A 288,358-nucleotide genomic window follows, 5' to 3' on the forward strand; every position below is an offset into this window, starting at 1 on the left:
CAAGCTTCACCCCTTACTAACAGGGATGTGCTGTTCCAAGAGAGGGGGAGACTACATCACAATCCTGAGAACAATAGGTTGGAATGTTCCTACAATGGATCAGGATGTGAAAACAATAGATTGAAATGTTACAACAATGGATCAGAATTTAAGAACAATTGATTGGAATGTTACAATAATGAGCAGGAATTTATTGGTGGTGCTTTAATAACTTTATACATATAATTGGATGGCACTGGAAAGTTGGACCTATTGCGCACTCTCGGTTATTCAGGTGGGTTACTATCTCAAACTCGCTATTATTGGTGTCCCTGCCTCAGTCTCACTGTAAATGACTATTAATTCTATGAACCATATTGAACTACCTTACTCCCCTCCATCAACATTAGAAGAGTTTCGAGTCTGCAAATAGTTTCATCCAATAAAGGTAAGCAAAGACTACAGGGTGATGAGTGTCATCGAATTCCACAATTTCAGTATGATATTTCATCTATTCTCTCTTCCAACATATAAAAGGCATTTCACTTTATTAGTCCATTTACAGCACTTGCAATAGGTCACATGATGCATCAACATCGTGGAACTTTTCAGCACCTTCAGGCAAACAATTTTTTAAAAAATTAATCCTCTTGCATAATTCCACTGTTTTCTCTGTTCTTTGCAGTAAACCTATTGATGATTGTGATCTTAACTCGGAGACATTGTGGCCTCTCCAAATGTGTCAGTCGCTACCTTGTGTCCATGGCAGCAGCAGATCTACTGGTCATTATTTTGGACCTGATATTGAGACGCATTCCGATAGTTTATTGGGAATATTTTAATTTCCTGTGGGCCATGCGTGTTTGTAATATCCATGCCGTCCTCCTTTATGCAGCCATTGGCTGTTCTGTCTGGTACATCGTCTCTTTCACCTTTGATCGGTTTGTGGCCATTTGTTGCCAGAAGCTGGAAAGTAAATATTGCAGTGAGAAAACGGCGGCTGGAGTCCCGGGAACCGTGACTATGCTGAGCTTTTTAAAGAATGTTTTCTGGTATTTTATGTTATCAGACTGGTATTTGCTGATGAACAGACCCTGGTTTTGTATTGTGACATTAGAGGTTCAGCTCTCTAAGGCCTGGGTAACTATAGAATTCCTCCATCACATTCTTATACCTTGTGTTCCATTTATCCTCATTCTGATGCTCAACGTTCTCACAGTCAGACACATTTTAGTGAAGAGCAGAGCCCGCAGGAGAGTCCAGACTCACAGAAGTGTGGAGAGGCCCAGAGACCCAGAGATGGGAAGTCGGAGGAAATGCATCATTTTGCTGTTTGCTATCTCGGCCAATTTCATCCTGTTGTGGGTGATGTTAATGGTGTATTGTATGTGGAGGAGGATTTTTTATATGATACCCTGTTCCCTATGGATGGATGACTATGTGCGGGAAGTGGGCTTCATGCTGCAGCTCCTGAGTTGCTGCACAAACACTTGCATTTATGCCATGGCCCAGACAAAGTTCAGGGAGCATTTGAAGAATGTGCTGAAGAATCCCTGTACTCCAATTTTTCGATGATTTCGATGATTTGAAGAAATAAATCACTGAGAGTTTCCACTACTTTACCATTTGATTTCTTTCCTCCAGCAGGGATGTGAGCTGCCTCTGTTGTTACAGAATGGGGATTGGTCCGGTCCCCCGGCTGTCGCCTAATGCTCTGGTCACAGAGGGGGCGCTGGAGCCTTTGACTATGGTTAGAGAGTTGGGGGGGGGGGGGGTGCTCTGCTACGACAGGGAAAGTGAGGCTGGTGCTTTTGCTATGGTAACAGAGGAGGAATGGGGCCTGTCACTGTAGTGTCAGTGAGAGGTAGGGCCTGTCACTGTGGAGGTAGAACGGGACATTCCCTCTGGCTTGGTTGGCAGAGGGGCGAGCGGATTCTATGACTCTGGTAAAACAGTGGGGAGGGTGCTCTGTCACTGGGGAAAGGGTCAAGCTAATATCCGGCTTCATGGCCACTGGAGGGGCCACGGCCTAATCTCAATCCTTGAGTCTGCTGTCTCACTCCATAGCTCTCTTATATTGGGGCCTAGATGCGGAGAAGGTGGTAAAATGCCACTGTCAGCCTGTAGGGAAATTAGGAACAGTAATAGGGAAAGCCATGCCAGGTAGATTGGGTGAGGCTGATTCTACTACAGGTTCCATGGGGAAGATTGAGTAAACCAGGGACATTGTGGGATGGGATGTGATACCATGTTCAACACTGGAGTGTTCTTATAAAAGTAAAGGTAACAATAATGTTTGTCCCATTCTCTGATTGTGTTTTCAATATATTTTGTATTGACGAATACTCTGAGAGACAATGAGAAAATTATCTTGAAGACGTATTTAATGAAAATGTTTAACAAGATCCAATGTGTCGGGTCAAACATTGCCAATGTGTTGCACAGGAATTACAGAGTACAGCAACGTTTATCTACTTCCATTCTGTACTGGATTAGAGCCTGATAACTGAAGCAAATGTGCACCTTGCTGTCTGAAATAATACCCAACTACCATCTCAAGACAATATCTCCAATGGAGAATGAGGAGAAAGTTCTTGCAAAGGGTCAGGTGGTCAGCTAACAAATGCACCACCCGAGTGAACTTTCCATCCCTCTGCAAACTTCAATGCTTTTCAACATTGTTCAATATTCACACTTCATTGATATGTTTCCAGAGGCAGCCATGCAACAACTGAACTTCTCCAGGACAGGCTAAGAGCAGGGCCTGTAGAGGCAGGGGGGCGTCCAGCAGAGGTTGGGTTGTATCACTTTAATCACAAGACAGTGAAAGGATTTTAAGAAGAGGCTTTGACTCTGGGAGCTGGGAATGTGGAACCAACTCATCCCTCACACTCCCATGCCTTCCTGACACTGACACTCTCCACTCAGTGAGCAGCCCTCAAATAGAAAGGGAGAGAAGAAAGGTGTCAGGTGATCCAACCATTCCAGTAAAAGATGAAAGAGCTTCCTAAAAGGTTCAGGTTAAGCGTTCAGAAATTTATTGTGCACACAACTCAAGCAACAGCAATTACACACAAAGTTTAAAATCAAACAGATTTCACATCAGACTGCTGTTATCAGTGATGTAAGCATGTTTTAGTTGTAAACTCAGTGTTCAGCCATTCAAACCCTTGTAATTGGAACACTGTTTGCAATCTTCCACTTTATTGATGCCTTTCGAGCTGAGATATTTCCTTGTCTGATTACCCATCAATTGAAGCCCAGCTTGCTGACCTGTGCAGTTTGTTTGGATTACCATGTAGGGTCAATGAGTCATTTCGCAACATTTCTATTGATGGTCGTCAGTGAAAAATGTAAAAAAAAAAATTCTTACTTTTCACATGAATATAATTCCGTGTAAGGAATCCACCTAGCATCAGTCTCTTATCTTAATTCAGCTGCTCCCCTTACATTTTCTTTCTGTCACACCAACATCATCGCAAATTTATACAGCAGACTAACCCAACTATTGCCAAACGAAATTATCCTTACATTCAATATAATCTTGACTTGTGAGCCTATTTTTGGTTTTGCAAAGCCCAGCACCAAATTATTCCCCCATTCTACAGAAACATTGATTAAATAGAGCATATCTTCCCAGTGGCTGTCCTGTAACAAGCATCTACCTGTGGTCCATGTGCCCATTCTCAGTGTTGACAGTTCCATGAAACTTTAGGGCTTTTACACATCTGGAGATCTTTAATCGAAAGCCTTCATTAAACAGGAGATCACTTCCAGCCTGAAACGGGCCGGAACTGGTGAGCCAATCTGGCTTCAGGCTGGCCAGAGGTCACTGATCTAAAAGAGGGGCCGCATTCTATATTTAACTAAGCTTGAAGAACTCCCCCACTCTTGCAGTGTGGAGCTGAAGCAATAGGCGTATCAGAATCACACATGCCTAGTTGTGGACGATCACTTTGCTGACAGATTCATTGCATTAAAGACGCTGAAGGTAAAGCAGAGTAGTCATCGAGCGAGTTTGAAATGCACAAGGAGCTGGGATCACGGCGGCTCGGTGACACTCTCCATCTCTTTCACGGTTCTGGATGGTCCACACCTGAGCACTGAATGTCCTCGCGCTTCAACCCAATTAGACATTGATCCTTCTGGAGCTGCCGCAAACAGAAGAAATGATGGGTGAGTGACGCAATCAAGGGAGGGATTGGGCAAGATGACTGAATGTGAGAGCAGTGGATTGATCATGAGAAATAGCTCACTTTTAAAAATTCATTCGTGGGATGTAGGCTTCCAGGTGGCTGTGTTCCCGTGTGTCTACTGCCCTTGTCCTTCCAGATGGTAGCGGCCGTGGGTTTGGAAAATGCTGTCTAAGGACCCTCGGTTAATTCATGCAGTGCATCATGTAGATTGTATGTACACTGCTGCTATGTGTCAGTCGTGGAGGGAGTGAATGATTGTGGCTGGCGGGGTTGGGGGGCTATCAAAAGGGGCTGCTTTGTCCTGAATGGTGTCAAGCTTCTTGAGTGTTGTGGGAACTGCACTCACCTAGGCAAATGGGGAGAATTCCCTCACACTCCAGACAGATGCCTTGTACATGGTGGACAGGCTTAGGGGTGGTCAGGGGGCATGTTGCTCGCCGTACGATTCCCAGCCTCTGAACTACTCTGTAGCTATAGTATTTCTTGCGAAGTCCAGTTTAGTTTCTGATCACGAGACGGTAGAATAACCAGAGTGGAAATTGGAACTGTTATCTGAGGAGGATGCTCCCGATCAGTGAATGAAGAGTTTGAAAGGGAGGATCGGTTTTTTGTCATGTTTGGCCTGAATGCAGTGCAGTCTCTCACCCGATCCATAATGATGTCCCTCGCTCTCTCTTCATTGAGCCCTCGTACTGAGGTGACCTTCACGCGAATCGTCTTGAAATCAGAATCTAACAGAACAGTCACAACATCAGCAGGTTAAACCTACCCTGAATTTCAAAAAGGACAGATCGTGTGTTTAGAAAAATCACTTCCATTTAAGATCAGCTTCCTCTAATCCAACTTATCATCCCCTCTCCTTTTTCCCTCTCCATATATCTCTTCATCTCACTCCATCTTATCACAATTCTCCGCTTTCCGTATTAACATTTGTTATACTTACTCTTCAATGTCAGCCCCTTGTTACCTCTTCTTATATCATTTTCATCCCACGTTTACGTCTTGTCAGAGAGAATAAGAAAGGGACAGAGCGGGAGAGGCAGACAGAGAGATGAAGCCACAAGTGATACAGAGACTGAGACAGAAGCTCAGGAAATGTTTACAAAGCTGCAGGCCGTGTCTTGAGTGATTTCACACAAAGCGAATACACTGTTTTGTTTTGTTTTAATTTGTTATGTGTCTGCATCGCGGGCAAGACCCGCATTTACTATCTACCCATAACAAACCTTGAGAAGCTGTTGGGCAGGCGCCTTCTTGAACTGCTGCAGTTCCTGTGCTGTCTCTTCTCTGTAGCGGCCTATTACAACTGAATGGCTGCCTGGGCCATTTCAGAGGACACTTAGGAGTCCGGCACATTGCTCTGGAACTGGAGTCACATAGCATCCAGAGCTGGGAATGACGGCAGATATCCTTCCCTAAAGGGATATTCCGGAAAGACAGGGGTTTGACAGCGATTCAAAATGATTAATCGGTGGAAGGAATAGCTTTCTAAAAATATTTCTAATCCTGACATAGACAAAGTTTTGGTGTCTCAAGAAATCAATGAATATGGGGAGCGGGCTGGAAAGTTCAGGTAAATCCCAAGATAAGCCACGATCGTATTGAATGGTGGATCAGGCTCCACGGGTCGAATGGTTTAGTTCTGCTCATATTACTTCTGATCTTTTATTCTGGACATCCTCACTTCCTATTTAACCTGATACCACTGCTTCACCACAGCGAATCATTCAGGACCATTACTCACCAAGGGATTCTCAGAAATCCTCAGCTGCAGAATCATCTACATTTCAACAGAGAAATAAATTTGCCGGGCCCAAACTGTCCAAATTCTGAGAGAAACCAGCAAAACAAAACCTTCAGCATGGAGCGGCAAACAGGAGTGAAAGAACAAGCGACAGACAACTGAAGTGAGCGATGAGAGACTGAAACACGTGTGAGAGTGAAGAGATGTGACTGGAATATGGAGGAAGAGAGAAAAGGGGCTGGATTAGGCTAATTATACAAAATACCCTCAATCACTAAATCCCAATGTATTCACTCACTGCGTCCAACTCCCCTTATTTACTGCATCCCACTCCACACCCTGACTACATCCAACACCCCTCAGTCACTATATCCCACTCACCTCACTCATTGCGCCCCACTCCTCTCAGTCACTGCAACCCATTCCCTAAAGTCACTGCATCTAACGCCGCTCAGCCCATGTCCTACTCACATCAGCCACTACATACTTCACCCACAGTCAACGCATCCAATTACTCACACTGACTACATCCCACTTCCCTCAGTCAATAAGTCCCACTTCCCCGCTGATTACATGCCGTTTCACTTTGTCACAACACCCTACTCCCCTCAGTCAGCACACCCCAGACTCTTCAGTATCAGTTTGCAGCGATCACATTGTGTGAAGACTTTCTGTAGAATCTCCTCTCCAGACTGATACCTGATATTTCACATCCTTTTGGGCTGGATGATTCAGGGAGAGAGGATTTTCGAGTCGACTGTCCCTCAGATTCCGGAGTTGGTGTTTTCCCTGGATCTGAAACGAGGAAAGGAGACAAGGGAGATTGGAGAGCGTGTATCAGCTCAAGAGATCATGCAACTGGTAGCAAAGTTTAGAAAACGTTTCTATTCATAATTATATAATTTGGAACACGCAAATGTTAGTTTGCTCTGTCACTCCTGATTGTACCCCAGTCACTAACTCCCAGTCCCCTCAGTCACTGCGCCCCACTGACCCTACTCACTATATCCCTCTCCCTCCACTCATTACAGCCTTCTCTCCTCACTTGCTCTAACCAACTCCATTCAGTCATGACAACCCTCTCCCTTCAGTCACTAAATCTTAATCCACTCACTGACTACTTCCCACTCGCCTCACGGATTACTTTCCTCTCTCCTCACTCATTCCATCTCACTCCTCGCAGTCATTGCATCCCGCCTCTCAGTAATACCAACCCACAGCCCCCACTGAGTGCATCCCAACCCCGGAATCATTGCATCACGCTCCCCTCGGTCACTGCATCCCTTTCCTCTCCTTCACTACATAACTAATCCTGTCTCTCATTGCATGCCACTCCTCTAACTCACTACATCTCACTCCACTAATTCAATACATCTCAATCCGCTAAGTCACGAAATCACACTGCCCTCAGTCACTACATCTCACTCCCTTTAAACACTAATTACTACTCCCCTCAGTCACCAAACTCCACTCTGCTAAGATATTAAACATCACTCCCTCAGTCAATGCAGTCTAATTTAATGGAATATTACGTATAATTTTTCTCTGGCAATCTTTCAATCCAGTTTGCAAGAGATTGAATAATGTATTTGATTGAGAATGATTCCTGCCTTCACATTTACATGATCTGGCTCATTAATTGCCCTGATATATATATGAAAATCAAATTAAGTGAAGAAACCATTTTGAAACAACACCACTGTGCGGATACCTGAGTTTGAAGACTTTGATGATACAGAGGGAGAAATATCAATGGACTCTGTCGTCGATTGTTCCCTTGGTACTGGAATTAGGAACTTCCCTGGATCTGCTATAAAGGAGGAGGGAGAGGTGGGAGGGAGGAGTAGAGGGGGAAAAGGAAAATTTCAACTGTTGGACATGAAGCTTCAGTAAATGTCACACAGCAAATATATTGAGGTTTAGGCTTGCTTAGCATTTCTGTACTTTTGTGATAAGAGAGTTCAACATGAATTTTGGTTTCAGTTTAAAAAGGTACTGGCATTTCTAATGAGTGTTTACAAATTATTAAATAAGCAAACACAAGATTAGTATAAAATAGTGCTATTGCCCTGCAACAGGGTGCCAGGCAGGCACCTATCTCTCACAGGCACACACGAAGGAATAAAGACAGCAGCTTGTGTGGGAAGCTGCTGGAGCTCTGCTGGCTTTCAAGAATGTTGCCAAATGAATAGTGACAGATAGCTAGTCCCAAGCTAAAATTGGTTGAAAGTATCTGCCAGAGAGATTGGAACAAAGGCGACAGATAACCAGCCTCAAACTGAAGAAAATAACACAAAATCTACGGGTTTGGAACAGGAGAAAGTCTCAAGCAGGTCATCTTAATTAAGGTAAGATTGAGAGGAAGAGAGACATGCAACATGCTTTAGATTTAAAGAGTCAAAACCTGCATAAAGCACATTTAAAGAGAGAGCCGATTGCAAGTGGCAAGCATGTGATATAAAGATGGGAAAATTCCAAATTAGGATTCCACCGCTCAATCACTACATCCCAGTCACTCAGTCGCTACATCCTATACCCCTAAGTCCTTGCATCCTACTCCCCTCACTCACTACATCGCACTCCCTTCACACAATACATCCCACTCCTCTAACTCACTACATCCCACACCGCTCAGTAACAACATCCCAATCCGCTCAGTCACAAAACCCCACTCGCCTCAGTCACTACCTCATTCATTACAAAAAACTTTCCTCAGGCAGTACAACCCACTCACCTCATTCATTACATCCCACTCATGTCAGTCAAAACATCCCACCCTGCTCAGTCACTAATTTCCACTCTCCTCAGTCAACATCCCACTCCCCTCAGTCATAACATCCCACTCCCCTCATTTACAATATCCCACACCCCTCAGTTACAACATCCCACTCCCCTCAGTTACAACATCCCACTCCCCTCAGTTACAACATCCCACTCCTCTCAGTTACAACATCCCACTCCTCTCAGATACAACATCCCACTTCTCTCAGTTACAACATCCCACTCCCCTCAGTTACAACATCCCACCCTCCTCAGTTACAACATCCCACTCCTCTCAGTTACAACATCCCACTCCTCTCAGTTACAACATCCCACTCCCCTCAGTTACAACATCCCTCTCCCCTCAGTTACAACATCCCACTCCCCTCAGTTACAACATCCCACTCCCCTCAGTTACAATATCCCACACCCCTCAGTTACAAAATCCCACTCCCCTCAGTTGCAACATCCCACACCACTCAGTTACAATATCCCACTCCCCTCAGTTACAAAATCCCACTCCCCTCAGTTACAACATCCCACTCCCCACAGTCACAACATCCCACTTCTCTCAGTTACAACATCCCACTCCCCTCAGTTACAACATCCCACTCCTCTCAGTTACAACATCCCACTCCCCTCAGTTACAACATCCCACTCCCCTCAGTTACAACATCCCACTCCCCTCAGTCACAACATCCCAATCCCCTCAGTCACAATATCCCACTCCTCTCAGTTAAAACATCCCACTCCTCTCAGTTACAACACCCCACTCCCCTCAGGTACAACATCCCACACCCCTCAGTTACAACTTCCCACTCCTTTCAGTTACAACATCCCACTCCCCTCAGTCATAATATCCCACACCCCTCAGTTACAATATCCCACACCCCTCAGTTACAACATCCCACTCCCCTCAGTTACAACAACCCACTCCACTCATTTACAACATCCCACTCCCCTCAGTTACAACATCCCACTCCCCTCAGTTACAACATCCCACTCCCCTCAGTTACAACATCCCGCTCCTCTCAGTTACAACATCCCAATCCCCTCAGTCACAACATCCCACTCCTCTCAGTTACAACATCCCAATCCCCTCAGTCACAACATCCCACTCCCCTCAGTTACAACATCCCACTCCACTCAGTTACAACATCCCACTCCCCTCAGTTACAACATCCCACTCCCCTCAGTTACAACATCCCACTCCCCTCAGTTACAACATCCCGCACCCCTCAGTTACAACATCCCGCTCCTCTCAGTTACAGCATCCCACTCCCCTCAGTTACAACATCCCAATCCCCTCAGTCACAACATCCCACTCCCCTCAGTTACAACATCCCACTCCACTCAGTTACAACATCCCACTCCCCTCAGTTACAACATCCCACTCCCCTCAGTTACAACATCCCACTCCCCTCAGTTACAACATCCCACTCCCCTCAGTTACAACATCCCGCTCCTCTCAGTTACAACATCCCAATCCCCTCAGTCACAACATCCCACTCCTCTCAGTTACAACATCCCACTCCTCTCAGTTACAACATCCCGCACCCCTCAGTTACAACATCCCACACCCCTCAGTTACAACATCCCACTCCTCTCAGTTACAACATCCCACTCCACTCAGTTACAACATCCCACTCCCCTCAGTAACAACATTCCGCTCCTCTCAGTTACAACATCCCACTCCCCTCACACACTATATCCTTCGCCCCTCAGTCGCTAAATCCCATTCCCCTCACTGACTCCATCCCAATCCGAATAGTCACTATATCCCAAGTCACTCATTCCCATTACACTCAATCAGCTGATCCCACTCCCCTCAGTTACTGCATCCCTGCTCCCTCAGTAATTTGATCCCACTCCACTCAGTAATTGTGTCCCAATCCCCTCAGTCATTACGTCCCATTCCAATCAGTCACTAGATACCAATCCTCTCAGTGACTGGATCGACCTCCGTTCAGTCACTACATCTCCTTCTGCTCATTCACAAAATCCCGTTCCCCTCTGTCACCACACCCCACTCTGCTCAGAGGATACACCCAACTCCCACAGTCACCACATCCTACTTTAATGAAAAATTGAAAACCATTGCCCACTCAGACTACATCATATTCCCTCTGTTAGATATAGAATATACTCTTCGACTGCATCCTCCTCGAGTCAAGAAAGTGAAGGATCAGTTTAGAATCAACCCCACCCGTGCAGATACCTGTGCTTGAAGTCTTCCCTGAAATAGAGGCTGAAATACCAACTAATTCACTTGTCGATTCTTCCTCGGGTTCCTGAGTTGGGGAAGTCCCAGGATCTGCAGTAAAGGAGGAGGGCGATGAGAGAAGGAGGAGTGTGGAGACCTGGAAATTTTAACCATTTAACATGAAGCTTCAGTGACCGTCACCCATTTTAGCAAATAGAGATAGTTTAAGTAGATTATAGTGGTATTTCTATGTGTTAGGAGTTGATATCAGTTTTAAAGTTTAAGTTTCATGTGTTTTTCTGTATTTGATTGTCAGGAAAGCTCAAGTTGAGTTTCAGTTTCACTTTAAAATGGCGCTCGCATTCCTAGTGAAGGCTTATGACTTACGAAGCTAAGCAAACACAAGAGCCGGCAAAAACAGTGCTATTGCCTCGCAACAGTCGCCCAGAGACGAAGGTCACTCCCGCAGGCAAAAACAGAAGCAGAAATGCATCAGATTCTTTGGGAGCCATTTGCCAAGCAGAAGTCACATAAATGGGGAAGATAGTTAGTTCCAAGCTAAAATTGGATGAAAGTAGCGGCAAGAGAAACTGGTGCAGAGGGAACAGGCAAACAATCCAAATCTAATGTGAAGACCCCAACATCCAGGGCAGTGGAACCAAAGGAATTGTCAATCAGACCTTCTGGGTGAAGGAAGGGCACAAACCGAGAATTGGTCCTATTAATGAAGTTAAAGGTGAGGGGCAGAGCGAAAGTCTCCAACTTCAGATTTAAAGAGACAAAAGCAGCAGAAATCAGTTTTAAAGCCAGAAGAGCTGGCAAGAGGCAAGAATGACTGAAAAGGTGTCTCAATGTCTAACTCTTTGCTAGGACATGTGAAGTTCCTGCATTGTTATAGCTGATTCGATGAGAGAGAGCACATGGAAGACAGCTTGGATGCATGTGGCGGCTCAGGGGAGAATAGTATCAGAAAGATAACTTGGAATCCGTAGGTGAAACATTGTGGAAGGCGACTGAGAGAAAGCATCAGTTTGTGAGAAGATTCCAAGGTGAGCTCTTGGATAGTGGAGAATAGAATTCTTCATATGAAAGACAGAGTGTGGTTTGATGGGGAAGTGTGGTGTGAAAGGTGTCTGGGAGGAGTTGATGAGAGATCCATAGCATCTAGTTGAGGTGGCATCTGTCACTGGATGCCAGGATGTAGTTAAAATGATCACAGGGTGTCATAATTTTACATGGACTGTGGACATACGGTGAAAATTAGAGCTTGGGATAGCTTTGTACCTTGTGGTATCCTTACAAATTATAATATGTATAAATATATATATATACATATATGTATATATATATTTATATATATTATATTGGTGTTTGTGTGTATATTTATATTGTATATATATATATAAATAATATATATATATATATATATAAATAAACATGTTATTATTGCGCTAAATGTTCATCAGTTCACCCGTGTGACTCTGCTCAAAATCACACAGACTTCAGTTACTGCATCCCACACCGTCAGCAAGATATAGGGTAAATCTCTTGGTCTGAGTCATTGTTGACTCCCAATGAATGAAGGATCAGCTTAGATAGAACGCCACAGAGCAGATACCTGATGCTGGAGACACAGCTGAGATAGAGGATAGTCTCTCAATGGATCTCTGGTACATTGACAACTAAGGAACCTGAGAAACAATGTCCCTCGATATGGAATAAAGGGTGAGAGAAATGGGAGAACTTGGGGATCCCCTTAAACAGCTCAACCTTATTCGGCAGAACTGTCCAGAGAACATCACGCAGCTGTGTTTATAACACGTGTATCAATCTGACGAATCTTCCGTGTGTCAAGACAGAGTGTGAACTAAGTAGAGGCTACAAAGTCAAGTACATTCGACTTCCCAAACTGACTCATTGCGAATCTTCACAGACTCAGCATCCTCATACCTTCAGTCACTACGTCCCACACCCCTCAGTCAATACATCCCACTGTCCTCAGTTACTGCATTCCACTCCATTCAGTTACTACATCCCACTCTCTTCAGTCAAAGCATCCCACTCGCCTCAATCACTTCATCCCGCTACCTTCAGTCCCGACATCCCACTATCCTCAATCACTACATCCCAATCCCCTCAGTTACTGCATCCATGTTACCTCAGAATACGTCAGAATACATTTGGGCATTAATGGAGCTTCCATCAGCCACTACAACTCATTAATTCTAGTTGCGAAGGAAATGGGACATTTGCAGATTGAGCAGTAGAGTTGGCGATAATGGGAGAGAGACGCAGAGAAGTGTAGAAAGGAACGACATCGAGAAAATGAGAGATTGATAGATGCAGAGAGAGACAGAGTCAGAGATAAAAGCACTGGGTAGTCAAAGAGAGAGAAAGAGCACTTCAGATGAAAATAAAATCTAAAATAATCAATTACAATAAGTATATTTTTTTAGAAATGTCTTTACTGTGGATCTGAAATCTGGTGATAACTTAGAACTTGCTCCCAGATTGGTTGACGTCAGTGACAGTTCAAGAAGGGGTATATAAACACATGAGTGAAAATGAAACAGATGAATAGGGCTGGTAGTTGGAGGATGCAAAATGGTCGTGTGCAGAATGACCCCCAGAGTGGACCAATTGGTCAGAGTGGCCTGTTCCTGTGGTGTAAATCGCACTCCATCAGTTCCAGCACAGTGTCAGTATTCAACTCTCCTGTTATAATGTGCTGACCCTGTGCCAATCGTTAGTGGGGAACACATGGAGTGCACGTATAACTTCCACAGATACTTACAGATCGATCATAAGACCTGATGGTCCTCCCTCTCCTGAAGGGATAATTCAGAGGAAGACTGGAGATGGGGAATGACAATTTTTCGTCGGAGAATGCTTGCACTATTGAGAATGCGTGCCTCTCGGGGAGTGAAAATTTCAGGAGGATTTTTGGGTAAAGAATGTTATTGATTTAATCCCTCAAGACAGACACCCGAGGTCAAAGGCGCGGTACGTTTAGCAGGTGGTTTCCCAGTGGATTTTCCAGTTGTTGGATCTTCAGGTTTCTGAATTGTGGAAGACTCTGGATATGTAGTAAATGAATATAAACAGACGTCAGTGCAGGAATGATAGAGAACCTGAACAGTACATTTTACTGTCCAGTAAAACGCAGCTGCCAATCTAAGTCTGAAACATTCGGCTGAGTGATAGCACCTAACTGCCCCGATTCATAAATAGGTCCACCCAGAGTCACATAATTCCAGCCCATCAGTCTCTACATACCATTCCCCGTGCTCAATAATACCACTCCCCTCAGACAAAACAACAATCTGGCCTCAGTCAATGCACCCCATCCCGTCATCCACTGTAGCTCATTACATTCAATAAAAATCTCCCAACTTCCCACTCCCCTCAAACATTCCAACCCCATACAAGAAGATTTCGGAAAGCATATGTGCGAAGATATTCTGGAGCATATCCACTCCAGACTGACACCTATTATTTCAGATCCTGTTGGGCTAGATGATGCAGTGACAGTGGATTCTCTAATCGAAAATTCCTCAGATTTGCTGCTGTCCCTGGAACTGCAATGAAGTAAGGAGACACGGGAGATTGCAAAGTGCACATCACCTCAAGAGAGCATTTACTTGTTAATAATGTTTGGAACATGATTCATTTCATTACTTATACTCTATCACTCCAGGCTATACCCCGATTACTAAAAAACACTCTCAGCAGTCACTGCATCCCACTCCTCGCAAACACTGCTTCCTGATCCCCTCAGGCATTGCATCTCAATCCCCTCCATATGACATCACACTCCCCTCAGTCACTACATCCCACTGCCCTCAGTCACTACATCCCAATCACATCAGTAGCTGCATCCCAACTCCCCTCACTCACTACCACCCATGCCCGTCAGTTACTGCATCCCACTTCGCTCAGCCAATGCATCCCACTCCCCTCAGTCCCTACATCCCACACCACTCCATCACTAATCTCACTCCCATTATTCACTAAGTCACACTCTGCTCAGTCACTGCATCCTAGCCCCTTCAGTCACTACCTCCCATGCACCACCGTCACAACATCCCACTCCCCTCAGTCATGACATTCCACTTCCCTCGATCAGGAGATCCCACTCACCTCAGTCACGATATTCTACTTCCATCAATCACCACATTACTCTCCCCTCAAACACGTCTTCCCACTCCCTGCAATCACGAAATCCCACTCCCCTCAATGACGACATCCCATTCAATTAAGCGGCTATATTCTACTCCCATCAGTCACTAGGTCCGCCTCCCCTCAGTCAGGACATTCCATTCCGCTCAGTCACGACATCCTACTCCCCTCATTCACAACATACCACTCCCCTCATTCACAAAATCCTAGTCCCCTCAGGCATGACATCCCACTCTTCTCATTCACTATGTCCCATTATTCTCAGTCATTACATTATTCTCCCATCATTCACTGCATCCCCATTCCCTCAGACACTGCATCACTCTCCCGTCAGTCACTGCATCCCATATCATTTACTCACTGCACCTCTGTCCCCTCAGTCACTGTATTCAACTCCCCACGCCCATTGCATCAGACACTCTTCAGTCACTCCATCCCGCTGCTCTCAGGCCCTACATTCCAGTTCCTTCATTGTGAGATTTCAGAGATCAAATATGTGCAGATTTCCTGTAGAATATGCCCTCCACACTGATACCTGCTGGTTCAGATGCTGTTGGGCTGGATGTTGCAGTGAAAATGTGTTCACGAGTTGGCTGTTCCTCAGATTTCTGAGTTTGTGTTATCCCTTGGTCTGCAATGAGGTAAGGTGACATGGGAGATTGCAGATCACCTCAAGAGAGGCTTTACTTGGTAGGAACGTTAATAAAGTGATGCACATTATTTTTTCATCTGTCTGAATCACGCCAATGTCAGTCTGACGCCTGGCTATAACCCAGTGACTGAAACCATTCTCCTCAGACAGTTCACCCCGCTCCCCGCAGCCACTGCATCCCAGTCCCCTCCGTCACTACATAGCACACCCCTCCGTCAATACATCCCACTCCCCACTGTCACTGCGTCACTCTCCCCTACGTCACTGCATCCCACTGCTTTAAATATAAACAGAGGTCAGCGCTTGAGTGACAGAATACTTAAACAGTTCATACTAATGTTCAATAAGTCACAGATGCCAATCTAAGTGTGAACCAGTCGGCTCGGCAACAGTGCCACACTGCCCTGACTCATAAATATGGCTACCAACAGTCCCAGAATTCCAGCACGTCAGTTTCTACATCTCTTCCCGCTTTCAATAATCCTACTGTCCTCAGACAATACAGCACACTGGCCTCATTCAATGCAGCCCAATATACTAATCCACTGATATTCATTCCTCTCAGTAAAAACCTGCCAATCCACTCATCACTGCATACCACTTCCCACAGTCGCTGCATCCCACTCCCCACAGTAATGCATTCTGCCCCACCGCCCCTCAATCGTTGCATCCCACTTTCCGCAGTTCCTGCATCTTACTTCCCTCAGTCACTACATTCCAGTCCAGTCAGTCATAGCATCCAACACCCATCAGTCACTGCATCACGCACCCCTCAGTCCTTGCATCTTACTTTTCAGTCATTACATCCAACTCGTCTAAGTCATTGCAACCCACTCCCCTCAGTCAGCACCTCACGCTTCCCTCAGCCACTGCATCTTACTCTCCTCAGTCACTGCATCCCACACCCCTCAGTCCCTGCATCTTACTTCCTTCAGTCGCTGCATTCCACTCCACACAGTCCCAGCATTCAAATCCACTCAGTCTCTGCATTCTACACACACCAGTCATTGCATCCCACTCCCCTAAGTCACTGCATCCCACTCCCCTCATTCAGTGCATCCCGCTCCCCTCATTCAGTGCATCCCGCTCCATCAGTCACTGCATTCCACTCCCCTCACTCAGTGCATCCCACACCCATCAGTCATTTCTTCCCTCCCCTCTCCTCAGTCAATACATCCCACTCCCCTTAGTAACTTCATGAAACTCCCCTCAGTCAGTGCCTCCTACAATCCTCAGTCGCTGCTTCCATCTCCCCTCAGTCACTGCCACCTTCTGACTACAGCCAAAGCATCACACTCCCCTCAGTTACTGCATCACACTTCCCTCAGTCACTGCCTCCTTCTGACTACAGCCACAGCATCCCACACCCCTCAGTCCCTGCATCTTACTTCCTTCAGTCGCTGCATTCCACTCCACACAGTCCCAGCATTCAAATCCACTCAGTCACTGCATTCTACACACACCAGTCATTGCATCCCACTCCCCTAAGTCACTGCATTCCACTCCCCTCACTCAGTGCATCCCACACCCCTCAGTCATTTCTTCCCTCCCCTCTCCTCAGTCAATACCTCCCCCTCCCCTTAGTAACTTCATGAAAATCCCCTCAGTCAGTGCCTCCTACACTCCTCAGTCGCTACTTCCATCTCCCCTCAGTCACTGCCACCTTCTGACTACAGCCAAAGCATCACACTCCCCTCAGTTTTGCATCACACTCCCCTCAGTCATTGCATCACACTCCCCTCCGTCACTGCATCCCACTCCACTCTATCACTGCATCACAATACCTTCAGACACTGCATCCCACTCGCCTCAATCACTGCATCCCACTCTGCTCCATCACTTCATCACAATCCCTTCAGTCATTGCATCCCACTCCCCTCAATCACTGCATCCCAGTCACCTCAGATAATTAACAGAAGTGAGCACATGAGTGACCGTAAACCTGAAGAGTGTTTTCCGTTCAGTAAAACACCGATGCCAATCTAAGGAAGAAACAGCCGTCTCAGCGACAGCACCACATTGCACCCATGCATAAACATGACCACCAAGATTCACAGAATTCCATCACACCACTCTCTACATCCCACCCCTTGCGTTCAATAATCCCACTCCGCTCAGAAAATACAACACAATGGCCACAGCCTAAGCACCACAATCCACTCAGCTCAGTAAATACATTCCAAACCCCTCAGTCACTGCATCCTACTCCCTGCATCACACTCAAGGAAACAAATCCATCCCACACCATCAGCCATTAATCCAAATCCCCTCATTGATTGCAAACCACTTCTCTCACTACTTGCATCACACTCCCATAAACAAGTCCATCCCACTCCATCAGCCACTGCATCCAGGTCCCCTAATTCATGGCATCCCACTCGATTAGTCATTGCATTCCACTACCCTCATTCACTGCGTCCAGGTCCCCTCATTTAAGGCATCACACTCCCCTCAGTCACTACATCCAACACCCCCCAGTCACTGCATCCCACGCCTCCTATTCACTGCATCCCAATCTCCATGGTCACTGCATCAGACACACTTCAGTCACTGCATCCCGCATCCCTCAGCCACTACATTCCAGTTCGTTTAGTGTGAGATTTCAGAGATCAAACGTGTGAGGATGTTCTGTAGACTTTTCCCGCCAGACTAATACCTGATATTTCCGATTCTGTTGGGCTCGATGATGCAGTGACATCGTATTCACGAGTCGACTGTTCCTCAGGTTTCAGAGTTGGTATTGTACCTGGATCTGAAATGAAGTAAGGAGACATGGGAGATTGCAGACAGCAGCACACCTCAAGAGAGCATGTACTTGTTTATTATGTTAAGAACATGATTCTATTCATTACTTATTCCCTGTCACTCATGGCTATACCCAAATTACTACTCCTCTAAGCCAATGCATCCCACTCCCTGCAGCCAATGCATCCCACTTCCGTCAGCGAATGCAGCCAACTCCCCTGAATAATTGCATCCCACTCCCCGCAGTCACTACATCCTGCTCCGCTCAGGCACTGCATCTCAATCCCTTCAATCACGACATCCTACTCCCCTCAATGACGACATCCCACTCTCATTAGTCACTACATCTCACCCTCCCTCAGTCACTACATCCCTCTCAGCCCGACGAAAAATGTGCATGGCCGCACCACCTGGGGAACTTGCAGTGCAGGGCTGCAAGTTAGAGCTAGTGAACAGAGGGCCACTTTTTGCAGAACTTGCTGCCGTGAGGCAGTCATGTTTTTAAGCCCCATCCACTTTAAGGCGCCTGGGTGAAGGTTATTGATTAAGGTGTGATGTGGGGTGGGTTGTTTGAATGGGGTGGGTTGGGATTGAAGGTGTCTCAGCTCAGTGTGGAGGTTTGCGCGGGAAGGGGGCTTTGATGGGCAGTACGGGTGTCCTGTGAGGGGCGCAGTAGTCAGTGGTTCTCAAGACATGTTGGTGGGGTGGGTGCGTGGGTTATCCTGAAGATCGGGGTGATTGGCATGCGTCTTGGGGGACTGTAGTCAAGAGATGTGGAGGTTAGCCATGCGTGTTGGGAGGTCACGGTGAGATGATATAGCCACGGAGGTAAGGTAACCCTGGATTACTCGAGTATGTGTGAGAGTAATCAGGTGTAGGGGGCTTGCACCGTAATCAAGGGTTCTGTTGGAGGTCAGGCTTGGAGGGTAGTCAGAGCCTGGGGAGGTGGTCGGGAGAGAGCAGTTGGGGATTGGGGAGGTGATCCAGAGGTCAGTAGGTTATCATTGCACATCCAGGGTCAGGGTGGTGGAGGAGACGTCTAGTGGTAAGCGAACTGAGCATCTTTCCTGGTTCATTATTCAACTACGAGAGTCAAAACGATCGAAATTCCTCTACTTAAATCGCATAATTGGATAGTTCCTGGTGCTGCGTATTTGTCCAGCATAATTTCAAACTTCCTGTGCAATTTCCATGCAGCCTTCACGTGGTAACTTACAGGGGCTTCCCCAGTGAATCTTTCCAGGGAATCTCCCGGGAGGGAGGCCGCCCACCTGCCAGAGAAAAAAATATTCTGGGGGATTTTATCAGAGAGATTTGCTTCGAGTCCCAGCAATGGGTAACAGCCTATCATAATATTAATCCTCACGGGCAAATTCGGTGCATGTCTCTGCTTCGGAAATTCCACAGGACTCTCACACATTTCCAAATTTGCAACCAAAGTCACACGGTTCTGAGTCAAGAAAATTCAGGCTCTTATGTGGTCCCCAAACTCTTGATGGACATGTACCTCCAAGAACCTGGACCACAGTTCACCACCACAGCCGCAATAATATTCCTACGAGGCCCACAACCATCAATCTACTCTCTACTCCTCCAATTCCGGATCCACAACACTGATAAGTGTGTGTTCAGATGACTGGGATCTAAGCATTGTTATTCCCTCCATAAACCAATCTGCCTCTTCCCTCCTTCCCCACACCCCCCTCACATTCTAAAACCTATCACGTGATCAAACGATGGGCTGTTTGTTGACCGCAATGGCAATAGAGTCTGAGTCGGTTCCCTATAGTTTTGGTGAAAAGTTTAGTTTATTTTTCAGGTCATTATTCCTTGTGGTTCTTGCAGCAATGAGGAGCAGGCGGAACATTATTATTTATGTGAGTGACCTGGCACATCCAGAGTCACCCTCCTGGGTCATTTATAAACAGCAATGTACCTGTGCAATAAGCAGCATTACAGCTTGGCACCGGCTTCAGCTTATAAACGAAGTCACTGCTGCAGTTTTTAATCTTTATCTCTCGGGTCCAGAAGCAGCGATTTTCACCCGAGGTAAAACAAACTGTCCTGGTTACTTCCCCCTCTCCCACGGTGGGATGTGAACCTGAAATTACGTTTATAAATATTGAAGGATGTATCCAATGTGAACAGCGTAGGACAGTGAATGTAAATCTGATATTATAAAGTCAGAACACACCATTTAACCAGCCTGAAGAACTTGTGGAACAGTAACCGAATGGGATGAGAGTGTCTGGAATCTTCAATCCACCAGAACTGAAACATCAATTAGAGAATCATAGGTTTAAGGAATGCACAGCTCAGAATGAGGCCACTAGTTCCATCATGTCCCAAATAAGCTGTTTGAAAGATCTGTCCAATTAATCTAAGTCTCCTTCTGTTCTACCTCATTGAGCTGAAAATCTCCCATCCCAGGATTAAGACAGACAGGGAGCGAAATGCAAACCTGCTAAGTGGGAAGCGAGCTCCACATGCGCAGTGTAAGTAATCAGGGGGCTCATAAGTAGAGAGAACTGAGAGTGACAGGGAGAAGACCCCGAGGGGGAGGGGACAGAGAGAGTTCCTCAAGGGAGGGGGAACAGGGAGAGTACAACAAGGGAGCACAGGGAGAGGTCCCGGAGGGAACAGTGACAGGGATTGGTCCCAGGGGGAGAGGATAAAGCGAGAAGTCAACGAGGAAGCGGGGACAGGGGCAGGACCCCGAGAGGGAGGGGAAAGGGTGAGGTCCTCGATGCAGATGAGACAGGGAGAGATTCCCGATGAAGAGGGGACGAGGAGATGACCCCGAAGGAGCGAGGATAAGACGAGGTCCCCGTGGGAGAGGGGGCGGTGAGAGTTCCCATAGGGAGTGGGGACGTGGAGAGGTCCCCATGGGAGAGGGGAAAGGGAGAGGTCTACAATGGAGAGGGAATGGGGAGAGGTAAATGGGGGAGAGGAAAAGTGGACAGGTACCGGAGGGGGTTTGGGAATGTTTTCGGTGCCCGATGGTGAGGGAACATAGAGAGGTCTCTGAGGGAGAGTTGACACGAGTGTTGCCAGATTGAGAAGGCAGAGGGAGAGGTCCCCGTGGGAAGGAAACAGGGAGAAGTCACTGTGGGGATGGGCAGATTGAGGTCCTCGATGGAGAGAGAAAAGGCAGTGGGGCATGCAGATGTTCCCAATGAAGAGGCTATGGGGAGAGCTCCCCGAGGAGGAGGAGACAGAGATAGGTTCCAAAGCGAGAGGGAACAGGGCGAAGTCCCTGAGAGAGAGACAGGGTGGGTGAGAGGTGCCCGAGGGAGAGGGAACAGCGAGAGTTCCCAGACAGTCAGGGGAAATGGAGAGTTCCTTGGGAGATTGGGGACAGGGAGATGCATTCGCAGCAGAGGAATCTGGGAGAGGTGCCTGAGGGAGAGGGAAAGGGGAAAAGTCCCCGAGGTAGTGGGGACAGGGGGATATTCCATGGAAGAGGGGACTAGGAAACGTCCCCAGAGGAGAGGGGGTGGGGAGAGGTGCCTGACGGAGTGGAGACAGGGTGAGGTCCCAGAGGGAGTGTGTACAGGGAGAGGTCGCCATGGGAGAGCGGACGGGGAGAGTTTCACGTGGGAGTTGGGACGGGGAGAGGTCCTCGAGGGAGGGGGGACTGAAAGAGTTCACCAAGGGAGATGCGACAGGGACAGGTCATCGAGGGACAGGGGACAAGGAGGGGACCCCATGGGGTGGGGACGGGAAGAGGTCCCTGAAGGAAAGGGTGCGAGATCAGATTTCTGAATTAAAGGGGATGGGGAGATGTCTTTGAGATACAGGTGTCCCGGAGGTAGAGGGGATGGGGAGAAGTCCTGTATGTACTGGGGACAGGAAGAGGCCCCTGAAGGAGAGGGTGCGGGATCAGGTTTCCAAAGTAAAGGGGATGGGGAAATTTCCTCGATGTAGCCGGGTCCCCGAGGGAGAGGCATCCCGACAGTGAGCGGCCAAGATGGCCTCGCCGATGTCGAGAGGCAGCTTGAGGAGATGGAGTGTTCCCAATCAGAGAGGGGACAGGGTCATGGACACCTCGAGGACACTAGATTATAACGAGATTCAAATAATCATTGTACTTGTTTTTTACATCAATGACTTTTAATCTCTATCTCCTGTTCCACGATTCTTTTTGCAATGTTAACAATCCCCCCTTTTGTAGTCTATTCAATCCCTACATGTACTTGAACACATCTGCTAAACTTCTCCATTCCCATTCTCTGCCCGAGCGAGAGAAATGCGTGTTTCTCTCCCAGCCAATCCCATATCCCTTCCACGACACACCCCACCCCCAATCCCTCCCCCTCACCCATCCAAAGCCTGGAGCCATTCTGTTGAAACTTCTCTATTCCCTGACCAATGCCTTGACTCCATTATTAAAGTGTGGTGTCAGTAATCGATACATTACCTGAGATGAAGCCTAGCCCGAGGTTTTTAAAAAAATATTTTGAGATGTGGGAATCGTTGACCAGCATTTATTGCCGATCCCTAATTGCTCTTAAGAATGTGGTGGTGAGCTACCTTCTTGAATCGCTGCTTCCCATGTCAGGTAGGTACACCCATAGTGCAGTTAGGGAGTGAGTTCTAGGGCATTGCCCCAGCGACTGTGAAGTAACTGCTGCTATATTTCCAAGTCACAATGTTGAGTGACTTGGAGGGAAACGTCCAGATGGCGGTTTTCCCATGTGTCTGCTGCCTTGTCCTTCTAGGTGTCCGAGGCCGTGCGTTTGGATGGTGCCGTCTAAGGTGCCTTGGTGAAATTCCGCAGTACAGCTTCTAGTTAGTCACACTGCTGCCAGTTTGACAAGGGAAGAAGTATAGATTCTGTGTTTTTCATGATGGTAATTGCCTGGCGTTTGTTTGGTGTGAATGCTACTGTCCACTTATGGTGTGTTTGTGGCACAGTGATATTATCACTAAACGAGAGACCCATTCAGGCAGGCTCATGTACTCGGGACACATGCTCAAGTCCAACCACGGCAGCTGTCAAATTAAATGCAAGGAATCCAACTGGAATATGAAGCTAGTCATAGTAACTGTGCGATCGTGAAGCCATCAAGCATTGCCGGAACAATTCATCTGGTTCACCTTAGGGAAAGAAATCTGCCGTGCTTACCTGGACTGGCCTACACGTGACTCCAGACCTACAGCAATGTGCTTGAGTCGGAAAGGTCCGAGTAATCCGCTCAGTTGTATCAAACCGCTATCTACAAAAGGCAAATTTATTTGCTTTTTTCTCTTTCCCAGTGACATTACTGATGATCTGTGCCTGCCTTTATTTGCTGCTATTGCACTCACTTTCATATTTTTGCCCAGTTTATCAGAATGCATCACTGCACATTACCTTTTAAATTGGTACCATCCATCCTGAAGTTTGTCATCACACATCCAATGGCCAGTGCACTCAGTCCATTTACAATAGATGCTCCTCCAGGCCTGGTCCAGGATGGTGTGATTTGCACAAGGGTCAGTGAGTGCTGAATCTACGACTGAGAGACAAAATATGATTCACGTTAATATAAAACATAGTTGAAGTTATACAGCAAATTAATTGTAAACCCAAAGCAGCAATAACCTGATTTTCACTCTCCCCCGCTTGAAAATTTAGCAAATTCATCCTGGAATCATTCCTACTTCTCTGTACCAGGTGTCCACCTGTCTGCCAGCTCAACCTCCCCATCTCACTCACTGCTCACAGACAGTATTCCCTTTTCTAGATTACCCATTCATACTCAGTTAACAGAAGGTAACAACAGCCTCAGCATCAACTCAACCAAAAAGAAACGCTGCAAATATTCCCTTAAAGATATCATTGATTATTACATTCCCCAGGTGAAGACTGAGTACAGTCAGTGAGGGACACTCGATGGTCAGTGAGAGATACCCTGGGCTATCTCAGTCCCCAGGTGAAAACTGAGTACAGATAGTGAGGGACACTCGATGGTCAATGAGGTCTCTCTCAGCCCTCAGGAGAAATTAGATTCTGAAACAGATTCTGTTATGTGTGCTTCATCTCGAAGATATACAATAACCGTGGAATAAACTAATACTGAATTCATAAATAGATTGTGTATTTGCTGTAAACAGTATTTTAGTATTGCTTTAGACGAAGTAAATAATATATTTACTGATTTAAATGCTGAAAGAAGGGAATATAAAGTTAAAAACTCGGATCACGATGGAAACATAGCTTCTTGTTAAGGGGAAATGTAAACAAACACATATGTAACTGACGATTCAAATGCACAGATTGACAAATATTAGAAAATTAATAAAAGCTACACCTAAATAGAAGCAATGCAGCCATATAACAATGACTTTTACATTAAATATCAGCCTATGTTTTTTTTAAATGACAGTGTTTTGCACTGGTTAGCCAAGAGTGTTGTGACTCTTGCCCTACCTGATACATATCAATGAGCCCGTATGTACAGGGCAGATTCTCAAATACTAGTGGACATTGCAACACTTGAATGCTCTGTGATATCTAAGAAGGATAGTGCAGAAAATCCTTGTCCAGCTGGAGGCCCCTGGGCCAGATTACAGGCTTCAGCTCCTCTGGGCTCGGCGCACCAAACATCTTGGACATTCAAATGTCTCAGATGTAATCAATGCGGTGCAGCTGCTCATCCATTCACAGACTGGCTCTTCCATGCATTTGTTCAGCAGTGAGAATATCAGCAGCAAATGCATGGTGAAACAAGTCTCTCATTGGACGAGGGATAAATAGAGGAAATATGAGATTTCAAAGTATGGTCCGGCACTAGGAGTAGAAGAGAGGGTGGTGCGGCCGGAGCAGGGGAGGGGGTAGAGCGCAGGCCCATGTGGAAGAAGGGGGCAGCATGATGTCAGGGGATAGAGGGGGTTAGAGACATGGGCCGGCGGGGGAGAGAGCAGGGCCTGGGGTATAGATAGCAGGGCCCAAGGGTTGACAGAGTTGGGCAGGAGGACAGAACTAATACATTATCCCAATACCGTGAGCTCCTATCTTGTGCAATAACTTTTTATGTGCCTCCTCATCGAATGCCTTCTGACATTCAAGTACACATCAGCCAGATCCCCTTTATCAGCTCTGCTTGTTATATCCTCAAAAAAGTCTGGCAAATTTGTCAAACATGGTTTCCCTTTCACAAAACCATGTTGATTCTGTTTGCTTGAACTCAAGCGTTTCTAAACGTCCTGCTATTTCTTCTAAATAATGGACTCTAGTATCTTCCCGAGGACATTTGTCCGGCTGAGTGACCAACAGTTTCCTGCTATTTGTCTCCCTCCCTTCTTGAACAGAGGTGTGAAATTAACAGTTTTCAAATCCGCTGGTAAAATCCCAGAATCCAGTGAGTTCTGGAATATTTAGGCCAAAGCCTCCACTATCTCTGCAGCCACTTCCAATAAAACCATTGGATGCAGGCCATCAAGTAATGGCGACTTGTCTACCTTTAGTCCCAATAGCGTGTCAAGTACTTTGTCGCTTGCAATTGAGACTGCTAGAAGGGCAGGGATGGTGAAGGTTTGAATGGCACCAGGGGAATTGAGACACTCGGGGGGAGGGAGTGGGAGTGGGGGTTGGTACTGGCGGGGTCAGGCATTATAATTTGCGACAGGGAGTAGAGCATGGTGTCCCAGGGTAATGAGGGTGAGGCCCAGGTAGGGGGCAGAGTGGGGCAAGGCCAGACAGGGCGGACCTCGGGGCAGTGATCAGGGCTGGGGCTACTGAGTTATGCCCTGGGGGTGGAAAGCGTGGGCCGAGGGGGAGAGATGGGGGCCGGGGGTAGAGAATGAGGCCCGGGAGGGAAGGAGGGAGGGTGGAGGTAGAGTGGGGCAGGGCGTTGGATGGAGCGCGCAGTCCACGGAGGGAAGAGAACGCAGAGCCATGGGACTAGAGAAATCGGGGTTGCTGGGAGAGAGAACCGCGCTATCAGAGTGCGCAGTGACAGTGGAGGAGAGTGTGGAGCTGGGGTGAGGGAGAGAATGGCCAGGGAGCTAGACAGAAAGGTCTGGTCTCGAGCTGGGTACATGGGTGTAGTAAGATGGTGGCTGAGGTGTAGAGAGCGGATTAAGGAGGATATATTGTGGCCAAGGCTAGAGAGCAGAGCTGGAGGGTAGTTAGCGTGGCAAGCAGTAGATTTTGGGGCCAGGGGTTTGAGGGCATGTTTGGGTGGACAGTGCAGATCTGGGGAGATGGAGCATGAATGGGAAGAGCAAGCGGGGCTGAGGGGGAGAGTGGAGCCAGCGGGACACAGAACAGACACAGTGGCGTGTGATTGGAACTCACGGGACATGACATCGGGTCCCCAAATGCGCAAGAGTGGGATCCTGGTCCCGCGTTAGCAGGGCACCGGGGGCCCAAGAACAGGGCTGGGTAGACAGAACAGGCCAGCGAGAAGACAGCAGGTCCGGCATGATAAGGAGCATACCCAGGATCAGAGAGCATCGGACTGAGTGGTTTAGAACGAGGCCAGGGTAAGAGGTCGAAGACAGGTGGAGAGAAAAGAAAAATAGCTAGAGAGCAGTGCCGGGGCACGGACTCTGGGGCCAGCTGGGAGATGTGGTTTGGGGTTAGAGAGCATCAGCCGTAAATTGAAAACAGTTCCGGGAAGAGAGTTTGTGGTGTTAGTGGTGAGCAAGCAGGGTGGGGGTTTAGAGAGCTGGCTGCGGAGTTGAGATTGTGTCCTTCAAGAGGGCGGGGCTTGGTATAGAGAATGAGGCCAGGGATAGACAGTGCGGACAGGGATAGAGAGTGGTGCCAGGGATAGAGAGTGGGACCAGGTATAGAGGATGGGGCCGGGAATGGACATTGGATCCTGGGAAAGAGAGTGGGTCCGGGGATAGACAGTAGGGCCAGGGTAGAGTGTGGAGCCGGGTATAGAGAGTTGGGCCGGGGATAGAGAGTGGGACCGGGTAAAGAGAATGGGACCAGGTATCGAGAGTCGAGCCATAGATAGAGAATTGGGCCGGGTATAGTGAGTGGAGCCAGGTATAGAGATTGGGGATGGGGCTAATGAGTGGTACCAGGGATGGAGTGCTGGACTGGTAATAGAGGGCGGGGCTGGATATCAAGCGTGAGGCCCGTGGTAGAGTGTGAAGCCATGGAAAGACAGTGGGGCTGGTGATAGAGATTGGTGCTGCACATAGAGAGTAGAACCGGGGTAGAGTGCAGGCCAAGTGAAAGAGAACGTAGATGTCAAGTGAGTGCGGCTGGGGATAGAGAGTTGGCCGGGGATAGAGAGTGTGTCTGGGGATAGAATTTGGGGTTGGCTCTAGAGAGTAGGTCTGGGGTACAGTGTGCAGCAGGGGATAGAGATTGCGGCCAGGGATTGATAGTGGGGCCGTGGTAAGAGCGTGGGTCTAGAGTTAGAGTGTGGTACCTGGAATTGGGAGTGGTGGCGGGGATAGAGAGTGGGGCCTGGGATGAAGAGTGAGGAAGGGGGTAAAATGTGGAGCCAGGGATAGAGATTGCAGCTGGGGATAGCGAGTTAGAACGGGATAAGGAGCAGGTCCCTCAAATGAGTGTGGCCGGGGAAAGAGAGCGGAGCCAAGGATAGAGAGTGGGGCCATGGATAAAGGCAGTGGATGGCTATAAAGATTAGGGGTGTGGATAGACTGTGCAGCCAGGGATAGAGTGTAGGTATGGGAATAGCGAGTTGTGCTGGGTGGTTAGAGAGTGGGTTCATGGTTCAAGAGTGGAGCTAGGGTTAGAGAGTGGTTCGGGGATAGAGAGTGGATCGAGTATAGTGAGTGGAGCCGGGTATAGAGAGTGGTCCGAGGGATTAGAGAGTGGTGCTGGGTATGGAATCTAGGACAGGGGATAGAGAGTGGTACCCAGTGGATAGAGAGTGGGGACAGGTATTGAGTATGATGCCAGGGGTACTGTGTGGTGCCGGGGATAGGGAGTGCAGCAAGGGGTACAGAGCGGGGCTGTGGACAGTGAGTGGGGCTGGTTATAGAAAGTCGATCTTGGGATAGAGAGTGTGTTCTGGGAATGAGAGTGGGGCAAATATAATGAGTGGAGTCGAGTATAGAGAGAGGGGTTGGGGGACAAAGAGTGGAGCTGGGTATAGAGTGTGGTGTCTGTTATGGGTTGTATGACCGAAGATAGAGAGCTGAGTCGGAGGGTTAAAGAGTGGGGCCAGGTATAGAGAAGCTGTCGGGGGGTAGTGCATGGTTCCGGGGATAGAGAGAGTGGCAGGGGTTAGAGAGTGGGGCTGTGGATAGAGAGTGGGGCTGGGTATAGAGGGTGGGACGAGGTATAGACAGAGAGGCTGGGGAAGAATGTGGGGCCGGGGATAGAGTGTGGGTCCAGGGATAGAGACCGGGACTGTAGAGAGTGTGGGGCCGTGAAAAGAGATTGGGGCTGTCCATAGAGTTTCGGGCCGGGGATAGGGAGTGGAGCCACGGATTGAGAGTCGGTCCGGTGATAGAGAGTAGAGCCAGGGAAAGGAATTGGGGCCGGGAAAGTGAGTGTGTCATGGGATAGAGAGTGGGGCCAGGGACAGAATGTGATGCCGAGTTTAGAGAGTAGTGGGGCCACCGACAGTTTGGGGCCTTGAATAGAGTGGAGCCAGGTATAGATTGGAGATGGGTATGCACAGCCGGTCCAGGGAAAGAGTGTAGAGCTGTGGATACTGATTGGGCCCGGTGATAGAGAGGGGGGTGGTGTGTAGAGAATTGGGCCTGGGCTAGAGAGTGGGCCTCGTATAGAAAGTGGCCCGGGAATAGAGAATAGGTCCGTCTATAGACATTAGGGCCTGGGAAGAAGAGTTGTGCCAGGGATAATGAGTGGGGCTGTGGGTAGAGGCTGGAGCCCAGGGTAGAGTTTGTAGCACGGTATAGAAAGCGGTGCTGGTTATAGAGACTAGTGCTGGGGATGCAGAAAGAGGCCAGGGATATAGATTGAGCCGGGGTTAGAGGGTGGTGCCGGGGATAGATAGTGCGGGCTGTGATAGAGTTTGAGCCGGGTATAGAGAGTGGTGAAGGAAATGGACAGTGGGGCCAGGGATAGAGAGTGGGGCAGGGGTTAGAGAGCTGGGCAATGGATAGAGAGTCGGCCCAGCGAGAGTGTGGGGCAAAGGATAGAGTGTAGAGCCAGGAATAGAGAGTGGAGCCACAAATAGAGAAAGGGTACTGGGGTAGCAAATGGGTCTGGGGATAGAGAGTCGATCGATGATCGTGATTTGAGCCGGGTAAAGACAGTGGGCGCGAGGTGTTAGAGAATTTAGCTGGGTATAGACAGTGGTTCAGGGGATAGAGTGTAGGGCAGGGGATATAGATCCGTACCCGGTGGTTAGAGATGGGGCCAGGTATTGAGAGTGAGGCCGATGGTAGAGTGTGGTGCCGGGGATAGAGAGTGAGGCAAGGGATAGATAGTGGCGTTGTGGATAGTGATTGGGGTCACTTATAGGAATGGGGCCGGGAATAATGAGTGGGCTCCAGTATAGTTAGTTGAGCCAGTGTAGAGAGAGGGGCTGGGTGGTTAGAAATTAGAGCAGGATATAGAGAATTGTGCCGGGTATAGCCTGCATGGCTGGTGATAGAGAGCAGTGCCGGAAAGTTGGAGAATGGGGCCAGGTATATTATAGCAGTCTGTGGGCTGTGTGTGGTGCTAGGGGCTGAGAGTGTGGCAGGAGTTAAAGTGTGGGGCTGTGGATATAGAATGTGGGCAGTTATAATGAGTAGGGCCGGGAGTAGAAAGCAGGGTCGGGGATAGAGAGCGGGGCCGTCGAGAGTGTGGGGTCAGATTGAGAGAGTGGACCCATGGATAGTGAGTGGAGCCATGGATAGAGAATGGGGCCTGGGATAGAGTGTGGAGCCGGGAATACAGAGTGCAGCCAAGGATAGAGAGTGGGGCCGGGGATAGAGAGTAGGTCCTGGGACAATGACTTGTTCTGGGGATAGAGAGTTGATCGATGATCGTGATTGGAGCTGGGTAAAGACAGTGGGGCCTGGGGGTTAGACAGTGGGGTTAAGGGATACAGATTGCAGGTGGAGATAGAGAGCTGGGCCGAGTATAGAATGTGGGCCGGGTATAGAGAGAGACCGCGGGAGTAGAATGTGGTTCCGGGGATAGAGAGTGGGGCCGTGTATATAGAGGGGGGCTGGGTATAGAGAGTAGGTCCAGAGGTAGAGTGCTGGGCCAGGAATAGAGAATGGGGCCATCTATAGAGATTAGGGATGGGGATAGAGGTTTGGGACGGCCAGAAAGTAGGACAGGGGACAGACAGTGGAGCCGTGGATTGAGAGTCGGTCCGGTGATACAGAGTAGAGCCACGGAGAGGGATTGGGGCAGGGAAATCGAGTGGGTCCAGGGATTGAGAGCAGGGCTGGGGTTGAAAAGTGGGGCCTGGTATAGAGAGTAGGTCCGAAGGTAAAGAGTGTGCTCAGGGATAGAGAGTGTGCCCATCTATAGAGATTAGGGGCGCGGATTGAGGGTTGGGGTGGCCAGAGTGTAGGGCAGGTGTCAGACAGTGGAGTCGCAGATTGAAAGGTGATAGAGAGTGCAGCCACGGATAAGGATTGCGGCTGTAAAAGCAAGTGGGTCCAGGGATTGAAAGTGGGGCAGGGGATAGAAATTGAGGCCTGGTATAGAGACCAGGGCCCGGAAAGAGTGCGTGGCCACCAAGAGAGTGGGGCCGGGAATAGAGAGAGGTGATAGATTGGATCCGGGTGTACAGAGTAGGGAATGGGAACGAGAATAGGGCCGGGGCTACTAATGAAGGCTGGGGAGAGAGAGCAGCATCGGGGGTGAAGAGTTGGGCATGGGCAAGAGAGTGGGGACAGGGATAGAGATTGGACCCAGGGATAGAAAATGCGGCCATCTATAGAGATTAGGGCCGGGGGTGGAGAGTGGGGCCAGCTATACAGAGTAGGGCAGGGATATAGAGAGGAGCCGGGGATAGAGAGTGGGGCCGGGGGTAGTGAATGTGGCCAGACATAGAAAGCATGGACGTTCAGAAAGTGGAGCCGGGAATAGAGAGTGGAGCCCAGGATAGATTATGCAGCCGGAGTTAGAGAACAAGGCCAGGTATAGAGAGTGGTGCGGGGATAGAGAACGGTGCCAGGGATTGTAGTTGGGCCGGGGGTAGAGGGTGTGGCCGGGGATAGATAGTGTAGCAGGGGATAGGCAGTGGGTCCGGGTATATTGAGTGGTACTGGGTAAAGGGAATATGTCGGGGGTAAGAGACTGAAGCTGGTATAGAGAGTGGTGCCGGCTATTGAGTCTTGGGCTGGTGATTGGCAGCTGTGCCAGGGGGTTAGAGACAGGGGCTGGTTATAGGGAATGAGCAGGTGGGTAGAGAGTGGTACTGGAGATAGCGAGTGGGGCAGGGGGTAGCGAGTGCTGCTAGGCAAAAAGGGTGGGGCCAGGTACAGAGATTAGGTCCGGGGGTAGGGAGTGGTTCATGAGATAGGCAGCTGCGGCGTTGAGAGAGCAGGGCCGGAGATAGAGAGAGGAGCTGATGAAAGAGTTTGGGGACTTGGATTTAGAGTGGGGCCAGGTCTACAGAAGAGGACCAGGCTAGATATTGGGGCCAGGATAGAGATTGGGGCCATGCATAGAGAGTGGGGCGTAGGATAGAGAGTGGGGCTGCGGATAGAGTTTGGGGCTCGGTATAGAGGGTGGCCAAGAATAGAGAGTGGGGCCGGGTACAGTGAGTATGGATGGGGGTAGAGAGCAGGGCAAGGTATAGAGAGCATGGTGGTCGAAGGTGTGGGGACGGGTTGAGATTGTGGGACCAGGGATAGTGACTGCAGCCGGGGATAGAGAATGGAGCTGGGATAGAGAGTGAGCGGGGATAGACATTGGAGCAGAGTATAGAGATTTGGGCTGGGCTTAGAGAGTTGAGACAGGGATAGAGGTTTGGGCCATGCATGGAGAGTGGGGGGCGGGGATAGAGAGTGGGGCCAGGGATAATGAGTGCTGTCGGGTTTGAATAGTAAATCTGGGCACAGAGTGTTGGGCTGTGCATACAGAGTAGGGCTGGACATAGATATTGGAGCCAGGGATAGGGAATGGGGCCGGGGATTGATTGTGGCCATGGATAGAGAGAGGGGACAGGTATAGAGATTTGGGCTGGTGTTAAAGTGTGGAGCTGGGGATAGAGATTGGGGCAGGGTATAGTAAGTGGAGCTGGGTTTAGAGAGTGGGGCCGGAGGCTTAGACAGTGGAGCTGGGTATAGAGATTTGGCAGCCTATATAAAGTTGGGCCAAGGATAGAGAGCACGGCTGGGGCATTAGAGAGTGGGTCCAGGGATAGTGATTGGAGCCGGGGATAGAGAGCAGGGCCATGTATAATGAGTGGGACAGGGTATAGAGAGTGAGGCTGGGGTTAGTGTGTGGGGCTGTAGAGAGTGGGGCCGAGGATTCAGATCGAGGCCAGAGATAGAAACTTGGGCTGCGGATTGAGAGTGAGACCGGGGATCGAGAGAGGGGTCGCTGATAGAGAGTGGGGTCAGTATAGTGAGTGGGGACGGTTGTAGACAGTGGGGCCCGGTAAAGAGAGCAGTGCCGGGGATAAAAAGTGGAGCCAGGGATAGAGGTTGGGCCGGGGGTAGAGGGTGTGATTGGGGATAGAAAGTCAGAGTGGTGATAGAGTGTGGGGTCGGGTATAGAGAGTGGTGCAGGGGCTGGGCAGTGGGGCAGGAGATTGAGAGTGGGGCTGGATAATTAGAGTAGTGAAGGGGATAGAGATGGGCCGGGAATAGAGAGTGGGTCCGGGGATAGAGATTAGGGCTGGGGATAGAGAGTGGGTCCGGGGATAGATATTGTAGCAGGAGATAGGCAGTGGGGCCGAGTATGTTTAGCAGAGCCGGGTAAAAGGAGTGGAGCCATGGGTAAGATTGCGGAGCTGGATATAGGGAATGGTGCCACCTATAGAGTGTTGGGCCGGAGATAGGCAGCTGTGCCGGGTGGTTAGAGAATGTGGCCGGTTATAAGGAGTGACGAGGCAGGCAGAGAGTGGTGCTGGGGATAGAGAGTAGGACTGGTGATAGAGAGTAGTGCAGGGGGTACAGATTGCTGCTGGGGATAAAGAGTGTGGCTACGTATAGTTATTAGGACCGCGGGTAGGGGGCGGTTCAAGAAATAGGGAGCTGCGGCGTTGACAGAGCGGGGCCGGGGATAGAGAGAGGAGCCGGGACTTGGATTTAGAGTGGGGCCGGGTCTACAGAATTGGGCCAAGGTAGAGACGGGCCAGGGATAGAGATTGGGGCAATGCATAGAGAGTTGGGCCAGGGATGGAAAGTGGGGCCAGGGATCGAGTTTGGGGCCGGGTATAGATTTTGGCCGAGAATAGAGATTGGGTCCGAGAATAGTGAGTAGGGATGGGGGTAGAGAGCAGGGCAAGGTATTGAGAACAGGGTTGTCGAACCTGTGGTGACGGGGTGAGATTGTAGATCCGGGGATAGTGAATGCAGCCGTGGATAGAGAAAGGGACCAGGGATAGAGAGTGAGCGGGGATAGATATTGGAGCAGGGTATGGAGATTTGTGCCAGGCATAGAGAGTGGAGACAGGGATAGAGTGTCGGGCTGGGTACAGAGAGGGGGCCGGGGATAGAGAGTGAGCGGGGATAGATATTGGAGCAGGGTATGGAGATTTGGGCTGGGCATAGAGAGTGGAGACAGGGATAGAGTGTCGGGCTGGGTACAGAGAGTGGGGCCGGGGATAGAGAGTGAGCGGGGATAGATATTGGAGCAGGGTATAGAGATTTGGGCCAGGCAGAGAGAGTGGAGACAGGGATAGAGCGTCGGGCTGGGTACAGAGAGGGGGCCGGGGATAGAGAGTGAGCGGGGATAGATATTGGAGCAGGGTATAGAGATTTGGGCTGGGCATAGAGAGTGGAGACAGGGATAGAGTGTCGGGCTGGGTACAGAGAGGGGGCCGGGGATAGAGAGTGGAGACAGGGATAGAGTGTCGGGCTGGGTACAGAGAGGGGGCCGGGGATAGAGAGTGAGCGGGGATAGATATTGGAGCAGGGTATAGAGATTTGGGCCAGGCAGAGAGAGTGGAGACAGGGATAGAGTGTCGGGCCGGGTACAGAGAGGGGGCCGGGGATAGAGAGTGAGCGGGGATAGATATTGGAGCAGGGTATAGAGATTTGGGCTGGGCATAGAGAGTGGAGACAGGGATAGAGTGTCGGGCTGGGTACAGAGAGGGGGCCGGGGATAGAGAGTGGAGACAGGGATAGAGTGTCGGGCTGGGTACAGAGAGGGGGCCGGGGATAGAGAGTGAGCGGGGATAGATATTGGAGCAGGGTATGGAGATTTGGGCCAGGCAGAGAGAGTGGAGACAGGGATAGAGTGTCGGGCTGGGTACAGAGAGTAGGGCCGGGGATAGAGAGTGAGCGGGGATAGATATTGGAGCAGGGTATAGAGATTTGGGCTGGGCATAGAGAGTGGAGACAGGGATAGAGTGTCGGGCTGGGTACAGAGAGTAGGGCCAGGGATAGAGAGTGGAGACAGGGATAGAGTGTCGGGCTGGGTACAGAGAGGGGGCCGGGGATAGAGAGTGAGCGGGGATAGATATTGGAGCAGGGTATGGAGATTTGGGCCAGGCAGAGAGAGTGGAGACAGGGATAGAGTGTCGGGCTGGGTACAGAGAGTGGGGCCGGGGATAGAGAGTGGAGACAGGGATAGATATTGGAGCAGGGTATAGAGATTTGTGCCAGGCATAGAGAGTGGAGACAGGGATAGAGTGTCGGGCTGGGTACAGAGAGGGGGCCGGGGATAGAGAGTGGAGACAGGGATAGAGTGTCGGGCTGGGTACAGAGAGTGGGGCCGGGGATAGAGAGTGGAGACAGGGATAGAGTGTCGGGCTGGGTACAGAGAGTGGGGCCGGGGATAGAGAGTGGAGACAGGGATAGAGTGTCGGGCTGGGTACAGAGAGTAGGGCCAGGGATAAAGATTGCTGCCGGGTTTCGAGAGTGATTCTGTGCAGAGAGTCGGGCCGTGTATAAAGATTAGGGCCGGGCATAGATATTGGAGCCAGGGATAGGGAATCGGGCCGAGGATAGAGAGGGGCCATGGATAGAGAGAGTGAATGGATATAGAGATTTGGGCCGGGGGTAATGCGTGGAGCTGGGGATAGAGATTGGGGCAGGGTATAGAGTGTTGGGCCAGGGATAAAGGGCGGGTCCAGGGTGTGATAGATTAGTGCCAGGGATAGAGATTGGGGCCGGGGATAGACAGCAGGTCCGCGTATAATGAGTAGGAGAGGGTACAGAGATTGAGGCCGGGGTTAGAATATGGGGGCGGGGATAGAGAGTGGGGCCGGGATTGAGAGAGAGAGGCCGGGGATGGAGAGTGGGGCCAGGGATAGAGATTGGGGCCAGGGATAGACAGCAGGTCCGCGTATAATGAGTAGGAGAGGGTATGGACAGTGAGGCTGGGGTTAGAGTATAGGGCTGCGAATAGACAGTGGGGCCGGAGTTGAGAGAGAGAGAGGCCGGGGATGCAGAGTGGGGCCAGGGATACAGATTGGGGCCAGGGATATGGGTTGGTGCTGGGCGTAGAGTGTGAGGCTGGGTATAGAGAGTGGTGCAGGGGCTGTGCAGTGTGGCCGGGGATAGAGCGTGGGTCCAGGCATAGAGAGTGGAGCCAGCGATAGAGAATCGGGCCGAGAATAGTGACTGGAGCTGGGAATAGAGAGTAGGGACAGGGTTAAATGAGTGGAGCTGTGTGTAGAAAGTGGTGTCTGCTATAGTGTATTGGGCTGGTGATTTGACAGCGGTGCCGGTGGTATTAGAGAGTTGGGCCGGTAATAGAGAGTGAGTCCACGGGTAGAGAGTGGAGCCAGTTATACAGAGTAGGATCCAGGGTAGAGAGCAGTTCAGAGATAGGGAGCTGGGACATCGAGAGAGCAGGGCAGGGGATAGAGAGCAGATCCAGTGAATGAGTGTGTGGACTAGGATAGAGAGTGGGGCCGACTCTACAGAATAGGGCTGGGGTAGAGATTGGGGCCATGGATAGAGAGTTGGACCATGCGTAGAGAGTGGGGCAGGGGATAGATAGTGGAGCCGGGGATAGCGTTTGGGGCCAGGGATAGAGTGTGGCCGAGAAAAGAGACTGGGGCCGGGTATATTGTGAGTTTATTCTGATAATAATAAAAAGGTTATTGTGAGTTTAGTTAAAAAGAAAAGGGAACCATTTGTAAGGGCTAGAAGGCTGGGAACAGATAAAGCTTGTGGAGAATGCAAAGAAATTAGAAAGAATCTTAATCAAGTCAGGACGGCTAAAAGGGGTCATGAAAAGTCACTGGCAGCCAGGATTAAGGAAAATCCCAAGGCATTTGATACATATATAAAAAAGCAAGAAGATAGCCAGTTAGAGATCACGCCCACTCAGGGAAAGAGATGGGAATCTGTGTGTGGAGTGAGAAGAAATGAGAGAGATACGAAATTAATACTTCTCATCAGTATTCACTAAAGAGAATGACTTAGCGGTCGATTTGTCTAGGGAAGAATATTTAGATAGCCTGGATCACTTTGAGATCAAGAATGAGGAGGTGTTAGGCGTCTTGAAGAATATTAAGGTGGATAGGTCCCCAGGACCAGATGGTATCTACCCCAGAGTTCTAAGGGAGGCAAGGGAGGAGCTTGCTGGGGCCTGGACATAAATCTTTGTATCCTCTCTGGCTATGGGTGTGATCCCAGAGGACTGGAGAAGGACCAATATAGTTCAATTGTTTAAGAAGGGTAGCAGGGATAATCCAGGAAACTACAGTCTGGTGAGCCTTAGGTCAGTGGTAGGGAAATTATTCGTGACAGGACTTCCTAGCATTTGGAAGCAAAAGGGCGTTGTAGTGAGAGGCAGCATGGTTTTGTGAAGGGGAGGTCATGTCTATCTAAGTTGATCGATTTTTTCGAGGAAGTGACAAAGATGATAGATAATGGACGGGCAGTGGATGTTAAATACATGGATTTCACTAAGGCCTTTGACAAGGTCCCTCATGGCAAACTGGTAGAGAAGGTATAGTCGCAGGGGATCAGAAGTGATCTGGTAGGATGGATACCGAATTGCCTTGGTCATAGAAGACAGAGGGTCGAAATGGAAGGGTGCTTTTCTGAATTGAGAGCTGTGGCTAGTGGAGTTCGGTAGGGATCATTGCTGGGACCTTTGCTGTTTGTGGTATAAATAAATGATCTGGAGGAAAATGTAACTGGGCAGATGACAGTAAGGTTGGTGGAGTTGCAGATAGTGAACAGGATTGACAAAGGATACAACAGGATATAGATCGCTGGGAGACTTTGGCAGAGAAAAGGCAGATGGAGTTTAATCCGGACGAATGTGAGGTACTGCATTTGGGATGGTGTAATATAGGCAGGAATTATACGGTAAGTGGCAGAACCCTTAGGTCTATAGATGAGCAGAGGGATCTGGGTGTCCAGGTCCACAGGTCACTGAAAGTGGAAACGCAGGTGGATAAGGTAGTCAGAAAGGCATATGGCATATGTGCCTTCATTGGTGGGGTATTGAGTACAAAAGCTGGGAAGTTATGCTGCAGCTGTATAGAATCTTGTTAGGACACACTTGGAATATTGTGTGTAATTTTGGTCACCACAATCCCAGAAGGATGTGGAGGCATTGGAGAGGGTGCAGAGGAGGTTTACCAGGATGCTGCCTGGTCTGCAGGTTATTAGCTATGAGGAGAGGTTGGAGAAACTCCGATTGTTCTCACTAGAGCAACGGAGATTGAGGGGCGACTTGACAGAAGTTTGCACAATTATGAGTTACATGGAAAGAGTAGATAGTCAGAAGATTTTTCCCTGGGTGGAAGAATCATTTACTGGGGACATAGATTTAAGGTGAGAGGAGAAAACCATTAAGGAGATGTGCGGGGCAAGTTTTTTATACAGAGGGTAGTAAGTGTCTGGAATTAGTTGCCAGAGGAGGTGTTGGAAGCAGGTCCGATAGTGGTGTTTAAGAGGCAGCTTGACAAATACATGAACGGAATGGGAATAGAGGAATATGGAAACCGGAAGAGCAAAATGGTTTAGTTGACATAAAATATGATCGGCACAGGCTTGGAAGGCTAAAGGGCCTGTTCTTGTGCTGTAGTTTTCTTTGTTCTTTGTTCTTTATAGAGAGTAGGGCTGGAGCTAGAGGTCAGGGCCTGGGAGAGAGAGTGAGGCCAGGCATAGAGACTGGGGCCTGGGATAGTGAATGGGGCCGGGTATAGAGAGTATAGCCGATGAGAGAGTCGGGCCGGGGATAGAAAGTGGAGCCCGGCATTGAACGTACAATGGGGATAGAGAGAGTGGGGCCGGGTAAACATAGCAGAAACGGGGATAGACAGTGGGGCCAGCGATATAGGTTGGACCGGGGGTAGAGGGTGTGCCCAGGGATAGAAAGTGGGGGCTGTGATAGAGTGTGGTGCTGGGTATACAGAGTGGTGCAGGGAGTGGGCAGTGGGGCCGGGGATTGAGAGTGGGGCTGGATAATTAGAGTAGTGAAGGGGATAGAGATGGGCCGGGAATAGAGAGTAGGGCCGGGGATAGAAAGTAGTGCCGGGGATATAGTGTTGGGCTGTGTATAGAGAGTAGGGCCGGGGATAGAAATTAGCACCGGGGATCGAGATTGTGTCCAGGGATAGAGAATGGGGCTTGTTTTAGAGATTGGCGCCGAGCATAGTGAGTGGAGCCGAGTAAAGAGAGTGGGGGCGGGGGATATTAGAGCGGTGCTTTGTATAGGGAATGGTGCCGGCTATACAGTGTTAGGCCAGCGATAAACAGCGGTGCATAGGGGCTTAGAGACAGAGGCCAGTTATAGGGAGTGAGGTCACGGGTAGAGAGTGGTGTTGGGGATAGAGAGGGGGCAAGGGGTAAAGAGTGCTGCAAGGGATATAGAGTGAGGCCAGGTATAGAGAGTATGATCGGGGGTAGAGAGTGGTCCGGAGATATGGAGCTGGGGCGTCGAGAGAGCTGGGCCGATGAGAAAGAGTGGATCCGGTGAGTGTGTGGCCTTCATTAGAGAGTCGGTCCGCGTCGAAAGAATAGGGCCGGGACAGAGATCGGGGCCAGGGATAAAGAGTGGGGACTTGAATAAAGAGTGGGGCCGGGGACAGAGTTTGGAGTCGGAGTATGTTGGGGCCACGGATAGAGAGTGGGGCCGGGTATAGAGAGTAGGGTTGGGGGTAGAGGGCTAGGCTGGTTATAGAGAGCTGGGTGGTCGAGGGTGAGGGGATGGGGTAACATTGTGGAACAGGGGATAGTGAGTGCAGCCGTGGGTAGAGGAAGTGGCCGGGGATAGAGAGTGAGCAGGGATAGATACTGGAGCAGGGCATAGTGATTTGGGGCCGGGCATAGAGAGTGGAGACAGGGATAGAGCGTCGGACCGGGTAAAGAGAGTGGGGTGGGGATAATGAGGGGGGCAGGGTATAGAGAGTGTGGCCGAGTATAGTGAGTGAAGCCGTGAAAAGAGAGTGGGGGAGGGGTGTAAGAGAGTCGAGCTCGGTATAGAGACTAGTGCTGGCTGTACAGTGTTGGCCCAGCGATAGACTGCGGTGCTGGTGTTTAGAGATTGTGGTCAGTTATAGGGAGTGAGGACGCAGGTAGAGAGTGGTGCTGGGGATATAGAGTGAGGCAGGAGGTAAAGAGTGATGCCATGGATAAAGAGTGGGGCCAGATATAGAGAGTAGGATTGGGGGTAGAGACCGGTCCGGAGATAGGGAGCTGGGGCGTCAATAGAGCGGGGCTGGAGATATAGACTGGATCCAGTGAAAGAGTGTGTGGGCTTGGATAGAGAATGGGGCCAGGTCTACACAATAGATCCGGGGAAGAGATTGGGGCCAGTGATATAAAGTGGGGCCTTGAATAGAGAGTGGGGCCAGGGATAGATTTTGGGGCCAGTGATAGTTGGGGGCCGTGAACAGAGGGTGGAACCAGGTATAGAGAGTAGGGATGGGCGTAGGTTGCATGGCCGGGTATAGAGAGCGGTGCTATTGAGGGTGTGGGGAAGGGGTTATACTGTGGAACCAGGGATAGTGAGTACCGCCGTGGATAGAAAAAGCGGCCGGGGATAGAGAGTGAGCGGGGGTAGACACTGGAGCAGAGTATAGAGATTCGGGCCAGGCAGAGAGACTAGAGACAAGGATAAAGTGTCGAGCCGGGTACAGAGAGGGGGCCGGGGATAAAGAGTGCTGCCAGGCTTCGAGACAGAGGCACTGGCGCCGTGTATAGAGAGTAAGGCCACGGAAGGATATTGGAGCCTGGGATAGGGAATGGGGCCGGGGATAGAATCGGGCTGTAGGTAGAGAGAGGGGAGGGGTATAGAGATTTCAGCCGGGGTTACAGTGTGGAGCTGTGGAAAGAGTTTGTGGCAGGGTATAAGGAGTGGCACTGGGTAAAGAGTGCAGTTGCAGGTATAGTGTGTAGAGCCTGGGATAGAGAGTGGGGCCAGGCATGGGAGACAGTGGGAGAGTGATAGTCTGTGAGAAAGATATGGATGCTGAATATGAGAGAGAGTGGGCGACTGAGATGGCGGGGGGGGGGGGGCGGGCGAGGGCATTGTGAGTGAAAAATGGGGATATCAGTGAGAGAGAAGGAGAGTATGAACTTGAGAGATTGTGAGAGCGTGAATGTGAGAGAGGGGAAGACTGAATGCGAGGGAGAGGGATACTGTGAATATGAGGGAGAGGAGACTGTGAATGTGAGGGAGGGGGAGATGGTAAATGAGAGGGAGGGGGAGATGCTCATTATGAGGGAGGGGGAGACTGTGAATGTGAGAGAGGGAAGCTGGATGTGAAAGAGAGGGAGATTGGATGTGTGTGTGCGAGAGACCGAGAGAGACCGAATTTGTGAATGTGCATGTGAGAGAGTTGGAGAATGTGAATATTTGTGTGAGACAGAGGGAGAATGTGAACGTGCGAGAGATGAGATTCTGCATATGAGAGAGAAAGGGATATTGAGTGAGTGGGAGGGAGTGAGTATGAGAGAGGGGGAGAGTGAGACTAAGTGAGGGAGTGTTGGAGACTGAGTGAGAGAGAAATGGATACTGAGGGAGTGAGAGAGGAAAAACTGTGAATATGATCGAGATTGAGCCTCTGAATATGAAAGGGAGGGAGACTGAATATTAATAACAGAGGGAGACAGAGTATGTGAATGAGAGAGAGAGAGGTAGACTGTGTGTGGGAGGTGCAGGCTGTGAAAGCGTGAGAAAGGAAAATGAATGAGAGAGTGCGACTGTGAAATTGAGATAGAGAGAGATTGAGTGGTAGAGAGTGTGAGATAGAGACTGTGAGTGAGAGAGAAGGGACTGTGGTAGAGAGCGACGGACACTGTAAATGTGTGTGTGTGAGAGAGAGAGGGACACAGAGAGAGAGTCTGAGACAGGGGAAGACTGAGAGGTGGAGAATGTGCATGAGAGAAGGAGGCAGTGAGTGTGTGAGAGGAAGACTGAGTGAGAGAGGGAGGCGGAGGCTGTTAGCGAGAGAGACAAACAGTGAGTAAGTGTAAGGGAGACATTAGGTAAGAGAAAGGGAGATTGTGAGAGGGAGAAAGACTGTGAATGTGTGTGAGAGAGGGAAACAGTGAATGTATGTGAGAGAGAGAGAGAGACAGATAATGGATGAGAGAGAGAGTGGGACTGTGATCGAGAGGGACTGAATGTGGAGGGAGAGGGAGAGTGAGATTGAGTTAGAGTGCGGCAGAGACTGTGAATATGACAGAGAGGGCGGGTAAGTGAGAGAGGGAGACAATGAAGGTGAGAGAGAGAATGAAACTCTGAATGTTAGAGAGAGGGAGACTGTATGCGAAAGAAGGAGACTGTAAATGAAAGTGGGAGGCTGTTAATGTGCGGGAGTAGGAGACTGTAAGTGAATGAGTGAGATTGTAAATGTGTGAGAGAGACAGGGTAACTGAGAGAGGCGGAGAATCCGACTGAGTGATAGGGACATTGAGTGAGAAAAAGGGACGTTGAATGTGACAGAGAAGACTCTGAATGAGAGACAGAAAGGGAGACTGTGCCTGTGAGAAAGGGAAAGGCGACTGAGTGAGTGAAAGGTGAATTAGCGTAAGAGGGAGGATATGAAGTTCACATGGAGTGAACGAGAGACTGAGTGAGAGAGGGAGTGTGAGATGCCGACTTTGAGTGTAAGAGAAGAGGCTGTCGGTTAGAGAGAGATGGAGATCGTGAATGTGTGTGTGTGAAAGAGAGAGAAACTGAGAGAAAGAGTCAGAGATAGGGGGAGATTGAGAGGTGGAGACTGAGATTTAGAGAAGGAGGCAGTGAGTCTGAGTGAGAGAGAAGACTGAGTGAGAGAGAGAGAGCAGACTGTGTGAGAGAGAAAGGGAGCCAGTAGGTGAGAGAGAGGGAGATTGTGAGAAAGGGAGACAAGGATTGTGAATGTGTGAGAGAGAAGGAGACAGTGAATGTGTGTGAGAGAAAGTGGGCCTGAGTGACAGAGAGGGACTGAATTTGAGTGAGAGTTGTAGTGAGACGGAGTGAGAGGGAGATGGGAACTGAGAATATGATGGGGGGGGAGACTGAGTGAGAAAGAGAGACAATGAATGTGAGAGGGAGAAGGAGAATCTGAATGTGAGAGAGAAGAAGTCTGTAAGCGAAAGAGGGAGACTGTAAGTGAAAGATGGAGACTGTGAATTTGAGAGAGGGAGAGACCGTGAATATGAGAGAGAGGGAGACAATGAAAATGAGAAAGGTAAGGAGACTGAATTTGTCAGAGAGAGGAATAATGCAAATTTGGGATTGAGACTGAATCTGTTTGAGGGAGAGGGAAACTAGGAGAGAGACGGAGTATGCGAGTGAGAGAGATGGAAGCTTTGAGTGAGAAAGGAGAACATTGAATCTGAGAGAGAGAATAAGACTGAATGAGAGAGAGGGAGACTGTCCATGTGCGAGAGGGAGATGGAGACTGAGTGAGAGAGGGAGTGAATGAGTAAGGGTGGTAGACAGAATAGGTGAGAGAGGGAGAGCGAGACTGAGTGAGTGAGATGGAGACTGTGAGAGGGAGAGGTAGACAATGAATGTGTGTGAGAGGAACTGTTACTGAAAGAGGACTACTATGAATAAGGGAGAGAGGGAGGCTACGATTGTGGGAGAGAGGAAGACTGAACGTGAGAGAGAGGGGGTCTGTGAATTTGAGAGAGAGCGAGACTGAATGCGACAGAGAGGGAGATTGTGAATGAGAGAGAGAGAGAGAGTGAGAGAGAGACTCAGCAAGGGGGAGGCAAGGGAACAGATTGCAGGGGCTTTGATCCTAATTTTTAATCCCTCTCTGTCCACGGGAGAGTTGTCAGAGGACTAGAGAACAGCTCATGTGTTTGCCCTGTTTAAGAAGCGTTGTAGTGATAAGCCAGGGAACGACAGACCAGTGCATCTCCTGTCAGTGGTAGGGAAACTATTGGAGAAAGTCCTGAAGCAGAGCATATATCTCCAGTGGAGAGTCAAATTTTTATCAGGGATAGTCAGCATGGCTTTCTTAGAGGGAGGTAATGCTTAACACATGTGATTGATTTTTTTGAGCTGACCAGGTGTGTTGATAAGGGTCGTATACCTAATGTAGTTTATATTGATTTCAGCAAAGACTTTCACAATGTCCCACATGCGCAGTGCATAAAATGCACAGGGGATACGGGTAATTTGAAAAGGTGTATTAAAAATTGGCTTAATTGTAGCAGGCAGAGTCTGACGACAGAAAGATGCTTCAGTGACTGGAAGCCATTGTCATGGGGTATCACAAGGATATGTGCTCGTTCACCTACAAATGTTAATTTGTATAAAGCACATAGATAACTATGGGGAGATAGGATTAGTAAGTTTGTGGATGACACAAAAATTGGCCAGGTAATTACCAGTGAGATTTAGTGTCTTGGGCTGCAGGAAGGTATTGACGGGATGGCCAAATGGGCAGATAAGTGGCAGATGGAATTTTTCCCAGAAAATTGTGAGGTGATACACTTTGGAAGGATTAATTTGACAAGGAAATATTCAATGAACATCATGACACTAGGAAGTTCTGAGGAACAACGTTTCCTTGGCGTCTGTGTCCATTGATCTCTATAGGCAGAGGGACATTTTGATGGGCTGGTGAAAAAGGCATATGAGACAATTGTCTTTATCAATCAAGGCATTGGTTACAAAATGTAGGGTGGTCATCTTGGAGTTGTATAGAACATTGCTGAGGCCACAGCTGGAGTACTTTGTGGAGTTATGGTCGCCACAATATAGGAACGATGAGATTACACTGGAGGGGATGCAGAGGAGCTTAACCAGGATGTTGCCTGGGATGAAACATTTAAATGATGACAAGAGGTTGGATAGATTTATAGTGTTTTCGTTGGAGCAGAAAAGACTGAGGGGTGATCTGATCGAGGTGTAAAAGATTATGAGGGACTTGGGCAGTGTGGATAGGGAGCAGCTGTTCCCCTTAGTTGAAGGGTCATTCAGAGCACGGCCTATTCTCAAGGAGACGGGCAGGAGTTTTAGGGGTATGTGAGGAAAAATAATACCCAGAGTGCAGTGACGCCCTGGAATGCACTGCCTGGGAGGGTGGTGGAGGCCCGCTGCCTCACATGCTTTAAAAAGTAACTAGATGAGCACGTCATAACATTCAATGTTATGGGCCAAGTGCTGGTAAATAGTATTAGTTAGGTGGTTTTGTTGTTTCTTACGTGTCAGTGCAGTCTCGACCGGCCAAAGGCCCTCTTCTGAACTGTTCTTCTGTGGTTCTGTGGTGAAGAGAGATTCAGACTGCACTTGAGAAAATGAGAGGGCTGATCTGACAGAGAGAGAGAGATGAGGAAACTGTGAGTGAGAGATTGAGATTATGCGTGAGATAGAGAGGGATACTGTGAACGTGAGTGAGAGAGAGAGAGCCTGAGTGAGAGAGATAGACCAAATGTGAGAGATATGCGGGGAAAATGATTGTGAGAGAGAGGGGGGAGGCTGTGAAAGTGAGAGAGCGGGAGACAATGAGTGAGAGTGGGAGAGGGATAATGCGAATGTGTGTCAGAGAGGAAGAAGATGAGTGAGAGAGAGATGGAGAATGATTTCCAGAGAAAGGAGAATGAGTGATAGAGAGAGACTGCCAAATTGAGATAGATAGAGACTTAATGAGAGAGAGTGCGAGAAGCAGAATTTGAGTGAGAGAGAGATGGAGACTGTGATTGTGAGAAATGGAAAGAGAGGGAGACTGAGAGAGAGAGTGTCTGAGACATGGGGGAGACTGAGAGATGGAGTCTGTGAATAAGAGAGCGAGGTTGAGTGAGGGAGAGAGATGGATACTGCGAGTGAGGGAGATGGATACTGTGAGTGAGAGACAGGAAGACTGAGAATGTGAGAGAGAGGGAGAGTTTGAATGTGAGAGAGCAGAATGTTGGAGAAATTGAGATGGTGAAAGTGAGTGAGAGAGAGGGAGATTGAGTGAAAGAGAGAGTAGGAGGCTGAGTAAGAGGGAAGGATTGAATGTGAGAGCGGGAGAGATTGAGACCCAGTGAGAGAGAGAGAGATGGAGGCTTCAAATGAGAGAGTGAGAGAGGGAGACTGAGAGAGATAGAAGTGTGGGAGGGAGGGAAACAGTGAGTGAAAGATCCGGAAAATAAGTGAGAGAGAGAGCGAGACTCTGAATGTGAGTGAAAGCGGGAGATTCTGATTGATTCAGGAATACTGAATGTGCCAGAGAGAGATTGGAGACAATGAATGTGAGGGGGGGGTGGGGGGAGTCTATGAATGTTTGAATGTCTGAATGTGAATGAGATTCTGAGTGAGAAATGGGGACTGTGAATGAGGGGGAGAGGGGGACTAAGAGTGAGAGAGGGAGACAATGAGTATTTGAGAGATGGAGACATTGTATATGTGAGAGAGGGGGAGACTGAGTGAAAGAGGGACACTGCGAATATGGGAAAAGGGGGACTGAATGTTAGAGTTAGGGGGTTATGAATGTGAAAGAGAGGGAGGCTGTGAACGTGAGAGGGAGGGAGGCCGTGAATATGAAGGAGACCGAAACTGAATGTGTGGGAGCGGGAGACTATGAATGTGAGAGGGAGGGAGACTGGGATTGAGATTGGGAGACGGTAAGTGTGTTATTGAAGCAGAGTGAGAGAGAGAGGGAGACTGTGAGAGAAGGATAGTACATATATGAGAGAAAGAGGGAGAGAGACTGTGTCAGAGTGGCGGACAATGCATGTGATTTTGGGAGGGAGGCTGTGAATGTGGGAGATAGAGAAGGAGACAATGAATTTGTGTGAGTGAGGGAGAATGTGAACGTGAGGGAGAGAACTGAGTGAGAAGGGAGAGTCTGCTGGAGGGAGGGAAACTGAATGTGCTATACAGCGAGAGACTGAGCTGTGAATGAGAGAGAGAGAGTGTGAGATGGACACTGATTGAGAGAGGGAGAGTCTCACTGAGAGAGGGAAACTTAATTTGCTGGAGAGTAAGAGCGAAATTGTGAGTGAGAGAAAGAAGGCGACAATGAATTTGTGAGAGAGAGAGAGACTGGATGTGAGAGAGAAGGAGATATTGAAAATGAGAGTTGGAGACTAATTTGAAGAGAGTGACACTGAATGCGATAGAAATAGGTAATTTGTTAATGGTTGTGAGAGAGTGGTTGACTGTAAATGTGAGAGAGAGACTGAATTGAGAGCGGGGACAGTGAATGTTTTAGAGAGGGAGACTGAACGTGAGGGACAGAGAGATACTGAATGTGTGTGTGGGTGTCTGAGAGAGAAAGAGAAGGAGGGAGACTGAGGGGGACTGAGTGAGAGAGAGAGGGACTGAATATGAGAGAGGGAGAGTGAGGCTGAGCGAGAGAGATATGGAGTCAGCGAATAAGAGAGAAAGGGGAGACTGAGTGAGAGAGGGAGAGTCAGTGTGAGAGACGGTGAGTGAATGTGAAAGACAGAGAGAGAGAGATGGATGCTGTTAACGTGAGAGAGAGAAAAGGAGAGAGACTGAGTGAGAGAGCGCGATAATGTCAATGTGTGAGAGAGGAAGATAGTGAGTGAGAGAGATGGAGACTGGGAACGTGAGAGAGGAGAGGCTGAGTAAGAGAGGGAAACTGCGAATGTGATAGAGACTGTATGAGAGATAGAGAGATTGTGAATATGAGTGACAGGCAGGAGACTGTGAGTGTGTGAGAGATGGAGGTTCAGATTGAGAGAGTGGTGAATGTTAGTAAGCGAGAGATGGATGCTGTGAATGTGAAAAAGAGAAATAGAGGGAGTGTGGGAGAGACATTCAGAGACAGGGGTGACAGAAATGGAAAGGTTAATGAGAGGGAGGCTGTGAGTGTCTGAGGGAGAGGGAGGCTGTGAGTGAGAGAGAGAGAGAGAGATGTAGGCTGCGAGTGTGTGTGAGAGGGGGATACTCTGAGTGGGACAGAGGGAGACTTTGAATGTGGGAGAGAAGCAGACGGTGACAGTGAGCGAGAGAGGGAGATGAAAGTGAGATAGAGAGAGAGTGAGACTGAGTGAGAAGAAGGCACTAAATGAGAGAGAGGGGGGCAGTGATAGTCATTGAGAGAGAGATGGATGCTGAATCTGAGAGAGTGAGAGTGGTCGTCTGAAAGAAGGAGGGCATTATGAGTAAGACTGGTGGTATGAGTGAGAGAGGGGGAGAATATTAACTTGAGAAATTGAGGCGGTGAATGTGAGCGAAAGGAAGACTTTGAAAGTGAGCGAGAGTGAGACTGTGAATGTGAGGGAGATGGAGACTGTGAATGTGCGGGAGGGGGAGACTGAGAAAGTGAGGGAGGGGGAGACTGTGAATGTGAGGGAGGGGGAGACTGTGAATGTGAGGGAGAGGGAGACTGTGAATGTGAGGGCGGGGGAGACTGTGAATGTGAGGGAGGGGGATACTGTGAATGTGAGGGAGGGGGAGACTGTGAATGTGAGGGAGGGGGAGACTGTGAAAGTGAGGGAGGGGGAGACTGTGAAAGTGAGGGTGGGGGAGACTGTGAATGTGAGGGAGGGGGAGACTGAGAATGTGACGGAGAGGGAGACTGAGAATGTGACGGAGGGGGAGACTGTGAATGAGAGGTAGGGAGAGACTTTGAATGTGAGGGAGAGAGAGACTGTGAATGTGAGGGATGGGGAGACTGTGAAAGTGAGGGAGATTGTGAATGTGAGGGAGGGGTAGACTGTGAACGTGAGGGAGGGGGAGACTGTGAATGTAAGGGAGGGGGAGACTGTGAATGTGAGGGAGGGGGAGACTGTGAATGTGAGGGAGGGGGAGACTGTGAATGTGAGGGTTGGGAAGACTGTGAATGTGAGGTAGGGGGAGACTGTGAATGTGAGGGAGGGGGAGACTGTGAATGTGAGGGAGATTGTGAATGTGAGGGAGGGGGAGACTGTGAATGTGAGGGAGGGGGAGACTGTGAATGTAAGGGAGAGTGAGACTGTGAACGTGAGGGAGGGGGAGACTGTGAATGTGAGGGAGGGGGAGACTGTGAATGTGAGGGAGGGGGAGACTGTGAATGTGAGGGAGGGGGAGACTGTGAATGTGAGGGAGGGGGAGACTGTGAATGTGAGGGAGGGGGAGACTGTGAATGTGAGGGAGAGGGAGACTGTGAATGTGAGGGAGAGGGAGACTGTGAATGTGAATGAGGGGGAGACTGTGAAAGTGAGGGAGGGGGAGACTGTGAAAGTGAGGGAGGGGGAGACTGTGAATGTGAGGGAGGGGGAGACTGAGAATGTGACGGAGAGGGAGACTGAGAATGTGACGGAGGGGGAGACTGTGAATGAGAGGTAGGGAGAGACTTTGAATGTGAGGGAGAGAGAGACTGTGAATGTGAGGGAGGGGGAGACTGTGAATGTGAGGGAGATTGTGAATGTGAGGGAGGGGGAGACTGTGAATGTGAGGGAGGGGGAGACTGTGAATGTAAGGGAGAGTGAGACTGTGAATGTGAGGGAGGGGGAGACTGTGAATGTGAGGGAGGGGGAGACTGTGAATGTGAGGGAGGGGGAGACTGTGAATGTGAGGGAGGGGGAGACTGTGAATGTGAGGGAGGGGGAGACTGTGAATGTGAGGGAGGGGGAGACTATGAATGTGAGGGAGAGGGAGACTGTGAATGTGAGGGATGGGGAGACTGTGAATGTGAGCGAGAGGGATATTGTGAATGTGAGGGAGAGGGAGACTGTGAATGTGAGGGAGGGGGAGACTGTGAATGTGTGGGAGGGGGAGACTGTGAATGTGAGGGAGGGCGAGAGTGTGAATGTGAGGGAGGGGGAGACTGTGAATGTGAGGGAGGGCGAGACTGTGAATGTGAGGGAGGGCGAGACTTTGAATGTGAGGGAGGGAGAGACGGTGAATGTGAGGGAGGGAGAGACTGTGAATGTGAGGGAGACTGTGAATGTGAAGGAGGGCGAGACTGTGAATGTGTCTGAGGGAGACTGTGAATGTGAGAGAGGGATAGACTGTGAATGTGAGGGAGGGAGAGAATGTGAATGTGAGGGAGAGGGAGACTGTGCATGTGAGGGAGGGAGAGACTGTGAATGTGAGGGAGGGAGAGACGGTGAATGTGAGGGAGGGAGAGACTGTGAATGTGAGGGAGACTGTGAATATGAGGGAGGGCGAGATTGTGAATGTGAGGGAGAGGGAGACCGTGAATATGAGGGAGAGGGAGACTGTGAATGTGAGGGAGGGGGAGAGTGTGAATGTGAGGGAGGGGGAGACAGTGAATATGAGGGAGAGGGAGACTGTGAATGTGAGGGAGAGGGAGACTGTGAATATGAGGGAGAGGGAGACTGTGAATGTGAGGGAGGGGGAGAGTGTGAATGTGAGGGAGGGAGAGACTGTGAACGTGATGGAGGGAGAGACTGTGAATGTGAGGGTGGGAGAGACTGTGAATGTGAGGGAGGGAGAGACTGTGAATGTGAGGCAGAGGGAGACTGTGAATGAGAGGTAGGGAGAGACTTTGAATGTGAGGGAGAGAGAGACTGTGAATGTGAGGGAGACTGTGAATGTGAGGGAGGGGGAGACTGTGAATGTGAGAGAGATTGTGAATGTGAGGGAGGGGGAGACTGTGAATGTGAGGGAGGGGGAGACTGTGAATGTGTGGGAGGGGGAGACTGTGAATGTGAGGGAGGGGGAGACTGTGAATGTGAGGGAGGGGGAGACTGTGAATCTGAGGGAGGGGGAGACTGTGAATCTGAGGGAGGGGGAGACTGTGAATGTGAGGGAGGGGGAGACTGTGAATGTGAGGGAGGGGGAGACTGTGAATGTGAGGGAGGGGGAGACTGTGAATGTGAGGGAGAGGGAGACTGTGAATGTGAGGGCGGGGGAGACTGTGAATGTGAGGGAGGGGGATACTGTGAATGTGAGGGAGGGGGAGACTGTGAATGTGAGGGAGGGGGAGACTGTGAATGTGAGGGAGGGGGAGACTGTGAATGTGAGGGAGGGGGAGACTGTGAATGTGAGGGAGGGGGAGACTGTGAATGTGAGGCTTGGGAAGACTGTGAATGTGAGGTAGGGGGAGACTGTGAATGTGAGGGAGGGGGAGACTGTGAATGTGAGGGAGGGGGAGACTGTGAATGTGAGGGAGTGGGAGACTGTGAATGTGAGGGAGAGGGAGACTGTGAATGTGAGGGTGAGGGAGACTGTGAATGTGAGGGAGGGGGAGACTGTGAAAGTGAGGGAGGGGGAGACTGTGAAAGTGAGGGTTGGGGAAGACTGTGAATGTGAGGGAGGGGGAGACTGAGAATGTGACGGAGAGGGAGACTGAGAATGTGACGGAGGGGGAGACTGTGAATGAGAGGTAGGGAGAGACTTGGAATGTGAGGGAGGGAGAGACTTTGAATGTGAGGGAGGGAGAGACTTTGAATGTGAGGGAGAGGGAGAGACTGTGAATGTGAGGGAGAGACTGTGAATGTGAGGGAGAGGGAGACTGTGAATGTGAGGGAGGGAGAGACTGTTAACGTCAGGGAGAGGGAGACTGTGAATGTGAGGGAGACTGTGAATGTGAGGGAGAGGGAGACTGTGAAAGTGATGGAGGGAGAGACTGTGAATGTGAGGGATGGAGAGACTGTGAATGTGAGGGAGGGAGAGACTGTGAACGTGAGGGAGAGGGACACTGTGACTGTGAGGGAGAGGGAGACTGTGAATGTGAGGGAGAGGGAGACTGTGAATGTGAAGGAGGGGGAGTCTGTGAATGTGAGGGAGGGAGAGACCGTGAATGTGAGGGAGGGAGAGACTGTGAATGTGAGGGAGAGGGAGAGACTGTGAATGTGAGGGAGAGAATGTGAATGCGAGGGAGGGAGAGACTGTTAACGTGAGGGAGGGAGAGACCGTGAATGTGAGGGAGGGAGAGACTGAATGTGAGGGAGAGGGAGAGACTGTGAATGTGAGGGAGAGACTGTGAATGTGAGGGAGAAGGAGACTGTGAATGTGAGGGAGGGGGAGACTGTGAATGTGAGGGAGAGATTGTGAATGTGTGGGAGGGAGAGACTGCGAATGTGAGGGAGACTGTGAATATGAGTGAGTGGGAGAGTGTGAATGTGAGGGAGGGGGAGACAGTGAATATGAGGGAGAGGGAGACTGTGAATGTGAGGGAGAGGGAGACTGTGAATATGAGGGAGAGGGAGACTGTGAATGTGAGGGAGGGGGAGAGTGTGAATGTGAGGGAGGGGTGGACTGTGAAAGTGAGGGAGGGGGAGACTGTGAATGTGAGGGAGAGGGAGAATGTGAATGTGAGGGAGGGAGAGACTGTGAACGTGATGGAGGGAGAGACTGTGAATGTGAGGGTGGGAGAGACTGTGAATGTGAGGGAGGGAGAGACTGTGAATGTGAGGGAGAGGGAGACTGTGAATGAGAGGTAGGGAGAGACTTTGAATGTGAGGGAGAGAGAGACTGTGAATGTGAGGGAGACTGTGAATGTGAGGGAGGGGGAGACTGTGAATGTGAGGGAGATTGTGAATGTGAGGGAGGGGGAGACTGTGAATGTGAGGGAGGGGGAGACTGTGAATGTGAGGGAGAGTGAGACTGTGAATGTGAGGGAGGGGGAGACTGTGAATGTGAGGGAGGGGGAGACTGTGAATCTGAGGGAGGGGGAGACTGTGAATGTGAGGGAGGGGAGACTGTGAATGTGAGGGAGGGAGAGACTGTGAATGTGAGGGAGGGGGAGACTGTGAATATGAGGGAGAGGGAGACTGTGAATGTGAGGGCGGGGGAGACTGTGAATGTGAGGGAGGGGGAGACAGTGAATGTGAGGGAGGGGGAGACTGTGAATGTGAGGGAGGGGGAGACTGTGAATGTGAGGGAGGGGGAGACTGTGAATGTGAGGGAGGGGGAGACTGTGAATGTGAAGGAGGGGAAGACTCTGAATATGAGCGATGGAGAGGGTGTGAATGTGAGGGAGGGAGAGACTGTGAATATGAGGGAGGGAGAGACGGTGAATGTGAGGGAGGGAGAGACTTTGAATGTGAGGGAGGGAGAGACTTTGAATGTGAGGGAGAGGGAGAGACTGTGAATGTGAGGGAGAGACTTTGAATGTGAGGGAGAGGGAGACTGTGAATGTGAGGAAGGGAGAGACGGTGAATGTGAGGGAGAGGTTGACTGTGAATGTGAGGGAGGAGGAGACTGTGAATGTGAGGGTGGGAGAGACTGTGAATGTGAGGGAGGGAGAGACTGTTAACGTCAGCGAGAGGGAGACTGTGACTGTGAGGGAGAGGGAGACTGTGAATGTAAGGGAGAGGGAGACTGTGAATGTGAAGGAGGGGGAGTCTGTGAATGTGAGGGAGGGAGAGACCGTGAATGTGAGGGAGGGAGAGACTGTGAATGTGAGGGAGGGGGAGACTGTGAATGTAAGGGAGGGGGAGACTGTGAATGTGAGGGAGGGGGAGACTGTGAATGTGAGGGAGGGGGAGACTGTGAATGTGAGGGATGGGGAGACTGTGAATGTGAGGGAGGGGGAGACTGTGAATGTGAGGGAGGGGGAGACTGTGAATGTGAGGGAGGGGGAGACTGTGAATGTGAGGGAGGGGGAGACTGTGAATGTGAGGGAGGGGGAGACTGTGAATGTGAGGGAGAGGGAGACTGTGAATGTGAGGGAGGGAGAGACTGTGAATGTGAGAGTGGGTGAGACTGTGAATGTGAGCGAGAGGGATATTGTGAATGTGAGGGAGAGGGAGACTGTGAATGTGAGGGAGGGGGAGACTGTGAATGTGTGGGAGGGGGAGACTGTGAATGTGAGGGAGGGGGAGACTGTGAATGTGAGGGAGGGGGAGACTGTGAATGTGAGGGAGGGGGATATTGTGAATGTGAGGGAGACGGAGACTGAGAATGTGAAGGAGGGAGAGACTGTGAATGTGAGGGAGGGAGAGACCGTGAATGTGTGGGAGGGGGAGACTGTGAATGTGAGGGAGGGCGAGAGTGTGAATGTGAGGGAGGGGGAGACTGTGAATGTGAGGGAGGGCGAGACTGTGAATGTGAGGGAGGGCGAGACTGTGAATGTGAGGGAGGGGGATATTGTGAATGTGAGGGTGACGGAGACTGTGAATGTGAAGGAGGGGGAGACTGTGAATGTGAGGGAGGGAGAGACCGTGAATGTGAGGGAGGGAGAGACTGAATGTGAGGGAGAGGGAGAGACTGTGAATGTGAGGGAGAGACTGTGAATGTGAGGGAGAGGGAGACTGTGAATGTGAGGGAGGGGGAGACTGTGAATGTGAGGGAGAGATTGTGAATGTGTGGGATGGAGAGACTGCGAATGTGAGGGAGACTGTGAATATGAGTGAGTGGGAGAGTGTGAATGTGAGGGAGGGGGAGACAGTGAATATGAGGGAGAGGGAGACTGTGAATGTGAGGGAGAGGGAGACTGTGAATATGAGGGAGAGGGAGACTGTGAATGTGAGGGAGGGGGAGAGTGTGAATGTGAGGGAGGGGTGGACTGTGAAAGTGAGGGAGGGGGAGACTGTGAATGTGAGGGAGAGGGAGAATGTGAATGTGAGGGAGGGAGAGACTGTGAACGTGATGGAGGGAGAGACTGTGAATGTGAGGGTGGGAGAGACTGTGAATGTGAGGGAGGGAGAGACTGTGAATGTGAGGGAGAGGGAGACTGTGAATGAGAGGTAGGGAGAGACTTTGAATGTGAGGGAGAGAGAGACTGTGAATGTGAGGGAGAGAGAGACTGTGAATGTGAGGGAGACTGTGAATGTGAGGGAGGGGGAGACTGTGAATGTGAGAGAGATTGTGAATGTGAGGGAGGGGGAGACTGTGAATGTGAGGGAGGGGGAGACTGTGAATGTAAGGGAGAGTGAGACTGTGAATGTGAGGGAGGGGGAGACTGTGAATGTGAGGGAGGGGGAGACTGTGAATCTGAGGGAGGGGGAGACTGTGAATGTGAGGGCGGGGGAGACTGTGAATGTGAGGGAGGGGGAGACTGTGAATGTGAGGGAGGGGGAGACTATGAATGTGAGGGAGAGGGAGACTGTGAATGTGAGGGCGGGGGAGACTGTGAATGTGAGGGAGGGGGATACTGTGAATGTGAGGGAGGGGGAGACTGTGAATGTGAGGGAGGGGGAGACTGTGAATGTGAGGGAGGGGGAGACTGTGAATGTGAGGGAGGGGGAGACTGTGAATGTGAGGGAGGGGGAGACTGTGAATGTGAGGGAGGGGGAGACTGTGAATGTGAGGCTTGGGAAGACTGTGAATGTGATGTAGGGGGAGACTGTGAATGTGAGGGAGGGGGAGACTGTGAATGTGAGGGAGGGGGAGACTGTGAATGTGAGGGAGTGGGAGACTGTGAATGTGAGGGAGAGGGAGACTGTGAATGTGAGGGTGAGGGAGACTGTGAATGTGAGGGAGGGGGAGACTGTGAAAGTGAGGGAGGGGGAGACTGTGAAAGTGAGGGTGGGGGAGACTGTGAATGTGAGGGAGGGGGAGACTGAGAATGTGACGGAGAGGGAGACTGAGAATGTGACGGAGGGGGAGACTGTGAATGAGAGGTAGGGAGAGACTTGGAATGTGAGGGAGAGAGAGACTGTGAATGTGAGGGATGGGGAGACTGTGAAAGTGAGGGAGATTGTGAATGTGAGGGAGGGGTAGACTGTGAACGTGAGGGAGGGGGAGACTGTGAATGTAAGGGAGGGGGAGACTGTGAATGTGAGGGAGGGGGAGACTGTGAATGTGAGGGAGGGGGAGACTGTGAATGTGAGGGAGAGGGAGACTGTGAATGTGAGGGAGGGGGAGACTGTGAATGTGAGGGAGGGGGAGACTGTGAATGTGAGGGAGGGGGAGACTGTGAATGTGAGGGAGGGGGAGACTGTGAATGTGAGGGAGAGGGAGACTGTGAATGTGAGGGATGGGGACACTGTGAATGTGAGCGAGAGGGATATTGTGAATGTGAGGGAGAGGGAGACTGTGAATGTGAGGGAGGGGGAGACTGTGAATGTGTGGGAGGGGGAGACTGTGAATGTGTGGGAGGGGGAGACTGTGAATGTGAGGGAGGGGGAGACTGTGAATGTGAGGGAGGGGGAGACTGTGAATGTGAGGGAGGGGGATATTGTGAATGTGAGGGAGACGGAGACTGAGAATGTGAAGGAGGGAGAGACTGTGAATGTGAGGGAGGGAGAGACCGTGAATGTGAGGGAGGGAGAGACTGTGAATGTGAGGGACAGGTAGAGACTGTGAATGTGAGGGATAGACTGTGAATGTGAGGGAGAGGGAGAATGCGAATATGAGGGAGTGGGAGACTGTGAATGGGAGGGAGGGGGAGACTGTGAATGTGAGGGAGGGAGAGATTGTGAATGTGAGGGAGGGAGAGACTGTGAATGTGAGGGAGAGGGATACTGTGACTGTGAGGGAGAGGGAGACTCTGAATGTGAGGGAGAGGGAGAGTGTGAATGTGAAGGAGGGGGAGTCTGTGAATGTGAGGGAGGGAGAGACCGTGAATGTGAGGGAGGGGGAGACTGTGAATGTGAGGGAGGGAGAGAATGTGAATATGAGGGAGGGAGAGACTGTGAATATGAGGGAGAAGGCGACTGTGAATGTGAGGGAGAAGGAGACTGTGAATGTGAGAGAGGGAGAGACTGTGAATGTGAGGGAGGGGGAGACTGTGAATGTGAGGGAGGGAGAGACTTTGAATGTGAGGGAGGGAGAGACGGTGAATGTGAGGGAGGGAGAGACTGTGAATGTGAGGGAGACTGTGAATGTGAAGGAGGGCGAGACTGTGAATGTGTCTGAGGGAGACTGTGAATGTGAGAGAGGGATAGACTGTGAATGTGAGGGAGGGAGAGACTGTGAATGTGAGGGAGAGGGAGACTGTGAATGTGTGGGAGGGGGAGACTGTGAATGTGAGGGAGGGGGAGACTGTGAATGTGAGGGAGGGGGAGACTGTGAATGTGAGGGAGGGGGATATTGTGAATGTGAGGGAGACGGAGACTGAGAATGTGAAGGAGGGAGAGACTGTGAATGTGAGGGAGGGAGAGACCGTGAATGTGAGGGAGGGAGAGACTGTGAATGTGAGGGACAGGTAGAGACTGTGAATGTGAGGGATAGACTGTGAATGTGAGGGAGACTGTGAATATGAGGGAGGGCGAGATTGTGAATGTGAGGGAGAGGGAGACCGTGAATATGAGGGAGAGGGAGACTGTGAATGTGAGGGAGGGGGAGAGTGTGAATGTGAGGGAGGGGGAGACAGTGAATATGAGGGAGAGGGAGACTGTGAATGTGAGGGAGAGGGAGACTGTGAATATGAGGGAGAGGGAGACTGTGAATGTGAGGGAGGGGGAGAGTGTGAATGTGAGGGAGGGGTGGACTGTGAAAGTGAGGGAGGGGGAGACTGTGAATTTAAGGGAGGGAGAGACTCTGAATGTGAGGGAGAGGGAGACTGTGAATGTGAGGGAGAGGGAGACTGTGAATGTGAGGGAGGGAGAGATGGTGAATGTGAGGGAGGGAGAGACGGTGAATGTGAGGGAGAGGTTGACTGTGAATGTGAGGGAGGAGGAGACTGTGAATGTGAGGGTGGGAGAGACTATGAATGTGAGGGAGGGAGAGACTGTTAACGTGAGGGAGAGGGAGACTGTGAATGTGAGGGAGACTGTGAATGTGAGGGAGAGGGAGACTATGAAAGTGAGGGAGGGGGAGACTGTGAATGTGAGGGAGGGAGAGACTGTCAATGTGAGGGAGGGATAGACTGTGAATGTGAGGGAGAGGGAGACAGTGAATGTGAGGGAGTGGGAGACTGTGAATGTGAGGGAGGAAGAGACAGTGAATGTGAGGGAGGAAGAGACTGTGAACGTGAGGGAGGAAGAGACTGTGAACGTGAGGGAGGAAGAGAGTGTGAATGTGAGGGAGAGGGAGACAGTGAATGTGAGGGAGAGGGAGACAGTGAATGTGAGGGAGGGAGAGACTGTGAATGTGAGGGAGGGAGACTGTGAATGTGAGGGAGAGGGAGACTGTGAATGTGAAGGAGAGGGAGACTGTGAATGTGAGGGGGGGGAGACTGTGAATGTGAGGGAGGGGGAGACTGTGAATGTGAAGGAGGGGAAGACTCTGAATATGAGCAAGGGAGAGGGTGTGAATGTGAGGGACGGAGAGACTGTGAATATGAGGGAGAGGGAGACTGTGAATGTGAGGGAGGGAGAGACTGTGAATATGAGGGAGGGAGAGACGGTGAATGTGAGGGAGGGAGAGACTTTGAATGTGAGGGAGGGAGAGACTTTGAATGTGAGGGAGAGGGAGAGACTGTGAATGTGAGGGAGAGACTGTGAATGTGAGGGAGGGAGAGACTGTTAACGTCAGGGAGAGGGAGACTGTGAATGTGAGGGAGACTGTGAATGTGAGGGAGAGGGAGACTGTGAAAGTGATGGAGGGAGAGACTGTGAATGTGAGGGATGGAGAGACTGTGAATGTGAGGGAGGGAAAGACTGTGAACGTGAGGGAGAGGGAGACTGTGACTGTGAGGGAGAGGGAGACTGTGAATGTGAGGGAGAGGGAGACTGTGAATGTGAAGGAGGGGGAGTCTGTGAATGTGAGGGAGGGAGAGACCGTGAATGTGAGGGAGGGAGAGACTGTGAATGTGAGGGAGAGGGAGAGACTGTGAATGTGAGGGAGAGAATGTGAATGTGAGGGAGGGAGAGACTGATAACGTGAGGGAGAGGGAGACTGTGAATGTGAGGGAGACTGTGAATGTGAGGGAGAGGGAGACTATGGAAGTGAGGGAGGGGGAGACTGTGAATGTGAGGGAGGGAGAGAATGTCAATGTGAGGGAGGGAGAGACTGTGAACGTGAGGGAGAGGGAGACTGTGAATGTGAGGGAGAGGGAGACTGTGAATGTGAGGGAGGAAGAGACTGTGAATGTGAAGGAGGGGGAGTCTGTGAATGTGAGGGAGGGAGAGACCGTGAATGTGAGGGAGGGAGAGACTGTGAATGTGAGGGAGAGGGAGAGACTGTGAATGTGAGGGAGAGATTGTGAATGTGAGGGAGGGGGAGACTGTGAATGTGAGGGAGGGAGAGACTGTGAATGTGAGGGAGAGGGAGACTGTGAATGTGAGGGAGGGAGAGATGGTGAATGTGAGGGAGGGAGAGACGGTGAATGTGAGGGAGGGAGAGATGGTGAATGTGAGGGAGGGAGAGACGGTGAATGTGAGGGAGAGGTTGACTGTGAATGTGAGGGAGGAGGAGACTGTGAATGTGAGGGAGGGAGAGACTGTTAACGTGAGGGAGAGGGAGACTGTGAATGTGAGGGAGACTGTGAATGTGAGGGAGAGGGAGACTATGAAAGTGAGGGAGGGGGAGACTGTGAATGTGAGGGAGGTAGAGACTGTCAATGTGAGGGAGGGAGAGACTGTGAACGTCAGGGAGAGGGAGACAGTGAATGTGAGGGAGAGGGAGACTGTGAATGTGAGGGAGGAAGAGACAGTGAATGTGAGGGAGGAAGAGACTGTGAACGTGAGGGAGGAAGAGACTGTGAACGTGAGGGAGGAAGAGAGTGTGAATGTGAGGGAGAGGGAGACAGTGAATGTGAGGGAGAGCGAGACAGTGAATGTGAGGGAGGGAGAGACAGTGAATGTGAGGGAGGGAGACTGTGAATGTGAGGGAGAGGGAGACTGTGAATGTGAAGGAGAGGGAGACTGTGAATGTGAGGGAGGGGGAGACTGTGAATGTGAAGGAGGGGAAGACTCTGAATATGAGCGAGGGAGAGGGTGTGAATGTGAGGGACGGAGAGACTGTGAATATGAGGGAGAGGGAGACTGTGAATGTGAGGGAGGGAGAGACTGTGAATATGAGGGAGGGAGAGACGGTGAATGTGAGGGAGGGAGAGACTTTGAATGTGAGGGAGGGAGAGACTTTGAATGTGAGGGAGAGGGAGAGACTGTGAATGTGAGGGAGAGACTTTGAATGTGAGGGAGAGGGAGACTGTGAATGTGAGGAAGGGAGAGACGGTGAATGTGAGGGAGAGGTTGACTGTGAATGTGAGGGAGGAGGAGACTGTGAATGTGAGGGTGGGAGACACTGTGAATGTGAGGGAGGGAGAGACTGTTAACGTCAGCGAGAGGGAGACTGTGAATGTGAGGGAGACTGTGAATGTGAGGGAGAGGGAGACTGTGAAAGTGATGGAGGGAGAGACTGTGAATGTGAGGGATGGAGAGACTGTGAATGTGAGGGAGGGAGAGACTGTGAACGTGAGGGAGAGGGAGACTGTGACTGTGAGGGAGAGGGAGACTGTGAATGTAAGGGAGAGGGAGACTGTGAATGTGAAGGAGGGGGAGTCTGTGAATGTGAGGGAGGGAGAGACCGTGAATGTGAGGGAGGGAGAGACTGTGAATGTGAGGGAGAGGGAGAGACTGTGAATGTGAGGGAGAGACTGTGAATGTGAGGGAGGGAGAGACTGTTAACGTGAGGGAGAGGGAGACTGTGAATGTGAGGGAGACTGTGAATGTGAGGGAGAGGGAGACTATGGAAGTGAGGGAGGGGGAGACTGTGAATGTGAGGGAGGGAGAGAATGTCAATGTGAGGGAGGGAGAGACTGTGAATGTGAGGGAGAGACTGTGAACGTGAGGGAGAGGGAGACTGTGAATGTGAGGGAGAGGGAGACTGTGAATGTGAGGGAGGAAGAGACTGTGAATGTGAAGGAGGGGGAGTCTGTGAATGTGAGGGAGGGAGAGACCGTGAATGTGAGGGAGGGAGAGACTGTGAATGTGAGGGAGAGGGAGAGACTGTGAATGTGAGGGAGAGATTGTGAATGTGAGGGAGGGGGAGACTGTGAATGTGAGGGAGGGAGAGACTTTGAATGTGAGGGAGGGAGAGACTGTGAATGTGAGGGAGAGGGAGACTGTGAATGTGAGGGAGGGAGAGACTTTGAATGTGAGGGAGGGAGAGACGGTGAATGTGAGGGAGGGAGAGACTATAAATGTGAGGGAGACTGTGAATGTGAAGGAGGGCGAGACTGTGAATGTGTCTGAGGGAGAGTGTGAATGTGAGAGAGGGAGAGACTGTGAATGTGAGGGAGGGAGAGAATGTGAATGTGAGGGAGAGTGAGACTGTGAATGTGAGGGAGGGAGAGACTGTGAATGTGAGGGAGAGGGAGACTGTGCATGTGAGGGAGGGAGAGACTGTGAATGTGAGGGAGGGAGAGACGGTGAATGTGAGGGAGGGAGAGACTGTGAATGTGAGGGAGACTGTGAATATGAGGGAGGGCGAGACTGTGAATGTGTCTTAGGGAGACTTTGAATGTGAGAGAGGGAGACTGTGAATGTGAGAGAGGGATAGAATGTGAATGTGAGGGAGGGAGAGACTGTGAATGTAAGGGAGGGAGAGACTCTGAATGTGAGGGAGAGGGAGACTGTGAATGTGAGGGAGAGGGAGACTGTGAATGTGAGGGAGGGAGAGATGGTGAATGTGAGGGAGGGAGAGACGGTGAATGTGAGGGAGAGGTTGACTGTGAATGTGAGGGAGGAGGAGACTGTGAATGTGAGGGTGGGAGAGACTGTGAATGTGAGGGAGGGAGAGACTGTTAACGTGAGGGAGAGGGAGACTGTGAATGTGAGGGAGACTGTGAATGTGAGGGAGAGGGAGACTATGAATGTGAGGGAGGGGGAGACTGTGAATGTGAGGGAGGGAGAGACTGTCAATGTGAGGGAGGGAGAGACTGTGAATGTGAGGGAGAGGGAGACTGTGAATGTGAGGGAGAGGGAGACTGTGAACGTGAGGTAGGAAGAGACTGTGAACGTGAGGGAGGAAGAGAGTGTGAATGTGAGGGAGAGGGAGACAGTGAATGTGAGGGAGAGGGAGACAGTGAATGTGAGGGAGGGAGAGACTGTGAATGTGAGGGAGGGAGACTGTGAATGTGAGGGAGAGGGAGACTGTGAATGTGAAGGAGAGGGAGACTGTGAATGTGAGGGGGGGGAGACTGTGAATGTGAGGGGGGGGGGAGACTGTGAATGTGAGGGAGGGGGAGACTGTGAATGTGAAGGAGGGGAAGACTCTGAATATGAGCGAGGGAGAGGGTGTGAATGTGAGGGACGGAGAGACTGTGAATATGAGGGAGAGGGAGACTGTGAATGTGAGGGAGGGAGAGACTGTGAATATGAGGGAGGGAGAGACGGTGAATGTGAGGGAAGGAGAGACTTTGAATGTGAGGGAGGGAGAGAAATTGAATGTGAGGGAGAGGGAGAGACTGTGAATGTGAGGGAGAGACTGTGAATGTGAGGGAGAGGGAGACTGTGAATGTGAGGAAGGGAGAGACTGTGAATGTGAGGAAGGGAGAGACGGTGAATGTGAGGAAGGGAGAGACGGTGAATGTGAGGGACAGGTTGACTGTGAATGTGAGGGAGGAGGAGACTGTAAATGTGAGGGTGGGAGAGATTGTGAATGTGAGGGAGGGAGAGACTGTTAACGTCAGGGAGAGGGAGACTGTGAATGTGAGGGAGACTGTGAATGTGAGGGAGAGGGAGACTGTGAAAGTGATGGAGGGAGAGACTGTGAATGTGATGGAGGGAGAGATTGTGAATGTGAGGGAGGGAGAGACTATGAATGTGAGGGAGGGAGAGACTGTTAACGTGAGGGAGAGGGAGACTGTGAATGTGAGGGAGACTGTGAATGTGAGGGAGAGGGAGACTATGAAAGTGAGGGAGGGGGAGACTGTGAATGTGAGGGAGGGAGAGACTGTCAATGTGAGGGAGGGAGAGACTGTGAACGTGAGGGAGAGGGAGACAGTGAATGTGAGGGAGAGGGAGACTGTGAATGTGAGGGAGGAAGAGACAGTGAATGTGAGGGAGGAAGAGACTGTGAACGTGAGGGAGGAAGAGACTGTGAACGTGAGGGAGGAAGAGAGTGTGAATGTGAGGGAGAGGGAGACAGTGAATGTGAGGGAGAGGGAGACAGTGAATGTGAGGGAGGGAGAGACAGTGAATGTGAGGGAGGGAGACTGTGAATGTGAGGGGGGGGAGACTGTGAATGTGAGGGGGGGGAGACTGTGAATGTGAGGGGGGGGAGACTGTGAATGTGAGGGAGGGGGAGACTGTGAATGTGAAGGAGGGGAAGAATCTGAATATGAGCGAGGGAGAGGGTGTGAATGTGAGGGACGGAGAGACTGTGAATATGAGGGAGAGGGAGACTGTGAATGTGAGGGAGGGAGAGACTGTGAATATGAGGGAGGGAGAGACGGTGAATGTGAGGGAAGGAGAGACTTTGAATGTGAGGGAGGGAGAGACTTTGAATGTGAGGGAGAGGGAGAGACTGTGAATGTGAGGGAGAGACTGTGAATGTGAGGAGAGGGAGACTGTGAAAGTGATGGAGGGAGAGACTGTGAATGTGAGGGAGGGAGAGATTGTGAATGTGAGGGAGGGAGAGATTGTGAATGTGAGGGAGGGAGAGACTACGAATGTGAGGGAGGGAGAGACTGTTAACGTGAGGGAGAGGGAGACTGTGAATGTGAGGGAGACTGTGAATGTGAGGGAGAGGGAGACTATGAAAGTGAGGGAGGGGGAGACTGTGAATGTGAGGGAGGGAGAGACTGTCAATGTGAGGGAGGGAGAGACTGTGAACGTGAGGGAGAGGGAGACAGTGAATGTGAGGGAGAGGGAGACTGTGAATGTGAGGGAGGAAGAGACAGTGAATGTGAGGGAGGAAGAGACTGTGAACGTGAGGGAGGAAGAGACTGTGAACGTGAGGGAGGAAGAGAGTGTGAATGTGAGGGAGAGGGAGACAGTGAATGTGAGGGAGAGGGAGACAGTGAATGTGAGGGAGGGAGAGACAGTGAATGTGAGGGAGGGAGACTGTGAATGAGAGGGAGAGGGAGACTGTGAATGTGAAGTAGAGGGAGACTGTGAATGTGAGGGGGGGGAGACTGTGAATGTGAGGGAGGGGGAGACTGTGAATGTGAAGGAGGGGAAGACTCTGAATATGAGCGAGGGAGAGGGTGTGAATGTGAGGGACGGAGAGACTGTGAATATGAGGGAGAGGGAGACTGTGAATGTGAGGGAGGGAGAGACTGTGAATATGAGGGAGGGAGAGACGGTGAATGTGAGGGAGGGAGAGACTTTGAATGTGAGGGAGGGAGAGACTTTGAATGTGAGGGAGAGGGAGAGACTGTGAATGTGAGGGAGAGACTGTGAATGTGAGGGAGAGGGAGACTGTGAATGTGAGGGAGGGAGAGACTGTTAACGTCAGGGAGAGGGAGACTGTGAATGTGAGGGAGACTGTGAATGTGAGGGAGAGGGAGACTGTGAATGTGAGGGAGGGAGAGACTTTGAATGTGAGGGAGGGAGAGACGGTGAATGTGAGGGAGGGAGAGACTATAAATGTGAGGGAGACTGTGAATGTGAAGGAGGGCGAGACTGTGAATGTGTCTGAGGGAGAGTGTGAATGTGAGAGAGGGAGAGACTGTGAATGTGAGGGAGGGAGAGAATGTGAATGTGAGGGAGAGTGAGACTGTGAATGTGAGGGAGGGAGAGACTGTGAATGTGAGGGAGAGGGAGACTGTGCATGTGAGGGAGGGAGAGACTGTGAATGTGAGGGAGGGAGAGACGGTGAATGTGAGGGAGGGAGAGAATGTGAATGTGAGGGAGACTGTGAATATGAGGGAGGGCGAGACTGTGAATGTGTCTTAGGGAGACTTTGAATGTGAGAGAGGGATAGAATGTGAATGTGAGGGAGGGAGAGACTGTGAATGTAAGGGAGGGAGAGACTCTGAATGTGAGGGAGAGGGAGACTGTGAATGTGAGGGAGAGGGAGACTGTGAATGTGAGGGAGGGAGAGATGGTGAATGTGAGGGAGGGAGAGACGGTGAATGTGAGGGAGAGGTTGACTGTGAATGTGAGGGAGGAGGAGACTGTGAATGTGAGGGTGGGAGAGACTGTGAATGTGAGGGAGGGAGAGACTGTTAACGTGAGGGAGAGGGAGACTGTGAATGTGAGGGAGACTGTGAATGTGAGGGAGAGGGAGACTATGAATGTGAGGGAGGGGGAGACTGTGAATGTGAGGGAGGGAGAGACTGTCAATGTGAGGGAGGGAGAGACTGTGAATGTGAGGGAGAGGGAGACTGTGAATGTGAGGGAGAGGGAGACTGTGAACGTGAGGTAGGAAGAGACTGTGAACGTGAGGGAGGAAGAGAGTGTGAATGTGAGGGAGAGGGAGACAGTGAATGTGAGGGAGAGGGAGACAGTGAATGTGAGGGAGGGAGAGACTGTGAATGTGAGGGAGGGAGACTGTGAATGTGAGGGAGAGGGAGACTGTGAATGTGAAGAAGAGGGAGACTGTGAATGTGAGGGGGGGGAGACTGTGAATGTGAGGGGGGGGAGACTGTGAATGTGAGGGAGGGGGAGACTGTGAATGTGAAGGAGGGGAAGAATCTGAATATGAGCGAGGGAGAGGGTGTGAATGTGAGGGACGGAGAGACTGTGAATATGAGGGAGAGGGAGACTGTGAATGTGAGGGAGAGTGAGACTGTGAATGTGAGGGAGGGAGAGACTGTGAATGTGAGGGAGAGGGAGACTGTGCATGTGAGGGAGGGAGAGACTGTGAATGTGAGGGAGGGAGAGACGGTGAATGTGAGGGAGGGAGAGAATGTGAATGTGAGGGAGACTGTGAATATGAGGGAGGGCGAGACTGTGAATGTGTCTTAGGGAGACTTTGAATGTGAGAGAGGGATAGACTTTGAATGTGAGAGAGGGAGACTGTGAATGTGAGAGAGGGATAGAATGTGAATGTGAGGGAGGGAGAGACTGTGAATGTAAGGGAGGGAGAGACTCTGAATGTGAGGGAGAGGGAGACTGTGAATGTGAGGGAGAGGGAGACTGTGAATGTGAGGGAGGGAGAGATGGTGAATGTGAGGGAGGGAGAGACGGTGAATGTGAGGGAGAGGTTGACTGTGAATGTGAGGGAGGAGGAGACTGTGAATGTGAGGGTGGGAGAGACTGTGAATGTGAGGGAGGGAGAGACTGTTAACGTGAGGGAGAGGGAGACTGTGAATGTGAGGGAGACTGTGAATGTGAGGGAGAGGGAGACTATGAATGTGAGGGAGGGGGAGACTGTGAATGTGAGGGAGGGAGAGACTGTCAATGTGAGGGAGGGAGAGACTGTGAATGTGAGGGAGAGGGAGACTGTGAATGTGAGGGAGAGGGAGACTGTGAACGTGAGGTAGGAAGAGACTGTGAACGTGAGGGAGGAAGAGAGTGTGAATGTGAGGGAGAGGGAGACAGTGAATGTGAGGGAGAGGGAGACAGTGAATGTGAGGGAGGGAGAGACTGTGAATGTGAGGGAGGGAGACTGTGAATGTGAGGGAGAGGGAGACTGTGAATGTGAAGAAGAGGGAGACTGTGAATGTGAGGGGGGGGAGACTGTGAATGTGAGGGGGGGGAGACTGTGAATGTGAGGGAGGGGGAGACTGTGAATGTGAAGGAGGGGAAGAATCTGAATATGAGCGAGGGAGAGGGTGTGAATGTGAGGGACGGAGAGACTGTGAATATGAGGGAGAGGGAGACTGTGAATGTGAGGGAGGGAGAGACTGTGAATATGAGGGAGGGAGAGACGGTGAATGTGAGGGAAGGAGAGACTTTGAATGTGAGGGAGGGAGAGACTTTGAATGTGAGGGAGAGGGAGAGACTGTGAATGTGAGGGAGAGACTGTGAATGTGAGGGAGAGGGAGACTGTGAATGTGAGGAAGGGAGAGACGGTGAATGTGAGGGACAGGTTGACTGTGAATGTGAGGGAGGAGGAGACTGTAAATGTGAGGGTGGGAGAGATTGTGAATGTGAGGGAGGGAGAGACTGTTAACGTCAGGGAGAGGGAGACTGTGAATGTGAGGGAGACTGTGAATGTGAGGGAGAGGGAGACTGTGAAAGTGATGGAGGGAGAGACTGTGAATGTGAGGGAGGGAGAGATTGTGAATGTGAGGGAGGGAGAGACTATGAATGTGAGGGAGGGAGAGACTGTTAACGTGAGGGAGAGGGAGACTGTGAATGTGAGGGAGACTGTGAATGTGAGGGAGAGGGAGACTATGAAATTGAGGGAGGGGGAGACTGTGAATGTGAGGGAGGGAGAGACTGTCAATGTGAGGGAGGGAGAGACTGTGAACGTGAGGGAGAGGGAGACAGTGAATGTGAGGGAGAGGGAGACTGTGAATGTGAGGGAGGAAGAGACAGTGAATGTGAGGGAGGAAGAGACTGTGAACGTGAGGGAGGAAGAGACTGTGAACCTGAGGGAGGAAGAGAGTGTGAATGTGAGGGAGAGGGAGACAGTGAATGTGAGGGAGAGGGAGACAGTGAATGTGAGGTAGGGAGAGACATTGAATGTGAGGGAGGGAGACTGTGAATGTGAGGGAGAGGGAGACTGTGAATGTGAAGGAGAGGGAGACTGTGAATGTGATGGGGGGGAGACTGTGAATGTGAGGGAGGGGGAGACTGTGAATGTGAGGGAGGGGGAGACTGTGAATGTGAAGGAGGGGAAGACTCTGAATATGAGCGAGGGAGAGGGTGTGAATGTGAGGGACGGAGAGACTGTGAATATGAGGGAGAGGGAGACTGTGAATGTGAGGGAGGGAGAGACTGTGAATATGAGGGAGGGAGAGACGGTGAATGTGAGGGAGGGAGAGACTTTGAATGTGAGGGAGGGAGAGACTTTGAATGTGAGGGAGAGGGAGAGACTGTGAATGTGAGGGAGAGACTGTGAATGTGAGGGAGAGGGAGACTGTGAATGTGAGGGAGGGAGAGACTGTTAACGTCAGGGAGAGGGAGACTGTGAATGTGAGGGAGACTGTGAATGTGAGGGAGAGGGAGACTGTGAAAGTGATGGAGGGAGAGACTGTGAATGTGAGGGATGGAGAGACTGTGAATGTGAGGGAGGGAGAGACTGTGAACGTGAGGGAGAGGGAGACTGTGACTGTGAGGGAGAGGGAGAATGTGAATGTGAGGGAGAGGGAGACTGTGAATGTGAAGGAGGGGGAGTCTCTGAATGTGAGGGAGGGAGAGACCGTGAATGTGAGGGAGGGAGAGACTGTGAATGTGAGGGAGAGGGAGAGACTGTGAATGTGAGGGAGAGAATGTGAATGTGAGGGAGGGAAAGACTGTTAACGTGAGGGAGAGGGAGACTGTGAATGTGAGGGAGACTGTGAATGTGAGGGAGAGGGAGACTATGGAAGTGAGGGAGGGGGAGACTGTGAATGTGAGGGAGGGAGAGAATGTCAATGTGAGGGAGGGAGAGACTGTGAACGTGAGGGAGAGGGAGACTGTGAATATGAGGGAGAGGGAGACTGTGAATGTGAGGGAGGAAGAGACTGTGAATGTGAAGGAGGGGGAGTCTGTGAATGTGAGGGAGGGAGAGACCGTGAATGTGAGGGAGGGAGAGACTGTGAATGTGAGGGAGAGGGAGAGACTGTGAATGTGAGGGAGAGATTGTGAATGTGAGGGAGGGGGAGACTGTGAATGTGAGGGAGGGAGAGACTGTGAATGTGAGGGAGAGGGAGACTGTGAATGTGAGGGAGGGAGAGATGGTGAATGTGAGGGATGGAGAGACGGTGAATGTGAGGGAGAGGTTGACTGTGAATGTGAGGGAGGAGGAGACTGTGAATGTGAGGGTGGGAGAGACTGTGAATGTGAGGGAGGGAGAGACTGTTAACGTGAGGGAGAGGGAGACTGTGAATGTGAGGGAGACTGTGAATGTGAGGGAGAGGGAGACTATGAATGTGAGGGAGGGGGAGACTGTGAATGTGAGGGAGGGAGAGACTGTCAATGTGAGGGAGGGAGAGACTGTGAATGTGAGGGAGAGGGAGACAGTGAATGTGAGGGAGGGAGAGACTGTGAATGTGAGGGAGGGAGACTGTGAATGTGAGGGAGAGGGAGACTGTGAATGTGAAGGAGAGGAAGACTGTGAATGTGAGGGGGGGGATACTGTGAATGTGAGGGGGGGGAGACTGTGAATGTGAGGGAGGGGGAGACTGTGAATGTGAAGGAGGGGAAGACTCTGAATATGAGCGAGGGAGAGGGTGTGAATGTGAGGGACGGAGAGACTGTGAATATGAGGGAGAGGGAGACTGTGAATGTGAGGGAGGGAGAGACTGTGAATATGAGGGAGGGAGAGACGGTGAATGTGAGGGAAGGAGAGACTTTGAATGTGAGGGAGGGAGAGACTTTGAATGTGAGGGAGAGGGAGAGACTGTGAATGTGAGGGAGAGACTGTGAATGTGAGGGAGAGGGAGACTGTGAATGTGAGGAAGGGAGAGACGGTGAATGTGAGGGACAGGTTGACTGTGAATGTGAGGGAGGAGGAGACTGTAAATGTGAGGGTGGGAGAGATTGTGAATGTGAGGGAGGGAGAGACTGTTAACGTCAGGGAGAGGGAGACTGTGAATGTGAGGGAGACTGTGAATGTGAGGGAGAGGGAGACTGTGAAAGTGATGGAGGGAGAGACTGTGAATGTGAGGGAGGGAGAGATTGTGAATGTGAGGGAGGGAGAGACTGTGAACGTGAGGGAGAGGGAGCCAGTGACTGCGAGGGAGAGGGAGACTGTGAATGTGAGGGAGAGGGAGAATGTGAATGTGAAGGAGGGGGCGTCTGTGAATGTGAGGGAGGGAGAGACCATGAATGTGAGGGAGAGAGAGACTGTGAATGTGAGGGAGAGGGAGAGACTGTGAATGTGAGGGAGAGACTGTGAATGTGATGGAGGGGGAGACTGTGAATGTGAGGGAGGGAGAGACTGTGAATGTGAGGGAGGGAGAGACTGTGAATGTGAGGGAGAAGGAGACTGTGAATGTGAGGGAGGGAGAGACTGTGAATGTGAGGGAGGGAGAGACTGTGAATGTGAGGGAGAGGGAGACTGTGAATGTGAGGGAGGGAGAGACTTTGAATGTGAGGGAGGGAGAGACGGTGAATGTGAGGGATTGAGAGACTGTGAATGTGAGGGAGACTGTGAATGTGAAGGATGGCGAGACTGTGAATGTGCCTGAGGGAGACTGTGAATGTGAGAGAGGGATAGACTGTCAATGTGAGGGAGGGAGACTGTGAATGTGAGAGAGGGATAGACTGTGAATGTGAGGGAGGGAGAGAATGTGAATGTGAGGGAGGTAGAGACTGTGAATGTGAGGGAGGGAGAGACTGTGAATGTGAGGGAGAGGGAGACTGTGCATGTGAGGGAGGGAGATATTGTGAATGTGAGGGAGGGAGAGACGGTGAATGTGAGGGTGGGAGAGACTGTGAATGTGAGGGAGACTGTGAATATGAGGGAGGGCTAGACTGTGAATGTGTCTGAGGGAGACTGTGAATGTGAGAGAGGGATAGATTTTGAATGTGAGGGAGGGAGACTGTGAATGTGAGAGAGGGATAGAATGTGAATGTGAGGGAGGGAGAGACTGTGAATATGAGGGAGGGAGAGACGGTGAAAGTGAGGGAGGGAGAGACTTTGAATGTGAGGGAGGGAGAGACTTTGAATGTGAGGGAGAGGGAGAGACTGTGAATGTGAGGGAGAGACTGTGAATGTGAGGGAGAGGGAGACTGTGAATGTGAGGGAGGGAGAGACTGTTACGTCAGGGAGAGGGAGACTGTGAATGTGAGGGAGAACTGTGAATGTGAGGGGAGAGGGAGACTGTGAAAGTGATGGAGGGAGAGACTGTGAATGTGAGGGATGGAGAGACTGTGAATGTGAGGGAGGGAGAGACTGTGAACGTGAGGGAGAGGGAGACTGTGACTGTGAGGGAGAGGGGGACTGTGAATGTGAGGGAGAGGGAGACTGTGAATGTGAAGGAGGGGGAGTCTGTGAATGTGAGGGAGGGAGAGACCGTGAATGTGAGGGAGGGAGAGACTGTGAATGTGAGGGAGAGGGAGAGACTGTGAATGTGAGGGAGAGAATGTGAATGTGAGGGAGGGAGAGACTGTGAATGTGAGGGAGACTGTGAATGTGAGGGAGAGGGAGACTATGGAAGTGAGGGATGGGGAGACTGTGAATGTGAGGGAGGGAGAGAATGTCAATGTGAGGGAGGGAGAGACTGTGAACGTGAGGGAGAGGGAGACTGTGAATGTGAGGGAGAGGGAGACTGTGAATGTGAGGGAGGGGGAGACTGTGAATGTGAGGGAGGGGGAGACCGTGAATGTGAGGGAGGGAGAGACTGTGAATGTGAGGGAGGGAGAGACTGTGAATGTGAGGGAGCGGGAGAGACTGTGAATGTGAGGGAGAGATTGTGAATGTGAGGGAGGGGGAGACTGTGAATGTGAGGGAGGGAGAGACTGTGAATGTGAGGGAGAGGGAGACTGTGAATGTGAGGGAGGGAGAGATGGTGAATGTGAGGGATGGAGAGACGGTGAATGTGAGGGAGAGGTTGACTGTGAATGTGAGGGAGGAGGAGACTGTGAATGTGAGGGTGGGAGAGACTGTGAATGTGAGGGAGGGAGAGACTGTTAACGTGAGGGAGAGGGAGAATGTGAATGTGAGGGAGACTGTGAATGTGAGGGAGAGGGAGATTATGAATGTGAGGGAGGGGGAGACTGTGAATGTGAGGGAGGGAGAGACTGTCAATGTGAGGGAGGGAGAGACTGTGAATGTGAGGGAGAGGGAGACTGTGAATGTGAAGGAGAGCGAGACTGTGAATGTGAGGGGGGGGAGACTGTGAATGTGAGCGAGGGGGAGACTGTGAATGTGAAGGAGGGGAAGACTCTGAATATGAGCGAGGGAGAGGGTGTGAATGTGAGGGACGGAGAGACTGTGAATATGAGGGAGAGGGAGACTGTGAATGTGAGGGAGGGAGAGACTGTGAATATGAGGGAGGGAGAGAAGGTGAATGTGAGGGAGGGAGAGACTTTGAATGTGAGGGAGGGAGAGACTTTGAATGTGAGGGAGAGGGAGAGACTGTGAATGTGAGGGAGAGACTGTGAATGTGAGGGAGAGGGAGACTTTGAATGTGAGGGAGGGAGAGACTGTTAACGTCAGGGAGAGGGAGACTGTGAATGTGAGGGAGACTGTGAATGTGAGGGAGAGGGAGACTGTGAAAGTGATGGAGGGAGAGACTGTGAATGTGAGGGATGGAGAGACTGTGAATGTGAGGGAGGGAGAGACTGTGAACGTGAGGGAGAGGGAGACTGTGACTGTGAGGGAGAGGGAGACTGTGAATGTGAGGGAGAGGGAGACTGTGAATGTGAAGGAGGGGGAGTCTGTGAATGTGAGGGAGGGAGGACCGTGAATGTGAGGGAGGGAGAGACTGTGAATGTGAGGGAGAGGGAGAGACTGTGAATGTGAGGGAGAGAATGTGAATGTGAGGGAGGGAGAGACTGTTAACGTGAGGGAGAGGGAGACTGTGAATGTGAGGGAGACTGTGAATGTGAGGGAGAGGGAGACTATGGAAGTGAGGGAGGGGGAGACTGTGAATGTGAGGGAGGGAGAGAATGTCAATGTGAGGGAGGGAGAGACTGTGAACGTGAGGGAGAGGGAGACTGTGAATGTGAGGGAGAGGGAGACTGTGAATATGAGGGAGGAAGAGACTGTGAATGTGAAGGAGGGGGAGTCTGTGAATGTGAGGGAGGGAGAGACCGTGAATGTGAGGGAGGGAGAGACTGTGAATGTGAGGGAGAGGGAGAGACTGTGAATGTGAGGGAGAGATTGTGAATGTGAGGGAGGGGGAGACTGTGAATGTGAGGGAGGGAGAGACTGTGAATGTGAGGGAGAGGGAGACTGTGAATGTGAGGGAGGGAGAGATGGTGAATGTGAGGGATGGAGAGACGGTGAATGTGAGGGAGAGGTTGACTGTGAATGTGAGGGAGGAGGAGACTGTGAATGTGAGGGTGGGAGAGACTGTGAATGTGAGGGAGGGAGAGACTGTTAACGTGAGGGAGAGGGAGACTGTGAATGTGAGGGAGACTGTGAATGTGAGGGAGAGGGAGACTATGAATGTGAGGGAGGGGGAGACTGTGAATGTGAGGGAGGGAGAGACTGTCAATGTGAGGGAGGGAGAGACTGTGAATGTGAGGGAGAGGGAGACTGTGAATGTGAGGGAGAGGGAGACTGTGAACGTGAGGTAGGAAGAGACTGTGAACGTGAGGGAGGAAGAGAGAGTGAATGTGAGGGAGAGGGAGACAGTGAATGTGAGGGAGAGGGAGACAGTGAATGTGAGGGAGGGAGAGACTGTGAATGTGAGGGAGGGAGACTGTGAATGTGAGGGAGAGGGAGACTGTGAATGTGAGGGGGGGGGAGACTGTGAATGTGAGGGGGGGGAGACTGTGAATGTGAGGGAGGGGGAGACTGTGAATGTGAAGGAGGGGAAGACTCTGAATATGAGCGAGGGAGAGGGTGTGAATGTGAGGGACGGAGAGACTGTGAATATGAGGGAGAGGGAGACTGTGAATGTGAGGGAGGGAGAGACTGTGAATATGAGGGAGGGAGAGACGGTGAATGTGAGGGAAGGAGAGAATTTGAATGTGAGGGAGGGAGAGACTTTGAATGTGAGGGAGAGGGAGAGACTGTGAATGTGAGGGAGAGACTGTGAATGTGAGGGAGAGGGAGACTGTGAATGTGAGGAAGGGAGAGACGGTGAATGTGAGGGACAGGTTGACTGTGAATGTGAGGGAGGAGGAGACTGTAAATGTGAGGGTGGGAGAGATTGTGAATGTGAGGGAGGGAGAGACTGTTAACGTCAGGGAGAGGGAGACTGTGAATGTGAGGGAGACTGTGAATGTGAGGGAGAGGGAGACTGTGAAAGTGATGGAGGGAGAGACTGTGAATGTGAGGGAGGGAGAGATTGTGAATGTGAGGGAGGGAGAGACTGTGAACGTGAGGGAGAGGGAGACAGTGACTGTGAGGGAGAGGGAGACTGTGAATGTGAGGGAGAGGGAGACTGTGAATGTGAAGGAGGGGGAGTCTGTGAATGTGAGGGAGGGAGAGACCATGAATGTGAGGGAGAGACAGACTGTGAATGTGAGGGAGAGGGAGAGACTGTGAATGTGAGGGAGAGACTGTGAATGTGAGGGAGGGGGAGACTGTGAATGTGAGGGAGGGAGAGACTGTGAATGTGAGAGAGGGATAGACTGTCAATGTGAGGGAGGGAGACTGTGAATGTGAGAGAGGGTTAGACTGTGAATGTGAGGGAGGGAGAGAATGTGAATGTGAGGGAGGGAGAGACTGTGAATGTGAGGGAGGGAGAGACTGTGAATGTGAGGGAGAGGGAGACTGTGCATGTGAGGGAGGGAGATATTGTGAATGTGAGGGAGGGAGAGACGGTGAATGTGAGGGAGGGAGAGACTGTGAATGTGAGGGAGACTGTGAATATGAGGGACGGCTAGACTGTGAATGTGTCTGAGGGAGACTGTGAATGTGAGAGAGGGATAGATTTTGAATGTGAGGGAGGGAGACTGTGAATGTGAGAGAGGGATAGAATGTGAATGTGAGGGAGGGAGAGACTGTGAATGTAAGGGAGGGAGAGACTCTGAATGTGAGGGAGAGGGAGACTGTGAATGTGAGGGAGAGGGAGACTGTGAATGTGAGGGAGGGAGAGATGGTGAAGGTGAGGGAGGGAGAGACGGTGAATGTGAGGGAGGGAGACTGTGAATGTGAGGGAGGAGGAGACTGTGAATGTGAGGGTGGGAGAGACTGTGAATGTGAGGGAGGGAGAGACTGTTAACGTGAGGGAGAGGGAGACTGTGAATGTGAGGGAGACTGTGAACGTGAGGGAGAGGGAGACTATGAAAGTGAGGGAGGGGGAGACTGTGAATGTGAGGGAGGGAGAGACTGTCAATGTGAGGGAGGGAGAGACTGTGTATGTGAGGGAGAGGGAGACTGTGAATGTGAGGGAGAGGGAGACTGTGAATGTGAGGGAGGAAGAGACTGTGAATGTGAGGGAGGAAGAGACTGTGAACGTGAGGGAGGAAGAGACTGTGAACGTGAGGGAGGAAGAGAGTGTGAATGTGAGGGAGAGGGAGACACTGAATGTGAGGGACAGGGAGATTGTGAATGTGAAGGAGAGGGAGACTGTGAATGTGAGGGGGGGGAAACTGTGAATGTGAGGGGGGGGAGACTGTGAATGTGAGGGAGGGTGAGACTGTGAATGTGAAGGAGGGGAAGACTCTGAATATGAGCGAGGGAGAGACGGTGAATGTGAGGGAGGGAGAGACGGTGAATGTGAGGGAGGGAGAGACTTTGAATGTGAGGGAGGGAGAGACATTGAATGTGAGGGAGAGGGAGAGACTGTGAATGTGAGGGATTGACTGTGAATGTGAGGGAGAGGGAGACTGTGAATGTGAGGAAGGGAGAGACGGTGAATGTGAGGGAGAGGTTGACTGTGAATGTGAGGGACGAGGAGACTGTGAATGTGAGGGTGGGAGAGACTGTGAATGTGAGGGAGGGAGAGACTGTGAATGTGAGGGAGGGAGAGAGTGTTAACGTCAGGGAGAGGGAGACTGTGAATGTGAGGGAGACTGTGAATGTGAGGGAGAGGGAGACTGTGAAAGTGTTGGAGGGAGAGACTGTGAACGTGAGGGAGGGAGAGACTGTGAATGTGAGGGAGGGAGAGACTGTGAACGTGAGGGAGAGGGAGACTGTGACTGTGAGGGAGAGGGAGACTGTGAATGTGAGGGAGAGGGAGACTGTGAATGTGAAGGAGGGGGAGTCTGTGAATGTGTGGGAGGGAGAGACCGTGAATGTGAGGGAGGGAGAGATTGTGAATGTGAGAGAGGGAGAGACTGTGAATGTGACGGTGGGAGAGACTTTGAATGTGAGGGAGGGAGAGACGGTGAATGTGAGGGAGGGAGAGACTGTGAATGTGAGGGAGACTGTGAATGTGAAGGAGGGCGAGACTGTGAATGTGTCTGAGGGAGACTGTGAATGTGAGAGAGGGATAGACTGTCAATCTGAGGGAGGGAGACTGTGAATGTGAGAGAGGGATAGACTGTGAATGTGAGGGAGGGAGAGAATGTGAATGTGAGGGCGGGAGAGACTGTGAATGTGAGGGAGGGAGAGACTGTGAATGTGAGGGAGAGGGAGACTGTGCATGTGAGGGAGGGAGAGACTGTGAATGTGAGGGAGGGAGAGACGGTGAATGTGAGGGAGGGAGAGACTGTGAATGTGAGGGAGACTGTGAATATGAGGGAGGGCGAGACTGTGAATGTGTCTGAGGGAGACTGTGAATGTGAGAGAGGGATAGATTTTGAATGTGAGGGAGGAAGACTGTGAATGTGAGAGAGGGATAGAATGTGAATGTGAGGGAGGTAGAGACTGTGAATGTAAGGGAGGGAGAGACTGTGAATGTGAGGGAGAGGGAGACTGTGAATGTGAGGGAGAGGGAGACAGTGAATGTGAGGGAGGGAGAGACTGTGAATGTGACGGAGGGAGACTGTGAATGTGAGGGAGAGGGAGACTGTGAATGTGAAGGAGAGGGAGACTGTGAATGTGAGGGGGGGGAGACTGTGAATGTGAGGGGGGGGAGACTGTGAATGTGAGGGAGGGGGAGACTGTGAATGTGAAGGAGGGGAAGACTCTGAATATGAGCGAGGGAGAGGGTGTGATTGTGAGGGATGGAGAGACTGTGAATATGAGGGAGAGGGAGACTGTGAATGTGAGGGAGGGAGAGCCTGTGAATATGAGGGAGGGAGAGACGGTGAATGTGAGGGAGGGAGAGAATTTGAATGTGAGGGAGGGAGAGACTTTGAATGTGTGGGAGAGGGAGAGACTGTGAATGTGAGGGAGAGACTGTGAATGTGAGGGAGAGGGAGACTGTGAATGTGAGGAAGGGAGAGACGGTGAATGTGAGGGAGAGGTTGACTGTGAATGTGAGGGAGGAGGAGACTGTGAATGTGAGGGTGGGAAAGACTGTGAATGTGAGGGAGGGAGAGACTGTTAACGTCAGGGAGAGGGAGACTGTGAATGTGAGGGAGACTGTGAATGTGAGGGAGAGGGAGACTGTGAAAGTGATGGAGGGAGAGACTGTGAACGTGAGGGAGGGAGAGACTGTGAATGTGAGGGAGGGAGAGACTCTGAACGTGAGGGAGAGGGAGACTGTGACTGTGAGGGAGAGGGAGACAGTGAATGTGAGGGAGAGGGAGACTGTGAATGTGAAGGAGGGAGAGTCTGTGAATGTGAGGGAGGGAGAGACCGTGAATGTGAGGGAGGGAGAGACTGTGAATGTGAGGGAGAGGGAGAGACTGTGAATGTGAGGGAGAGACTGTGAATGTGAGGGAGGGGGAGACTGTGAATGTGAGGGAGGGAGAGACTGTGAATGTGAGGGAGGGAGAGACTGTGAATGTGAGGGAGAAGGAGACTGTGAATGTGTGGGAGGGAGAGACTGTGAATGTGAGGGAGGGAGAGACTGTGAATGTGAGGGAGGGAGAGACGGTGAATGTGAGGGAGGGAGAGACTGTGAATGTGAGGGAGACTGTGAATGTGAAGGAGGGCGTGACTGTGACTGTGTCTGAGGGAGACTGTGAATGTGAGAGAGGGATGGACTGTGAATGTGAGGGAGGGAGCCTGTGAATGTGAGAGAGGGATAGACTGTGAATGTGAGGGAGGGAGAGAATGTGAATGTGAGGAAGGGAGAGACTGTGAACGTGAGGGAGAGGGAGACTGTGACTGTGAGGGAGAGGGAGACTGTGAATGTGAGGGAGAGGGAGACTGTGAATGTGAAGGAGGGGGAGTCTGTGAATGTGAGGGAGAGAGAGACCGTGAATGTGAGGGAGGGAGAGACTGTGAATGTGAGGGAGAGGGAGAGACTGTGAATGTGAGGGAGAAGGAGACTGTGAATGTGAGGGAGGGAGAGACTGTGAATGTGAGGGAGGGAGAGACTGTGAATGTGAGGGAGAGGGAGACTGTGAATGTGAGGGAGGGAGAGAATGTGAATGTGAGGGAGGGAGAGACTGTGAATGTGAGGGAGAGGGAGACTGTGAATGTGAGGCAGGGAGAGACTTTGAATGTGAGGGAGGGAGAGACGGTGAATGTGAAGGAGGGAGAGACTGTGAATGTGAGGGAGACTGTGAATGTGAAGGAGGGCGTGACTGTGAATGTGTCTGAGGGAGACTGTGAATGTGAGAGAGGGATGGACTGTGAATGTGAGGGAGGGAGCCTGTGAATGTGAGAGAGGGATAGACTGTGAATGTGAGGGAGGGAGAGAATGTGAATGTGAGGAAGGGAGAGACTGTGAACGTGAGGGAGAGGGAGACTGTGACTGTGAGGGAGAGGGAGACTGTGAATGTGAGGGAGAGGGAGACTGTGAATGTGAAGGAGGGGGAGTCTGTGAATGTGAGGGAGGGAGAGACCGTGAATGTGAGGGAGGGAGAGACTGTGAATGTGAGGGAGAGGGAGAGACTGTGAATGTGAGGGAGAGACTGTGAATGTGAGGGAGGGGGAGACTGTGAATGTGAGGGAGGGAGAGACTGTGAATGTGAGGGAGGGAGAGACTGTGAATGTGAGGGAGAAGGAGACTGTGAATGTGAGGGAGGGAGAGACTGTGAATGTGAGGGAGGGAGAGACTGTGAATGTGAGGGAGAGGGAGACTGTGAATGTGAGGGAGGAAGAGACTGTGAATGTGAGGGAGGAAGAGACTGTGAACGTGAGGGAGGAAGAGACTGTGAACGTGAGGGAGGAAGAGAGTGTGAATGTGAGGGAGAGGGAGACACTGAATGTGAGGGACAGGGAGACTGTGAATGTGAAGGAGAGGGAGACTGTGAATGTGAGGGGGGGGAGACTGTGAATGTGAGGGGGGGGAGACTGTGAATGTGAGGGAGGGTGAGACGGTGAATGTGAAGGAGGGGAAGACTCTGAATATGAGCGAGGGAGAGGGTGTGAATGTGAGGGACGGAGAGACTGTGAATATGAGGGAGAGGGAGACTGTGAATGTGAGGGAGGGAGAGACTGTGAATATGAGGGAGGGAGAGACGGTGAATGTGAGGGAGGGAGAGACTTTGAATGTGAGGGATGGAGAGACATTGAATGTGAGGGAGAGGGAGAGACTGTGAATGTGAGGGATTGACTGTGAATGTGAGGGAGAGGGAGACTGTGAATGTGAGGAAGGGAGAGACGGTGAATGTGAGGGAGAGGTTGACTGTGAATGTGAGGGAGAGGTTGACTGTGAATGTGAGGGTGGGAGAGACTGTGAATGTGAGGGAGGGAGAGAGTGTTAACGTCAGGGAGAGGGAGACTGTGAATGTGAGGGAGACTGCGAATGTGAGGGAGAGGGAGACTGTGAAAGTGTTGGAGGGAGAGACTGTGAATGTGAGGGAGGGGGAGACTGTGAATGTGAGGGAGGGGGAGACTGTGAACGTGAGGGAGGGAGAGACTGTGAATGTGAGGGAGGGAGAGACTGTGAACGTGAGGGAGAGGGAGACTGTGACTGTGAGGGAGAGGGAGACTGTGAATGTGAGGGAGACTGTGAATGTGAAGGAGGGGGAGTCTGTGAATGTGAGGGAGGGAGAGACCGTGAATTTGAGGGAGGGAGAGATTGTGAATGTGAGAGAGGGAGAGACTGTGAATGTGAGGGTGGGAGAGACTTTGAATGTGAGGGAGGGAGAGACAGTGAATGTGAGGGAGGGAGAGACTGTGAATGTGAGGGAGACTGTGAATGTGAAGGAGGGCGAGACTGTGAATGTGTCTGAGGGAGACTGTGAATGTGAGAGAGGGATAGACTGTCAATCTGAGGGAGGGAGACTGTGAATGTGAGAGAGGGATAGACTGTGAATGTGAGGGAGGGAGAGAATGTGAATGTGAGGGAGGGAGTGACTGTGAATGTGAGGGAGGGAGAGACTGTGAATGTGAGGGAGAGGGAGACTGTGCATGTGAGGGAGGGAGAGACTGTGAATGTGAGGGAGGGAGAGACGGTGAATGTGAGGGAGGGAGAGACTGTGAATGTGAGGGAGACTGTGAATATGAGGGAGGGCGAGACTGTGAATGTGTCTGAGGGAGACTGTGAATGTGAGAGAGGGATAGATTTTGAATGTGAGCGAGGGAGACTGTGAATGTGAGGGAGAGGGAGACTGTGAATGTGAGGGAGAGGGAGACAGTGAATGTGAGGGAGGGAGAGACTGTGAATGTGACGGAGGGAGACTGTGAATGTGAGGGAGAGGGAGACTGTGAATGTGAAGGAGAGGGAGACTGTGAATGTGAGGGGGGGGAGACTGTGAATGTGATGGGGGGGAGACTGTGAATGTGAGGGAGGGGGAGACTGTGAATGTGAAGGAGGGGAAGACTCTGAATATGAGCGAGGGAGAGGGTGTGATTGTGAGGGACGGAGAGACTGTGAATATGAGGGAGAGTGAGACTGTGAATGTGAGGGAGGGAGAGCCTGTGAATATGAGGGAGGGAGAGACGGTGAATGTGAGGGAGGGAGAGAATTTGAATGTGAGGGAGGGAGAGACTTTGAATGTGTGGGAGAGGGAGAGACTGTGAATGTGAGGGAGAGACTGTGAATGTGAGGGAGAGGGAGACTGTGAATGTGAGGAAGGGAGAGACGGTGAATGTGAGGGAGAGGTTGACTGTGAATGTGAGGGAGGAGGAGACTGTGAATGTGAGGGTGGGAGAGACTGTGAATGTGAGGGAGGGAGAGACTGTTAACGTCAGGGAGAGGGAGACTGTGATTGTGAGGGAGACTGTGAATGTGAGGGAGAGGGAGACTGTGAAAGTGAGGGAGGGAGAGACTGTGAATGTGAGGGACGGAGAGACTGTGAATGTGAGGGAGAAGGAGACTGTGAATGTGAGGGAGGGAGAGACTGTGAATGTGAGGGAGGGAGAGACTGTGAATGTGAGGGAGAGGGAGACTGTGAATGTGAGGGAGGGAGAGACTTTGAATGTGAGGGAGGGAGAGACGGTGAATGTGAGGGAGGGAGAGACTGTGAATGTGAGGGAGACTGTGAATGTGAAGGAGGGCGTGACTGTGAATGTGTCTGAGGGAGACTGTGAATGTGAGAGAGGGATGGACTGTGAATGTGAGGGAGGGAGCCTGTGAATGTGAGAGAGGGATAGACTGTGAATGTGAGGGAGGGAGAGAATGTGAATGTGAGGAAGGGAGAGACTGTGAATGTGAGGGAGAGGGAGACTGTGCATGTGAGGGAGGGAGAGACTGTGAAATTGAGGGAGGGAGAGACGGTGAATGTGAGGGAGGGAGAGACTGTGAATGTGAGGGAGACTGTGAATATGAGGGAGGGCGAGACTGTGAATGTGTCTGAGGGAGAGTGTGAATGTGAGAGAGGGATAGATTTTGAATGTGAGGGAGGGAGACTGTGAATGTGAGAGAGGGATAGAATGTGAATGTGAGGGAGGGAGAGACTGTGAATGTGAAGGAGGGGAAGACTCTGAATATGAGGGAGGGAGAGGGTGTGAATGTGAGGGACGGAGAGACTGTGAATATGAGGGAGAGGGAGACTGTGAATGTGAGGGAGAGGGAGACTGTGAATGTGAGGGAGGGAGAGACGGTGAATGTGAGGGAGGGAGAGACGGTGAATGTGAGGGAGAGGTTGACTGTGAATGTGAGGAAGGAGGAGACTGTGAATGTGAGGGTGGGAGAGACTGTGAATGTGAGGGAGGGAGAGACTGTTAACGTGAGGGAGAGGGAGACTGTGAATGTGAGGGAGACTGTGAATGTGAGGGAGAGGGAGACTGTGAAAGTGAGGGAGGGGGAGACTGTGAATGTGAGGGAGGGAGAGACTTTCAACGTGAGGGAGGGAGAGACTGTGAACGTGAGGGAGAGGGAGACTGTGAATGTGAGGGAGAGGGAGACTGTGAATGTGAGGGAGGAAGAGACTGTGAATGTGAGGGAGGAAGAGACTGTGAACGTGAGGGAGGAAGAGACTGTGAACGCGAGGGAGGAAGAGAGTGTGAATGTGAGGGAGAGGGAGACAGTGAATGTGAGGGAGAGGGAGACAGTGAATGTGAGGGAGGGAGAGACTGTGAATGTGAGGGAGGGAGACTGTGAATGTGAGGGAGAGGGAGACTGTGAATGTGAAGGAGAGGGAGACTGTCAATGTGAGGGGGGGAGACTGTGAATGTGAGGGATAGGCAGAGTGTGAATGTGAGGGAGAGGGAGACAGTGAATGTGAGGGAGGGAGAGACTGTGAATGTGAGGGAGAGGGAGACTGTGAATGTGAGGGCGAGGGAGACTGTGAATGTGAGGGAGAGGGAGACTGTGAATGTGAGGGGGGGAGACTGTGAATGTGAGGGAGGGGGAGACTGAATGTGAAGGAGGGGAAGACTCTGAATATGAGGGAGGGAGAGGGTGTGAATGTGAGGGACGGAGAGACTGTGAATATGAGGGAGAGGGAGACTGTGAATGTGAGGGAGAGGGAGACTGTGAATATGAGGGAGGGAGAGACGGTGAATGTGAGGGAGAAGGAGACTGTGAATGTGAGGGAGGGAGAGACTGTGAATATGAGGGAGAGGGAGACTGTGAATGTGAGGGAGGGAGAGACTTTGAAAGTGAGGGAGAGGGAGAGACTGTGAAAGTGAGGGAGAGACTGTGAATGTGAGGGAGGGGGAGACTGTGAATATGAGGGAGGGGGAGACTGTGAATGTGAGGGAGGGGAAGACTCTGAATATGAGGGAGGGAGAGGGTGTGAATGTGAGGGAGGGAGAGACTGTGAATGTGAGGGAGGGAGAGACTGTGAATATGAGGGAGAGGGAGACTGTGAATGTGAGGGAGGGAGAGACTGTGAATATGAGGGAGGGAGAGACGGTGAATGTGAGGGAGGGAGAGACTTTGAATATGAGGGAGGGAGAGGGTGTGAATGTGAGGGAGGGAGAGACTGTGAATGTGAGGGAGGGGGAGACTCTGAATATGAGGGAGGGAGAGGGTGTGAATGTGAGGGACGGACAGACTGTGAATATGAGGGAGAGGGAGACTGTGAATGTGAAGGAGGGAGGGACTTTGAATATGAGGGAGGGAGAGGGTGTGAATGTGAGGGAGGGAGAGACTGTGAATATGAGGGAGAGGGAGACTGTGAATGTGAGGGAGGGAGAGACGGTGAATGTGAGGGTTGGAGAGACTTTGAATGTGAGGGAGAGGGAGAGACTGTGAATGTGAGGGAGAGACTGTGAATGTTAGGGAGGGGGAGACTGTGAATGTGAGGGAGGGGGAGAATGTGAATGTGAGGGAGAAGGAGACTGTGAATGTGAGGGAGGGAGAGACTGTGAATATGAGGGAGAGGGAGACTGTGAATGTGAGGGAGGGAGGGACTGTGAATATGAGGGAGGGAGAGACGGTGAATGTGAGGGAGGGAGAGACGGTGAATGTGAGGGAGAGGGAGAGACTGTGAATGTGAGGGAGAGACTTTGAATGTTAGGCAGGGGGAGACAGTGAATGTGAGGGAGGGGGAGAATGTGAATGTGAGGGAGACAGAATGTGAATGTGAGGGAGGGAGAATGTGATTGTGAGGGAGGGAGAGACTGTTAATATGAGGGAGGGAGAGACTGTGAATGTGAGGGAGGGTGAGACTGTGAACGTGAGGGAGAGGGAGACTGTGAATGTGAGGGAGGGAGAGACTGTGAATGTGAGGGAGGGGGAGACTGTTAACGTGAGGGAGAGGGAGACTGTGAATGTGAGGGAGACTGTGAATGTGAGGGAGGGGGAGACTGTGAATGTGAGGGAGGGAGAGACTGTCAATGTGAGAGAGGGAGAGACTGTGAACGTGAGGGAGAGGGAGACTGTGAATGTGAGGGAGAGGGAGACTGTGAATGTGAGGGAGGGCGAGACTGTGAATGTGAGGGAGGAAGAGACTGTGAACGTGAGTGAGAGGCAGAGTGTGAATGTGAGGGAGAGGGAGACAGTGAATGTGAGGGAGGGAGAGACTGTGAATGTGAGGGAGGGAGACTGTGAATGTGAGGGAGAGGGAGACTGTGAATGTGAGGGAGAGGGAGACTGTGAATGTGAGGGAGGGGGAGACTGTGAATGTGAGGGAGGGGCAGACTGTGAATGTGAGGGAGGGGGAGACTGTGAATGTGAGGGAGGGGGAGACTGTGAATGTGAGGGAGGGGGAGACTGTGAATGTGAGGGAGGGGGAGACTGTGAATGTGAGGGAGGGGGAGACTGTGTATGTGAGGGAGGGAGACTGTGAATGTGAGGGAGGGAGAGACTGTGAATGTGAGGGAGGGAGAGACTGTGAATGTGAGGGAGACTGTGAATGTGAGTGAGGGGTAGACTGTGAATGTGAGGGAGGGAGAGACTGTCAATGTGAGGGAGAGGGAGACTGTGAATGTGAGGGAGAGGGAGACTCTGAATGTGAGGGAGAGCGAGACTGTGAATGTGAGGGAGGATGAGAATGTGAACGTGAGGGAGAGGCAGAGTGTGAATGTGAGGGAGAGGGAAACAGTTAATGTGAGGGAGGGAGAGACTGTGAATGTGAGGGAGGGAGACTGTGAATGTGAGAGAGAGGGAGACTGTGAATGTGAGGGAGAGGGAGACTGTGAATGTGAGGGAGAGGGAGACTGTGAATGTGAGGGAGGGGGAGACTGTGAATGTGAGGGAGGCGGAGACTGTGAATGTGAGGGAGGGGGAGACTGTGAATGTGAGGGAGGGGGAGACTGTGAATGTGAGGGAGGGGGAGACTGTGAATGTGAGGGAGGGGAAGACTCTGAATATGAGGGAGGGAGAGGGTGTGAATGTGAGGGAGGGAGAGACTGTGAATATGAGGGAGAGGGAGACTGTGAATGTGAGGGAGGGAGAGACGGTGAATGTGAGGGTTGGAGAGAATTTGAATGTGAGGGAGAGGGAGAGACTGTGAATGTGAGGGAGAGACTGTGAATGTTAGGGAGGGGGAGAATGTGAATGTGAGGGAGGGAGAATGTGAATATGAGGGAGGGAGCGACTGTGAATGTGAGGGAGGGAGAGACCATGAATGTGAGGGAGGGAGAGACCATGAATGTGAGGGAGGGAGAGACTGTGAATGTGAGGGAGACTGTGAATGTGAGGGAGGGAGAGACTGTGAATGTGAGAGAGGGAGACTGTGAATGTGAGGGAGGGGGAGACTGTGAATGTGAGGGAGGAAGAGACTGTGAACATGAGGGAGAGGCAGAGTGTGAATGTGAGGGAGAGGGAGACAGTGAATGTGAGGGAGGGAGAGACTGTGAATGTGAGGGAGGGGCAGACTGTGAATGTGAGGGAGGGGGAGACTGTGAATGTGAGGGAGGGGGAGACTGTGAATGTGAGGGAGGGGTAGACTGTGAATGTGAGAGAGGGGGAGACTGTGAATGTGAAGGAGGGGAAGACTCTGAATATGAGGGAGGGAGAGGTTGTGAATGTGAGGGAGGGAGAGACGGTGAATGTGAGGGAGGGAGAGACGGTGAATGTGAGGGAGGGAGAGACGGTGAATGTGAGGGAGACTGTGAATGTGAAGGAGGGCGAGACTGTGAATGTGTCTGAGGGAGACTGTGAATGTGAGAGAGGGAGAGATTGTGAATGTGAAGGAGGGCGAGACTGTGAATGTGTCTGAGGGAGACTGTGAATGTGAGAGAGGGAGAGACTGTGAATGTGAGGGAGGGAGACTGTGAATGTGAGGGTGGGAGAGACTGTGAATGTGTCTGAGGGAGACTGTGAATGTGAGAGAGGGAGAGACTGTGAATGTGAGGGAGGGAGACTGTTAATGTGAGGGAGGGAGAGACTGTGAATGTGAGGGAGGGAGAGACTGTGAATGTGAGGGAGGGAGAAACTGTGAATGTGAGGGAGGGGAAGACTCTGAATATGAGGGAGGGAGAGGGTGTGAATGTGAGGGAGGAAGAGACTGTGAATGTGAGGGAGGGAGAGACTGTGAATGTGAGGGAGGGAGACTGTGAATGTGAGGGAGAGGGAGACTGTGAATGTGAGGGAGGGAGAGACTGTGAATGTGAGGGAGAAGGAGACTGTGAATGTGAGGGAGGGAGAGACTGTGAATATGAGGGAGAGGGAGACTGTGAATGTGAGGGAGGGAGGGACTGTGAATATGAGGGAGGGAGAGACGGTGAATGTGAGGGAGTGAGAGACGGTGAATGTGAGGGAGGGAGAGACTGTGAATGTGAGGGAAAGACTTTGAATGTTAGGGAGGGGGAAACTGTGAATGTGAGGGAGGGGGAGAATGTGAATGTGAGGGAGGCAGAATGTGAATGTGAGGGAGGGAGAATGTGAATGTGAGGGAGGGAGAATGTGATTGTGAGGGAGGGAGAGACTGTTAATATGAGGGAGGGATAGACTGTGAATGTGAGGGAGGGAGAGACTGTGAACATGAGGGAGGGGGAGACTGTTAACGTGAGGGAGAGGGAGACTGTGAATGTGAGGGAGGGAGAGACTGTGAATGTGAGGGAGGGAGAGACTGTGAATGTGAGGGAGGGAGAAACTGTGAATGTGAGGGAGGGGAAACTCTGAATATGAGGGAGGGAGAGGGTGTGAATGTGAGGGAGGAAGAGACTGTGAATGTGAGGGAGGGAGCGACTGTGAATATGAGGGAGAGGGAGACTGTGAATGTGAGGGAGGGGGAGACTGTGAATGTGAAGGAGGGGGAGACTCTGTCTATGAGGGAGGGAGAGGGTGTGAATGTGAGGGATGGAGAGACTGTGAATATGAGGGAGAGTGAGACTGTGAATGTGAAGGAGGGAGGGACTGTGAATATGAGCGAGGGAGAGGGTGTGAATGTGAGGGAGGGAGAGACTGTGAATGTGAGGGAGGGAGAGACTGTGAATATGAGGGAGAGGGAGACTGTGAATGTGAGGGAGGGAGAGACGGTGAATGTGAGGGTTGGAGGGACTTTGAATGTGAGGGAGAGGGAGAGTTTGTGAATGTGAGGGAAAGACTGTGAATGTGACGGAGGGGAAGAATGTGAATGTGAGGGAGAAGGAGACTGTGAATGTGAGGGAGGGAGAGACTGTGAATGTGAGGGAGGGAGAGAGTGTGAATGTGAGGGAGAAGGAGACTGTGAATGTGAGGGAGGGAGAGACTGTGAATATGAGGGAGAGGGAGACTGTGAATGTGAGGGAGGGAGGGACTGTGAATATGAGGGAGGGAGAGACGGTGAATGTGAGGGAGTGAGAGATGGTGAATGTGAGGGAGAGGGAGAGACTGTGAATGTGAGGGAAAGACTTTGAATGTTAGGGAGGGGGAAACTGTGAATGTGAGGGAGGGGGAGAATGTGAATGTGAGGGAGGAAGAATGTGAATGTGAGAGAGGGAGAATGTGAATGTGAGGGAGGGAGAATGTGATTGTGAGGGAGGGAGAGACTGTTAATATGAGGGAGGGATAGACTGTGAATGTGAGGGAGGGAGAGACTGTGAACATGAGGGAGGGGGAGACTGTGAACGTGAGGGAGAGGGAGACTGTGAATGTGAGGGAGAGGGAGACTGTGAATGTGAGGGAGGGAGAGACTGTGAATGTGAGGGAGGGGGAGACTGTTAACGTGAGGGAGAGGGAGACTGTGAATGTGAGGGAGACTGTGAATGTGAGGGAGGGGGAGACTGTGAATGTGAGGGAGGGAGAGACTGTCAATGTGAGAGAGGGAGAGACTGTGAACGTGAGGGAGAGGGAGACTGTGAATGTGAGGGAGAGGGAGACTGTGAATGTGAGGGAGGGCGAGACTGTGAATGTGAGGGAGGAAGAGACTGTGAACGTGAGTGAGAGGCAGAGTGTGAATGTGAGGGAGAGGGAGACAGTGAATGTGAGGGAGGGAGAGACTGTGAATGTGAGGGAGGGAGACTGTGAATGTGAGGGAGAGGGAGACTGTGAATGTGAGGGAGAGGGAGACTGTGAATGTGAGGGAGGGGGAGACTGTGAATGTGAGGGAGGGGCAGACTGTGAATGTGAGGGAGGGGGAGACTGTGAATGTGAGGGAGGGGGAGACTGTGAATGTGAGGGAGGGGGAGACTGTGAATGTGAGGGAGGGGGAGACTGTGAATGTGAGGGAGGGGGAGACTGTGTATGTGAGGGAGGGAGACTGTGAATGTGAGGGAGGGAGAGACTGTGAATGTGAGGGAGGGAGAGACTGTGAATGTGAGGGAGACTGTGAATGTGAGTGAGGGGTAGACTGTGAATGTGAGGGAGGGAGAGACTGTCAATGTGATGGAGAGGGAGACTGTGAATGTGAGGGAGAGGGAGACTCTGAATGTGAGGGAGAGGGAGACTGTGAATGTGAGGGAGGATGAGAATGTGAACGTGAGGGAGAGGCAGAGTGTGAATGTGAGGGAGAGGGAAACAGTTAATGTGAGGGAGGGAGAGACTGTGAATGTGAGGGAGGGAGACTGTGAATGTGAGAGAGAGGGAGACTGTGAATGTGAGGGAGAGGGAGACTGTGAATGTGAGGGAGAGGGAGACTGTGAATGTGAGGGAGGGAGAGACGGTGAATGTGAGGGTTGGAGAGAATTTGAATGTGAGGGAGAGGGAGAGACTGTGAATGTGAGGGAGAGACTGTGAATGTTAGGGAGGGGGAGAATGTGAATGTGAGGGAGGGAGAATGTGAATATGAGGGAGGGAGCGACTGTGAATGTGAGGGAGGGAGAGACCATGAATGTGAGGGAGGGAGAGACCATGAATGTGAGGGAGGGAGAGACTGTGAATGTGAGGGAGACTGTGAATGTGAGGGAGGGAGAGACTGTGAATGTGAGAGAGGGAGACTGTGAATGTGAGGGAGGGCGAGACTGTGAATGTGAGGGAGGAAGAGACTGTGAACATGAGGGAGAGGCAGAGTGTGAATGTGAGGGAGAGGGAGACAGTGAATGTGAGGGAGGGAGAGACTGTGAATGTGAGGGAGGGGCAGACTGTGAATGTGAGGGAGGGGGAGACTGTGAATGTGAGGGAGGGGGAGACTGTGAATGTGAGGGAGGGGTAGACTGTGAATGTGAGAGAGGGGGAGACTGTGAATGTGAAGGAGGGGAAGACTCTGAATATGAGGGAGGGAGAGGTTGTGAATGTGAGGGAGGGAGAGACGGTGAATGTGAGGGAGGGAGAGACGTTGAATGTGAGGGAGGGAGAGACGGTGAATGTGAGGGAGACTGTGAATGTGAAGGAGGGCGAGACTGTGAATGTGTCTGAGGGAGACTGTGAATGTGAGAGAGGGAGAGATTGTGAATGTGAAGGAGGGCGAGACTGTGAATGTGTCTGAGGGAGACTGTGAATGTGAGAGAGGGAGAGACTGTGAATGTGAGGGAGGGAGACTGTGAATGTGAGGGAGGGAGAGACTGTGAATGTGAGGGAGGGAGAGACTGTGAATGTGAGAGAGGGAGAGACTGTGAATGTGAAGGAGGGCGAGACTGTGAATGTGTCTGAGGGAGACTGTGAATGTGAGAGAGGGAGAGACTGTGAATGTGAGGGAGGGAGACTGTTAATGTGAGGGAGGGAGAGACTGTGAATGTGAGGGAGGGAGAGACTGTGAATGTGAGGGAGGGAGAAACTGTGAATGTGAGGGAGGGGAAGACTCTGAATATGAGGGAGGGAGAGGGTGTGAATGTGAGGGAGGAAGAGACTGTGAATGTGAGGGAGGGAGAGACTGTGAATGTGAGGGAGGGAGACTGTGAATGTGAGGGAGAGGGAGACTGTGAATGTGAGGGAGGGAGAGACTGTGAATGTGAGGGAGAAGGAGACTGTGAATGTGAGGGAGGGAGAGACTGTGAATATGAGGGAGAGGGAGACTGTGAATGTGAGGGAGGGAGGGACTGTGAATATGAGGGAGGGAGAGACGGTGAATGTGAGGGAGTGAGAGACGGTGAATGTGAGGGAGAGGGAGAGACTGTGAATGTGTGGGAAAGACTTTGAATGTTAGGGAGGGGGAAACTGTGAATGTGAGGGAGGGGGAGAATGTGAATGTGAGGGAGGCAGAATGTGAATGTGAGGGAGGGTGAATGTGAATGTGAGGGAGGGAGAATGTGATTGTGAGGGAGGGAGAATGTGATTGTGAGGGAGGGAGAGACTGTTAATATGAGGGAGGGATAGACTGTGAATGTGAGGGAGGGAGAGACTGTGAACATGAGGGAGGGGGAGACAGTTAACGTGAGGGAGAGGGAGACTGTGAATGTGAGGGAGGGAGAGACTGTGAATGTGAGGGAGGGAGAGACTGTGAATGTGAGGGAGGGAGAAACTGGGAATGTGAGGGAGGGGAAACTCTGAATATGAGGGAGGGAGAGGGTGTGAATGTGAGGGAGGAAGAGACTGTGAATGTGAGGGAGAGGGAGACTGTGAATGTGAGGGAGGGGGAGACTGTGAATGTGAAGGAGGGGGAGACTCTGTCTATGAGGGAGGGAGAGGGTGTGAATGTGAGGGACGGAGAGACTGTGAATATGAGGGAGAGTGAGACTGTGAATGTGAAGGAGGGAGGGACTGTGAATATGAGCGAGGGAGAGGGTGTGAATGTGAGGGAGGGAGAGACTGTGAATGTGAGGGAGGGAGAGACTGTGAATATGAGGGAGAGGGAGACTGTGAATGTGAGGGAGGGAGAGACGGTGAATGTGAGGGTTGGAGGGACTTTGAATGTGAGGGAGAGGGAGAGTCTGTGAATGTGAGGGAAAGACTGTGAATGTGACGGAGGGGAAGAATGTGAATGTGAGGGAGAAGGAGACTGTGAATGTGAGGGAGGGAGAGAGTGTGAATGTGAGGGAGAAGGAGACTGTGAATGTGAGGGAGGGAGAGACTGTGAATATGAGGGAGAGGGAGACTGTGAATGTGAGGGAGGGAGGGACTGTGAATATGAGGGAGGGAGAGACGGTGAATGTGAGGGAGTGAGAGACGGTGAATGTGAGGGAGAGGGAGAGACTGTGAATGTGAGGGAAAGACTTTGAATGTTAGGGAGGGGGAAACTGTGAATGTGAGGGAGGGGGAGAATGTGAATGTGAGGGAGGCAGAATGTGAATGTGAGGGAGGGAGAATGTGAATGTGAGGGAGGGAGAATGTGATTGTGAGGGAGGGAGAGACTGTTAATATGAGGGAGGGATAGACTGTGAATGTGAGGGAGGGAGAGACTGTGAACATGAGGGAGGGGGAGACTGTTAACGTGAGGGAGAGGGAGACTGTGAATGTGAGGGAGACTGTGAATGTGAGGGAGGGGGAGACTGTGAATGTGAGGGAGGGAGAGACTGTCAATGTGAGGGAGGGAGAGACTGTGAACGTGAGGGAGAGGGAGACTGTGAATGTGAGGGAGAGGGAGACTGTGAATGTGAGGGAGGGCGAGACTGTGAATGTGAGGGAGGAAGAGACTGTGAATGTGAGGGAGGGTCAGAGTGTGAATGTGAGGGAGGGGGAGACTGTGAATGTGAGGGAGGGGGAGACTGTGAATGTGAGGGAGGGGGAGTCTGTGAATGTGAGGGAGGGGGAGACTGTGAATGTGAAGGAGGGGAAGACTCAGAATATGAGGGAGGGAGAGGGTGTGAATGTGAGGGAGGGAGAGACGGTGAATGTGAGGGAGGGAGAGACGGTGAATGTGAGGGAGGGAGAGACGGTGAATGTGAGGGAGACTGTGAATGTGAAGGAGGGCGAGACTGTGAATGTGTCTGAGGGAGACTGTGAATGTGAGAGAGGGAGAGACTGTGAATGTGAAGGAGGGAGAGACTGTGAATGTGAGGGAGGGAGAGACTGTGAATGTGACGGAGACTGTGAATGTGAGGGAGGGGCAGACTGTGAATGTGAGGGAGGGAGAGACTGTCAATGTGAGGGAGGGAGAGACGGTGAATGTGAGGGAGGGATAGACGGTGAATGTGAGGGAGACTGTGAATGTGAGGGAGGGCGAACAGTGAATGTGAGGGAGGGAGAGACTGTGAATGTGAGGGAGGGAGACTGTGAATGTGAGGGAGGGCGAAACTGTGAATGTGAGGGAGGAAGAGACTGTGAACATGAGGGAGAGGCAGAGTGTGAATGTGAGGGAGAGGGAGACAGTGAATGTGAGGGAGGGAGAGACTGTGAATGTGAGGGAGGGAGACTGTGAATGTGAGGGAGAGGGAGACTGTGAATGTGAGGGAGAGGGAGACTGTGAATGTGAGGGAGGGGGAGACTGTGAATGTGAGGGACGGGCAGACTGTGAATGTGAGGGAGGGGGAGAATGTGAATGTGAGGGAGGGGGAGACTGTGAATGTGAGGGAGGGGTAGACTGTGAATGTGAGGGAGGGGGAGACTGTGAATGTGAAGGAGGGGAAGACTCTGAATATGAGGGAGGGCGAGGGTGTGAATGTGAGGGAGGGAGAGACGGTGAATGTGAGGGAGGGAGAGACGGTGAACGTGAGGGAGGGAGAGACGATGAATGTGAGGGAGACGGTGAATGTGAAGGAGGGCGAGACTGTGAATGTGTCTGAGGGAGACTGTGAATGTGAGAGAGGGAGAGACTGTGAATGTGAAGGAGGGCGAGACTGTGAATGTGTCTGAGGGAGACTGTGAATGTGAGAGAGGGAGAGACTGTGAATGTGAGGGAGGGAGACTGTGAATGTGAGGGAGGGAGAGACCATGAATGTGAGGGAGGGAGAGACCATGAATGTGAGGGAGGGAGAGACTGTGAATGTGAGGGAGACTGTGAATGTGAGGGAGGGGGAGACTGTGAATGTGAGGGAGGGAAAGACTGTCAATGTGAGGGTGAGGGAGACTGTGAATGTGAGGGAGAGGGAGACTCTGAATGTGAGGGAGAGGGAGACTCTGAATGTGAGGGAGGAAGAGAATGTGAACGTGAGGGAGAGGCAGAGTGTGAATGTGAGGGAGAGGGAAACAGTGAATGTGAGGGAGGGAGAGACTGTGAATGTGAGGGAGGGAGACTGTGAATGTGAGGGAGAGGGAGACTGTGAATGTGAGGGAGAGGGAGACTGTGAATGTGAGGGAGAGGGAGACTGTGAAAGTGAGGGAGAGGGAGACTGTGAATGTGAGGGAGGGGGAGACTGTGAATGTGAGGGAGGCGGAGACTGTGAACGTGAGGGAGGGGGAGACTGTGAATGTGAGGGAGGGGGAGACTGTGAATGTGAGGGAGGGGAAGACTCTGAATATGAGGGAGGGAGAGGGTGTGAATGTGAGGGAGGGAGCGACTGTGAATGTGAGGGAGGGAGAGACCATGAATGTGAGGGAGGGAGAGACCATGAATGTGAGGGAGGGAGAGACCATGAATGTGAGGGAGGGAGAGATTGTGAATGTGAGGGAGACTGTGAATGTGAGGGAGGGCGAACAGTGAATGTGAGGGAGGGAGAGACAGTGTATGTGAGAGAGGGAGACTGTGAATGTGAGGGAGGGCGAGACTGGGAATGTGAGGGAGGAAGAGACTGTGAACATGAGGGAGAGGCAGAGTGTGAATGTGAGGGAGAGGGAGAGAGTGAATGTGAGGGAGGGAGAGACTGTGAATGTGAGGGAGGGAGCCTGTGAATGTGAGGGAGAGGGAGACTGTGAATGTGAGGGAGAGGGAGACTGTGAATGTGAGGGAGGGGGAGACTGTGAATGTGAGGGAGGGGCAGACTGTGAATGTGAGGGAGGGGGAGACTGTGAATGTGAGGGAGGGGGAGACTGTGAATGTGAGGGAGGGGTAGACTGTGAATGTGAGGGAGGGGGAGACTGTGAATGTGAAGGAGGGGAAGACTCTGAATATGAGGGAGGGAGAGGGTGTGAATGTGAGGGAGGAAGAGACGGTGAATGTGAGGGAGGGAGAGACGGTGAATGTGAGGGAGGGAGAGACGGTGAATGTGAGGGAGACTGTAAATGTGAAGGAGGGCGAGACTGTGAATGTGTCTGAGGGAGACTGTGAATGTGAGAGAGGGAGAGACTGTGAACGTGAAGGAGGGCGAGACTGTGAATGTGTCTGAGGGAGACTGTGAATGTGAGAGTGGGAGAGACTGTGAATGTGAGGGAGGGAGACTGTGAATGTGAGGGAGGGAGAGACTGTGAATGTGAGGGAGGGAGAGACTGTGAATGTGAGGGAGGGATAGACTGTGAATGTAAGGGAGGGAGAGACTGTGAATGTGAGGGAGGGAGAGACTGTGAATGTGAGGGAGGGAGAACCTGTGAATGTGAGGGAGGGCGAGACTGTGAATGTGAGGGAGACTGTGAATGTGAGGGAGACTGTGAACGTGAGGGAGGGCGAGACTGTGAATGTGTCTGAGGGAGACTGTGAATGTGAGAGAGGGATAGACTGTGAATGTGAGGGAGGGAGACTGTGAATGTTAGAGGGGGATAGATTGTGAATGTGAGGGAAGTAGAGACAGTGAATGTCAGGGATGGAGAGACTGTGAATGTGAGGGAGAGGGAGACTGTGAATGTGAGGGAGAGGGAGACTGTGAATGTGAGGGAGAGGGAAACTGTGAATGTGAGGGAGGGAGAGACGGTGAATGTGAGGTAGAGGTTGACTGTGAATTTGAGGGAGGAGGAGACTGTGAATGTGAGGGAGGGAGATTCTGTGAATGTGAGGGAGGGGGAGACTGTTAACGTGAGGGAGAGGGAGACTGTGAATGTGAGGGAGACTGTGAATGTGAGGGAGGGGGAGACTGTGAATGTGAGGGAGGGAGAGACTGTCAATGTGAGAGAGGGAGAGACTGTGAACGTGAGGGAGAGGGAGACTGTGAATGTGAGGGAGAGGGAGACTCTGAATGTGAGGCAGAGGGAGACTGTGAATGTGAGGGAGGAAGAGAATGTGAACGTGAGGGAGGGGGAGACTGTGAATGTGAAGGAGGGGGAGACTCTGTCTATGAGGGAGGGAGAGGGTGTGAATGTGAGGGACGGAGACACTGTGAATGTGAGGGAGGGAGAGACTGTGAATGTGAGGGAGGGAGAGACTGTGAAAATGAGGGAGAGGGAGACTGTGAATGTGAGGGAGGGAGAGACGGTGAATGTGAGGGTTGGAGGGACTTTGAATGTGAGGGAGAGGGAGAGTCTGTGAATGTGAGGGAAAGACTGTGAATGTTAGGGAGGGGGAGACTGTGAATGTGACGGAGGGGAAGAATGTGAATGTGAGGGAGAAGGAGACTGTGAATGTGAGGGAGGGATAGACTGTGAATGTGAGGGAGAAGGAGACTGTGAATGTGAGGGAGGGAGAGACTGTGAATATGAGGGAGAGGGAGACTGTGAATGTGAGGGAGGGAGGGACTGTGAATATGAGGGAGGGAGAGACGGTGAATGTGAGGGAGTGAGAGACGGTGAATGTGAGGGAGAGGGAGAGACTGTGAATGTGAGGGAAAGACTTTGAATGTTAGGGAGGGGGAAACTGTGAATGTGAGGGAGGGGGAGAATGTGAATGTGAGGGAGGCAGAATGTGAATGTGAGGGAGGGAGAATGTGATTGTGAGGGAGGGAGAGACTGTTAATAAGAGGGAGGGATACACTGTGAATATGAGGGAGGGAGAGACTGTGAACGTGAGGGAGAGGGAGACTGTGAATGTGAGGGAGGGAGAGATTGTGAATGTGAGGGAGGGGGAGACTGTTAACGTGAGGGAGAGGGAGACTGTGAATGTGAGGGAGACTGTGAATGTGAGGGAGGGGGAGACTGTGAATGTGAGGGAGGGAGAGACTGTCAATGTGAGGGAGGGAGAGACTGTGAACGTGAGGGAGAGGGAGACTGTGAATGTGAGGGAGAGGGAGACTGTGAATGTGAGGGAGGGCGAGACTGTGAATGTGAGGGAGGAAGAGACGGTGAATGTGAGGGAGGGAGAGACGGTGAATGTGAGGGAGGGAGAGACGGTGAATGTGAGGGAGACTGTAAATGTGAAGGAGGGCGAGACTGTGAATGTGTCTGAGGGAGACTGTGAATGTGAGAGAGGGAGAGACTGTGAACGTGAAGGAGGGCGAGACTGTGAATGTGTCTGAGGGAGACTGTGAATGTGAGAGTGGGAGAGACTGTGAATGTGAGGGAGGGAGAGACTGTGAATGTGAGGGAGGGAGAGACTGTGAATGTGAGGGAGGGAGAGACTGTGAATGTGAGGGAGGGAGAGACTGTGAATGTGAGGGAGGGATAGACTGTGAATGTGAGGGAGGGAGAGACTGTGAATGTGAGGGAGGGAGACTGTGAATGTGAGGGAGGGCGAACAGTGAATGTGAGGGAGGGAGAGACTGTGAATGTGAGGGAGAGACTGTGAATGTGAGGGAGACTGTGGAGACTGTGAGTGAGGGAGGGAGAGACTGTGAATGTGAGGGAGGGAGACTGTGAATGTGAGGGAGGGAGAGACTGTGAATGTGAGGGAGGAGAGACTGTGAATGTGAGAGGAGGGAGAGACTGTGAATGTGAGGGAGGGAGAGACTGTGAATGTGAGGGAGGGAGAGACTGTGAATGTGAGGGAGAGGGAGACTGTGAATGTGAGGGGAGAGGGAGACTGTGAATGTGAGGGAGAGGGAGACTGTGAATGTGAGGGAGGGAGAGACTGTGAATGTGAGGGAGGCAGAATGTGAATGTGAGGGAGGGAGAATGTGAATGTGAGGGAGGGAGAGACTGTGAATGTGAGGGAGGGGGAGACTGTGAACGTGAGGGAGAGGGAGACTGTGAATGTGAGGGAGACTGTGAATGTGAGGGAGGGGGAGACTGTGAATGTGAGGGAGGGAGAGACTGTCAATGTGAGGGAGGGAGAGACTGTGAACGTGAGGGAGAGGGAGACTGTGAATGTGAGGGAGAGGGAGACTCTGAATGTGAGGCAGAGGGAGACTGTGAATGTGAGGGAGGAAGAGAATGTGAACGTGAGGGAGGGGGAGACTGTGAATGTGAAGGAGGGGGAGACTCTGTCTATGAGGGAGGGAGAGGGTGTGAATGTGAGGGACGGAGACACTGTGAATGTGAGGGAGGGAGAGACTGTGAATGTGAGGGAGGGAGAGACTGTGAAAATGAGGGAGAGGGAGACTGTGAATGTGAGGGAGGGAGAGACGGTGAATGTGAGGGTTGGAGGGACTTTGAATGTGAGGGAGAGGGAGAGTCTGTGAATGTGAGGGAAAGACTGTGAATGTTAGGGAGGGGGAGACTGTGAATGTGACGGAGGGGAAGAATGTGAATGTGAGGGAGAAGGAGACTGTGAATGTGAGGGAGGGATAGACTGTGAATGTGAGGGAGAAGGAGACTGTGAATGTGAGGGAGGGAGAGACTGTGAATATGAGGGAGAGGGAGACTGTGAATGTGAGGGAGGGAGGGACTGTGAATATGAGGGAGGGAGAGACGGTGAATGTGAGGGAGTGAGAGACGGTGAATGTGAGGGAGAGGGAGAGACTGTGAATGTGAGGGAAAGACTTTGAATGTTAGGGAGGGGGAAACTGTGAATGTGAGGGAGGGGGAGAATGTGAATGTGAGGGAGGCAGAATGTGAATGTGAGGGAGGGAGAATGTGATTGTGAGGGAGGGAGAGACTGTTAATATGAGGGAGGGATACACTGTGAATATGAGGGAGGGAGAGACTGTGAACGTGAGGGAGAGGGAGACTGTGAATGTGAGGGAGGGAGAGATTGTGAATGTGCGGGAGGGGGAGACTGTTAACGTGAGGGAGAGGGAGACTGTGAATGTGAGGGAGACTGTGAATGTGAGGGAGGGGGAGACTGTGAATGTGAGGGAGGGAGAGACTGTCAATGTGAGGGAGGGAGAGACTGTGAACGTGAGGGAGAGGGAGACTGTGAATGTGAGGGAGAGGGAGACTGTGAATGTGAGGGAGGGCGAGACTGTGAATGTGAGGGAGGAAGAGACTGTGAAAGTGAGGGAGAGTCAGAGTGTGAATGTGAGGGAGAGGGAGACAGTGAATGTGAGGGAGGGAGAGACTGTGAATGTGAGGGAGAGGGAGACTGTGAATGTGAGGGAGGGGGAGACTGTGAATGTGAGGGAGGGGCAGACTGTGAATGTGAGGGAGGGGGAGACTGTGAATGTGAGGGAGGGGGAGACTGTGAATGTGAGGGAGGGGGAGACTGTGAATGTGAGGGAGGGGGAGTCTGTGAATGTGAGGGAGGGGGAGACTGTGAATGTGAAGGAGGGGAAGACTCAGAATATGAGGGAGGGAGAGGGTGTGAATGTGAGGGAGGGAGAGACGGTGAATGTGAGGGAGGGAGAGACGGTGAATGTGAAGGAGGGAGAGACGCTGAATGTGAGGGAGACTGTGAATGTGAAGGAGGGCGAGACTGTGAATGTGTCTGAGGGAGACTGTGAATGTGAGAGAGGGAGAGACTGTGAATGTGAAGGAGGGCGAGACTGTGAATGTGTCTGAGGGAGACTGTGAATGTGAGAGAGGGAGAGACTGTGAATGTGAGGGAGGGAGACTGTGAATGTGAGGGAGGGAGAGACTGTGAATGTGAGGGAGGGAGAGACTGTGAATGTGACGGAGACTGTGAATGTGAGGGAGGGGGAGACTGTGAATGTGAGGGAGGGAGAGACTGTCAATGTGAGGGAGGGAGAGACGGTGAATGTGAGGGAGGGAGAGACGGTGAATGTGAGGGAGACTGTGAATGTGAGGGAGGGCGAACAGTGAATGTGAGGGAGGGAGAGTCTGTGAATGTGAGAGAGGGAGACTGTGAATGTGAGGGAGGGCGAAACTGTGAATGTGAGGGAGGAAGAGACTGTGAACATGAGGGAGAGGCAGAGTGTGAATGTGAGGGAGAGGGAGACAGTGAATGTGAGGGAGGGAGAGACTGTGAATGTGAGGGAGGGAGACTGTGAATGTGAGGGAGAGGGAGACTGTGAATGTGAGGGAGAGGGAGACTGTGAATGTGAGGGAGGGGGAGACTGTGAATGTGAGGGAGGGGCAGACTGTGAATGTGAGGGAGGGGGAGACTGTGAATGTGTGGGAGGGGGAGACTGTGAATGTGAGGGAGGGGTAGACTGTGAATGTGAGGGAGGGGGAGACTGTGAATGTGAAGGAGGGGAAGACTCTGAATATGAGGGAGGGCGAGGGTGTGAATGTGAGGGAGGGAGAGACGGTGAATGTGAGGGAGGGAGAGACGGTGAATGTGAGGGAGGGAGAGAAGATGAATGTGAGGGAGACGGTGAATGTGAAGGAGGGCGAGACTGTGAATGTGTCTGAGGGAGACTGTGAATGTGAGAGAGGGAGAGACTGTGAATGTGAAGGAGGGCGAGACTGTGAATGTGTCTGAGGGAGACTGTGAATGTGAGAGAGGGAGACACCGTGAATGTGAGGGAGGGAGACTGTGAATGCGAGGGAGGGAGAGACCATGAATGTGAGGGAGTTAGAGAACATGAATGTGAGGGAGGGAGAGACCATGAATGTGAGGGAGGGAGAGACTGTGAATGTGAGGGAGACTGTGAATGTGAGGGAGGGCGAACAGTGAATGTGAGGGAGGGAGAGACTGTGAATGTGAGAGAGGGAGACTGTGAATGTGAGGGAGGGCGAGACTGTGAATGTGAGGGAGAGGGAGACTCTGAATGTGAGGGAGAGGGAGACTGTGAATGTGAGGGAGGAAGAGAATGTGAACGTGAGGGAGAGGCAGAGTGTGAATGTGAGGGAGAGGGAAACAGTGAATGTGAGGGAGGGAGAGACTGTGAATGTGAGGGAGGGAGACTGTGAATGTGAGGGATGGGAGACTGTGAATGTGAGGGAGAGGGAGACTGTGAATGTGAGGGAGTGGGAGACTGTGAAAGTGAGGGAGAGGGAGACTGTGAATGTGAGGGAGGGGGAGACTGTGAATGTGAGGGAGGCGGAGACTGTGAATGTGAGGGAGGGGGAGACTGTGAATGTGAGGGAGGGGGAGACTGTGAATGTGAGGGAGGGGGAGACTGTGAATGTGAGGGAGGGGAAGACTCTGAATATGAGGGAGGGAGAGGGTGTGAATGTGAGGGAGGGAGAGACTGTGAATATGAGGGAGAGGGAGACTGTGAATGTGAGGGAGGGAGAGACGGTGAATGTGAGGGTTGGAGAGACTTTGAATGTGAGGAGAGGGAGAGACTGTGAATGTGAGGGAGAGACTGTGAATGTGAGGGAGAGACTGTGAATGTTAGGGAGGGGGAGAATGTGAATGTGAGGGAGGGAGAATGTGAATATGAGGGAGGGAGCGACTGTGAATGTGAGGGAGGGAGAGACCATGAATGTGAGGGAGGGAGAGACCATGAATGTGAGGGAGGGAGAGACCATGAATGTGAGGGAGGGAGAGACTGTGAGTGTGAGGGAGGGCGAGAATGTGAATGTGAGGTAGGAAGAGACTGTGAACATGAGGGAGAGGCAGAGTGTGAATGTGAGGGAGAGGGAGACAATGAATGTGAGGGAGGGATAGACTGTGAATGTGAGGGAGGGAGACTGTGAATGTCAGAGGGGGATAGATTGTGAATGTGAGGGAAGTAGAGACAGTGAATGTGAGGGATGGAGAGACTGTGAATGTGAGGGAGAGGGAGACTGTGAATGTGAGGGAGAGGGAGACTGTGAATGTGAGGGAGAGGGAAACTGTGAATGTGAGGGAGGGAGAGACGGTGAATGTGAGGTAGAGGTTGACTGTGAATTTGAGGGAGGAGGAGACTGTGAATGTGAGGGAGGGAGATTCTGTGAATGTGAGGGAGGGGGAGACTGTTAACGTGAGGGAGAGGGAGACTGTGAATGTGAGGGAGACTGTGAATGTGAGGGAGGGGGAGACTGTGAATGTGAGGGAGGGAGAGACTGTCAATGTGAGGCAGGGAGAGACTGTGAACGTGAGGGAGAGGGAGACTGTGAATGTGAGGGAGAGGGAGACTCTGAATGTGAGGGAGAGGGAGACTGTGAATGTGAGGGAGGAAGAGAATGTGAACGTGAGGGAGAGGCAGAGTGTGAATGTGAGGGAGAGGGAAACAGTGAATGTGAGGGAGGGAGAGACTGTGAATGTGAGGGAGGGGGAGACTGTGAATGTGAGGGAGGGGGAGACTGTGAATGTGAGGGAGGGGGAGACTGTGAATGTGAGGGAGGGGGAGACTGTGAATGTGAGGGAGGGTAAGACTCTGAATATGAGGGAGGGAGAGGGTTTGAATGTGAGGGAGGGAGAGACTGTGAATATGAGGGAGAGGGAGACTGTGAATGTGAGGGAGGGAGAGACGGTTAATGTGAGGGTTGGAGAGACTTTGAATGTGAGGGAGAGGGAGAGACTGTGAATGTGAGGGAGAGACTGTGAATGTTAGGGAGAGGGAGAATGTGAATGTGAGGGAGGGAGAATGTGAATGTGAGGGAGGGAGAATGTGAATATGAGGGAGGGAGCGACTGTGAATGTGAGGGAGGGAGAGACCATGAATGTGAGGGAGGGAGAGACCATGAATGTGAGGGAGGGAGAGACCATGAATGTGAGGGAGGGAGAGACTGTGAATGTGAGGGAGACTGTGAATGTGAGGGAGGGCGAACAGTGAATGTGAGGGAGGGAGAGACTGTGAATGTGAGAGAGGGAGACTGTGAATGTGAGGGAGGACGAGACTGTGAATGTGAGGGAGGAAGAGACTGTGAACATGAGGGAGAGGCAGAGTGTGAATGTGAGGGAGAGGGAGACAGTGAATGTGAGGGAGGGAGAGACTGTGAATGTGAGGGAGGGAGACTGTGAATGTGAGGGAGAGGGAGACTGTGAAAGTGAGGGAGAGGGAGACTGTGAATGTGAGGGAGGGGGAGACTGTGAATGTGAGGGAGGGGCAGTCTGTGAATGTGAGGGAGGGGGAGACTGTGAATGTGAGGGAGGGGGAGACTGTGAATGTGAGGGAGGGGGAGACTGTGAATGTGAGGGAGGGGGAGACTGTGAATGTGAAGGAGGGGAAGACTCTGAATATGAGGGAGGGAGAGGATGTGAATGTGAGGGAGGGAGAGACGGTGAATGTGAGGGAGGGGGAGACTGTGAATTTGAGGGAGCTGGAGACTGTGAATGTGAGGAGAAGCGAGACTGTGAATGTGAGGGAGAGCGAGACTGTGAATGTGAGGGAGGGAGAGACTGTGAATGTGAGGGATGGGGAGACTGTGAATGTGAGGGAGAGGGAGACTGTGAATGTGAGGGAGGGAGAGACGGTGAATGTGAGGGAGAGATTGACTGTGAATGTGAGGGAGGAGGAGACTGTGAATGTGAGGGTGGGAGAGACTGTGAATGTGAGGGAGGGAGAGACTGTTAACGTCAGGGAGAGGGAGACTGTGAATGTGAGGGAGACTGTGAATGTGAGGGAGAGGGAGACTGTGAAAGTGATGGAGGGAGAGACTGTGAATGTGAGGGAGGGAGAGACTGTGAATGTGAGGGAGGGAGAGACTGTGAACGTGAGGGAGAGGGAGACTGTGAACGTGAGGGAGAGGGAGACTGTGAATGTGAGGGAGAGGGAGACTGTGAATGTGAGGGAGGGCGAGACTGTGAATGTGAGGGAGGAAGACACTGTGAACGTGAGGGAGAGGCAGAGTGTGAATGTGAGGGAGAGGGGGACAGTGAATGTGAGGGAGGGAGAGACCGTGAATGTGAGGGAGAGGGAGACTGTGTATGTGAGGGAGAGGGAGACTGTGAATGTGAGGGAGAGGGAGACTGTGAATGTGAGGGAGGGGGAGACTGTGAATGTGAAGGAGGGGAAGACTCTGAATGTGAGGGAGGGGGAGACTGTGAATGTGAGGGAGGGGGAGACTGTGAATGTGAAGGAGGGGAAGACTCTGAATATGAGGGAGGGAGAGGGTGTGAATGTGAGGGACGGAGAGACTGTGAATATGAGGGAGAGGGAGACTGTGAATGTGAGGGAGAGGGAGACTGTGAATATGAGGGAGGGAGAGACGGGGAATGTGAGGGAGGGAGAGACTTTGAAAGTGAGGGAGAGGGAGAGACTGTGAATGTGAGGGAGAGACTGTGAATGTGAGGGAGGGGGAGACTGTGAATGTGAGGGAGGGGGAGACTGTGAATGTGAGGGAGGGGAAGACTGTGAATATGAGGGAGGGAGAGGGTGTGAATGTGAGGGAGGGAGAGACTGTGAATGTGAGGGAAGGAGAGACTGTGAATATGAGGGAGAGGGAGACTGTGAATGTGAGGGAGGGGTAGACTGTGAATGTGAAGGAGGGGAAGACTCTGAATATGAGGGAGGGAGAGGGTGTGAATGTGAGGGACGGAGAGACTGTGAATATGAGGGAGAGGGAGACTGTGAATGTGAGGAGGGGGAGAGACTGTGAATATGAGGGAGGGAGAGACGGTGAATGTGAGGGAGGGAGAGACTTTGAAAGTGAGGGAGAGGGAGAGACTGTGAATGTGAAGGAGGGGAAGACTCTGAATATGAGGGAGGGAGAGGGTGTGAATGTGAGGGAGGGAGAGACTGTGAAATGAGGGAGGGAGAGACTGTGAATATGAGGGAGAGGGAGACTGTGAATTTTGAGGGAGGGGGAGACTGTGAATGTGAAGGAGGGGGAGACTCTGAAAATGAGGGAGGGAGAGTGTGTGAATGTGAGGGACGGAGAGACTGTGAATATGAGGGAGAGGGAGACTGTGAATGTGAAGGAGGGAGGGACTGTGAATATGAGGGAGGGAGAGGGTGTGATTGTGAGGGAGGGATAGACTGTGAATGTGAGGGAGGGAGAGACTGTGAATATGAGGGAGAGGGAGACTCTGAATGTGAGGGAGGGAGAGATGGTGAATGTGAGGGTTGGAGAGACTTTGAATGTGAGGGAGAGTTAGACTGTGAATGTGAGGGAGGGGGAGACTGTGAATGTTAGGGAGGGGGAGACTGAATGTGAGGGAGGGGGAGAATGTGAATGTGAGGGAGAAGGAGACTGTGAATGTGAGGGAGGGAGAGACTGTGAATGTGAGGGAGAGGGAGACTGTGAATGTGAGGGAGGGGGAGACTGTGAATGTGAGGGAGGGGCAGACTGTGAATGTGAGGGAGGGGGAGACTGTGAATGTGAGGGAGGGGGAGACTGTGAATGTGAGGGAGGGGGAGTCTGTGAATGTAAGGGAGGGGGAGACTGTGAATGTGAAGGAGGGGAAGACTCAGAATATGAGGGAGGGAGAGGGTGTGAATGTCAGGGAGGGAGAGACGGTGAATGTGAGGGAGGGAGAGACGGTGAATGTGAGGGAGGGAGAGACGGTGAATGTGAGGGAGACTGTGAATGTGAAGGAGGGCGAGACTGTGAATGTGTCTGAGGGAGACTGTGAATGTGAGGGAGGGAGAGACTGTGAATGTGAGAGAGGGAGAGACTGTGAATGTGAAGGAGGGCGAGACTGTGAATGTGTCTGAGGGAGACTGTGAATGTGAGAGAGGGAGAGACTGTGAATGTGAGGGAGGGAGACTGTGAATGTGAGGGAGGGAGACTGTGAATGTGAGGGAGGGAGAGACTGTGAATGTGAGGGAGGGAGAGACTGTGAATGTGAGGGAGGGAGAGACTGTGAATGTGACGGAGACTGTGAATGTGAGGGAGGGGGAGACTGTGAATGTGAGGGAGGGAGAGACTGTCAATGTGAGGGAGGGAGAGACGGCGAATGTGAGGGAGGGAGAGACGGTGAATGTGAGGGAGACTGTGAATGTGAGGGAGGGCGAACAGTGAATGTGAGGGAGGGAGAGACTGTGAATGTGAGGGAGGGCGAAACTGTGAATGTGAGGGAGGAAGAGCATGTGAACATGAGGGAGAGGCAGAGTGTGAATGTGAGGGAGAGGGAGACAGTGAATGTGAGGGAGGGAGAGACTGTGAATGTGAGGGAGGGAGACTGTGAAAGTGAGGGAGAGGGAGACTGTGAATGTGAGGGAGAGGGAGACTGTGAATGTGAGGGAGGGGGAGACTGTGAATGTGAGGGAGGGGGAGACTGTGAATGTGAAGGAGGGGAAGACTCTGAATATGAGGGAGGGAGAGGATGTGAATGTGAGGGAGGGAGAGACGGTGAATGTGAGGGAGGGGGAGACTGTGAATTTGAGGGAGCTGGAGACTGTGAATGTGAGGAGAAGCGAGACTGTGAATGTGAGGGAGAGCGAGACTGTGAATGTGAGGGAGGGAGAGACTGTGAATGTGAGGGATGGGGAGACTGTGAATGTGAGGGAGAGGGAGACTGTGAATGTGAGGGAGGGAGAGACGGTGAATGTGAGGGAGAGATTGACTGTGAATGTGAGGGAGGAGGAGACTGTGAATGTGAGGGTGGGAGAGACTGTGAATGTGAGGGAGGGAGAGACTGTTAACGTCAGGGAGAGGGAGACGGTGAATGTGAGGGAGACTGTGAATGTGAGGGAGAGGGAGACTGTGAAAGTGATGGAGGGAGAGACTGTGAATGTGAGGGAGGGAGAGACTGTGAATGTGAGGGAGGGAGAGACTGTGAACGTGAGGGAGAGGGAGACTGTGAACGTGAGGGAGAGGGAGACTGTGAATGTGAGGGAGAGGGAGACTGTGAATGTGAGGGAGGGCGAGACTGTGAATGTGAGGGAGGAAGACACTGTGAACGTGAGGGAGAGGCAGAGTGTGAATGTGAGGGAGAGGGAGACAGTGAATGTGAGGGAGGGAGAGACCGTGAATGTGAGGGAGAGGGAGACTGTGTATGTGAGGGAGAGGGAGACTGTGAATGTGAGGGAGAGGGAGACTGTGAATGTGAGGGAGGGGGAGACTGTGAATGTGAAGGAGGGGAAGACTCTGAATGTGAGGGAGGGGGAGACTGTGAATGTGAGGGAGGGGGAGACTGTGAATGTGAAGGAGGGGAAGACTCTGAATATGAGGGAGGGAGAGGGTGTGAATGTGAGGGACGGAGAGACTGTGAATATGAGGGAGAGGGAGACTGTGAATGTGAGGGAGAGGGAGACTGTGAATATGAGGGAGGGAGAGACGGTGAATGTGAGGGAGGGAGAGACTTTGAAAGTGAGGGAGAGGGAGAGACTGTGAATGTGAGGGAGAGACTGTGAATGTGAGGGAGGGGGAGACTGTGAATGTGAGGGAGGGGGAGACTGTGAATGTGAGGGAGGGGAAGACTCTGAATATGAGGGAGGGAGAGGGTGTGAATGTGAGGGAGGGAGAGACTGTGAATGTGAGGGAAGGAGAGACTGTGAATATGAGGGAGAGGGAGACTGTGAATGTGAGGGAGGGGTAGACTGTGAATGTGAAGGAGGGGAAGACTCTGAATATGAGGGAGGGAGAGGGTGTGAATGTGAGGGACGGAGAGACTGTGAATATGAGGGAGAGGGAGACTGTGAATGTGAGGGAGGGAGAGACTGTGAATATGAGGGAGGGAGAGACGGTGAATGTGAGGGAGGGAGAGACTTTGAAAGTGAGGGAGAGGGAGAGACTGTGAATGTGAAGGAGGGGAAGACTCTGAATATGAGGGAGGGAGAGGGTGTGAATGTGAGGGAGGGAGAGACTGTGAAATGAGGGAGGGAGAGACTGTGAATATGAGGGAGAGGGAGACTGTGAATTTTGAGGGAGGGGGAGACTGTGAATGTGAAGGAGGGGGAGACTCTGAAAATGAGGGAGGGAGAGTGTGTGAATGTGAGGGACGGAGAGACTGTGAATATGAGGGAGAGGGAGACTGTGAATGTGAAGGAGGGAGGGACTGTGAATATGAGGGAGGGAGAGGGTGTGATTGTGAGGGAGGGATAGACTGTGAATGTGAGGGAGGGAGAGACTGTGAATGTGAGGGAGAGTTAGACTGTGAATGTGAGGGAGGGGGAGACTGTGAATGTTAGGGAGGGGGAGACTGAATGTGAGGGAGGGGGAGAATGTGAATGTGAGGGAGAAGGAGACTGTGAATGTGAGGGAGGGAGAGACTGTGAATGTGAGGGAGAGGGAGACTGTGAATGTGAGGGAGGGGGAGACTGTGAATGTGAGGGAGGGGCAGACTGTGAATGTGAGGGAGGGGGGAGACTGTGAATGTGAGGGAGGGGGAGACTGTGAATGTGAGGGAGGGGGAGTCTGTGAATGTAAGGGAGGGGGAGACTGTGAATGTGAAGGAGGGGAAGACTCAGAATATGAGGGAGGGAGAGGGTGTGAATGTCAGGGAGGGAGAGACGGTGAATGTGAGGGAGGGAGAGACGGTGAATGTGAGGGAGGGAGAGACGGTGAATGTGAGGGAGACTGTGAATGTGAAGGAGGGCGAGACTGTGAATGTGTCTGAGGGAGACTGTGAATGTGAGGGAGGGAGAGACTGTGAATGTGAGAGAGGGAGAGACTGTGAATGTGAAGGAGGGCGAGACTGTGAATGTGTCTGAGGGAGACTGTGAATGTGAGAGAGGGAGAGACTGTGAATGTGAGGGAGGGAGACTGTGAATGTGAGGGAGGGAGACTGTGAATGTGAGGGAGGGAGAGACTGTGAATGTGAGGGAGGGAGAGACTGTGAATGTGACGGAGACTGTGAATGTGAGGGAGGGGGAGACTGTGAATGTGAGGGAGGGAGAGACTGTCAATGTGAGGGAGGGAGAGACGGCGAATGTGAGGGAGGGAGAGACGGTGAATGTGAGGGAGACTGTGAATGTGAGGGAGGGCGAACAGTGAATGTGAGGGAGGGAGAGACTGTGAATGTGAGAGAGGGAGACTGTGAATGTGAGGGAGGGCGAAACTGTGAATGTGAGGGAGGAAGAGACTGTGAACATGAGGGAGAGGCAGAGTGTGAATGTGAGGGAGAGGGAGACAGTGAATGTAAGGGAGGGAGAGACTGTGAATGTGAGGGAGGGAGACTGTGAAAGTGAGGGAGAGGGAGACTGTGAATGTGAGGGAGAGGGAGACTGTGAATGTGAGGGAGGGGGAGACTGTGAATGTGAGGGAGGGGCAGACTGTAAATGTGAGGGAGGGGGAGACTGTGAATGTGAGGGAGGGGGAGACTGTGAATGTGAGGGATGGGTAGACTGTGAATGTGAGGGAGGGGGAGACTGTGAATGTGAAGGAGGGGAAGACTCTGAATATGAGGGAGGGCGAGGGTGTGAATGTGAGGGAGGGAGAGACGGTGAATGTGAGGGAGGGAGAGACGGTGAATGTGAGGGAGGGAGAGACGATGAATGTGAGGGAGACGGTGAATGTGAAGGAGGGCGAGACTGTGAATGTGTCTGAGGGAGACTGTGAATGTGAGAGAGGGAGAGACTGTGAATGTGAAGGAGGGCGAGACTGTGAATGTGTCTGAGGGAGACTGTGAATGTGAGAGAGGGAGAGACCGTGAATGTGAGGGAGGGAGACTGTGAATGCGAGGGAGGGAGAGACCATGAATGTGAGGGAGGGAGAGACCATGAATGTGAGGGAGGGAGAGACCATGAATGTGAGGGAGGGAGAGACTGTGAATGTGAGGGAGACTGTGAATGTGAGGGAGGGCGAACAGTGAATGTGAGGGAGGGAGAGACTGTGAATGTGAGAGAGGGAGACTGTGAATGTGAGGGAGGGCGAGACTGTGAATGTGAGGGAGAGGGAGACTCTGAATGTGAGGGAGAGGGAGACTGTGAATGTGAGGGAGGAAGAGAATGTGAACGTGAGGGAGAGGCAGAGTGTGAATGTGAGGGAGAGGGAAACAGTGAATGTGAGGGAGGGAGAGACTGTGAATGTGAGGGAGGGAGACTGTGAATGTGAGGGAGAGGGAGACTGTGAAAGTGAGGGAGAGGGAGACTGTGAATGTGAGGGAGGGGGAGACTGTGAATGTGAGGGAGGGGGAGACTGTGAATGTGAGGGAGGGGGAGACTGTGAATGTGAGGGAGGGAGAGAAGGTGAATGTGAGGGTTGGAGAGACTTTGAATGTGAGGGAGAGGGAGACTGTGAAAGTGAGGGAGAGGGAGACTGTGAATGTGAGGGAGGGGAAGACTCTGAATATGAGGGAGGGAGAGGGCGTGAATGTGAGGGAGGGAGAGACTGTGAATATGAGGGAGAGGGAGACTGTGAATGTGAGGGAGGGAGAGAAGGTGAATGTGAGGGTTGGAGAGACTTTGAATGTGAGGGAGAGGGAGAGACTGTGAATGTGAGGGAGAGACTGTGAATGTTAGGGAGGGGGAGAATGTGAATGTGAGGGAGGGAGAATGTGAATATGAGGGAGGGAGCGACTGTGAATGTGAGGGAGGGAGAGACCATGAATGTGAGGGAGGGAGAGACCATGAATGTGAGGGAGGGAGAGACCATGAATGTGAGGGAGGGAGAGACTGTGAGTGTGAGGGAGGGCGAGAATGTGAATGTGAGGTAGGTAGAGACTGTGAACATGAGGGAGAGGCAGAGTGTGAATGTGAGGGAGAGGGAGACAATGAATGTGAGGGAGGGAGAGACTGTGAATGTGAGGGAGGGAGCCTGTGAATGTGAGGGAGAGGGAGACTGTGAATGTGAGGGAGAGGGAGACTGTGAATGTGAGGGAGGGGGAGACTGTGAATGTGAGGGAGACTGTGAATGTGAGGGAGGGGGAGACTGTGAATGTGAGGGAGGGGGAGACTGTGAAAGTGAGGGAGGGGTAGACTGTGAATGTGAGGGAGGGGGAGACTGTGAATGTGAAGGAGGGGAAGACTCTGAATATGAGGGAGGGAAAGGGTGTGAATGTGAGGGAGGGAGAGATGGTGAATGTGATGGAGGGAGAGACGGTGAATGTGAGGGAGGGAGAGACGGTGAATGTGAGGGAGACTGTGAATGTGAAGGACGGCGAGACTGTGAATGTGTCTGAGGGAGACTGTGAATGTGAGAGAGGGAGAGACTGTGAATGTGAAGGAGGGCGAGACTGTGAATGTGTCTGAGGGAGACTGTGAATGTGAGAGTGGGAGAGACTGTGAATGTGAGGGAGGGAGAGACTGTGAATGTGAGGGAGGGAGAGACTGTGAATGTGAGGGAGGGAGAGACTGTGAATGTGAGGGAGGGAGAGACTGTGAATGTGAGGGAGAGGGAGAGACTGTGAATGTGAGGGAGAGACTGTGAATGTGAGGGAGGGGAGAATGTGAATGTGAGGGAGGGAGACTGTGAATGTGAGGGAGGGAGAGACTGTGAATGTGAGGGAGGGAGAGACTGTGAATGTGAGGGAGGGAGAGACTGTGAATGTGAGGGAGGGAGAGACTGTGAATGTGAGGGAGGAGAGACTGTGAATGTGAGGGAGGGGAGACTGTGAATGTGAGGGAGGGGAGACTGTGAATGTGAGGGAGAGGAGAGTGTGAATGTGAGGGAGAGGGAGACTGTGAATGTGAGGGAGGAGAGACTGTGAATGTGAGGGAGGGAGACTGTGAATGTGAGGGAGAGGGAGACTGTGAATGTGAGGGAGAGGGAGACTGTGAATGTGAGGGGGGAGACTGTGAATGTGAGGGAGGGGAGACTGTGAATGTGAGGGAGGGAGACTGTGAATGTGAGGGAGGGAGACTGTGAATGTGAGGGAGAGGGAGACTGTGAATGTGAGGGAGAGGGAGACTGTGAATGTGAGGGAGAGGGAGACTGTGAATGTGAGGGAGAGGGAGACTGTGAATGTGAGGGAGAGGGAGACTGTGAATGTGAGGGAGGGAGAGACTGTGAATGTGAGGGAGAGGGAGACTGTGAATGTGAGGGAGAGGGAGACTGTGAATGTGAGGGAGAGGGAGACTGTGAATGTGAGGGAGAGGGAGACTGTGAATGTGAGGGAGGGAGAGACTGTGAATGTGAGGGAGAGGGAGACTGTGAATGTGAGGGAGAGGGAGACTGTGAATGTGAGGGAGAGGGAGGACTGTGAATGTGAGGGAGGGGAGACTGTGAATGTGAGGGAGGGGAGACTGTGAATGTGAGGGAGAGGGAGACTGTGAATGTGAGGGAGAGGGAGAGACTGTGAATGTGAGGGAGGAGAGACTGTGAATGTGAGGGAGGAGGGAGACTGTGAATGTGAGGGGAGAGGGAGACTGTGAATGTGAGGGAGAGGGGAGACTGTGAATGTGAGGGAGGGGAGAGACTGTGAATGTGAGGGAGGGGAGACTGTGAATGTGAGGGAGGGGAGACTGTGAATGTGAGGGAGGGGGAGGACTGTGAATGTGAGGGAGGGGGAGACTGTGAATGTGAGGGAGGGGAGACTGTGAATGTGAGGGAGGGGGAAGACTCTGAATATGAGGGAGGGAGAGGCTGTGAATGTGAGGGAGGGGAGAGACTGTGAATGTGAGGGAGAGGGACTGTGAATGTGAGGGAGGGGGAGAATGTGAATATGAGGGAGGGAGAATGTGAATGTGAGGGAGGGAGACTGTGAATGTGAGGGAGGGAGAATGTGAATGTGAGGGAGGGAGAGAAGGTGAATGTGAGGGAGGGAGAGACTGTGAATGTGAGGGATCGAGAGACTGTGAATGTGAGGGAGGGAGAGACTGTGAATGTGAGGGAGGGAGAGACTGTGAATGTGAGGGAGGGAGAGACTGTGAATGTGAGGGAGGGGGAGACTGTGAATGTGAGGGAGAGGGAGACTGTGAATGTGAGGGAGAGGGAGACTGTGAATGTGAGGGAGAGGTAGACTGTGAATGTGAGGGAGAGGGAGACTGTGAATGTGAGGGAGGGAGAGACTGTGAATGTGAGGGAGGGAGAGACGGTGAATGTGAGGGAGGGAGAGACTGAATGTGAGGGAGAGGGAGAGACTGTGAACGTGAGGGAGAGGGAGACTGTGAATGTGAGGGAGAGGGAGACTGTGAATGTGAGGGAGAGGGAGACTGTGAATGTGAGGGGAGGGGAGAGACTGTGAATGTGAGGGAGGAGGAGACTGTGAATGTGAGGGAGAGGGAGACTGTGAATGTGAGGGAGGGGGAGACAGTGAATGTGAGGGAGGAGGGAGACTGTGAATGTGAGGGAGGGGAGAGCTGTGAATGTGAGGGAGGGAGAGACTGTGAATGTGAGGGAGGGAGGACTGTGAATGTGAGGAGGGGAGACTGTGAATGTGAGGAAGGGGAGACTGTGAATGTGAGGGAGGGGAGACTGTGAATGTGAGGGAGGGGAGAGACTGTGAATGTGAGGGAGGGAGAGACTGTGAATGTGAGGGGAGGGAGAGGACTGTGAATGTGAGGGAGGAGGGAGACTGTGAATGTGAGGAGAGGGAGACTGTGAATGTGAGGGAGAGGAGACTGTGAATGTGAGGGAGGGAGAGACTGTGAATGTGAGGGAGGGGAGAGACTGTGAATGTGAGGGAGAGGGAGAGACTGTGAATGTGAGGGAGGGGAGACTGTGAATGTGAGGGAGGGGAGACTGTGAATGTGAGGGAGGGAGAGACTGTGAATGTGAGGAGGGGAGACTGTGAATGTGAGGGAGGGAGAGACTGTGAATGTGAGGGAGGGAGAGACTGTGAATGTGAGGGAGGGGAGACTGTGAATGTGAGGGAGGGGAGACTGTGAATGTGAGGGAGGGAGAGACTGTGAATGTGAGGGAGGGAGAGGACTGTGAATGTGAGGGAGGGAGAGACTGTGAATAGTGAGGAGGGGGAGACTTTGAATATGAGGTAGAGGGAGACTGTGAATGTGAGGGAGGGAGAGACTGTGAATGTGAGGGAGGGAGAGACTGTGAATGTGAGGGAGGAGGAGACTGTGAATGTGAGGGAGGGAGAGACTGTGAATGTGAGGGAGGAGAGACTGTGAATGTGAGGGAGGGAGAGACTGTGAATGTATGGGAGAGGGAGAGACTGTGAATGTGAGGGAGGGGAAGACTTTGAATAGTGAGGGAGAGGAGAGCTGTGAATGTGAGGGAGGAGGAGACTGTGAAAGTGAGGGAGGGAGAGACTGTGAATGTGAGGGAGAGGAGACTGTGAATGTGAGGGATGGGGAGACTGTGAATAGTGAGGAGAGGGTGAGACTGTGAATGTGAGGGAGGGGGAGACTGTGAATGTGAGGGAGCGGAGAGACTGTGAATATGAGGGAGGGAGAGACTGTGAATGTGAGGGAGGGAGGAGACTGTGAATATGAGGGAGGAGGGAGACTGTGAATGTGAGGGAGGGAGAGACTGTGAATGTGAGGGAGGGAGAGACTGTGAATGTGAGGGAGAGGGGAGACTGTGAATGTGAGGGAGAGGGAGACTGTGAATGTGAGGAAGAGGGAGACTGTGAACGTGAGGGAGGAAGAGACTGTGAACGTGAGGGAGGGAGAGACTGTCAATGTGAGGGAGAGGAGAGACTGTGAATGTGAGGGAGAGGGAGACAGTGAATGTGAGGGAGGGAGGAGACGTGAATGTGAGGGAGGGAGAGACTGTGAATGTGAGGGAGAGGAGGAGACTGTGAATGTGAGGGAGGGAGACTGTGAATGTGAGGGAGGGGAGACTGTGAATGTGAGGGGAGGGAGGAGACTGTGAATGTGAGGGAGGGGAGACTGTGAATGTGAGGGAGGAGACTGTGAATGTGAGGGAGGGGAGACTGTGAATGTGAGGGAGGGAGAGACTGTGAATGTGAGGGATGGGAGAGACTGTGAATGTGAGGGAGGGGAGAATGTGAATGTGAGGGAGGAGGGAGACTGTGAAATGTGAGGGAGGGGAGAGACTGTGAATGTGAGGGATGGGGAGACTGGTGAATGTGAGGGAGAGGGAGAATGTGAATGTGAGGGAGGGAGAGACGGTGAATGTGAGGGAGAGATTGACTGAGAATGTGAGGGAGGAGGAGACTGTGAATGTGAGGGGTGGAGAGACTGTGAATGTGAGGGAGGGAGAGACTGTTAACGTCAGGGAGAGGAGACTGGTGAATGTGAGGGTAGACTGTGAACGTAGGGAGAGGGAGACTGTGAAAGTGATGGAGGGAGAGACTGTGAATGTGAGGGAGGGAGAACTGTGAATGTGAGGGAGGTAGAGACCTGTGAACGTGAGGGAGAGGAGACTGTGAATGTGAGGGAGAGGGAGACTGTGAATGGTGAGGGAGGGCGAGACTGTGAATGTGATGGGAGGAAGAGACTGTGAATCGTTGAGGGCGAGGCAGAGTGTGATGTGAGGGAGAGGGAGACAGTGAAAGGTGAGGGAGGGGAGACTCGTGAATGTGAGGGAGAGGGAGACTGTGATGTGAGGGAGAGGAGGAGACTGTGAATGTGAGGGAGGGAGGAGACTGTGAATGTGAGGGAGGGGGAGACTGTGACTGTGAGGGAGAGGGGAGAACTGTGAATGTGAGGGAGGGAGGAGACTGGTGAATGTGAGGGAGGGCGAGACTGTGAATGTGAGGGAGGAGGGAGACTGTGAATGTGAGGGAGAGGCAGACTGTGAAGATGAGGAGGGAGAGGACAGTGAATGTGAGGGAGGGGAGAGACAGTGAATGTGAGGGAGGAGGGAGAGACTGTGAATGTGAGGAGGGAGAGACTGTGAATGGAGGGAGAGGGGAGACTGTGAATGTGAGGAGGGGAGACTGTGAATGTGAGGGAGGGGAGACTGTGAATGTGAGGAGGGAGAGATGTGAATGTGAGGGAGAGAGAGACTGTGAATATGAGGGAGAGGGAGACTGTTAATGTGAGGAGAGGGGAGAGACTGTGAATGTGAGGGAGGGTAGACTGTGAATTGTGAGGGAGGGAGAGACTTTGAATGCTGAGGAGAGGGAGAGACTGTGAAGATGAGGGAGGAGGAGACTGTGAATGTGAGGGAGAGGGAGAGACTGTGAATGTGAGGGAGGGAGAGACTGTGAATGTGAGGGAGGGCGAGACTGTGAATGTGAGGGAGAGGGAGACTGTGAATGTGAGGAGAGGGGAGACTGTGAATGTGAGGGAGGGAGAGACTGTGAATGTGAGGGAGGGAGAGACTGTGAATGTGAGGGAGGGAGACTGTGAATGTGAGGGAGAGGGAGACTGTGAATGTGAGGGAGGGGAGACTGTGAATGTGAGGGAGGGGGAGACTGTGAAAGTGAGGGAGGGGAGACTGTGAATGTGAGGGACGGGAGAGACTGTGAATGTGAGGGAGAGGGAGACTGTGAATGTGAAGGAGGGGAGACTGTGAATGTGAGGGAGGGAGAGGGATGTGAATGTGAGGGAGGGAGAGACTGTGAATGTGAGGGAGGGAGAGACTGTGAATGTGAGGGAGAGGGAGACTGCTGAATGTGAGGGAGGGAGAGACGGTGAATGTGAGGGTGGAGAGACTTGAATGTGAGGGAGGGAGAGACTGTGAATGTGAGGGAGGGAGACTGGTGAATGTGAGGGAGGGAGAGAGACTGTGAATGTGAGGGAGGGAGAGACTGTGAATGTGAGGGAGGGGGAGACTGTGAAAGTGAGGGAGGGGAGAGACTGTGAATGTGAGGGAGACTGTGAATGTGAGGGAGGGCGAACAGTGAATGTGAGGGAGGGAGAGACTGTGAATGTGAGAGAGGGAGACTGTGAATGTGAGAGAGGGAGACTGTGAATGTGAGGGAGGGCGAGACTGTGAATGTGAGGGAGAGGGAGACTGTGAATGTGAGGGAGAGGGAGACTGTGAATGTGAGGAGGGAGAGACTGTGAATGTGAGGAGGGGAGAACTGTGAATGTGAGGAGGGAGAGACTGTGAATGTGAGGGAGGGAGAGACTGTGAATGTGAGGGAGGGAGAGACTGTGAATGTGAGGGAGGGAGAGACTGTGATGTGAGGGAGGGAGAGACTGTGAATGTGAGGAGGGAGAGACTGTGAATGTGAGGGGAGGGAGAGACTGTGAACGTGAGGGAGAGGGAGACTGTGAATTTGAGGGAGAGGAGACTGTGAATGTGAGGGAGGCTGAGACTGTGAATGTGAGGGAGGGAGAGACTGTGAACGTGAGGGAGAGGGAGACTGTGAATGTGAGGGAGGAGACTGTGAATGTGAGGGAGGGAGGACTGTGAATGTGAGGGAGAGAGAGACTGTGAATGTGAGGGAGAGGAGAGCTGTGAATGTGAGGGAGAGGGAGAGACTGTGATGTGAGGGAGGGAGAGACTGTGAATGTGAGGAGGGAGACTGTGAATGTGAGGGAGGGGAGACTGTGAATGTGAGGGAGAGGGAGAGCTGTGAATGTGAGGGAGAGGGAGTACTGTGAATGTGAGGAGGGGGAGAGACTGTGAATGTGAGGGAGGGAGAGACTGTGAATGTGAGGGAGAGGGAGACTGTGAATGTGAGGGAGGAGGAGACTGTGAATGTGAGGGAGAGGAGACTGTGAATGTGAGGGAGGGGGAGACTGTGAATGTGAGGGAGAAGGAGACTGTGAATGTGAGGAGAGGAGATGTGAATGTGAGGGAGACGGAGACTGTGAATGTGAGGAGGGAGGACTGTGAATGTGAGGGAGAGGGAGACTGTGAATGTGAGGGAGGAGGAGACTGTGAATGTGAGGGAGAGGGAGACTGTGAATGTGAGGGAGGGGGAGACTGTGAATGTGAGGAGGGAGACTCTGAATGTAGGGAGAGGGGAGACTGTGAATGTGAGGGAGGGAGGGACTGTGAATGTGGGGAGGAGGAAACTGTGAATGTGAGGGAGGGAGAGGATGTCGAATGTGAGGGACGGAGAGACTGTTAATATGAGGGAGGAGGAGACTGTGAATGTGAGGAGAGGGGAGACTGTGAATGTGAGGGAGGGGAGAGAAGGGAATGTGAGGGAGGGGAGAGACGGTGAAAGTGAGGGAGGAAGAGAGACTGTGAATGTGAGGGAGAGGGAGAACTGTGAATGTGAGGGAGAGACTGTGAATGTGAGGGAGGGGGAGACTGTGAATGTGAGGGAGGGGGACTGTGAATGTGAGGGAGGGGAGACTGTGAATGTGAGGGAGGGGAGACTGTGAATGTGAGGGAGGGAGAGACTGTGAATGTGAGGGAGGAGAGACTGTGAATGTGAGGGAGGAGAGACTGTGAATGTGAGGGAGAGGGAGACTGTGAATGTGAGGGAGGGGAGACTGTGAATGTGAGGGAGGGGAGACTGTGAATGTGAGGGAGGGAGGGGTGAATGTGAGGGAGGAGAGACTGTGAATGTGAGGGAGAGGGAGACTGTGAATGTGAGGGAGGGAGAGACTGTGAATGTGAGGGAGGGAGAGACTGTGAATGTGAGGGAGGGAGAGACTGTGAATGTGAGGGAGAGGGAGAGACTGTGAATGTGAGGGAGGAGAGACTGTGAATGTGAGGGAGGGAGAGGTGTGAATGTGAGGGAGGGAGAGACTGTGAATGTGAGGGAGGGAGAGACTGTGAATGTGAGGGAGAGGGAGACTGTGAATGTGAGGGAGGGGGAGACTGTGAATGAAGGGAGGGGGAGACTGTGAATGTGAGGGAGGGAGAGGGTGTGAATGTGAGGGAGGGAGAGACTGTGAATGTGAGGGAGAGGGAGACTGTGAATGTGAGGGAGGGAGAGACTGTGAATGTGAGGGAGGGAGAGACTGTGAATGTGAGGGAGGGAGACTGTGAATGTGAGGGAGGGAGAGACTGTGAATGTGAGGGAGAGGAGACTGTGAATGTGAGGGAGGGAGAGACTGTGAATGTGAGGGAGGAGAGACTGTGAATGTGAGGGAGAGAGAGACTGTGAATGTGAGGGAGGGGGAGACTGTGAATGTGAGGGAGGGAGAGACTGTGAATGTGAGGGAGGGAGACTGTGAATGTGAGAGAGAGGGAGACTGTGAATTTGAGGGAGGAGGAGACTGTGAATGTGAGGGAGGGAGAGACTGTGAATGTGAGGGAGGGAGACTGTGAATGTGGAGGGAGAGACTGTGAATGTGAGGGAGAGGAGAAATGTGAATGTGAGGGAGGAGGGAGACTGTGAATGTGAGGGAGGGAGAGACTGTGAATGTGAGGGAGGGAGAGACTGTGAATGTGAGGGAGGGAGACCTGAATGTGAGGGAGAGGGAGAGACTGTGAATGTGAGGGAGGGAGAGACTTGAATGTGAGGGAGGGAGAGACTGTGAAATGCGAGGGAGGGAGACTGTGAATGTGAGGAGAGGGAGAGACTGTGAATGTGAGGGAGGGAGAGACTGTGAATGTGAGAGAGGAGAGACTGTGAATGTGAGGGAGGGAGACTGTGAATGTGAGGGAGAGGAGACTGTGAATGTGAGGGAGAGGAGACTGTGAATGTGAGAGGAGACTGTGAATGTGAGGGAGGGGGTAGACTGTGAATGTGAGGGAGGAGAGACCGTGAATGTGAGGGAGGGAGGAGACTGTGAATGTGAGGGAGAGGGAGAGACTGTGAATGTGAGGGAGGGGAGACTGTGAATGTGAGGGAGAGGCAGCAATGTGAATGTGAGGGAGGGGAGACTGTGAATGTGAGGGAGGGAGAGGACTGTGAATGCTGAGGGAGGGAGAGACTGTGAATGTGAGGAGGGGGAGACTGTGAATGTGAGGGAGAGGGAGACTGTGAATGTGAGGAGGGAGGAGACTGTGAAGTGAGGGAGAGGAGACTGTGAATGTGAGGGAGGAGAGACTGTGAATGTGAGGGTGGGGAGACTGTGAATGTGAGGGAGGGGAGAGACTGTGAACTGTGAGGGAGTGGGAGACTGTGAATGTGAGGGGGATGACTCTGAATCGTGAGGGAGGGAGAGACTGTGAATGTGAGGGAGGGAGAGACTGGTGAATGTGAGGGAGGGAGGAGACTGTTGAATTTGAGGGAGAGGAGACTGTGAATGTGAGGGAAGGAGACTGTGAATGTGAGGGAGAGGGAGACTGTGAATGTGAGGAGGGAGAGACTGTGAATGTGAGGGATGGGAGAGACTGTGAATGTGAGGGAGAGGGAGACTGTGAATGTGAGGAGGAGAGACTGTGAATGTGAGGGAGGGAGAGACTGTGAATGTGAGGGAGGAGGAGACTGTGAATGTGAGGGAGGGGAGACTGTGAATGTGAGGGAGGAGGGAGACTGTGAATGTGAGGGAGAGGCAGAGTGTGAATGTGAGGGAGAGGGAGACTGTGAATGTGAGGGAGAGGGAGACTGTGAATGTGAGGGAGGGGAAGACTCTGAATATGAGGGAGGGGAGACTGTGAATGTGAGGAGGGGAGACTGTGAATGTGAGGGAGGGGAGACTGTGAATGTGAGGGAGGGGAGGACTGTTGAATGTGAGGGAGGAGAGACTGTGAATGTGAGGAGGGAGAGACTGTGAATGTGAGGGAGGGAGAGACTGTGAATGTGAGGGAGAAGAGAATGTGAATGTGAGGGAGGGAGAGACGGTGAATGTGAGGGAGGGAGAGACTGTGAATGTGAGGGAGAGGGAGACTGTGAATGTGAGGGAGAGGGAGACTGTGAATGTGAGGGAGAGGGAGACTGTGAATGTGAGGGAGAGGGAGACTGTGAATGTGAGGGAGAGGGAGACTGTGAATGTGAGGGAGGGAGAGACTGTGAATGTGAGGGAGAGGGAGACTGTGAATGTGAGGGAGGGGAGACTGTGAATGTGAGGGAGAGGGAGACTGTGAATGTGAGGGAGGGGAGACTGTGAATGTGAGGGAGGGAGAGACTGTGATTGTGAGGGAGGGAGAGACTGTGACTGTGAGGGAGAGGGAGACTGTGAATGTGAGGGAGACTGTGAATGTGAGGGAGAGGGAGACTGTGAATGTGAGGGAGAGGGAGACTGTGAATGTGAGGTAGGAAGAGACTGTGAATGTGAGGGAGGGAGACGGTGAATGTGAGGGAGAGGGAGACTGTGAATGTGAGGGAGGGAGAGACTGTGAATGTGAGGGAGGGGAGACTGTGAATGTGAGGGAGGGGAGGACTGTGAATGTGAGGGAGGGAGAGACTGTGAATGTGAGGGAGAGGGAGACTGTGAATGTGAGGGAGGGGAGAGACTGTGAATGTGAGGGAGAGGGAGACTGTGAATGTGAGGGAGGAGGAGACTGTGAATGTGAGGGAGGGAGAGACTGTGAATGTGAGGGAGGGAGAGACTGTGAATGTGAGGGAGAGGGAGACTGTGAATGTGAGGGAGGAGGAGACAGTGAATGTGAGGGAGGGGAGACTGTGAATGTGAGGGGAGGGAGAGACTGTGAATGTGAGGGAGGAGGAGACTGTGAATGTGAGGGAGGGAGAGACTGTGAATGTGAGGGAGGGAGGAGACTGTGAATGTGAGGGAGAGGGAGACTGTGAATGTGAGGGAGAGGGAGACTGTGAAGGTGAGGGAGGGGAGACTGTGAATGTGAGGGAGGGAGAGACTGTGAATGTGAAGGGAGGGAGGACTGTGAATGTGAGGGAGGGAGAGGCTGTGAATGTGAGGGAGAGGGAGAATGTGAATGTGAGGGAGAGGAGAGACTGTGAATGTGAGGGAGAGGGAGACTGTGAATGTGAGGGAGAGGGAGACTGTGAATGTGAGGGAGGGGGAGACTGTGAATGTGAAGGAGGGGAGACTGTGAATGTGAGGGAGGGGAGACTGTGAATGTGAGGGAGGGGAGAGCTGTGAATGTGAGGGAGGGGGAGACCTGTGAATATGAGGGAGGGAGAGGACTGTGAATGTGAGGGAGGGAGAGACTGTGAATGTGAGGGAAGGAGAGACTGTGAATATGAGGGAGAGGGAGACTGTGAATGTGAGGGAGGAGGAGACTGTGAATGTGAGGGTGGGAGAGACTGTGAATGTGAGGGAGGGAGAGACTGTGAATGTGAGGGAGGGGAGGACTGTGAATGTGAGGGAGGGGAGACTGTGAATGTGAGGGAGGGGAGACTGTGAATGTGAGGGAGGGAGACTGTGAATGTGAGGGAGGGGAGACTGTGAATGTGAGGGAGGGAGAGCGTGTGAATGTGAGGGAGGGAGAGACTGTGAATGTTGAGGTGGGAGAGACTGTGAATGATGAGGGAGGGAGACTGTGAATGTGAGGGAGGGAGAACTGTGAATGTGAGGAGGGGAGAGACTGTGAATGTGAGGGAGGGGAGACTGTGAATGTGAGGGAAGAGGAGACTGTGAATGTGAGGGAGGGGAGAGACTGTGAATGTGAGGGAGGGGAGACTGTGAATGTGAGGGAGGGGGAGACTGTGAATGTGAGGGAGGGGAGAGACTGTGAATGTGAGGGAGTGAGAGACTGTGAATTGAAGGAGGGGAGACTGAGAATGTGAGGGAGGGGAGAGGGTGAAGTGAGGGAGGGAGAGACTGTGAATGTGAGGGAGGAGAGACGTGAATAGTGAGGGAGGGAGAGACGGTGAATGTGAGGAGGGGAGACTGTGAATGTGAGGGAGGGCGAGACTTGAATGTGAGGGAGGGAGAGCTGTGAATGTGAGGAGGGAGACTGTGAATGTGAAGGAGGGCGAGACTGTGAATGTGAGGGAGGGAGAGACTGTGAATGTGAGGGAGGGAGACTGTGAATGTGAGGGAGGGAGAGACTGTGAATGTGAGGGAGGAGAGACTGTGAAAGTGAGTGAGGGAGAGACTGTGAATGTGAGGGAGGAGAGACTGTGAATGTGAGGGAGGGAGAGACTGTGAATGTGAGGGAGGGGGAGACTGTGAATGTGAGGGAGGGGAGAGACTGTGAATGTGAGGGAGGGAGAGACTGTGAATGTGAGGGAGGGAGACTGTGAATGTGAGGGAGGGGAGACTGTGAATGTGAGGGAGGGAGAGACTGTGAATGTGAGGGAGAGGGAGACTGTGAATGTGAGGGAGGGGAGACTGTGAATGTGAGGGAGGGGAGAGACTGTGAATGTGAGGGAGGGGAGACTGTGAATGTGAGGAGGAGGAGACTGTGAATGTGAGGGAGAGGGAGACTGTGAATGTGAGGGAGGGGAGACTGTGAATGTGAGGGAGGGAGAGACTGTGAACTGTGAGGAGGGAGAGAGACTGTGAATGTGAGAGGGAGACTGTGAATGTGAGGGAGGGAGAACTGTGAATGTGAGGGAGGGGAGACTGTGAATGTGAGGAGAGGGAGACTGTGAATGTGAGGGAGAGGGAGACTGTGAATGTGAGGGAGGGGGAACTGTGAATGTGGGAGGGCGAGACTGTGAATGTGAGGGAGGGAGGACTGTGAATGTGAGGGAGGAGGGAGACTGTGAATGTGAGGAGGGGAGACTGTGAATGTGAGGGAGGGAGAGACTGTGATGTGAGGGGAGGGAGAGACTGTGAATGTGAGGGAGGGGAGACTGTGAATGTGAGGGAGGGAGAGACTGTGAATGTGAGGGAGGGAGAGACTGTGAATGTGAGGAGGGAGACGGTGAATGTGAGGAGGGCGAGACTGTGAATGTGAGGAGGGGAGACTGTGAATGTGAGGAGGGGGAGACTGTGAATGTGAAGGGAGGGAGGAGACTGTGAATGTGACGGAGACTGTGATGTGAGGGAGGGAGACATGAATGTGAGGGGAGGGAGAGACTGTAATGTGAGGGAGGAGAGACTGTGAATGTGAGGGAGGGAGAGACTGTGAATGTGAGGAGGGGAGACTGTGAATGTGAGGGAGGGAGACAGTGAATGTGAGGGAGGGAGAGACTGTGAATGTGAGGAGAGGGAGACTGTGAATGTGAGGGAGAGGCGAGACTGTGAATGTGAGGGAAGGGAGACTGTGAACGTGAGGGAGAGGCAGACGGTGAATGTGAGGAGGGAGAGAACAGTGAATGTGAGGGAGAGGAGAGACTGTGAATGTGAGGGAGGGAGACTAGTGAATGTGAGGGAGAGGGAGACTGTGAATGTGAGGAGAGGGAGACTGTGAATGTGAGGGAGGGGGAGACTGTGAAATGTGAGGGAGGGGAGACTGTGAATGTGAGGGAGGGGGAGACTGGTGAATGTGAGGGAGGGGGGAGACTGTGAATGTGAGGGAGGGGGAGACTGTGAATGTGAGGGAGAGGAGACTGTGAATTTGAGGGAGGAGGAGACTGTGAATGTGAGGGAGGGAGACTGTGAATGTGAGGGAGGGGGAGACTGTGAATGTGAGGGAGGGGGAGACTGTGAATGTGAGGGAGACTGTGAATGTGAGGGAGAGACTGTGAATGTGAGGGAGACTGTGAATGTGAGGGAGGGAGAGACTGTGAATGTGAGGGAGAGGGAGACTGTGAATGTGAGGGAGAGGAGACTGTGAATGTGAGGGAGGGAGACTGTGAATGTGAGGGAGGAAGAGACTGTGAATGTGAGGGAGAGGAGATGTGAATGTGAGGGAGGGGAGACTGTGAATGTGAGGGAGGGAGAGACTGTGAATGTGAGGGAGGGGAGACTGTGAATGTGAGGGAGAGGAGACTGTGAATGTGAGGGAGAGGGAGACTGTGAATGTGAGGGAGAGGGAGACTGTGAATGTGAGGGAGGGAGAGACTGTGAATGTGAGGGAGGGAGAGACTGTGAATGTGAGGGAGGGAGAGACTGTGAATGTGAGGGAGGGAGAGACTGTGAATGTGAGGGAGACTGTGAATGTGAGGGAGGGGAGACTGTGAATGTGAGAGAGGGAGACTGTGAATGTGAGAGAGGGAGAGACTGTGAATGTGAGGGAGGGGAGACTGTGAATGTGAGGGAGGGAGACTGTGAATGTGAGAGTGGGAGAGACTGTGAATGTGAGGGAGGGAGACTGTGAATGTGAGGGAGGGAGAGACTGTGAATGTGAGGGAGGGAGAGACTGTGAATGTGAGGGAGGGAGAGACTGTGAATGTGAGGGAGGGAGAGACTGTGAATGTGAGGGAGGGAGAGACTGTGAATGTGAGGGAGACTGTGAATGTGAGGGAGACTGTGAATGTGAGGGAGGGCGGGACTGTGAATGTGTCTGAGGGAGACTGTGAATGTCAGAGAGGGATAGACTGTGAATGTGAGGAAGAGGGAGACTTTGAATGTGAGGGAGGTAGAGACTGTGAATGTGAGGGAGGGAGAGACTGTGAATGTGAGGGAGGGAGAGACTGTGAATGTGAGGGAGGGAGAGACTGTGAACGTGAGGGAGGGGAGACTGTGAATGTGAGGGAGGGGGAGACTGTGAATGTGAGGGAGGGGAGACTGTGAATGTGAGGGAGGGAGACTGTGAATGTGAGGGAGGGGAGACTGTGAATGTGAGGGAGGGGGAGACTGTGAATGTGAGGGAGGGAGAGACTGTGAATGTGAGGGGGGGGAGACTGTGAATGTGAGGGAGGGAGAGACTGTGAATGTGAGGGAGGGAGAGACTGTGAATGTGAGGGAGGGAGAGACTGTGAATGTGAGGGAGAGGGAGACTGTGAATGTGAGGGAGAGGGAGACTGTGAATGTGAGGGAGGGGAGACTGTGAATGTGAAGGAGGGAGAGACTGTGAATGTGAGGAAGGTAGACTGTGAATGTGAGGGAGGGGAGACTGTGAATGTGAGGGAGGGAGAGACTGTGAATGTGAGGGAGGGGAGACTGTGAATGTGAGGGAGAGGAGACTGTGAATGTGAGGGAGAGGGAGACTGTGAATGTGAGGGAGAGGGAGACTGTGAATGTGAGGGGGGGGAGACTGTGAATGTGAGGGAGGGAGACTGTGAATGTGAGGGAGAGGGAGACTGTGAATGTGAGGGAGGGGAGACTGTGAATGTGAGGGAGGGAAGACTGTGAATGTGAGGGAGGGAGAGACTGTGAATGTGAGGGAGGGAGAGACTGTGAATGTGTGGGAGGTGAGACTGTGAATGTGAGGGAGGGAGAGACTGTGAATGTGAGGGAGGAGAGACTGTGAATGTGAGGGAGGGAGAGACTGTGAACGTGAGGGAGAGACTGTGAATGTGAGGAGAGGGAGACTGTGAATGTGAGGGAGGGAGACTGTGAATGTGAGGGAGGGAGAGACTGTGAATGTGAGGGAGGGAGAGACTGTGAATGTGAGGGAGGGAGGACTGTGAATGTGAGGGAGGGGAGACTGTGAATGTGAGGGAGGGAGAGACTGTGAATGTGAGGGAGAGGGAGACTGTGAATGTGAGGGAGAGGGACTGTGAATGTGAGGGAGGGGGAGACTGTGAATGTGAGGGAGGGGGAGAATGTGAATGTGAGGGAGGAGGAGACTGTGAATGTGAGGGTAGGGAGAGACTGTGAATCGTGAGGGAGGGAGAGACTGTGAATGTGAGGGAGAGGGAGACTGTGAATGTGAGGGAGAGGGAGACTGTGAATGTGAGGGAGGAAGAGCTGTGAATGTGAGGGAGAGGGAGACTGTGAATGTGAGGGAGGGGAGACTGTGAATGTGAGGGAGGGAGAGACTGTGAATGTGAGGAGAGGGAGACTGTGAATGTGAGGGAGAGGGAGACTGTGAATGTGAGGGAGGAGAGACTGTGAATGTGAGGGAGGGGAGACTGTGAATGTGAGGGAGAGGGAGACTGTGAATGTGAGGGAGGGGAGACTGTGAATGTGAGGGAGGGGAGACTGTGAATGTGAGGGAGGAGGAGACTGTGAATGTGAGGGAGGGGGAGACTGTGAATGTGAGGGAGGAGACTGTGAATGTGAGGGAGGGGAGACTGTGAATGTGAGGGAGAGGGAGACTGTGAATGTGAGGGAGGAGGGAGACTGTGAATGTGAGGGAGGGGAGACTGTGAATGTGAGGGAGGGGGAGACTGTGAATGTGAGGGAGAGGGAGACTGTGAATGTGAGGAGGGGAAGACTGTGAATGTGAGGGAGGGGAGACTGTGAATGTGAGGGAGGGAGAGACTGTGAATGTGAGGGAGGGGGAGACTGTGAATGTGAGGGAGCGGGAGACTGTGAATGTGAGGGAGAGGAGACTGTGAATGTGAGGGAGAGGGAGACTGTGAATGTGAGGGAGGGAGAGACTGTGAATGTGAGGGAGGGGGGACTGTGAATGTGAGGGAGAGGGAGAATGTGAATGTGAGGGAGAGGGAGACTGTGAATGTGAGGGAGGGATGACTGTGAATGTGAGGGAGGAGGGAGACTGTGAATGTGAGGGAGGGAGAGACTGTGAATGTGAGGAGGGAGAGACTGTGAATGTGAGGGAGGGGAGACTGTGAATGTGAGGGAGGGGAGACTGTGAATGTGAGGAGGGAGACTGTGAATGTGAGGGAGGGGGAGACTGTGAATGTGAGGGAGGGAGAGACTGTGAATGTGAGGGAGGGAGAGACTGTGAATGTGAGGGAGGGAGAGACTGTGAATGTGAGGGAGGGAGAGACTGTGAATGTGAGGGAGGGAGAGACTGTGAATGTGAGGGAGAGGGAGACTGTGAATGTGAGGGAGGGCGAGACTGTGAATGTGAGGGAGGAAGAGACTGTGAATGTGAGGGAGAGGGAGACAGTGAATGTGAGGGAGGGAGAGACTGTGAATGTGAGGGAGGGAGAGACAGTGAATGTGAGGGAGAGGTAGACTGTGAATGTGAGGGAGAGGGAGACTGTGAATGTGAGGGAGAGGGAGACTGTGAATGTGAGGGAAGGGGAGACTGTGAATGTGAGGGAGGGAGAGACTGTGAATGTGAGGGAGGGAGACTGTGAATGTGAGGGAGGGAGAGACTGTGAATGTGAGGGAGGGAGACTGTGAATGTGAGGGAGGGAGACTGTGAATATGAGGGAGAGGGAGACTGTGAATGTGAGGGAGGGAGAGACTGTGAATGTGAGGGAGAGACTGTGAATGTTAGGGAGGAGAGACTGTGAATGTGAGGGAGGGAGAGACTGTGAATGTGAGGGAGGGGAGACTGTGAATGTGAGGGAGGGGAGACTGTGAATGTGAGGGAGGGGAGACTGTGAATGTGAGGGAGGGGGAGACTGTGAATGTGAGGGAGGGAGACTGTGAATGTGAGGGAGGGGGAGACTGTGAATGTGAGGGAGGGGAGACTGTGAATGTGAGGGAGGGAGACTGTGAATGTGAGGGAGGGGAGACTGTGAATGTGAGGAGAGGGAGACTGTGAATGTGAGGGAGGGAGGGACTGTGAATGTGAGGGAGGAAGAGAATGTGAACGTGAGGGAGGGAGAGACAGTGAATGTGAGGGAGGGAGAGACTGTGAATGTGAGGGAGGGAGACTGTGAAAGTGAGGGAGAGGGAGACTGTGAATGTGAGGGAGAGGGAGACTGTGAATGTGAGGGAGGGGGAGACTGTGAATGTGAGGGAGGGGCAGACTGTAAATGTGAGGGAGGGGGAGACTGTGAATGTGAGGGAGGGGGAGACTGTGAATGTGAGGGAGGGGTAGACTGTGAATGTGAGGGAGGGGGAGACTGTGAATGTGAAGGAGGGGAAGACTCTGAATATGAGGGAGGGCGAGGGTGTGAATGTGAGGGAGGGAGAGACGGTGAATGTGAGGGAGGGAGAGACGGTGAATGTGAGGGAGGGAGAGACGATGAATGTGAGGGAGACGGTGAATGTGAAGGAGGGCGAGACTGTGAATGTGTCTGAGGGAGACTGTGAATGTGAGAGAGGGAGAGACTGTGAATGTGAAGGAGGGCGAGACTGTGAATGTGAAGGAGGGAGACTGTGAATGTGAGAGAGGGAGAGACCGTGAATGTGAGGGAGGGAGACTGTGAATGCGAGGGAGGGAGAGACCATGGAATGTGAGGGAGGGAGAGACATGAATGTGAGGGAGGGAGAGCCATGAATGTGAGGGAGGGAGAGACTGTGAATGTGAGGGAGACTGTGAATGTGAGGGAGGGCGAACAGTGAATGTGAGGGAGCGAGAGACTGTGAATGTGAGGGAGAGGTAGACTGTGAATGTGAGGGAGGCGAGACTGTGAATGTGAGGGAGAGGGAGACTCTGAATGTGAGGGAGAGGGAGACTGTGAATGTGAGGGAGGAAGAGAATGTGAACGTGAGGGAGAGGCAGAGTGTGAATGTGAGGGAGAGGGAAACAGTGAATGTGAGGGAGGGAGAGACTGTGAATGTGAGGGAGGGAGACTGTGAATGTGAGGGAGAGGGAGACTGTGAAAGTGAGGGAGAGGGAGACTGTGAATGTGAGGGAGGGGGAGACTGTGAATGTGAGGGAGGGGGAGACTGTGAATGTGAGGGAGGGGGAGACTGTGAATGTGAGGGAGGGGGAGACTGTGAATGTGAGGGAGGGGGAGACTGTGAATGTGAGGGAGGGGAAGACTCTGAATATGAGGGAGGGAGAGGGCATGAATGTGAGGGAGGGAGAGACTGTGAATATGAGGGAGAGGGAGACTGTGAATGTGAGGGAGGGAGAGAAGGTGAATGTGAGGGTTGGAGAGACTTTGAATGTGAGGGAGAGGGAGAGACTGTGAATGTGAGGGAGAGACTGTGAATGTTAGGGAGGGGGAGAATGTGAATGTGAGGGAGGGAGAATGTGAATATGAGGGAGGGAGCGACTGTGAATGTGAGGGAGGGAGAGACCATGAATGTGAGGGAGGGAGAGACCATGAATGTGAGGGAGGGAGAGACCATGAATGTGAGGGAGGGAGAGACTGTGAGTGTGAGGGAGGGCGAGAATGTGAATGTGAGGTAGGTAGAGACTGTGAACATGAGGGAGAGGCAGAGTGTGAATGTGAGGGAGAGGGAGACAATGAATGTGAGGGAGGGAGAGACTGTGAATGTGAGAGAGGGAGACTGTGAATGTGAGGGAGAGGGAGACTGTGAATGTGAGGGAGAGGGAGACTGTGAATGTGAGGGAGGGGGAGACTGTGAATGTGAGGGAGGGGCAGACTGTGAATGTGAGGGAGGGGGAGACTGTGAATGTGAGGGAGGGGGAGACTGTGAAAGTGAGGGAGGGGTAGACTGTGAATGTGAGGGAGGGGGAGACTGTGAATGTGAAGGAGGGGAAGACTCTGAATATGAGGGAGGGAAAGGGTGTGAATGTGAGGGAGGGAGAGACGGTGAATGTGATGGAGGGAGAGACGGTGAATGTGAGGGAGGGAGAGATGGTGAATGTGAGGGAGACTGTGAATGTGAAGGACGGCGAGACTGTGAATGTGTCTGAGGGAGACTGTGAATGTGAGAGAGGGAGAGACTGTGAATGTGAAGGAGAGGAGACTGTGAATGTGAGGGAGGGGAGACTGTGAATGTGAGGGAGAGGGAGACTGTGAATGTGAGGGAGGGAGAGACTGTGAATGTGAGGGAGGAGAGACTGCGAATGTGAGGGAGGGAGAGACTGTGAATGTGAGGGAGGGAGAGACTGTGAATGTGAGGGAGGGGAAGACTGTGAATGTGAGGGAGGGAGAGACTGTGAATGTGAGGGAGGGAGAGACTGTGAATGTGAGGGAGAGGGAAACTGTGAATGTGAGGGAGAGAGAGACTGTGAATGTGAGGGAGGGGAGACTGTGAATGTGAGGGAGAGACTGTGAATGTGAGGGAGGGGGAGACTGTGAATGTGAGGGAGGGAGAATGTGAATGTGAGGAGGGAGACTGTGAATGTGAGGGAGGGAGACTGTGAATGTGAGGGAGGGAGAGACTGTGAATGTGAGGGAGGAGAGACTGTGAATGTGAGGGAGAGGGAGACTGAATGTGAGGGAAGGGAGAGACTGTGAATGTGAGGGAGGGAGAGACGGTGAATGCTGAGGGAGGGAGAGACTGTGAATGTGAGGGAGACTGTGAATGTGAAGGAGGGAGGAGACTGTGAATGTGAGGGAGGGGAGACTGTGATGTGAGGGAGAGGAGAGACTGTGAATGTGAGGGAGGGCGAGACTGTGAATGTGAGGAGGGAGAACTGTGAATGTGAGAGAGGGAGAGACTGTGAATGTGAGGGAGGGGAGACTGTGAATGTGAGGGAGGGAGAGACTGTGAATGTGAGGGAGGGAGAGACTGTGAATGTGAGGGAGGGAGAGACTGTGAATGTGAGGGAGAGGAGACTGTGAATGTGAGGAGAGGAGACTGTGAATGTGAGGGAGGGAGACTGTGAATGTGAGGGAGGGAGAGACTGTGAATGTGAGAGGAGGGAGACTGTGAATGTGAGGGAGGGAGAGACTTGAATGTGAGGGAGAGGGAGACTGTGAATGTGAGGGGGGGAGACTGTGAATGTGAGGGAGGGAGACTGTGAATGTGAGGGAGCGAGAGACTGTGAATGTGAGGGAGAGGGAGAGACTGTGAATGTGAGGGAGGAGAGACTGTGAATGTGAGGGAGGGAGAGACTGTGAATGTGAGGGAGACTGTGAATGTGAGGGAGGGAGAGACTGTGAATGTGAAGGAGGGGGAGACTGTGAATGTGAGGGAGGGAGAGACTGTGAATGTGAGGGAGGGAGACTGTGAATGTGAGGGAGGGAGACTGTGAATGTGAGGGGGGAGAGACTGTGAATGTGAGAGGGAGACTGTGAATGTGAGGGAGGGGAGACTGTGAATGTGAGGGAGACTGTGAATGTGAGGGAGGGAGAGACTGTGAATGTGAGGGAGGGAGAGACTGTGAATGTGAGGGAGGGAGAGACTGTGAATGTGAGGGAGACTGTGAATGTGAGGGAGACTGTGAATGTGTCTGAGGGAGACTGTGAATGTCAGAGAGGGATAGACTGTGAATGTGAGGAAGAGGGAGACTTTGAATGTGAGGGAGGGAGAGACGGTGAATGTGAGGGAGAGGCAGAGTGTGAATGTGAGGGAGAGGGAGACAGTGAATGTGAGGGAGGGAGAGACTGTGAATGTGAGTGAGGGAGACTGTGAATGTGAGGGAGAGGGAGACTGTGAATGTGAGGGAGGGGGAGAATGTGAATGTGAGGGGGAGACTGTGAATGTGAGGGAGGGGGAGACTGTGAATGTGAGGGAGGGGCAGACTGTGAATGTGAGGGAGGGGGAGACTGTGAATGTGAGGGAGGGGGAGACTGTGAATGTGAGGGAGGGGGAGACTGTGAATGTGAGGGAGAGGGAGACTGTGAATGTGAAGGAGGGGAGACTCTGAATTTGAGGGAGGAGAGGACTGTGAATGTGAGGGAGGGAGAGACGGTGAATGTGAGGGAGGGGGAGACTGTGAATTTGAGGGAGCTGGAGACTGTGAATGTGAGGAGAAGCGAGACTGTGAATGTGAGGGAGAGCGAGACTGTGAATGTGAGGGAGGGAGAGACTGTGAATGTGAGGGATGGGGAGACTGTGAATGTGAGGGAGAGGGAGACTGTGAATGTGAGGGAGGGAGAGACGGTGAATGTGAGGGAGAGATTGACTGTGAATGTGAGGGAGGAGGAGACTGTGAATGTGAGGGTGGGAGAGACTGTGAATGTGAAGGAGGGAGAGACTGTTAACGTCAGGGAGAGGGTGACTGTGAATGTGAGGGAGACTGTGAATGTGAGGGAGAGGGAGACTGTGAAAGTGAGGAGGGAGAGACTGTGAATGTGAGGGAGGGAGAGACTGTGAATGTGAGGGAGGGAGAGACTGTGAACGTGAGGGAGAGGGAGACTGTGAACGTGAGGGAGAGGGAGACTGTGAATGTGAGGGAGAGGGAGACTGTGAATGTGAGGGAGGGAGAGACTGTGAATGTGAGGGAGGAGAGACTGTGAACGTGAGGGAGAGGCAGACTGTGAATGTGAGGGAGAGGGAGACTGTGAATGTGAGGGAGGGAGACTGTGAATGTGAGGGAGAGGGAGACTGTGAATGTAAGGGAGAGGGAGACTGTGAATGTGAGGGAGGAGGGAGACTGTGAATGTGAGGGAGAGGGAGACTGTGAATGTGAGGGAGGAGGGAGACTGTGAATGTGAGGGAGGGGAGACTGTGAATGTGAGGGAGGGAGAGACTGTGAATGTGAGGGAGGGAGAGACTGTGAATGTGAGGGAGGAGGGAGACTGTGAATGTGAGGGAGAGGAGACTGTGAATGTGAGGGAGAGGGAGACTGTGAATGTGAGGGAGGGAGAGACTGTGAATGTGAGGGAGGGAGGAGACTGTGAATGTGAGGGAGAGGGGAGACTGTGAATGTGAGGGAGGGGAGACTGTGAATGTGAGGGAGGGGGAGACTGTGAATGTGAGGGAGGGGGAGACTGTGAATGTGAGGGAGGGGAGACTCTGAATATGAGGGAGGGAGAGGCTGTGAATGTGAGGGAGGGAGAGACTGTGAATAGTGAGGGAGGAGAGACTGTGAATGTGAGGGAGGGGAGACTGTGAATGTGAGGGAGGGGAGACTGTGAATGTGAGGAGGGGAGGACTGTGAATGTGAGGGAGGGAGAGACTGTGAATGTGAGGGAGGGAGAGACTGTGAATGTGAGGGAGAGGGAGACTGTGAATGTGAGGGAGGAGAGACTGTGAATGTGAGGGAGGGAGACTGTGAATGTGAGGGAGGGAGAGACTGTGAATGTGAGGGAGGGAGAGACTGTGAATGTGAGGGAGGGAGAGACTGTGAATGTGAGGGAGGGAGAGACTGTGAATGTGAGGGAGGGCGAGACTGTGAATGTATGGGAGAGGGAGACTGTGAATGTGAGGGAGGGAGAGACTGTGAATGTGAGGGAGGAGAGACTGTGAAAGTGAGGGAGGGAGACTGTGAATGTGAGGGAGGGAGAGACTGTGAATGTGAGGAGAGGGAGACTGTGAATGTGAGGGAGGGGGAGACTGTGAATGTGAGGGAGAAGGAGACTGTGAATGTGAGGGAGGGAGAGACTGTGAAGGTGAGGGAGAAGGAGACTGTGAATGTGAGGGAGGGAGGGACTGTGAATATGAGGGAGGGAGAGACGGTGAATGTGAGGGAGGGAGAGACGGTGAATGTGAGGGAGAGGGAGAGACTGTGAATGTGAGGGAGAGACTTTGAATGTTAGGGAGGGGGAGACTGTGAATGTGAGGGAGGCACAATGTGAATGTGAGGGAGGGAGAATGTGAATGTGAGGGAGTGAGAGACTGTTAATATGAGGGAGGGAGAGACTGTGAATGTGAGGGATGGGGAGACTGTGAATGTGAGGGAGAGGGAGAATGTGAATGTGAGGGAGGGAGAGACGGTGAATGTGAGGGAGAGATTGACTGAGAATGTGAGGGAGGAGGAGACTGTGAATGTGAGGGTGGGAGAGACTGTGAATGTGAGGGAGGGAGAGACTGTTAACGTCAGGGAGAGGGAGACTGTGAATGTGAGGGAGACTGTGAACGTGAGGGAGAGGGAGACTGTGAAAGTGATGGAGGGAGAGACTGTGAATGTGAGGGAGGGAGAGACTGTGAATATGAGGGAGGGAGAGACTGTGAACGTGAGGGAGAGGGAGACTGTGAATGTGAGGGAGAGGGAGACTGTGAATGTGAGGGAGGGCGAGACTGTGAATGTGAGGGAGGAAGAGACTGTGAACGTTAGGGAGAGGCAGAGTGTGAATGTGAGGGAGAGGGAGACAGTGAATGTGAGGGAGGGAGAGACCGTGAATGTGAGGGAGAGGGAGACTGTGAATGTGAGGGAGAGGGAGACTGTGAATGTGAGGGAGAGGGAGACTGTGAATGTGAGGGAGGGGGAGACTGTGAATGTGAAGGAGGGGAAGACTCTGAATATGAGGGAGGGAGAGGGTGTGAATGTGAGGGACGGAGAGACTGTGAATATGAGGGAGAGGGAGACTGTGAATGTGAGGGAGAGGGAGACTGTGAATATGAGGGAGGGAGAGACGGTGAATGTGAGGGAGGGAGAGACTTTGAAAGTGAGGGAGAGGGAGAGACTGTGAATGTGAGGGAGAGACTGTGAATGTGAGGGAGGGGGAGACTGTGAATGTGAGGGAGGGGAAGACTCTGAATATGAGGGAGGGAGAGGGTGTGAATGTGAGGGAGGGAGAGACTGTGAATGTGAGGGAAGGAGAGACTGTGAATATGAGGGAGAGGGAGACTGTGAATGTGAGGGAGGGGTAGACTGTGAATGTGAAGGAGGGGAAGACTCTGAATATGAGGGAGGGAGAGGGTGTGAATGCGAGGGACGGAGAGACTGTGAATATGAGGGAGAGGGAGACTGTGAATGTGAGGGAGGGAGAGACTGTGAATATGAGGGAGGGAGAGACGGTGAATGTGAGTTAGGGAGAGACTTTGAAAGTGAGGGAGAGGGAGAGACTGTGAATGTGAAGGAGGGGAAGACTCTGAATATGAGGGAGGGAGAGGGTGTGAATGTGAGGGAGGGAGAGACTGTGAAATGAGGGAGGGAGAGACTGTGAATATGAGGGAGAGGGAGACTGTGAATGTGAGGGAGGGGGAGACTGTGAATGTGAAGGAGGGGGAGACTCTGAAAATGAGGGAGGGAGAGTGTGTGAATGTGAGGGACGGAGAGACTGTGAATATGAGGGAGAGGGAGACTGTGAATGTGAAGGAGGGAGGGACTTTGAATATGAGGGAGGGAGAGGGTGTGAATGTGAGGGAGGGAGAGAATGTGAATGTGAGGGAGGGAGAGACTGTGAATATGAGGGAGAGGGAGACTCTGAATGTGAGGGAGGGAGAGACGGTGAATGTGAGGGTTGGAGAGACTTTGAATGTGAGGGAGAGTGAGACTGTGAATGTGAGGGAGGGGGAGACTGTGAATGTTAGGGAGGGGGAGACTGAATGTGAGGGAGGGGGAGAATGTGAATGTGAGGGAGAAGGAGACTGTGAATGTGAGGGAGGGAGAGACTGTGAAGGTGAGGGAGAAGGAGACTGTGAATGTGAGGGAGGGAGGGACTGTGAATATGAGGGAGGGAGAGACGGTGAATGTGAGGGAGGGAGAGACGGTGAATGTGAGGGAGAGGGAGAGACTGTGAATGTGAGGGAGGAAGAGACTGTGAATGTGAGGGAGGGGAGACTGTGAATGTGAGGGAGAGGGAGAGACTGTGAATGTGAGGGAGGAGAGACTGTGAATGTGAGGGAGGGGAGACTGTGAATGTGAGGGAGGGAGAGACTGTGAATGTGAGGGAGGGAGAGACTGTGAATGTGAGGGAGGGAGAGACTGTGAATGTGAGGGAGAGGGAGACTGTGAATGTGAGGGAGGGAGAGACTGTGAATGTGAGGGAGGGGGAGACTGTTAACGTGAGGGAGGAGGAGACTGTGAATGTGAGGGAGACTGTGAATGTGAGGGAGAGGGAGACTGTGAATGTGAGGGAGGGCGAGACTGTGAATGTGAGGGAGGGAGAGACTGTGAATGTGAGGGAGAGGGAGACTGTGAATGTGAGGGAGGGAGAGACTGTGAATGTGAGGGAGGGAGACTGTGAATGTGAGGGAGAGGGAGACTGTGAATGTGAGGGAGAGGGAGACTGTGAATGTGAGGGAGGGGGAGACTGTGAATGTGAGGGAGGGGCAGACGGTGAATGTGAGGGAGGGGGAGACTGTGAATGTGAGGGAGGGGGAGACTGTGAATGTGAGGGAGGGGGTTACTGTGAATGTGAAGGAGGGGGAGACTGTGAATGTGAAGGAGGGGAAGACTCAGAATATGAGGGAGGGAGAGGGTGTGAATGTGAGGGAGGGAGAGACGGTGAATGTGAGGGAGGGAGAGACGGTGAATGTGAGGGAGACTTGAATGTGAAGGAGGGCGAGACTGTGAATGTGTCTGAGGGAGACTGTGAATGTGAGAGAGGGAGAGATTGTGAATGTGAAGGAGGGCGAGACTGTGAATGTGTCTGAGGGAGACTGTGAATGTGAGAGAGGGAGAGACTGTCAATGTGAGGGAGGGAGAGACTGTGAGTGTGAGGGAGGGAGAGACTGTGAATGTGAGGGAGGGAGAGACTGTGAATGTGAGGGAGGGAGAGACTGTGAATGTGAGGGAGAGACTGTGAATGTGAGGGAGGGGGAGACTGTGAATGTGAGGGAGGGGAGAATGTGAATGTGAGGGAGGCAGAATGTGAATGTGAGGGAGGGAGAATGTGAATGTGAGGGAGGGAGAGACTGTTAATATGAGGGAGGGAGAGACTGTGAATGTGAGGGAGGGAGAGACTGTGAATGTGAGGGAGACTGTGAATGTGAGGGAGGGAGACTGTGAATGTGAGGGAGGGAGAGACTGTGAATGTGAGGGAGGGAGAGACTGTGAATGTGAGGGAGGGAGACTGTGAATGTGAGGGAGGGGAGACTGTGAATGTGAGGGAGGGAGAGACTGTGAATGTGAGGGAGGCAGAATGTGAATGTGAGGGAGGGAGAATGTGAATGTGAGGGAGAGGGAGACTGTGAATGTGAGGGAGGGGGAGACTGTTAACGTGAGGGAGAGGGAGACTGTGAATGTGAGGGAGACTGTGAATGTGAGGGAGGGGGAGACTGTGAATGTGAGGGAGGGAGAGACTGTCAATGTGAGGGAGGGAGAGACTGTGAACGTGAGGGAGAGGGAGACTGTGAATGTGAGGGAGAGGGAGACTCTGAATGTGAGGCAGAGGGAGACTGTGAATGTGAGGGAGGAAGAGAATGTGAACGTGAGGGAGAGGCAGAGTGTGAATGTGAGGGAGAGGGAAACAGTGAATGTGAGGGAGGGAGAGACTGTGAATGTGAGGGAGAGGCAGAGTGTGAATGTGAGGGAGAGGGAGACTGTGAATGTGAGGGAGAGGGAGACTGTGAATGTGAGGGAGAGGGAGACTGTGAATGAGAGGGAGAGGGTGACTGTGAATGTTAGGGAGGGGGAGACTGTGAATGTGAGGGAGGGGGAGACTGTGAATGTGAGGGAGGGGGAGACTGTGAAATGTGAGGGAGGGGGAGACTGGATGTGAGGAGGGGAAGACTGTGAATGTGAGGGAGGGAGACTGTGAATGTGAGGGAGAGGAGACTGTGAATGTGAGGGAGAGGGAGACTGTGAATGTGAGGGAGGGAGAGACTGTGAATGTGAGGGAGGGGAGACTGTGAATGTGAGGGAGGGAGAGACTGTGAAAGGGAGGGAGACTGTGAATGTGAGGGAGGGGAGACTGTGAATGTGAGGGAGGGGAGACTGTGAATGTGAGGAGGGAGAGACTGTGAATGTGAGGGAGGGAGACTGTGAATGTGAGGGAGGGAGAGACTGTGAATGTGAGGGAGGGAGAGACTGTGAATGTGAGGGAGAGGAGACTGTGAATGTGAGGGAGAGGAGACTGTGAATGTGAGGGAGGGAGACTGTGAATGTGAGGGAGGAGACTGTGAATGTGAGGGAGGGGAGACTGTGAATGTGAGGGAGGGGAGACTGTGAATGTGAGGGAGGGAGAGACTGTGAATGTGAGGGAGAGGAGAGACTGTGAATGTGAGGGAGGGAGACTGTGAATGTGAGGGGAGGAGGGTGACTGTGAATGTTAGGGGAGGGGAGACTGTGAATGTGAGGGAGGGAGAGACTGTGAATGTGAGGGAGAGGGAGACTGTGAATGTGAGGGAGGGGGAGACTGTGAATGTGAGGGAGGGGAAGACTCTGAATATGAGGGAGGGAGAGGGTGTGAATGTGAGGGAGGGAGAGACTGTGAATGTGAGGGAGGGAGAGACTGTGAATGTTAGCGAGGGGGAGACTGTGAATGTGAGGGAGGGGGAGAATGTGAATGTGAGGGAGGGAGCGACCGTGAATGTGAGGGAGGGGAGAGACCATGAATGTGAGGGAGGGGAGAGACTGTGAATGTGAGGGAGGGAGAGACCGTGAATGTGAGGGAGGGAGAGACGGTGAACGTGAGGGAGACTGTGAATGTGAGGAGGGCGAGACTGTGAATGTGAGGGAGGGAGAGAATGTGAATGTGAGAGAGGGAGAGATGTAATGTGAGGGAAGGGGAGACTGTGAATTTGAGGGAGCTGGAGACTGTGAATGTGAGGAGAAGGGAGACTGTGAATGTGAGGGAGAGCGAGACTGTGAATGTGAGGGAGGGAGAGACTGTGAATGTGAGGGAGAGGGAGACTGTGCATGTGAGGGAGGAGGAGACTGTGAATGTGAGGGAGGGAGAGACTGTGAATGTGAGGGAGGGAGAGACTGTAAATGCGAGGGAGGGAGACGCTGAATGTGAGAGAGGGAGAGACTGTGAATGTTAGGGAGGGAGAGACTGTGCATGTGGGGGAGGAGGAGACTGTGAATGTGAGGGAGGGAGAGAATGCGAATGTGATGGAGAGTTAGACTGTTAATGTGAGGGAGGAGGAGACTGTGAATGTGAGGGAGGGAGAGACTGTGAATGTGAGGGAGGGAGAGAAGGGGAATGTGAGGGAGAGGGAGACTGTGAATGTGAGGGAGGTAGAGACTGTGAATATGAGACAGAGGGAGAATGTGAATGTGAGGGAGAGGGAGACTTTGAATGAGAGGGAGGGAGAATGTGAATGTGAGGGAGGGAGAGACTGTGAATGTGAGGGAGGGAGAGACCATGAATGTGAGGAAGGGAGAGTCCATAAATGTGAGGGAGGGAGAGAATGTGAATGTGAGGGAGACTGTGAATGTGAGGGAGGGCGAACAGTGAATGTGAGGGAGGGAGAGTCTGTGAATGTGAGAGAGGGAGAATGTGAATGTGAGAGAGGGAGAGACTGTGAATTTGAGGGAGCTGGAGACTGTGAATGTGAGGAGAAGGGAGACTGTGAATTTGAGGGAGAGCGAGACTGTGCATGTGAGGGAGGGAGAGACGGTGAATGTGAGGGAGAGGGAGACTGTACATGTGAGGGAGGAGGAGACTGTGAATGTGAAGGAGGGAGAGACTGTGAATGTGAGGAGGGAGAGACTGTAAATGCGAGGGAGGGAGACTGTGAATGTGAGAGAGGGAGAGACTGTGAATGTGAGAGAGGGAGAGACTGTGAATGTGAGAGAGGGAGAGACTGTGAATGTGAGGGAGAGGGAGACTGTGATTGTGTGGGAGACTGTGAATGTGAAGGAGGGGGAGACTGTGAATGTGAGGGAAGGAGAGACCGTGAATGTGAGGGAGGGAGAGACTGTGAATGTGAGGGAGAGGGAGAGACTGTCAATGTGAGGGAGAGACTGTGAATGTGAGGGAGAGGGAGACTGCAAATGTGAGGGAAGGGGAGACTGTTAATGTGAGGGAGGGAGAGACTGTGAATGTGAGGGAGGGAGAGACTGTGAATGTGTGGGAGAAGGAGACTGTGAATGTGACTGAGGGAGAGACTGTGAATGTGAGGGAGAGGGAGACTGTGAATGTGAGGGAGAGGGAGACTGTGAATGTGAGGGATACTGTGAATGTGAGGGAGAGGGAGAAGGTGAATGTGAGGGTGGAGGAGACTGTGAATGTGAGTGAGGGAGAGACTGTGAATGTGAGGGAGGGAGAGACTGTGAATGTGAGAGAGGGAGAGACTGTGAATGTGAGGGAGAGGGAGACTGTGAATGTGAGGGAGAGGTAGACTGTGAATGTGAGGGAGAGGGAGACTGTGAATGTGAGGGAGACTGTGAATGTGAAGGAGGGGTAGACTGTGAATGTGAGGGAAGGAGAGACCGTGAATGTGAGGGAGGGAGAGACTGTGAATGTGAGGGAGAGGGAGAGACTGTGAATGTGAGGGAGAGACTGTGAATGTGAGGGAGAGGGAGACTACAAATGTGTGGGAGGGGGAGACTGTTAATGTGAGGGAGGGAGAGACTGTGAATGTGAGGGTGGGAGAGACTGTGAATGTAAGGGAGGGAGAGACTGTGAATGTGACTGACGGAGAGACTGTGAAAGTGAGGGAGAGGGAGAAGGTGAATGTGAGGGAGGGAGAGACTGTGAATGTGAGGGAGGGAGAGACGGTGAATGTGAGGGAGGGAGAGACGGTGAATGTGAGGGAGAGGTTGACTGTGAATTTGAGGGAGGAGGAGACTGTGAATGTGAGGGAGGGAGATTCTGTGAATGTGAGGGAGGGGGAGACTGTTAACAAGAGGGAGAGGGAGACTGTGAATGTGAGGGAGACTGTGAATGTGAGGGAGGGGGAGACTGTGAATGTGAGGGAGGGAGAGACTGTCAATGTGAGGGAGGGAGAGACTGTGAACGTGAGGGAGAGGGAGACTGTGAATGTGAGGGAGAGGGAGACTCTGAATGTGAGGCAGAGGGAGACTGTGAATGTGAGGGAGGAAGAGAATGTGAACGTGAGGGAGAGGCAGAGTGTGAATGTGAGGGAGAGGGAGACTGTGAATGTGAGGGAGAGGGAGACTGTGAATGTGAGGTAGAGGGAGACTGTGAATGTGAGGGAGAGGGAGACTGTGAATGAGAGGGAGAGGGTGACTGTGAATGTTAGGGAGGGGAGACTGTGAATGTGAGGGAGGGGGAGACTGTGAATGTGAGGGAGGGGGAGACTGTGAATGTGAGGGAGGGGGAGACTGTGAATGTGAGGGAGGGGAAGACTCTGAATATGAGGGAGGGATAGGGTGTGAATGTGAGGGAGGGAGAGACTGTGAATATGAGGGAGAGACTGTGAATGTTAGGGAGGGGGAGAATGTGAATGTGAGGGAGGGAGAATGTGAATATGAGGCAGGGAGCGACTGTGAATGTGAGGGAGGGAGAGACCATGAATGTGAGGGAGGGAGAGACAATGAATGTGAGGGAGGGAGAGACCATGAATGTGAGGGAGGGAGAGACTGTGAACGTGAGGGAGACTGTGAATGTGAGGGAGGGCGAACAGTGAATGTGAGGGAGGGAGAGAATGTGAATGTGAGAGAGGGAGAATGTGAATGTGAGGGAGGGGGAGACTGTGAATTTGCGGGAGCTGGAGACTGTGAATGTGAGGAGAAGCGAGACTGTGAATGTGAGGGAGAGCGAGACTGTGAATGTGAGGGAGGGAGAGACTGTGAATGTGTCGGAGAGGGAGACTGTGCATGTGAGGGAGGAGGAGACTGTGAATGTGAGGGAGGGAGAGACTGTGAATGTGAGGGAGGGAGAGACTGTAAATGCGAGGGAGGGAGACTGTGAATGTTAGGGAGGGAGAGACTGTGCATGTGGGGGAGGAGGAGACTGTGAATGTGAGGGAGGGAGAGAATGCGAATGTGATGGAGAGTTAGACTGTTAATGTGAGGGAGGAGGAGACTGTGAATGTGAGGGAGGGAGAGACTGTGAATGTGAGGGAGGGAGAGAATGTGAATGTGAGGGAGAGGGAGACTGTGAATGTGAGGGAGGTAGAGACTGTGAATATGAGGCAGAGGGAGAATGTGAATGTGAGGGAGGGAGAGACTTTGAATGTGAGGGAGGGAGAATGTGAATGTGAGGGAGGGAGAGACTGTGAATGTGAGGGAGGGAGAGACCATGAATGTGAGGGAGGGAGAGTCCATAAATGTGAGGGAGGGAGAGAATGTGAATGTGAGGGAGACTGTGAATGTGAGGGAGGGCGAACAGTGAATGTGAGGGAGGGAGAGGCTGTGAATGTGAGGGAGAGAGAGACTGTACATGTGAGGGAGGAGGAGACTGTGAATGTGAAGGAGGGGGAGACTGTGAATGTGAGGAGGGAGAGACTGTAAATGCGAGGGAGGGAGACTGTGAATGTGAGAGAGGGAGAGACTGTGAATGTGAGGGAGAGGGAGACTGTGAATGTGAGGGAAGGAGAGACCGTGAATGAGAGGGAGTGAGAGACTGTGAATCTGAGGGAGAGGGAGAGACTGTGAATGTGAGGGAGAGACTGTGAATGTGAGGGAGAGGGAGACTGCGAATGTGAGGGAGGGGGAGACTGTGAATGTGAGGGAAGGAGAGACTGAATGTGAGGGAGGGAGAGACTGTGAATGTGAGGGAGAAGGAGACTGTGAATGTGAGGGAGGGAGAGACTGTAAATGTGAGGGAGGGAGAGATCATGAATGTGAGGGAGGGAGAGATCATGAATGTGAGGGAGGGAGAGATCATGAATGTGAGGGAGGGAGAGACTGTGAATGTGAGGGAGGGAGAGACTGTGAATGTGAGGGAGGGCAAACAGTGAATGTGAGGGAGGGCAAACAGTGAATGTGAGGGAGGGAGAGACTGTGAATGTGAGAGATTGGAGAATGTGAATGTGAGGGAGGGGGAGACTGGGAATTTGAGGCAGCTGGAGACTGTGAATGTGAGGGAGGGAGAGACTGTGAATGTGAGGGAGGGAGAGACTGTAAATGCGAGGGAGGGAGACTTTGAATGGGAGAGAGGGAGAGACTGTGAATGTTAGGGAGGGAGAGACTGTGAATGTGAGGGAGCGAGACTGTGAATATGAGGGAGGGATAGACTGTGAATGTGAGGGAGGGAGAGAATGTGAATGTGAGGGAGGTAGAGACTGTGAATGTGAGGGAGAGGGAGACTGTGAATGTGTGGGAGAGGGAGACTGTGAAATTGAGGGAGGGAGTGACGGTGAATGTGAGGGAGCGAGACTGTGAATGTGAGATAGGGATAGACTGTGAATGTGAGGGAGGGAGAGAATGTGAATGTGAGGGAGAGGTAGACTGTGAAATTGAGGGAGGAGGAGACTGTGAAAGTGAGGGAGGAGGAGACTGTGAATGTGAGGGAGGGAGAGAATGTGAATGTGAGGGAGAGGGAGACTGTTAATGTGAGAGAGGGATAGACTGTGAATGTGAGGGAGCGAGAGACTGTGAATGTGAGGGAGGGAGAGACTTTGAATGTGAGGGAGAGGGAGATTGTGAATGTGTGGGAGAGGGAGATTGTGAATGTGTGGGAGAGGGAGACTGTGAATGTGAGGGAGGGAGAGACGGTGAATGTGAGGGAGCGAAACTGTGAATGTGAGAGAGGGATAGACTGTGAATGTGAGGGAGGGAGAGAATGTGAATGTGAGGGAGAGGGAGACTGTGAATGTGAGGGAGGGAGAGACGATGAATGTGAGGGAGCGAGACTGTGAATGTGAGAGAGGGATAGACTGTGAATGTGAGGTAGGGATAGACTGTGAATGTGAGGGAGAGGTACACTGTGAATGTGAGGGAGGAGGAGACTGTGAATGTGAGGGAGGAGGAGATTGTGAATGTGAGGGAGGGAGAGACTGTGAATGTGAGGGAGGGAGAGACTGTGAATGTGAGGGAGGGAGAGACGGTGAATGTGAGGGAGGGAGAAAATGTGAATGTGAGGGAGATGGAGACTGTGAATGTGAGGGAGGGAGAGACTATGAATGTCAGGGAGAGGGAGAATGTGAATGTTAGGGAGAGGGAGACTGTGAATGTGAGTGATCGAGAGACACTTAATGTGAGGGCGGGAGAGACAATGAATGTTAGGGAGGGTGAGACGGTGAATGTGAGGGAGGGAGAGACTTTGAATGTGAGGGAGAGGGAGAGACTGTGAATGTGAGGGAGAGACTGTGAATGTTAGGGAGGGGGAGACTGTGAATGTGAGGGAGGGGGAGAATGTGAATGTGAGGGAGGAAGAATGTGAATGTGCGGGAGGGAGAATGTGAATGTGAGGGAGAGGGAGACTGTGAATGTGAGGGAGGGAGAGACCATGAATGTGAGGGAGGTAGATACTGTGAATGTGAGGGAGACTGTGAATGTGAGGGAGGGCGAACAGTGAATGTGAGGGAGGGAGAGACTGTGAATGTGAGGGAGGGAGAGACTGTAAATGCGAGGGAGGGAGACTCTGAATGTGAGAGAGGGAGAGACTGTGAATGTGAGAGAGGGAGAGACTGTGAATGTGAGAGAGGGAGAGACTGTGAATGTGAGGGAGAGGGAGACTGTGAATGTGAGGGAGAGGGAGACTGTGAATGTGAGGGAGAGGGAGACTGTGAATGTGAGGGAGAGGGAGACTGTGATTGTGAGGGAGACTGTGAATGTGAAGGAGGGGGAGACTGTGAATGTGAGGGAAGGAGAGACCGTGAATGTGAGGGAGGGAGAGACTGTGAATGTGAGGGAGAGGGAGAGACTGTCAATGTGAGGGAGAGACTGTGAATGTGAGGGAGAGGGAGACTGCAAATGTGAGGGAAGGGGAGACTGTTAATGTGAGGGAGGGAGAGACTGTGAATGTGAGGGAGGGAGAGACTGTGAATGTGTGGGAGAAGGAGACTGTGAATGTGACTGAGGGAGAGACTGTGAATGTGAGGGAGAGGGAGACTGTGAATGTGAGGGACAGGGAGACTGTGAATGTGAGGGATACTGTGAATGTGAGGGAGAGGGAGAAGGTGAATGTGAGGGAGGAAGAGACTGTGAATGTGAGGGAGGGAGAGACGGTGAATGTGAGGGAGGGAGAGACTGTGAATGTGAGAGAGGGAGAGACTGTGAATGTGAGAGAGGGAGAGACTGTGAATGTGAGGGAGAGGGAGACTGTGAATGTGAGGGAGAGGTAGACTGTGAATGTGAGGGAGAGGGAGACTGTGAATGTGAGGGAGACTGTGAATGTGAAGGAGGGGTAGACTGTGAATGTGAGGGAAGGAGAGACCGTGAATGTGAGGGAGGGAGAGACTGTGAATGTGAGGGAGAGGGAGAGACTGTGAATGTGAGGGAGAGACTGTGAATGTGAGGGAGAGGGAGACTGCAAATGTGTGGGAGGGGGAGACTGTTAATGTGAGGGAGGGAGAGACTGTGAATGTGAGGGTGGGAGAGACTGTGAATGTGAGGGAGGGAGAGACTGTGAATGTGACTGACGGAGAGACTGTGAAAGTGAGGGAGAGGGAGAAGGTGAATGTGAGGGAGGGAGAGACTGTGAATGTGAGGGAGGGAGAGACGGTGAATGTGAGGGAGGGAGAGACTGTGAATGTGAGGGAGACTGTGAATGTGAAGGAGGGCGAGACTGTGAATGTGTCTGAGGGAGACTGTGAATGTGTGAGAGGGATAGACTGTGAATGTGACAGAGGGAGACTGTGAATGTGAGAGAGGGATAGACTGTGAATGTGAGGGAGGGAGAGACTGTGAATGTGAGGGAGGGAGAGACTGTGAATGTGAGGGAGGGAGAGACTGTGAATGTGAGGGAGAGGGAGAATGTGAATGTGAGGGAGGGAGAGACTGTGAATGTGAGGGAGGGAGAGACGGTGCATGTGAGGGAGGGAGAGACTGAATGTGAGGGAGACTGTGAATGTGAGGGAGGGCGAGACTGTGAATGTGTCTGAGTGAGACTGTGAATGAGAGAGAGGTATAGACTGTGAATGTGAGGGAGGGAGACTGTGAATGTGAGAGAGGGATAGACTGTGAATGTGAGGGAGGGAGAGACTGTGAATGTGAGGGAGGGGGAGACTGTGAATGTGAGGGAGGGGGAGACTGTGAATGTGAAGGAGGGGAAGACTCTGAATATGAGGGAGGGAGAGGGTGTGAATGTGAGGGAGGGAGAGACTTTGAATATGAGGGAGAGGGGGACTGTGAATGTGAGGGAGGGAGAGACGGTGAATGTGAGGGAGGGAGAGACTTTGAATGTGAGGGAGAGGGAGAGACTGTGAATGTGAGGGAGAGACTGTGAATGTTAGGGAGGGGGAGACTGTGAATGTGAGGGAGGGGGAGAATGTGAATGTGAGGGAGGGAGAATGTGAATGTGAGGGAGGGAGAATGTGAATGTGAGGGGTGAGAATGTGAATGTGAGGGAGGGAGAGACCGTGAATTTGAGGGAGGTAGAGACCGTGAATGTGAGGGAGGGAGAGACTGTGAATGTGAGGGAGACTGTGAATGTGAGGGAGGGCGAACAGTGAATGTGAGGGAGGGAGAGACTGTGAATGTGAGAGAGCGAGACTGTGAATGTGAGGGAGGGAGAGACTGAGAATGTGAGGGAGAGGGAGAATGTGCATGTGAGGGAGGACGAGACTGTGAATGTGAGGAGGCAGAGACTGTTAATGTGAGGGAGGGAGAGTCTGTAAATGCGAGGGAGGGAGACTGTGAATGTGAGAGAGGGAGAGACTGTGAATGTTAGGGTGGGAGAGACTGTGAATGTGAGGGAGGTTGATACTGTGAACGTGAGGGAGAGGGGTACTGTGAATGTGTGGGAGAGGGAGACTGTGAATGTGAGAGAGGGATAGACTGTGAATGTGAGGGAGGGAGACTGTGAATGTGAGAGAGGGATAGACTGTGAATGTGAGAGAGGGAGAGACTGTGAATGTGAGGAAGGGAGAGACTGTGAATGTGAGGGAGGGAGAGACTGTGAATGTGAGGGAGAGGGAGACTGTGAATGTGAGGGAGAGGGAGACTGTGAATGTGAGGGAGGGAGAGACGGTGAATGTGAGGGAGAGGTTGACTGTGAATGTGAGGGAGGAGGAGACTGTGAATGTGAGGGAGGGAGAGACTGTGATTGTGAGGGAGGGGGAGAAAGTTAAAGTGAGGGAGAGGGAGACTGTGAATGTGAGGGAGACTGTGAATGGGAGGGAGGGGGAGACTGTGAATGTGAGGGTGGGAGAGACTGTGAATGTGAGGGAGGTTGATACTGTGAATGTGAGGGAGAGGGGTACTGTGAATGTGTGGGAGAGGGAGACTGTGAATGTGAGAGAGGGATAGACTGTGAATGTGAGGGAGGGAGACTGTGAATGTGAGAGAGGGATAGACTGTGAATGTGAGAGAGGGAGAGACTGTGAATGTGAGGAAGGGAGAGACTGTGAATGTGAGGGAGGGAGAGACTGTGAATGTGAGGGAGAGGGAGACTGTGAATGTGAGGGAGAGGGAGACTGTGAATGTGAGGGAGGGAGAGACGGTGAATGTGAGGGAGAGGTTGACTGTGAATGTGAGGGAGGAGGAGACTGTGAATGTGAGGGAGGGAGAGACTGTGATTGTGAGGGAGGGGGAGACTGTTAAAGTGAGGGAGAGGGAGACTGTGAATGTGAGGGAGACTGTGAATGTGAGGGAGGGGGAGACTGTGAATGTGAGGGAGGGAGAGACTGTCAATGTGAGGGAGGGAGAGACTGTGAACGTGAGGGAGAGGGAGACTGTGAATGTGAGGGAGAGGGAGACTTTGAATGTGAGGGAGGGCGAGACTGTGAATGTGAGGGAGGAAGAGACTGTGAACGTGAGGGAGAGGCAGAGTGTGAATGTGAGGGAGAGGGAGACAGTGAATGTGAGGGAGGGGGAGACTGTGAATGTGATGGAAAGGGAGACTGTGCATGTGAGGGAGAGGGAGACTGTGAATGTGAGGGAGTGGGAGACTGTGCATGTGAGGGAGAGTGAGACTGTGCATGTGAGGGAGAGGGAGACTGTGCATGTGAGGGAGAGGGAGACTGTGAATGTGAGGGAGGGGGAGACTGTGAATGTGAGGGAGGGGGAGACTGTGAATGTGAGGATGGGGGGACTGTGAATGTGAAGGAGGGGAAGACTCTGAATATGAGGGAGGGAGAGGGTGTGAATGTGAGGGAGGGAGAGACGGTGAATGTGAGTGAGGGAGAGACTTTGAATGTGAGGGAGAGGGAGAGAATGTGAATGTAAGGGAGAGACTGTGAATGTTAGCGAGGGGGAGACTATGAATGTGAGGGAGGGGGAGAATGTGAATGTGAGGGAGGGGGAGAATGTGAATGTGAGGGAGGGAGAATGTGAATGTGAGGGAGGGAGAATGTGAATATGAGGGATGGAGAGACTGTGAAAGTGATGGAGGGAGAGACCATGAATGTGAGGGAGGGAGAGACCATGAATGTGTGGGAGGGAGAGACTGTGAATGTGAGGGAGACTGTGAATGTGAGGGAGGGCGAACAGTGAATGTGAGGGAGGGAGAGACTGTGAATGTGAGAGAGGGAGAATGTGAATGTGAGGGAGGGGGAGACTGTGAATGTGAGGGAGGGGGAGAATGTGAATTTGAGGGAGGGAGAATGTGAATGTGAGGGAGGGAGAATGTGAATGCGAGGGAGGGAGAGAATGTGAATGTGAGGGAGGGAGAGACCATGAATGTGAGGGAGGGAGAGACCATGAATGTGAGGGAAGGAGAGACCATGAATGTGAGGGAGGGAGAGACTGTGAATGTGAGGGAGACTGTGAATGTGAGGGAGGGCGAACAGTGAATGTGAGGGAGGGAGAGACTGTGAATGTGAGAGAGGGAGAATGTGAATGTGAGGGAAAGGGAGACTGTGAATTTGAGGGAGCTGGAGATTGTGAATGTGAGGAGAAGCGAGACTGTGAATGTGAGGGAGAGCGAGACTGTGAATGTGAGGGAGGGAGAGACGGTGAATGTGAGGGAGGGAGAGACGGTGAATGTGAGGGAGAGGGAGACTGTGCATGTGAGGGTGTAGGAGACTGTGAATGTGAGGGTGGGAGAGACGGTGAATGTGAGAGAGGGAGAGACTGTGAATGTTAGGGAGGGATAGAATGTGAATGTGAGGGAGAGTTAGACTGTGAATGTGAGGGAGGAGGAGACTGTGAATGTGAGGGAGGAGGAGACTGTGAATGTGAGTGAGGGAGAGACTGTGAATGAGAGGGAGGGAGAGAATGTGAATGTGAGGGAGAGGGAAACTGTGTATGTGAGGGAGGGAGAGACTGTGAATGTGAGGGAGAGGGAGAATGTGAATGTGAGGGAGAGGGAGACTGTGAATGTGAGGGAGAGGGAGACTGTGCATGTGAGGGAGAGGGAGACTGTGAATGTGAGGGAGAGGGAGACTGTGCATGTGAGGGAGAGTGAGACTGTGCATGTGAGGGAGAGGGAGACTGTGCATGTGAGGGAGAGGGAGACTGTGAATGTGAGGGAGGGGGAGACTGTGAATGTGAGGGAGGGGGAGACTGTGAATGTGAGGGAGGGGGAGACTGTGAATGTGAGGATGGGGGGACTGTGAATGTGAAGGAGGGGAAGACTCTGAATATGAGGAAGGGAGAGGGTGTGAATGTGAGGGAGGGAGAGACGGTGAATGTGAGGGAGGGAGAGACTTTGAATGTGAGGGAGAGGGAGAGAATGTGAATGTAACGGAGAGACTGTGAATGTTAGCGAGGGGGAGACTGTGAATGTGAGGGAGGGGGAGAATGTGAATGTGAGGGAGGGGGAGAATGTGAATGTGAGGGAGGGAGAATGTGAATGTGAGGGAGGGAGAATGTGAATATGAGGGATGGAGAGACTGTGAATGTGATGGAGGGAGAGACCATGAATGTGAGGGAGGGAGAGACAATGAATGTGTGGGAGAGGGAGAATGTGCATGTGAGGGAGGACGAGACTGTGAATGTGAGGAGGGAGAGACTGTTAATGTGAGGGAGGGAGAGTCTGTAAATGCGAGGGAGGGAGACTGTGAAAGTGAGAGAGGGAGAGACTGTGAATGTTAGGGTGGGAGAGACTGTGAATGTGAGGGAGGTTGATACTGTGAATGTGAGGGAGAGGGGTACTGTGAATGTGTGGGAGAGGGAGACTGTGAATGTGAGAGAGGGATAGACTGCGAATGTGAGGGAGGGAGACTGTGAATGTGAGAGAGGGATAGACTGTGAATGTGAGAGAGGGAGAGACTGTGAATGTGAGGAAGGGAGAGACTGTGAATTTGAGGGAGGGAGAGACTGTGAATGTGAGGGAGAGGGAGACTGTGAATGTGAGGGAGGGAGAGACGGTGAATGTGAGGGAGAGGTTGACTGTGAATGTGAGGGAGGTGGAGACTGTGAATGTGAGGGAGGGAGAGACTGTGATTGTGAGGGAGGGGGAGACTGTTAAAGTGAGGGAGAGGGAGACTGTGAATGTGAGGGAGACTGTGAATGTGAGGGAGGGGGAGACTGTGAATGTGAGGGAGGGAGAGACTGTCAATGTGAGGGAGGGAGAGACTGTGAACGTGAGGGAGAGGGAGACTGTGAATGTGAGGGAGAGGGAGACTTTGAATGTGAGGGAGGGCGAGACTGTGAATGTGAGGGAGGAAGAGACTGTGAACGTGAGGGAGAGGCAGAGTGTGAATGTGAGGGAGAGGGAGACAGTGAATGTGAGGGGGGGGGAGACTGTGAATGTGAGGGAAAGGGAGACTGTGCATGTGAGGGAGAGGGAGACTGTGAATGTGAGGGAGTGGGAAACTGTGCATGTGAGGGAGAGTGAGACTGTGCATGTGAGGGAGAGGGAGACTGTGCATGTGAGGGAGAGGGAGACTGTGAATGTGAGGGAGGGGGAGACTGTGAATGTGAGGGAGGGGGAGACTGTGAATGTAAGGGAGGGGGAGACTGTGAATGTGAGGATGGGGGGACTGTGAATGTGAAGGAGGGGAAGACTCTGAATATGAGGGAGGGAGAGGGTGTGAATGTGAGGGAGGGAGAGACGGTGAATGTGAGGGAGGGAGAGACTTTGAATGTGAGGGAGAGGGAGAGAATGTGAATGTAAGGGAGAGACTGTGAATGTTAGCGAGGGGGAGACTATGAATGTGAGGGAGGGGGAGAATGTGAATGTGAGGGAGGGGGAGAATGTGAATGTGAGGGAGGGAGAATGTGAATGTGAGGGAGAGGGAGACTGTGAAAGTGATGGAGGGAGAGACCATGAATGTGAGGGAGGGAGAGACCATGAATGTGTGGGAGGGAGAGACTGTGAATGTGAGGGAGACTGTGAATGTGAGGGAGGGCGAACAGTGAATGTGAGGGAGGGAGAGACTGTGAATGTGAGAGAGGGAGAATGTGAATATGAGGGAGGGGGAGACTGTGAATTTGAGGGAGCTGGAGACTTTGAATGTGAGGGAGGGAGAGACTGTGAATGTGAGGGAGGGAGAGACGGTGAATGTGAGGGAGAGGGAGACTGTGCATGTGAGGGAGGAGGAGACTGTGAATGTGAGGGAGGGAGAGACTGTGAATGTGAGGGAGGGAGAGATTGTAAATGCGAGGGAGGGAGACTGTTAATGTGAGAGAGGGAGAGACTGTGAATGTTAGGGAGGGAGAGACTGTGAATGTGAGGGAGGGAGAGACTGTGAATATGAGGGAGAGGGAGACTGTGAATGTGAGGGAGGGAGAGACGGTGAATGTGAGGGAGGGAGAGACTTTGAATGTGAGGGAGAGGGATAGACTGTGAATGTGAGGGAGAGACTGTGAATGTTAGGGAGGGGGAGACTGTGAATGTGAGGGAGGGGGAGACTGTGAATGTGAGGGAGGGGGAGAATGTGAATTTGAGGGAGGGAGAATGTGAATGTGAGGGAGGAAGAATGTGAATGCGAGGGAGGGAGAGAATGTGAATGTGAGGGAGGGAGAGACCATGAATGTGAGGGATGGAGAGACCATGAATGTGAGGGAAGGAGAGACCATGAATGTGAGGGAGGGAGAGACTGTGAATGTGAGAGAGGGAGAATGTGAATGTGAGGGAAAGGGAGACTGTGAATTTGAGGGAGCTGGAGACTGTGAATGTGAGGAGAAGGGAGACTGTGAATGTGAGGGAGAGCGAGACTGTGAATGTGAGGGAGGGAGAGACGGTGAATGTGAGGGAGAGGGAGACTGTGCATGTGAGGGTGTAGGAGACTGTGAATGTGAGGGTGGGAGAGACTGTGAATGTGAGAGAGGGAGAGACTGTGAATGTTAGGGATGGAGAGACTGTGAATGTGAGGGAGCGAGACTGTGAATGTGAGAGAGGGATAGACTGTGAATGTGAGGGAGGGATAGAATGTGAATGTGAGGGAGAGTTAGACTGTGAATGTGAGGGAGGAGGAGACTGTGAATGTGAGGGAGGAGGAGACTGTGAATGTGAGTGAGGGAGAGACTGTGGATGAGAGGGAGGGAGAGAATGTGAATGTGAGGGAGAGGGAAACTGTGTATGTGAGGGAGGGAGAGACTGTGAATGTGAGGGAGTGGGAGACTGTGAATGTGAGGGAGAGGGAGACTGTGAATGTGAGGGAGAGGGAGACTGTGCATGTGAGGGAGAGGGAGACTGTGAATGTGAGGGAGAGGGAGACTGTGCATGTGAGGGAGAGTGAGACTGTGCATGTGAGGGAGAGGGAGACTGTGCATGTGAGGGAGAGGGAGACTGTGAATGTGAGGGAGGGGGAGACTGTGAATGTGAGGGAGGGGGAGACTGTGAATGTGAGGGAGGGGGAGACTGTGAATGTGAGGATGGGGGGACTGTGAATGTGAAGGAGGGGAAGACTCTGAATATGAGGGAGGGAGAGGGTGTGAATGTGAGGGAGGGAGAGACGGTGAATGTGAGGGAGGGAGAGACTTTGAATGTGAGGGAGAGGGAGAGAATGTGAATGTAAGGGAGAGACTGTGAATGTTAGCGAGGGGGAGACTGTGAATGTGAGGGAGGGGGAGAATGTGAATGTGAGGGAGGGAGAATGTGAATGTGAGGGAGGGAGAATGTGAATATGAGGGATGGAGAGACTGTGAATGTGATGGAGGGAGAGACCATGAATGTGAGGGAGGGAGAGACCATGAATGTGTGGGAGGGAGAGACTGTGAATGTGAGGGAGACTGTGAATGTGAGGGAGGGCGAACAGTGAATGTGAGGGAGGGAGAGACTGTGAATGTGAGAGAGGGAGAATGTGAATGTGAGGGAGGGGGAGACTGTGAATTTGAGGGAGCTGGAGACTGTGAATGTGATAAGAAGGGAGACTGTGAATGTGAGTGAGAGCGAGTCTGTGAATGTGAGGGAGGGAGAGACGGTGAATGTGAGGGAGAGGGAGACTGTGCATGTGAGGGAGGAGGAGACTGTGAAAGTGAGGGAGGGAGAGACTGTGAATGTGAGGGAGGGAGAAAATGTGAATGTGAGAGAGGGAGAATGTGAATGTGAGGGAGAGGGAGACTGTGAATGTGAGTGATCGAGAGACTCTGAATGTGAGGGAGGGAGAGACTGTGAATGTGAGCGTGGGAGAGACGGTGAATGTGAGGGAGGGAGAGACTTTGAATGTGAGGGAGAGGGAGAGACTGTGAATGTGCGGGAGAGACTGTGAATGTTAGGGAGGGAGATAATGTGAATGTGAGGGAGGGGGAGACTGTGAATGTGAGGGAGGGGGAGAATGTGAATATGAGGGAGGGAGAATGTGAATGTGAGGGAGGGAGAATGTGAATGCGAGGGAGGGAGAGAATGTGAATGTGAGGGAGGGAGAGACCATGAATGTGAGGGAGGGAGAGACCATGAATGTGAGGGAAGGAGAGACCATGAATGTGAGGGAGGGAGAGACTGTGAATGTGAGGGAGACTGTGAATGTGAGGGAGGGCGAACAGTGAATGTGAGGGAGGGAGAGACTGTGAATGTGAGAGAGGGAGAATGTGAATGTGAGGGAAAGGGAGACTGTGAATTTGAGGGAGCTGGAGACTGTGAATGTGAGGAGAAGGGAGACTGTGAATGTGAGGGAGAGCGAGACTGTGAATGTGAGGGAAGGAGAGACGGTGAATGTGAGGGAGAGGGAGACTGTGCATGTGAGGGTGGAGGAGACTGTGAATGTGAGAGTGGGAGAGACTGTGAATGTGAGAGAGGGAGAGACTGTGAATGTTAGGGATGGAGAGACTGTGAATGTGAGGGAGCGAGACTGTGAATGTGAGAGAGGGATAGACTGTGAATGTGAGGGAGGGATAGAATGTGAATGTGAGGGAGAGTTAGACTGTGAATGTGAGGGAGGAGGAGAATGTGAATGTGAGGGAGGAGGAGACTGTGAATGTGAGTGAGGGAGAGACTGTGAATGTGAGGGAGGGAGAGAATGTTAAAGTGAGTGAGAGGGAAACTGTGTATGTGAGGGAGGGAGAGACTGTGAATGTGAGGAAGAGGGAGAATGTGAATGTGAGGGAGAGGGAGACTGTGAATGTGAGGGATCGAGAGACTCTGAATGTGAGGGAGGGAGAGACTGTGAATGTGAGGGAGGGAGAGATTGTGAATGTGAGGGAGGTAGAGACTGTGACAGTGAGGGAGGGAGAGACTGTGAATGTGAGGGAGGGAGAGACGGTGAATGTGTGGGAGGATGAGACTTTGAATGTGAGGGAGATGGAGACTGTGAATGTGAGGAGAAGGGAGACTGTGAATGTGAGGGAGAGGGAGAGACTGTGAATGTGAGGGAGAGATTGTGAATGTGAGGGAGAGGGAGACTGCGAATGTGAGGGAGGGAGAGACTGTGAATGTTAGGGAGGGAGAGACTGTGAATGTGAGGGAGGGGGAGAATGTGAATATGAGGGAGGGAGAATGTGAATGTGAGGGAGGGAGAATGTGAATGTGAGGGAGGGAGAGAAGGTGAATGTGAGGGAGGGAGAGACCATGAATTTGAGGGAGGGAGAGGCCATGAATGTGAGGGAGGGAGAGACTGTGAATGTGAGGGAGACTGTGAACGTGAGGGAGGGCGAACAGTGAATGTGAAGGAGGGAGAGACTGTGAATGTGAGAGAAGGAGAATGTGAATGTGAGGGAGGGAGAGACTGTGAATGTGAGGGAGGGTGAACAGTGAATGTGAAGGAGGGAGAGACTGTGAATGTGAGAGAAGGAGAATGTGAATGTGAGGGAGGGGGAGACTGTGAATTTGAGGGAGCTGGAGATGCGAATGTGAGGAGAAGGGAGACTGTGAATGTGAGAAGGGAGACTGTGAATGTGAGGGAGGGAAAGACGGTGAAAGTGAGGGAGAGGGAGACTGTGCATGTGAGGGAGGAGGAGACTGTGAATGTGAGGGATGGAGAGACTGTGAATGTGAGTGAGGGAGAGACTGTAAATGCGAGGGAGGGAGACTGTGAATGTGAGAGAGGGAGAGACTGTGAATGTGAGAGAGGGAGAGACTGTGAATGTGAGGGAGAGGGAGACTGTGAATGTGAGGGAGAGGGAGACTGTGAATGTGAGGGAGACTGTGAATGTGAGGGAGACTGTGAATGTGAAGGAGGGGGAGACTGTGAATGTGAGGGAAGGAGAGACCGTGAATGAGAGGGAGGGAGAGACCGTGAATGAGAGGGAGGGAGAGACTGTGAATGTGAGGGAGAGGGAGAGACTGTGAATGTGAGGGAGAGATTGTGAATGTGAGGGAGAGGGAGACTGCGAATGTGAGGGAGGGGGAGACTGTGAACGTGAGGGAGGGAGAGACTGTGAATGTGAGGGAGGGAGAGACTGTGAATGTGAGGGAGAAGGAGACTGTGAATGTGAGGGAGGGAGAGACTGTGAATGTGAGGGAGAGGGAGACTGTGAATGTGAGGGAGGGAGAGACTGTGAATATGAGGGAGAGGGAGACTGTGAATGTGACGGAGGGAGAGACTTTGAATGTGAGGGAGAGGGAGAGACTGTGAATGTGAGGGAGAGACTGTGAATGTTAGGGAGGGAGAGACTGTGAATGTGAGGGAGGGAGAGACCATGAATGTGAGGGAGGGTCAGACCATGAATGTGAGGGAGGGAGAGACTGTGAATGTGAGGGAGACTGAATGTGAGGGAGGGCGAACAGTGAATGTGAGGGAGCGAGAGACTGTGAATGTGAGAGAGCGAGAATGTGAATGTGAGGGAGCTGGAGACTGTGAATGTGAGGAGAAGGGAGACTGTGAATGTGAGGGAGAGGGAGACTGTGAATGTGAGGGAGGGAGAGACTGTAAATGCGATGGAGGGAGAGACTGTAAATGTGAGAGAGGGAGAGACTGTAAATGTGAGAGAGGGAGAGACTGTGAATGTTCGGGAGGGAGAGACTGTGAATGTGAGGGTGCGAGACTGTGAATATGAGAGATGGATAGACTGTGAATGTGAGGGAGGGAGAGACTGTGAATGTGAGGGAGGGAGAGACTGTGAATGTGAGGGAGGGAGAGACTGTGAATGTGAGAGAGGGAGAGACTGTGAATGTGAGAGAGGGAGAGACTGTGAATGTGAGGGAGAGGGAGACTGTGAATGTGAGGGAGAGGGAGACTGTGAATGTGAGGGAGACTGTGAATGTGAGGGAGACTGTGAATGTGAAGGAGGGGGAGACTGTGAATGTGAGGGAAGGAGAGACCGTGAATGAGAGGGAGGGAGAGACCGTGAATGAGAGGGAGGGAGAGACTGTGAATGTGAGGGAGAGGGAGAGACTGTGAATGTGAGGGAGAGATTGTGAATGTGAGGGAGAGGGAGACTGCGAATGTGAGGGAGGGGGAGACTGTGAACGTGAGGGAGGGAGAGACTGTGAATGTGAGGGAGGGAGAGACTGTGAATGTGAGGGAGAAGGAGACTGTGAATGTGAGGGAGGGAGAGACTGTGAATGTGAGGGAGAGGGAGACTGTGAATGTGAGGGAGGGAGAGACTGTGAATATGAGGGAGAGGGAGACTGTGAATGTGACGGAGGGAGAGACTTTGAATGTGAGGGAGAGGGAGAGACTGTGAATGTGAGGGAGAGACTGTGAATGTTAGGGAGGGAGAGACTGTGAATGTGAGGGAGGGAGAGACCATGAATGTGAGGGAGGGTCAGACCATGAATGTGAGGGAGGGAGAGACTGTGAATGTGAGGGAGACTGAATGTGAGGGAGGGCGAACAGTGAATGTGAGGGAGCGAGAGACTGTGAATGTGAGAGAGCGAGAATGTGAATGTGAGGGAGCTGGAGACTGTGAATGTGAGGAGAAGGGAGACTGTGAATGTGAGGGAGAGGGAGACTGTGAATGTGAGGGAGGGAGAGACTGTAAATGCGATGGAGGGAGAGACTGTAAATGTGAGAGAGGGAGAGACTGTAAATGTGAGAGAGGGAGAGACTGTGAATGTTCGGGAGGGAGAGACTGTGAATGTGAGGGTGCGAGACTGTGAATATGAGAGATGGATAGACTGTGAATGTGAGGGAGGGAGAGACTGTGAATGTGAGGGAGGGAGAGACTGTGAATGTGAGGGAGGGAGAGACTGTGAATGTGAGGGAGGGAGAGACTGTGAATGTGAGGGAGGAAGAGACTGTGAATGTGAGGGAGAGGGAGACTGTGAATGTGTGGGAGAGGGAGACTGTGAATGTGAGGGAGGGAGAGACGGTGAATGTGAGGGAGCGAGACTGTGAATGTGAGATAGGGATAGACTGTGAATGTGAGGGAGGGAGAGAATGTGAATGTGAGGGAGAGGTAGACTGTGAATGTGAGTGATCGAGAGACTCTGAATGTGAGGGAGGGAGAGACTGAGAATGTGAGGGAGGGAGAGACGGTGAATGTGAGGGAGGGAGAGACTTTGAATGTGAGGGAGAGGGAGAGACTGTGAATGTGAGGGAGAGACTGTGAATGTTAGGGTGGGGGAGACTGTGAATGTGAGGGAGGGGGAGACTGTGAATGTGAGGGAGGGGGAGAATGTGAATGTGAGGGAGGGAGAGTGTGAATGTGAGGGAGGGAGAATGTGAATGTGAGGGAGGGAGAGAATGTGAATGTGAGGGAGGGAGAGACCATGAATGTGAGGGAGGGAGAGACCATGAATGTGACGGAAGGAGAGACCATGAATGTGAGGGAGGGAGAGACTGTGAATGTGAGGGAGACTGTGAATGTGAGGGAGGGCGAACAGTGAATGTGAGGGAGGGAGAGACTGTGAATGTGAGAGAGGGAGAATGTAAATGTGAGGGAAAGGGAGACTGTGAATTTGAGGGAGCTGGAGACTGTGAATGTGAGGAGAAGGGAGACTGTGAATGTGAGGGAGAGCGAGACTGTGAATGTGAGGGAGGGAGAGACGGTGAATGTGAGGGAGAGGGAGACTGTGCATGTGAGGGTGGAGGAGACTGTGAATGTGAGGGAGGGAGAGACTGTGAATGTGAGAGAGGGAGAGACTGTGAATGTTAGGGAGGGAGAGACTGTGAATGTGAGGGAGCGAGACTGTGAATGTAAGAGAGGGATAGACTGTGAATGTGAGGGAGGGATAGAATGTGAATGTGAGGGAGAGTTAGACTGTGAATGTGAGGGAGGAGGAGACTGTGAATGTGAGGGAGGGAGAGACTGTGAATGTGAGAGAAGGAGAATGTGAATGTGAGGGAGGGGGAGACTGTGAATTTGAGGGAGCTGGAGACTGTGAATGTGAGGGAGAGCGAGACTGTGAATGTGAGGGAGGGAGAGACGGTGAATGTGAGGGAGAGGGAGACTGTGCATGTGAGGGTGTAGGAGACTGTGAATGTGAGGGTGGGAGAGACTGTGAATGTGAGAGAGGGAGAGACTGTGAATGTTAGGGATGGAGAGACTGTGAATGTGAGGGAGCGAGACTGTGAATGTGAGAGAGGGATAGACTGTGAATGTGAGGGAGGGATAGAATGTGAATGTGAGGGAGAGTTAGACTGTGAATGTGAGGGAGGAGGAGACTGTGAATGTGAGGGAGGAGGAGACTGTGAATGTGAGTGAGGGAGAGACTGTGGATGAGAGGGAGGGAGAGAATGTGAATGTGAGGGAGAGGGAAACTGTGTATGTGAGGGAGGGAGAGACTGTGAATGTGAGGGAGTGGGAGAATGTGAATGTGAGGGAGAGGGAGACTGTGAATGTGAGGGAGAGGGAGACTGTGCATGTGAGGGAGAGGGAGACTGTGAATGTGAGGGAGAGGGAGACTGTGCATGTGAGGGAGAGTGAGACTGTGCATGTGAGGGAGAGGGAGACTGTGCATGTGAGGGAGAGGGAGACTGTGAATGTGAGGGAGGGGGAGACTGTGAATGTGAGGGAGGGAGACTGTGAATGTGAGGGAGGGGGAGACTGTGAATGTGAGGGAGGGGGAGACTGTGAATGTGAGGATGGGGGGACTGTGAATGTGAAGGAGGGGAAGACTCTGAATATGAGGGAGGGAGAGGGTGTGAATGTGAGGGAGGGAGAGACGGTGAATGTGAGGGAGGGAGAGACTTTGAATGTGAGGGAGAGGGAGAGAATGTGAATGTAAGGGAGAGACTGTGAATGTTAGCGAGGGGGAGACTGTGAATGTGAGGGAGGGGGAGAATGTGAATGTGAGGGAGGGAGAATGTGAATGTGAGGGAGGGAGAATGTGAATATGAGGGATGGAGAGACTGTGAATGTGATGGAGGGAGAGACCATGAATGTGAGGGAGGGAGAGACCATGAATGTGTGGGAGGGAGAGACTGTGAATGTGAGGGAGACTGTGAATGTGAGGGAGGGCGAACAGTGAATGTGAGGGAGGGAGAGACTGTGAATGTGAGAGAGGGAGAATGTGAATGTGAGGGAGGGGGAGACTGTGAATTTGAGGGAGCTGGAGACTGTGAATGTGATAAGAAGGGAGACTGTGAATGTGAGTGAGAGCGAGTCTGTGAATGTGAGGGAGGGAGAGACGGTGAATGTGAGGGAGAGGGAGACTGTGCATGTGAGGGAGGAGGAGACTGTGAAAGTGAGGGAGGGAGAGACTGTGAATGTGAGGGAGGGAGAAAATGTGAATGTGAGAGAGGGAGAATGTGAATGTGAGGGAGAGGGAGACTGTGAATGTGAGTGATCGAGAGACTCTGAATGTGAGGGAGGGAGAGACTGTGAATGTGAGCGTGGGAGAGACGGTGAATGTGAGGGAGGGAGAGACTTTGAATGTGAGGGAGAGGGAGAGACTGTGAATGTGAGGGAGAGACTGTGAATGTTAGGGAGGGGGAGACTGTGAATGTGAGGGAGGGGGAGACTGTGAATGTGAGGGAGGGGGAGAATGTGAATTTGAGGGAGGGAGAATGTGAATGTGAGGGAGGGAGAATGTGAATGCGAGGGAGGGAGAGAATGTGAATGTGAGGGAGGGAGAGACCATGAATGTGAGGGAGGGAGAGACCATGAATGTGAGGGAAGGAGAGACCATGAATGTGAGGGAGGGAGAGACTGTGAATGTGAGGGAGACTGTGAATGTGAGGGAGGGCGAACAGTGAATGTGAGGGAGGGAGAGACTGTGAATGTGAGAGAGGGAGAATGTGAATGTGAGGGAAAGGGAGACTGTGAATTTGAGGGAGCTGGAGACTGTGAATGTGAGGAGAAGGGAGACTGTGAATGTGAGGGAGAGCGAGACTGTGAATGTGAGGGAAGGAGAGACGGTGAATGTGAGGGAGAGGGAGACTGTGCATGTGAGGGTGGAGGAGACTGTGAATGTGAGAGTGGGAGAGACTGTGAATGTGAGAGAGGGAGAGACTGTGAATGTTAGGGATGGAGAGACTGTGAATGTGAGGGAGCGAGACTGTGAATGTGAGAGAGGGATAGACTGTGAATGTGAGGGAGGGATAGAATGTGAATGTGAGGGAGAGTTAGACTGTGAATGTGAGGGAGGAGGAGACTGTGAATGTGAGGGAGGAGGAGACTGTGAATGTGAGTGAGGGAGAGACTGTGAATGTGAGGGAGGGAGAGAATGTTAAAGTGAGGGAGAGGGAAACTGTGTATGTGAGGGAGGGAGAGACTGTGAATGTGAGGAAGAGGGAGAATGTGAATGTGAGGGAGAGGGAGACTGTGAATGTGAGGGATCGAGAGACTCTGAATGTGAGGGAGGGAGAGACTGTGAATGTGAGGGAGGGAGAGATTGTGAATGTGAGGGAGGTAGAGACTGTGACAGTGAGGGAGGGAGAGACTGTGAATGTGAGGGAGGGAGAGACGGTGAATGTGTGGGAGGATGAGACTTTGAATGTGAGGGAGAGGCAGAGACTGTGAATGTGAGGGAGAGACTGTGAATGTTAGGGAGGGAGAGACTGTGAATGTGAGGGAGGGGGAGAATGTGAATATGAGGGAGGGAGAATGTGAATGTGAGGGAGGGAGAATGTGAATGTGAGGGAGGGAGAGAAGGTGAATGTGAGGGAGGGAGAGACCATGAATTTGAGGGAGGGAGAGGCCATGAATGTGAGGGAGGGAGAGACTGTGAATGTGAGGGAGACTGTGAACGTGAGGGAGGGCGAACAGTGAATGTGAAGGAGGGCGAGACTGTGAATGTGAGAGAAGGAGAATGTGAATGTGAGGGAGGGGGAGACTGTGAATTTGAGGGAGCTGGAGATGGTGAATGTGAGGAGAAGGGAGACTGTGAATGTGAGAAGGGAGACTGTGAATGTGAGGGAGGGAAAGACGGTGAAAGTGAGGGAGAGGGAGACTGTGCATGTGAGGGAGGAGGAGACTGTGAATGTGAGGGATGGAGAGACTGTGAATGTGAGGGAGGGAGAGACTGTAAATGCGAGGGAGGGAGACTGTGAATGTGAGAGAGGGAGAGACTGTGAATGTGAGAGAGGGAGAGACTGTGAATGTGAGGGAGAGGGAGACTGTGAATGTGAGGGAGAGGGAGACTGTGAATGTGAGGGAGACTGTGAATGTGAGGGAGACTGTGAATGTGAAGGAGGGGGAGACTGTGAATGTGAGGGAAGGAGAGACCGTGAATGAGAGGGAGGGAGAGACCGTGAATGAGAGGGAGGGAGAGACTGTGAATGTGAGGGAGAGGGAGAGACTGTGAATGTGAGGGAGAGATTGTGAATGTGAGGGAGAGGGAGACTGCGAATGTGAGGGAGGGGGAGACTGTGAACGTGAGGGAGGGAGAGACTGTGAATGTGAGGGAGGGAGAGACTGTGAATGTGAGGGAGAAGGAGACTGTGAATGTGAGGGAGGGAGAGACTGTGAATGTGAGGGAGAGGGAGACTGTGAATGTGAGGGAGGGAGAGACTGTGAATATGAGGGAGAGGGAGACTGTGAATGTGACGGAGGGAGAGACTTTGAATGTGAGGGAGAGGGAGAGACTGTGAATGTGAGGGAGAGACTGTGAATGTTAGGGAGGGAGAGACTGTGAATGTGAGGGAGGGAGAGACCATGAATGTGAGGGAGGGTCAGACCATGAATGTGAGGGAGGGAGAGACTGTGAATGTGAGGGAGACTGAATGTGAGGGAGGGCGAACAGTGAATGTGAGGGAGCGAGAGACTGTGAATGTGAGAGAGCGAGAATGTGAATGTGAGGGAGGGGGAGACTGTGAATTTAAGGGAGCTGGAGACTGTGAATGTGAGGAGAAGGGAGACTGTGAATGTGAGGGAGAGGGAGACTGTGCATGTGAGGGAGGGAGAGACTGTGAATGTGAGGGAGGGAGAGACTGTAAATGCGATGGAGGGAGAGACTGTAAATGTGAGAGAGGGAGAGACTGTAAATGTGAGAGAGGGAGAGACTGTGAATGTTCGGGAGGGAGAGACTGTGAATGTGAGGGTGCGAGACTGTGAATATGAGAGATGGATAGACTGTGAATGTGAGGGAGGGAGAGACTGTGAATGTGAGGGAGGGAGAGACTGTGAATGTGAGGGAGGAAGAGACTGTGAATGTGAGGGAGAGGGAGACTGTGAATGTGTGGGAGAGGGAGACTGTGAATGTGAGGGAGGGAGAGACGGTGAATGTGAGGGAGCGAAACTGTGAATGTGAGATAGGGATAGACTGTGAATGTGAGGGAGGGAGAGAATGTGAATGTGAGGGAGAGGTAGACTGTGAATGTGAGTGATCGAGAGACTCTGAATGTGAGGGAGGGAGAGACTGAGAATGTGAGGGAGGGAGAGACGGTGAATGTGAGGGAGGGAGAGACTTTGAATGTGAGGGAGAGGGAGAGACTGTGAATGTGAGGGAGAGACTGTGAATGTTAGGGTGGGGGAGACTGTGAATGTGAGGGAGGGGGAGACTGTGAATGTGAGGGAGGGGGAGAATGTGAATGTGAGGGAGGGAGATTGTGAATGTGAGGGAGGGAGAATGTGAATGTGAGGGAGGGAGAGAATGTGAATGTGAGGGAGGGAGAGACCATGAATGTGAGGGAGGGAGAGACCATGAATGTGACGGAAGGAGAGACCATGAATGTGAGGGAGGGAGAGACTGTGAATGTGAGGGAGACTGTGAATGTGAGGGAGGGCGAACAGTGAATGTGAGGGAGGGAGAGACTGTGAATGTGAGAGAGGGAGAATGTAAATGTGAGGGAAAGGGAGACTGTGAATTTGAGGGAGCTGGAGACTGTGAATGTGAGGAGAAGGGAGACTGTGAATGTGAGGGAGAGCGAGACTGTGAATGTGAGGGAGGGAGAGACGGTGAATGTGAGGGAGAGGGAGACTGTGCATGTGAGGGTGGAGGAGACTGTGAATGTGAGGGAGGGAGAGACTGTGAATGTGAGAGAGGGAGAGACTGTGAATGTTAGGGAGGGAGAGACTGTGAATGTGAGGGAGCGAGACTGTGAATGTAAGAGAGGGATAGACTGTGAATGTGAGGGAGGGATAGAATGTGAATGTGAGGGAGAGTTAGACTGTGAATGTGAGGGAGGAGGAGACTGTGAATGTGAGGGAGGGAGAGACTGTGAATGTGAGAGAAGGAGAATGTGAATGTGAGGGAGGGGGAGACTGTGAATTTGAGGGAGCTGGAGACGGTGAATGTGAGGAGAAGGGAGACTGTGAATGTGAGAAGGGAGACTGTGAATGTGAGGGAGGGAAAGACGGTGAAAGTGAGGGAGAGGGAGATTGTGAATGTGAGGGAGGAGGAGACTGTGAATGTGAGGGATGGAGAGACTGTGAATGTGAGGGAGGGAGAGACTGTAAATGCGAGGGAGGGAGACTGTGAATGTGAGAGAGGGAGAGACTGTGAATGTGAGAGAGGGAGAGACTGTGAATGTGAGGGAGAGGGAGACTGTGAATGTGAGGGAGACTGTGAATGTGAGGGAGACTGTGAATGTGAAGGAGGGGGAGACTGTGAATGTGAGGGAAGGAGAGACCGTGAATGAGAGGGAGGGAGAGACCGTGAATCAGAGGGAGGGAGAGACTGTGAATGTGAGGGAGCGGGAGAGACTGTGAATGTGAGGGAGAGATTGTGAATGTGAGGGAGAGGGAGACTGCGAATGTGAGGGAGGGGGAGACTGTGAACGTGAGGGAGGGAGAGACTGTGAATGTGAGGGAGGGAGAGACTGTGAATGTGAGGGAGAAGGAGACTGTGAATGTGAGGGAGGGAGAGACTGTGAATGTGAGGGAGGGAGAGACTGTGAATGTGAGGGAGGGAGAGACTGTGAATGTGAGGGAGAGGGAGACTGTGAATGTGACGGAGGGAGAGACGGTGAATGTGAGGGAGGGAGAGACTTTGAATGTGAGGGAGAGGGAGAGACTGTGAATGTGAGGGAGAGACTGTGAATGTTAGGGAGGGAGAGACTGTGAATGTGAGGGAGAGGGAGAATGTGAATATGAGGGAGGGAGAGACCATGAATGTGAGGGAGGGTCAGACCATGAATGTGAGGGAGGGAGAGACTGTGAATGTGAGGGAGACTGAATGTGAGGGAGGGCGAACAGTGAATGTGAGGGAGCGAGAGACTGTGAATGTGAGAGAGCGAGAATGTGAATGTGAGGGAGGGGGAGACTGTGAATTTGAGGGAGCTGGAGAATGTGAATGTGAGGAGAAGGGAGACTGTGAATGTGAGGGAGAGGGAGACTGTGCATGTGAGGGAGGGAGAGACTGTGAATGTGAGGGAGGGAGAGACTGTAAATGCGAGGGAGGGAGAGACTGTAAATGTGAGAGAGGGAGAGACTGTAAATGTGAGAGAGGGAGAGACTGTGAATGTTAGGGAGGGAGAGACTGTGAATGTGAGGGTGCGAGACTGTGAATATGAGAGATGGATAGACTGTGAATGTGAGGGAGGGAGAGACTGTGAATGTGAGGGAGGGAGAGACTGTGAATGTGAGGGAGGAAGAGACTGTGAATGTGAGGGAGGGAGAGACGGTGAATGTGAGGGAGCGAGACTGTGAATGTGAGATAGGGATAGACTGTGAATGTGAGGGAGGGAGAGACGGTGAATGTGAGGGAGCGAGACTGTGAATGTGAGATAGGGATAGACTGTGAATGTGAGGGAGGGAGAGAATGTGAATGTGAGGGAGAGGTAGACTGTGAATGTGAGTGATCGAGAGACTCTGAATGTGAGGGAGGGAGAGACTGAGAATGTGAGGGAGGGAGAGACGGTGAATGTGAGGGAGGGAGAGACTTTGAATGTGCGGGAGAGGGAGAGACTGTGAATGTGAGGGAGAGACTGTGAATGTTAGGGTGGGGGAGACTGTGAATGTGAGGGAGGGAGAGAATGTGAATGTGAGGGAGAGGTAGACTGCGAATGTGAGTGATCGAGAGACTCTGAATGTGAGGGAGGGAGAGACTGAGAATGTGAGGGAGGGAGAGACGGTGAATGTGAGGGAGGGAGAGACTTTGAATGTGCGGGAGAGGGAGAGACTGTGAATGTGAGGGAGAGACTGTGAATGTTAGGGTGGGGGAGACTGTGAATGTGAGGGAGGGGGAGACTGTGAATGTGAGGGAGGGGGAGAATGTGAATGTGAGGGAGGGAGAGACCATGAATGTGAGGGAAGGAGAGACAATGAATGTGAGGGAGGGAGAGACTGTGAATGTGAGGGAGACTGTGAATGTGAGGGAGGGCGAACAGTGAATGTGAGAGAGGGAGAATGTAAATGTGAGGGAAAGGGAGACTGTGAATTTGAGGGAGCTGGAGACTGTGAATGTGAGGAGAAGGGAGACTGTGAATGTGAGGGAGAGCGAGACTGTGAATGTGAGGGAGGGAGAGACGGTGAATGTGAGGGAGAGGGAGACTGTGCATGTGAGGGTGGAGGAGACTGTGAATGTGAGGGAGGGAGAGACTGTGAATGTGAGAGAGGGAGAGACTGTGAATGTTAGGGAGGGAGAGACTGTGAATGTGAGGGAGCGAGACTGTGAATGTGAGAGAGGGATAGACTGTGAATGTGAGGGAGGGATAGAATGTGAATGTGAGGGAGAGTTAGACTGTGAATGTGAGGGAGGAGGAGACTGTGCATGTGAGGGAGGGAGAGACGGTGAATGTGAGGGAGGATGAGACTTTGAATGTGAGGGAGAGGCAGAGACTGTGAATGTGAGGGAGAGACTGTGAATGTTAGGGAGGGAGAGACTGTGAATGTGAGGGAGGGGGAGAATGTGAATATGAGGGAGGGAGAATGTGAATGTGAGGGAGGGAGAATGTGAATGTGAGGGAGGGAGAGAAGGTGAATGTGAGGGAGGGAGAGACCATGAATTTGAGGGAGGGAGAGGCCATGAATATGAGGGAGGGAGAGACTGTGAATGTGAGGGAGACTGTGAATGTGAGGGAGGGCGAACAGTGAATGTGAAGGAGGGAGAGACTGTGAATGTGAGAGAAGGAGAATGTGAATGTGAGGGAGGGGGAGACTATGAATTTGAGGGAGCTGGAGACTGTGAATGTGAGGAGAAGGGAGACTGTGAATGTGAGGAGAAGGGAGACTGTGAATGTGAGGGAGGGAGAGACCATGAATGTGAGGGAGGGAGAGACCATGAATGTGAGGGAAGGAGAGACCATGAATGTGAGGGAGGGAGAGACTGTGAATGTGAGGGAGACTGTGAATGTGAGGGAGGGCGAACAGTGAATGTGAGGGAGGGAGAGACTGTGAATGTGAGAGAGGGAGAATGTAAATGTGAGGGAAAGGGAGACTGTGAATTTGAGGGAGCTGGAGACTGTGAATGTGAGGAGAAGGGAGACTGTGAATGTGAGGGAGAGCGAGACTGTGAATGTGAGGGAGGGAGAGACGGTGAATGTGAGGGAGAGGGAGACTGTGCATGTGAGGGTGGAGGAGACTGTGAATGTGAGGGAGGGAGAGACTGTGAATGTGAGAGAGGGAGAGACTGTGAATGTTAGGGAGGGAGAGACTGTGAATGTGAGGGAGCGAGACTGTGAATGTGAGAGAGGGATAGACTGTGAATGTGAGGGAGGGATAGACTGTGAATGTGAGGGAGGGATAGAATGTGAATGTGAGGGAGAGTTAGACTGTGAATGTGAGGGAGGAGGAGACTGTGAATGTGAGGGAGGGAGAGACTGTGAATGTGAGAGAAGGAGAATGTGAATGTGAGGGAGGGGGAGACTGTGAATTTGAGGGAGCTGGAGACGGTGAATGTGAGGAGAAGGGAGACTGTGAATGTGAGAAGGGAGACTGTGAATGTGAGGGAGGGAAAGACGGTGAAAGTGAGGGAGAGGGAGACTGTGCATGTGAGGGAGGAGGAGACTGTGAATGTGAGGGATGGAGAGACTGTGAATGTGAGGGAGGGAGAGACTGTAAATGCGAGGGAGGGAGACTGTGAATGTGAGAGAGGGAGAGACTGTGAATGTGAGAGAGGGAGAGACTGTGAATGTGAGGGAGAGGGAGACTGTGAATGTGAGGGAGAGGGAGACTGTGAATGTGAGGGAGACTGTGAATGTGAGGGAGACTGTGAATGTGAAGGAGGGGGAGACTGTGAATGTGAGGGAAGGAGAGACCGTGAATGAGAGGGAGGGAGAGACCGTGAATGAGAGGGAGGGAGAGACTGTGAATGTGAGGGAGAGGGAGAGACTGTGAATGTGAGGGAGAGATTGTGAATGTGAGGGAGAGGGAGACTGCGAATGTGAGGGAGGGGGAGACTGTGAACGTGAGGGAGGGAGAGACTGTGAATGTGAGGGAGGGAGAGACTGTGAATGTGAGGGAGAAGGAGACTGTGAATGTGAGGGAGGGAGAGACTGTGAATGTGAGGGAGAGGGAGACTGTGAATGTGAGGGAGGGAGAGACTGTGAATATGAGGGAGAGGGAGACTGTGAATGTGACGGAGGGAGAGACGGTGAATGTGTGGGAGAGGGAGACTGTGAATGTGAGGGAGGGAGAGACGGTGAATGTGAGGGAGCGAGACTGTGAATGTGAGATAGGGATAGACTGTGAATGTGAGGGAGGGAGAGAATGTGAATGTGAGGGAGAGGTAGACTGTGAATGTGAGTGATCGAGAGACTCTGAATGTGAGGGAGGGAGAGACTGAGAATGTGAGGGAGGGAGAGACGGTGAATGTGAGGGAGGGAGAGACTTTGAATGTGAGGGAGAGGGAGAGACTGTGAATGTGAGGGAGAGACTGTGAATGTTAGGGTGGGGGAGACTGTGAATGTGAGGGAGGGGGAGACTGTGAATGTGAGGGAGGGGGAGAATGTGAATGTGAGGGAGGGAGATTGTGAATGTGAGGGAGGGAGAATGTGAATGTGAGGGAGGGAGAGAATGTGAATGTGAGGGAGGGAGAGACCATGAATGTGAGGGAGGGAGAGACCATGAATGTGACGGAAGGAGAGACCATGAATGTGAGGGAGGGAGAGACTGTGAATGTGAGGGAGACTGTGAATGTGAGGGAGGGCGAACAGTGAATGTGAGGGAGGGAGAGACTGTGAATGTGAGAGAGGGAGAATGTAAATGTGAGGGAAAGGGAGACTGTGAATTTGAGGGAGCTGGAGACTGTGAATGTGAGGAGAAGGGAGACTGTGAATGTGAGGGAGAGCGAGACTGTGAATGTGAGGGAGGGAGAGACGGTGAATGTGAGGGAGGGAGAGACGGTGAATGTGAGGGAGAGGGAGACTGTGCATGTGAGGGTGGAGGAGACTGTGAATGTGAGGGAGGGAGAGACTGTGAATGTGAGAGAGGGAGAGACTGTGAATGTTAGGGAGGGAGAGACTGTGAATGTGAGGGAACGAGACTGTGAATGTAAGAGAGGGATAGACTGTGAATGTGAGGGAGGGATAGAATGTGAATGTGAGGGAGAGTTAGACTGTGAATGTGAGGGAGGAGGAGACTGTGAATGTGAGGGAGGGAGAGACTGTGAATGTGAGAGAAGGAGAATGTGAATGTGAGGGAGGGGGAGACTGTGAATTTGAGGGAGCTGGAGACTGTGAATGTGAGGGAGAGCGAGACTGTGAATGTGAGGGAGGGAGAGACGGTGAATGTGAGGGAGAGGGAGACTGTGCATGTGAGGGTGTAGGAGACTGTGAATGTGAGGGTGGGAGAGACTGTGAATGTGAGAGAGGGAGAGACTGTGAATGTTAGGGATGGAGAGACTGTGAATGTGAGGGAGCGAGACTGTGAATGTGAGAGAGGGATAGACTGTGAATGTGAGGGAGGGATAGAATGTGAATGTGAGGGAGAGTTAGACTGTGAATGTGAGGGAGGAGGAGACTGTGAATGTGAGGGAGGAGGAGACTGTGAATGTGAGTGAGGGAGAGACTGTGGATGAGAGGGAGGGAGAGAATGTGAATGTGAGGGAGAGGGAAACTGTGTATGTGAGGGAGGGAGAGACTGTGAATGTGAGGGAGTGGGAGAATGTGAATGTGAGGGAGAGGGAGACTGTGAATGTGAGGGAGAGGGAGACTGTGCATGTGAGGGAGAGGGAGACTGTGAATGTGAGGGAGAGGGAGACTGTGCATGTGAGGGAGAGTGAGACTGTGCATGTGAGGGAGAGGGAGACTGTGCATGTGAGGGAGAGGGAGACTGTGAATGTGAGGGAGGGGGAGACTGTGAATGTGAGGGAGGGGGAGACTGTGAATGTGAGGGAGGGGGAGACTGTCAATGTGAGGATGGGGGGACTGTGAATGTGAAGGAGGGGAAGACTCTGAATATGAGGGAGGGAGAGGGTGTGAATGTGAGGGAGGGAGAGACGGTGAATGTGAGGGAGGGAGAGACTTTGAATGTGAGGGAGAGGGAGAGAATGTGAATGTAAGGGAGAGACTGTGAATGTTAGCGAGGGGGAGACTGTGAATGTGAGGGAGGGGGAGAATGTGAATGTGAGGGAGGGAGAATGTGAATGTGAGGGAGGGAGAATGTGAATATGAGGGATGGAGAGACTGTGAATGTGATGGAGGGAGAGACCATGAATGTGAGGGAGGGAGAGACCATGAATGTGTGGGAGGGAGAGACTGTGAATGTGAGGGAGACTGTGAATGTGAGGGAGGGCGAACAGTGAATGTGAGGGAGGGAGAGACTGTGAATGTGAGAGAGGGAGAATGTGAATGTGAGGGAGGGGGAGATTGTGAATTTGAGGGAGCTGGAGACTGTGAATGTGATAAGAAGGGAGACTGTGAATGTGAGTGAGAGCGAGTCTGTGAATGTGAGGGAGGGAGAGACGGTGAATGTGAGGGAGAGGGAGACTGTGCATGTGAGGGAGGAGGAGACTGTGAAAGTGAGGGAGGGAGAGACTGTGAATGTGAGGGAGGGAGAAAATGTGAATGTGAGAGAGGGAGAATGTGAATGTGAGGGAGAGGGAGACTGTGAATGTGAGTGATCGAGAGACTCTGAATGTGAGGGAGGGAGAGACTGTGAATGTGAGGGAGAGGGAGAGACTGTGAATGTGAGGGAGAGACTGTGAATGTTAGGGAGGGGGAGACTGTGAATGTGAGGGAGGGGGAGACTGTGAATGTGAGGGAGGGGGAGAATGTGAATTTGAGGGAGGGAGAATGTGAATGTGAGGGAGGGAGAATGTGAATGCGAGGGAGGGAGAGAATGTGAATGTGAGGGAGGGAGAGACCATGAATGTGAGGGAGGGAGAGACCATGAATGTGAGGGAAGGAGAGACCATGAATGTGAGGGAGGGAGAGACTGTGAATGTGAGGGAGACTGTGAATGTGAGGGAGGGCGAACAGTGAATGTGAGGGAGGGAGAGACTGTGAATGTGAGAGAGGGAGAATGTGAATGTGAGGGAAAGGGAGACTGTGAATTTGAGGGAGCTGGAGACTGTGAATGTGAGGAGAAGGGAGACTGTGAATGTGAGGGAGAGCGAGACTGTGAATGTGAGGGAAGGAGAGACGGTGAATGTGAGGGAAGGAGAGACGGTGAATGTGAGGGAGAGGGAGACTGTGCATGTGAGGGTGGAGGAGACTGTGAATGTGAGAGTGGGAGAGACTGTGAATGTGAGAGAGGGAGAGACTGTGAATGTTAGGGATGGAGAGACTGTGAATGTGAGGGAGCGAGACTGTGAATGTGAGAGAGGGATAGACTGTGAATGTGAGGGAGGGATAGAATGTGAATGTGAGGGAGAGTTAGACTGTGAATGTGAGGGAGGAGGAGAATGTGAATGTGAGGGAGGAGGAGACTGTGAATGTGAGTGAGGGAGAGACTGTGAATGTGAGGGAGGGAGAGAATGTTAAAGTGAGGGAGAGGGAAACTGTGTATGTGAGGGAGGGAGAGACTGTGAATGTGAGGAAGAGGGAGAATGTGAATGTGAGGGAGAGGGAGACTGTGAATGTGAGGGATCGAGAGACTCTGAATGTGAGGGAGGGAGAGACTGTGAATGTGAGGGAGGGAGAGATTGTGAATGTGAGGGAGGTAGAGACTGTGACAGTGAGGGAGGGAGAGACTGTGAATGTGAGGGAGGGAGAGACGGTGAATGTGTGGGAGGATGAGACTTTGAATGTGAGGGAGAGGCAGAGACTGTGAATGTGAGGGAGAGACTGTGAATGTTAGGGAGGGAGAGACTGTGAATGTGAGGGAGGGGGAGAATGTGAATATGAGGGAGGGAGAATGTGAATGTGAGGGAGGGAGAATGTGAATGTGAGGGAGGGAGAGAAGGTGAATGTGAGGGAGGGAGAGACCATGAATTTGAGGGAGGGAGAGGCCATGAATGTGAGGGAGGGAGAGACTGTGAATGTGAGGGAGACTGTGAACGTGAGGGAGGGCGAACAGTGAATGTGAAGGAGGGCGAGACTGTGAATGTGAGAGAAGGAGAATGTGAATGTGAGGAGAAGGGAGACTGTGAATGTGAGAAGGGAGACTGTGAATGTGAGGGAGGGAAAGACAGTGAAAGTGAGGGAGAGGGAGACTGTGCATGTGAGGGAGGAGGAGACTGTGAATGTGAGGGATGGAGAGACTGTGAATGTGAGGGAGGGAGAGACTGTAAATGCGAGGGAGGGAGACTGTGAATGTGAGAGAGGGAGAGACTGTGAATGTGAGAGAGGGAGAGACTGTGAATGTGAGGGAGAGGGAGACTGTGAATGTGAGGGAGAGGGAGACTGTGAATGTGAGGGAGACTGTGAATGTGAGGGAGACTGTGAATGTGAAGGAGGGGGAGACTGTGAATGTGAGGGAAGGAGAGACCGTGAATGAGAGGGAGGGAGAGACCGTGAATGAGAGGGAGGGAGAGACTGTGAATGTGAGGGAGAGGGAGAGACTGTGAATGTGAGGGAGAGATTGTGAATGTGAGGGAGAGGGAGACTGCGAATGTGAGGGAGGGGGAGACTGTGAACGTGAGGGAGGGAGAGACTGTGAATGTGAGGGAGGGAGAGACTGTGAATGTGAGGGAGAAGGAGACTGTGAATGTGAGGGAGGGAGAGACTGTGAATGTGAGGGAGAGGGAGACTGTGAATGTGAGGGAGGGAGAGACTGTGAATATGAGGGAGAGGGAGACTGTGAATGTGACGGAGGGAGAGACTTTGAATGTGAGGGAGAGGGAGAGACTGTGAATGTGAGGGAGAGACTGTGAATGTTAGGGAGGGAGAGACTGTGAATGTGAGGGAGGGAGAGACCATGAATGTGAGGGAGGGTCAGACCATGAATGTGAGGGAGGGAGAGACTGTGAATGTGAGGGAGACTGAATGTGAGGGAGGGCGAACAGTGAATGTGAGGGAGCGAGAGACTGTGAATGTGAGAGAGCGAGAATGTGAATGTGAGGGAGGGGGAGACTGTGAATTTGAGGGAGCTGGAGACTGTGAATGTGAGGAGAAGGGAGACTGTGAATGTGAGGGAGAGGGAGACTGTGCATGTGAGGGAGGGAGAGACTGTGAATGTGAGGGAGGGAGAGACTGTAAATGCGATGGAGGGAGAGACTGTAAATGTGAGAGAGGGAGAGACTGTAAATGTGAGAGAGGGAGAGACTGTGAATGTTCGGGAGGGAGAGACTGTGAATGTGAGGGTGCGAGACTGTGAATATGAGAGATGGATAGACTGTGAATGTGAGGGAGGGAGAGACTGTGAATGTGAGGGAGGGAGAGACTGTGAATGTGAGGGAGGAAGAGACTGTGAATGTGAGGGAGAGGGAGACTGTGAATGTGTGGGAGAGGGAGACTGTGAATGTGAGGGAGGGAGAGACGGTGAATGTGAGGGAGCGAGACTGTGAATGTGAGATAGGGATAGACTGTGAATGTGAGGGAGGGAGAGAATGTGAATGTGAGGGAGAGGTAGACTGTGAATGTGAGTGATCGAGAGACTCTGAATGTGAGGGAGGGAGAGACTGAGAATGTGAGGGAGGGAGAGACGGTGAATGTGAGGGAGGGAGAGACTTTGAATGTGAGGGAGAGGGAGAGACTTTGAATGTGAGGGAGAGGGAGAGACTGTGAATGTGAGGGAGAGACTGTGAATGTTAGGGTGGGGGAGACTGTGAATGTGAGGGAGGGGGAGACTGTGAATGTGAGGGAGGGGGAGAATGTGAATGTGAGGGAGGGAGATTGTGAATGTGAGGGAGGGAGAATGTGAATGTGAGGGAGGGAGAGAATGTGAATGTGAGGGAGGGAGAGACCATGAATGTGAGGGAGGGAGAGACCATGAATGTGACGGAAGGAGAGACCATGAATGTGAGGGAGGGAGAGACTGTGAATGTGAGGGAGACTGTGAATGTGAGGGAGGGCGAACAGTGAATGTGAGGGAGGGAGAGACTGTGAATGTGAGAGAGGGAGAATGTAAATGTGAGGGAAAGGGAGACTGTGAATTTGAGGGAGCTGGAGACTGTGAATGTGAGGAGAAGGGAGACTGTGAATGTGAGGGAGAGCGAGACTGTGAATGTGAGGGAGGGAGAGACGGTGAATGTGAGGGAGAGGGAGACTGTGCATGTGAGGGTGGAGGAGACTGTGAATGTGAGGGAGGGAGAGACTGTGAATGTGAGAGAGGGAGAGACTGTGAATGTTAGGGAGGGAGAGACTGTGAATGTGAGGGAGCGAGACTGTGAATGTAAGAGAGGGATAGACTGTGAATGTGAGGGAGGGATAGAATGTGAATGTGAGGGAGAGTTAGACTGTGAATGTGAGGGAGGAGGAGACTGTGAATGTGAGGGAGGGAGAGACTGTGAATGTGAGAGAAGGAGAATGTGAATGTGAGGGAGGGGGAGACTGTGAATTTGAGGGAGCTGGAGACGGTGAATGTGAGGAGAAGGGAGACTGTGAATGTGAGAAGGGAGACTGTGAATGTGAGGGAGGGAAAGACGGTGAAAGTGAGGGAGAGGGAGATTGTGCATGTGAGGGAGGAGGAGACTGTGAATGTGAGGGATGGAGAGACTGTGAATGTGAGGGAGGGAGAGACTGTAAATGCGAGGGAGGGAGACTGTGAATGTGAGAGAGGGAGAGACTGTGAATGTGAGAGAGGGAGAGACTGTGAATGTGAGGGAGAGGGAGACTGTGAATGTGAGGGAGAGGGAGACTGTGAATGTGAGGGAGACTGTGAATGTGAGGGAGACTGTGAATGTGAAGGAGGGGGAGACTGTGAATGTGAGGGAAGGAGAGACCGTGAATGAGAGGGAGGGAGAGACCGTGAATCAGAGGGAGGGAGAGACTGTGAATGTGAGGGAGCGGGAGAGACTGTGAATGTGAGGGAGAGATTGTGAATGTGAGGGAGAGGGAGACTGCGAATGTGAGGGAGGGGGAGACTGTGAACGTGAGGGAGGGAGAGACTGTGAATGTGAGGGAGGGAGAGACTGTGAATGTGAGGGAGAAGGAGACTGTGAATGTGAGGGAGGGAGAGACTGTGAATGTGAGGGAGGGAGAGACTGTGAATGTGAGGGAGGGAGAGACTGTGAATATGAGGGAGAGGGAGACTGTGAATGTGACGGAGGGAGAGACGGTGAATGTGAGGGAGGGAGAGACTTTGAATGTGAGGGAGAGGGAGAGACTGTGAATGTGAGGGAGAGACTGTGAATGTTAGGGTGGGGGAGACTGTGAATGTGACGGAGGGAGAGACTGTGAATGTTCGGGAGGGAGAGACTGTGAATGTGAGGGTGCGAGACTGTGAATATGAGAGATGGATAGACTGTGAATGTGAGGGAGGGAGAGACTGTGAATGTGAGGGAGAGACTGTGAATATGAGGGAGAGGGAGACTGTGAATGTGACGGAGGGAGAGACTGTGAATGTTCGGGAGGGAGAGACTGTGAATGTGAGGGTGCGAGACTGTGAATATGAGAGATGGATAGACTGTGAATGTGAGGGAGGGAGAGACTGTGAATGTGAGGGAGGGAGAGACTGTGAATGTGAGGGAGGAAGAGACTGTGAATGTGAGGGAGAGGGAGACTGTGAATGTGTGGGAGAGGGAGACTGTGAATGTGAGGGAGGGAGAGACGGTGAATGTGAGGGAGCGAGACTGTGAATGTGAGATAGGGATAGACTGTGAATGTGAGGGAGGGAGAGAATGTGAATGTGAGGGAGAGGTAGACTGTGAATGTGAGTGATCGAGAGACTCTGAATGTGAGGGAGGGAGAGACTGAGAATGTGAGGGAGGGAGAGACGGTGAATGTGAGGGAGGGAGAGACTTTGAATGTGAGGGAGAGGGAGAGACTTTGAATGTGAGGGAGAGGGAGAGACTGTGAATGTGAGGGAGAGACTGTGAATGTTAGGGTGGGGGAGACTGTGAATGTGAGGGAGGGGGAGACTGTGAATGTGAGGGAGGGGGAGAATGTGAATGTGAGGGAGGGAGATTGTGAATGTGAGGGAGGGAGAATGTGAATGTGAGGGAGGGAGAGAATGTGAATGTGAGGGAGGGAGAGACCATGAATGTGAGGGAGGGAGAGACCATGAATGTGACGGAAGGAGAGACCATGAATGTGAGGGAGGGAGAGACTGTGAATGTGAGGGAGACTGTGAATGTGAGGGAGGGCGAACAGTGAATGTGAGGGAGGGAGAGACTGTGAATGTGAGAGAGGGAGAATGTAAATGTGAGGGAAAGGGAGACTGTGAATTTGAGGGAGCTGGAGACTGTGAATGTGAGGAGAAGGGAGACTGTGAATGTGAGGGAGAGCGAGACTGTGAATGTGAGGGAGGGAGAGACGGTGAATGTGAGGGAGAGGGAGACTGTGCATGTGAGGGTGGAGGAGACTGTGAATGTGAGGGAGGGAGAGACTGTGAATGTGAGAGAGGGAGAGACTGTGAATGTTAGGGAGGGAGAGACTGTGAATGTGAGGGAGCGAGACTGTGAATGTAAGAGAGGGATAGACTGTGAATGTGAGGGAGGGATAGAATGTGAATGTGAGGGAGAGTTAGACTGTGAATGTGAGGGAGGAGGAGACTGTGAATGTGAGGGAGGGAGAGACTGTGAATGTGAGAGAAGGAGAATGTGAATGTGAGGGAGGGGGAGACTGTGAATTTGAGGGAGCTGGAGACGGTGAATGTGAGGAGAAGGGAGACTGTGAATGTGAGAAGGGAGACTGTGAATGTGAGGGAGGGAAAGACGGTGAAAGTGAGGGAGAGGGAGATTGTGCATGTGAGGGAGGAGGAGACTGTGAATGTGAGGGATGGAGAGACTGTGAATGTGAGGGAGGGAGAGACTGTAAATGCGAGGGAGGGAGACTGTGAATGTGAGAGAGGGAGAGACTGTGAATGTGAGAGAGGGAGAGACTGTGAATGTGAGGGAGAGGGAGACTGTGAATGTGAGGGAGAGGGAGACTGTGAATGTGAGGGAGACTGTGAATGTGAGGGAGACTGTGAATGTGAAGGAGGGGGAGACTGTGAATGTGAGGGAAGGAGAGACCGTGAATGAGAGGGAGGGAGAGACCGTGAATCAGAGGGAGGGAGAGACTGTGAATGTGAGGGAGCGGGAGAGACTGTGAATGTGAGGGAGAGATTGTGAATGTGAGGGAGAGGGAGACTGCGAATGTGAGGGAGGGGGAGACTGTGAACGTGAGGGAGGGAGAGACTGTGAATGTGAGGGAGGGAGAGACTGTGAATGTGAGGGAGAAGGAGACTGTGAATGTGAGGGAGGGAGAGACTGTGAATGTGAGGGAGGGAGAGACTGTGAATGTGAGGGAGGGAGAGACTGTGAATATGAGGGAGAGGGAGACTGTGAATGTGACGGAGGGAGAGACGGTGAATGTGAGGGAGGGAGAGACTTTGAATGTGAGGGAGAGGGAGAGACTGTGAATGTGAGGGAGAGACTGTGAATGTTAGGGAGGGAGAGACTGTGAATGTGAGGGAGAGGGAGAATGTGAATATGAGGGAGGGAGAGACCATGAATGTGAGGGAGGGTCAGACCATGAATGTGAGGGAGGGAGAGACTGTGAATGTGAGGGAGACTGAATGTGAGGGAGGGCGAACAGTGAATGTGAGGGAGCGAGAGACTGTGAATGTGAGAGAGCGAGAATGTGAATGTGAGGGAGGGGGAGACTGTGAATTTGAGGGAGCTGGAGAATGTGAATGTGAGGAGAAGGGAGACTGTGAATGTGAGGGAGAGCGAGACTGTGAATGTGAGGGAGGGAGAGACTGTGAATGTGAGGGAGGGAGAGACTGTGAATGTGAGGGAGGGAGAGACTGTAAATGCGAGGGAGGGAGAGACTGTAAATGTGAGAGAGGGAGAGACTGTAAATGTGAGAGAGGGAGAGACTGTGAATGTTAGGGAGGGAGAGACTGTGAATGTGAGGGTGCGAGACTGTGAATATGAGAGATGGATAGACTGTGAATGTGAGGGAGGGAGAGACTGTGAATGTGAGGGAGGGAGAGACTGTGAATGTGAGGGAGGAAGAGACTGTGAATGTGAGGGAGGGAGAGACGGTGAATGTGAGGGAGCGAGACTGTGAATGTGAGATAGGGATAGACTGTGAATGTGAGGGAGGGAGAGAATGTGAATGTGAGGGAGAGGTAGACTGTGAATGTGAGTGATCGAGAGACTCTGAATGTGAGGGAGGGAGAGACTGAGAATGTGAGGGAGGGAGAGACGGTGAATGTGAGGGAGGGAGAGACTTTGAATGTGCGGGAGAGGGAGAGACTGTGAATGTGAGGGAGAGACTGTGAATGTTAGGGTGGGGGAGACTGTGAATGTGAGGGAGGGAGAGAATGTGAATGTGAGGGAGAGGTAGACTGCGAATGTGAGTGATCGAGAGACTCTGAATGTGAGGGAGGGAGAGACTGAGAATGTGAGGGAGGGAGAGACGGTGAATGTGAGGGAGGGAGAGACTTTGAATGTGCGGGAGAGGGAGAGACTGTGAATGTGAGGGAGAGACTGTGAATGTTAGGGTGGGGGAGACTGTGAATGTGAGGGAGGGGGAGACTGTGAATGTGAGGGAGGGGGAGAATGTGAATGTGAGGGAGGGAGAGACCATGAATGTGAGGGAAGGAGAGACAATGAATGTGAGGGAGGGAGAGACTGTGAATGTGAGGGAGACTGTGAATGTGAGGGAGGGCGAACAGTGAATGTGAGAGAGGGAGAATGTAAATGTGAGGGAAAGGGAGACTGTGAATTTGAGGGAGCTGGAGACTGTGAATGTGAGGAGAAGGGAGACTGTGAATGTGAGGGAGAGCGAGACTGTGAATGTGAGGGAGGGAGAGACGGTGAATGTGAGGGAGAGGGAGACTGTGCATGTGAGGGTGGAGGAGACTGTGAATGTGAGGGAGGGAGAGACTGTGAATGTGAGAGAGGGAGAGACTGTGAATGTTAGGGAGGGAGAGACTGTGAATGTGAGGGAGCGAGACTGTGAATGTGAGAGAGGGATAGACTGTGAATGTGAGGGAGGGATAGAATGTGAATGTGAGGGAGAGTTAGACTGTGAATGTGAGGGAGGAGGAGACTGTGAATGTGAGGGAGGGAGAGACGGTGAATGTGAGGGAGGATGAGACTTTGAATGTGAGGGAGAGGCAGAGACTGTGAATGTGAGGGAGAGACTGTGAATGTTAGGGAGGGAGAGACTGTGAATGTGAGGGAGGGGGAGAATGTGAATATGAGGGAGGGAGAATGTGAATGTGAGGGAGGGAGAATGTGAATGTGAGGGAGGGAGAGAAGGTGAATGTGAGGGAGGGAGAGACCATGAATTTGAGGGAGGGAGAGGCCATGAATATGAGGGAGGGAGAGACTGTGAATGTGAGGGAGACTGTGAATGTGAGGGAGGGCGAACAGTGAATGTGAAGGAGGGAGAGACTGTGAATGTGAGAGAAGGAGAATGTGAATGTGAGGGAGGGGGAGACTGTGAATTTGAGGGAGCTGGAGACTGTGAATGTGAGGAGAAGGGAGACTGTGAATGTGAGGAGAAGGGAGACTGTGAATGTGAGGGAGGGAGAGACCATGAATGTGAGGGAGGGAGAGACCATGAATGTGAGGGAAGGAGAGACCATGAATGTGAGGGAGGGAGAGACTGTGAATGTGAGGGAGACTGTGAATGTGAGGGAGGGCGAACAGTGAATGTGAGGGAGGGAGAGACTGTGAATGTGAGAGAGGGAGAATGTAAATGTGAGGGAAAGGGAGACTGTGAATTTGAGGGAGCTGGAGACTGTGAATGTGAGGAGAAGGGAGACTGTGAATGTGAGGGAGAGCGAGACTGTGAATGTGAGGGAGGGAGAGACGGTGAATGTGAGGGAGAGGGAGACTGTGCATGTGAGGGTGGAGGAGACTGTGAATGTGAGGGAGGGAGAGACTGTGAATGTGAGAGAGGGAGAGACTGTGAATGTTAGGGAGGGAGAGACTGTGAATGTGAGGGAGCGAGACTGTGAATGTGAGAGAGGGATAGACTGTGAATGTGAGGGAGGGATAGACTGTGAATGTGAGGGAGGGATAGAATGTGAATGTGAGGGAGAGTTAGACTGTGAATGTGAGGGAGGAGGAGACTGTGAATGTGAGGGAGGGAGAGACTGTGAATGTGAGAGAAGGAGAATGTGAATGTGAGGGAGGGGGAGACTGTGAATTTGAGGGAGCTGGAGACGGTGAATGTGAGGAGAAGGGAGACTGTGAATGTGAGAAGGGAGACTGTGAATGTGAGGGAGGGAAAGACGGTGAAAGTGAGGGAGAGGGAGACTGTGCATGTGAGGGAGGAGGAGACTGTGAATGTGAGGGATGGAGAGACTGTGAATGTGAGGGAGGGAGAGACTGTAAATGCGAGGGAGGGAGACTGTGAATGTGAGAGAGGGAGAGACTGTGAATGTGAGAGAGGGAGAGACTGTGAATGTGAGGGAGAGGGAGACTGTGAATGTGAGGGAGAGGGAGACTGTGAATGTGAGGGAGACTGTGAATGTGAGGGAGGGGGAGACTGTGAATGTGAGGGAAGGAGAGACCGTGAATGAGAGGGAGGGAGAGACCGTGAATGAGAGGGAGGGATAGACTGTGAATGTGAGGGAGAGGGAGAGACTGTGAATGTGAGGGAGAGATTGTGAATGTGAGGGAGAGGGAGACTGCGAATGTGAGGGAGGGGGAGACTGTGAACGTGAGGGAGGGAGAGACTGTGAATGTGAGGGAGGGAGAGACTGTGAATGTGAGGGAGAAGGAGACTGTGAATGTGAGGGAGGGAGAGACTGTGAATGTGAGGGAGAGGGAGACTGTGAATGTGAGGGAGGGAGAGACTGTGAATATGAGGGAGAGGGAGACTGTGAATGTGACGGAGGGAGAGACGGTGAATGTGAGGGAGGGAGAGACTTTGAATGTGAGGGAGAGGGAGAGACTGTGAATGTGAGGGAGAGACTGTGAATGTTAGGGAGGGAGAGACTGTGAATGTGAGGGAGGGAGAGACCATGAATGTGAGGGAGGGTCAGACCATGAATGTGAGGGAGGGAGAGACTGTGAATGTGAGGGAGACTGAATGTGAGGGAGGGCGAACAGTGAATGTGAGGGAGCGAGAGACTGTGAATGTGAGAGAGCGAGAATGTGAATGTGAGGGAGGGGGAGACTGTGAATTTGAGGGAGCTGGAGACTGTGAATGTGAGGAGAAGGGAGACTGTGAATGTGAGGGAGAGGGAGACTGTGCATGTGAGGGAGGGAGAGACTGTGAATGTGAGGGAGGGAGAGACTTTAAATGCGAGGGAGGGAGAGACTGTAAATGTGAGAGAGGGAGAGACTGTAAATGTGAGAGAGGGAGAGACTGTGAATGTTAGGGAGGGAGAGACTGTGAATGTGAGGGTGCGAGACTGTGAATATGAGAGATGGATAGACTGTGAATGTGAGGGAGGGATAGACTGTGAATGTGAGGGAGGGAGAGAATGTGAATGTGAGGGAGAGGTAGACTGTGAATGTGAGTGATCGAGAGACTCTGAATGTGAGGGAGGGAGAGACTGAGAATGTGAGGGAGGGAGAGACGGTGAATGTGAGGGAGGGAGAGACTTTGAATGTGCGGGAGAGGGAGAGACTGTGAATGTGAGGGAGAGACTGTGAATGTTAGGGTGGGGGAGACTGTGAATGTGAGGGAGGGAGAGAATGTGAATGTGAGGGAGAGGTAGACTGTGAATGTGAGTGATCGAGAGACTCTGAATGTGAGGGAGGGAGAGACTGAGAATGTGAGGGAGGGAGAGACGGTGAATGTGAGGGAGGGAGAGACTTTGAATGTGCGGGAGAGGGAGAGACTGTGAATGTGAGGGAGAGACTGTGAATGTTAGGGTGGGGGAGACTGTGAATGTGAGGGAGGGGGAGACTGTGAATGTGAGGGAGGGGGAGAATGTGAATGTGAGGGAGGGAGAGACCATGAATGTGAGGGAAGGAGAGACAATGAATGTGAGGGAGGGAGAGACTGTGAATGTGAGGGAGACTGTGAATGTGAGGGAGGGCGAACAGTGAATGTGAGGGAGGGAGAGACTGTGAATGTGAGAGAGGGAGAATGTAAATGTGAGGGAAAGGGAGACTGTGAATTTGAGGGAGCTGGAGACTGTGAATGTGAGGAGAAGGGAGACTGTGAATGTGAGGGAGAGCGAGACTTTGAATGTGAGGGAGGGAGAGACGGTGAATGTGAGGGAGAGGGAGACTGTGCATGTGAGGGTGGAGGAGACTGTGAATGTGAGGGAGGGAGAGACTGTGAATGTGAGAGAGGGAGAGACTGTGAATGTTAGGGAGGGAGAGACTGTGAATGTGAGGGAGCGAGACTGTGAATGTGAGAGAGGGATAGACTGTGAATGTGAGGGAGGGATAGAATGTGAATGTGAGGGAGAGTTAGACTGTGAATGTGAGGGAGGAGGAGACTGTGAATGTGAGGGAGGGAGAGACGGTGAATGTGAGGGAGGATGAGACTTTGAATGTGAGGGAGAGGCATAGACTGTGAATGTGAGGGAGAGACTGTGAATGTTAGGGAGGGAGAGACTGTGAATGTGAGGGAGGGGGAGAATGTGAATATGAGGGAGGGAGAATGTGAATGTGAGGGAGGGAGAATGTGAATGTGAGGGAGGGAGAGAAGGTGAATGTGAGGGAGGGAGAGACCATGAATTTGAGGGAGGGAGAGGCCATGAATATGAGGGAGGGAGAGACTGTGAATGTGAGGGAGACTGTGAATGTGAGGGAGGGCGAACAGTGAATGTGAAGGAGGGAGAGACTGTGAATGTGAGAGAAGGAGAATGTGAATGTGAGGGAGGGGGAGACTGTGAATTTGAGGGAGCTGGAGACTGTGAATGTGAGGAGAAGGGAGACTGTGAATGTGAGGAGAAGGGAGACTGTGAATGTGAGGGAGGGAGAGACCATGAATGTGAGGGAGGGAGAGACCATGAATGTGAGGGAAGGAGGGACCATGAATGTGAGAGAGGGAGAGACTGTGAATGTGAGGGAGACTGTGAATGTGAGGGAGGGCGAACAGTGAATGTGAGGGAGGGAGAGACTGTGAATGTGAGAGAGGGAGAATGTAAATGTGAGGGAAAGGGAGACTGTGAATTTGAGGGAGCTGGAGACTGTGAATGTGAGGAGAAGGGAGACTGTGAATGTGAGGGAGAGCGAGACTGTGAATGTGAGGGAGGGAGAGACGGTGAATGTGAGGGAGAGGGAGACTGTGCATGTGAGGGTGGAGGAGACTGTGAATGTGAGGGAGGGAGAGACTGTGAATGTGAGAGAGGGAGAGACTGTGAATGTTAGGGAGGGAGAGACTGTGAATGTGAGGGAGCGAGACTGTGAATGTGAGAGAGGGATAGACTGTGAATGTGAGGGAGGGATAGAATGTGAATGTGAGGGAGAGTTAGACTGTGAATGTGAGGGAGGAGGAGACTGTGAATGTGAGGGAGGGAGAGACTGTGAATGTGAGAGAAGGAGAATGTGAATGTGAGGGAGGGGGAGACTGTGAATTTGAGGGAGCTGGAGACGGTGAATGTGAGGAGAAGGGAGACTGTGAATGTGAGAAGGGAGACTGTGAATGTGAGGGAGGGAAAGACGGTGAAAGTGAGGGAGAGGGAGACTGTGCATGTGAGGGAGGAGGAGACTGTGAATGTGAGGGATGGAGAGACTGTGAATGTGAGGGAGGGAGAGACTGTAAATGCGAGGGAAGGAGACTGTGAATGTGAGAGAGGGAGAGACTGTGAATGTGAGAGAGGGAGAGACTGTGAATGTGAGGGAGAGGGAGACTGTGAATGTGAGGGAGAGGGAGACTGTGAATGTGAGGGAGAGGGAGACTGTGAATGTGAGGGAGACTGTGAATGTGAGGGAGACTGTGAATGTGAGGGAGACTGTGAATGTGAAGGAGGGGGAGACTGTGAATGTGAGGGAAGGAGAGACCGTGAATGAGACGGAGGGAGAGACCGTGAATGAGAGGGAGGGAGAGACTGTGAATGTGAGGGAGAGGGAGAGACTGTGAATGTGAGGGAGAGATTGTGAATGTGAGGGAGAGGGAGACTGCGAATGTGAGGGAGGGGGAGACTGTGAACGTGAGGGAGGGAGAGACTGTGAATGTGAGGGAGGGAGAGACTGTGAATGTGAGGGAGAAGGAGACTGTGAATGTGAGGGAGGGAGAGACTGTGAATGTGAGGGAGAGGGAGACTGTGAATGTGAGGGAGGGAGAGACTGTGAATATGAGGGAGAGGGAGACTGTGAATGTGACGGAGGGAGAGACGGTGAATGTGAGGGAGGGAGAGACTTTGAATGTGAGGGAGAGGGAGAGACTGTGAATGTGAGGGAGAGACTGTGAATGTTAGGGAGGGATAGACTGTGAATGTGAGGGAGGGAGATACCATGAATGTGAGGGAGGGTCAGACCATGAATGTGAGGGAGGGAGAGACTGTGAATGTGAGGGAGACTGAATGTGAGGGAGGGCGAACAGTGAATGTGAGGGAGCGAGAGACTGTGAATGTGAGAGAGCGAGAATGTGAATGTGAGGGAGGGGGAGACTGTGAATTTGAGGGAGCTGGAGACTGTGAATGTGAGGAGAAGGGAGACTGTGAATGTGAGGGAGAGGGAGACTGTGCATGTGAGGGAGGGAGAGACTGTGAATGTGAGGGAGGGAGAGACTGTAAATGCGAGGGAGGGAGAGACTGTAAATGTGAGAGAGGGAGAGACTGTAAATGTGAGAGAGGGAGAGACTGTGAATGTTAGGGAGGGAGAGACTGTGAATGTGAGGGTGCGAGACTGTGAATATGAGAGATGGATAGACTGTGAATGTGAGGGAGGGAGAGACTGTGAATGTGAGGGAGGGAGAGACTGTGAATGTGAGGGAGGAAGAGACTGTGAATGTGAGGGAGAGGGAGACTGTGAATGTGTGGGAGAGGGAGACTGTGAATGTGAGGGAGGGAGAGACGGTGAATGTGAGGGAGCGAGACTGTGAATGTGAGATAGGGATAGACTGTGAATGTGAGGGAGGGAGAGAATGTGAATGTGAGGGAGAGGTAGACTGTGAATGTGAGTGATCGAGAGACTCTGAATGTGAGGGAGGGAGAGACTGAGAATGTGAGGGAGGGAGAGACGGTGAATGTGAGGGAGGGAGAGACTTTGAATGTGCGGGGGAGGGAGAGACTGTGAATGTGAGGGAGAGACTGTGAATGTTAGGGTGGGGGAGACTGTGAATGTGAGGGAGGGGGAGACTGTGAATGTGAGGGAGGGGGAGACTGTGAATGTGAGGGAGGGGGAGAATGTGAATGTGAGGGAGGGAGATTGTGAATGTGAGGGAGGGAGAATGTGAATGTGAGGGAGGGAGAGAATGTGAATGTGAGGGAGGGAGAGACCATGAATGTGAGGGAGGGAGAGACCATGAATGTGAGGGAAGGAGAGACCGTGAATGTGAGGGAGGGAGAGACTGTGAATGTGAGGGAGACTGTGAATGTGAGGGAGGGCGAAAAGTGAATGTGAGGGAGGGAGAGACTGTGAATGTGAGAGAGGGAGAATGTAAATGTGAGGGAAAGGGAGACTGTGAATTTGAGGGAGCTGGAGACTGTGAATGTGAGGAGAAGGGAGACTGTGAATGTGAGGGAGAGCGAGACTGTGAATGTGAGGGAGGGAGAGACGGTGAATGTGAGGGAGAGGGAGACTGTGAATGTGAGGGAGAGCGAGACTGTGAATGTGAGGGAGCTGGAGACTGTGAATGTGAGGAGAAGGGAGACTGTGCATGTGAGGGTGGAGGAGACTGTGAATGTGAGGGAGGGAGAGACTGTGAATGTGAGAGAGGGAGAGACTGTGAATGTTAGGAGGGAGAGACTGTGAATGTGAGGGAGCGAGACTGTGAATGTGAGAGAGGGATAGACGGTGAATGTGAGGGAGGGATAGAATGTGAATGTGAGGGAGAGTTAGACTGTGAATGTGAGGGAGAGTTAGACTGTGAATGTGAGGGAGGAGGAGACGGTGAATGTGAGGGAGGATGAGACTTTGAATGTGAGGGAGAGGCAGAGACTGTGAATGTGAGGGAGAGACTGTGAATGTTAGGGAGGGAGAGACTGTGAATGTGAGGGAGGGGGAGAATGTGAATATGAGGGAGGGAGAATGTGAATGTGAGGGAGGGAGAATGTGAATGTGAGGGAGGGAGAGAAGGTGAATGTGAGGGAGGGAGAGACCATGAATTTGAGGGAGGGAGAGGCCATGAATGTGAGGGAGGGAGAGACTGTGAATGTGAGGGAGGGCGAACAGTGAATGTGAAGGAGGGAGAGACTGTGAATGTGAGAGAAGGAGAATGTGAATGTGAGGGAGGGGGAGACTGTGAATTTGAGGGAGCTGGAGACTGTGAATGTGAGGAGAAGGGAGACTGTGAATGTGAGGAGAAGGGAGACTGTGAATGTGAGGGAGGGAGAGACGGTGAAAGTGAGGGAGAGGAAGACTGTGCATGTGAGGGAGGAGGGAACTGTGAATGTGAGGGAGGGAGAGACTGTGAATGTGAGGGAGGGAGAGACTGTAAATGCGAGGGATGGAGACTGTGAATGTGAGAGAGGGAGAGACTGTGAATGTGAGAGAGGGAGTGACTGTGAATGTGAGGGAGAGGGAGACTGTGAATGTGAGGGAGAGGGAGACTGTGAATGTGAGGGAGAGGGAGACTGTGAATGTGAGGGAGACTGTGAATGTGAGGGAGACTGTGAATGTGAAGGAGGGGGAGACTGTGAATGTGAGGGAAGGAGAGACCGTGAAAGGGAGGGAGGGAGAGAGCGTGAATGAGAGGGAGGGAGAGACTGTGAATGTGAGGGAGAGGGAGAGACTGTGAATGTGAGGGAGGGAGAGACTGTGACTGTGAGGGAGAAGGAGACTGTGAATGTGAGGGAGGGAGAGACTGTGAATGTGAGGGAGGGAGAGAGTGTGAATGTGAGGGAGAAGGAGACTGTGAATGTGAGGGAGGGAGAGACCATGAATGTGAGGGAGGGTCAGACCATGAATGTGAGGGAGGGAGAGACTGTGAATGTGAGGGAGACTGAATGTGAGGGAGGGCGAACAGTGAATGTGAGGGAGCGAGAGACTGTGAATGTGAGAGAGCGAGAATGTGAATGTGAGGGAGGGGGAGACTGTGAATTTGAGGGAGCTGGAGACTGTGAATGTGAGGAGAAGGGAGACTGTGAATGTGAGGGAGAGGGAGACTGTGCATGTGAGGGAGGGAGAGACTGTGAATGTGAGGGAGGGAGAGACTGTAAATGCGAGGGAGGGAGAGACTGTAAATGTGAGAGAGGGAGAGACTGTAAATGTGAGTGAGGGAGAGACTGTGAATGTTAGGGAGGGAGAGACTGTGAATGTGAGGGTGCGAGACTGTGAATATGAGAGATGGATAGACTGTGAATGTGAGGGAGGGAGAGACTGTGAATGTGAGGGAGGGAGAGACTGTGAATGTGAGGGAGGAAGAGACTGTGAATGTGAGGGAGAGGGACACTGTGAATGTGTGGGAGAGGGAGACTGTGAATGTGAGGGAGGGAGAGACGGTGAATGTGAGGGAGCGAGACTGTGAATGTGAGATAGGGATAGACTGTGAATGTGAGGGAGGGAGAGAATGTGAATGTGAGGGAGAGGTAGACTGTGAATGTGAGTGATCGAGAGACTCTGAATGTGAGGGAGGGAGAGACTGAGAATGTGAGGGAGGGAGAGACGGTGAATGTGAGGGAGGGAGAGACTTTGAATGTGCGGGGGAGGGAGAGACTGTGAATGTGAGGGAGAGACTGTGAATGTTAGGGTGGGGGAGACTGTGAATGTGAGGGAGGGGGAGACTGTGAATGTGAGGGAGGGGGAGACTGTGAATGTGAGGGAGGGGGAGAATGTGAATGTGAGGGAGGGAGATTGTGACTGTGAGGGAGGGAGAATGTGAATGTGAGGGAGGGAGAGAATGTGAATGTGAGGGAGGGAGAGACCATGAATGTGAGGGAGGGAGAGACCATGAATGTGAGGGAAGGAGAGACCGTGAATGTGAGGGAGGGAGAGACTGTGAATGTGAGGGAGACTGTGAATGTGAGGGAGGGCGAAAAGTGAATGTGAGGGAGGGAGAGACTGTGAATGTGAGAGAGGGAGAATGTAAATGTGAGGGAAAGGGAGACTGTGAATTTGAGGGAGCTGGAGACTGTGAATGTGAGGAGAAGGGAGACTGTGAATGTGAGGGAGAGCGAGACTGTGAATGTGAGGGAGGGAGAGACGGTGAATGTGAGTTAGAGGGAGACTGTGAATGTGAGGGAGAGCGAGACTGTGAATGTGAGGGAGCTGGAGACTGTGAATGTGAGGAGAAGGGAGACTGTGCATGTGAGGGTGGAGGAGACTGTGAATGTGAGGGAGGGAGAGACTGTGAATGTGAGAGAGGGAGAGACTGTGAATGTTAGGGAGGGAGAGACTGTGAATGTGAGGGAGCGAGACTGTGAATGTGAGAGAGGGATAGACGGTGAATGTGAGGGAGGGATAGAATGTGAATGTGAGGGAGAGTTAGACTGTGAATGTGAGGGAGAGTTAGACTGTGAATGTGAGGGAGGAGGAGACGGTGAATGTGAGGGAGGATGAGACTTTGAATGTGAGGGAGAGGCAGAGACTGTGAATGTGAGGGAGAGACTGTGAATGTTAGGGAGGGAGAGACTGTGAATGTGAGGGAGGGGGAGAATGTGAATATGAGGGAGGGAGAATGTGAATGTGAGGGAGGGAGAATGTGAATGTGAGGGAGGGAGAGAAGGTGAATGTGAGGGAGGGAGAGACCATGAATTTGAGGGAGGGAGAGGCCATGAATGTGAGGGAGGGAGAGACTGTGAATGTGAGGGAGGGCGAACAGTGAATGTGAAGGAGGGAGAGACTGTGAATGTGAGAGAAGGAGAATGTGAATGTGAGGGAGGGGGAGACTGTGAATTTGAGGGAGCTGGAGACTGTGAATGTGAGGAGAAGGGAGACTGTGAATGTGAGGAGAAGGGAGACTGTGAATGTGAGGGAGGGAGAGACGGTGAAAGTGAGGGAGAGGAAGACTGTGCATGTGAGGGAGGAGGGAACTGTGAATGTGAGGGAGGGAGAGACTGTGAATGTGAGGGAGGGAGAGACTGTAAATGCAAGGGATGGAGACTGTGAATGTGAGAGAGGGAGAGACTGTGAATGTGAGAGAGGGAGTGACTGTGAATGTGAGGGAGAGGGAGACTGTGAATGTGAGGGAGAGGGAGACTGTGAATGTGAGGGAGAGGGAGACTGTGAATGTGAGGGAGACTGTGAATGTGAGGGAGACTGTGAATGTGAAGGAGGGGGAGACTGTGAATGTGAGGGAAGGAGAGACCGTGAAAGGGAGGGAGGGAGAGAGCGTGAATGAGAGGGAGGGAGAGACTGTGAATGTGAGGGAGAGGGAGAGACTGTGAATGTGAGGGAGGGAGAGACTGTGACTGTGAGGGAGAAGGAGACTGTGAATGTGAGGGAGGGAGAGACTGTGAATGTGAGGGAGAGGGAGACTGTGAATGTGAGGGAGGGAGAGACTGTGAATATGAGGGAGAGGGAGACTGTGAATGTGACGGAGGTAGAGACGGTGAATGTGAGGGAGGGAGAGACTTTGAATGTGAGGGAGAGGGAGAGACTGTGAATGTGAGGTAGAGACTGTGAATGTTAGGGAGGGAGAGACTGTGAATGTGAGGGAGGGAGAGACCATGAATGTGAGGGAGGGTCAGACCATGAATGTGAGGGAGGGAGAGACTGTGAATGTGAGGGAGACTGTGAATGTGAGGGAGGGCGAACAGTGAATGTGAGGGAGGGAGAGACTGTGAATGTGATAGAGGGAGAATGTGAATGTGAGGGAAAGGGAGACTGTGAAATTGAGGGAGCTGGAGACTGTGAATGTGAGGAGAAGGGAGACAGTGAATGTGAGGGAGAGCGAGACTGTGAATGTGAGGGAGGGAGAGACGGTGAATGTGAGGGAGAGGGAGACTGTGCATGTGAGGGTGGAGGAGACTGTGAATGTGAGGGAGGGAGAGACTGTGAATGTGAGAGAGAGAGAGACTGTGAATGTTAGGGAGGGAGAGACTGTGAATGTGAGGGAGGGATAGACTGTGAATGTGAGGGAGGGATAGAATGTGAATGTGAGGGAGAGTTAGACTGTGAATGTGAGGGAGGAGGAGACTGTGAATGTGAGTGAGGGAGAGACTGTGAATGTGAGGGAGGGAGAGACGGTGAATGTGAGGGAGGATGAGACTTTGAATGTGAGGGAGAGGCAGAGACTGTGAATGTGAGGGAGAGACTGTGAATGTTAGGGAGGGAGAGACTGTGAATGTGAGGGAGGGGGAGAATGTGAATATGAGGGAGGGAGAATGTGAATGTGAGGGAGGGAGAATGTGCATGTGAGGGAGGGAGAGAAGGTGAATGTGAGGGAGGGAGAGACCATGAATTTGAGGGAGGGAGAGGCCATGAATGTGAGGGAGGGAGAGACTGTGAATGTGAGGGAGACTGTGAATGTGAGGGAGGGCGAACAGTGAAAGTGAAGGAGGGAGAGACTGTGAATGTGAGAGAAGGAGAATGTGAATGTGAGGGAGGGGGAGACTGTGAATTTGAGGGAGCTGGAGACTGTGAATGTGAGGAGAAGGGAGACTGTGAATGTGAGGAGAAGGGAGACTGTGAATGTGAGGGAGGGAGAGACGGTGAAAGTGAGGGAGAGGGAGACTGTGCATGTGAGGGAGGAGGAGACTGTGAATGTGAGGGAGGGAGAGACTGTGAATGTGAGGGAGGGAGAGACTGTAAATGCGAGGGAGGGAGACTGTGAATGTGAGAGAGGGAGAGACTCTGAATGTGAGAGAGCGAGAGACTGTGAATGTGAGGGAGAGGGAGACTGTGAATGTGAGGGAGAGGGAGACTGTGAATGTGAGGGAGACTGTGAATGTGAGGGAGACTGTGAATGTGAAGGAGGGGGAGACTGTGAATGTGAGGGAAGGAGAGACCGTGAATGAGAGGGAGGGAGAGACCGTGAAAGAGAGGGAGGGAGAGACTGTGAATGTGAGGGAGAGGGAGAGACTGTGAATGTGAGGGAGAGACTGTGAATGTGAGGGAGAGGGAGACTGCGAATGTGAGGGAGGGGGAGACTGTGAATGTGAGGGAGGGAGAGATTGTGAATGTGAGGGAGAGGGAGACTGTGAATGTGAGGGAGGGAGAGACTGTGAATATGAGGGAGAGGGAGACTGTGAATGTGACGGAGGGAGAGACGGTGAATGTGAGGGTGGGAGAGACTTTCAATGTGAGGGAGAGGGAGAGAATGTGAATGTGAGGGAGAGACTGTGAATGTTAGGGAGGGAGAGACTGTGAATGTGAGGGAGGGAGAGACCATGAATGTGAGGGAGGGTCAGACCATGAATGTGAGGGAGGGAGAGACTGTGAATGTGAGGGAGACTGTGAATGTGAGGGAGGGCGAACAGTGAATGTGAGGGAGCGAGAGACTGTGAATGTGAGGAGAAGGGAGACTGTGAATGTGAGGGAGGGAGAGACGGTGAAAGTGAGGGAGAGGAAGACTGTGCATGTGAGGGAGGAGGGGACTGTGAATGTGAGGGTGGGAGAGACTGTGAATGTGAGGGAGGGAGAGACTGTGAATGTGAGGGAGAGGGAGACTGTGAATGTGAGGGAGGGAGAGACTGTGAATATGAGGGAGAGGGAGACTGTGAATGTGACGGAGGGAGAGACGGTGAATGTGAGGGAGGGAGAGACTTTGAATGTGAGGGAGAGGGAGAGACTGTGAATGTGAGGGAGAGACTGTGAATGTTAGGGAGGGAGAGACTGTGAATGTGAGGGAGGGAGAGACCATGAATGTGAGGGAGGGTCAGACCATGAATGTGAGGGAGCGAGAGACTGTGAATGTGAGAGAGCGAGAATGTGAATGTGAGGGAGGGGGAGACTGTGAATTTGAGGGAGCTGGAGACTGTGAATGTGAGGAGAAGGGAGACTGTGAATGTGAGGGAGAGGGAGACTGTGCATGTGAGGGAGGGAGAGACTGTGAATGTGAGGGAGGGAGAGACTGTAAATGCGAGGGAGGGAGAGACTGTAAATGTGAGAGAGGGAGAGACTGTAAATGTGAGAGAGGGAGAGACTGTGAATGTTAGGGAGGGAGAGACTGTGAATGTGAGGGTGCGAGACTGTGAATATGAGAGATGGATAGACTGTGAATGTGAGGGAGGGAGAGACTGTGAATGTGAGGGAGGGAGAGACTGTGAATGTGAGGGAGGAAGAGACTGTGAATGTGAGGGAGGGAGAGACGGTGAATGTGAGGGAGCGAGACTGTGAATGTGAGATAGGGATAGACTGTGAATGTGAAGGAGGGAGAGAATGTGAATGTGAGGGAGAGGTAGACTGTGAATGTGAGTGATCGAGAGACTCTGAATGTGAGGGAGGGAGAGACTGAGAATGTGAGGGAGGGAGAGACGGTGAATGTGAGGGAGGGAGAGACTTTGAATGTGCGGGAGAGGGAGAGACTGTGAATGTGAGGGAGAGACTGTGAATGTTAGGGTGGGGGAGACTGTGAATGTGAGGGTGGGAGAGAATGTGAATGTGAGGGAGAGGTAGACTGTGAATGTGAGTGATCGAGAGACTCTGAATGTGAGGGAGGGAGAGACTGAGAATGTGAGGGAGGGAGAGACGGTGAATGTGAGGGAGGGAGAGACTTTGAATGTGCGGGAGAGGGAGAGACTGTGAATGTGAGGGAGAGACTGTGAATGTTAGGGTGGGGGAGACTGTGAATGTGAGGGAGGGGGAGACTGTGAATGTGAGGGAGGGGGAGAATGTGAATGTGAGGGAGGGAGAGACCATGAATGTGAGGGAAGGAGAGACAATGAATGTGAGGGAGGGAGAGACTGTGAATGTGAGGGAGACTGTGAATGTGAGGGAGGGAGAGACTGTGAATGTGAGAGAGGGAGAATGTAAATGTGAGGAAAAGGGAGACTGTGAATTTGAGGGAGCTGGAGACTGTGAATGTGAGGAGAAGGGAGACTGTGAATGTGAGGGAGAGCGAGACTGTGAATGTGAGGGAGGGAGAGACGGTGAATGTGAGGGAGAGGGAGACTGTGCATGTGAGGGTGGAGGAGACTGTGAATGTGAGAGAGGGAGAGACTGTGAATGTGAGGGAGGGAGAGACTGTGAATGTGAGAGAGGGAGAGACTGTGAATGTTAGGGAGGGAGAGACTGTGAATGTGAGGGAGCGAGACTGTGAATGTGAGAGAGGGATAGACTGTGAATGTGAGGGAGGGATAGAATGTGAATGTGAGGGAGAGTTAGACTGTGAATGTGAGGGAGGAGGAGACTGTGAATGTGAGGGAGGGAGAGACGGTGAATGTGAGGGAGGATGAGACTTTGAATGTGAGGGAGAGGCAGAGACTGTGAATGTGAGGGAGACTGTGAATGTGAGGGAGACTGTGAATGTGAAGGAGGGGGAGACTGTGAATGTGAGGGAAGGAGAGACCGTGAAAGGGAGGGAGGGAGAGAGCGTGAATGAGAGGGAGGGAGAGACTGTGAATGTGAGGGAGAGGGAGAGACTGTGAATGTGAGGGAGGGAGAGACTGTGACTGTGAGGGAGAAGGAGACTGTGAATGTGAGGGAGGGAGAGACTGTGAATGTGAGGGAGAGGGAGACTGTGAATGTGAGGGAGGGAGAGACTGTGAATATGAGGGAGAGGGAGACTGTGAATGTGACGGAGGTAGAGACGGTGAATGTGAGGGAGGGAGAGACTTTGAATGTGAGGGAGAGGGAGAGACTGTGAATGTGAGGTAGAGACTGTGAATGTTAGGGAGGGAGAGACTGTGAATGTGAGGGAGGGAGAGACCATGAATGTGAGGGAGGGTCAGACCATGAATGTGAGGGAGGGAGAGACTGTGAATGTGAGGGAGACTGTGAATGTGAGGGAGGGCGAACAGTGAATGTGAGGGAGGGAGAGACTGTGAATGTGATAGAGGGAGAATGTGAATGTGAGGGAAAGGGAGACTGTGAATTTGAGGGAGCTGGAGACTGTGAATGTGAGGAGAAGGGAGACTGTGAATGTGAGGGAGAGCGAGACTGTGAATGTGAGGGAGGGAGAGACGGTGAATGTGAGGGAGAGGGAGACTGTGCATGTGAGGGTGGAGGAGACTGTGAATGTGAGGGAGGGAGAGACTGTGAATGTGAGAGAGAGAGAGACTGTGAATGTTAGGGAGGGAGAGACTGTGAATGTGAGGGAGGGATAGACTGTGAATGTGAGGGAGGGATAGAATGTGAATGTGAGGGAGAGTTAGACTGTGAATGTGAGGGAGGAGGAGACTGTGAATGTGAGTGAGGGAGAGACTGTGAATGTGAGGGAGGTAGAGACTGTGAATGTGAGGGAGGGAGAGACTGTGAATGTGAGGGAGGGAGAGACGGTGAATGTGAGGGAGGATGAGACTTTGAATGTGAGGGAGAGGCAGAGACTGTGAATGTGAGGGAGAGACTGTGAATGTTAGGGAGGGAGAGACTGTGAATGTGAGGGAGGGGGAGAATGTGAATATGAGGGAGGGAGAATGTGAATGTGAGGGAGGGAGAATGTGCATGTGAGGGAGGGAGAGAAGGTGAATGTGAGGGAGGGAGAGACCATGAATTTGAGGGAGGGAGAGGCCATGAATGTGAGGGAGGGAGAGACTGTGAATGTGAGGGAGACTGTGAATGTGAGGGAGGGCGAACAGTGAATGTGAAGGAGGGAGAGACTGTGAATGTGAGAGAAGGAGAATGTGAATGTGAGGGAGGGGGAGACTGTGAATTTGAGGGAGCTGGAGACTGTGAATGTGAGGAGAAGGGAGACTGTGAATGTGAGGAGAAGGGAGACTGTGAATGTGAGGGAGGGAGAGACGGTGAAAGTGAGGGAGAGTGAGACTGTGCATGTGAGGGAGGAGGAGACTGTGAATGTGAGGGAGGGAGAGACTGTGAATGTGAGGGAGGGAGAGACTGTAAATGCGAGGGAGGGAGACTGTGAATGTGAGAGAGGGAGAGACTCTGAATGTGAGAGAGCGAGAGACTGTGAATGTGAGGGAGAGGGAGACTGTGAATGTGAGGGAGAGGGAGACTGTGAATGTGAGGGAGACTGTGAATGTGAGGGAGACTGTGAATGTGAAGGAGGGGGAGACTGTGAATGTGAGGGAAGGAGAGACCGTGAATGAGAGGGAGGGAGAGACCGTGAAAGAGAGGGAGGGAGAGACTGTGAATGTGAGGGAGAGGGAGAGACTGTGAATGTGAGGGAGAGACTGTGAATGTGAGGGAGAGGGAGACTGCGAATGTGAGGGAGGGGGAGACTGTGAATGTGAGGGAGGGAGAGATTGTGAATGTGAGGGAGAGGGAGACTGTGAATGTGAGGGAGGGAGAGACTGTGAATATGAGGGAGAGGGAGACTGTGAATGTGACGGAGGGAGAGACGGTGAATGTGAGGGTGGGAGAGACTTTCAATGTGAGGGAGAGGGAGAGACTGTGAATGTGAGGGAGAGACTGTGAATGTTAGGGAGGGAGAGACTGTGAATGTGAGGGAGGGAGAGACCATGAATGTGAGGGAGGGTCAGACCATGAATGTGAGGGAGGGAGAGACTGTGAATGTGAGGGAGACTGTGAATGTGAGGGAGGGCGAACAGTGAATGTGAGGGAGCGAGAGACTGTGAATGTGAGGAGAAGGGAGACTGTGAATGTGAGGGAGGGAGAGACGGTGAAAGTGAGGGAGAGGAAGACTGTGCATGTGAGGGAGGAGGGGACTGTGAATGTGAGGGTGGGAGAGACTGTGAATGTGAGGGAGGGAGAGACTGTGAATGTGAGGGAGAGGGAGACTGTGAATGTGAGGGAGGGAGAGACTGTGAATATGAGGGAGAGGGAGACTGTGAATGTGACGGAGGGAGAGACGGTGAATGTGAGGGAGGGAGAGACTTTGAATGTGAGGGAGAGGGAGAGACTGTGAATGTGAGGGAGAGACTGTGAATGTTAGGGAGGGAGAGACTGTGAATGTGAGGGAGGGAGAGACCATGAATGTGAGGGAGGGTCAGACCATGAATGTGAGGGAGCGAGAGACTGTGAATGTGAGAGAGCGAGAATGTGAATGTGAGGGAGGGGGAGACTGTGAATTTGAGGGAGCTGGAGACTGTGAATGTGAGGAGAAGGGAGACTGTGAATGTGAGGGAGAGGGAGACTGTGCATGTGAGGGAGGGAGAGACTGTGAATGTGAGGGAGGGAGAGACTGTAAATGCGAGGGAGGGAGAGACTGTAAATGTGAGAGAGGGAGAGACTGTAAATGTGAGAGAGGGAGAGACTGTGAATGTTAGGGAGGGAGAGACTGTGAATGTGAGGGTGCGAGACTGTGAATATGAGAGATGGATAGACTGTGAATGTGAGGGAGGGAGAGACTGTGAATGTGAGGGAGGGAGAGACTGTGAATGTGAGGGAGGAAGAGACTGTGAATGTGAGGGAGGGAGAGACGGTGAATGTGAGGGAGCGAGACTGTGAATGTGAGATAGGGATAGACTGTGAATGTGAAGGAGGGAGAGAATGTGAATGTGAGGGAGAGGTAGACTGTGAATGTGAGTGATCGAGAGACTCTGAATGTGAGGGAGGGAGAGACTGAGAATGTGAGGGAGGGAGAGACGGTGAATGTGAGGGAGGGAGAGACTTTGAATGTGCGGGAGAGGGAGAGACTGTGAATGTGAGGGAGAGACTGTGAATGTTAGGGTGGGGGAGACTGTGAATGTGAGGGTGGGAGAGAATGTGAATGTGAGGGAGAGGTAGACTGTGAATGTGAGTGATCGAGAGACTCTGAATGTGAGGGAGGGAGAGACTGAGAATGTGAGGGAGGGAGAGACGGTGAATGTGAGGGAGGGAGAGACTTTGAATGTGCGGGAGAGGGAGAGACTGTGAATGTGAGGGAGAGACTGTGAATGTTAGGGTGGGGGAGACTGTGAATGTGAGGGAGGGGGAGACTGTGAATGTGAGGGAGGGGGAGAATGTGAATGTGAGGGAGGGAGAGACCATGAATGTGAGGGAAGGAGAGACAATGAATGTGAGGGAGGGAGAGACTGTGAATGTGAGGGAGACTGTGAATGTGAGGGAGGGAGAGACTGTGAATGTGAGAGAGGGAGAATGTAAATGTGAGGGAAAGGGAGACTGTGAATTTGAGGGAGCTGGAGACTGTGAATGTGAGGAGAAGGGAGACTGTGAATGTGAGGGAGAGCGAGACTGTGAATGTGAGGGAGGGAGAGACGGTGAATGTGAGGGAGAGGGAGACTGTGCATGTGAGGGTGGAGGAGACTGTGAATGTGAGAGAGGGAGAGACTGTGAATGTGAGGGAGGGAGAGACTGTGAATGTGAGAGAGGGAGAGACTGTGAATGTTAGGGAGGGAGAGACTGTGAATGTGAGGGAGCGAGACTGTGAATGTGAGAGAGGGATAGACTGTGAATGTGAGGGAGGGATAGAATGTGAATGTGAGGGAGAGTTAGACTGTGAATGTGAGGGAGGAGGAGACTGTGAATGTGAGGGAGGGAGAGACGGTGAATGTGAGGGAGGATGAGACTTTGAATGTGAGGGAGAGGCAGAGACTGTGAATGTGAGGGAGAGACTGTGAATGTTAGGGAGGGAGAGACTGTGAATGTGAGGGAGGGGGAGAATGTGAATATGAGGGAGGGAGAATGTGAATGTGAGGGAGGGAGAATGTGAATGTGAGGGAGGGAGAGAAGGTGAATGTGAGGGAGGGAGAGACCATGAATTTGAGGGAGGGAGAGGCCATGAATATGAGGGAGGGAGAGACTGTGAATGTGAGGGAGACTGTGAATGTGAGGGAGGGCGAACAGTGAATGTGAAGGAGGGAGAGACTGTGAATGTGAGAGAAGGAGAATGTGAATGTGAGGGAGGGGGAGACTGTGAATTTGAGGGAGCTGGAGACTGTGAATGTGAGGAGAAGGGAGACTGTGAATGTGAGGAGAAGGGAGACTGTGAATGTGAGGGAGGGAGAGACCATGAATGTGAGGGAGGGAGAGACCATGAATGTGAGGGAATGAGAGACCATGAATGTGAGGGAGGGAGAGACTGTGAATGTGAGGGAGACTGTGAATGTGAGGGAGGGCGAACAGTGAATGTGAGGGAGGGAGAGCATGTGAATGTGAGAGAGGGAGAATGTGAATGTGAGGGAAAGGGAGACTGTGAATTTGAGGGAGCTGGAGACTGTGAATGTGAGGAGAAGGGAGACTGTGAATGTGAGGGAGAGCGAGACTGTGAATGTGAGGGAGGGAGAGACGGTGAATGTGAGGGAGAGGGAGACTGTGCATGTGAGGGTGGAGGAGACTGTGAATGTGAGGGAGGGAGAGACTGTGAATGTGAGAGAGGGAGAGACTGTGAATGTTAGGGAGGGAGAGACTGTGAATGTGAGGGAGCGAGACTGTGAATGTAAGAGAGGGATAGACTGTGAATGTGAGGGAGGGATAGAATGTGAATGTGAGGGAGAGTTAGACTGTGAATGTGAGGGAGGAGGAGACTGTGAATGTGAGGGAGGGAGAGACTGTGAATGTGAGGGAGGGAGAGACGGTGAATGTGAGGGAGAGGGAGACTGTGCATGTGAGGGTGGAGGAGACTGTGAATGTGAGGGAGGGAGAGACTGTGAATGTGAGAGAGGGAGAGACTGTGAATGTTAGGGAGGGAGAGACTGTGAATGTGAGGGAGCGAGACTGTCAATGTGAGAGAGGGATAGACTGTGAATGTGAGGGAGGGATAGAATGTGAATGTGAGGGAGAGTTAGACTGTGAATGTGAGGGAGGAGGAGACTGTGAATGTGAGGGAGGGAGAGACTGTGAATGTGAGAGAAGTAGAATGTGAATGTGAGGGAGGGGGAGACTGTGAATTTGAGGGAGCTGGAGACGGTGAATGTGAGGAGAAGGGAGACTGTGAATGTGAGAAGGGAGACTGTGAATGTGAGGGAGGGAAAGACGGTGAAAGTGAGGGAGAGGGAGACTGTGCATGTGAGGGAGGAGGAGACTGTGAATGTGAGGGATGGAGAGACTGTGAATGTGAGGGAGGGAGAGACTGTAAATGCGAGGGAGGGAGACTGTGAATGTGAGAGAGGGAGAGACTGTGAATGTGAGAGAGGGAGAGACTGTGAATGTGAGGGAGAGGGAGACTGTGAATGTGAGGGAGAGGGAGACTGTGAATGTGAGGGAGACTGTGAATGTGAGGGAGACTGTGAATGTGAAGGAGGGGGAGACTGTGAATGTGAGGGAAGGAGAGTCCGTGAATGAGAGGGAGGGAGAGACCGTGAATGAGAGGGAGGGAGAGACTGTGAATGTGAGGGAGAGGGAGAGACTGTGAATGTGAGGGAGAGATTGTGAATGTGAGGGAGAGGGAGACTGCGAATGTGAGGGAGGGGGAGACTGTGAACGTGAGGGAGGGAGAGACTGTGAATGTGAGGGAGGGAGAGACTGTGAATGTGAGGGAGAAGGAGACTGTGAATGTGAGGGAGGGAGAGACTGTGAATGTGAGGGAGAGGGAGACTGTGAATGTGAGGGAGGGAGAGACTGTGAATATGAGGGAGAGGGAGACTGTGAATGTGACGGAGGGAGAGACGGTGAATGTGAGGGAGGGAGAGACTTTGAATGTGAGGGAGAGGGAGAGACTGTGAATGTGAGGGAGAGACTGTGAATGTTAGGGAGGGAGAGACTGTGAATGTGAGGGAGGGAGAGACCATGAATGTGAGGGAGGGTCAGACCATGAATGTGAGGGAGGGAGAGACTGTGAATGTGAGGGAGACTGAATGTGAGGGAGGGCGAACAGTGAATGTGAGGGAGCGAGAGACTGTGAATGTGAGAGAGCGAGAATGTGAATGTGAGGGAGGGGGAGACTGTGAATTTGAGGGAGCTGGAGACTGTGAATGTGAGGAGAAGGGAGACTGTGAATGTGAGGGAGAGGGAGACTGTGCATGTGAGGGAGGGAGAGACTGTGAATGTGAGGGAGGGAGAGACTGTAAATGCGAGGGAGGGAGAGACTGTAAATGTGAGAGAGGGAGAGACTGTAAATGTGAGAGAGGGAGAGACTGTGAATGTTAGGGAGGGAGAGACTGTGAATGTGAGGGTGCGAGACTGTGAATATGAGAGATGGATAGACTGTGAATGTGAGGGAGGGAGAGACTGTGAATGTGAGGGAGGGAGAGACTGTGAATGTGAGGGAGGAAGAGACTGTGAATGTGAGGGAGAGGGAGACTGTGAATGTGTGGGAGAGGGAGACTGTGAATGTGAGGGAGGGAGAGACGGTGAATGTGAGGGAGCGAGACTGTGAATGTGAGATAGGGATAGACTGTGAATGTGAGGGAGGGAGAGAATGTGAATGTGAGGGAGAGGTAGACTGTGAATGTGAGTGATCGAGAGACTCTGAATGTGAGGGAGGGAGAGACTGAGAATGTGAGGGAGGGAGAGACGGTGAATGTGAGGGAGGGAGAGACTTTGAATGTGCGGGGGAGGGAGAGACTGTGAATGTGAGGGAGAGACTGTGAATGTTAGGGTGGGGGAGACTGTGAATGTGAGGGAGGGGGAGACTGTGAATGTGAGGGAGGGGGAGAATGTGAATGTGAGGGAGGGAGATTGTGAATGTGAGGGAGGGAGAATGTGAATGTGAGGGAGGGAGAGAATGTGAATGTGAGGGAGGGAGAGACCATGAATGTGAGGGAGGGAGAGACCATGAATGTGACGGAAGGAGAGACCATGAATGTGAGGGAGGGAGAGACTGTGAATGTGAGGGAGACTGTGAATGTGAGGGAGGGCGAACAGTGAATGTGAGGGAGGGAGAGACTGTGAATGTGAGAGAGGGAGAATGTAAATGTGAGGGAAAGGGAGACTGTGAATTTGAGGGAGCTGGAGACTGTGAATGTGAGGAGAAGGGAGACTGTGAATGTGAGGGAGAGCGAGACTGTGAATGTGAGGGAGGGAGAGACGGTGAATGTGAGGGAGAGGGAGACTGTGCATGTGAGGGTGGAGGAGACTGTGAATGTGAGGGAGGGAGAGACTGTGAATGTGAGAGAGGGAGAGACTATGAATGTTAGGGAGGGAGAGACTGTGAATGTGAGGGAGCGAGACTGTGAATGTGAGAGAGGGATAGACTGTGAATGTGAGGGAGGGATAGAATGTGAATGTGAGGGAGAGTTAGACTGTGAATGTGAGGGAGGAGGAGACTGTGAATGTGAGGGAGGAGGAGACTGTGAATGTGAGTGAGGGAGAGACTGTGAATGTGAGGGAGGGAGAGACTGTGAATGTGAGGGAGGGAGTGACTGTGAATGTGAGGGAGGGAGAGACGGTGAATGTGAGGGAGGATGAGACTTTGAATGTGAGGGAGAGGCAGAGACTGTGAATGTGAGGGAGAGACTGTGAATGTTAGGGAGGGAGAGACTGTGAATGTGAGGGAGGGGGAGAATGTGAATATGAGGGAGGGAGAATGTGAATGTGAGGGAGGGAGAATGTGAATGTGAGGGAGGGAGAGAAGGTGAATGTGAGGGAGGGAGAGACCATGAATTTGAGGGAGGGAGAGGCCATGAATGTGAGGGAGGGAGAGACTGTGAATGTGAGGGAGACTGTGAATGTGAGGGAGGGCGAACAGTGAATGTGAAGGAGGGAGAGACTGTGAATGTGAGAGAAGGAGAATGTGAATGTGAGGGAGGGGGAGACTGTGAATTTGAGGGAGCTGGAGACTGTGAATGTGAGGAGAAGGGAGACTGTGAATGTGAGGAGAAGGGAGACTGTGAATGTGAGGGAGGGAGAGACGGTGAAAGTGAGGGAGAGGAAGACTGTGCATGTGAGGGAGGAGGGGACTGTGAATGTGAGGGAGGGAGAGACTGTGAATGTGAGGGAGGGAGAGACTGTAAATGCGAGGGATGGAGACTGTGAATGTGAGAGAGGGAGAGACTGTGAATGTGAGAGAGGGAGTGACTGTGAATGTGAGGGAGAGGGAGACTGTGAATGTGAGGGAGAGGGAGACTGTGAATGTGAGGGAGACTGTGAATGTGAGGGAGACTGTGAATGTGAAGGAGGGGGAGACTGTGAATGTGAGGGAAGGAGAGACCGTGAAAGGGAGGGAGGGAGAGAGCGTGAATGAGAGGGAGGGAGAGACTGTGAATGTGAGGGAGAGGGAGAGACTGTGAATGTGAGGGAGAGACTTTGAATGTGAGGGAGGGGGAGACTCCGGATGTGAGGGAGGGGGAGACTGTGAACGTGAGGGAGGGAGAGACTGTGACTGTGAGGGAGAAGGAGACTGTGAATGTGAGGGAGGGAGAGACTGTGAATGTGAGGGAGAGGGAGACTGTGAATGTGAGGGAGGGAGAGACTGTGAATATGAGGGAGAGGGAGACTGTGAATGTGACGGAGGTAGAGACGGTGAATGTGAGGGAGGGAGAGACTTTGAATGTGAGGGAGAGGGAGAGACTGTGAATGTGAGGTAGAGACTGTGAATGTTAGGGAGGGAGAGACTGTGAATGTGAGGGAGGGAGAGACCATGAATGTGAGGGAGGGTCAGACCATGAATGTGAGGGAGGGAGAGACTGTGAATGTGAGGGAGACTGTGAATGTGAGGGAGGGCGAACAGTGAATGTGAGGGAGGGAGAGACTGTGAATGTGATAGAGGGAGAATGTGAATGTGAGGGAGGGGGAGACTGTGAATTTGAGGGAGCTGGAGACTGTGAATGTGAGGAGAAGGGAGACTGTGAATGTGAGGGAGAGCGAGACTGTGAATGTGAGGGAGGGAGAGACGGTGAATGTGAGGGAGAGGGAGACTGTGCATGTGAGGGTGGAGGAGACTGTGAATGTGAGGGAGGGAGAGACTGTGAATGTGAGAGAGAGAGAGACTGTGAATGTTAGGGAGGGAGAGACTGTGAATGTGAGAGAGGGATAGACTGTGAATGTGAGGGAGGGATAGAATGTGAATGTGAGGGAGAGTTAGACTGTGAATGTGAGGGAGGAGGAGACTGTGAATGTGAGTGAGGGAGAGACTGTGACTGTGAGGGAGGGAGAGACTGTGAATGTGAGGGAGGGAGAGACTGTGAATGTGAGGGAGGGAGAGACGGTGAATGTGAGGGAGGGAGAGACTGTGAATGTGAGGGAGGGAGAGACTGTGAATGTGAGGAAGGGAGAGACGGTGAATGTGAGGGAGGATGAGACTTTGAATGTGAGGGAGAGGCAGAGACTGTGAATGTGAGGGAGAGACTGTGAATGTTAGGGAGGGAGAGACTGTGAATGTGAGGGAGGGGGAGAATGTGAATATGAGGGAGGGAGAATGTGAATGTGAGGGAGGGAGAATGTGAATGTGAGGGAGGGAGAGAAGGTGAATGTGAGGGAGGGAGAGACCATGAATTTGAGGGAGGGAGAGGCCATGAATGTGAGGGAGGGAGAGACTGTGAATGTGAGGGAGACTGTGAATGTGAGGGAGGGCGAACAGTGAATGTGAAGGAGGGAGAGACTGAGAATGTGAGAGAAGGAGAATGTGAATGTGAGGGAGGGGGAGACTGTGAATTTGAGGGAGCTGGAGACTGTGAATGTGAGGAGAAGGGAGACTGTGAATGTGAGGAGAAGGGAGACTGTGAATGTGAGGGAGGGAGAGACGGTGAAAGTGAGGGAGAGGGAGACTGTGCATCTGAGGGAGGAGGAGACTGTGAATGTGAGGGAGGGAGAGACTGTGAATGTGAGGGAGGGAGAGACTGTAAATGCGAGGGAGGGAGACTGTGAATGTGAGAGAGGGAGAGACTCTAAATGTGAGAGAGCGATAGACTGTGAATGTGAGGGAGAGGGAGACTGTGAATGTGAGGGAGAGGGAGACTGTGAATGTGAGGGAGACTGTGAATGTGAGGGAGACTGTGAATGTGAAGGAGGGGGAGACTGTGAATGTGAGGGAAGGAGAGACCGTGAATGAGAGGGAGGGAGAGACCGTGAAAGAGAGGGAGGGAGAGACTGTGAATGTGAGGGAGAGGGAGAGACTGTGAATGTGAGGGAGAGACTGTGAATGTGAGGGAGAGGGAGACTGCGAATGTGAGGGAGGGGGAGACTGTGAATGTGAGGGAGGGAGAGACTGTGAATGTGAGGGAGAGGGAGACTGTGAATGTGAGGGAGGGAGAGACTGTGAATATGAGGGAGAGGGAGACTGTGAATGTGACGGAGGGAGAGACGGTGAATGTGAGGGAGGGAGAGACTTTGAATGTGAGGGAGGGTCAGACCATGAATGTGAGGGAGGGAGAGACTGTGAATGTGAGGGAGACTGTGAATGTGAGGGAGGGCGAACAGTGAATGTGAGGGAGCGAGAGACTGTGAATGTGAGAGAGGGAGAATGTGAATGTGAGGGAGGGGGAGACTGTGAATTTGAGGGAGCTGGAGACTGTGAATGTGAGGAGAAGGGAGACTGTGAATGTGAGGGAGAGGGAGACTGTGCATGTGAGGGAGGGAGAGACTGTGAATGTGAGGGAGGGAGAGACTGTAAATGCGAGGGAGGGAGAGACTGTAAATGTGAGAGAGGGAGACACTGTAAATGTGAGAGAGGGAGAGACTGTGAATGTGAGGGAGGGAGAGACTGTGAATGTGAGGGAGGTAGAGACTGTGAATGTGAGGGAGAGGGAGACTGTGAATGTGTGGGAGAGGGAGACTGTGAATGTGAGGGAGGGAGAGACGGTGAATGTGAGGGAGCGAGACTGTGAATGTGAGATAGGGATAGACTGTGAATGTGAGGGAGGGAGAGAATGTGAATGTGAGGGAGAGGTAGACTGTGAATGTGAGTGATCGAGAGACTCTGAATGTGAGGGAGGGAGAGACTGTGAATGTGAGGGAGGGAGAGACGGTGAAGTTGAGGGAGGGAGAGACTTTGAATGTGAGGGAGAGGGAGAGACTGTGAATGTGAGGGAGAGACTGTGAATGTTAGGGAGGGGGAGACTGTGAATGTGAGGGAGGGGGAGACTGTGAATGTGAGGGAGGGGGAGACTGTGAATGTGAGGGAGGGGGAGAATGTGAATGTGAGGGAGGGAGAATGTGAATGTGAGGGAGGGAGAATGTGAATGTGAGGGAGGGAGAGAATGTGAATGTGAGGGAGGGAGAGACCATGAATGTGAGGGAAGGAGAGACCATGAATGTGAGGGAGGGAGAGACTGTGAATGTGAGGGAGACTGTGAATGTGAGGGAGGGTGAACAGTGAATGTGAGGGAGGGAGAGACTGTGAATGTGAGAGAGGGAGAATGTGAATGTGAGGGAAAGGGAGACTGTGAATTTGAGGGAGCTGGAGACTGTGAATGTGAGGAGAAGGGAGACTGTGAATGTGAGGGAGAGCGAGACTGTGAATGTGAGGGAGGGAGAGACGGTGAATGTGAGGGAGAGGGAGACTGTGCATGTGAGGGTGGAGGAGACTGTGAATGTGAGGGAGGGAGAGACTGTGAATGTGAGAGAGGGAGAGACTGTGAATGTTAGGGAGGGAGAGACTGTGAATGTGAGGGAGCGAGACTGTGAATGTGAGAGAGGGATAGACTGTGAAAGTGAGGGAGGGATAGAATGTGAATGTGAGGGAGAGTTAGACTGTGAATGTGAGGGAGGAGGAGACTGTGAATGTGAGGGAGGAGGAGACTGTGAATGTGAGGGAGGGAGAGACTGTGAATGTGAGGGAGGGAGAGAATGTGAATGTGAGGGAGAGGGAGACTGTGAATGTGAGGGAGGGAGAGACTGTGAATGTGAGGGAGAGGGAGAATGTGAATGTGAGGGAGAGGGAGACTGTGAATGTGAGGGATCGAGAGACTCTGTATGTGAGGGAGGGAGAGACTGTGAATGTGAGGGAGGGAGAGACTGTGAATGTGAGGGAGGGAGAGACTGTGAATGTGAGGGAGGGAGAGACGGTGAATGTGAGGGAGGATGAGACTTTGAATGTGAGGGAGAGGCAGAGACTGTGAATGTGCGGGAGAGACTGTGAATGTTAGGGAGGGAGAGACTGTGAATGTGAGGGAGGGGGAGAATGTGAATATGAGGGAGGGAGAATGTGAATGTGAGGGAGGGAGAGACCATGAATTTGAGGGAGGGAGAGGCCATGAATGTGAGGGAGGGAGAGACTGTGAATGTGTGGGAGACTGTGAATGTGAGGGAGGGCGAACAGTGAATGTGAAGGAGGGAGAGACTGTGAATGTGAGAGAAGGAGAATGTGAATGTGAGGGAGGGGGAGACTGTGAATTTGAGGGAGCTGGAGACTGTGAATGTGAGGAGAAGGGAGACTGTGAATGTGAGGAGAAGGGAGACTGTGAATGTGAGGGAGGGAGAGACGGTGAAAGTGAGGGAGAGGGAGACTGTGCATGTGAGGGAGGAGGAGACTGTGAATGTGAGGGAGGGAGAGACTGTGAATGTGAGGGAGGGAGAGACTGTAAATGCGAGGGAGGGAGACTGTGAATGTGAGAGAGGGAGAGACTGTGAATGTGAGAGAGGGAGAGACTGTGAATGTGAGGGAGAGGGAGACTGTGAATGTGAGGGAGAGGGAGACTGTGAATGTGAGGGAGACTGTGAATGTGAGGGAGACTGTGAATGTGAAGGAGGGGGAGACTCTGAATGTGAGGGAAGGAGAGACCGTGAATGAGAGGGAGGGAGAGACCGTGAATGAGAGGGAGGGAGAGACTGTGAATGTGAGGGAGAGGGAGAGACTGTGAATGTGAGGGAGAGACTGTGAATGTGAGGGAGAGGGAGACTGCGAATGTGAGGGAGGGGGAGACTGTGAATGTGAGGGAGGGAGAGACTGTGAATGTGAGGGAGAGGGAGACTGTGAATGTGAGGGAGGGAGAGACTGTGAATATGAGGGAGAGGGAGACTGTGAATGTGACGGAGGGAGAGACGGTGAATGTGAGGGAGGGAGAGACTTTCAATGTGAGGGAGAGGGAGAGACTGTGAATGTGAGGGAGGAGGAGACTGTGAATGTGAGGGAGGGAGAGACTGTGAATGTGAGGGAGGGAGAGACTGTAAATGCGAGGGAAGGAGACTGTGAATGTGAGAGAGGGAGAGACGGTGAATGTGAGAGAGGGAGAGACTGTGAATGTGAGGGAGGAGGAGACTGTGAATGTGAGGGAGGGAGAGACTGTGAATGTGAGGGAGGGAGAGACTGTAAATGCGAGGGAGGGAGACTGTGAATGTGAGAGAGGGAGAGACTGTGAATGTGAGAGAGGGAGAGACTGTGAATGTGAGGGAGAGGGAGACTGTGAATGTGAGGGAGACTGTGAATGTGAGGGAGACTGTGAATGTGAAGGAGGGGGAGACTGTGAATGTGAGGGAAGGAGAGACCGTGAATGAGAGGGAGGGAGAGACCGTGAATGAGAGGGAGGGAGAGACTGTGAATGTGAGGGAGAGGGAGAGACTGTGAATGTGAGGGAGAGACTGTGAATGTGAGGGAGAGGGAGACTGCGAATGTGAGGGAGGGGGAGACTGTGAATGTGAGGGAGGGAGAGACTGTGAATGTGAGGGAGAGGGAGACTGTGAATGTGAGGGAGGGAGAGACTGTGAATATGAGGGAGAGGGAGACTGTGAATGTGACGGAGGGAGAGACGGTGAATGTGAGGGAGGGAGAGACTTTCAATGTGAGGGAGAGGGAGAGACTGTGAATGTGAGGGAGAGACTGTGAATGTTAGGGAGGGAGAGACTGTGAATGTGAGGGAGGGAGAGACCGTGAATGTGAGGGAGGGTCAGACCATGAATGTGAGGGAGGGAGAGACTGTGAATGTGAGGGAGACTGTGAATGTGAGGGAGGGCGAACAGTGAATGTGAGGGAGCGAGAGACTGTGAATGTGAGAGAGGGAGAATGTGAATGTGAGGGAGGGGGAGACTGTGAATTTGAGGGAGCTGGAGACTGTGAATGTGAGGAGAAGGGAGGCTGTGAATGTGAGGGAGAGGGAGACTGTGCATGTGAGGGAGGGAGAGACTGTGAATGTGAGGGAGGGAGAGACTGTAAATGCGAGGGAGGGAGAGACTGTAAATGTGAGAGAGGGAGAGACTGTAAATGTGAGAGAGGGAGAGACTGTGAATGTGAGGGAGGGAGAGACTGTGAATGTGAGGGAGGTAGAGACTGTGAATGTGAGGGAGAGGGAGACTGTGAATGTGTGGGAGAGGGAGACTGTGAATGTGAGGGAGGGAGAGACGGTGAATGTGAGATAGGGATAGACTGTGAATGTGAGGGAGGGAGAGAATTTGAATGTGAGGGAGAGGTAGACTGTGAATGTGAGGGATCGAGAGACTCTGAATGTGAGGGAGGGAGAGACTGTGAATGTGAGGGAGGGAGAGACGGTGAATGTGAGGGAGGGAGAGACTTTGAATGTGAGGGAGAGGGAGAGACTGTGAATGTGAGGGAGAGACTGTGAATGTTAGGGAGGGGGAGACTGTGAATGTGAGGGAGGGGGAGACTGTGAATGTGAGGGAGGGGGAGACTGTGAATGTGAGGGAGGGGGAGAATGTGAATGTGATGGAGGGAGAATGTAAATGTGAGGGAGGGAGAATGTGAATGTGAGGGAGGGAGAGAATGTGAATGTGAGGGAGGGAGAGACCATGAATGTGAGGGTGGGAGAGACCATGAATGTGAGGGAAGGAGAGACCATGAATGTGAGGGAGGGAGAGACTGTGAATGTGAGGGAGACTGTGAATGTGAGGGAGGGTGAACAGTGAATGTGAGGGAGGGAGAGACTGTGAATGTGAGAGAGGGAGAATGTGAATGTGAGGGAAAGGGAGAATGTGAATTTGAGGGAGCTGGAGACTGTGAATGTGAGGAGAAGGGACACTTTGAATGTGAGGGAGAGCGAGACTGTGAATGTGAGGGAGGGAGAGACGGTGAATGTGAGGGAGAGGGAGACTGTGCATGTGAGGGTGGAGGAGACTGTGAATGTGAGGGAGGGAGAGACTGCGAATGTGAGAGAGGGAGAGACTGTGAATGTTAGGGAGGGAGAGACTGTGAATGTGAGGGAGCGAGACTGTGAATGTGAGAGAGGGATAGACTGTGAATGTGAGGGAGGGATAGAATGTGAATGTGAGGGAGAGTTAGACTGTGAATGTGAGGGAGGAGGAGACTGTGAATGTGAGGGAGGAGGAGACTGTGAATGTGAGGGAGGGAGAGACTGTGAATGTGAGGGAGGGAGAGAATGTGAATGTGAGGGAGAGGGAGACTCTGAATGTGAGGGAGGGAGAGACTGTGAATGTGAGGGAGAGGGAGAATGTGAATGTGAGGGAGAGGGAGACTGTGAATGTGAGGGATCGAGAGACTCTGTATGTGAGGGAGGGAGAGACTGTGAATGTGAGGGAGGGAGAGACTGTGAATGTGAGGGAGGGAGAGACTGTGAATGTGAGGGAGGGAGAGACTGTGAATGTGAGGGAGGGAGAGACGGTGAATGTGAGGGAGGATGAGACTTTGAATGTGAGGGAGAGGCAGAGACTGTGAATGTGCGGGAGAGACTGTGAATGTTAGGGAGGGAGAGACTGTGAATGTGAGGGAGGGGGAGAATGTGAATATGAGGGAGGGAGAATGTGAATGTGAGGGAGGGAGAATGTGAATGTGAGGGAGGGAGAGAAGGTGAATGTGAGGGAGGGAGAGACCATGAATTTGAGGGAGGGAGAGGCCATGAATGTGAGGGAGGGAGAGGCCATGAATGTGAGGGAGGGAGAGACTGTGAATGTGTGGGAGACTGTGAATGTGAGGGAGGGCGAACAGTGAATGTGAAGGAGGGAGAGACTGTGAATGTGAGAGAAGGAGACTGTGAATGTGAGGGAGGGGGAGACTGTGAATGTGAGGGAGGTAGAGACTGTGAATGTGAGGGAGAGGGAGACTGTGAATGTGTGGGAGAGGGAGACTGTGAATGTGAGGGAGGGAGAGACGGTGAATGTGAGGGAGCGAGACTGTGAATGTGAGATAGGGATAGACTGTGAATGTGAGAGAGGGAGAGAATGTGAATGTGAGGGAGAGGTAGACTGTGAATGTGAGTGATCGAGAGACTCTGAATGTGAGGGAGGGAGAGACTGTGAATGTGAGGGAGGGAGAGACGGTGAATGTGAGGGAGGGAGAGACTTTGAATGTGAGGGAGAGGGAGAGACTGTGAATGTGAGGGAGAGACTGTGAATGTTAGGGAGGGGGAGACTGTGAATGTGAGGGAGGGGGAGACTGTGAATGTGAGGGAGGGGGAGAATGTGAATGTGAGGGAGGGAGAATGTGAATGTGAGGGAGGGAGAATGTGAATGTGAGGGAGGGAGAGAATGTGAATGTGAGGGAGGGAGAGACCATGAATGTGAGGGTGGGAGAGACCATGAATGTGAGGGAAGGAGAGACCATGAATGTGAGGGAGGGAGAGACTGTGAATGTGAGGGAGACTGTGAATGTGAGGGAGGGTGAACAGTGAATGTGAGGGAGGGAGAGACTGTGAATGTGAGAGAGGGAGAATGTGAATGTGAGGGAAAGGGAGACTGTGAATTTGAGGGAGCTGGAGACTGTGAATGTGAGGAGAAGGGAGACTGTGAATGTGAGGGAGAGCGAGAATGTGAATGTGAGGGAGGGAGAGACGGTGAATGTGAGGGAGAGGGAGAATGTGCATGTGAGGGTGGAGGAGAGTGTGAATGTGAGGGAGGGAGAGACTGTGAATGTGAGAGAGGGAGAGACTGTGAATGTTAGGGAGGGAGAGACTGTGAATGTGAGGGAGCGAGACTGTGAATGTGAGGGAGGAGGAGACTGTGAATGTGAGGGAGGGAGAGACTGTGAATGTGAGGGAGGGAGAGAATGTGAATGTGAGGGAGAGGGAGACTGTGAATGTGAGGGAGGGAGAGACTGTGAATGTGAGGGAGAGGGAGAATGTGAATGTGAGGGAGAGGGAGACTGTGAATGTGAGGGAGGGACAGACTGTGAATGTGAGGGAGGGAGAGACTGTGAATGTGAGGGAGGGAGAGACGGTGAATGTGAGGGAGGGAGAGACTTTGAATGTGAGGGAGAGGGAGAGACTGTGAATGTGAGGGAGAGACTGTGAATGTTAGGGAGGGGGAGACTGTGAATGTGAGGGAGGGGGAGACTGTGAATGTGAGGGAGGGGGAGAATGTGAATGTGAGGGAGGGAGAATGTGAATGTGAGGGAGGGAGAATGTGAATGTGAGGGAGGGAGAGAATGTGAATGTGAGGGAGGGAGCGACCATGAATGTGAGGGTGGGAGAGACCATGAATGTGAGGGAAGGAGAGACCATGAATGTGAGGGAGGGAGAGACTGTGAATGTGAGGGAGACTGTGAATGTGAGGGAGGGTGAACAGTGAATGTGAGGGAGGGAGAGACTGTGAATGTGAGAGAGGGAGAATGTGAATGTGAGGGAAAGGGAGACTGTGAATTTGAGGGACCTGGAGACTGTGAATGTGAGGAGAAGGGAGACTGTGAATGTGAGGGAGAGCGAGAATGTGAATGTGAGGGAGGGAGAGACGGTGAATGTGAGGGAGGATGAGACTTTGAATGTGAGGGAGAGGCAGAGACTGTGAATGTGCGGGAGAGACTGTGAATGTTAGGGAGGGAGAGACTGTGAATGTGAGGGAGGGGGAGAATGTGAATATGAGGGAGGGAGAATGTGAATGTGAGGGAGGGAGAATGTGAATGTGAGGGAGGGAGAGAAGGTGAATGTGAGGGAGGGAGAGACCATGAATTTGAGGGAGGGAGAGGCCATGAATGTGAGGGAGGGAGAGACTGTGAATGTGTGGGAGACTGTGAATGTGAGGGAGGGCGAACAGTGAATGTGAAGGAGGGAGAGACTGTGAATGTGAGAGAAGGAGAATGTGAATGTGAGGGAGGGGGAGACTGTGAATTTGAGGGAGCTGGAGACTGTGAATGTGAGGAGAAGGGAGACTGTGAATGTGAGGAGAAGGGAGACTGTGAATGTGAGGGAGGGAGAGACGGTGAAAGTGAGGGAGAGGGAGACTGTGCATGTGAGGGAGGAGGAGACTGTGAATGTGAGGGAGGGAGAGACTGTGAATGTGAGGGAGGGAGAGACTGTGAATGTGAGGGAGAAGGAGACTGTGAATGTGAGGGAGGGAGAGACTGTGAATGTGAGGGAGAGGGAGACTGTGAATGTGAGGGAGGGAGAGACTGTGAATATGAGGGAGAGGGAGACTGTGAATGTGACGGAGGGAGAGACGGTGAATGTGAGGGAGGGAGAGACTTTGAATGTGAGGGAGAGGGAGAGACTGTGAATGTGAGGGAGAGACTGTGAATGTTAGGGAGGGAGAGACTGTGAATGTGAGGGAGGGAGAGACCATGAATGTGAGGGAGGGTCAGACCATGAATGCGAGGGAGGGAGAGACTGTGAATGTGAGGGAGACTGTGAATGTGAGGGAGGGCGAACAGTGAATGTGAGGGAGCGAGAGACTGTGAATGTGAGAGAGGGAGAATGTGAATGTGAGGGAGGGGGTGACTGTGAATTTGAGGGAGCTGGAGACTGTGAATGTGAGGGAGGGGGAGAATGTGAATGTGAGGGAGGGAGAATGTGAATGTGAGGGAGGGAGAATGTGAATGTGAGGGAGGGAGAGAATGTGAATGTGAGGGAGGGAGCGACCATGAATGTGAGGGTGGGAGAGACCATGAATGTGAGGGAAGGAGAGACCATGAATGTGAGGGAGGGAAAGACTGTGAATGTGAGGGAGACTGTGAATGTGAGGGAGGGTGAACAGTGAATGTGAGGGAGGGAGAGACTGTGAATGTGAGAGAGGGAGAATGTGAATGTGAGGGAAAGGGAGACTGTGAATTTGAGGGACCTGGAGACTGTGAATGTGAGGAGAAGGGAGACTGTGAATGTGAGGGAGAGCGAGAATGTGAATGTGAGGGAGGGAGAGACGGTGAATGTGAGGGAGGATGAGACTTTGAATGTGAGGGAGAGGCAGAGACTGTGAATGTGCGGGAGAGACTGTGAATGTTAGGGAGGGAGAGACTGTGAATGTGAGGGAGGGGGAGAATGTGAATATGAGGGAGGGAGAATGTGAATGTGAGGGAGGGAGAATGTGAATGTGAGGGAGGGAGAGAAGGTGAATGTGAGGGAGGGAGAGACCATGAATTTGAGGGAGGGAGAGGCCATGAATGTGAGGGAGGGAGAGACTGTGAATGTGTGGGAGACTGTGAATGTGAGGGAGGGCGAACAGTGAATGTGAAGGAGGGAGAGACTGTGAATGTGAGAGAAGGAGAATGTGAATGTGAGGGAGGGGGAGACTGTGAATTTGAGGGAGCTGGAGACTGTGAATGTGAGGAGAAGGGAGACTGTGAATGTGAGGGAGAGGGAGACTGTGAATGTGAGGGAGGGAGAGACGGTGAATGTGAGGGAGAGGGAGACTGTGAATGTGAGGAGAAGGGAGACTGTGAATGTGAGGAGAAGGGAGACTGTGAATGTGAGGGAGGGAGAGACGGTGAAAGTGAGGGAGAGGGAGACTGTGCATGTGAGGGAGGAGGAGACTGTGAATGTGAGGGAGGGAGAGACTGTGAATGTGAGGGAGGGAGAGACTGTGAATGTGAGGGAGAAGGAGACTGTGAATGTGAGGGAGGGAGAGACTGTGAATGTGAGGGAGAGGGAGACTGTGAATGTGAGGGAGAGGGAGAGACTGTGAATGTGAGGGAGAGACTGTGAATGTTAGGGAGGGAGAGACTGTGAATGTGAGGGAGGGAGAGACCATGAATGTGAGGGAGGGTCAGACCATGAATGCGAGGGAGGGAGAGACTGTGAATGTGAGGGAGACTGTGAATGTGAGGGAGGGCGAACAGTGAATGTGAGGGAGCGAGAGACTGTGAATGTGAGAGAGGGAGAATGTGAATGTGAGGGAGGGGGTGACTGTGAATTTGAGGGAGCTGGAGACTGTGAATGTGAGGCGAAGGGAGACTGTGAATGTGAGGGAGAGGGAGACTGTGCATGTGAGGGAGGGAGAGAATGTGAATGTGAGGGAGGGAGAGACTGTAAATGCGAGGGAGGGAGAGACTGTAAATGTGAGAGAGGGAGAGACTGTAAATGTGAGAATGGGAGAGACTGTGAATGTTAGGGAGGAAGAGACTGTGAATGTGAGGGTGCGAGACTGTGAATATGAGAGATGGATAGACTGTGAATGTGAGGGAGGGAGAGACTGTGAATGTGAGGGAGGGAGAGACTGTGAATGTGAGGGAGGGGGAGACTGTGAATGTGTGGGAGAGGGAGACTGTGAATGTGAGGGAGGGAGAGACGGTGAATGTGAGGGAGCGAGACTGTGAATGTGAGATAGGGATAGACTGTGAATGTGAGGGAGGGAGAGACTGTGAATGTGAGGGAGAGGGAGAATGTGAATGTGAGGGAGAGGGAGACTGTGAATGTGAGGGATCGAGAGACTCTGAATGTGAGGGAGTGAGAGACTGTGAATGTGAGGGAGGGAGAGACTGTGAATGTGAGGGAGGGAGAGACTGTGAATGTGAGGGAGGGAGAGACTGTGAATGTGAGGGCGGGAGAGACGGTGAATGTGAGGGAGGATGAGACTTTGAATGTGAGGGAGAGGCAGAGACTGTGAATGTGCGGGAGAGACTGTGAATGTTAGGGAGGGAGATAATGTGAATGTGAGGGAGGGGGAGAATGTGAATATGAGGGAGGGAGAATGTGAATGTGAGGGAGGGAGAATGTGAATGTGAGGGAGGGAGAGAAGGTGAATGTGAGGGAGGGAGAGACCATGAATTTGAGGGAGGGAGAGGCCATGAATGTGAGGGAGGGAGAGACTGTGAATGTGTGGGAGACTGTGAATGTGAGGGAGGGCGAACAGTGAATGTGAAGGAGGGAGAGACTGTGAATGTGAGAGAAGGAGAATGTGAATGTGAGGGAGGGGGTGACTGTGAATTTGAGGGAGCTGGAGACTGTGAATGTGAGGAGAAGGGAGACTGTGAATGTGAGGGAGAGGGAGACTGTGCATGTGAGGGAGGGAGAGACTGTGAATGTGAGGGAGGGAGAGACTGTAAATGCGAGGGAGGGAGAGACTGTAAATGTGAGAGAGGGAGAGACTGTAAATGTGAGAGAGGGAGAGACTGTGAATGTTAGGGAGGGAGAGACTGTGAATGTGAGGGTGCGAGACTGTGAATATGAGAGATGGATAGACTGTGAATGTGAGGGAGGGAGAGACTGTGAATGTGAGGGAGGGAGAGACTGTGAATGTGAGGGAGGTAGAGACTGTGAATGTGAGGGAGCGGGAGACTGTGAATGTGAGGGAGGGAGAGACTGTGAATGTGAGGGAGGGAGACACTGTGAATGTGAGGGAGGGGGAGACTGTGAATGTGTGGGAGAGGGAGACTGTGAATGTGAGGGAGGGAGAGACTGTGAATGTGAGGGAGAAGGAGACTGTGAATGTGAGGGAGGGGGAGACTGTGAATGTGAGGGAGGGGGAGACTGTGAATGTGTGGGAGAGGGAGACTGTGAATGTGAGGGAGGGAGAGACGGTGAATTTGAGGGAGCGAGACTGTGAATGTGAGATAGGGATAGACTGTGAATGTGAGGGAGGGAGAGAATGTGAATGTGAGGGAGAGGTAGACTGTGAATGTGAGGGAGGAGGAGGCTGTGAATGTGAGGGAGGGAGAGACTGTGAATGTGAGGGAGGGAGAGAATGTGAATGTGAGGGAGAGGGAGACTGTGAATGTGAGGGAGGGAGAGACTGTGAATGTGAGGGAGAGGGAGAATGTGAATGTGAGGAAGAGGGAGACTGTGAATGTGAGTGATCGAGAGAATCTGAATGTGAGGGAGAGCGAGACTGTGAATGTGAGCGAGGGAGAGACGGTGAATGGGACGGAGGGAGATACTTTTAATGTGAGGGAGAGGGAGAGAATGTGAATGTGAGGGAGAGACTGTGAATGTTAAGGAGGGGGAGACTGTGAATGTGAGGGAGGGGGAGAATGTGAATGTGAGGGAGGGAGAATGTGAATGTGGGGGAGGGAGAATGTGAATGTGAGGGAGGGAGAGACTGCGAATGTGAGGGAGGGAGAGACCATGAATGTGAGGGAGGGAGAGACCATGAATGTGAGGGAGGGAGAGACTGTGAATGTGAGGGAGACTGTGAATGTGAGGCAGGGCGAACAGTGAATGTGAGGGAGGGAGAGACTGTGAATGTGTGAGAGGGAGAATGTGAATGTGAGGGAGGGGGAGACTGTGTATATTCGAGGGAGCTGGAGACTGTGAATGTGAGGAGAAGGGAGACTGTGAATGTGAGGGAGAGCGAGACTGTGAATGTGAGGGAGGGAGAGACTGTGAATGTGAGGGAGGGAGAGACTGTAAATGCGAGGGAGGGAGACTGTGAATGTGAGAGAGGGAGAGACTGTTAATGTGAGAGAGGGAGAGACTGTTAATGTGAGAGAGGGAGAGACTGTGAATGTGAGGGAGAGGTAGACTGTGAATGTGAGGGAGAGGGAGACTGTGAATGTGAGGGAGACTGTGAATGTGAAGGAGGGGGAGACTGTGAATGTGAGGGAAGGAGAGACCGTGAATGTGAGGGAAGGAGAGACTGTGAATGTGAGGGAGAGGGAGAGACTCTGAATGTGAGGGAGAGGGAGAGACTGTGAATGTGAGGGAGAGACTGTGAATGTGAGGGAGAGGGAGACTGCGAATGTGAGGGAGAGGGAGACTGTGAATGTGAGGGAGACTGTGAATGTGAGGGAGAGGGAGACTGTGAATGTGAGGGAGGGAGAGACTGTGAATGTGAGGGAGGGAGAGACTGTGAATGTGAGGGAGAGGGAGACTGTGAATGTGAGGGAGAGGGAGACTGTGAATGTGAGGGAGGGAGAGACTGTGAATGTGAGGGAGGGAGAGACGTTGAATGTGAGGGAGGGAGAGACTGTGAATGTGTCTGAGGGAGACTGTGAATGTGAGAGAGGAATAGACTGTGAATGTGAGGGAGGGAGAGACTGTGAATGTGAGGGAGAGGGAGACTGTGAATGTGAGGGAGAGGGAGACTGTGAATGTGAGGGAGGGAGAGACGGTGAATGTGAGGGAGAGGGAGACTGTGCATGTGAGGGATGAGGAGACTGTGAATGTGAGGGAGGTAGAGACTGTGAATGTGAGGGAGGGAGAGACTGTAAATGCGAGGGAGGGAGAGACTGTAAATGTGAGAGAGGGAGAGACTGTGAATGTTAGGGAGGGAGAGACTGTGAATGTGAGGGAGGTAGAGACTGTGAATGTGAGGGAGAGGGAGACTGTGAATGTGTGGGAGAGGGAGACTGTGAATGTGAGGGAGGGAGAGACGGTGAATGTGAGGGAGCGAGACTGAATGTCAGAAAGGGATAGACTGTGAATGTGAGGGAGGGAGAGAATGTGAATGTGAGGGAGGGAGAGAATGTGAATGTGAGGGAGGAGGAGACTGTGAATGTGAGGGAGGAGGAGACTGTGAATGTGAGGGAGGGAGAGACTGTGAATGTGAGGGATGGAGAGAATGTGAATGTGAGGGAGAGGGAGACTGTGAATGTGAGGGAGGGAGAGACTGTGAATGTGAGGGAGAGGGAGAATGTGAATGTGAGGGAGAGGGAGACTGTGAATGTGAGGGATCGAGAGACTCTGAATGTGAGGGAGGGCGAGTCTGTGAATGTGAGGGAGATTTTGAATGTGAGGGAGGGGGAGACTGTGAATGTGAGGGAGGGAGAGACTGTGAATGTGAGGGAGGGAGAGACTAAGAATATGAAATAAGGAGAAGGAGGCTGTGAATGTCTTAGAGATAGAGGGAGACTAAGTTTGATAGCGAGATAATGACTAGTGAGGGAGAGGGAGACTGTGAATGTGAGCGAGGGGGAGATGGTGAATGTGAGGCAGAGGGAACCTGTGAATGTGTGATAGAGGGAGATGATGAATTTGAGATAGTGAGAAGGATACTTTGAATGTGAGAGAGAGGGCAACAGAATGTGATAGAGAGGGAAGCAGAATGTGAGAGAGAGAGAAACGGAGACTAAGTGAGAGAGAGAGACTAAGTAAAAGAGAAGGAGAATGTGAATGGGAGAGGGAGACTGTTAATGTGAGAGAGAGGGGGACATTGAAGGTGATATAGAGGGAGGCAGTGAACGTGAGAGAGAGGGAGACTGTGAATGTGAGAGAGAGAGAAAGATAGAAAGAGAAGTGAGAGAGAGAGAGAGAGAGACTTTTAATGTGTGAGAGAGAGGGAGACAATGAATGTGGGAGAGAAGGAAATCGTGAAAGTGAGAGAGAAGGAGAGTGAACACGAGAAAGAGAGACGGTAATAGAGTGAGGGAGGGACTGGATTTGAGAGAGCGGGACTGAGACTCAGTGCGAGAGAGATGGATGCTGCATATGAGCGAGTAAGAGTTGGCGACTGAGAAGGGGGGGGTGAAATTGTGGGTGAGAGATTGGGGCTATGACAGAGATAGAGAGAGAGGGGGACTGTGATTGTGAGTGATAGAGGGAGGTTCTGAGTGAGAGAGATCAAATGAATGTGAGAGTGTGAAGAATACGTGAGTGAGAGCATGATGGAGATTTGAATGTGAGAGAGAGGGAGACTGTAAGTGAAGTAGGGAGATGATGAATGTGGGAGAGAGGGAGACTGTGAATTTGTGAATGAGAGAGAGAGGGGTAGAATGTGAATTGGAGAGATAGAGACTGTGAATGAGGGGGACAATGAATGTAAGGGGTAGTGGAAGACTCAATGAGATAGATTGGAAGACTGTGCATGTGAGAGAGGATGAGGGAAGCTGTGTGAGAGAGGGAGAGTCTGTGTGAGAGAGGGAGACTGAATGTGTGAGAGAGGGAGAGAGACTGTGAGTGTGAGAGGGACAGAATGAATGTGAGAGAGATGGGGAGACTGTTAATATGAAAGAGAGATATGGAGACTGGGTGAGAGAGGGAGAGTCTGAGAGAGAAAGATGCGACTGAGTGTGTGAGAGAGAGCGCCATTGAGTGAGCTAGACGTGGAGGTTGATTGAAAAAGAGATGGAGACTATGAATGCGAGTAAGAGAAGGAGAGTCTGAGTGAGAGAGAGAGGGATAATGTGAATGTGAGAGACAAGAAGAGGGTGAGTGAGAGATAGATGGAGACTGTGAATGTGAGAGAAATGTAGACTGTGAATTTGAGAGAGAGGTGGAGACAATGACTGTGAGAGATGGGGGGAGGATTTGAATGTGTGAGAAAGAGAGAAGGACTGTCAGTGACAAGAAGGGGGATAATTTGAATATAAGAGAGAATAAGACGGTGAGTAAGAGAAGAGAGAAGACTGTGAATGTGTGTGAGAGAGAGAGAGACTTTGAATTTATCAGAGAGAGAGAAGGAAACTGAAAGAGAGGGATATTGTGAATGAGAGAGATCGGGACTTTGTGTGAGCGAGATGGACAATGAATGTGAGAGATAGCGGAATGCTGAACAGGAAAGAGTGGGAGACGGTGCATGTGACAGAGGGAGAGGGAAACTGTGAGAGATAGGGAGAGTCTGAGTGAGAGAGGGTGACTGAATGTATGTGAGAGAGAGCGAGGCTGTGAATGAGAGAGAGAGAGAGAGAGAGACTGTGAATATATGTGAGAGGAAGGCAATGAAAATGAGAAAGGGAGACTGAGAGAGAGAGAGAGAGGTGACGAGCGTGAGTGAGAAAAAGGACAAGGGATTGAATGTGGGAGACTGAGGTGCAGAGTGTGACTGTGGGAGAGTGATGTGCAGAATATGTGTGTGTGAGAGAGAGGTGCAGAATGTGTGTGTGAGAGAGAGTGAGGTGTAGGGTGTGAGTGTGGGAGAGTGAGGTGTAGAGCATGAGTGTGAGAGAATGAGCAGCAGAGTGGGAGTGTGCGTGAGAGAGATAGGGTGGTGTGATTGTGAGAGAGGGAGGAAGAGTGAGAGGGAGAGAGAGAGAGTGGGGTTTAGACTGTGAGTGAGAGATTGGGACTTTGAGTGAGAGAGAGAGGGAGAATGAGTGAGAGAGGGAGTTGTGAGTGAGAGAGTAAGGTTGAATTTGAGAGAGAGAGAGAGAGAGAGAGAGACTATGAAGGAGAGGGATGGAGACTGTGAGTGAGAGAGAGGAGAATGTGAATGAGAGTGTGGTGCAGGGTGTGAATGTGTGAGAGTGTGATGCAGTTTGAATTTGTGTGAGAGATTGGGCAGTGTGATTGTGATGAAAATGGACAAACCAGAGTGTGCGTAAAAGGGCAATGGAGAGAGTGAGCATGTGAGAGAGAGGAGGAGACTGTGAGTGAGAGAGGTGCAGAGTGTGAATGTGAGAAAGTGAAGTGCAGAATGTGCATGAGAGAGTGATGTTCAGAGTGTCTCTGTGTGAAAGAGTAAAGTGCAGGGTTTGATTGTGAGAGAGTGAGGTACAGATTGAGAGTGTGTTTGAGAGAGAGGGGGCAGTGTGATTGTAAGAGAGGGAGAGAGAGAGAGAGAGAGAGAGCGATAGCGTGTGTAAAAGAGCGAGGGGGGAGAGAAAGTAGGAGAGAGAAAGGAGGAGATTTTGTCTATGAGTGAGCAAGGGGGGTGTGAATATATATATCAAAGAAAAAGGAGGAGATGGAGATAGAGGGAGAGAGAGTGGGAGAGTGTGAGTGTTTGTGGCAATGTGAGCGGAGAGTTTGAGGGGGTGAGTGTGACCAAGGAAGAGAGTGCGTGTGTCTGAGAGCGGGGATGAGTGTGAGAGAGAGTGGGAGGGATTTTGAGAGAGAGAGGACGTGAATGTGAATGTGTATGGCAGAGAGTGGGGGAGAGAGACTGTGTGAGAGAGGGGGAGAGTGTGAGGGCGTGGGAGTGAGAGACAGGGAGGGTGTCACTTTGTGTGAAAAAATACACAAGTATGTGTGTGTGTTTGACAAGGAGAGGGGAAGATTGTGAGTGTCAGGGATAGAGATGGGGTTAGTGTGAGTATATGTGATTGAGAGGGAGGAAGTGTGAGTGTGTGTGACAGAGAGAGGAGGGAGTCTGATTGTGTGTTACGGTGAGAGACGGAGAATGTCAGTGTGTGTGACAAAGAGAGGGGAAGAAGCTGATTGTGTGAGAAAGAGGGAGAGAGTCTAAGTGTGTGTGAAAGAGGGGGAGAATGTGAGTATTTTTGACAGAGAGAAGGAACGAGTGTAATTGTGTGTGATAGAGGGAGGGAGAGAGCGTGAATGTGGGGTCTGTGGAGGCATTGGAGAGTGCGTGGAAAAGATTCACAGAAGTGGTCACAGTTATGAGTTATTTCAGTTCCATCGATAGCTTGGAGAAGATGGGCCTGGTTAACCTGGAGCAGAGAAGGCTGAGAGGAGATTTGATCGAGGTGTTCAAAATCCTGAGGGCCTGGTAAGAGAGTCGATCAAGAGAAACTGTTCCCACTGAGTGAAGGAGTGATAACGACAAAGAGGCAGACTTAAGGGGAATGGGAAAAGAAGCGATAAAGACATGAAGTGCAGCGATATCTCTCTTTCCTTGTATCTTCATTGTGAATTATTTTTAGCACCTGTATTAGGGCCTTCCGAGATTTGATTGTGGTTAACTTGGAAATCAGGCTGGAGGTGAGGATGCACATTTATTAGCAAACAGATGTGGGGTAAATCTTAAATCTGATATTTGATTTTGTGCATGAGCAATTGGGATGTGAGAATTTTAAAATTAACTTCATGATTGAACCTCTCCAATCAGGTTGGAGCATTCAAGAAGAGGAGGCATCCATTCAGCCCCCTCGAGTTTATTCCAGCATTCAGCTGATCTGTGAAATAACTCAATCTATCAGCCTTTGTCCCATATCCTTTCAGATCGTTGGGGAATATAAGCATGCCAATACCGAATTATAATTTCACCATCTATTGCATTTAACAGCAGAGAGATTCAGTCTTCGACTATATCGATATGTAGACGTGTTTGTTAATTTCACTCAAGAAACTATGATTCTAATTTTTAGATCACGCCTCCTCACCATCCACATCCGGACTCTCGGAAATAGATTTGGTCCACCTGATATCCTCAGGAGAGCTTTCTAATTTTGAACAAATCAGCCCCACCAACATTTAAAAGGGGACAACGTTCTTACTTTGTCTAAAATCTCCTAATAATTTAACCCTTGGCATCCAGGATTTGTCTTGTTAAATCTACATGACACTCCCTCCAAGGTCAATCTATCCTTCCTCAGGTTTGGTGCACAGAGCTGTTCACAGTTACTCCGTGTATGGTGTGACCAAAGCTTTATCAACCTGACACATGGAGTCTACACACACGTCGGCCATTAGAACAGATATAAAGGTGAGCACCCCGTTAGGCTTTTAGATTAATGTGTTAACCCGTTAAAAACATGTCATAATCTGTGTGAGGTATCCCCAAGTCACTCTGTGGATTGTATCATTTGTGCATTGTAACTCATTAGAAAGATCGTTGTTTTAACCTTTTGAGTCCAGACTGTAAGCTTCCACGAGGCTACAATCCAGCCCAATTGACACACTGTTGTCCATTCTGTGAGCAATATCTCTTAATAATTTTATATTCCGTGTACATTGCTAACAATGGCATCTGTTCTTGAGTCCCAGGTACAGCAGTGGAACCACCCTCAATAATATCACAAATTAAGTTTCGCTCTATAACAATTTTACGTGAACATGGAGGAGATTGATCACAAAGTAAATAACTTACTCAGGAAACCGGGAATCAGTAGCAGAGTCCACATCACTGGGTGATATTCTGGAAAGGAAAACAAAGGACTAGCATTAGGGGGAGTAAATGGAATAGGGAAAATGAGGGCAATTTAATTAAGTAGTGAGGCAGTGGATTGGTGGTTTATAGTGGGTGAACCGTAACCTCATTGGGACCCTAACATATGGAGTTCAACCCCAAACCAAAACCAGAGAATGCTGGAAATGCTCAGCAGGTCTAATATCATTTGTGGAGAAATAAAAAAGCGTTAGCGTTTCGAGACCATATGGCTCTTCTTCAGCTCGTTCTTACATGTCCTGAACCAACACCCATTGCTTGGCTCCAATGCTTCCCTTTTTCCTTGTTCAATTGTCTCAATGGTTTAATGTCGATGACTTACTAACCGGCCGACTCTCTTCTCCAGCTCCTCCTTCATGGCCTCCTGTATAGACAACCTGCTAATATTCGAACACAATTCCATTACTGAGCCCTGTTCGCGGACAGGACAAGCAGCAGACACACCCCACCGAGCTTACACCCAGAAAGTGACAAATTCCTGAACGTATTCAAAGGCCCTTTCACAGCTAACTACATACCAGAGTATTCAAATGCTCTGTGAGATGCAGTGGGGGTCCTTTTCACCTGCGTTGTCCTCACTCTCAGGTACAATATGCTGTGCCTGGTGTCAGACTCTTTACTAATACATCCAGCACTGCCCATCCCACTGAGGTAACGTGACCACTGTCTGTGCTGTTTGGCTGAAACATTATCATTCATCCGGGATATAAATTGTGGCATTCATGCAAATTCAGGTTTCCTTATAATGAAATGAGTTGTGAAAACAAGGAAACTTCTACCTGATATTTGGAACAGTTTTTTTGCCCCTTTGTCATAACATAACCTGCCTCTCGTTGCCAATCCTGGAGACTGTAGGAGGACTGAAATTGTCTCTGGGTCTGAAAATTTAATGGTCAATGTTGTGTAATGTTCCAGGCATATATTTGCATTTTTCTTGGGATGTGGGCATCGCTGGGTAGGCCAGCTTTTATTGCCCAACGCTAATTTCCACTTGAGAAGGTCTTGGGAGCCACCTTGTAGAACCGCAGTCGTCCATGTGTTCTAGGTCCAACCACAGTGCTGTTCCGGAGGATGTTCCAGGATTTTCACGCAGCATCAAATACGGAATGGCCAACGTAATTTCATGTCAGTTTGGTTAGTGGTTTTGAAGGGAAATTCCAGGCGGTTGTCTTCCCATGCAGCTGATGCCCTTGACTGACTAGATGCGAGCGGCTGTGGGTATGGAAGGTGCTGTCAGAGGACCCTTGCCGAGTTGCTGTTTGGGATTTTAATGGAGATAGTTTTAGAAAGAGAAGATTCACTCTGTCAATCCCACCAGCAAACTGTTATTGACTTTTACTGATCCAGGATATTTGTTCATAGATTTGCTTTTAAATTGAAATTCACAGACCCCAGGGTTGCAATTTGAAGTTACACTATCTGGATTGATTTTCCATCTTACTCACAAACCCTCCCATTGGCCATTGCCTGGTCCCCAATAATCTTAATCAATCCCCATCCTTGCCAAGTTTACAATCGATACCAGTGACTTAATGAGTTACGGCGTGTTCTGGGTCCAATCTTGGTAACCGCACCAAGCTGGATAGAAATTGTCCTCACCTGCAGCTGTCCCTCGATTCGAGGGTGATGCCTCCTCGGGGTCGCCATTTCTGTTGTGGGTCTTCATGTGGATGAAGAGGCAGAATCTCCAGCCGCAGGGCGTCGAACACGTAGGTCTGAACGTCCCACCAAGTCGGGGGATCCGGAGAGCAGCATTCGCTTCCTTTCCTTCTCTTCTCTGCGGCCTCTCTGCCTCATCGTGAAGACATGGAGACTCAAAGCGTGATGCAGAATGACGGACACTTTCTCGCCATTTTCACCGCCTGGCAGCGAGCTGCTACCAGTCATTAACGTCGATGCTGCCAGACTTCGAGGAGAGTTTCCAAGTGTTGCACTCGACCATTGGCCATTGCAGAATTGAGAAACCGGGACCTTGCAGTATAAGACACGTTTCCACCAACTGGACGCAGTGTCCAGTCGATTTATGTCGATTTTGCGAGAGTTTTGCATTCACTGCCTGCACCACGGACACACAGGTGCAGCAGTGTGCACCATCTACAAGATGCAATGCAGCAACTCTCAAAGGCTCCTTCGATACCAACTTTGAAACACACGACCTCTAACGTCTAGAAGGGAAAGGGCAACAGAAATGTCGGAAAACCACCACCTGGAATTTCCCCTCCAAGCCACACTAGTTCCTGACTTGGAAATCTATCCGCCGTTCCTTCACCATCATTGGTTCAAGTCCATCGAGTTCTCTCCCTAACAGCACTGTGGGAGTACCTAAACCACATGGACTCCCACCGTTCATGAAGGCAGCTCACCACCAAATTGCCAAGGGGCAATTAGGATTTGGCAATAAATGCTGGATCAGCTGCGAATCCCACATCTCCTGAATGAATATTAAAAATGTGGAGAGAGTAGCATTGTACCCAGGGGGCAGCCAGAGAGGAGAACTCATTTCAGTGTGGATCCCAGGAAGGTGCAGTGTCCTTCGAAGAACAGCTGTCAGCGCGAGGGGTGGGGGCGGTTAAGATTGTCATCCGCTTCTTACAGATTGGGTGTCCAATTGAATGCGTGACTCCTGTCGGGTTTCGTTGCTACGTATACTTCCCAACTTGTCTCCCTTTATTAACTATTGGATAAGTTTGAGTTAATTGAACAAGTTGGTTGATGAGACTTTGGTTGTTTGCTAAGTGTATTGTTGTTTAATTTGCTTCTGTTCAATAAACCTCAGTATTAGTTCCGAATTCAGTGTCTAAGACTCTGCTGATGTTTCTGTCTCTGTCGAAATAAATCAGTTTGTATGGTTAATTAAGGTTCCATGAATTAGTCTTTTCAATGCTGAATAAATTCAATTATAAGTTCATCAAAGCAAACAACCCTTTTTAAAAGTACAGGGTGAGATTAATCCACTCCTGCTCCAGTGCCTGATGTTCTTCACTGGCCGGTAGATTGGGCTAACCTCAGGGTGCAGGGCAGATTTTCAGCTCACCCCTCCCCCCCCAACCCCCAACCCCCACCCCCCACCCCTCCCCCACCCCATCCCAACTGTGGGACCATTGTCAATAATGAGAATGCGTGACGCAGACAGGTACTGTGCTGAGCATATTTGAATGCTGCATACCATGTATCAGAGGTAAGGAAAGGTCAACCTACATATATTTATTTTTGAGCTTACTGTGTTTGACAGCAGCTGTCCACAGCAGAGGTGGAGATACGATCTCTCAGAAACAACACATCCAGGAACATGTGCAAACAGGAGCAAGCGAAATGAGAACAGTTTGAGATATGAGAGGAGGTGATGGTAATACTTTCATTTAGCCCTGTTCCAGTATTCAATATGCTTTCAAAACACAGACCCATCAATCTATGCTTGACATTCCCAACTGACACACCAAGTATCTTTCCACTGACTTGTTTGTGAATGTGTGATTCCTGATATTAACCGTGAATGGCCCAAATCCAAATTTAAGGTTATGTCCCTCAGGAGCAGACCACACAGTGATCTCAAAACTTGGCTAACAGATTAATACTGCATGATAGAATTGCTGCCAGTGCAGCTCCCCCTCAGTAGTGACCCACTGACATTGCAGAGCTCCCTCAATACTGACTTCCTGACAGTACGGTTTCCCTCAAGGCTGATTATCCATCAGTGCAGCATTCAGTCACAAATGACTCGCTGACAGTGCGGGGCTCCTTCAGTACTGCCCCTCTGAGAGTGCGGGTTATCCGTCAGTAATCTCCCTCTGAGAGAGCAAAACTCCCTCAACACTGACCCTCCAACAGGGCAGCGCTCCCTCAGCACTGAAACTCCGACATAGCGGCACACCCTCTCTACTGAAGTTCCAACAGTGTGGCTATCCCTCAGTACTGACTGGCTGTCAGGGCTGCAGTTTCTCATTGCGACACCCCTGACAGTCCAGCACTACCTAATTACTGTTCATCTGACAATGCAGCAATCCCTCCGCATTAAATCGTCCGACAGTGTGGCACTCCATCAGTACTTACCACCTGACAGAGCGACACTCCTTAAGCTCTGACAATCCGACAGTGCAGCACTCACTCAGTACTGACCCCCAGACCGTGCGGCGCTGCCTCGGAAATGAACCCCCAAAAGTGTGACATTGCCTCATCACTGACCCTCTGACAGTGCGGTAATCCCTCAGTGCAGAACCCCTGACAGTGCAGCAGTCCCTTCCTGCCGAACACCTGATAGTGCTGTACTACATCAGTATTGACTTTCTGGAAGTGCAGCACTCCCTCAGGACTGAACCTCCAACAGTGCAGCACATCATCAGTACTGACCCTTCAACAGTTATCCATTCCTTCATTACAGAGGCTGTAAATGTGCAGCGCACCTTCAGTATGGAACCTCCGACAGCTTGGTGCTCCCTCAGTACTGACCTTCTGATAGTGCAGAACTCCCTCAGCACTGATCCTCCGACATGGCACACTGCCTCAGAATTGACCACCTGGCAGGGAGACTCTCCATCAGAACTGACCTTCCGATGGTCTGGCATTCGCTCAGTACTTTCTCTCTGACCGTGTGCCACTTCCTCAAACCTGGCACTTCGACAGAGCGACACTCCTTTAGTACTGACACTCTGACAGTGCGTTACTCCCTCAATGCTGACCCTCTGACAATGCGTTTCTCCCTCATATCACCCTGCAACAGTGCAGTACTCCATCAGTCCTGACACTCCAACAGTGCTGCACTTCTTCAGAAATGACCCTCGAGCAGTGCAGCACTACCTCACTACATACCATGCAACAGTGTGGCACATCCTCAGTACTGACCCTCTGAAAGGTTGGACCTCTCTCAGTGCTGACACTCCGATTGCGGTGCTGCCTTAGCTTGAGGAGCTGCATCAGTCCTGAGCCTCCAACATGACGACATCTGACTCACAAACAATCACATTGTCTTTCGCATGGCCTCCAATAATTTTTAAATATCCCCTTTCTGACCAAATTTACAATCCATGTCAACGGCCTAATGTGGGGATGGAGCTGTCTGTGTCCAAGCTTGGTCACAGCACTTTGCTGGACTGTAAAGTTTCCTCACCTTCGTCTGTCCCTCGATTCACTGATGTTGTCTCCTCGGTGTGGCCATTTCCTGTTTTGGGTCTTCATGTGGATGAACAGGTCGAGTGTCGTGCTGCAGAGTTTCACAGTCAAGGTGCAGGACGTACCACAACGTATTTCATTTCGGAGCGTAGGATTTGGTCCTGTCCTTCCCTTCCCGTCAGCCGCTTTGCATCATCATTAAGACATGGCTACTCAAAGAGTGCTGCAGAATGATTGAGACGTTGTCAACATTTTTAACAACAGGAAGCAAGCTTCTCCCAGTCATTAGCGTCAATGCTACCAAACTTCGCATCCAGTTTTAAAGTGTTCCCCTGGAATAATGGCCATTGAAGAGTTGAGAAAATAAGACCTGGTGGCGAGACACACTTTTCCACCATCTGGAAACACTTTCTAGTGCACGGAATTCGTTTTGTGAGAGTTTTGCCTGAATGCTCGTGCAGGCATTTTCGAGAAGCACGCGAGTGATTGTGTGACAGCTTCTCCCAGTAAATCCGGCGGAGCTACTTCTGGTGGACATTTCTCTACCCCGATAATCAAATCACCATAAAGTTGTGAGGAGGACACAAAGAAAGAGAAAGAGGTAGCGGCAGTTTGAGTGAGCAGGCAATAGCGTGGCAGGTCAAGTATGATGTGCGGAAACGTTGCATTATCCACTTTGGCAGGGAGAGTAGAAGAACAGAATACTTAACAAACAGTGACGTCACTTTTATAGTTGTTGTTCAGAGGAATATTGGAAGCTTGTCAAGGACACATAACAAGTTAGCACACGGTTGCATTGGGAAGTGAAATGATGTGTTTTTACTTCACACGAGAAGGGAGTCTTCCTGCAATTTTGCAAAGTTTGTGTCAGTCAAAATTGAGTTCAGGAGATCAGCCACCATTGTATCAAATGGTGAAGCACGCTTTATGGCCCAAATGGCCTAATCCGTCTGCTATTGTTAGGAGGTCTCAGCTGCCATAAGACGGTTTCAGTCCTCTGACCTGAGTTAGGATATCTTTGACTTAGATGAGGTGTGGAAAATGGGCTCTCGATCGGTTCCCAGGATGAGAGGGTTGTCCATTCATCAGTGAGCTGGAATAAATTGGGGCTCTGAAGTTCAAACACAAGTAGTTTATCTCATTGTATCTTCTCAGTTTCTGATGTAGATATATAGGTAGATGCAGAGGGATTACATCCCGAGTGGAGACTCCGGGACTGTCTGTTTGGTTGGAGTTGGGGGGGTGGGTTGGAATGTGGGTAGATAACCGTAAAATAAAATCAGTAAAACCTGGGAATAAGAAAACTGGTCTGAACTGGCCTAGTACGCGTTCCAATAAGACCATAAGAGCATAAGGTATAGGATCAGCAATTAGGCCATTCGGCCCACCGAGTGTGTTCCGACAATCAATCATGGGTTGATAAGTTTCTCACCACCATTCTCCCACCTTCAACCCGTAACATTTAATCCCCTTACCAATCAAACTCCTATCTATCTCGGTTTTAAATACACCTTATGACCTGGCCTCCAATGGAACACCAAAAAACCTGGGAAGTAAGAGTATGGGTCTGGCTATTTTTTTTCCTTCTTGCTAATTAGGAAAAAGGGATCGGCCTTTTCAGGATTCTGGAGGAATTTCTTTGCAGTTTAAGTCAACATGAGCAATTAGCTGGAACCAATGACGTTTGCCAAGGAAGCATGAGTGGCCAATAAGCCATTTGGAATGCCATGTCCGAAGGTGCTGTGTCAACACTCTGGGGTGTGAAAAACTGAAATGTCTCGGTTTGGACCCAAAGTGAAGGGAAACCTGGTCAGACCCTTGGCGTGAAATGGGACAATCCTGTCAGGGAGGAGATAGAGAGCATGGCACAAGACACGGAGGGACTTACAGAGGAGAACTCCTGTCACTGCAGAACAAGAGAGAATCCAACCATCGCCCTTTGCCGGTCAGTGACTTTACTTTCGCTGAATCCCCCACTATCAACAACCTGGGGGTTACCTTTGCCCAGCAACTGAACTGGACTAGCCAGAATAATTCTGTGGTTACAAAATCAGGCCACAGCCTGCTAATAACCCGACGAATAAATCACCTCCGGACTCTCCATAGCCTCTCCACTATGTACATGGCACAAGTCAGGCTTGAAAAGGAATACTCAGCGTTTCCCTGTTGGAGTGCACCTCCCACAACGCTCAAAGTGCTTGAGAATGTCGTGGACAAAGCAGCCCTGCTTGATTGGTATCACATGAATAAATACTCACTCCCTCCACCTCCGACACAAAGTAGCAGCTCTGTGTACCATCTACAGGATGCACGGCAGCAACTCTCCAAGGCTATATCAATAGCACCATTTAAAGCAACGACACCTATCATCTAGTAGGGCAAGGGCAGCAGACACCTGGAAGTTCCCCTCGAATACGCAATGGTCCTGACTTGGAAACCTATCGGCTGTTCCTTCACCGTTACTGGTACACAAAATGCAGCTCCCTCCCTAACAGCACTGTGGGTGTACCTGAACCTCATGGACTGCCGCCATTCAACAAGGCAGCTCACCGCCAACTTCTCAAGGGGCAGTTAGGAATTGGTAATAAATGTTGGCTCACCCTGGGAATCCCACATCCCATGAATTAATAGAACAATGTGGAGAGTGTGGCATTGTGCCCAGGGGGCAGAGGGAGGAGAATTCATTTCAGTGTGGATCCCATGGAGGTTCAGTGTCCTACGGTGAAAAGCTGTCAGCGCAGAGGGTGGAGTAGCGGTTACAATTCTCATCCACTTCTTACCGTCTAAACATCCATTTGAAAGTGTGACTATGGTATGGCACTTTTGTTACATATACTTTCCACTGTGCCACTCCTTATAAATTATTGGTTAAGATTTAGTATATTGAACAAATTGTTTGATTAGACTTTGGCATTTTGATAAGTGCTTTGCTGTTTGATTTTGCTTCTGTTCAATAAATGTCAGTATTATTTCCGAATTCAGTGTCTAAGACATTCTGATGTTTCGGTCTCTGTCAAACTAAAGCCGTTTGAAGGGTTAATTCAGGTTGTACTAATTAGTATGTTCAATGCTAAATAAATTCAAATCTAATTTCATCAAACCGAACAACCCTTCTTAAATTTACATGGTGAGATTAAACTCCTCCTGCTCCTATGTCTAATGTTCTTCAATGGCCGGTTCATTGGGTTAACTCAAGGGTGCAGGGTAGATTTTCAGCGCACCCCAACGCACAGTATGGAGCCATTGTCAATCCTGAGGTTGTTTGATAGAGACAGGCTCTGTGCTGAGCAGAATTGAATGCTGCACCTCATGTGTCAGAAACATAGAAAGGTCAGCCTATATCTATATAATTGTGAAGTTACTTTGTTTGACAGTGACTGTTCAGAGCAGAGGTGGAGATAAGATCTCTCTGAAACCACACATACAGGAACATCTGCAACCAGGAGCAAGCGAACAGAGAGCTGTTTGAAATATGAGAGGTGGAGATGGTAATACTTTCCTTGAGCCTTGTTCCATTATTCACAGGATCCAAAGCACATCCGTAGTCTTACAGCAGTTACCCATCTTGCATGCAGAACAGTTTATCAACTTTCATTACAGAGACCCATCAATGTATGCCTTGACATTCCCAATTGACAGGCCAAACCTCTTTCCACTGACTTGTGGGTGATTGTATGACTCTTGATATTAACTGTGAAAGCTCAAATCCAATTTTAAGGTTATGTCCCTCTGGAGCAGACCACTAACTGGTCTCAATAGTTGGCCAACATCTTATTACTGCATGTTAGAATTGCTGTCAGTGCAGCTTCCCCTCAGTGGTGACCCGCCGACACTGCAGAGATCTCTCCGTACTGCCCCTCCAAGAGTGTGTCGTTGCCTCAATACTGATTTCCTGTCAGTGCAGTACTCCCTCAGGAATGATCATCCATCAATGCAGCACTCATTCACAAATGACCCGCGTTTTATGCGGGGCTCCCTCAGTACCACCACTCCGAGAGTGTGGTGCTCCCTTAGTAATGTCCTTCCGATAATGAGGCACTCCCTCAACACTGACCCTCCGAGACAGCGGCACTCCTTCAGTACTGACCATCTGACAGGTTGGCACTACCTCAGTACTGAACCTCAGCATTCCCTTTGTACAGATGCTCCGACAGCACGGCACTCCCTCAGTACTGACTCTCCGTCAGGGTGGCACTTCCTCAGTGTGGCCCTTCTGACAGTACAGCACTTCATAATTACTGTTCCTCTGACAGAGCGACACTCCCTCAGCTCTGACTCTATGACAGTGCAGAAAACGCTCAGTACTGAAAACGGACATTGCAGCGCTCTCTCGGAAATGACCCTCCGACAGCGTGACATTCCCTCAGCACTGACCCTCTGACAGTGCGACGCTCCATCAAAACATATCCGCCGATCGTGCGGCATAGCATCAACACTCCCTCCATGCCGAACACCTAACAGTGCTGTGTTCCATCAGTACTAACTTTCAGAAAGTGCGGTATTGCCCAAGGACTGAGCCTCCCACAGTGCAGCACATCATCAGTACTGACCCTCCAACAGTGTTGCACTACTTCATTAGAGTGCCTGCGACAATGCAGCGTACCCTCAGTATGGACCCTCCGACAGCTCGGGGCTACCTCAGTACTGACCTACTGACAGTGCAGCACTCCCTCAGTATGATCCTCTGACAGAATTGACCCTCTGAAAGTGCGACTCGCCATCAGAACTGTACATCCGATGATTCGGCATTAGTTCAGTACTTACACCATGACAGTGTGCCACTTCCACAGACCTGACCCTCCAACAGAGTAACAATCCCTTAGTATTTACATTCTAATTTTAGGGTGCTCCCTCGCTACTGACCCTCTGACATTGCGCTGCCCACTCAATACACACCATCCAACAGTGCAGTAGCCCATTGCTACTGACCTTCCAGCAGCACTGCAATCCTTCAGAAATGACCATCAAACAATGCAGCACTACCTCACTATATACCATGCAACAGTTTGGCACATCCTCACTTTTGACCATCGGACAGCTTGGCCGTCTCTCAGCGCTGATGCTCCGACAGTTGGCACTCCCTCAGCACTGATCCTCCAACATTGCAACATCTCACTCACAAAAATTCCCATTGTCTTGTGCCTGCCCCGTAATAGTCTTCACCATTCCCCATTCTCAGCAAATTTACAATTTATGTCAATGACGTAATGAGGGCTTGGAGTCTTATGTCTCCAAGCTTGGTCACAGCACCAAGCTGGCCTGCAAATTGTCCACACCATCGGCTGTCCCTCGATTCGGTGATGATGTATCATCGGTGTGGCCACTTCCTGCTGTGGGTCTTCATGTGGATGAACAGGCCGAGACTCGTGCCACAGAGCTTCAGAGACATGGCTCAGGACGTCCCACCAGGTAGCGCGGTCCGGAGAGCAGGATTTGCTTCCTTCCCTTCCATTCTATGTGGCCACTCTGCCTCATCATTAAGACGTGACACTCAAAACGTGATGCATAATGCTTCATATGTGGTCAACATTTTTACCAACTGGCAGCAAGCTCCTCCCAGTCATCACTGTCGATGGTTCCAAAATTTGAGGCGAGTTTCAAAGTGTTCCCCCGGAACATTGGACATTGGAGAGATGAGAAAACAGGACCTGGCAGCGAGACACAGTTTTCCACCACCCTGACCTACTCTCCAGTCCATGGAAGTCGTTTTTGCGAGAGTTTTGCCCATATATTCGTGCAGGCTTTTTCGAGAAGCAGAAGATCGTTTGTGTGACAGTCCTCCCAGTCAATACAGCAGAGCCACTGCTGGTGGAAATGTCACTATCTCGCTTATCAGCATCACCGTAAAGCTGTGAGGACGACACAGAGAACTGGAAAGAGGTAGCGCAGTTTGAGTTAGCATGAAATATTGTGGCAGGTCGAGTATAATGTGGGAAAATGTACGATTATCCAATTTGGCAGGGAGAATTGAAGAACAGATTACTGAACAAACAATGAGTTCATGTTAAATGTTGGTGCTGGGAGGGATTTTGCAATGCTTGTCCAGTACACAGTCCAAGTTAGCACACGGTTGCATTGGGAAGTGATTTGACGTGCTTGTACTTCACAAGTGAAGGGAATCTTGCTGTAATTTTACAAGATGTGACTGAGTCAAAATGGAGCTCAGACCTCAGTCAGATCGGCCACAATTGTACCGAATGGCGCAGCAGCCCTTAGGGTCAGAATTGCCGACTCCGGCTCCTATTGCTTAGGAGTTCCCAGCTGCAGTAAGACGGTTTCATTCATCTAACCTGGGGTGGGATACGTTTAACTTAGATGAGGTGTGGCAAATGTTCACTCCATTGTTTCCCAGGATGAGAGGCTTGTCCGTTCATCAGTGAGCTGGAACAAAGTGGGTCTCTGCAGTACAAATAAAAAGTGTGTAACCCAATGAAGCTTATCTATTTCTGACACAGATACATAGGTAGATGCAGAGGGATTACACCCTGACTGGAGACTCCAGAAATTAACGGTGGATGGAGGCAGGGATTTGGGCGCATACCTGAGAAATTAAAACAGTAAAGCTGGCATTACGAATCTTGGTTTGAACCAGTCTATTATGCCTTTCAATGGAACACCAATAAATCAGGAAGTAAGAGTATGGGTCCGGACTCTTTTTTTTTCCTTCTGGCTAATGAGAAAAAAACGGGATCAGCCATGATATACAGGAGTTAGTAGGAATTGCTTTGCAGGTGAAGGCAACGTAAACAATCAGCTGGAACCAAAGACGTGAGCCAAGGCAGCAACAGTGACCAATGAGCCATTTGGATCACCATGGCCGAAGGTGGTGCGTCAACACTCTGGGGTGTGAATCACTGAAAAGTCTCGATTTGGACGAAAAGCGAATCGAAACCAGTTCAGACCCTCGGGGTCAAAGGAGACATACCTTTCAGGGAGGAGGTGAAAGGTGTGGCACCGAGCCGGGGAGTGAGGGGGGGGGGGACAGACTGAGGAGGATTACTGTCACCGTCTAACAAGAGAGCATCCAACCATCGCCCTTTGCTTATTACTGAATCCACCACTAGCAACAAGCTGGGGGCAACCATGGCCCAGACACTGAGCTGGCTAGCAAGATAAATTATATGGCTAAAAGAACAGGCCAGAGACTGGCAATGCCCCGACGAATAAATCACCCCCTGACTCCCAAAAGCCTGTTTGCTATCTACAAGGCACGACTCTGGAGCATGATGGAATACTCACTGCTTTCCTCAGGATTGCACCTACCACTACACTCAAAAATCTTGAGACCTTCCGGGACAAATCAGCCCTGCTTGATTAGCACCACATCAAATAACATTCACTCCCTCCACCTCTGACACAATGTAACAGCAGTGTGTACCATCTACAGAATGTACTGAAGCAACTCACCATGTCTCCTTCGATAGCATCTACCAAACTCACGAACCATACCATCGAGATGGGCAAGGGCAGCAGAAAAATTGGAACAACACCACAAGGAAATTCCTCTGGAAGCCACTCACCATTCTTACTTGGAAATATATTGGCCGTTCCTTCAACATCACTGGGTCAACATAATGGAACTCCCTCCCGCACAGTACTGTGGGTGTACCTGCATCACATGGACTCCAGCCTTTCAAGGAGGCAGCTCATAACCGCCTCCCAAACGGGCAATAAGAGATGGGAAATACGTGCTGGCCCACCTAACGAATCCCAGAACCCCTGAATGAATATTAAAAAGATAGTGGGTGTAGCTCTTGGCCCAGGGGTCAGGCAGTGGAGATTTCCTGAGAGTGTGGATTCCAGGAAGGTGCAGTGTCCTTTGATCAACAGCCGCCAGCGTGGGGGACCGGGACTCGGTTAAGATTGTCATCCACTCCTTAAAGATTGGGGGGTACATTTGAAAGCGAGACGATTGCAGGGTGTTGTTGATATGTATACTTTCCATTGTGTCTCCTCTTATTAACAATTGGATCAGTCTGTGTTGATTGAACAAGTTCATGGATGAGCCTTTGATTGTTTGATCACTGCATTGCTGTTTAATTTTGCATATGTTCAATAAACGTCAGTATTATTCGTTAATGCAGTGCCTTAGACTCTGCATGATAGTTCTATCTCTGTCCAACTAAAACAGGTTTGAAGGATTAATTCCGGTTCCAGTGATTAGCCAGATCACTGTTAAATTAATTCCAGTCTAAGTTTATACAAACAAACAACCCTTTTTAAACGCAAAGTGTGAGATTAATATCCTCCTGTTCCTATTTGTTAGGTTCTGCAAAGGCCGGTTCAGTGAGCTAATCCAATTTCCAGGGTTGATCTTCAGCTTCCGCGATCCACATTGTGGGGCCATTGTTAATAATGAGGTCGTGCGATGGAGACAGGCTCTGTGTGGCGCACATTTGAATGAAGCACACCGGTTATCTGGTACAAGGAAATGTCAGCCGATAAATATTTGTGATGTTGCTGTGTTTGTCAGTTACTGCTCACAAGAGGGTTGGAGATAAAATCTCTCAGAAACCACACATCCAGGAACATGTGCAAACAGGAGAAAGGGAACAAAGAGCTTTTTTAAATATGAGAACAGAAGAAGGTAATGAACCCTCTTAGATTGGTTACAGTATTCAGGGGATCTACCACACATCTGTATTATCACAAAGGTAAACCAGCTTGCACTCAGAACCTTTAATGTTCATACGTAAAAAAGACCCATTAATTTATATTTTGGCCTTCCAAATTGACACACTTAACATCTTTCCACTGACTTGTGTATGTTTCTCTGATTCCTGATATTAACCATCAATGGCCCAAATCCAATTTTACGATGATATCCCCTAACTGCTCTCAATACTTGGCCAACATATTATTGCTGCATGTTAGAATTGCTGCCAGTGCAGCACCAGTAGTGACCCGCCGACATTGCAGAGCTCCTTCAGTACTGTTGATTCAAGACTGTGGCGTTTCCTTAGTAGTGACTTTGTGACAGTGCGGTACACCCTCAGTTGTGATCATACCTCAGTGGCACACTCAGTCACAAATATCCAGCGGATAGTGCGGGGCTCTCTCAGTGCTGCCACTCCGACAGTGCAGGGCTCCCTCAGTAATTTCCCTCCGAGAGTGTGGCACTCGCTCAACACTGACCCTCCGAGGCAGCGGCACTCCCTCAGTACTGAATATGTGAGAGGGTGGCACTAAATCAGTATCGACCCTCCGACAACACTGACCCTTAGGACTGACCATCCGAGAGGGCAGCACTCCCTCAGCACAGAAACTCAGGCAGAGCAGCTTTCCCTTTGTGCAGACCATCCAACAGCGTGGCACTCCCTCAGTACTGACTCTCCGTCAGGGCAGCACTTCCTAATTATTGTTCCTCTGACAGAGTGACACTGTATCATGTCTGACACTCTCTGACAGTGCAGCAAACGTTCAATATTGATCCTCCGACACTGTGGCGATCCCTCAGAAATGAACATCCGACAGTGTGACATTCCCTCATCACTGACCCTCTGAAAGTGCGACACTCCATCAGAACATAGCCTCCGACCGTGCAGCATTCCATCAACAACTAGCCTCTGACAGTGCGGTACTCACTCCGTACCAACCAACTGACAGTGCTGTACTCCATCAGTACTGACTTTCAGAAAGTGCGGTAGTTCCTCAGGGCTGACCCTCCGACAATGCAGCACATCATCAGTACTGACCCTCCATTATTGCTGCTGTCCTTCACTACAGAGCCTGCGACAGAGAAGCGCTTCCTTAGTACAGTCCCTCCAACAGCTGCACGCATCCTCAGTACTGACCTTCTGACATCGCAGCACTCCCTCATTGCTGATCCTTTGACAGGGAACACTGCCTCAGAATTGACTCGCTGAAAGTGCGACTGTCCATCAGAACTTAACATCCGACAGTCCGGCAGTCGCTCAGTACTTAACCCCTGACAGTGTGTCAATTCCAGAGACCTGACTGTCCAACAGAGCAACTATCACTTAGTACTGAGATTCTGACAGTGGAGTACTCCCTCACTACTGACCCTCTGACAATGCTCTGCCCCCTCATATGTGACCCCCCAACAGTGCAGTACTCCATCAGTACTGACCCCCCTACAGCGCTGCACTCCTTCAGAAATGACGTTCAAACAGTGCAGCACTACATCACTACATACCATGCAACAGTGTGGTACATCCTCAGTTCTGACTCTCCGTCAGTTTGGCCCTCTCTCAGTGCTGATGTTCCAACTTTGTGGCGCTCCCTCAGCACTGACCCTCCGACATTGTGACATCTCACTCACAAAACTTCCCATTATTGTTCGCCTGGCCCACAATAATCATCACCAATCCTGATTCTCACAACATTTACAGTCTATGTCAACGACCTAATGAGTGGATGGAGTCTTCTGTGTCCAACCTTGCTCACAGCACCAAGCTGGGCAATAAATTTTCCTCACCTTCGGCTCTCCCTCCATTCGATAATGATGTCTCTTAGGCGTGGCCACTCCCAGTTATGGGTCCGCATGTGGATGAACAGGCCGAGGCTTGTGCCACAGAGCTTCAGATACATGGGGCAGGACGTCCCACCAGGCAGTATGGACTGGAGAGCTGGATTTGCTTCCTTTCCTTCCCTTCTCTGCGCTCGCTCTGCCTCATCATTAAGAAATGGCTAGTCAAAACGTGATGCAGAATGATTGACACGTTGTCAGCATTTTGACCAACTGGCAGCAAGCTACTCCCTTTCATTAGCGTCGGTGCTACCAAATATCGAGTCCAGTTTCAAAGTGTTCCCCTGGAATATTGGCCATTGAAGAGATGAGAAAACTGGACCTGGCGGCCATACACACTTTTCCACCACCCAGACACACTTTCCAATCAATGGAAGTCGTTTTTGCGAGAGTTTTGCCTGAATGCTCGTGCAGGCATTTTCGAGAAGGACGCGATAGTTTTTGTGACAGTCCTCCCTGTGAATACGCCAGAGCCAATGTTGGTGGAAATGTCTCTACACCGCTCATCTGCATCACCATAAAGCTGTGAGGAGGACACAAAGAACTGCAAAGAGTTAGAGGCAGGTTGAGTGAGCAGACAATATTGTGGCAGGTCGAGTATAATGTGGGGATATGTATGATTATCCAAATTGGCAGGGAAAATTGACGAGCATAATACTGAACAATAAATGAGGGCATTTTTAATGTTGGTGCTGGGAGGGATATTGGAATGTTTGTCCAGGAAATAGTACAAGTTAGCAAACGGTTGCTTTGGGAAGTGATTAGACATGTTTGTACTTCACAAGAGAAGGGAGTCTTGCTGCAATTTTACAAGATTAGAGTCAGTTAAAATGGAGTTCAGGCCTCAGTCAGATTGGCCACATTTGTATCAAATGGCGAAGCCGGCTTTTGGGTCTGAATTGGCTACGCTGGGTATTATTTCTTATGAGTTCTCAGCTGCAGTAAGACTGTTTCAGTCATCGGCCTGAGGTAGGATATGTTTAACTTAGATGAGGCGTGGCAAATGTTCACTCGATCGGTTCCCAGGATGAGAGGCTTCTCCATTCATCCGTGAGCTGGAACAAATTGGGGCTCTGAAGTACACACAAAAAAAGGTTATCTCATTGAAGCTTCTCAGTTTCTGATGCGGATACATAGGTACCATACAGAGGGATGACATCCCGAATGGAGAGTCCAGAAATGGATAGAGGTTGGGGCTGGGATTTGGGCATTTACCCGGAAAATTAAAGCAGTAGATCCTGGAATTAAGAATAATAGTTTGGACCGGTCTATTATGCCTTTCAATTGAACACCAATTAACCTGGGAAGTAAGTTTATGGGTCCGGGCATTTTTTTTTTTTTCCTTCTGGCTAATGATGAAAAATGGATCAGCCATGGAATACAGGAGTTTGGAGGAATTTCTTTGCAGTTGAACACAACGTGAGCAATCAGCTGGAACCAATTGCATGCGCCAAGGCAGCATGAGCACCAATAAGCCATTTGGAACGACATGGACGAGGGTGGTGTGTCAACGCTCTGGGGAGTGAAACAAAGAAACGGCTAGATTTGGACCAAAAGCGAAAGCAAACCTCTTCACATCCTCAAAGTCAAGGGGTCATCCCTTGGCATGGACGAGATGGAGAGTGTGGCACCGCACCCGGGGGGAACAGAATGAGGAGGATTCCTTTCACTGTTTAACCAGAAAGAATCCAAACATCGCCCTTTTCTGCTCAGTGGCATTATCATCGCTGAATTCCCCTCTATCATCAAGCTGGGGGCTACCATTGCTGAGAAACTAAACTGGGCTAGCCAGATAAATTCTGTGGCTATAAGAACTGCCCAGGGCCTGGCACTGCACCGACGAATAGTTCACGTCCTGACCCCACAAAGCCTGTCAACTATATACAAGGCACAGGTCAGGAGTGTGATGGAATACTCTTCGCTTTCCTGGAGGAGTGCACCTCCCACAACACTCAAAAGGTTGAGGCCATCAAGTACAAATCAGCCCTGCTTGACTGGCATCACAGAAGCAAATATTCTCTCCGTCCACCACCGACACAAAGTAGCAGCACTGCAGAAAATCACCAAAGCTCATTCGATAGCACCTACAAAACGTACATCCTCTACCATCGAGAAGGGCACGGACAGCAGACAAAGTGGAAAAAAAGCTCCAGGAAATTCCCTTCCAATCCACTCACCATTCTTACTTGGAAATATACCGGTCGTTCCTTCACCATCACTGTGTTAACATAGTGGAACTCCCTCCCTAACAGTACTGTGAGTGTACCTGCACCACATGGGCTCCAGACTTTCAAAGAGGCAGCTCAGCAGCTCCTTCTTACTGGGCAATTATAGATGGAAAATAAATGCTGGCCCGAACAGCTTGTCCCACAACCCCTGAATGAATATTAAAAAGAAGGTGGCTGTGGCATTATGCGCAGGGGACCAACAGAGGAGAATTCCTGAGGTTGTGTCCTTTGGTGAACAGCTGTCAGCGTGGGGGGCGGCCAAACGGCTAAGATTATCATCCGCTTCTTAGAGATCGGGGGTACATTTTATAGTCTGACGCCTGCAGGGTGATGTCGATTCGTATACGTTCCTGTGTGTCTCCCCTTATAAAAAACTGGATCAGTCTGAGTTGATCTAACAAATTCATGGATGAGTCTTTGATTGTTTGATTTGTGCATTGCTGTTTGATTTTGCATATGCTCAATAAACGTCAGTATTATTCGTTAATTCAGTGCCTTAGACTCATCATGTTGGTTCTATCTCTGTCCAACTGAATCAGTTTTGAAGGGTTAATTCAGGTACCAGTGATGAGTCTGTTCACTGTTAAATTACGTCATGTCCAAGTTTCTATAAACAAACAGGACTTTTTAAACGTAAAGAGTGAGATTAACCTCCTTCTGTTCCTATTTCTCATGTTCTTCAATGGCAGGTTCAGTGAGCTAACCCCAGGGTCCAGGGTAGTTTATCACCTTCCCCCCACCCACATTTTGGCTCATTGTCAATAATGAGATTCTGTGATGGAGACAGGCTCTGTGCGGATCAGATTTGAATTATTCATGCCGTGTATCAGGAACAAGGAAAGGTTTCCCAATAATTATGTTTGATGTTGTTGGGTTTGATAGCGACTGCTCACAGGAGATGTGGAGATAAGATCACTCAGAAACCACACATCCAGGAACATGTTCAAACAGGACAAAGGGAACAGAGAGCTGTTTGTGATATAAAAACAGGAGAAGGTTATACAGCCCCTTAACTTTGTTCAAGTATTCAAGGGGTCCAAAACACATCTGTACTATTACAACGGTGACCCAGCTTGCACCCAGAACCTTTCATATTCTGATGTAAAAAAGAGCCATTATTTTTTGTCTTGACCATCCACATTGACACACCGAACATCTTTCCACTGATGTGTGTGTGAATCTATGATTCCTGACTTTAACCCTTAATCGCCCAAATCTAAATTTAAAATTATGTCCCTCAGGAGCAGATAACTCAGTGATTTCAATAAAAAGCCAATAGATTATTGGCGCAAGTTAGAACTGCTGACAGGGCAACTTCCCATCAATACTGACCCGCCGACAGTGCAGCTCTACCACAGTACAGTCCCTCAGTAAAGTCCGTCCGAAAATGTGGCAATCCTACAGTGCTGACTCTGACAGTTCAGTACTCTCTCAATCCAGTTCCTCCGACAGTGCGGCACTCCCACAGTACTGCCCATCCAACAGTGCAGTGCTCCCACTGTAATGTTCCTCTGATACTGCAGCAGTCCCTTAGTCATGACAATCTGACTTCAAGCACGCCCTCAATAGTGACCCTCCAACAGTTCTGCACTCCCTCAGCATTTACCCTCCAACAGTGCGGCTCTGCTTCAGTTCTGGCCCTTCCTACATTATGGCACTCCGTCCGTACTGGCCATCTGAGAGTGTGGCACTCCGCCCATATTGATCCTCCAACAGTATTGATCGCCTTCAGTCCAGAGCCTCCGACAGCGCTACAATCCCTCAGTACTACACTGCAAGAGCTAGGTATTCAATCTGCTTATTGCAGCATTCCTCTACTAATGACCCTGCAAGAGGGCGGCACATCTTCAGTACTGAACTCAGGAGGCTCGGCGTACACTCCTAAATGACCCTCCGACAGTGCAGCACTCTATTAACCCTCCAATCCTGCGGCAGTCGCTCAGCACTAACCATCCGAGAGTGCAGCACTCCCTTAGAACCGAACCTCAATGAAAGCTTAGTGCTTTCAGAACTGACTCTCCAACTGTGCTGCACTCTTCAGTACTGTCTCTACTACAGTGAGGCAAATTTTCAGTGCTGACATTCAGAAAGCCAGGCACTCCCTCAGTATTGACATTCGAAGAGAGTGGCACATCCCCAGAACTGACACTCAGACAGCAAGAATTTCCCTCTGTCCGGACCCTGAGACAATACACCACTCCCTCTGTACTGACCCTCAGACAGTACACCGCTCCCTCTGTACTGACCCTCAGACAGTACACGGCTCCCTCTGTCCTGAACCTCAGACAGTACACCGCTCCCTCTGTACTGACCCTCAGACAGTACACCGCTCCCTCTGTACTGACCCTCAGACAGTACACCACTCCCTCTGTACTGACCCTCAGACAGTACACTGCTCCCTCTGTCCTGACCCTCAGACAGTACACCGCTCCCTCTCTCCTGACCCTCAGACAGTACACCGCTCCCTCTCTCCTGACCCTCAGACAGTACACCGCTCCCTCTGTACTGACCCTCAGACAGTACAGCACTCCCTCTGTACTGACCCTAAGACAGTACACCGCTCCCTCTGTACTGACCCTCAGACAGTACACCGCTCCCTCTGTACTGACCCTCAGACAGTACACCGCTCCCTCTGTACTGACCCTCAGACAGTACACCGCTCCCTCTGTCCTGACCCTCAGACAGTACACCGCTCCCTCTGTACTGACCCTCAGACAGTACACCGCTCCCTCTGTCCTGACCCTCAGACAGTACACCACTCCCTCTGTCCTGACCCTCAGACTGTACACCGCTCCCTCTGTCCTGACCCTCAGACAGTACACCGCTACCTCTGTACTGACCCTCAGACAGTACACCGCTCCCTCTGTACTGACCCTCAGACAGTACACCGCTCCCTCTGTACTGACCCTCAGACAGTACACTGCTCCCTCTGTCCTGACTCTGAGACAGTACACCGCTCCCTCTGTACTGACCCTCAGACAGTACACCGCTCCCTCTGTACTGACCCACAGACAGTACACCGCTCCCTCTGTACTGACCCTCAGACAGTACACCGCTCCCTCTGTACTGACCCTCAGACAGTACACCGCTCCCTCTGTCCTGACCCTCAGACAGTACACCGCTCCCTCTGTACTGACCCTCAGACAGTACACCGCTCCCTCTGTACTGACCCTCAGACAGTACACCGCTCCCTCTGTCCTGACCCTCAGACAGTACACCGCTCCCTCTGTACTGACCCTCAGACAGTACACCGCTCCCTCTGTCCTGACCCTCAGACAGTACACCGCTCCCTCTGTCCTGACCCTCAGACAGTACACCGCTCCCTCTGTCCTGACCCTCAGACAGTACACCGCTCCCTCTGTACTGACACTCAGACAGTACAGCACTCCCTCTGTACTGACCCTCAGACAGTACACCGCTCCCTCTGTACTGACACTCAGACAGTACAGCACTCCCTCTGTACTGACCCTCAGACAGTACACCGCTCCCTCTGTACTGACACTCAGACAGTACAGCACTCCCTCTGTACTGACCCTCAGACAGTACACCGCTCCCTCTGTACTGACCCTCAGACAGTACAGCACTCCCTCTGTACTGACCCTCAGACAGTACACCGCTCCCTCTGTACTGACTCTCAGACAGTACACCGCTCCCTCTGTCCTGACCCTCAGACAGTACACCGCTCCCTCTGTCCTGACCCTCAGACAGTACACCACTCCCTCTGTACTGACCCTCAGACAGTACACCGCTCCCTCTGTACTGACCCTCAGACAGTACACCGCTCCCTCTGTACTGACCCTCAGACAGTACACCGCTCCCTCTGTACTGACCCTCAGACAGTACACCGCTCCCTCTGTCCTGACCCTCAGACAGTACACCGCTCCCTCTGTACTGACCCTCAGACAGTACACCGCTCCCTCTGTACTGACCCTCAGACAGTACACCGCTCCCTCTGTACTGACCCTCAGACAGTACACCGCTACCTCTGTACTGACCCTCAGACAGTACAGCGCTCCCTCTGTACTGACCCTCAGACAGTACACCGCTCCCTCTGTCCTGACCCTCAGACAGTACACCGCTCCCTCTGTACTGACCCTCAGACAGTACACCGCTCCCTCTGTACTGACCCTCAGACAGTACACCGCTCCCTCTGTCCTGACCCTCAGACAGTACACCGCTCCCTCTGTCCTGACCCTCAGACAGTACACCGCTCCCTCTGTCCTGACCCTCAGACAGTACACCGCTCCCTCTGTACTGACCCTCAGACAGTACACCGCTCCCTCTGTCCTGACCCTCAGACAGTACACCGCTCCCTCTGTCCTGACCCTCAGACAGTACACCGCTCCCTCTGTACTGACCCTCAGACAGTACACCGCTCCCTCTGTACTGACCCTCAGACAGTACACCGCTCCCTCTGTCCTGACCCTCAGACAGTACAGCGCTCCCTCTGTCCTGACCGTCAGACAGTACACCGCTCCCTCTGTACTGACCCTCAGACAGTACACCGCTCCCTCTGTACTGACCCTCAGACAGTACACCGCTCCCTCTGTCCTGACCCTCAGACAGTACACCGCTCCCTCTGTCCTGACCCTCAGACAGTACACCGCTCCCTCTGTCCTGACCCTCAGACAGTACACCGCTCCCTCTGTCCTGACCCTCAGACAGTACACCGCTCCCTCTGTACTGACCCTCAGACAGTACACCGCTCCCTCTGTACTGACCCTCAGACAGTACACCGCTCCCTCTGTACTGACCCTCAGACAGTACACCGCTCCCTCTGTCCTGACCCTCAGACAGTACACCGCTCCCTCTGTACTGACCCTCAGACAGTACACCGCTCCCTCTGTACTGACCCTCAGACAGTACACCGCTCCCTCTGTCCTGACCCTCAGACAGTACACCGCTCCCTCTGTACTGACCCTCAGACAGTACACCGCTCCCTCTGTACTGACCCTCAGACAGTACACCGCTCCCTCTGTACTGACCCTCAGACAGTACACCGCTCCCTCTGTCCTGACCCTCAGACAGTACACCGCTCCCTCTGTACTGACCCTCAGACAGTACACCGCTCCCTCTGTACTGACCCTCAGACAGTACACCGCTCCCTCTGTACTGACCCTCAGACAGTACACCGCTCCCTCTGTACTGACCCTCAGACAGTACACCGCTCCCTCTGTACTGACCCTCAGACAGTACACCGCTCCCTCTGTACTGACCCTCAGACAGTACACCGCTCCCTCTGTCCTGACCCTCAGACAGTACACCGCTCCCTCTGTACTGACCCTCAGACAGTACACCGCTCCCTCTGTACTGACCCTCAGACAGTACACCGCTCCCTCTGTACTGACCCTCAGACAGTACACCGCTCCCTCTGTCCTGACCCTCAGACAGTACACCGCTCCCTCTGTACTGACCCTCAGACAGTACACCGCTCCCTCTGTACTGACCCTCAGACAGTACACCGCTCCCTCTGTACTGACCCTCAGACAGTACACCGCTCCCTCTGTCCTGACCCTCAGACAGTACACCGCTCCCTCTGTACTGACCCTCAGACAGTACACCGCTCCCTCTGTACTGACCCTCAGACAGTACACCGCTCCCTCTGTACTGACCCTCAGACAGTACACCGCTCCCTCTGTACTGACCCTCAGACAGTACACCGCTCCCTCTGTCCTGACCCTCAGACAGTACACCGCTCCCTCTGTCCTGACCCTCAGACAGTACACCGCTCCCTCTGTACTGACCCTCAGACAGTACACCGCTCCCTCTGTACTGACCCTCAGACAGTACACCGCTCCCTCTGTACTGACCCTCAGACAGTACACCGCTCCCTCTGTACTGACCCTCAGACAGTACACCGCTCCCTCTGTACTGACCCTCAGACAGTACACCGCTCCCTCTGTACTGACCCTCAGACAGTACACCGCTCCCTCTGTCCTGACCCTCAGACAGTACACCGCTCCCTCTGTACTGACCCTCAGACAGTACACCGCTCCCTCTGTCCTGACCCTCAGACAGTACACCGCTCCCTCTGTACTGACCCTCAGACAGTTCAGCGCTCCCTCTGTCCTGACCCTCAGACAGTACACCGCTCCCTCTGTACTGACCCTCAGACAGTACACCGCTCCCTCTGTACTGACCCTCAGACAGTACACCGCTCCCTCTGTACTGACCCTCAGACAGTACACCGCTCCCTCTGTCCTGACCCTCAGACAGTACACCGCTCCCTCTGTCCTGACCCTCAGACAGTACGCCGCTCCCTCTGTCCTGACCCTCAAACAGTACACCGCTCCCTCTGTACTGACCCTCAGACAGTACACCGCTTCCTCTGTCCTGACCCTCAGACAGTACACCGCTCCCTCTGTACTGACCCTCAGACAGTACACCGCTCCCTCTGTCCTGACCCTCAGACAGTACACCGCTCCCTCTGTACTGACCCTCAGACAGTACACCGCTCCCTCTGTACTGACCCTCAGACAGTACACCGCTCCCTCTGTCCTGACCCTCAGACAGTACACCGCTCCCTCTGTCCTGACCCTCAGACAGTACACCGCTCCCTCTGTACTGACCCTCAGACAGTACACCGCTCCCTCTGTACTGACCCTCAGACAGTACACCGCTCCCTCTGTACTGACCCTCAGACAGTACACCGCTCCCTCTGTCCTGACCCTCAGACAGTACACCGCTCCCTCTGTACTGACCCTCAGACAGTACACCGCTCCCTCTGTACTGACCCTCAGACAGTACACCGCTCCCTCTGTACTGACCCTCAGACAGTACACCGCTCCCTCTGTACTGACCCTCAGACAGTACACCGCTCCCTCTGTACTGACCCTCAGACAGTACACCGCTCCCTCTGTCCTGACCCTCAGACAGTACACCGCTCCCTCTGTACTGACCCTCAGACAGTACACCGCTCCCTCTGTACTGACCCTCAGACAGTACACCGCTCCCTCTGTACTGACCCTCAGACAGTACACCGCTCCCTCTGTACTGACCCTCAGACAGTACACCGCTCCCTCTGTACTGACCCTCAGACAGTACACCGCTCCCTCTGTCCTGACCCTCAGACAGTACACCGCTCCCTCTGTACTGACCCTCAGACAGTACACCGCTCCCTCTGTACTGACCCTCAGACAGTACACCGCTCCCTCTGTACTGACCCTCAGACAGTACACCGCTCCCTCTGTACTGACCCTCAGACAGTACACCGCTCCCTCTGTACTGACCCTCAGACAGTACACCGCTCCCTCTGTCCTGACCCTCAGACAGTACACCGCTCCCTCTGTACTGACCCTCAGACAGTACACCGCTCCCTCTGTCCTGACCCTCAGACAGTACACCGCTCCCTCTGTCCTGACCCTCAGACAGTACACCGCTCCCTCTGTACTGACCCTCAGACAGTACACCGCTCCCTCTGTCCTGACCCTCAGACAGTACACCGCTCCCTCTGTCCTGACCCTCAGACAGTACACCGCTCCCTCTGTACTGACCCTCAGACAGTACACCGCTCCCTCTGTCCTGACCCTCAGACAGTACACCGCTCCCTCTGTCCTGACCCTCAGACAGTACACCGCTCCCTCTGTCCTGACCCTCAGACAGTACACCGCTCCCTCTGTCCTGACCCTCAGACAGTACACCGCTCCCTCTGTCCTGACCCTCAGACAGTACACCGCTCCCTCTGTACTGACCCTCAGACAGTACACCGCTCCCTCTGTACTGACCCTCAGACAGTACACCGCTCCCTCTGTCCTGACCCTCAGACAGTACACCGCTCCCTCTGTACTGACCCTCAGACAGTACACCGCTCCCTCTGTACTGACCCTCAGACAGTACACCGCTCCATCTGTACTGACCCTCAGACAGTACACCGCTCCCTCTGTCCTGACCCTCAGACAGTACACCGCTCCCTCTGTACTGACCCTCAGACAGTACACCGCTCCCTCTGTCCTGACCCTCAGACAGTACACCGCTCCCTCTGTCCTGACCCTCAGACAGTACACCGCTCCCTCTGTACTGACCCTCAGACAGTACACCTCTCCCTCTGTACTGACCCTCAGACAGTACACCGCTCCCTCTGTACTGACCCTCAGACAGTACACCGCTCCCTCTGTCCTGACCCTCAGACAGTACACCGCTCCCTCTGTACTGACCCTCAGACAGTACACCGCTCCCTCTGTACTGACCCTCAGACAGTACACCGCTCCCTCTGTACTGACCCTCAGACAGTACACCGCTCCCTCTGTACTGACCCTCAGACAGTACACCGCTCCCTCTGTACTGACCCTCAGACAGTACACCGCTCCCTCTGTCCTGACCCTCAGACAGTACACCGCTCCCTCTGTCCTGACCCTCAGACAGTACACCGCTCCCTCTGTACTGACCCTCAGACAGTACACCGCTCCCTCTGTCCTGACCCTCAGACAGTACACCGCTCCCTCTGTACTGACCCTCAGACAGTACACCGCTCCCTCTGTACTGACCCTCAGACAGTACACCGCTCCCTCTGTACTGACCCTCAGACAGTACACCGCTCCCTCTGTACTGACCCTCAGACAGTACACCGCTCCCTCTGTACTGACCCTCAGACAGTACACCGCTCCCTCTGTACTGACCCTCAGACAGTACACCGCTCCCTCTGTCCTGACCCTCAGACAGTACACCGCTCCCTCTGTACTGACCCTCAGACAGTACACCGCTCCCTCTGTACTGACCCTCAGACAGTACACCGCTCCCTCTGTACTGACCCTCAGACAGTACACCGCTCCCTCTGTCCTGACCCTCAGACAGTACACCGCTCCCTCTGTACTGACCCTCAGACAGTACACCGCTCCCTCTGTACTGACCCTCAGACAGTACACCGCTCCCTCTGTACTGACCCTCAGACAGTACACCGCTCCCTCTGTCCTGACCCTCAGACAGTACACCGCTCCCTCTGTCCTGACCCTCAGACAGTACACCGCTCCCTCTGTACTGACCCTCAGACAGTACACCGCTCCCTCTGTACTGACCCTCAGACAGTACACCGCTCCCTCTGTCCTGACCCTCAGACAGTACACCGCTCCCTCTGTCCTGACCCTCAGACAGTACACCGCTCCCTCTGTACTGACCCTCAGACAGTACACCGCTCCCTCTGTACTGACCCTCAGACAGTACACCGCTCCCTCTGTCCTGACCCTCAGACAGTACACCGCTCCCTCTGTACTGACCCTCAGACAGTACAGCGCTCCCTCTGTCCTGACCCTCAGACAGTACACCGCTCCCTCTGTCCTGACCCTCAGACAGTACACCGCTCCCTCTGTCCTGACCCTCAGACAGTACACCGCTCCCTCTGTACTGACCCTCAGACAGTACACCGCTCCCTCTGTACTGACCCTCAGACAGTACACCGCTCCCTCTGTACTGACCCTCAGACAGTACACCGCTCCCTCTGTACTGACCCTCAGACAGTACACCGCTCCCTCTGTACTGACCCTCAGACAGTACACCGCTCCCTCTGTCCTGACCCTCAGACAGTACACCGCTCCCTCTGTCCTGACCCTCAGACAGTACACCGCTCCCTCTGTACTGACCCTCAGACAGTACACCGCTCCCTCTGTACTGACCCTCAGACAGTACACCGCTCCCTCTGTACTGACCCTCAGACAGTACACCGCTCCCTCTGTCCTGACCCTCAGACAGTACACCGCTCCCTCTGTACTGACCCTCAGACAGTACACCGCTCCCTCTGTACTGACCCTCAGACAGTACACCGCTCCCTCTGTCCTGACCCTCAGACAGTACACCGCTCCCTCTGTACTGACCCTCAGACAGTACACCGCTCCCTCTGTACTGACCCTCAGACAGTACACCGCTCCCTCTGTACTGACCCTCAGACAGTACACCGCTCCCTCTGTCCTGACCCTCAGACAGTACACCGCTCCCTCTGTACTGACCCTCAGACAGTACACCGCTCCCTCTGTACTGACCCTCAGACAGTACACCGCTCCCTCTGTACTGACCCTCAGACAGTACACCGCTCCCTCTGTACTGACCCTCAGACAGTACACCGCTCCCTCTGTCCTGACCCTCAGACAGTACACCGCTCCCTCTGTACTGACCCTCAGACAGTACACCGCTCCCTCTGTACTGACCCTCAGACAGTACACCGCTCCCTCTGTACTGACCCTCAGACAGTACACCGCTCCCTCTGTACTGACCCTCAGACAGTACACCGCTCCCTCTGTACTGACCCTCAGACAGTACACCGCTCCCTCTGTACTGACCCTCAGACAGTACACCGCTCCCTCTGTACTGACCCTCAGACAGTACACCGCTCCCTCTGTACTGACCCTCAGACAGTACACCGCTCCCTCTGTACTGACCCTCAGACAGTACACCGCTCCCTCTGTACTGACCCTCAGACAGTACACCGCTCCCTCTGTACTGACCCTCAGACAGTACACCGCTCCCTCTGTACTGACCCTCAGACAGTACACCGCTCCCTCTGTCCTGACCCTCAGACAGTACACCGCTCCCTCTGTCCTGACCCTCAGACAGTACACCGCTCCCTCTGTACTGACCCTCAGACAGTACACCGCTCCCTCTGTACTGACCCTCAGACAGTACACCGCTCCCTCTGTCCTGACCCTCAGACAGTACACCGCTCCCTCTGTCCTGACCCTCAGACAGTACACCGCTCCCTCTGTACTGACCCTCAGACAGTACACCGCTCCCTCTGTACTGACCCTCAGACAGTACACCGCTCCCTCTGTCCTGACCCTCAGACAGTACACCGCTCCCTCTGTCCTGACCCTCAGACAGTACACCGCTCCCTCTGTCCTGACCCTCAGACAGTACACCGCTCCCTCTGTACTGACCCTCAGACAGTACACCGCTCCCTCTGTACTGACCCTCAGACAGTACACCGCTCCCTCTGTACTGACCCTCAGACAGTACACCGCTCCCTCTGTACTGACCCTCAGACAGTACACCGCTCCCTCTGTACTGACCCTCAGACAGTACACCGCTCCCTCTGTACTGACCCTCAGACAGTACACCGCTCCCTCTGTACTGACCCTCAGACAGTACACCGCTCCCTCTGTACTGACCCTCAGACAGTACACCGCTCCCTCTGTACTGACCCTCAGACAGTACACCGCTCCCTCTGTACTGACCCTCAGACAGTACACCGCTCCCTCTGTACTGACCCTCAGACAGTACACCGCTCCCTCTGTACTGACCCTCAGACAGTACACCGCTCCCTCTGTCCTGACCCTCAGACAGTACACCGCTCCCTCTGTACTGACCCTCAGACAGTACACCGCTCCCTCTGTACTGACCCTCAGACAGTACACCGCTCCCTCTGTACTGACCCTCAGACAGTACACCGCTCCCTCTGTACTGACCCTCAGACAGTACACCGCTCCCTCTGTCCTGACCCTCAGACAGTACACCGCTCCCTCTGTACTGACCCTCAGACAGTACACCGCTCCCTCTGTACTGACCCTCAGACAGTACACCGCTCCCTCTGTACTGACCCTCAGACAGTACACCGCTCCCTCTGTACTGACCCTCAGACAGTACACCGCTCCCTCTGTACTGACCCTCAGACAGTACACCGCTCCCTCTGTACTGACCCTCAGACAGTACACCGCTCCCTCTGTACTGACCCTCAGACAGTACACCGCTCCCTCTGTCCTGACCCTCAGACAGTACACCGCTCCCTCTGTACTGACCCTCAGACAGTACACCGCTCCCTCTGTCCTGACCCTCAGACAGTACACCGCTCCCTCTGTCCTGACCCTCAGACAGTACACCGCTCCCTCTGTCCTGACCCTCAGACAGTACACCGCTCCCTCTGTCCTGACCCTCAGACAGTACACCGCTCCCTCTGTCCTGACCCTCAGACAGTACACCGCTCCCTCTGTACTGACCCTCAGACAGTACACCGCTCCCTCTGTCCTGACCCTCAGACAGTACACCGCTCCCTCTGTACTGACCCTCAGACAGTACACCGCTCCCTCTGTACTGACCCTCAGACAGTACACCGCTCCCTCTGTCCTGACCCTCAGACAGTACACCGCTCCCTCTGTACTGACCCTCAGACAGTACACCGCTCCCTCTGTACTGACCCTCAGACAGTACACCGCTCCCTCTGTACTGACCCTCAGACAGTACACCGCTCCCTCTGTACTGACCCTCAGACAGTACACCGCTCCCTCTGTACTGACCCTCAGACAGTACACCGCTCCCTCTGTACTGACCCTCAGACAGTACACCGCTCCCTCTGTACTGACCCTCAGACAGTACACCGCTCCCTCTGTACTGACCCTCAGACAGTACACCGCTCCCTCTGTACTGACCCTCAGACAGTACACCGCTCCCTCTGTACTGACCCTCAGACAGTACACCGCTCCCTCTGTACTGACCCTCAGACAGTACACCGCTCCCTCTGTACTGACCCTCAGACAGTACACCGCTCCCTCTGTACTGACCCTCAGACAGTACACCGCTCCCTCTGTCCTGACCCTCAGACAGTACACCGCTCCCTCTGTACTGACCCTCAGACAGTACACCGCTCCCTCTGTCCTGACCCTCAGACAGTACACCGCTCCCTCTGTCCTGCCCCTCAGACAGTACACCGCTCCCTCTGGCCTGCCCCTCAGACAGTACAGCACTCCCTCTGTCCTGACCCTCAGACAGTACACCGCTCCCTCTGTACTGACCCTCAGACAGTACACCGCTCCCTCTGTACTGACCCTCAGACAGTACACCGCTCCCTCTGTCCTGACCCTCAGACAGTACACCGCTCCCTCTGTCCTGACCCTCAGACAGTACACCGCTCCCTCTGTACTGACCCTCAGACAGTACACCGCTCCCTCTGTACTGACCCTCAGACAGTACACCGCTCCCTCTGTACTGACCCTCAGACAGTACACCGCTCCCTCTGTACTGACCCTCAGACAGTACACCGCTCCCTCTGTACTGACCCTCAGACAGTACACCGCTCCCTCTGTACTGACCCTCAGACAGTACACCGCTCCCTCTGTCCTGACCCTCAGACAGTACACCGCTCCCTCTGTACTGACCCTCAGACAGTACACCGCTCCCTCTGTACTGACCCTCAGACAGTACACCGCTCCCTCTGTACTGACCCTCAGACAGTACACCGCTCCCTCTGTACTGACCCTCAGACAGTACACCGCTCCCTCTGTACTGACCCTCAGACAGTACACCGCTCCCTCTGTACTGACCCTCAGACAGTACACCGCTCCCTCTGTACTGACCCTCAGACAGTACACCGCTCCCTCTGTCCTGACCCTCAGACAGTACACCGCTCCCTCTGTACTGACCCTCAGACAGTACACCGCTCCCTCTGTCCTGACCCTCAGACAGTACACCGCTCCCTCTGTACTGACCCTCAGACAGTACACCGCTCCCTCTGTCCTGACCCTCAGACAGTACACCGCTCCCTCTGTACTGACCCTCAGACAGTACACCGCTCCCTCTGTCCTGACCCTCAGACAGTACACCGCTCCCTCTGTACTGACCCTCAGACAGTACACCGCTCCCTCTGTACTGACCCTCAGACAGTACACCGCTCCCTCTGTCCTGACCCTCAGACAGTACACCGCTCCCTCTGTACTGACCCTCAGACAGTACACCGCTCCCTCTGTACTGACCCTCAGACAGTACACCGCTCCCTCTGTACTGACCCTCAGACAGTACACCGCTCCCTCTGTACTGACCCTCAGACAGTACACCGCTCCCTCTGTACTGACCCTCAGACAGTACACCGCTCCCTCTGTCCTGACCCTCAGACAGTACACCGCTCCCTCTGTACTGACCCTCAGACAGTACACCGCTCCCTCTGTCCTGACCCTCAGACAGTACACCGCTCCCTCTGTCCTGACCCTCAGACAGTACACCGCTCCCTCTGTACTGACCCTCAGACAGTACACCGCTCCCTCTGTACTGACCCTCAGACAGTACACCGCTCCCTCTGTCCTGACCCTCAGACAGTACACCGCTCCCTCTGTCCTGACCCTCAGACAGTACACCGCTCCCTCTGTACTGACCCTCAGACAGTACACCGCTCCCTCTGTACTGACCCTCAGACAGTACACCGCTCCCTCTGTACTGACCCTCAGACAGTACACCGCTCCCTCTGTACTGACCCTCAGACAGTACACCGCTCCCTCTGTACTGACCCTCAGACAGTACACCGCTCCCTCTGTCCTGACCCTCAGACAGTACACCGCTCCCTCTGTACTGACCCTCAGACAGTACACCGCTCCCTCTGTACTGACCCTCAGACAGTACACCGCTCCCTCTGTCCTGACCCTCAGACAGTACACCGCTCCCTCTGTACTGACCCTCAGACAGTACACCGCTCCCTCTGTCCTGACCCTCAGACAGTACACCGCTCCCTCTGTCCTGACCCTCAGACAGTACACCGCTCCCTCTGTACTGACCCTCAGACAGTACACCGCTCCCTCTGTACTGACCCTCAGACAGTACACCGCTCCCTCTGTACTGACCCTCAGACAGTACACCGCTCCCTCTGTCCTGACCCTCAGACAGTACACCGCTCCCTCTGTCCTGACCCTCAGACAGTACACCGCTCCCTCTGTACTGACCCTCAGACAGTACACCGCTCCCTCTGTACTGACCCTCAGACAGTACACCGCTCCCTCTGTCCTGACCCTCAGACAGTACACCGCTCCCTCTGTACTGACCCTCAGACAGTACACCGCTCCCTCTGTCCTGACCCTCAGACAGTACACCGCTCCCTCTGTACTGACCCTCAGACAGTACACCGCTCCCTCTGTACTGACCCTCAGACAGTACACCGCTCCCTCTGTCCTGACCCTCAGACAGTACACCGCTCCCTCTGTCCTGACCCTCAGACAGTACACCGCTCCCTCTGTCCTGACCCTCAGACAGTACACCGCTCCCTCTGTACTGACCCTCAGACAGTACACCGCTCCCTCTGTACTGACCCTCAGACAGTACACCGCTCCCTCTGTACTGACCCTCAGACAGTACACCGCTCCCTCTGTCCTGACCCTCAGACAGTACACCGCTCCCTCTGTCCTGACCCTCAGACAGTACACTGCTCCCTCTGTCCTGACCCTCAGACAGTACACCGCTCCCTCTGTACTGACCCTCAGACAGTACACCGCTCCCTCTGTACTGACCCTCAGACAGTACACCGCTCCCTCTGTACTGACCCTCAGACAGTACACCGCTCCCTCTGTACTGACCCTCAGACAGTACACCGCTCCCTCTTTCCTGACCCTCAGACAGTACACCGCTCCCTCTGTCCTGACCCTCAGACAGTACACCGCTCCCTCTGTACTGACCCTCAGACAGTACACCGCTCCCTCTGTACTGACCCTCAGACAGTACACCGCTCCCTCTGTACTGACCCTCAGACAGTACACCGCTCCCTCTGTCCTGACCCTCAGACAGTACACCGCTCCCTCTGTACTGACCCTCAGACAGTACACCGCTCCCTCTGTACTGACCCTCAGACAGTACACCGCTCCCTCTGTACTGACCCTCAGACAGTACACCGCTCCCTCTGTACTGACCCTCAGACAGTACACCGCTCCCTCTGTCCTGACCCTCAGACAGTACACCGCTCCCTCTGTCCTGACCCTCAGACAGTACACCGCTCCCTCTGTCCTGACCCTCAGACAGTACACCGCTCCCTCTGTACTGACCCTCAGACAGTACACCGCTCCCTCTGTACTGACCCTCAGACAGTACACCGCTCCCTCTGTACTGACCCTCAGACAGTACACCGCTCCCTCTGTACTGACCCTCAGACAGTACACCGCTCCCTCTGTCCTGACCCTCAGACAGTACACCGCTCCCTCTGTACTGACCCTCAGACAGTACACCGCTCCCTCTGTACTGACCCTCAGACAGTACACCGCTCCCTCTGTCCTGACCCTCAGACAGTACACCGCTCCCTCTGTCCTGACCCTCAGACAGTACACCGCTCCCTCTGTACTGACCCTCAGACAGTACACCGCTCCCTCTGTACTGACCCTCAGACAGTACACCGCTCCCTCTGTACTGACCCTCAGACAGTACACCGCTCCCTCTGTACTGACCCTCAGACAGTACACCGCTCCCTCTGTCCTGACCCTCAGACAGTACACCGCTCCCTCTGTACTGACCCTCAGACAGTACACCGCTCCCTCTGTCCTGACCCTCAGACAGTACACCGCTCCCTCTGTACTGACCCTCAGACAGTACACCGCTCCCTCTGTACTGACCCTCAGACAGTACACCGCTCCCTCTGTACTGACCCTCAGACAGTACACCGCTCCCTCTGTACTGACCCTCAGACAGTACACCGCTCCCTCTGTACTGACCCTCAGACAGTACACCGCTCCCTCTGTACTGACCCTCAGACAGTACACCGCTCCCTCTGTACTGACCCTCAGACAGTACACCGCTCCCTCTGTACTGACCCTCAGACAGTACACCGCTCCCTCTGTACTGACCCTCAGACAGTACACCGCTCCCTCTGTACTGACCCTCAGACAGTACACCGCTCCCTCTGTACTGACCCTCAGACAGTACACCGCTCCCTCTGTCCTGACCCTCAGACAGTACACCGCTCCCTCTGTACTGACCCTCAGACAGTACACCGCTCCCTCTGTCCTGACCCTCAGACAGTACACCGCTCCCTCTGTACTGACCCTCAGACAGTACACCGCTCCCTCTGTACTGACCCTCAGACAGTACACCGCTCCCTCTGTACTGACCCTCAGACAGTACACCGCTCCCTCTGTACTGACCCTCAGACAGTACACCGCTCCCTCTGTACTGACCCTCAGACAGTACACCGCTCCCTCTGTACTGACCCTCAGACAGTACACCGCTCCCTCTGTCCTGACCCTCAGACAGTACACCGCTCCCTCTGTACTGACCCTCAGACAGTACACCGCTCCCTCTGTCCTGACCCTCAGACAGTACACCGCTCCCTCTGTACTGACCCTCAGACAGTACACCGCTCCCTCTGTCCTGACCCTCAGACAGTACACCGCTCCCTCTGTACTGACCCTCAGACAGTACACCGCTCCCTCTGTACTGACCCTCAGACAGTACACCGCTCCCTCTGTACTGACCCTCAGACAGTACACCGCTCCCTCTGTACTGACCCTCAGACAGTACACCGCTCCCTCTGTACTGACCCTCAGACAGTACACCGCTCCCTCTGTACTGACCCTCAGACAGTACACCGCTCCCTCTGTACTGACCCTCAGACAGTACACCGCTCCCTCTGTACTGACCCTCAGACAGTACACCGCTCCCTCTGTCCTGACCCTCAGACAGTACACCGCTCCCTCTGTACTGACCCTCAGACAGTACACCGCTCCCTCTGTACTGACTCTCAGACAGTACACCGCTCCCTCTGTCCTGACCCTCAGACAGTACACCGCTCCCTCTGTCCTGACCCTCAGACAGTACACCGCTCCCTCTGTACTGACCCTCAGACAGTACACCGCTCCCTCTGTCCTGACCCTCAGACAGTACACCGCTCCCTCTGTACTGACCCTCAGACAGTACACCGCTCCCTCTGTACTGACCCTCAGACAGTACACCGCTCCCTCTGTACTGACCCTCAGACAGTACACCGCTCCCTCTGTCCTGACCCTCAGACAGTACACCGCTCCCTCTGTACTGACCCTCAGACAGTACACCGCTCCCTCTGTACTGACCCTCAGACAGTACACCGCTCCCTCTGTACTGACCCTCAGACAGTACACCGCTCCCTCTGTACTGACCCTCAGACAGTACACCGCTCCCTCTGTACTGACCCTCAGACAGTACACCGCTCCCTCTGTACTGACCCTCAGACAGTACACCGCTCCCTCTGTACTGACCCTCAGACAGTACACCGCTCCCTCTGTACTGACCCTCAGACAGTACACCGCTCCCTCTGTACTGACCCTCAGACAGTACACCGCTCCCTCTGTACTGACCCTCAGACAGTACACCGCTCCCTCTGTCCTGACCCTCAGACAGTACACCGCTCCCTCTGTACTGACCCTCAGACAGTACACCGCTCCCTCTGTCCTGACCCTCAGACAGTACACCGCTCCCTCTGTACTGACCCTCAGACAGTACACCGCTCCCTCTGTACTGACCCTCAGACAGTACACCGCTCCCTCTGTACTGACCCTCAGACAGTACACCGCTCCCTCTGTACTGACCCTCAGACAGTACACCGCTCCCTCTGTACTGACCCTCAGACAGTACACCGCTCCCTCTGTACTGACCCTCAGACAGTACACCGCTCCCTCTGTACTGACCCTCAGACAGTACACCGCTCCCTCTGTACTGACCCTCAGACAGTACACCGCTCCCTCTGTACTGACCCTCAGACAGTACACCGCTCCCTCTGTACTGACCCTCAGACAGTACACCGCTCCCTCTGTACTGACCCTCAGACAGTACACCGCTCCCTCTGTACTGACCCTCAGACAGTACACCGCTCCCTCTGTACTGACCCTCAGACAGTACACCGCTCCCTCTGTACTGACCCTCAGACAGTACACCGCTCCCTCTGTACTGACCCTCAGACAGTACACCGCTCCCTCTGTACTGACCCTCAGACAGTACACCGCTCCCTCTGTACTGACCCTCAGACAGTACACCGCTCCCTCTGTACTGACCCTCAGACAGTACACCGCTCCCTCTGTCCTGACCCTCAGACAGTACACCGCTCCCTCTGTACTGACCCTCAGACAGTACACCGCTCCCTCTGTCCTGACCCTCAGACAGTACACCGCTCCCTCTGTACTGACCCTCAGACAGTACACCGCTCCCTCTGTACTGACCCTCAGACAGTACACCGCTCCCTCTGTACTGACCCTCAGACAGTACACCGCTCCCTCTGTACTGACCCTCAGACAGTACACCGCTCCCTCTGTCCTGACCCTCAGACAGTACACCGCTCCCTCTGTCCTGACCCTCAGACAGTACACCGCTCCCTCTGTACTGACACACAGACAGTACACCGCTCCCTCTGTCCTGACCCTCAGACAGTACACCGCTCCCTCTGTACTGACCCTCAGACAGTACACCGCTCCCTCTGTACTGACCCTCAGACAGTACACCGCTCCCTCTGTACTGACCCTCAGACAGTACACCGCTCCCTCTGTACTGACCCTCAGACAGTACACCGCTCCCTCTGTACTGACCCTCAGACAGTACACCGCTCCCTCTGTACTGACCCTCAGACAGTACACCGCTCCCTCTGTACTGACCCTCAGACAGTACACCGCTCCCTCTGTACTGACCCTCAGACAGTACACCGCTCCCTCTGTACTGACCCTCAGACAGTACACCGCTCCCTCTGTACTGACCCTCAGACAGTACACCGCTCCCTCTGTCCTGACCCTCAGACAGTACACCGCTCCCTCTGTACTGACCCTCAGACAGTACACCGCTCCCTCTGTCCTGACCCTCAGACAGTACACCGCTCCCTCTGTACTGACCCTCAGACAGTACACCGCTCCCTCTGTACTGACCCTCAGACAGTACACCGCTCCCTCTGTACTGACCCTCAGACAGTACACCGCTCCCTCTGTCCTGACCCTCAGACAGTACACCGCTCCCTCTGTACTGACCCTCAGACAGTACACCGCTCCCTCTGTCCTGACCCTCAGACAGTACACCGCTCCCTCTGTACTGACCCTCAGACAGTACACCGCTCCCTCTGTACTGACCCTCAGACAGTACACCGCTCCCTCTGTACTGACCCTCAGACAGTACACCGCTCCCTCTGTACTGACCCTCAGACAGTACACCGCTCCCTCTGTACTGACCCTCAGACAGTACACCGCTCCCTCTGTACTGACCCTCAGACAGTACACCGCTCCCTCTGTACTGACCCTCAGACAGTACACCGCTCCCTCTGTACTGACCCTCAGACAGTACACCGCTCCCTCTGTACTGACCCTCAGACAGTACACCGCTCCCTCTGTACTGACCCTCAGACAGTACACCGCTCCCTCTGTACTGACCCTCAGACAGTACACCGCTCCCTCTGTCCTGACCCTCAGACAGTACACCGCTCCCTCTGTCCTGACCCTCAGACAGTACACCGCTCCCTCTGTACTGACCCTCAGACAGTACACCGCTCCCTCTGTACTGACCCTCAGACAGTACACCGCTCCCTCTGTACTGACCCTCAGACAGTACACCGCTCCCTCTGTACTGACCCTCAGACAGTACACCGCTCCCTCTGTACTGACCCTCAGACAGTACACCGCTCCCTCTGTCCTGACCCTCAGACAGTACACCGCTCCCTCTGTACTGACCCTCAGACAGTACACCGCTCCCTCTGTCCTGACCCTCAGACAGTACACCGCTCCCTCTGTCCTGACCCTCAGACAGTACACCGCTCCCTCTGTACTGACCCTCAGACAGTACACCGCTCCCTCTGTACTGACCCTCAGACAGTACACCGCTCCCTCTGTACTGACCCTCAGACAGTACACCGCTCCCTCTGTACTGACCCTCAGACAGTACACCGCTCCCTCTGTACTGACCCTCAGACAGTACACCGCTCCCTCTGTACTGACCCTCAGACAGTACACCGCTCCCTCTGTACTGACCCTCAGACAGTACACCGCTCCCTCTGTACTGACCCTCAGACAGTACACCGCTCCCTCTGTACTGACCCTCAGACAGTACACCGCTCCCTCTGTACTGACCCTCAGACAGTACACCGCTCCCTCTGTACTGACCCTCAGACAGTACACCGCTCCCTCTGTACTGACCCTCAGACAGTACACCGCTCCCTCTGTACTGACCCTCAGACAGTACACCGCTCCCTCTGTCCTGACCCTCAGACAGTACACCGCTCCCTCTGTACTGACCCTCAGACAGTACACCGCTCCCTCTGTCCTGACCCTCAGACAGTACACCGCTCCCTCTGTACTGACCCTCAGACAGTACACCGCTCCCTCTGTACTGACCCTCAGACAGTACACCGCTCCCTCTGTACTGACCCTCAGACAGTACACCGCTCCCTCTGTACTGACCCTCAGACAGTACACCGCTCCCTCTGTACTGACCCTCAGACAGTACACCGCTCCCTCTGTCCTGACCCTCAGACAGTACACCGCTCCCTCTGTCCTGACCCTCAGACAGTACACCGCTCCCTCTGTACTGACCCTCAGACAGTACACCGCTCCCTCTGTACTGACCCTCAGACAGTACACCGCTCCCTCTGTACTGACCCTCAGACAGTACACCGCTCCCTCTGTCCTGACCCTCAGACAGTACACCGCTCCCTCTGTACTGACCCTCAGACAGTACACCGCTCCCTCTGTCCTGACCCTCAGACAGTACACCGCTCCCTCTGTACTGACCCTCAGACAGTACACCGCTCCCTCTGTACTGACCCTCAGACAGTACACCGCTCCCTCTGTACTGACCCTCAGACAGTACACCGCTCCCTCTGTACTGACCCTCAGACAGTACACCGCTCCCTCTGTCCTGACCCTCAGACAGTACACCGCTCCCTCTGTCCTGACCCTCAGACAGTACACCGCTCCCTCTGTACTGACCCTCAGACAGTACACCGCTCCCTCTGTACTGACCCTCAGACAGTACACCGCTCCCTCTGTACTGACCCTCAGACAGTACACCGCTCCCTCTGTACTGACCCTCAGACAGTACACCGCTCCCTCTGTACTGACCCTCAGACAGTACACCGCTCCCTCTGTACTGACCCTCAGACAGTACACCGCTCCCTCTGTCCTGACCCTCAGACAGTACACCGCTCCCTCTGTACTGACCCTCAGACAGTACACCGCTCCCTCTGTACTGACCCTCAGACAGTACACCGCTCCCTCTGTACTGACCCTCAGACAGTACACCGCTCCCTCTGTACTGACCCTCAGACAGTACACCGCTCCCTCTGTACTGACCCTCAGACAGTACACCGCTCCCTCTGTACTGACCCTCAGACAGTACACCGCTCCCTCTGTCCTGACCCTCAGACAGTACACCGCTCCCTCTGTACTGACCCTCAGACAGTACACCGCTCCCTCTGTACTGACCCTCAGACAGTACACCGCTCCCTCTGTACTGACCCTCAGACAGTACACCGCTCCCTCTGTACTGACCCTCAGACAGTACACCGCTCCCTCTGTACTGACCCTCAGACAGTACACCGCTCCCTCTGTCCTGACCCTCAGACAGTACACCGCTCCCTCTGTCCTGACCCTCAGACAGTACACCGCTCCCTCTGTACTGACCCTCAGACAGTACACCGCTCCCTCTGTACTGACCCTCAGACAGTACACCGCTCCCTCTGTACTGACCCTCAGACAGTACACCGCTCCCTCTGTACTGACCCTCAGACAGTACACCGCTCCCTCTGTACTGACCCTCAGACAGTACACCGCTCCCTCTGTACTGACCCTCAGACAGTACACCGCTCCCTCTGTCCTGACCCTCAGACAGTACACCGCTCCCTCTGTACTGACCCTCAGACAGTACACCGCTCCCTCTGTACTGACCCTCAGACAGTACACCGCTCCCTCTGTCCTGACCCTCAGACAGTACACCGCTCCCTCTGTACTGACCCTCAGACAGTACACCGCTCCCTCTGTACTGACCCTCAGACAGTACACCGCTCCCTCTGTCCTGACCCTCAGACAGTACACCGCTCCCTCTGTACTGACCCTCAGACAGTACACCGCTCCCTCTGTCCTGACCCTCAGACAGTACACCGCTCCCTCTGTCCTGACCCTCAGACAGTACACCGCTCCCTCTGTACTGACCCTCAGACAGTACACCGCTCCCTCTGTCCTGACCCTCAGACAGTACACCGCTCCCTCTGTACTGACCCTCAGACAGTACACCGCTCCCTCTGTACTGACCCTCAGACAGTACACCGCTCCCTCTGTACTGACCCTCAGACAGTACACCGCTCCCTCTGTCCTGACCCTCAGACAGTACACCGCTCCCTCTGTCCTGACCCTCAGACAGTACACCGCTCCCTCTGTACTGACCCTCAGACAGTACACCGCTCCCTCTGTACTGACCCTCAGACAGTACACCGCTCCCTCTGTACTGACCCTCAGACAGTACACCGCTCCCTCTGTACTGACCCTCAGACAGTACACCGCTCCCTCTGTACTGACCCTCAGACAGTACACCGCTCCCTCTGTCCTGACCCTCAGACAGTACACCGCTCCCTCTGTACTGACCCTCAGACAGTACACCGCTCCCTCTGTACTGACCCTCAGACAGTACACCGCTCCCTCTGTCCTGACCCTCAGACAGTACACCGCTCCCTCTGTACTGACCCTCAGACAGTACACCGCTCCCTCTGTACTGACCCTCAGACAGTACACCGCTCCCTCTGTACTGACCCTCAGACAGTACACCGCTCCCTCTGTACTGACCCTCAGACAGTACACCGCTCCCTCTGTACTGACCCTCAGACAGTACACCGCTCCCTCTGTACTGACCCTCAGACAGTACACCGCTCCCTCTGTCCTGACCCTCAGACAGTACACCGCTCCCTCTGTCCTGACCCTCAGACAGTACACCGCTCCCTCTGTACTGACCCTCAGACAGTACACCGCTCCCTCTGTACTGACCCTCAGACAGTACACCGCTCCCTCTGTACTGACCCTCAGACAGTACACCGCTCCCTCTGTACTGACCCTCAGACAGTACACCGCTCCCTCTGTCCTGACCCTCAGACAGTACACCGCTCCCTCTGTACTGACCCTCAGACAGTACACCGCTCCCTCTGTACTGACCCTCAGACAGTACACCGCTCCCTCTGTCCTGACCCTCAGACAGTACACCGCTCCCTCTGTACTGACCCTCAGACAGTACACCGCTCCCTCTGTCCTGACCCTCAGACAGTACACCGCTCCCTCTGTCCTGACCCTCAGACAGTACACCGCTCCCTCTGTACTGACCCTCAGACAGTACACCGCTCCCTCTGTACTGACCCTCAGACAGTACACCGCTCCCTCTGTACTGACCCTCAGACAGTACACCGCTCCCTCTGTCCTGACCCTCAGACAGTACACCGCTCCCTCTGTACTGACCCTCAGACAGTACACCGCTCCCTCTGTACTGACCCTCAGACAGTACACCGCTCCCTCTGTACTGACCCTCAGACAGTACACCGCTCCCTCTGTACTGACCCTCAGACAGTACACCGCTCCCTCTGTACTGACCCTCAGACAGTACACCGCTCCCTCTGTCCTGACCCTCAGACAGTACACCGCTCCCTCTGTACTGACCCTCAGACAGTACACCGCTCCCTCTGTCCTGACCCTCAGACAGTACACCGCTCCCTCTGTCCTGACCCTCAGACAGTACACCGCTCCCTCTGTCCTGACACTCAGACAGTACACCGCTCCCTCTGTACTGACCCTCAGACAGTACACCGCTCCCTCTGTACTGACCCTCAGACAGTACACCGCTCCCTCTGTACTGACCCTCAGACAGTACACCGCTCCCTCTGTACTGACCCTCAGACAGTACACCACTCCCTCTGTACTGACCCTCAGACAGTAGACCGCTCCCTCTGTCCTGAGCCTCAGACAGTATACCGCTCCCTCTGTACTGACCCTCAGACAGTACAGCGCTCCCTCTGTACTGACCCTCAGACAGTACACCGCTCCCTCTGTCCTGACCCTCAGACAGTACACCGCTCCCTCTGTACTGACCCTCAGACAGTACACCGCTCCCTCTGTACTGACCCTCAGACAGTACACCGCTCCCTCTGTACTGACCCTCAGACAGTACACCGCTCCCTCTGTACTGACCCTCAGACAGTACACCGCTCCCTCTGTCCTGACCCTCAGACAGTACACCGCTCCCTCTGTACTGACCCTCAGACAGTACACCGCTCCCTCTGTACTGACCCTCAGACAGTACACCGCTCCCTCTGTACTGACCCTCAGACAGTACACCGCTCCCTCTGTACTGACCCTCAGACAGTACACCGCTCCCTCTGTCCTGACCCTCAGACAGTACAGCGCTCCCTCTGTCCTGACCCTCAGACAGTACACCGCTCCCTCTGTACTGACCCTCAGACAGTACACCGCTCCCTCTGTCCTGACCCTCAGACAGTACACCGCTCCCTCTGTCCTGACCCTCAGACAGTACACCGCTCCCTCTGTACTGACCCTCAGACAGTACACCGCTTCCTCTGTCCTGACCCTCAGACAGTACACCGCTCCCTCTGTACTGACCCTCAGACAGTACACCGCTCCCTCTGTACTGACCCTCAGACAGTACACCGCTCCCTCTGTACTGACCCTCAGACAGTACACCGCTCCCTCTGTACTGACCCTCAGACAGTACACCGCTCCCTCTGTACTGACCCTCAGACAGTACACCGCTCCCTCTGTACTGACCCTCAGACAGTACACCGCTCCCTCTGTACTGACCCTCAGACAGTACACCGCTCCCTCTGTCCTGACCCTCAGACAGTACACCGCTCCCTCTGTACTGACCCTCAGACAGTACACCGCTCCCTCTGTACTGACCCTCAGACAGTACACCGCTCCCTCTGTCCTGACCCTCAGACAGTACACCGCTCCCTCTGTACTGACCCTCAGACAGTACACCGCTCCCTCTGTCCTGACCCTCAGACAGTACACCGCTCCCTCTGTCCTGACCCTCAGACAGTACACCGCTCCCTCTGTCCTGACCCTCAGACAGTACACCGCTCCCTCTGTACTGACCCTCAGACAGTACACCGCTCCCTCTGTACTGACCCTCAGACAGTACACCGCTCCCTCTGTACTGACCCTCAGACAGTACACCGCTCCCTCTGTACTGACCCTCAGACAGTACACCGCTCCCTCTGTACTGACCCTCAGACAGTACACCGCTCCCTCTGTACTGACCCTCAGACAGTACACCGCTCCCTCTGTCCTGACCCTCAGACAGTACACCGCTCCCTCTGTCCTGACCCTCAGACAGTACACCGCTCCCTCTGTACTGACCCTCAGACAGTACACCGCTCCCTCTGTACTGACCCTCAGACAGTACACCGCTCCCTCTGTCCTGACCCTCAGACAGTACACCGCTCCCTCTGTACTGACCCTCAGACAGTACACCGCTCCCTCTGTCCTGACCCTCAGACAGTACACCGCTCCCTCTGTCCTGACCCTCAGACAGTACACCGCTCCCTCTGTACTGACCCTCAGACAGTACACCGCTCCCTCTGTACTGACCCTCAGACAGTACACCGCTCCCTCTGTACTGACCCTCAGACAGTACACCGCTCCCTCTGTACTGACCCTCAGACAGTACACCGCTCCCTCTGTACTGACCCTCAGACAGTACACCGCTCCCTCTGTACTGACCCTCAGACAGTACACCGCTCCCTCTGTACTGACCCTCAGACAGTACACCGCTCCCTCTGTACTGACCCTCAGACAGTACACCGCTCCCTCTGTACTGACCCTCAGACAGTACACCGCTCCCTCTGTACTGACCCTCAGACAGTACACCGCTCCCTCTGTACTGACCCTCAGACAGTACACCGCTCCCTCTGTACTGACCCTCAGACAGTACACCGCTCCCTCTGTACTGACCCTCAGACAGTACACCGCTCCCTCTGTCCTGACCCTCAGACAGTACACCGCTCCCTCTGTCCTGACCCTCAGACAGTACACCGCTCCCTCTGTCCTGACCCTCAGACAGTACACCGCTCCCTCTGTACTGACCCTCAGACAGTACACCGCTCCCTCTGTACTGACCCTCAGACAGTACACCGCTCCCTCTGTACTGACCCTCAGACAGTACACCGCTCCCTCTGTACTGACCCTCAGACAGTACACCGCTCCCTCTGTACTGACCCTCAGACAGTACACCGCTCCCTCTGTACTGACCCTCAGACAGTACACCGCTCCCTCTGTACTGACCCTCAGACAGTACACCGCTCCCTCTGTACTGACCCTCAGACAGTACACCGCTCCCTCTGTACTGACCCTCAGACAGTACACCGCTCCCTCTGTCCTGACCCTCAGACAGTACACCGCTCCCTCTGTACTGACCCTCAGACAGTACACCGCTCCCTCTGTACTGACCCTCAGACAGTACACCGCTCCCTCTGTACTGACCCTCAGACAGTACACCGCTCCCTCTGTCCTGACCCTCAGACAGTACACCGCTCCCTCTGTACTGACCCTCAGACAGTACACCGCTCCCTCTGTACTGACCCTCAGACAGTACACCGCTCCCTCTGTACTGACCCTCAGACAGTACACCGCTCCCTCTGTACTGACCCTCAGACAGTACACCGCTCCCTCTGTACTGACCCTCAGACAGTACACCGCTCCCTCTGTACTGACCCTCAGACAGTACACCGCTCCCTCTGTCCTGACCCTCAGACAGTACACCGCTCCCTCTGTACTGACCCTCAGACAGTACACCGCTCCCTCTGTACTGACCCTCAGACAGTACACCGCTCCCTCTGTACTGACCCTCAGACAGTACACCGCTCCCTCTGTCCTGACCCTCAGACAGTACACCGCTCCCTCTGTACTGACCCTCAGACAGTACACCGCTCCCTCTGTACTGACCCTCAGACAGTACACCGCTCCCTCTGTCCTGACCCTCAGACAGTACACCGCTCCCTCTGTACTGACCCTCAGACAGTACACCGCTCCCTCTGTCCTGACCCTCAGACAGTACACCGCTCCCTCTGTACTGACCCTCAGACAGTACACCGCTCCCTCTGTACTGACCCTCAGACAGTACACCGCTCCCTCTGTACTGACCCTCAGACAGTACACCGCTCCCTCTGTCCTGACCCTCAGACAGTACACCGCTCCCTCTGTACTGACCCTCAGACAGTACACCGCTCCCTCTGTACTGACCCTCAGACAGTACACCGCTCCCTCTGTCCTGACCCTCAGACAGTACACCGCTCCCTCTGTACTGACCCTCAGACAGTACACCGCTCCCTCTGTCCTGACCCTCAGACAGTACACCGCTCCCTCTGTACTGACCCTCAGACAGTACACCGCTCCCTCTGTACTGACCCTCAGACAGTACACCGCTCCCTCTGTCCTGACCCTCAGACAGTACACCGCTCCCTCTGTACTGACCCTCAGACAGTACACCGCTCCCTCTGTACTGACCCTCAGACAGTACACCGCTCCCTCTGTACTGACCCTCAGACAGTACACCGCTCCCTCTGTACTGACCCTCAGACAGTACACCGCTCCCTCTGTCCTGACCCTCAGACAGTACACCGCTCCCTCTGTCCTGACCCTCAGACAGTACACCGCTCCCTCTGTCCTGACCCTCAGACAGTACAGCGCTCCCTCTGTCCTGACCCTCAGACAGTACACCGCTCCCTCTGTACTGACTCTCAGACAGTACACCGCTCCCTCTGTCCTGACGCTCAGACTGTACACCGCTCCCTCTGTACTGACCCTCAGACAGTACAGCACTCCCTCTGTCCTGACCCTCAGACAGTACACCGCTCCCTCTGTACTGACCCTCAGACAGTACACCGCTCCCTCTGTCGTGACCCTCAGACAGTACACCGCTCCCTCTGTACTGACCCTCAGACAGTACACCGCTCCCTCTGTACTGACCCTCAGACAGTACACCGCTCCCTCTGTACTGACCCTCAGACAGTACACCGCTCCCTCTGTACTGACCCTCAGACAGTACACCGCTCCCTCTGTACTGACCCTCAGACAGTACACCGCTCCCTCTGTACTGACCCTCAGACAGTACACCGCTCCCTCTGTACTGACCCTCAGACAGTACACCGCTCCCTCTGTCCTGACCCTCAGACAGTACACCGCTCCCTCTGTACTGACCCTCAGACAGTACACCGCTCCCTCTGTACTGACCCTCAGACAGTACACCGCTCCCTCTGTACTGACCCTCAGACAGTACACCGCTCCCTCTGTACTGACCCTCAGACAGTACACCGCTCCCTCTGTCCTGACCCTCAGACAGTACACCGCTCCCTCTGTACTGACCCTCAGACAGTACACCGCTCCCTCTGTACTGACCCTCAGACAGTACACCGCTCCCTCTGTACTGACCCTCAGACAGTACACCGCTCCCTCTGTACTGACCCTCAGACAGTACACCGCTCCCTCTGTACTGACCCTCAGACAGTACACCGCTCCCTCTGTACTGACCCTCAGACAGTACACCGCTCCCTCTGTACTGACCCTCAGACAGTACACCGCTCCCTCTGTACTGACCCTCAGACAGTACACCGCTCCCTCTGTACTGACCCTCAGACAGTACACCGCTCCCTCTGTACTGACCCTCAGACAGTACACCGCTCCCTCTGTACTGACCCTCAGACAGTACACCGCTCCCTCTGTACTGACCCTCAGACAGTACACCGCTCCCTCTGTCCTGACCCTCAGACAGTACACCGCTCCCTCTGTCCTGACCCTCAGACAGTACACCGCTCCCTCTGTACTGACCCTCAGACAGTACACCGCTCCCTCTGTACTGACCCTCAGACAGTACACCGCTCCCTCTGTACTGACCCTCAGACAGTACACCGCTCCCTCTGTACTGACCCTCAGACAGTACACCGCTCCCTCTGTCCTGACCCTCAGACAGTACACCGCTCCCTCTGTACTGACCCTCAGACAGTACACCGCTCCCTCTGTCCTGACCCTCAGACAGTACACCGCTCCCTCTGTACTGACCCTCAGACAGTACACCGCTCCCTCTGTACTGACCCTCAGACAGTACACCGCTCCCTCTGTCCTGACCCTCAGACAGTACACCGCTCCCTCTGTACTGACCCTCAGACAGTACACCGCTCCCTCTGTCCTGACCCTCAGACAGTACACCGCTCCCTCTGTACTGACCCTCAGACAGTACACCGCTCCCTCTGTACTGACCCTCAGACAGTACACCGCTCCCTCTGTCCTGACCCTCAGACAGTACACCGCTCCCTCTGTCCTGACCCTCAGACAGTACACCGCTCCCTCTGTACTGACCCTCAGACAGTACACCGCTCCCTCTGTACTGACCCTCAGACAGTACACCGCTCCCTCTGTACTGACCCTCAGACAGTACACCGCTCCCTCTGTACTGACCCTCAGACAGTACACCGCTCCCTCTGTACTGACCCTCAGACAGTACACCGCTCCCTCTGTACTGACCCTCAGACAGTACACCGCTCCCTCTGTCCTGACCCTCAGACAGTACACCGCTCCCTCTGTACTGACCCTCAGACAGTACACCGCTCCCTCTGTACTGACCCTCAGACAGTACACCGCTCCCTCTGTACTGACCCTCAGACAGTACACCGCTCCCTCTGTACTGACCCTCAGACAGTACACCGCTCCCTCTGTACTGACCCTCAGACAGTACACCGCTCCCTCTGTACTGACCCTCAGACAGTACACCGCTCCCTCTGTACTGACCCTCAGACAGTACACCGCTCCCTCTGTACTGACCCTCAGACAGTACACCGCTCCCTCTGTACTGACCCTCAGACAGTACACCGCTCCCTCTGTACTGACCCTCAGACAGTACACCGCTCCCTCTGTACTGACCCTCAGACAGTACACCGCTCCCTCTGTCCTGACCCTCAGACAGTACACCGCTCCCTCTGTACTGACCCTCAGACAGTACACCGCTCCCTCTGTACTGACCCTCAGACAGTACACCGCTCCCTCTGTACTGACCCTCAGACAGTACACCGCTCCCTCTGTACTGACCCTCAGACAGTACACCGCTCCCTCTGTCCTGACCCTCAGACAGTACACCGCTCCCTCTGTACTGACCCTCAGACAGTACACCGCTCCCTCTGTACTGACCCTCAGACAGTACACCGCTCCCTCTGTACTGACCCTCAGACAGTACACCGCTCCCTCTGTACTGACCCTCAGACAGTACACCGCTCCCTCTGTACTGACCCTCAGACAGTACACCGCTCCCTCTGTACTGACCCTCAGACAGTACACCGCTCCCTCTGTCCTGACCCTCAGACAGTACACCGCTCCCTCTGTACTGACCCTCAGACAGTACACCGCTCCCTCTGTACTGACCCTCAGACAGTACACCGCTCCCTCTGTACTGACCCTCAGACAGTACACCGCTCCCTCTGTACTGACCCTCAGACAGTACACCGCTCCCTCTGTCCTGACCCTCAGACAGTACACCGCTCCCTCTGTACTGACCCTCAGACAGTACACCGCTCCCTCTGTACTGACCCTCAGACAGTACACCGCTCCCTCTGTACTGACCCTCAGACAGTACACCGCTCCCTCTGTACTGACCCTCAGACAGTACACCGCTCCCTCTGTCCTGACCCTCAGACAGTACACCGCTCCCTCTGTCCTGACCCTCAGACAGTACACCGCTCCCTCTGTACTGACCCTCAGACAGTACACCGCTCCCTCTGTACTGACCCTCAGACAGTACACCGCTCCCTCTGTACTGACCCTCAGACAGTACACCGCTCCCTCTGTACTGACCCTCAGACAGTACACCGCTCCCTCTGTACTGACCCTCAGACAGTACACCGCTCCCTCTGTACTGACCCTCAGACAGTACACCGCTCCCTCTGTACTGACCCTCAGACAGTACACCGCTCCCTCTGTACTGACCCTCAGACAGTACACCGCTCCCTCTGTACTGACCCTCAGACAGTACACCGCTCCCTCTGTCCTGACCCTCAGACAGTACACCGCTCCCTCTGTACTGACCCTCAGACAGTACACCGCTCCCTCTGTCCTGACCCTCAGACAGTACACCGCTCCCTCTGTCCTGACCCTCAGACAGTACACCGCTCCCTCTGTACTGACCCTCAGACAGTACACCGCTCCCTCTGTACTGACCCTCAGACAGTACACCGCTCCCTCTGTACTGACCCTCAGACAGTACACCGCTCCCTCTGTACTGACCCTCAGACAGTACACCGCTCCCTCTGTACTGACCCTCAGACAGTACACCGCTCCCTCTGTACTGACCCTCAGACAGTACACCGCTCCCTCTGTACTGACCCTCAGACAGTACACCGCTCCCTCTGTACTGACCCTCAGACAGTACACCGCTCCCTCTGTACTGACCCTCAGACAGTACACCGCTCCCTCTGTCCTGACCCTCAGACAGTACACCGCTCCCTCTGTACTGACCCTCAGACAGTACACCGCTCCCTCTGTCCTGACCCTCAGACAGTACACCGCTCCCTCTGTCCTGACCCTCAGACAGTACACCGCTCCCTCTGTACTGACCCTCAGACAGTACACCGCTCCCTCTGTACTGACCCTCAGACAGTACACCGCTCCCTCTGTACTGACCCTCAGACAGTACACCGCTCCCTCTGTACTGACCCTCAGACAGTACACCGCTCCCTCTGTACTGACCCTCAGACAGTACACCGCTCCCTCTGTCCTGACCCTCAGACAGTACACCGCTCCCTCTGTACTGACCCTCAGACAGTACACCGCTCCCTCTGTCCTGACCCTCAGACAGTACACCGCTCCCTCTGTACTGACCCTCAGACAGTACACCGCTCCCTCTGTACTGACCCTCAGACAGTACACCGCTCCCTCTGTACTGACCCTCAGACAGTACACCGCTCCCTCTGTACTGACCCTCAGACAGTACACCGCTCCCTCTGTCCTGACCCTCAGACAGTACACCGCTCCCTCTGTACTGACCCTCAGACAGTACACCGCTCCCTCTGTACTGACCCTCAGACAGTACACCGCTCCCTCTGTCCTGACCCTCAGACAGTACACCGCTCCCTCTGTACTGACCCTCAGACAGTACACCGCTCCCTCTGTCCTGACCCTCAGACAGTACACCGCTCCCTCTGTCCTGACCCTCAGACAGTACACCGCTCCCTCTGTACTGACCCTCAGACAGTACACCGCTCCCTCTGTACTGACCCTCAGACAGTACACCGCTCCCTCTGTACTGACCCTCAGACAGTACACCGCTCCCTCTGTACTGACCCTCAGACAGTACACCGCTCCCTCTGTACTGACCCTCAGACAGTACACCGCTCCCTCTGTACTGACCCTCAGACAGTACACCGCTCCCTCTGTACTGACCCTCAGACAGTACACCGCTCCCTCTGTACTGACCCTCAGACAGTACACCGCTCCCTCTGTACTGACCCTCAGACAGTACACCGCTCCCTCTGTCCTGACCCTCAGACAGTACACCGCTCCCTCTGTACTGACCCTCAGACAGTACACCGCTCCCTCTGTACTGACCCTCAGACAGTACACCGCTCCCTCTGTCCTGACCCTCAGACAGTACACCGCTCCCTCTGTACTGACCCTCAGACAGTACACCGCTCCCTCTGTACTGACCCTCAGACAGTACACCGCTCCCTCTGTCCTGACCCTCAGACAGTACACCGCTCCCTCTGTACTGACCCTCAGACAGTACACCGCTCCCTCTGTCCTGACCCTCAGACAGTACACCGCTCCCTCTGTACTGACCCTCAGACAGTACACCGCTCCCTCTGTACTGACCCTCAGACAGTACACCGCTCCCTCTGTACTGACCCTCAGACAGTACACCGCTCCCTCTGTACTGACCCTCAGACAGTACACCGCTCCCTCTGTACTGACCCTCAGACAGTACACCGCTCCCTCTGTACTGACCCTCAGACAGTACACCGCTCCCTCTGTCCTGACCCTCAGACAGTACACCGCTCCCTCTGTACTGACCCTCAGACAGTACACCGCTCCCTCTGTCCTGACCCTCAGACAGTACACCGCTCCCTCTGTACTGACCCTCAGACAGTACACCGCTCCCTCTGTACTGACCCTCAGACAGTACACCGCTCCCTCTGTCCTGACCCTCAGACAGTACACCGCTCCCTCTGTACTGACCCTCAGACAGTACACCGCTCCCTCTGTACTGACCCTCAGACAGTACACCGCTCCCTCTGTACTGACCCTCAGACAGTACACCGCTCCCTCTGTACTGACCCTCAGACAGTACACCGCTCCCTCTGTACTGACCCTCAGACAGTACACCGCTCCCTCTGTCCTGACCCTCAGACAGTACACCGCTCCCTCTGTACTGACCCTCAGACAGTACACCGCTCCCTCTGTCCTGACCCTCAGACAGTACACCGCTCCCTCTGTCCTGACCCTCAGACAGTACACCGCTCCCTCTGTCCTGACCCTCAGACAGTACACCGCTCCCTCTGTCCTGACCCTCAGACAGTACACCGCTCCCTCTGTACTGACCCTCAGACAGTACACCGCTCCCTCTGTCCTGACCCTCAGACAGTACACTGCTCCCTCTGTACTGACCCTCAGACAGTACACCGCTCCCTCTGTCCTGACCCTCAGACAGTACACCGCTCCCTCTGTCCTGACCCTCAGACAGTACACCGCTCCCTCTGTACTGACCCTCAGACAGTACACCGCTCCCTCTGTACTGACCCTCAGACAGTACACCGCTCCCTCTGTACTGACCCTCAGACAGTACACCGCTCCCTCTGTACTGACCCTCAGACAGTACACCGCTCCCTCTGTACTGACCCTCAGACAGTACACCGCTCCCTCTGTACTGACCCTCAGACAGTACACCGCTCCCTCTGTACTGACCCTCAGACAGTACACCGCTCCCTCTGTACTGACCCTCAGACAGTACACCGCTCCCTCTGTACTGACCCTCAGACAGTACACCGCTCCCTCTGTACTGACCCTCAGACAGTACACCGCTCCCTCTGTACTGACCCTCAGACAGTACACCGCTCCCTCTGTCCTGACCCTCAGACAGTACACCGCTCCCTCTGTACTGACCCTCAGACAGTACACCGCTCCCTCTGTACTGACCCTCAGACAGTACACCGCTCCCTCTGTACTGACCCTCAGACAGTACACCGCTCCCTCTGTACTGACCCTCAGACAGTACACCGCTCCCTCTGTACTGACCCTCAGACAGTACACCGCTCCCTCTGTACTGACCCTCAGACAGTACACCGCTCCCTCTGTACTGACCCTCAGACAGTACACCGCTCCCTCTGTACTGACCCTCAGACAGTACACCGCTCCCTCTGTACTGACCCTCAGACAGTACACCGCTCCCTCTGTACTGACCCTCAGACAGTACACCGCTCCCTCTGTACTGACCCTCAGACAGTACACCGCTCCCTCTGTACTGACCCTCAGACAGTACACCGCTCCCTCTGTCCTGACCCTCAGACAGTACACCGCTCCCTCTGTACTGACCCTCAGACAGTACACCGCTCCCTCTGTACTGACCCTCAGACAGTACACCGCTCCCTCTGTCCTGACCCTCAGACAGTACACCGCTCCCTCTGTACTGACCCTCAGACAGTACACCGCTCCCTCTGTACTGACCCTCAGACAGTACACCGCTCCCTCTGTACTGACCCTCAGACAGTACACCGCTCCCTCTGTACTGACCCTCAGACAGTACACCGCTCCCTCTGTACTGACCCTCAGACAGTACACCGCTCCCTCTGTCCTGACCCTCAGACAGTACACCGCTCCCTCTGTCCTGACCCTCAGACAGTACACCGCTCCCTCTGTACTGACCCTCAGACAGTACACCGCTCCCTCTGTACTGACCCTCAGACAGTACACCGCTCCCTCTGTACTGACCCTCAGACAGTACACCGCTCCCTCTGTACTGACCCTCAGACAGTACACCGCTCCCTCTGTACTGACCCTCAGACAGTACACCGCTCCCTCTGTACTGACCCTCAGACAGTACACCGCTCCCTCTGTACTGACCCTCAGACAGTACACCGCTCCCTCTGTCCTGACCCTCAGACAGTACACCGCTCCCTCTGTACTGACCCTCAGACAGTACACCGCTCCCTCTGTACTGACCCTCAGACAGTACACCGCTCCCTCTGTCCTGACCCTCAGACAGTACACCGCTCCCTCTGTACTGACCCTCAGACAGTACACCGCTCCCTCTGTACTGACCCTCAGACAGTACACCGCTCCCTCTGTACTGACCCTCAGACAGTACACCGCTCCCTCTGTACTGACCCTCAGACAGTACACCGCTCCCTCTGTACTGACCCTCAGACAGTACACCGCTCCCTCTGTCCTGACCCTCAGACAGTACACCGCTCCCTCTGTACTGACCCTCAGACAGTACACCGCTCCCTCTGTACTGACCCTCAGACAGTACACCGCTCCCTCTGTACTGACCCTCAGACAGTACACCGCTCCCTCTGTACTGACCCTCAGACAGTACACCGCTCCCTCTGTACTGACCCTCAGACAGTACACCGCTCCCTCTGTACTGACCCTCAGACAGTACACCGCTCCCTCTGTACTGACCCTCAGACAGTACACCGCTCCCTCTGTCCTGACCCTCAGACAGTACACCGCTCCCTCTGTACTGACCCTCAGACAGTACACCGCTCCCTCTGTACTGACCCTCAGACAGTACACCGCTCCCTCTGTACTGACCCTCAGACAGTACACCGCTCCCTCTGTACTGACCCTCAGACAGTACACCGCTCCCTCTGTACTGACCCTCAGACAGTACACCGCTCCCTCTGTCCTGACCCTCAGACAGTACACCGCTCCCTCTGTACTGACCCTCAGACAGTACACCGCTCCCTCTGTACTGACCCTCAGACAGTACACCGCTCCCTCTGTCCTGACCCTCAGACAGTACACCGCTCCCTCTGTACTGACCCTCAGACAGTACACCGCTCCCTCTGTACTGACCCTCAGACAGTACACCGCTCCCTCTGTACTGACCCTCAGACAGTACACCGCTCCCTCTGTCCTGACCCTCAGACAGTACACCGCTCCCTCTGTACTGACCCTCAGACAGTACACCGCTCCCTCTGTCCTGACCCTCAGACAGTACACCGCTCCCTCTGTCCTGACCCTCAGACAGTACACCGCTCCCTCTGTACTGACCCTCAGACAGTACACCGCTCCCTCTGTACTGACCCTCAGACAGTACACCGCTCCCTCTGTACTGACCCTCAGACAGTACACCGCTCCCTCTGTACTGACCCTCAGACAGTACACCGCTCCCTCTGTACTGACCCTCAGACAGTACACCGCTCCCTCTGTACTGACCCTCAGACAGTACACCGCTCCCTCTGTACTGACCCTCAGACAGTACACCGCTCCCTCTGTACTGACCCTCAGACAGTACACCGCTCCCTCTGTCCTGACCCTCAGACAGTACACCGCTCCCTCTGTCCTGACCCTCAGACAGTACACCGCTCCCTCTGTACTGACCCTCAGACAGTACACCGCTCCCTCTGTACTGACCCTCAGACAGTACACCGCTCCCTCTGTACTGACCCTCAGACAGTACACCGCTCCCTCTGTACTGACCCTCAGACAGTACACCGCTCCCTCTGTCCTGACCCTCAGACAGTACACCGCTCCCTCTGTCCTGACCCTCAGACAGTACACCGCTCCCTCTGTCCTGACCCTCAGACAGTACACCGCTCCCTCTGTACTGACCCTCAGACAGTACACCGCTCCCTCTGTACTGACCCTCAGACAGTACACCGCTCCCTCTGTACTGACCCTCAGACAGTACACCGCTCCCTCTGTACTGACCCTCAGACAGTACACCGCTCCCTCTGTCCTGACCCTCAGACAGTACACCGCTCCCTCTGTACTGACCCTCAGACAGTACACCGCTCCCTCTGTACTGACCCTCAGACAGTACACCGCTCCCTCTGTACTGACCCTCAGACAGTACACCGCTCCCTCTGTCCTGACCCTCAGACAGTACACCGCTCCCTCTGTACTGACCCTCAGACAGTACACCGCTCCCTCTGTACTGACCCTCAGACAGTACACCGCTCCCTCTGTACTGACCCTCAGACAGTACACCGCTCCCTCTGTACTGACCCTCAGACAGTACACCGCTCCCTCTGTCCTGACCCTCAGACAGTACACCGCTCCCTCTGTACTGACCCTCAGACAGTACACCGCTCCCTCTGTACTGACCCTCAGACAGTACACCGCTCCCTCTGTACTGACCCTCAGACAGTACACCGCTCCCTCTGTACTGACCCTCAGACAGTACACCGCTCCCTCTGTACTGACCCTCAGACAGTACACCGCTCCCTCTGTCCTGACCCTCAGACAGTACACCGCTCCCTCTGTACTGACCCTCAGACAGTACACCGCTCCCTCTGTACTGACCCTCAGACAGTACACCGCTCCCTCTGTACTGACCCTCAGACAGTACACCGCTCCCTCTGTCCTGACCCTCAGACAGTACACCGCTCCCTCTGTACTGACCCTCAGACAGTACACCGCTCCCTCTGTACTGACCCTCAGACAGTACACCGCTCCCTCTGTACTGACCCTCAGACAGTACACCGCTCCCTCTGTACTGACCCTCAGACAGTACACCGCTCCCTCTGTCCTGACCCTCAGACAGTACACCGCTCCCTCTGTACTGACCCTCAGACAGTACACCGCTCCCTCTGTACTGACCCTCAGACAGTACACCGCTCCCTCTGTACTGACCCTCAGACAGTACACCGCTCCCTCTGTACTGACCCTCAGACAGTACACCGCTCCCTCTGTACTGACCCTCAGACAGTACACCGCTCCCTCTGTCCTGACCCTCAGACAGTACACCGCTCCCTCTGTACTGACCCTCAGACAGTACACCGCTCCCTCTGTACTGACCCTCAGACAGTACACCGCTCCCTCTGTACTGACCCTCAGACAGTACACCGCTCCCTCTGTACTGACCCTCAGACAGTACACCGCTCCCTCTGTACTGACCCTCAGACAGTACACCGCTCCCTCTGTCCTGACCCTCAGACAGTACACCGCTCCCTCTGTCCTGACCCTCAGACAGTACACCGCTCCCTCTGTACTGACCCTCAGACAGTACACCGCTCCCTCTGTCCTGACCCTCAGACAGTACACCGCTCCCTCTGTCCTGACCCTCAGACAGTACACCGCTCCCTCTGTCCTGACCCTCAGACAGTACACCACTCACTCTGTCCTGACCTTCAGGCAGTACACCGCTCCCTCTGTCCTGACCCTCAGACAGTACACCGCTCCCTCTGTCCTGACCCTCAGACAGTACAGCACTCCCTCTGTCCTGACCCTCAGACAGTACACCGCTCCCTCTGTACTGACCCTCAGACAGTACACCGCTCCCTCTGTACTGACCCTCAGACAGTACACCGCTCCCTCTGTCCTGACCCTCAGACAGTACACCGCTCCCTCTGTACTGACCCTCAGACAGTACACCGCTACCTCTGTACTGACCCTCAGACAGTACACCGCTCCCTCTGTCCTGACCCTCAGACAGTACACCGCTCCCTCTGTCCTGACCCTCAGACAGTACACCGCTCCCTCTGTACTGACCCTCAGACAGTACACCGCTCCCTCTGTCCTGACCCTCAGACAGTACACCGCTCCCTCTGTACTGACCCTCAGACAGTACACCGCTCCCTCTGTCCTGACCCTCAGACAGTACACCGCTCCCTCTGTACTGACCCTCAGACAGTACACCGCTCCCTCTGTCCTGACCCTCAGACAGTACACCGCTCCCTCTGTACTGACCCTCAGACAGTACACCGCTCCCTCTGTACTGACCCTCAGACAGTACACCGCTCCCTCTGTACTGACCCTCAGACAGTACACCGCTCCCTCTGTCCTGACCCTCAGACAGTACACCGCTCCCTCTGTACTGACCCTCAGACAGTACACCGCTCCCTCTGTACTGACCCTCAGACAGTACACCGCTCCCTCTGTACTGACCCTCAGACAGTACACCGCTCCCTCTGTCCTGACCCTCAGACAGTACACCGCTCCCTCTGTACTGACCCTCAGACAGTACACCGCTCCCTCTGTACTGACCCTCAGACAGTACACCGCTCCCTCTGTACTGACCCTCAGACAGTACACCGCTCCCTCTGTACTGACCCTCAGACAGTACACCGCTCCCTCTGTACTGACCCTCAGACAGTACACCGCTCCCTCTGTACTGACCCTCAGACAGTACACCGCTCCCTCTGTCCTGACCCTCAGACAGTACACCGCTCCCTCTGTACTGACCCTCAGACAGTACACCGCTCCCTCTGTACTGACCCTCAGACAGTACACCGCTCCCTCTGTACTGACCCTCAGACAGTACACCGCTCCCTCTGTACTGACCCTCAGACAGTACACCGCTCCCTCTGTACTGACCCTCAGACAGTACACCGCTCCCTCTGTACTGACCCTCAGACAGTACACCGCTCCCTCTGTACTGACCCTCAGACAGTACACCGCTCCCTCTGTACTGACCCTCAGACAGTACACCGCTCCCTCTGTACTGACCCTCAGACAGTACACCGCTCCCTCTGTCCTGACCCTCAGACAGTACACCGCTCCCTCTGTCCTGACCCTCAGACAGTACACCGCTCCCTCTGTCCTGACCCTCAGACAGTACACCGCTCCCTCTGTACTGACCCTCAGACAGTACACCGCTCCCTCTGTCCTGACCCTCAGACAGTACACCGCTCCCTCTGTCCTGACCCTCAGACAGTACACCGCTCCCTCTGTCCTGACCCTCAGACAGTACACCGCTCCCTCTGTCCTGACCCTCAGACAGTACACCGCTCCCTCTGTACTGACCCTCAGACAGTACACCGCTCCCTCTGTCCTGACCCTCAGACAGTACACCGCTCCCTCTGTACTGACCCTCAGACAGTACACCGCTCCCTCTGTCCTGACCCTCAGACAGTACACCGCTCCCTCTGTACTGACCCTCAGACAGTACACCGCTCCCTCTGTACTGACCCTCAGACAGTACACCGCTCCCTCTGTACTGACCCTCAGACAGTACACCGCTCCCTCTGTACTGACCCTCAGACAGTACACCGCTCCCTCTGTACTGACCCTCAGACAGTACACCGCTCCCTCTGTACTGACCCTCAGACAGTACACCGCTCCCTCTGTACTGACCCTCAGACAGTACACCGCTCCCTCTGTCCTGACCCTCAGACAGTACACCGCTCCCTCTGTCCTGACCCTCAGACAGTACACCGCTCCCTCTGTACTGACCCTCAGACAGTACACCGCTCCCTCTGTACTGACCCTCAGACAGTACACCGCTCCCTCTGTACTGACCCTCAGACAGTACACCGCTCCCTCTGTACTGACCCTCAGACAGTACACCGCTCCCTCTGTCCTGACCCTCAGACAGTACACCGCTCCCTCTGTACTGACCCTCAGACAGTACACCGCTCCCTCTGTACTGACCCTCAGACAGTACACCGCTCCCTCTGTACTGACCCTCAGACAGTACACCGCTCCCTCTGTACTGACCCTCAGACAGTACACCGCTCCCTCTGTCCTGACCCTCAGACAGTACACCGCTCCCTCTGTACTGACCCTCAGACAGTACACCGCTCCCTCTGTACTGACCCTCAGACAGTACACCGCTCCCTCTGTACTGACCCTCAGACAGTACACCGCTCCCTCTGTACTGACCCTCAGACAGTACACCGCTCCCTCTGTACTGACCCTCAGACAGTACACCGCTCCCTCTGTACTGACCCTCAGACAGTACACCGCTCCCTCTGTACTGACCCTCAGACAGTACACCGCTCCCTCTGTACTGACCCTCAGACAGTACACCGCTCCCTCTGTACTGACCCTCAGACAGTACACCGCTCCCTCTGTACTGACCCTCAGACAGTACACCGCTCCCTCTGTACTGACCCTCAGACAGTACACCGCTCCCTCTGTACTGACCCTCAGACAGTACACCGCTCCCTCTGTACTGACCCTCAGACAGTACACCGCTCCCTCTGTACTGACCCTCAGACAGTACACCGCTCCCTCTGTACTGACCCTCAGACAGTACACCGCTCCCTCTGTCCTGACCCTCAGACAGTACACCGCTCCCTCTGTACTGACCCTCAGACAGTACACCGCTCCCTCTGTACTGACCCTCAGACAGTACACCGCTCCCTCTGTACTGACCCTCAGACAGTACACCGCTCCCTCTGTACTGACCCTCAGACAGTACACCGCTCCCTCTGTACTGACCCTCAGACAGTACACCGCTCCCTCTGTACTGACCCTCAGACAGTACACCGCTCCCTCTGTACTGACCCTCAGACAGTACACCGCTCCCTCTGTACTGACCCTCAGACAGTACACCGCTCCCTCTGTACTGACCCTCAGACAGTACACCGCTCCCTCTGTACTGACCCTCAGACAGTACACCGCTCCCTCTGTACTGACCCTCAGACAGTACACCGCTCCCTCTGTACTGACCCTCAGACAGTACACCGCTCCCTCTGTACTGACCCTCAGACAGTACACCGCTCCCTCTGTACTGACCCTCAGACAGTACACCGCTCCCTCTGTACTGACCCTCAGACAGTACACCGCTCCCTCTGTCCTGACCCTCAGACAGTACACCGCTCCCTCTGTACTGACCCTCAGACAGTACACCGCTCCCTCTGTACTGACCCTCAGACAGTACACCGCTCCCTCTGTCCTGACCCTCAGACAGTACACCGCTCCCTCTGTACTGACCCTCAGACAGTACACCGCTCCCTCTGTACTGACCCTCAGACAGTACACCGCTCCCTCTGTACTGACCCTCAGACAGTACACCGCTCCCTCTGTACTGACCCTCAGACAGTACACCGCTCCCTCTGTCCTGACCCTCAGACAGTACACCGCTCCCTCTGTACTGACCCTCAGACAGTACACCGCTCCCTCTGTACTGACCCTCAGACAGTACACCGCTCCCTCTGTCCTGACCCTCAGACAGTACACCGCTCCCTCTGTACTGACCCTCAGACAGTACACCGCTCCCTCTGTACTGACCCTCAGACAGTACACCGCTCCCTCTGTACTGACCCTCAGACAGTACACCGCTCCCTCTGTCCTGACCCTCAGACAGTACACCGCTCCCTCTGTACTGACCCTCAGACAGTACACCGCTCCCTCTGTACTGACCCTCAGACAGTACACCGCTCCCTCTGTACTGACCCTCAGACAGTACACCGCTCCCTCTGTACTGACCCTCAGACAGTACACCGCTCCCTCTGTACTGACCCTCAGACAGTACACCGCTCCCTCTGTACTGACCCTCAGACAGTACACCGCTCCCTCTGTACTGACCCTCAGACAGTACACCGCTCCCTCTGTACTGACCCTCAGACAGTACACCGCTCCCTCTGTACTGACCCTCAGACAGTACACCGCTCCCTCTGTACTGACCCTCAGACAGTACACCGCTCCCTCTGTACTGACCCTCAGACAGTACACCGCTCCCTCTGTACTGACCCTCAGACAGTACACCGCTCCCTCTGTACTGACCCTCAGACAGTACACCGCTCCCTCTGTACTGACCCTCAGACAGTACACCGCTCCCTCTGTACTGACCCTCAGACAGTACACCGCTCCCTCTGTCCTGACCCTCAGACAGTACACCGCTCCCTCTGTACTGACCCTCAGACAGTACACCGCTCCCTCTGTACTGACCCTCAGACAGTACACCGCTCCCTCTGTCCTGACCCTCAGACAGTACACCGCTCCCTCTGTCCTGACCCTCAGACAGTACACCGCTCCCTCTGTACTGACCCTCAGACAGTACACCGCTCCCTCTGTACTGACCCTCAGACAGTACACCGCTCCCTCTGTCCTGACCCTCAGACAGTACACCGCTCCCTCTGTACTGACCCTCAGACAGTACACCGCTCCCTCTGTACTGACCCTCAGACAGTACACCGCTCCCTCTGTACTGACCCTCAGACAGTACACCGCTCCCTCTGTCCTGACCCTCAGACAGTACACCGCTCCCTCTGTCCTGACCCTCAGACAGTACACCGCTCCCTCTGTACTGACCCTCAGACAGTACACCGCTCCCTCTGTCCTGACCCTCAGACAGTACACCGCTCCCTCTGTCCTGACCCTCAGACAGTACACCGCTCCCTCTGTACTGACCCTCAGACAGTACACCGCTCCCTCTGTCCTGACCCTCAGACAGTACACCGCTCCCTCTGTCCTGACCCTCAGACAGTACACCGCTCCCTCTGTACTGACCCTCAGACAGTACACCGCTCCCTCTGTACTGACCCTCAGACAGTACACCGCTCCCTCTGTCCTGACCCTCAGACAGTACACCGCTCCCTCTGTACTGACCCTCAGACAGTACACCGCTCCCTCTGTACTGACCCTCAGACAGTACACCGCTCCCTCTGTCCTGACCCTCAGACAGTACACCGCTCCCTCTGTACTGACCCTCAGACAGTACACCGCTCCCTCTGTACTGACCCTCAGACAGTACACCGCTCCCTCTGTACTGACCCTCAGACAGTACACCGCTCCCTCTGTCCTGACCCTCAGACAGTACACCGCTCCCTCTGTACTGACCCTCAGACAGTACACCGCTCCCTCTGTACTGACCCTCAGACAGTACACCGCTCCCTCTGTCCTGACCCTCAGACAGTACACCGCTCCCTCTGTACTGACCCTCAGACAGTACACCGCTCCCTCTGTACTGACCCTCAGACAGTACACCGCTCCCTCTGTCCTGACCCTCAGACAGTACACCGCTCCCTCTGTACTGACCCTCAGACAGTACACCGCTCCCTCTGTACTGACCCTCAGACAGTACACCGCTCCCTCTGTACTGACCCTCAGACAGTACACCGCTCCCTCTGTCCTGACCCTCAGACAGTACACCGCTCCCTCTGTACTGACCCTCAGACAGTACACCGCTCCCTCTGTACTGACCCTCAGACAGTACACCGCTCCCTCTGTACCTGACCCTCAGACAGTACACCGCTCCCTCTGTCCTGACCCTCAGACAGTACACCGCTCCCTCTGTACTGACCCTCAGACAGTACACCGCTCCCTCTGTCCTGACCCTCAGACAGTACACCGCTCCCTCTGTCCTGACCCTCAGACAGTACACCGCTCCCTCTGTACTGACCCTCAGACAGTACACCGCTCCCTCTGTCCTGACCCTCAGACAGTACACCGCTCCCTCTGTCCTGACCCTCAGACAGTGCACCGCTCCCTCTGTACTGACCCTCAGACAGTACACCGCTCCCTCTGTCCTGACCCTCAGACAGTACACCGCTCCCTCTGTCCTGACCCTCAGACAGTACACCGCTCCCTCTGTACTGACCCTCAGACAGTACACCGCTCCCTCTGTCCTGACCCTCAGACAGTGCACCGCTCCCTCTGTACTGACCCTCAGACAGTACACCGCTCCCTCTGTACTGACCCTCAGACAGTACACCGCTCCCCTCTGTACTGACCCTCAGACAGTACAGCACTCCCTCTGTACTGACCCTCAGACAGTACACCGCTCCCTCTGTACTGACCCTCAGACAGTACACCGCTCCCTCTGTACTGACCCTCAGACAGTACACCGCTCCCTCTGTACTGACCCTCAGACAGTACACCGCTCCCTCTGTCCTGACCCTCAGACAGTACACCGCTCCCTCTGTCCTGACCCTCAGACAGTACACCGCTCCCTCTGTCCTGACCCTCAGACAGTACACCGCTCCCTCTGTCCTGACCCTCAGACAGTACACCGCTCCCTCTGTCCTGACCCTCAGACAGTACACCGCTCCCTCTGTCCTGACCCTCAGACAGTACACCACTCCCTCTGTACTGACCCTCAGACAGTACACCGCTCCCTCTGTCCTGACCCTCAGACAGTACACCGCTCCCTCTGTCCTGACCCTCAGACAGTACACCGCTCCCTCTGTACTGACCCTCAGACAGTACAGCACTCCCTCTGTACTGACCCTCAGACAGTACACCGCTCCCTCTGTCCTGACCCTCAGACAGTACACCGCTCCCTCTGTACTGACCCTCAGACAGTACACCGCTCCCTCTGTACTGACCCTCAGACAGTACACCTTCCCCTCTGTACTGACCCTCAGACAGTACAGCACTCCCTCTGTACTGACCCTCAGACAGTACACCGCTCCCTCTGTACTGACCCTCAGACAGTACACCACTCCCTCTGTACTGACCTTCAGACAGTACACCGCTCCCTCTGTACTGACCCTCAGACAGTACACCGCTCCCTCTGTCCTGACCCTCAGACAGTACACCGCTCCCTCTGTCCTGACCCTCAGACAGTACTCCGCTCCCTCTGTCCTGACTCTGAGACAGTACACCGCTCCCTCTGTCCTGACCCTCAGACAGTACACCGCTACCTCTGTCCTGACCCTCAGACAGTACACCACTCCCTCTGTACTGACCCTCAGACAGTACACCACTCCCTCTGTACTGACCCTCAGACAGTACACCGCTCCCTCTGTACTGACCCTCAGACAGTACACCGCTCCCTCTGTACTGACCCTCAGACAGTACAGCGCTACCTCTGTCCTGACCCTCAGACAGTACACCGCTCCCTCTGTCCTGACCCTCAGACAGTACACCGCTCCCTCTGTACTGACTCTGAGACAGTACACTGCTGCCTCTGTACTGAGCCTCAGATAGTACACCGCTCCAACAGCACTGACCCTCCGACAGTGTGGCACTCCCTCATTACTGACCCTCTGACAGTGCGACAATCCCTCAGTACTGACCCTCTGAGAGTGTGGCACTCTTCAGTACCGACCCTCCAGCAGCCTGACACACCTTCGGTACTGACCCTCTGACAGCATGGCACTCCCTCAGTACTGACCCTGTGAGAGTGTGACACTCACTCTGTACCGACCCTCCTGCAGCCTGACACACCCTCTGTACTGACACTCAGACAGTACACCTTTCCCTCTGTACTGACCCTCAGGCAGTAAAGCGCTCCCTCTGTACTGACCCTCAGACAGTACACCGCTCCCTCTGTACTGACCCTCAGACAGTAAACCGCTCCCTCTGTCCTGACCCTCAGACAGTACACCGCTCCCTCTGTACTGACCCTCAGACAGCACAGCACTCCCTCTGTACTGACCCTCAGACAGTACACCGCTCCCTCTGTCCTGACCCTCAGACAGTACAGCGCTCCCTCTGTCCTGACCCTCAGACAGTACACCGCTCCCTCTGTACTGACCCTCAGACAGTACACCGCTCCCTCTGTACTGACCCTCAGACAGCACAGCACTCCCTCTGTACCGACCCTCAGACAGTACACCGCTCCCTCTGTACCGACCCTCAGACAGTACACCGCTCCCTTTGTCCTGACCCTCAGACAGTACACCGCTTCCTCTGTACTGACCCTCAGACAGTACACCGCTCCCTCTGTCCTGACACTCAGACAGTACACCGCTCCCTCTGTACTGTCCCTCAGACAGTACACCGCTCCCTCTGTCCTGACCCTCAGACAGTACACCGCTCCCTCTGTCCTGACCCTCAGACAGTACACCGCTCCCTCTGTACTGACCCTCAGACAGTACAGCACTCCCTCTGTACTGACCCTCAGACAGTACACCGCTCCCTCTGTACTGAACCTCAGACAGTACACCTTCCCCTCTGTACTGACCCTCAGACAGTACAGCACTCCCTCTGTACTGACCCTCAGACAGTACACCGCTCCCTCTGTACTGACCCTCAGACAGTACCCCACTCCCTCTGTACTGACCTTCAGACAGTACACCGCTCCCTCTGTACTGACCCTCAGACAGTACACCGCTCCCTCTGTCCTGACCCTCAGACAGTACACCGCTCCCTCTGTCCTGACCCTCAGACAGTACACCGCTCCCTCTGTCCTGACCCTCAGACAGTACTCCTCTCCCTCTGTCCTGACTCTGAGACAGTACACTGCTCCCTCTGTACTGTCCCTCAGACAGTACACCGCTCCAACAGCACTGACCCTCCGACAGTGCGGCACTCCCTCATTACTGACCCTCTGACGGTGCGACAATCCCTCAGTACTGACCCTCTGAGAGTGTGGCACTCTTCAGTACCGACCCTCCAGCAGCCTGACACACCTTCGGTACTGACCCTCTGACAGCATGGCACTCCCTCAGTACTGACCCTCTGAGAGTGTGACACTCACTCTGTACCGACCCTCCTGCAGCCTGACACACCCTCTGTACTGACCCTCAGACAGTACACCTTTCCCTCTGTACTGACCCTCAGACAGTACAGCACTCCCTCTGTACTGACCTTCAGACAGTGCACCGCTCCCTCTGTGCTGACCCTCAGACAGTACACCGCTCCCTCTGTCCTGACCCTCAGACAGTACACCGCTCCCTCTGTCCTGACCCTCAGACAGTACACCGCTCCCTCTGTACTGACCCTCAGACAGTACACCGCTCCCTCTGTACTGACCCTCAGACAGTACACCACTCCCTCTGTCCTGACCCTCAGACAGTACACAGCTCCCTCTGTCCTGACCCTCAGACAGTACACCGCTTCCTCTGTCCTGACCCTCAGACAGTACACCGCTCCCTCTGTCCTGACTCTCAGACAGTACAGCACTCCCTCTCTCCTGACCCTCAGACAGTACATTGCTCCCTCTGCACTGACCCTCAGACAGTACACCGCTCCCTCTGTACTGACCCTCAGACAGTACAGCGCACCCTCTGTACTGACTCTCAGACAGTACAGCGCTCCCTCTGTACTGACCCTCAGACAGTACACCGCTCCCTCTGTCCTGACTCTCAGACAGTACACCGCTCTCTCTGTACTGACCCTCAGACAGTACACCGCTCCCTCTGTACTGACCCTCAGACAGTACACCGCTCCCTCTGTCCTGACCCTCAGACAGTACACCGCTCCCTCTGTACTGACCCTCAGACAGTACACCGCTCCCTCTGTACTGACCCTCAGACAGTACACCGCTCCCTCTGTCCTGACCCTCAGACAGTACACCGCTCCCTCTGTACTGACCCTCAGACAGCACAGCACTCCCTCTGTACTGACCCTCAGACAGTACACCGCTCCCTCTGTCCTGACCCTCAGACAGTACACCGCTCCCTCTGTACTGACCCTCAGACAGTACACCGCTCCCTTTGTCCTGACCCTCAGAGAGTACACCGCTCCCTCTGTTCTGACCCTCAGACAGTACACCGCTCCCTCTGTCCTGACCCTCAGACAGTACACCGCTCCCTCTGTCCTGACCCTCAGACCGTACACCGCTCCCTCTGTCCTGACTCTCAGACAGTACAGCACTCCCTCTCTCCTGACCCTCAGACAGTACACAGCTTCCTCTGTACTGACCCTCAGACAGTACAGCACTCCCTCTGTGCTGGCCCTCAGACAGTACAGCACTCCCCCTGTACTGACCCTCAGACAGTACACCGCTCCCTCTGTCCTGACCCTCAGACAGTACACAGCTCCCTCTGTGCTGACTCTCAGACATTACGCCGCTCCCTCTGTCCTGACCCTCATACAGTACACCTTTCCCTCTGTACTGACCCTCAGACATTACAGCAGTCCCTCTGTGCTGACGCTCAGACAGTACACCGCTCCCTCTGTCCTGACCCTCAGACAGTACACCGCTCCCTCTGTACTGACCCTCAGACAGTACACAGTTCCCTCTGTACTGACCCTCAGACAGTACACCGCTCCAACAGCACTGACCCTCCGACAGTGTGGCACTCCCTCATTACTGGCACTCTGACAGTGCGACAATCCCTCAGTACTGACCCTCTGAGAGTGTGGCACTCTCTCAGTACCGACCCTCCAGCAGCCTGACACACCCTCGGTACTGACCCTCTGACTGCATGGCACTCCCTCAGTACTGACCCTCTGAGAGTGTGACACTCACTCTGTACCGACCCTCCTGCAGCCTGACACACCCTCGGTACTGACACTCTGACAGTGTGGCACTTCCTCAGTACTGACTCTCTGACAGTGAGGCACTCCCTCAGTACTGACCCTCTGACAGTGTGGCACTCCCTCAGTACTGATCCACTGAAAGTTCAGCGCTCTCACTTCACTGAAACTCCGACAGCCTGCCACTCCCTCATTACTGACCCTCCGTCAGTGTGGCTCTCCTTCTCTACTGAACATCCGAGAGTGCTGCAGTCCCTCAGTCCTGAACCTCTGAGAGTGCAGCCCTCCTTTCAATAATTGGAGGGTTTTATCTTTTGGATAAGTATCTATGGAGTCGCTATTCACACCAGCAACTATATTTCGCAAGATTGATCATGTTGTGTTTAATATTTGATCAGAATAAGCAGTTTA

General features: G+C 52.7%; 1 protein-coding gene across 10 annotated transcripts; it reads right to left on the bottom strand.

Annotated features, from left to right (window-relative positions):
* Positions 1-2,372: 2,372 nt before the first annotated feature.
* Positions 2,373-233,477, bottom strand: LOC121274779 (uromodulin-like). Of its 10 annotated transcripts, none has more exons than XM_041182119.1 (11): positions 232,974-233,477; positions 220,383-220,430; positions 23,815-23,959; positions 20,653-20,729; positions 20,395-20,559; positions 18,370-18,465; positions 10,898-10,993; positions 7,631-7,729; positions 6,619-6,714; positions 4,821-4,906; positions 2,373-4,130 (listed from the first exon to the last, which is right to left on the bottom strand). In XM_041182119.1, the coding sequence occupies exons 1-11, from the start codon at positions 233,011-233,013 to the stop codon at positions 4,053-4,055; spliced, it is 1,026 nt and encodes a 341-aa protein (XP_041038053.1). In that variant the 5' UTR covers positions 233,014-233,477; the 3' UTR covers positions 2,373-4,052. The 10 variants fall into 10 exon arrangements, with proteins under 10 accessions (XP_041038053.1, XP_041038056.1, XP_041038057.1 ...); XM_041182122.1 differs by having other exon boundaries at positions 233,087-233,475; XM_041182123.1 differs by lacking the exon at positions 232,974-233,477 and adding an exon at positions 224,907-225,101.
* Between the last annotated feature and the right edge of the window lie 54,881 nt (positions 233,478-288,358).

The sequence above is a fragment of the Carcharodon carcharias genome, assembly GCF_017639515.1.
Source record: "Carcharodon carcharias isolate sCarCar2 chromosome 38 unlocalized genomic scaffold, sCarCar2.pri SUPER_38_unloc_19, whole genome shotgun sequence".
Lineage (NCBI taxonomy): Eukaryota > Metazoa > Chordata > Chondrichthyes > Lamniformes > Lamnidae > Carcharodon > Carcharodon carcharias.

Bases quoted from the DNA above. Each gene is read 5' to 3' on its own strand.
- LOC121274779 (XM_041182118.1), bottom strand. From the start codon at position 221,102: ATGGGCAGTGCTGGATGTATTAGTAAAGAGTCTGACACCAGGCACAGC. The intron at 20,730-23,814 runs GTAATGTGCAGT...TTGATGTTTCAG, and splicing joins GGATGGTACCAATTTAAAAG to TTCTGGTGGATTGAAGATTC. The intron at 4,131-4,820 runs GTGAGAGACTGC...TGTTTGCGGCAG, and splicing joins GGGACATCATTATGGATCGG to CTCCAGAAGGATCAATGTCT.